Source organism: Lonchura striata, chromosome 3 (assembly GCF_050655825.1).
Source record: "Lonchura striata isolate lonStrDom1 chromosome 3, ASM5065582v1, whole genome shotgun sequence".
Lineage (NCBI taxonomy): Eukaryota > Metazoa > Chordata > Aves > Passeriformes > Estrildidae > Lonchura > Lonchura striata.
In genome coordinates, this window is record NC_140705.1 from 35435555 (window position 1) to 35723912 (window position 288358).

General features: G+C 40.0%; 8 protein-coding genes and 2 long non-coding RNA genes across 27 annotated transcripts; 6 read left to right on the plus strand and 4 right to left on the minus strand.

Moving 5' to 3' along the window:
• Positions 1 to 11173: 11173 nt before the first annotated feature.
• Positions 11174 to 60407, plus strand: ZNF292 (zinc finger protein 292). Of its 4 annotated transcripts, XM_085574820.1 has the most exons (9): positions 11174 to 11351; positions 37169 to 37323; positions 37805 to 37883; positions 39227 to 39362; positions 46158 to 46360; positions 48171 to 48249; positions 49113 to 49249; positions 50407 to 50548; positions 52277 to 60407. In XM_085574820.1, exons 7-9 carry the CDS (start codon positions 49146 to 49148, stop codon positions 59447 to 59449), a joined length of 7419 nt encoding a protein of 2472 aa, XP_085430946.1. In that variant the 5' UTR covers positions 11174 to 11351; positions 37169 to 37323; positions 37805 to 37883; positions 39227 to 39362; positions 46158 to 46360; positions 48171 to 48249; positions 49113 to 49145; the 3' UTR covers positions 59450 to 60407. The 4 variants fall into 4 exon arrangements, with proteins under 4 accessions (XP_085430946.1, XP_021401501.2, XP_085430947.1 ...); XM_021545826.4 differs by lacking the exon at positions 48171 to 48249; XM_085574821.1 differs by lacking the exons at positions 48171 to 48249; positions 50407 to 50548.
• Positions 52834 to 67670, minus strand: GJB7 (gap junction protein beta 7). Its single transcript, XM_085574830.1, has one exon. The coding sequence runs from the start codon at positions 67018 to 67020 to the stop codon at positions 66163 to 66165; it is 858 nt and encodes a 285-aa protein (XP_085430956.1). The 5' UTR covers positions 67021 to 67670; the 3' UTR covers positions 52834 to 66162.
• A 109-nt stretch (positions 67671 to 67779) lies between these two features.
• Positions 67780 to 83451, minus strand: LOC146767857 (uncharacterized). Its single transcript, XR_014953670.1, has 4 exons — positions 83348 to 83451; positions 73966 to 74004; positions 72214 to 72269; positions 67780 to 72087 (listed from the first exon to the last, which is right to left on the minus strand). It is a non-coding gene; the product is annotated as an uncharacterized LOC146767857 (long non-coding RNA).
• On the plus strand, positions 81058 to 83653 carry SMIM8 (small integral membrane protein 8). Its single transcript, XM_085574834.1, has 4 exons — positions 81058 to 81088; positions 81866 to 81941; positions 82218 to 82355; positions 83294 to 83653. The coding sequence occupies exons 3-4, from the start codon at positions 82236 to 82238 to the stop codon at positions 83450 to 83452; spliced, it is 279 nt and encodes a 92-aa protein (XP_085430960.1). The 5' UTR covers positions 81058 to 81088; positions 81866 to 81941; positions 82218 to 82235; the 3' UTR covers positions 83453 to 83653.
• Positions 81058 to 121831, plus strand: CFAP206 (cilia and flagella associated protein 206). Its single transcript, XM_021545812.4, has 15 exons — positions 81058 to 81088; positions 81866 to 81937; positions 94519 to 94617; positions 105928 to 106351; positions 107618 to 107701; positions 108002 to 108092; positions 109111 to 109299; positions 109558 to 109716; positions 110554 to 110762; positions 111424 to 111543; positions 113982 to 114180; positions 114917 to 115054; positions 116975 to 117168; positions 118186 to 118329; positions 120753 to 121831. The coding sequence occupies exons 4-15, from the start codon at positions 106244 to 106246 to the stop codon at positions 120981 to 120983; spliced, it is 1866 nt and encodes a 621-aa protein (XP_021401487.2). The 5' UTR covers positions 81058 to 81088; positions 81866 to 81937; positions 94519 to 94617; positions 105928 to 106243; the 3' UTR covers positions 120984 to 121831.
• Positions 121832 to 122620: 789 nt separating this feature from the next.
• On the plus strand, positions 122621 to 138509 carry SLC35A1 (solute carrier family 35 member A1). Its single transcript, XM_021545786.4, has 8 exons — positions 122621 to 122849; positions 125512 to 125689; positions 130819 to 130978; positions 131328 to 131480; positions 132725 to 132791; positions 135948 to 136124; positions 136525 to 136659; positions 137965 to 138509. The coding sequence occupies exons 1-8, from the start codon at positions 122621 to 122623 to the stop codon at positions 138027 to 138029; spliced, it is 1164 nt and encodes a 387-aa protein (XP_021401461.1). The 3' UTR covers positions 138030 to 138509.
• A 1409-nt stretch (positions 138510 to 139918) lies between these two features.
• Positions 139919 to 169518, minus strand: RARS2 (arginyl-tRNA synthetase 2, mitochondrial). 7 transcript variants are annotated; one of them, XR_014953668.1, is made up of 20 exons: positions 169231 to 169518; positions 168425 to 168498; positions 167702 to 167807; positions 164917 to 165000; positions 163524 to 163621; positions 162386 to 162441; positions 160782 to 160865; positions 157354 to 157430; positions 155718 to 155873; positions 154300 to 154406; positions 153625 to 153720; positions 151703 to 151763; positions 148261 to 148337; positions 146838 to 146962; positions 145487 to 145554; positions 145317 to 145389; positions 144174 to 144269; positions 142329 to 142403; positions 141371 to 141434; positions 139919 to 140059 (listed from the first exon to the last, which is right to left on the minus strand). XR_014953668.1 is itself a non-coding variant. In XM_085574826.1 (20 exons), exons 1-20 carry the CDS (start codon positions 169258 to 169260, stop codon positions 139973 to 139975), a joined length of 1731 nt encoding a protein of 576 aa, XP_085430952.1. In that variant the 5' UTR covers positions 169261 to 169300; the 3' UTR covers positions 139919 to 139972. The 7 variants fall into 7 exon arrangements, 5 of the variants coding, with proteins under 5 accessions (XP_085430952.1, XP_021401443.2, XP_085430953.1 ...); XR_014953669.1 differs by having other exon boundaries at positions 145280 to 145389; positions 146824 to 146962; XM_085574826.1 differs by having other exon boundaries at positions 145280 to 145389; positions 169231 to 169300.
• On the plus strand, positions 169461 to 203955 carry ORC3 (origin recognition complex subunit 3). Of its 5 annotated transcripts, none has more exons than XM_085574824.1 (20): positions 169461 to 169853; positions 171850 to 171904; positions 173582 to 173679; positions 177577 to 177721; positions 178892 to 178996; positions 179736 to 179890; positions 180831 to 180967; positions 182478 to 182637; positions 183444 to 183557; positions 184966 to 185099; positions 185438 to 185501; positions 188403 to 188519; positions 189416 to 189495; positions 193142 to 193275; positions 195216 to 195301; positions 195790 to 195887; positions 196778 to 196919; positions 201048 to 201164; positions 202210 to 202289; positions 203404 to 203955. In XM_085574824.1, the coding sequence occupies exons 4-20, from the start codon at positions 177682 to 177684 to the stop codon at positions 203507 to 203509; spliced, it is 1869 nt and encodes a 622-aa protein (XP_085430950.1). In that variant the 5' UTR covers positions 169461 to 169853; positions 171850 to 171904; positions 173582 to 173679; positions 177577 to 177681; the 3' UTR covers positions 203510 to 203955. The 5 variants fall into 5 exon arrangements, with proteins under 5 accessions (XP_085430950.1, XP_021401396.2, XP_021401403.2 ...); XM_021545721.3 differs by having other exon boundaries at positions 169461 to 169525; XM_021545728.3 differs by having other exon boundaries at positions 169461 to 169525; positions 195219 to 195301.
• Positions 203956 to 208181: 4226 nt separating this feature from the next.
• On the minus strand, positions 208182 to 224943 carry AKIRIN2 (akirin 2). 5 transcript variants are annotated; one of them, XM_021545758.4, is made up of 5 exons: positions 224322 to 224943; positions 213765 to 213908; positions 212911 to 213045; positions 209175 to 209246; positions 208182 to 208865 (listed from the first exon to the last, which is right to left on the minus strand). In XM_021545758.4, exons 1-5 carry the CDS (start codon positions 224524 to 224526, stop codon positions 208855 to 208857), a joined length of 567 nt encoding a protein of 188 aa, XP_021401433.1. In that variant the 5' UTR covers positions 224527 to 224943; the 3' UTR covers positions 208182 to 208854. The 5 variants fall into 5 exon arrangements, with proteins under 5 accessions (XP_021401433.1, XP_021401429.1, XP_085430958.1 ...); XM_021545754.3 differs by having other exon boundaries at positions 212911 to 213060; XM_085574832.1 differs by lacking the exons at positions 208182 to 208865; positions 209175 to 209246 and adding an exon at positions 209260 to 210294.
• A 43224-nt stretch (positions 224944 to 268167) lies between these two features.
• LOC146767858 (uncharacterized) lies at positions 268168 to 283071 on the plus strand. Its single transcript, XR_014953671.1, has 2 exons — positions 268168 to 269975; positions 271603 to 283071. It is a non-coding gene; the product is annotated as an uncharacterized LOC146767858 (long non-coding RNA).
• The last annotated feature ends 5287 nt before the right edge of the window (positions 283072 to 288358 follow it).

Sequence of the window (288358 nt, forward strand, 5' to 3'; positions counted from 1 at the left end):
GATGATGCTGCAGGTGCAGCAGACTTTCAGGAACATAATCACCTCCCCAGAGCTATTCACAGATAGGAATAACTTCACCAGGACCTAGAGTCTGATAGGTGTAGAGAAGTGCATAGACTAACACAAAATGCATTTAACAATATCAGGTTTGAAATACACATTGAGGATTGTCAGCTTGTAGAGTCCTTGGTAGAGGCAGATACTTACAGACTGGCAAAAAATAATGCTGGCAAGTGCCATACAAAATCTTTAAAATAAACCTTCACCTCCAGCTTCATAATGTTGATATCTGAGAGTGCACTACATGCTACTTTAAGAAGGCAGTCAGACCTTTTGCCTAGCAAGCTAATAAAAGCATTTCAGTGTCACCACTTGTTATTTGACTGTATTATTTTTTTCCCTGCTAATATCCTTTACAGTTTTGGGGTTTTTTTTTAGTTTTAAAAAAAACATTTTAAAAGCCATATCTAAATATTAGGTAGGAAATTCAGAGGTAGTACAGATTTGCTATTTCTACTGGCTAGGACCAAATACTAGCAAGAGAAGTATGACTAGGGAACAAACATTAACATTTGATATGCCTTGTCAAGATGAAACATACATTTTTAATTTAAACAGAGATCCACTGCAGCACTGAACCAGTGAAACCAGATTTGCTGCTGTTTGATATGCTGCAGAACAGGGCAATACAAGTGATTCATTACAGCAAATAAGGTCACAAGTTTACCATTGATTTATTGGTTTAAAGGCTTGTGTGTGTGAGATCAGCTCATTCTGACACGGAAAAGTAAAGCTCGTTGCCAATATCTTTGTGTTTTAACAGTTTCCTGGCTGTTTGCTTTAAGTCTTCCACCAATGATGCTTTAATGTGCTAGTTAAAACAGAGGAAGAAACATTCTTGGGAACTTTTTCAGACTGACATCCATAGCACTATGTTTTAAAAACCTATATTAAACAAATAATGAATTAATACTCACAAACATATGATTAGTATTCTCAGAACACACCTTGCAGAATTGTTCAGTGTAAACAGGGAGGACAGGGAATGTAGTGACTGATGGGTTAAGTTTCCTTGGGGGTACAAAAGAGTCCTCTGTGATTGCCATCAGTTTATGTTGGAATTACTCATCTTGCTGCCTGTGAACCAGTACTGGGTCACAAATTTCTGGGTGGTGGTCTAGCAAATGTTTCCAAGAAGAAATATGAATCCTATGCACATGCTTTCCCACCCACTCAACCAAATCCTACATACAAAGTTGTGATCAGTGCCAGTTACAAATGAGGAATGAGCAAGTGCTAACCATGGAGTAAGTGATTCACCAGTCTAACAAATTAAAGTCTAACAAAATAAATTTTAATGCAGAGGAAAGAGTGGGGAAGGAAATTGGGGGGGGGGGGGGGCGGGGGAAGCATGCATGGATATGAACTGATACTTTCATAATTTACCGTATTTGAAGGTATGGCTACACATAATCTGCAAAGTTTATTTAAATGAGCCTGAGATATGCCTCATCAGACAGAGGCAACTGTAATTCCAGACAGACAGCTGAACTGACTTTCTAGATTTGCTCAGAATCAAAAGCAGGGGAAAAGGCACTTTTAGACCTATTTTTGACAACTATCTCAGGCCAAGACAAATTGGCCACTCTCCTTGGTTATAAGGAGAACCTAGACATCTATCTCAGATGTAACCATGTACAGCTGTACTTCAGATTCTTATATTTAAACAGATAAGGCTCACAACAAGCCCCAAAATACCAAAACCTCACCTTTTAGCAGCCACCTAAATTTACTCTAACTATTCCCTATTTCAATCGCTACAGTTTTTGTCAGAGCTTCACTACAGACACCGAGGTTCTGAAAACAGGGTTAAAAACGCCAAGGCAGGTATCAACAGAGGATCCAGAGGCATTCTGCAGGCACCAAATGGCCCCAGGGTATCTCCCGCTGTCATACGGCCACGTATCAACGCAGCAGTTCAGTCACAGAAGCAGCAGGGACAGGGCAGCGTGCTGCCACATCTGGATTATTGTGTTCAGCTGAGAACATGGGAGTCACAGCAACACCCGGTGCCGCTGGATTGCGGCAGTACTGAGGATCAGCACGCTGCAGGCGCCTCTGCACAAGTGTCCCTGCTCGGGTGGAGCTGACACGATCGATGTGCCCGCGGGCACAGCCGAGGCGCGGTGCTCGAGGCTCGGCTGGCACACGCCCGGGTTCAGCAGCCCGCAACAGGCAGCGCCGGCTCCGCTCGCCTCCGCGCTGCCGCCCCAGCAGCACGCCCTTCCCAGGCATGCCGGTGTGCTCAGAGATAAAACCCAACGGCGAGCAGACACTCAAACGCAGCTCAGGGCAAGAGACCGCACCAGCTCCCCAGGCGAGCAGTCTGCACTGTTTGCGGAGCAGGCGCTGGTGTGAAGTCTCATTAAGTTCGGTAATGTCGCAAGTCCCAGCGATTTCAGAGGCATTTAATCATGTACTTACACGTTGGCCGAGCGGGGTGTACACAAGCACGCACGCTTTACTGATTACAACAATTTTTTGACACTAAGCACACATGTAGCAGAATAGTATTGGGATTGTCAAGTACAAGCTTAGAGAGTCCAACCCTTTGATCCCACGATACTTAGGAGGCGGGGCGGGGGGGAAGCTAGAGGTGGCTAAGTTAGTGGGCTGTGAAGAAGTTAACCATGAATGTTCAGAGAACTAAGTGAAGTAATGTTTGAATCATTAATGACGATTTTCAAGTAATAACAGCAAGCAAGGAAGGTTCAAACTGTAGAAAAGTATAAATACAATATTTATTTTTAGAAGAGAGAATAGAGAACATAGAGCGTTTTATATTGTCAACCTTTCATCCCCTGAAATGGAACAAATTATTAAATAAAAAATAGGTAACTACCTGGAACATTATGATAATTATTAAATACCAGTTGGAATGGGTTATTCATGAGAAAAATTGTATCAATTGATGCTAATCTCATTCTCTGACAGGATAATTGCGTTAACAAATAAGTGCAAATAGCAGATATGATGCATCATGACAATGACAAGCTTTTGACATTGTTCCACACAGCATTTTACTAAGTAAGCCACGTCAGTGCATTCCAGAGATAAGTAGCAACCCTGTAGGTGCACAACATTTGTAAAATTGTTCTCAAAGTGCAGTAATTGATGGTTTGTTGTCATTCTGGGAAGCTTTCTCAGGAGGAGTCCCACAGTACGTCATCCTGGCAACAGTTTTATACTCCACATGCATTGAACAGCCTGGGTGATGGCATGTGAGTGCACGGACACAGTTTGGCAGTGATACTGGCTTGAGTAAAATGGCAAATTGCTGTGAAGGATGGAAATAGCACCAAAAATGGGTCTCGAAGAATCAGCCTAAAATCAATCAGGCAAAATACAAACCAGACAACACTTTGGGAAGATATATCTAACAAAGGCAGAAATTTAAATATAGAATAGGAAACGACTGTGTAGGCAGAAAACAATCGGGGTGATCACAAACTAAAGCGAACAATGTAATAGATGACACAAAGAGTAATCACTCCACTTAGCTCTGGCAAAGTCCTAGCAAATGAGAACTGAGTTGGGCACTAGACACTGTGCTCCAAGAAATAAAAACTGCAGTCCATCGGTGAGGGTGAGGGACACATATGACAGCAAGGAAAGTAGGAAATACCAGCTGTGAGGAAAGCTGAAGGAATGAGGTTTATGGGGCTTAGAAATTTGGCAGTAAATTGTGAAATAAAGAGCTCAAGGAGAGGTATTATAGTGGCACTCAAAAATGTAGTAGGCTGCTATAAAAGATTTGGTGGCTATTGTTCCACTGTGACAACTAGAGAAAGAACAAAGATCAGATGAATTTCCAGCAGGGATTTAAGTAGAACACTATGAATCCAATCAAACAGTTCAGATTGTGAAGCATTTAAACAAGCTATGTTAGAGGCTGTGAAATCTTCCCTCCAGAAGTCCTGAGCCTGCTTCTTTTGAAATGCCACACAACTTTCTTTGTATGATTAATAAAAATACCAAAGGTGTACATGGTCATCATTGAGTTTGAAAGGCTCTGGTCTGTGTAAGCCAAAAGTTACTGAGTATTGCTGCATCACTGCAAGTCCACATCACATTGATTTGCTGTTTCTGTAAGCACGGGCTTGAGCGGCAACAGGATCAGACCCACGTTTTTCCTTGCACAATGGTGCCTAAGTAATGGCATGCAAGTCTCAGATCTTTTAATGTAACATAATTTAATGCAGGTTTTGTATTTGAATAGTATGCATAAATCTCTGCAAAAGAATTGCTATCTCACCATAAGAAAGGAGTTACTAAACTGTGTGCACTAGACAAAGGAAATATTTTCCAAGAGGTTTGCCTGAGGGAGGATTTAACAGAGGAAGTTAATGCATTCCAGCAAGAATCTCCATCACTATACCAGTGGATTAATTGTAAGTAAATCTAAGGCTCTGAGTGAGGAAAATTTGTAGCATAAGGAACGTGGATGAAAAACGTGGGATGGGTGTTGAAGATAAATACATAGTTTGAAACAAATTCTTAGCTGGCTACATTTTTTTAGCATTTTTTTATTTCCATGACTAACTCTCGGTACTAAGAATGAAGTTTTGATTTAATTCCAAGAAATCATTTTTTAATCAAGAATTCATTAAATTTCAATCTTTTCATTTTCACTGCAGTGGTTTCTTTTTCTGTGCAATGATTTTATCATCTGATTGCAACCAATATTGCTGTAACAGGCAGTATATGTAGTTCATCATAAGTCAGAGAATGGTAAGAGATCACTGAACATTTATACTACCTCTCCTTAAAGTCCACCCCTGTACCTCATCCTTCTTCCATTTGCAGGTTGCACCATTTTTTCCTTCTATTGACACAGGGATCTATGTTACCACAGGTTTTCAATATTAATTTGCTGAAAAATGCAATAATTTTTTTTTTAAATAAATATGTTGCTGTAAAACATGTTCTTGGGAAGCAGTTTTATGCTTTATCATAGCAAAGAGCTGGGTGTCACTAGTAATTAACTGGTTACTACACTAAGTAATTAACTGGTTATAAAACAGCTAAATAATGAAGAATCAGGAATCATGCAGAATGCAGATCAACATGAAAAACAAAATGTTCTTTTTAACTGGCCTTATGCCTATAAGTAAATTCTTCCTTTACCTATTAGTAGGATAATCAGCTTTATTTTAAATATATTCTCTCCTCTTCCTCCCCAACTTGTTTTACAAGAACTGTCCTATCCTAGTGCCCAATCCCTTTCTTCCATACTCATGAAAAAGATTCAGTTCTTAGACACAAAATTAAAGCAACCACCCAAAAAAAAAAAAAAAAAAAAAAAAGAAAGAAAGAAAAAAAGGAAAGTGTTTATGGTGTTTCTGTGGAATCCTCCTAACTGAAAAGCCAAATCTTACCAAATGGGAAAGAGAATGAAAAAATACAATGATGGGAAAACAATTGATCTCCAGGACACCCTTTCTTTCTCTTAATATTTTTTTAAGATATAGCTAGAACTCTGCTAGATTCTTTTAATGAGAACTAAGCTATTGAGGATTTAGCCAGTCTGCACTGGGAAGCGAACAAAGGAAAATGATAAACAGAAAACACAATTGGAAAGGTAGAAAGGCACCATTAATTACAGGTATTAGCACTGTGGTTTGTATTAAATTATGTAAATGAGAACATATCCACTCCCTTGCTTTTAAGATAGCTCTGAAAATATTTTGTAATATTTCCTTCTGAAAAAACAGCTCAAGCCATAACCCAGGCTGTATTTTCAAAAGTGCTATTCTTCATCCTTAATTTGCTCCTTTCTGCAACCTGAAAATGGATATTGCAAAAACTTTTTCCATTTCTTCCCCCAGTGTATGCAAAGACAACCTAAGACCAGGCTCTGCTCAGTTGGTTTTATTCTTGCTGTTAGACACATAGGTTATGTTGATTACTGAGTAATATATAGACCTATATTAGTGATTTTGAATATAGGTGAATGTGGGCCCAGCCTTGACAGAAGGCAGCAGCATCATTAAGGAAGATGTGACTACACAAGATTCATTTTCTTGCCTCTTTTGGAGTTTATGTTTTATTTGCAATTAATTTTCATAATAAAATCCCTTTGCTCAAATCTACCATTCTATCATTCTCAAGAAGTTTCTTTTGTAACCTTGTGAAGAAATACTTACATGCCTCAGAAATATAACTATTTATTGTATAATATGATAGCTATGTCTTTTTCAACATATTCAATAATCAGTTAACCCATTTTTCTTCACACACTACCATCCTTCAGGTTGAAAACGTTTTGCCCTAACTAATGCTTACTTTTACTGTTTCCAGATTGAAATTACACTTCTTTTCACCTTTTGTTTCTTTAGGCTAAATGAACCATTTTTATTCTCTTCTCATGAAACAGATTCTCCATTTTACTGATCTTTTTTTGAGTCTTTCCCTGTACCTCCTGTGGTGCGATCTCATCTTTTCTGAATAATAGTGCCCAGAATTGCATAAATCATTTCAGATGAGGTGAGACCAATGTTTTTATCTGCAGTATCTAATGGAAATAGCTGACCTGGCATGCCATGTGATTTTAGTAACTTTTTTGCAGCTGCGTATATCTATGAGTTGGTCATCCTCAGCTAATGCAACGAGCACTTCCTACCCACTGTTACTTCCAGATAATGAGGTTCTTCCCCAGCAGAAAGTATTGCTATCAGTTTCCTTGCATGTTGTGTTATTAAAATTAATCCATTCTGTTACTAAGGTTCTGAAGGTCATCTAGCCTTGATCCTTCTCATATTGAAATTGTCTCACTATTTTATATCATCAGCACATTTCATTATTATAGCTCATTTTTTCCCCCTACACCATTAATGAAGATTTCTGGATGAATAAAGATCTTCTGATGTTTCAGATGGCTATGTGATAGGTTTTTTTCTTTAATCTTGGATGTAGAAACATTAGTTTTCATATCTTCTTTCTCATTAGCCCCTGCTTTAATTTCCTTTGTAAAGGAAGCTGAGCTTCTCAAAATTCTCACTTTATTCTCACCCTTAATATTTTTCAAGTAATCATATTGTTCCATTCCTTTCAAGCTTTTGATTGTTCCCAATAACCCTTTTGAAGCGGCTATTTATCAAGCTGGGACTATCACTCTTGTTTGAGATTTAAATTACAGATAGGCTTTTTCCAGCTGCCAAACTTTTTCCACAAGCAAGTCCTCAACCACTTAGATGCATTTATCATCACCAGCTCATTCCCTTAATTTCTTGAAGTGTGACCTTTAAAAATTAAGAACCTTATTTATCAACCTACTTTTGTTCCAAGTAGTATTTTTCCTAATTGTTCTTCCAAAAACTGTTTCTCTCCAAACTTGAAGCCAAGCATCTCCTGCACATCTTCATGCTCTCTAACAGAAGTTCTTTGACACATTTTCCAATACCAGCTCAAACAAGTTCTACTTTATTTGTCCTGTCGCTGTTTGTTTCTTAAATATCTATCACACTGCAAATTCTAATCCTCCAGTAATCCCCTCAGCTTCCCAAACACCATGAGTGTTTTAATTGTTGTGTGATCCCATACTAATCTTTATTCTGTCATATCTTCTGTTATCCCTAAAAGATCTAGTTTTGTTGCCAGGGCTCCAGTGATATACAAATATCACAGCTGTTTCTTGCTAACATGACATTCTCCCTGGAAAAGTTAGTTCTCCTCCCAGCTCCTGGCTACGTACAGTCTAAGCTAAACTGTCATCACTATTCCAACCCCCTCTCTTTGCTGCCACCATTCTAACCATTGATACTTTTTGCATTACTTGCTTCATTTCCCTCTTCCACTACCTAAAATCAAATGGTGGGAGACTAATTTTATTCTATATTTAAAGCTATTTCAAACAACTGATAGGTAAATAATCCACATACAGCAGAGTTTAGGTCATGAAGACTCCTTTATCTCTTACACATTTCTAGCCAGGCCCAGCATCCCAAAACATAATGAGTACGTGATGTGCCTCCTCTAAATGACAGCTTTGAGACATGAGATTCGAAGTATGGAGCTAGGAAAACACCACACTGTGGAAATACTGAATCAGTCAAGGAAGCAGCAAGAATAAGAGAACAGGGAAGAGTGTAATTGAAAAGAAATTTCTGATCGTGAGGAATACTTACTGCTATAAACCCTTATCTTAAATCTTTGTTTCTAGCACTCAAGTCAAGGACTTTCAGGTCTTCTTGACAAAAAATTCTGTCTTTGAACTGGTGTAAAAGTCCTTTTCCTTTCCAGTCTTCCATCCTTTTTTTGCTCTTTCTCACCATCTTCACAGTCTTTGGTCTTGGACTGTTTAGGTTGTTTTAATCTTCCTCATCTGCTTCTCTCTTCTCTGTATTTTCTGTTTTAAAAGCAAGTGGACGACTTGACTATATTTAGAATTATAGTCAATGATTCTTCTTCTGCAATGTCAGCCTCTTCTCTCTTATATTCACATTCTTCCACTGTCACATGACCTGCCCCACATGTCCATGGAGAAAACAGGTATCTGAAAAGAGCTTCTCTCCACAATCACTTTCTCCTGTCAACATTAAGCAACAGCTCTTCTCTTCCATGAGCTCTATCCACCACAGTGTAGCTTCTGTCAGGAGTCAAATACAGGATGAACAGCAAGGCCTCGTAGCTGCTCTTTATTCTTTTCCTATTTCTCAGGACATTGCCATGCTTGAATCAGTTGCTGTCATCATATTCTCACTGTTGTCAAGAAAGAAAAATAACTCCTTTGTTATTCACCACTGGTTGTGGTCATTCCTTCTACTAAATAATTATTTTCTGAGTCTCTTAGACATAAGATTTGCAATTCACTGCCTGTGAGTAATGATTAAAGACAGAAGTCTTCCCTTGCCCCTGGAGGCTTAAGTGCAAGTCCTCTTCAGGGCAGCACAACTGAAGGACAGGCTACTTCCCACTTGACCCTGAGGAGAACAAAACAAACATTCTAGCCTCTCCAAGTGCTAACCCTTGGCATGATTGAGAAATCCATTCTCCCTTTTTCCTTCCTTCCTTCCTGTCCTGGGCTCAATTCAGAACACCCCCTGGTCAAGGCAGAAACAATACAGCAAGCTAAAGCAAGGACAGACTATCAGTTGGGATATTGTGGTTCACCCTTAAGTGAAAATAATTGCAAACAGCACAGTATAGGACAGGGTTATCCAGAGGAGAAGATATTTTAGATCCTGCAGATATATTAAGTGATTGAGGAAGAATAAATAGGTCTTCATGACATTGTTTCTAGCATTTGCATGACTGAGTAGTGCTGGTGTTATAGGTGGTTTGGTAGCAAGGGACACAAACAAACACATACAAACCAGATTTACCTGGTACTACATTAACCTTAAATGGAAAAGCTGAAAGTCTTCTCTTCTTCTGCTTGTAACAGAATAGATTTCCTGTGCAATAAAATTCAAGAAACTTAAAATGTTTAAGGCTTACAAGTTGCAAATAAAATGTCTACTGGATGCTTGTATAGAAAACAAGAAACATATCACTTTGGGTTCACTGCTATGACCCAAATGTGGTCATTTTTGGACCAGATTCCCAGATCTGTCTCCAAAATGTTGCATTCAGTGCTATCATTATGAATGTCTACACTTGCAGACTAACATTGCCTCAGTTCTGGAAAAACTTCTTTTCTTCCCAGCTCTGATTAAGTATTCATTTCACCATACGCCTCAGCTTTCAACTGCATGCAAGAGGTAGGTAGTGGCATTTGTCTTTTGGGGCCAAAAAAAAAAAGAGAACATCAAATCAATCCCATGGTCGTACAAGATAAGGCAGTGAGTATGGGATATTGAGTTGCACCTGGGTCAGTGCAAGACTGAAAGGCATATTTAGGGGTCTGTTGGTAGTCCCTTCTAGTCAAAAGACCGTTACACCAAATTCAAGTTTGTGTCTTTACACACATTAGTGTTCCTCATTTTTCAGATGATGTGAAATGCCCAGCTTAAGACAGTGCTGGCTAGCTATGAGAAATTTTTCAGCTCAGTTCAGGTAGGGCTCTCACTGCTGTAACACATATCCTCCTGAATTCCTCAATGAGGAGGACTCTTCCTCAATGGCAATGTGACGCGTGTGAGGCCATCAACACACGTCAACCTGTGCAACCTAGAAGACTGCAAAACATATATCCATGCCAATTCAGTGTCCATCAGATCCATGTTTTCCTTCTTACCAGAATCAATACCTCAGGCCCATCTCCAGTACTTCCCACACTTTTGACAGACGAAGGAGTCTCCTCAGCTAATTTAGTAGATGCAGGAAAGGACAACGTCCATCACTGGAGCTTTGCACTAATGTGAGCAAATCACCAGTGTGTGAGAGGATGTTTGGCCCAGCATGCAAGGCCCGCAAAGCCTTCCAGAACCTCCAGATCTCCCCTGCTTCATTTGAACAGCCAAACCGCACTTCCCATTTCCAATCATGAAAGCAGGATGGCGGCCTAGGTGTGAAGACAACTCAGTGGCACCCTTGAGGCTAAAACACTTTTGGCAGAGAAAGAAAGGTGAGGTAATCAACAAGCCACAAAGAGTCAGAGGTGTCGGCCATGGCCCGCCCAGCAGTGGTTGGTGCCACATGGTGCTCTCAGGTGGGAGGAAGCTTTGGATGTGACCCTTAGTGCCATGGTCTAGTTAACGTCATGGTGTTCAGCCATAGGTTGGATTCAATGATCTGAGAGGTCTTTTCCAACCTAATTGATCCAGGATTCTGAACTCGAGGGCCAGCGGCAAAACCTGACCGATGCAGCCCTCCTCACCGCCCCCGAGCCCGCCGCCATTTGCCGCCGCTTTGCCGCCAAAACGCGTCGCCGCGCGGGCGGGGGAGGGCCCATCACGTGGCCGCGCGGGGGCGCGCCCCGGCGCGCGTGGCGTCGCATCACGTGAGGCGGGAGGCCCCGCCCCCTCCCGGCCCCAGTCCTTTGCGCCGCGGGGGGACGGCGGGCGGTGCGCGCGCGCGCGCGCCGCGCGCTCCCGCGCGTCTCCATCTCCTCCGCACGTGACCCCCCGTCCCTGGAACGTGGCATTGTGTAATCACGTGACCCGGGAGCGGAGCGGGGGGGCCGGGGAGGCAGGGAGGGAGGACAGGGGGGCGGGGGGGCTGCGTACGCGACGGAGCGGGGTGCGAAGATGGCGGACGAGGAGGCCGAGCGGGAGAGCGGCGGCCCGGGCGGCGACCTCCTGGAGCTGCGGCGCCTGAGGGAGCGCCTGCTGGAGCTGGAGACGGGGCTGCGGGAGAGCCGCGAGCCGGCCGTGCAGGCGGCCACCGAGTACTGCAAGCAGCTCTGCCAGGTCAGGCCGCCTCTTCCCTTTTCCCTTCCTCCGTGCCCTGCCCCCGCCCGCTCCCTCCCCTCCCCGGCAGGGTGTGTGTCTGTGTGTGTGTGTGAGCTTGGCCAGGCCGGAGCGCGGCGCCGGGCGGGACCAGCGCCGCCCCCGCCGCGGGGAGCCCGCAGCCGGCGGCCCGGTGCTGCGGCTGGGGGCAGCGGGGGCTCGGTGCTCGGTGCTCGGGGCCCGGCCGGGCGGTCGACGCCGCCGCCGCCGCTCTGTGTGCTGAGGCGGAGTGGCCCCGCGCCCGCTGCCGCTCCGGCCCGGCCCGTAATCCCCATCCCCCGCTTCGCCTCCCCCCGCCCCGGTTCTCGCGGTCTCCAGGCCCCTTTGTTGTGCTCTGCGGCTCGGCTTATCGAAGGGCCCTTTGTTCCTGGCGGTGGCGGACCGGGGGCCCCCCCATCCCCGTCGCTCCGACACCCCTCCTCCCCTGGGGGCGAAGGGTGGGAGGCGGCGGTCCGGGAGGTGGGGGCTCCGACGCTGCCCCGAGGGGCCGGGCAGGAGCTGGGAGTCCGTCCCGGATCCTTCGGCACGGGGCTCCATGCCCTCTTCCCCCTGCTCCCTTCCCTGTCTCGTACACTGGAGAGATAGTGGAGTTTCTGCCATGCTGGGAAGGTGGAGGTGGTGGTGAACTATATAGAGTCGCCGGTGGTGGTGGCAGGTCTGTGGTGTTGCTCCCCGTTTTCTTGCTCTATCCAGGGAGCACAATCCCACCTCGGGGGAGGGCTCTCGAGCCGGCACTGTTTGAAGCACCATTGTGTGTAATTATTCAGCCGTCGGGAAAAGGCCCGCTTCCCGGAGCTTGGGCTGCTCCTAAAGCAGGGTCTGTTTGCAGGTGTTACTTCTGAGCTGGTGAATCTTCTGAGTATTCGTTCCTAAACAAACTTTGTGGCACTAGCTCCACAGACTGCTAAAAAAGCAGACCATTTTAGTCATATCTGTGTCTATACATGGCCTTGATTTGTCTTAGATATCCTTTCTTGGACAGCATTAGGTGCATCTCAATGTATAAAACAAGTTCTCAAATTTTAGGCCACATGTTCTAAGCCACTACTTTTGTAGCTTTACTTTGTTTAACAGTCTAGGTGATACAAGCGTTTGCGTCTGTTTACACATTACCCATTCATGGACAGTCAGGCAAATTGTTAAGAGGTGTAATAAGAATGAATTCACATGGTTAGTTTGAAATAGTTTTATTTATGTGTTTATTTATAGTGTGTTGTTGATGATTTTGTATTTGGTTTCTTAAGGAGTTGATTCTTGATGGCCATTGTAGCATGCTAATTTCACATCTGTCACTTCTGGAATAAACTGGGCTCTACTTCTTACTAATCTTAGGAAGATTTGCTACTAAATATTTTAAGCATAGTTTTATTTTATTTTGTATATACAGAATTCATATGTCAGATTCCTTTTTCTCTGGTCAAAATTTATCATACTGTGCCTGGTTAGAATGTCCATGTCAATGCCCAGAAACATTGGTTTAAGCACAGAAAGATTGGTTTATGTCGGTTCAGATCAGTGTGTTGTTAGTCTGTTTTATCTTTGTGCCTACTTTCTTAACTTCTTACACTGAGAGGTGGAAATCTGCTTTTCCTGGCTCCAGCTCGACTTGTGAATGAGCTGTTCATTGAACTGAAGTAGTGTTGGGTAGGTGGGAATGAAGACACCATCCTTGGCATGTACGGAGTAGATTACTGATGTCTAAAGCAGATTTATCACTGAAATTGTGGTTATGTGTTCTTAGTGAGTGGCTTCATGAGTTGATTGACTGATTTAAAGTTTAACTAGTAGGAATATTCTTACTGCTTTAATGACTGTTACAAAAGTCCGTTGTAAGGCCAGGATTACTAGTTTTTTTAACCATGCCCTTTTTTAAAACAAGTTTCACTGAGCAAATCGGTTGTGTAGAAACTGACTTAGAAATCATGCTGTTTTGAAATGAGTTACTGTTCCTTCCATACCAAGATTTATAGTACGGCCGTATCTGTTTTTGCATGCTGATGTGTAACACTGAGGGTTGAGACATGCCATTCAGTGCTGAAAGATTCTGCTTTTCAAATTTGAACAGACGTCTAAACTGATGCCTAACATATTAAAAAGTGTTGTTAGACAAGTATTTTTGTACTGGTTCAGCAGACATTTTTTAAAATCTGTTTACCTGTGCTTGTGGTGCCATAATACTTATCCAGCCTCTGCTCCAGTTTTAATCCTTTATTTGGGCTAACACAAAATAGTATTCATGATTCAGAGAGTAGGCTTAGCTACTTAGTTTGCACTGCATGACACAGGTTGTAAAAAAACCGTGTAATATAAAAGCCATCTCAGAAATCTCTTTCAAATAACAGTTTAAAGGTATTGGCCATGCTTTCTAGAATGAAGTCTTTGAAAATATATGCATGAAAGAAGGATTTGCACAAGTACATGAAACTGAGAGTTGTTATTTATTATATATATAAATTGAATATATATCACTTATTTATATCTTGGGTCTAGAAGCTCAGTAATGAAGTAATATCTTAGTATTTCTCTCGGTATGATTTCACCTGATTTTTTTTCCTTCATGCTTAGTTTCTACTCATGTAATAATTGCACAGATCTTGGAAGGTCTGGTGTCCTTGTTTTGTTTTGCCAGGTAGTCACTCTGGAGCCCAGCAGCCACCTAGCTTGCTGCCATCAATTAACTTATTTTCTTAATGAAGTAGGTAACAGTATTCAAGAAATAAGCTTATTTTCAAACTGATGGAAGCTAAAGAATGTGCAGTAAAGCATGGAAAGATCCTTAGGTTCAAAGGCAAATAAAGGATTTAAGTATTCTGTTCTTATTAAATGAAGTGGGAGCTGTACAGCCAAGTTCTTTATCTGGTTTTGAAATACCTCAGTTTGAAATATTTTATTGTTTATAACCCAACAGTGTAGAACAACTATTAAAAACAGAAAAACAAGACCCTTGTACCTTGACAGAAGATGTTATAGACCTGTTTTCTTCTCTTATAAGAATGAAGTTATGATGCATTTTATATGCAGCATTTCATTAGCTATAATATGTTTGTGTGTTGCTGCTGATTGCTCTGTGAAACAGTGCAATTATTCTTAAATTTTGAGGGGATTATAGACTGGGCCTTAATCCTGTACCAGATCTGTGTGATTGCAGTTCTGTTCTCCACTGTCAGCCTGCAGTAGAGAGCATTATTTTTATTGTTATCAAGTGGAATTCACGTCCATGTGGGTAAATGTAAAATGGTTTTTAAATTGTGATTTGTGCTATTTTGTTGCAATTCAGTAATGAGCAAATCCTTGACAAACGGTTATGTTTTCACAAACTGTAAGAGTGCAGACTGTGGCAGACAAAACAAGTATCTTCAACTGTAGTGACTAAAAATTGCAAGTGTAAATTTTGCAAGAATTCAGAATGATCTGAAGAAGATTGATGTTCTTGTCACCATGTGGTGGCTGATTAGATTATTTTCAGACTTGGCTCTTAAAGGTGACCAGTTGTTTATATTCAGTTGGAGAAGACCAAAATGTATGTTCAGGTTTTTGTGTTTGGGAATATGAATGTGCTGCTGGTGGGTATATCGGAGCTCCTCAGTAGGGGCTGTGTCCCCTTCTAGTTGTCATTATGCAGTGTACCCCATTTTTTAAAATTTGTTTTGTATAACAGATTGCAGACTGGTAACAAATTTTCTGTTGTCACTAGGTGGTTATGAAATCTTTGTGCTCCTTCTACCTCTTCTGACTGTTTTTCTGTAGTTGACATGTTTTGAGCCTTCCCTCCTTTGTTATTTTGACACTTCCTGTCTTTCCCAAATCTGCTTCTAGGGGTTGTTTTTTTTCTCTCCTGCTGTACTGTGTGGTACAAATTCTCCAAAAGTGTAAAGCAGTTAGGTTTGTTCTACTAATGTACAAGTTGTGAGCATAAAGTGGCCTGTATTATAAGCATAAAATACTATTTAGATGGTTGTGTGGCCTTTCCTCAATGACTTTGTGTGCACTTTGTGTTCATTTTTTGGTTGTCTTGTCATGTCCACCCATTATGAGAAAGATTATGTGTTAAAACTGTGCTTAGCTGTTAGTATACAAATTAATATCCTTCTAGTGTTGGCAGTTTACCCAGTAGTAACCCAGACTCTTCTTAACACTAGTAGCAGAACAGGTGAAATAATGATAGAAAAATGGAGGTGGGGGGAGGGAATGAAAATTTTTGGGCATTTCAAAAGGTGCAACAGAAGTTATTATAAAGAAAAATTGGTTTGAACTGCTCTGACTGTACAGCTTTTTCCTGCTTTTTTAAGCTGTTTTTTACTATGTGTTGAGGTTCTAGTGAAGTATTAGGACCTTATAGTCTTACCCTGTTTTTTTGGGATGTGCTACCATGCTAGAGTAGATCTTGGTAATATTCAGGGATATATAATCTAAGATGTCCCTCCTAAAAGCAGACCTGCATGTCTCTACATAAAAATATTATTATTATTATTACATATCTGTAATCACTGTATAGTACAAGTTTTTGTTAATTATTTGTTTCTGTTGGAGGTTAGTCTCATATTTTCTCTTACAGATTCTCCCATTAGTCTTACTTTAATTGGCATTCAGTTTTTATACCTCACAGATTTGACAACTTTCTGGTGCTGTCACCCTCTTCAGCTGTCATTGCCTTCCTCACTTTTAATCTCTGTATTCTCAACTTCCTCTACAGACCCAAGATGACAGAAATAATTTTCAGTTCTATACATAAAATTTTAAAGTATTTCTTAAACTTTTTACTTACCTGTTTTAGATTTATCCAAACCCAGAGTCTGTCTTAATCTAATGACAAGGAAGTGTTTCAGTAGGCTGCTTTATTTTTTCCTGCAGGAGTTAGAGTATGATCCCTTACCAGGAGTAATTCTGTGTCTAAAGACTTCAACACCTATGAAGGATGTTTTTTTTTGCTATTTCATTGAATACCTGCAGTTGTGATGCGACCATAAGATTAGCATTCACTGATGGTGAGAAACACCACCAGCAAAATGTCAGGTGCTTTTTTAAAAGTAAGAAGACATTTCCTGTTTTCTTAATATCACATTTGACTTCTTACTCCAGACAACTTTCATCAAACTCTTCATTGAGTGAATAGGTGGATGTTCATCTTAAATTTTTCTTTTAGCTCAACAGCTAACAGTGATGTTTACGTAATACAAGCACAAACTGGTGGAATGTAATTGTTGGTAAGTTGATATTTTTTGAGCTTTCAGTTCAATTATGCCCTGTCTAATCAAGTCTGTCTCTCTTCTTTTGGGTATGCATGGATTCCATTGCTTCTACTTCTTTGAGTAAAAAGTGTTTTCTGTTGAGTCTAGTGAACGATTTTTACACTGAGGCAGCACTTAAAAGTTTCTGTTACGATGTTTCTGGCTCTACGCTTTTGGCTCTACCATTCTGTGTTGCTTCTGGTCTCACAATCCCTATTTTTTTCTAAATACATTACCATGAGTGCAGGATTCCCATCATAATTTTAATATTTAATTTTACTTTCATACCTGTGATCTCCAGATGCTGTGCTATTCAGGGAGAGATGTACAGCTGCCAGAAATCGCAAAGAATCTGCTAAAATATAGTATACCATACAGATTCCCAAGTGCATAAAGAGAAACACCTGCTGTCAGGTGTCATGCAGACTTTCAGCTGCCTTTCAGCTGCCTCAGGCATTTTTGTGCTACTTCATCACTGTGAGACCTTCCATGTCAAACAGCCACATTATCTCTTTGGGGAGGTGGATAGAAGCAAAACCCTCTGGATTTTTTTTTTTTTTTTTTTTTTTTTTAGCTAAACTACATGAAGTTGAGGAAATGGTCTTGCTTTCAAATAAAGCAGTATGTGTACCTATCCGGTTAAAATGTGTGTCAAAAATATTTAGAAGAAAGCACTCTCTCTGTTTAGGGTAAATCTAATGAGTGAGCATAAATGTTCTAATCCTTGTCCTCAATAATGGCATCAAGCCCCAGCATCATACTAGATTGGAGAGCTGGTCTTTGTTAGAACTTTTGAGATCTGTACTATAAGGTTTTAATAATAAATTTTCCTGTATTGAAGTAAGCCAGGTAGACCATGATTCCAAAGCAGCAGTGATTATTGGTGGGCCATAGCTATGAATGCTTGTTTAATCTGTTTTCAAGATTATCCATCGAAAAAGATTTTATAAACTCTGCATAATACATTTCAGTTCAGTTTTCTCTGCCTTCAGTAATTTCTTCTGCCTGCCTTTGCAGAACAACTTAATGTCTTGTTGCAGGTTAAGACTTGTGATTAAGAATTGTGATTTATTGTATCCTATGTAGATAAGGAAAAGTAGCATATTATCTTTCTGTTGGAAGCACCTCTTAGATTTTCAATGCTATTTTCAGTTCTTTTCTACTTTTTACTTTTGAGAACAATTTTTGCAGTTCTTGATGTTAATTTTTTCCTATTTCTCCCATTCCTTTTTGCTTTGTTGCTATATCATTGGAATGTATGAGATTTTTTGGAGTTCTTAATTGCAGGGAAGGTAGCAACCTAATAAGAATTCAGTAAGAAGGTAACAGTCTATGTAAGACTTATGATTTAACTTAAAACACTTCTCCTTCTGGGTACAAATATTCAAGAGAAAAGTGGTAGTTCTCTGATGCTAACAATTTAAGGCAGTTAAGAAGATGACAAAACTTAAGTTTTGTAAGTAATTTATTCAATTAGTTCAGCAAATAGATACTTAGTTTCATAGTTATCCCGATGCATGCATTTTGCAGAGGTAAGTTACTTGATGCTTTTCCTGAGGTTACAGAGAAAACCCCTTCTATCAGCAAACTACCATTTCTCTAGTGAAAAGTTAATACTCGCAAGTAAAAAAAATTTTAATAAGTGTTTTTAAAAGCCCTCCATGCATATCCTTGTGCAGTAACAATACAGTGTGTTTGTTTCTATAGTGTGCATAAGGTTCTTAGGCCACCAGCTTCTTTACAATAATGATGTAAAACAATTTGCAAATTTTAGTTTAAATAACAGGTAAACAGTATGGCTTGAAACTGTCTTTTGAGATAGCATTTCCCACTTTATTAGGTATGGGCTTTTGCATTGGTTAACAACTTAATGTGTCATGTTTTAGAAAGTATGAAAGTCTTTTTTTTTGATATATGAAATATTTTTTTTCTCTTTATCTTTCCAAATATGCATTAAAGACAACTCCATGGTATTATTTCTCAGGTCTTCATCTCTTAGGATGAAGTACACTGCTTTAATTTGTGAAGACTTAATCTAATAACACCTACTACTTGTCAGAACAAAGACTTTCAGAAAGAAGATATATGGAATGTCAAAAAGGCAGTGGCGCTTTATAAAATGATTCTCTGAAAGTAGACCTGATCCAATAGGTAATTGGACCAAACTTGCAAAAACTTTTGCTTGTTTTTGGTAAGAATAGTTTGATCAAATGTCTTTTCCATCTTCTCTTCTGTAACTGTTGTACAGTCTTCTGGAATACAGTATTTCTAGCTTTATGATTTCCTGTATGTAGGTAAAGTAAATTAAACATTAGTCAGAGAAATAGGTAGATCCTGTGCTAACTAATGTAGCTCTCACTAGATTGTTACTAATTCTGAACTAGTCATACAGTTATTTGTTCTTGTAGGAACTTAGGTTACATGGACAACTAGCAAAGCTCCATCTGTCTTCAAACACTGACTCCTGGCTTTCTTTCTCTCCTAACTGCTGCTGCACAGGTGCATTTGTTGCTTTGAGAACCTTAACTCCCTGAAGTAAAATTCTTTAGGATAAAGGCCAGTCTTTATTTGTAACTGTTGTCTTTTGAATGAATAGAGCAGGTTTCATTTGAGCTGGTGTAGCATTCTCAGTGTTCTGTATATTAGAAAAAACTCCAGAATCTGGGAGGATTCCTCTTCTGTTTTTCAGAATGATGGAGAGAATGGGTTCTGTCAAATAGACAAATCCTGTTTGGTATTTGTATATCTAACAGACCAAGAATTGTTTTGGTGAATTGGTAAAGTGCATTCAGTGATCAGGCATTAAGTTGGGAATAAGGAGTTCCTCAGTCTTGTCATTCATAGAATCATACAATGTTAAGGGGTTGGAATGAAACTTAAAGATCATCTAGTCCTAACCCCCCCTTGCCATGGGCAGGGATACCTCCTATTAGAACTGGTTGCTCAAGGCTTTATTCAGCCTGGCTTTGAACAGTGCCAGGTTTGTGGCATCCACAGCCTTCCTGGGCAGCCTGTTCCAATATCTCATTACCCTCACAGTAAAGAATTTCTTCCTAATATTTAGCCTGAACTTCCCCAGTTTCAATTTGTACCCATTATTCCTTGTGCTATCACTACAGTTCCTGATAATGAGATTCTCTGGATTCCCTTTAGGCCCTTTCACATACTGGAAGGTTTCCACACAACCTTTTCTTCTCCAGTCTGAATAACCCCAACTTTCTCAGCCTGTTTTCATAGGGAAGGTGCTCCAGTCCTCTTGTCAACTTCATGACCCTGCTCTGAACTTGCTCTAACAATTCCATGTCCTTCTTATGTTGGGAACCCAGAATTGGATGCAGTACTGTAGATTGGGTCCCACAAGAGAAGAATAAAGGGGAAGAAACACCTCCTTTGATCTGCTGGCCATGTTCTTTTGATGCAGCCTGGGATTCCCTCTGGCTTTGTGGGCTGTGAGCTCACACTGCCAGGTCATGTTGTCTTTCTTCAACCATCACACCCAAGCCTTTCTCTGCAGTGCTGCTCCCAGTCACTTCTTCACCCAGCCTGTTGGTGTGTCTGCGATTGCCCCAACTCAGGTAGAACCTTGCACCAATAGCACCTCTTTGCTGAACTCCATGAGGTTTGGACAGTCCCCATCTCCATCCTGTTAGGGTCCTTCTGGTTGGCATCCCTTCCCTCCAGCATGTTGACTGCACCCAACAGCTTGGTGTCATCAGCAATTTGCTGAGGGTGTGCTTGGTCCCATTCTCCGTGTCACCAGCAAAGATGTTGAATCAGCCCCAGTACTGACCCCTGAGGGGCACCATTAGTCTCAATGTGGACAATGAGCTGTTAACCACAACTCTTTGCATGTGACCATCCAGCCAGTTCTTTATCCACAGTGTGGTCCATCCACCAAATTCATGCCTCTCCAATTTGGAGACAAGCATGTCAGTGCAGCAGGGCATCAAACACTACTTAAATCCAGGTTGCTCCGCCCCTGTCCACCAATGCTGGTCTTGTAACAGAGTGTGTGTATCAGGAGCCTATGAAAATATACTGGTTTATAACACAGGGAACACAAGGATGGGTACAAGAAGAGATGAGATGTTCTGAATCACAAAATACACAATCTGAACTAATTTTTTTTTTTTTTAAATCATTGGAGGGTTGGTGTTATGAAGAGAATTGCATGGATAAAAAGTAACTTTTGTTTATGACTCTGTAATAGTTAAGACGATAACAGCTCACAGTCCCCCCATTCTACAGATTGGGAACTTGCATAATGTTTTCTTTGAAACTTGGGCTGTGACTGAACCCTGCTTTTGGATACCATATCAGCCAGAGTTGGTCATCACGTCAGTGTGACAGCAGGAACTCAGGAGTTCTGCTTAGGTTTGCCAATATATTCAGGAGATGGTATGGCCTTGGCTCCTCTCCTTTCCCACATGTGAACACAGTGGCAGTACTTTGACACTAGGAAAAGGACACTGGTGGTTATTAAACACATGGTAGATGTTGTCTTGTTCTTTCACTGGAAATATTAATCAGATGGAAGGCATCCTTTGGGATGCAAATTTGACTGTGCTGAGTAGACAAGTTTAAAACAGCAATTGAGTAACCTTTCTGCTGAGGATGAAGATTATCAATTAAGTTATCATCAGAAGTAGCAGTGGGAGGAGTTGCATTCATCTGATATAGATGGCTAATACAAAAACGTCATGTGGTTGAACTACAGAAATATCGTAATGTCTCATTTCACTTGATGAGAGAGCAAGTGTAAGTCACCTATGCTGCAGGAAATGTACATATTTCCAGATTAGACACAGTTATTTCTGGCTGTCTTCCTATTTTTAATCTGCCCATATGCCAGTCTGATAATTAAAAGAATAGGTAAATTAGATTTCCTGGCAGTGGATGAAAGTTTACTGTAATGAACATCCTGCCACATTCATGAAATGCTTGTTTAATAGCCAACTGCTGAATGTTCTTTTTAAGTAAACAGACTAAAATATGAATGTTGGGATGACAACATTGAATTGGGACATGATTGAATATCTGAATAGAGATAGTGAACTTGCTATAGTTCTAGCCTTATGCTAGGATGCAAGAGAGAAATTAGATACCAATGACCAGATCAGAAAGAGCCTGTAAAATGCAAAATGTTGAAAGATTAAAGGCAAGCTTAAAGAATGGCAATTTCTGGTACTGTATGTGACAAAGCATGAGGCTTAATGAAATTATTTACTGTTTTTTTAAATAACTTATTTGTTCTAAAATAGTTTATGGATGTAACTAGAGGCTCTCCGTTAATTTTCTAGATTTTTCTAGGTCTTTTTCTAAAACTAGCTGGGATTTTAATTCTAAGCAAAATAGTGCCTAAAAAATAATGGGACAAATAGCACCAAGGTAATTTTGCTTTTGTTTTGCCTCTTCCAGTTTAGTAATTAGTAAGCTGAGCTCCCTCAGTATGTGTTCAACATGCCCAGATGAAAAACATGCAAATTGCTTGTGCCTTTTAACTTATATTTGGGGAGAAACATATCTCTGTCAATTAAGAGAAGGTTCTGTATTTAATAACTTTCAGTTGTCTCCCCTTCCAGTTTTTTTTTTTTTTTTTTTTCAAACTTTCTGGGTGATAATATATGACATAATTACTATGAGAGTTGTAGTAGAGCCCCTCAAGCTGTTTTCTGTATCTGCTTCTGTAGTTGCTGAGGTGCGTTATTTCAAACCTTCCTCCAACATAGACTTTGCCTTAAAAATATAAATATATTTTTCAACAGCATAGTTACGTCTCTTGGTTTTATAGGTACTTCCTCTCTACTCTGTTATATGCATTAGAGAACAAACCTGAAATTTTGGTGGTGGTGTTGTTACATTATCTGCCTAGTGATGTATAAATAGTTGGATTAGAGGCATGGTTAACTTTTTACGTTTGTATGCTAAAGAGTCAGAGTGCTAATGTTCCTTAAATTGAATTATAACAATAGCTTAAAAAAATCCTCAAGAAGTTGATAAAGAAACTTATCCTTAAGATTATGACATGGATTCTTCGCACAATTTCATCTTGACTTAGGTAGAGACATACAACCCTGAGAGTTACTGCAAGGAATTGTAAGAAATCATCAAGGTCGTGAACACCTTAGGGGGTGAAATATGTGTAGGGGGAGGGGACTTCAAACACTCAGTGCACTCTTGCATTTTCAGAATCATTGAAATCTGTTTAGTAATTACATATTAATGGTAACTAGAGCTGCAATAAGTTTTATTTAAAAAAAAAATCCACTGTAGAAGTGGTTATTTGAGGAGAATCTCTTTAGGCAAGAGATAAAAAGCAGCTAGTGGTAATTCTTACTGACTTTCTATTTTTGTTCAGCTTTCATATTTTCTAATTTTTGTGGAACGATAACCACATTATATGTGGTTATAAGTTACTGGATATATGTATGAATGTGTAGCAGGTGCACAGATCAAGAAAATTAATCATTCATTGCAGGGTAGTTGGTTACGTTTACTGGATTTCAAAAGTATTCTAATTCTTTCTAACAAATCAAAATTAGTCAGCAAGTAGTATCAGTTCTTTAACAATTATCTGTTCTCTCTTTGTGTTCTGAACTTAACTGTTGTCTCTAAAAAGTCTGCTGGGAGGATAGCTTTCCTTAAGTATGAACACAGGAATGAGTTACTGCATGTCTTGAGTTTTTGCTGTTTCTGTGAAGCTCCTTTTTCTGGTGGAGCTTGAGCATAACACCTAGATGTGTATTAATTTTTCCAGTTAATTTTTCCAGTTTTGCCACCAAAAAAAAGTTCAGTTATAGATCAGTTTTTTCTTTGTCTTCTGGTTTGATAGGCAAGATTTAGATTTACTTGATTAGTCTGATAATAAAAAAATTAAGAGGATGTTGAGGATAGAATGTTTATTAAAAACAGGCTTGTAGATGGATAGAGTCTTGTAACATTTTTACATATTATCTTTGGAACTGTTCATGAAACTAGTCCTTGAAGGTATTTGAGCTCATGTTTTGTTTGTTTAGATAACACCAAAAAAATCAGTGCTTACTAAGTGATGGGTATCTATATCACAGAGTGCATACCTGTGCATCTGGGTTCTGAATGTATCAGTAGTAAAGACCTTGCCTTGTAGGTGGTACTTCAAATACATGGGTGAGTCAGGTAGGTGTCCTTTTATATTTTCCTTCATGGTTGGACTTTTTTTTTTGCCTGTGGAAGGAGAATCACTGTTACACATACAGGAGTATGAAAACATAGCTGCTCATACAGTCTAACAAAACTTGCTTTTAGTGTTCTGAAATTCTCTATATGTTAATACTCTGGATCAGACACAGGATTTGCTTTGAAAGTGATCTAATCATCCCTGTTAGCGCACATCTTTCTACATTGTGGAACAGCTTTGCCGTGTGGAAATTGTAATGTCTTTTGGATGAAACTAAACCAGAAGCAGTTGCAGACAGTCTACTTCAGCTGCTAATGGGTATCCAGTTAATGGAACCAGCTGCATGCCAGTCTGAAATACGACCACTTGTGATGGGTTCAGTGGAGACTGGGCTTCTCAGAACCCTCCTTTCTGCTGTTTTATCCACACTTTGTGCATTGCACTGGAATGGTATTGTCATTGTGAGCTTTTTGTGGAACACAACCTAATTGGCAAACTCAGATTCTGGTTTTGAACTTCCTCTGAATGAGTCTGTCTTAACTTGCTGATTCAGCACTTGCTAATCTTGACATGACTTTCCCTTGTTTTCAGCTGCAGGGTGGAGAAGCTAGTGATGTAGGATGGCTTTGCAAAGTGTGAAGGCAGCTGGAGTTTTTTGTTTGAAGGGAAAGGAAGGAAATAACAAAGATGGGAACTGCAGCCTGTCAGTGGAGGAGTGTAATGGGGAAAAAATTTGATAGCTCTGCACCATGCCTGCAGAAATTGAGAGTGAAAACAATTGCTTAAATGCAATCTTGTATTAAGTGATGGAATTAAGAGTCTGGCTTCAGTCCTCTCTTCTGGGCACAAGTCAATATCTCCATTAGAATTAAAACATCATCATCTGATTCTTCAGCCAGAGGAGTCTTGGCTTTCTAGAGCTATACTTTGCTTAACAACTTCATTGTGAAACAATTCAGAAGACACATGCAAGTAAAACTAACGTATCAACAACTTAAAATCTTGATAGGTTATAGAAATGAAAACTGAGTACAAATTGAGATTGATGTTCTTTGATCAGAACCATAATTCAAATAGTATTTGTCCTGTAGAAAATACAATTGCATTAGGTTATGTCATCCACAGTTTTGTATATGCAGTCTGATACTGTATATCTGCTGGAGTTTTGCAGTTTGATTCTGGATTGTTTTGTATTATAATAACAAACATGTAAGACCTAATATTCTTGCAGCACTTGTGTAGCTACAAAATCAAGGTAACAGTGCTAAGCCTTGGTAAACAAATACTGAATCAGTTAGGTAGTGCCACTTTTAATTTGCACCATTAAACTGCATTGGAAATTATTTAGAAGTACAGTGCTGTGTTGTTTTGATGCAAAATGACCTCTCTGTGTACAGTTCTAAATAAATAAAGCCCTGTTTTGTTGTTTTATTATGGCAGATCTGTGATAGCAGTATTTCAGGTGGGTGCTGTTCTGTTCAGTGCTTGTGGACAGGTTTAAAATATCTGTGTTTTTCTACATAAGTTTTGTTCTAACCTAAAAGGCTGTAAAATAGCCTGTAGGTATCCCAGCTGAAAAACAAAATGGAAACAAGTCATTTATGTTTGAGCTTTTCTGTTGGACGCAAAGGTGAAAGGAAAATAAAGATTGATTATGATCATGGTCATGGGGAGAATGTCTTGATCAGAAAGTTGTCATAACACAGCAAAAGCAATAGATACTCATATTTTTTTCTTCCCTCATTTTCCCCGTGCTTTTTTGTATGGGCAAGAGATGGGGTTTACACTATGTAACCATTTAGTTTACTTTTAAACGCTTTAAAAGTCATCTGTTTTAGTATTTGTTTCTAATGACTAATGGTAAAATCTCATGGGCAATCTGAGGTAGACTTGGTTTATATTAGACACAAGGGTTTTTTGACATGCAGAACTAGTTCAAGAACTCTTCAAATTTTTGTTGGAATACTTTGTTCATTTGACATCTTAGATGGGTAGTTTGTCCTTGTATGAAGTGAATGTAAATCTTAATTGCATCCCAGTGATTCCTTAGCTGCCTCAAATGAGGTGGGAACCTTTCATAGGAACCTTGACCTCACAGGTTAGAAAAAAAAAGAAGAGTTGCATCAGTTGGCATTTTATGTGGTGTAGGGCTTGTTCTCCATCTTCTGGTAAAACACTGAACAACAAGGAGGAGAGAAAGGCAAGGAGATAGATCACAAAAGTAAAAGATAACTTTCCTCTCTAGAAACTTTAGATCATCAAGGCTGAGAATAATGGTAGCGTAACACTGTAAGGATTTTTTTTTATGTCCCTTTAGGATGTAACTTTGCTGTGGGACTTCACAAAGACATCATCTCGTACTAATGTATTGGTAGGAAATCTTCTTGACTCCAGATTGCCTAAATTTGGATTTCTAATTTATTTTTAGTGTCTCAAATACTTAGTTAAAAAGAACACATGTTATAAAGCTATTCTGAACCAGCCTGTTCATTTTCCTTACAGGAGAGAGGCATCACAGGCAATGTTGCTGTGTTCACTTAAATTCTGATGGTCTGGAAATGCTTCTTGGAGCAATTCCTTTTTAGAAGCTGTGAGGATGATTGCCCAGTGCATGCTCTTGCACTTATTGGTCATGCCTATCATCCTAGTAATTTTCTAATTGAGTTCTTTCACACTGAATTCTTGGGGTGGGGGTGATTTTACTATTGCAAACCAGGACTGATGCTCCATGTGGAAGGGAGAGATGTGTCCACTTACAGGTTCATTTCCATTTTACCAATTCAGTTCTGTGACTTTTCATGTGATTTGGTAATGACACTAGCACAAGGCTGGAATTGAACAAAAGACTCAAGGCCAGCAGCCTGGCATAGTTTGTAAACTATCATAAATTGACCTTAAAAGTAGACTATTATCAACTTTCCAGGAATTTGAACAATGCTGTCTTCATCTTATGCTCAGTTCTTTAATGGTTGTAGTAGTCAGTAACATTATGCTTCAGGCTCACAGTTTTACTCTGAAAAATACAGCTTTCAGAAATGAACTTATCTTGAGTAACGTGAATGTTTAGTCTCAGCCCAAGACTCAGTGTAATAGGTTTGTTTCCCAGAAAACAACCCGAACAAACCAAAACTTTTTATTCTGCTATTGTAAAGTCAGAAAATAGCATCAGCATCATGACTATACCTAGCTGCTTGATCAAGTCGCATCAAGTCAGCGTGTTTCTTGTGTTTCATCTCCTAAGGTCCAGGGCCTTTGTCAGAGACTAAGCTGTCTTGCAATTTCTAGCTCTTTCTCCAGTACCCCTGATCTGTTGCCATTCAAGGGCTTGTCACCTCTGAATGCAATTTGAGAATTTTTTTCCTGGATATCCTAAAAAGACTAGAGAGCATTTCATTCTGTTGTCTTTATTCCTTGAAAGCAGTGTTTTAGTGGGCATTCAGCATTTTTTGGCTGCCTTTTTGGAGGTGTTTTATTTCTCACTACATTGTTCTGTTCTTGGTCTAAGGAATTTATGCATGTACAATAAATTTAATTATAACAGCTTTATTTTTACATTGCAGTTAGACAATATAATTCACAGATATTTTCAAAAAATGTTGTTTATCTGTACTTCATGTAGTATTTCAGCAGTGAATTTGTTGGTATTAAAAAGCACCAGAATATTCCTTTTTTTTAAAGAAATTTGTTCATCTTGGATATCTCAAAGCAACTGCATAAACCTATATATTTATGAAATGTTTTTGGAGGTTTCTGTATCTGATGGTCTAGCTGCCCAAATTGTAGTGACACCTCAAAATACTTGGTTACCCTAGTATAAGGATGTGTGCATACCCTTAATGTGGCACCACCTGGGAACTGTGCTTGTTCATGGTTGCCTTGCATGCTTCTGCAATGGAGTGCTGCGCATCTGAGATTCCTCAGTATTTCCTCTAAGATGTTGGTCCTGGACACAAGGGTTGTCAATGAGTTTATCTACTGGCAAGATGTGACTGGTGGAGATTCTCAAGGTTGAGCAGAGAGTTGTGTGTGTGCACATTTTAGTACTGCTGAACAGTCCTTGTGGAACCATGGATACTGCGAGAACTTTATTGAATGGTTCATGGTGCCCTTAATCCCTGGGAAAGTTCAACCAGCAGTTTCAAATCTGGTTCTGTTTTCTTCTGAGTAATGGTTAAACGTAAGCAGCTAGTTGTTGCTTGTTACTACCATACCTGAAAGATCAACAGTGTGAAGAACATGCATGAGAAATACCTTTTCAGAGAGAAGCAGGTAAGTCAGTTTTCACTTCCAAAACTGCGACCTAAGATTATAGACCCTTGGCATTAGGATTTGGGGGAGGTGTATTTAATCTTACTAATTGGGTTATTTTGGTAATTGAGTAGAGACAGCTCCTTTGGAGAAGAAATGCAGCAGACAGAAATTATCTGGGCCTCTACTTAAATCCATGTCTTCATTTAGTGATTATCTTCAAGGTGAGGAGATCAGCGCAAAAGGCGACAAAAATGGAATGCAGAATCATGAAGGGAAAAACATTTTTTGGTAGAGATTAGTAAATCTCACTTGTCTAAGCTTCAGTAAAATTACTTTTAAAATGTCAAAAACAGAAAGATGGCAGTTGAGGAACAAGTAACTGCATAGGGTGCAGAATATTGGGATACATTTCCATTTTCATTTCAGTTTAGGTTTAAATGGTAAGAGTCTCATAGCTTACCTTCAGGGCTACACTTAGTTTTGTAATACAAAGGGAGGATTGTGCTGGTAATATAAAACCAGGAGGCATCATCTGTTCTGATTTCTTCACAGGTCAGCATGGCTGCATTGTCAGTGTTCTTCCCATTCAGCAGCAGTCAAATAGCATAGGAAGACTTTCAATAGACACAGTCAGTATTTTCATACCATTACTACTGCAGTGTCATGCTCTGCCTGCTTCTCATGGTTCATTATTGCATTTTTGGTAACTTGTACATTAACAAGCAAGAGTAAGACTAATACTGTGCATTACGTTCTTAAAATACAGCTGTCTGTATTTGAAAGGTAGCTCTTGCTCATGTGTAGTATTACACAAGAAATTGGAGGAAGCAAGAGTTTAAATAATTACAAGCAGACGGTAGTGTGAAGCTTTTTAAGGTCAATATTAGAATTACCATTCTCTTTTTGTGCTGTTCTTTAACTGACCACAGGCACTATATTTAATGACCTGAGGGAAATAAATACAGCCTTGTTTTTCCTCAGTTTGCATGGAAAAAGAAAACATCTTCTAGATGATAAGTAGTACTTCAATACTAGGTATGTGGTAGAAACAATATTTGGTACTATAAAATAGTTACTTTCACTTTTGTTACATGTATTTAACAGACAATATTTGGCACTAGATCTGATTTTCTAACATGATCTAATGTAGAAGATAACTTTTCATAAAGAACGTCCATTTAAATCATATCTCACTCCCCAAGTCTTATTGTCGGATAATAGCATTGCCATGGTAAGCTGATTTATTCCTTCAAAAAACCTAAGTCCATGTCTTTTAGGTTATGAACTGACCATTGACTTAATTCATTGTGGTGTGTGTTTCTCTGTCGCTACAAACTAAATTTAGAGAATTGTCTGGTTTTCAGTGTATCTGGAAAATTACATATGATTTTGACAAAAAATGTGTACTTTCATTCACTTTATGGAAAATGAAAGCTAAAGATTTTGGCAGTTGATGTCTTTGAGCTAGCTTTGGCAAGAATATTTGTCTAATAATAACTTAGTAGTCTAATAAACTTGCAGGCTTAAACAGACAAACTTCAGATATTCAAATTCTGAAAGAAATCGTATCTCTTCCCCTGCTTTTTAATTTCTCAAGGTTATAGTCTTGTAAGGAGGAAAAAAGTACCACAAATCATTTTCATGTGTTGTCTGACCATATGTCAGGGTTTGGGAGGTCAAAATCTCTCTTAAGTGAAGGTCAGGTTCATGACCACCTAAGGAACCTGTTTGTACAAAATTCATTGAATCATAGCATGGTTTGAATTGGAAGGGACCTTAAAGATCATCTAGTTCCAGGCCATGGACAGGGGTGCCATTCAGTAGACCAGGTTGCATAGGACCCATCCAGCCCATCCTTGAGCAGTGCCTGGATGAGACATCATGCTTCACCACCTTCTGAGTAAAGAATTTCTTTCTAATCTGCTTTCAGTTAAAACCATTGCCTCTTGTCCTGTTGCTATCTGCTCATACAAAATTTCTTGCCCCTTTCTTTTTATGAGCGCATTTAAGATACTGGAAGGTCACCGTGAGATCTCTCCAAAGTCTTTGTTCTATATGCTGATCAACCTCAGCTCTCACCCTTTATTCATGGGAGTGCTGCTCCATTCTTCTGATCATGTCTGTGGCCTCCTCTGGAGCTGCTCAGTCAGGTCCATATCTGTCTTGTGCTGAGGACTGCAGATGCAGCACTCCAGGTTGGGTCTCACAAGGACAGAGTGAGAGGAGGAGAATCCCCTTCCTTGACCAGCTGGCTACCCCTTTTATGGTGCAATCCACAATGCACTTGGCTCCCTGGGCTGTGAGCACAGCTTGTTGGCTTATGTTCAGCTTTTTATCCATGAGAACAACAGTCCTTTTCCTCAGGGCTAATCTCAATGAGTTCTCACAGTTTGTACTCGCATCTGGTTACCCTGACCCATGGGCAGCACCTTGTACTTGGACTTGTTGAACTTCATTATGTTCTTGTAGACACAGTTCTCAAGCTTGTCCAAGTCACTCTGGATAGAATCCCTTTCTTCTCTTGTGTTAACTACACCATTCAGCTTTGTATCATCTGCAAAATTGCTGAGGGTACACTTGATCTCAGTTTCTGGGTCATGGATGAAGATATTGATAAGCACTGGTCCCAAGATGAAGCCCTCAGGGACACTTACTCTGGATCAAACTATGCTATATGTCTTCTTCCTTTCAGTCCCTTTAATCCTAAGCATCCAGTTCTAAACCAGTCCAGAGCAGTCAGTGGAACTTAATTTGATTCAAGTGGTTATGCTGTCAGGCTCATTACAGTGTATGGCATCTCTCTGCATCTTCCTCTGTATGATACGAAACTCGGAATCTCCAAATCATTTTCATTTCCTCATGATCCATCATCTAGTGGCACAAGCTGTGACTGGTTATTAGAACATACCTGTCACATTTACAGAGGAGAATCTTAAGTCAAGAAAAATATTCTCAATCATGTGCATGGTTTATATGGGAGACTTGCTTCACTGGTTTTCTTCAGTTACCCTTTCTTGACTGGAACCTTCACTTTCCTTTGAAATTTCTGTTCATGATAGCAGAACTGTAGCTATTCTTCACTAATTTTGAATAAAGCTTGACCTGTTCTCTTGAATCAGGGCATTAGTGATTTCTCTGAAAGCAGCTGCTTTTTTGCATCAGTTGGTTGTTGGCAGGTACAAGGGGAACCCTGCCTCTGTGGGAGTGCTCCATGGGAATAGCAAGTGGCAGAGTGATCTCACTGAGAAGTGCTGTAGCTCCTGCACCTGCCTGTGTGTACGGAACTCTGTCACTGCTTTGCTACCTCTGCCACCGTGGAGTTTATTTCATGGAGGGAGTTCCTTCAGCCACTCTTTGTGTGCAGCTCTGTAAGACTCATCTCCACACAATACAGTTGTGTCGAGCTTGTTGTTTGGACTTTCTCCTGTGTGGATGTTGCTTGAAGAAAGTCACTGTAATAAAGGGTTTGCTACTTACTGCACTTGCTTGAGAGGTGCAGCTTATCTGTGTGGCCACTGTCTGTCACTTTCCCAGCCTCTTAGTCCTTTGGGTGTAGTAGGGAACAAAAATGACAGTCCCAGGCATGTCCTTACATAAATTTAAGTAAGCTTACCCATATCTAGGTATGTTCAGGCTAAAAATCTGTTCTTCAGAGCTGAAGAAACATGTAGGTTTGGACCATACACGTGTAACTCCTGGTAACAGTAAATAATGCTGCCTTTTAATATGAAACATATTTTACCACTGCTTTGGTGTTGTAGGGCTAGTTTTTGCAAAGATTGTTCGATAAAAGCATCCTCTGGTGGGTGGGTTGCTACAGCAACAGTCTTGTAAGGGTTCTGATAAAGATTGAAAATTGTCTGAATCTTACCTGTGGTTATACATTTTCTGCAGTTTAAATCACTGGTATAGTGTATTTTTTTATTGTACAGGTCAAGATTATTCCACTTTTAGAGGATTCTTTACTGCGTAAGCTGCTGCTAAAATAAAATGCCTGCTTCAGTCTCAAAGAGGAACAAAACTTTTGCTGCTGTGCTTGGAATACAGTACTTGGCTTGATTAACAAGCATGTCCCAACTAGGGAGATAAATAACTTAATGAGGCCCAGGGCTGGGGGTAAAATTCTTTCTTTTTATGGTTGTAAGCAGAGCACAACACTGATTCATTAAGTAAAGCAGAATGAATTTGATTTTCTTTGTATAATGGCAGTGCTGTATAGTCTAGAGACATCCAGACAAGGAAATCTGTCGTACTAAAGAATGTTTTTGAAGGGTGTGGTGGGTGTAAATCCTTAATATAGTTCATGTAATGGCTTGGAAGTGGCTGATCTAGATATATGAGATAAAAATAGCACTATTTAATGCTGAAATTAGTGCTGCTATGTTATAGTGCAAACTTTGTTGTTTTTACAGTGCATTTGCCACTTTTAAAAGATGGTAGTAACAGGTCACCAACACTCTGAATACTTTTTGTTAGATGGTGTATTCTCAGAATTTGCTAATCTGTTGATTACATCTATTTTGACTAACTGCTAATGAACTTCATATCTTAAAAATGAGATTATTTGCTTCAATTTATTCTTAATAATCTGAATGTGGATTGTAGTGTTCTTCATTGAACTGTCATTGTTTCTGCCAGTGCTTTTATAATTCTTCTCTCATGCAGATTTCCGGTATTAATGACTACACGGTATTTCTGCAAGTTCTTACTTGTCTGGGAGAATTCCTATTGGTTCTGTCATAATGGGTCAGCAGTTTTCGCTATCTCCCCATGTGCAGATTGGATGGTGATACTGCCTAGCTAGTGGTTCTTTAGCTTGCTGACCACCTACTATGAAACTTGGGATCTCCTGATCTTGTTATTACAGGTCTCAGTGGTCACTTGTCATGTTATGAATCAGTGTCTCTCTACTGAGTCTGTCACTTTCTTCCTTAGGTTCTCATATTTGCAATGGCAGGTGAAAATATTCTTGGTACTCTTCAGTCACACTTCTTAGATGACCAATTGTTTAGTTATATTTTCCTGTCTCCTTCTTTTTTCTTATCCCTTCTTCCTCCGCTTCCTCAACACTTTGAGACACTTCCAGGATGTGTTGTCGTGGCTTGGTAGCTAAGTTGGAAATGTCCTTCATTTACCAAAGCTTACATTAATCTTATTTTTTCCTGTGCTCTTTTTAAGAGATGAGTAAAAGTAGGTGGGCCACATTAAAAATTAAATTTGCATCAACTAATAACATGGTGTTTCAAGTATTAAAGTCAGGATTCATAACTTCATAGATCAATTTCCTAAATATCACCTTACTGACCAGTTACTTAGCTAGATTTGGCTATTTATAGGCTAGTTGTAGCAAGTTTGGACAATCTGGATAAAAGCTGGGTAAAACTGAATGGTAGATTATGCTGTTACTGCCTTGGTCTTATATGTTAACTACCACTTGAGAGATTGGTTATTGCTGTGGTTTGGTTTGGGGTTTTTAAAATATATATTTTGTCTAAAAAGAGAAGTACATTTTTTCAAATTAATCAGAAAGGGAAGTAATTTTGTATGACAGTGTTAGTTTTAACACTTTATTGCCAATTACAAAGCTAATTGTCTGAGCTAAGTAGCATTCCAGACTAATGCAAGTAATTTTCCCAGCATATCTATGAATCAATATGAGCAGTAAGGTATGCTGAATTTCAGATTACTGTGTTTGACCCTCTTTTATTCAGTCTCACCAGCAACTTGTTTTCACACTTTCCCTTTACAGGGAGAATTGTCTTCTAAGCAAGTGTGAAATTGGTTACGCTGTAATACTCTTTTAACAAAAATCACTTGTATGGTGTTTTCTCCAGTACAAAAATGCAAGTCATTCCAAAGCACTTAAAAGAAGAAAATGTTTACTCCTTAAGGAAAAAGAATTATATCACTATGCTTTTTATTTTAAGTTTTCTGCAAGTACTGTACCATGAAAGGTGGAGTATTAATTGCTCTAGTGAATTCTTCACAAGAAACAACATCAGTTTGAGGATAGAGGGTTACTTTTACAGGTCTGTGGCATTAACGTAATCTTAAAGTTATGCTATTCCCTCTTTTAATGTGACTACTTTATATCAGCTGGACAAGGTGAAGAAGTTATTGCCTTTTCTATCCAAAACACTGCTCCGAGATCCAAAAACTGAAGAATGTAAAGTATACTTTCCTGGGCTCTTTTTTGTTCAGCTTTGCTGTTTTGCCACTAGCATCCTTAAACATATTGCATGTGATAAGTCAGTAATGGAAATCACAGTACTTCTGGTTATGAGAGTATCAGGACAAAAGGAGGCTTTTCGCTGGAGTTTCTTTCAAGATTCTTTGACAGCAACTGTTTTGTTCTGATCTGATTATTCTAGTGCATTGAGCAAAATTGCCAAGTGGTACTGAAATAGTGTTTGCTAATATTGTTATCTTGTTTATCTAGTCCTCCTCTGTTTTTCTTATTTGCTTCATCTCTGTTTTTCTCTTCCTTGATTTCTCTGCCATGATCTGTGGTGCTTTTGGCTGCTCTTAGGAGAGCATCAAATTGAGTGTTAAAGTAAAACAGACGATATTCCAGTCAGGTTCAAGGTTCCAGTAGGAAGCACTAGATGCTCAGAAGCATCTTCTGCTGCAGGAGAGAGAATATGTAACTTCTTTACATATTGATTGTGTAGTAAGATCTCCTTTAAAACCAAACCAGACTTTATTGCAGCATTTTGCCAAAACTTATTTCTTACCTATTATATCCTTGAATGAGATACCTTTGGGTCTTTTTTTTTTTTTTTTTTTTGGTGAATATATATAGCAATATATAATGTGATATATAATGTGGTGGTGGTATTGTAATTGCAAATGACCACATGAAACAGAGTACTGATTCAGTTTATTATAGCTGACATTCTTTATTGAGAGGATTTATTTGGATATTGCAAAATATAAGAATTTTAAGTATGTTCTTAGTAGTACCTCTGGCTAACTCAGTACAGACAGCTAACATAGACAATGCTGAATTTAACTTAAGCTTAGCTTTGCAGATTCCTTCCTCTGCAGACAGGAATAAACCTAGTTTCGTTTTGTCTTGTTTTTTAATATGATGGCTTGCATTTCCACAATAGTTAATGTTTGGTTTTCTTACTCTCCAATTCATGAACATGCACCAAGTTCCATTTTATCATTTGAGTTTTACTGTATCCCAAACATAGCAATTTCTTTCAGATAGTTGTACTAATATGTTAGAAATTAAACAAAATTTCAACATTTGATGTTAAATGAGTTGAGAAGCACTTTGTTCTGTTTCTTATTCAGGTATGTGGGGGACTCTGGAGCAGAAGAGCTTTGTTGCTCAGAGGGCTCTCATTTTTCCTTACCAGAACAAACCTTATCATAATTGAAACAATGTTGTCAAAATTAGTTTACTTACAGTTGACCTTAATATAAAGGAGAACTATGACTTTTATAAATGTCCTTGACAGAATGAGCTCTCTAACATGCTTTCATGCTGACAAACCTGGTTTCCTTCCATGAAGTAGGTGGTTCTGCAGACAAAGGAATAGCAACAGATGTTTTTCTGCCAGACATCAGCAGGTCCTAGTATCATCATCTCCTGTAGTATTCTTATAAACAAAACTATGAAACAGTCCACTGGCTGATGTGTGGGTCCCAAAGACTTAGTAGTACAAAGCCCAGATGGGAGCCAGCACTTGTGGCTTCCTATCAAAGCTCAATGCTGGAGCAAATATTCTCTTCTTTATTAGTAACTGAACAAGGGGACAGAGAGCATCTTCAGCTCTTTTGTGGATGATAGTGATTTGATGGGAGCAAGCAAGGTAAGAGACAGGTCAGAGAGACTGTTGGGAGGGAGCTCAGTATCCAGGGGGAATGCACTGACATGTAGTTTGGCTAAGGTGAGCACAAAGCTGGGGGTGGGGGGAAGGGAGTGTAGCCCTATGCACCGAGGAAGCTTGGGACCAGCTCTGGGGGCAGCAGCCCAGCTGTTCTTCTGAGCAGCCCCAGTGTGCTCTGGCTGAGCACTTGCTACACTCTCTGCTGTGCAAGCACCAGTTTGATGGGATTAATCCCTGTGTTGAGAACATGTGAGACTGCTTCTCTAGGTACGGGTGGAGGAAAATCCTAACAAATGGAATTCTAAACACTCAGAAACAGATTGCCCAGAAAGGCTGTAGAGTCTCAGTTCTTCAGGATACACATAGCTCCATGAACATATTCCTCCAAACAATATTTTATAATGGCCCTGCTTTCAGCCAAAACTGCTCTCTCTCACTCTCAGCTTTCTGTGTGTTGTGCCCCTCAAAAAGCAAACAACAAAATTGGTCATTGTAATATGACAGACTCCTTGTAACCTGCCATGGTGTAGGAATTAGTTTGCAATCCATTATGTTACCCTAGGCATAATAGCAGAGATCCATGGGAGATGTGGTTGGAATGTTGACTGGATCCTCTGCCTAAATGTGTGTCTGAGTCCCCTGGCATTGACTGAAATGAACAGAAATCTTCTACACTTTGGTTGCTGGTGTTTATTTCGTCATTCTCATGAGTTTTAGCTTACAATCAGTATTTGTAGGTATTCATCTGGCAAGTAGGAAAACAATTTTTTTACTAATGAGTTTTTGACGTAGATATGGTATCTTTAAAATGAATAGAACATATTCCTTTCAGAGCCATGTAAAAAGCAATGTCCTGAAGATACCTGTGTCTTCAAGGTGGCAAGGCATGGGAAAAGTAAAACTGTTCCTGGAAGTAGAAAAGTTAAAATAAAGACTAATACTTTCAAATTTACTTGCTTTAGAAGCTGAACTGTAGAGGTGAATGTCTAAAAATGGGTTTTCAGTCCTTTAACTGTGATATGGTCTTCAGGCTTCTGTATTTGGAAAATAGGAATGTAAAATGAATCATACGATGTTACCACAGGAAGGAAGTGTCAGTCATAATGTTTTTATATGTTCAGAGAATGATTGTATATGGAGTCTTAAGTGTCAGTTGTTAATGAAACAGTTAATTTGAAGGCAAAAAAGCATGCTTATAGAATATGTAATTAATATTAAGGAGATCTGCTAATGAGAAATATATAATTTTAAACTTATATTTGTTCCTGATTTTTGGATTGGTTTTTTCCTTTTCCTAAATAGACTTTGTTGGAATATGCAGAAAAGTGGAAGACATCAGAAGATCCTCTGCCTCTGTTGGAGGTGTACACGGTGGCTATCCGAAGTTATGTTAAAGCACGACCTTACCTTACCTCTGAGTGTGAAAACGTAGCCTTTGTGCTTGAACGTTTAGCACTGTGAGTATGATTTTTTGGTTACTAAAACCAGTCTGTATGGTATTAACTTTTCATTGCCTAAATGTTTTCTTAATCCAGTTCTCAGCACTACCTTACTCATGGTAGATGCATGGTAGATGTAAGGGAGAATATCTGGTTGTTGGAATTGAGGCAAGAAGATTCCTGACCTAGGACCAGCCAACATTCCTGGCTTGAAACACTTTGCTATTATTGATCTGCATACTATCTGAAAATGCATCAATTTGCACAGGCTTTTACAGAGTTGGATTCAAAGATGATTTTTTTTAATGGTATCTTTTAGAGAACTTGCTTTTACAGTTTCTCCAAGTGTTCATGAGCTCTTTTTCTTTGTGTTCAAGGAAGCAAACTGTTTTGTGGCTGGTGTTTCAAACAACTATTTTGATATTAGAATAAAGAATTGTTGGTTATACAATTTCAGCATCAAAAATTTCTTCAAATAATATTTATTTTTGACTTCCAGAAGCTGTATTGAACTTCTACTGTGTCTGCCTCTGGACTTGCCTGAAAATAAATGGGAAGAATTTCAGGCTTTTGTACAGGTGAGTTTAGTTCATAAAATAAAGACTGAAGAGCTTTTCAGAATGGTTTAGAAATCTAGGGATATTCAGTATGTAGTCTGTCTGTAAGGAGCAAGGCCTTCATCTGGAAATCCTATGTACTCTGCAGTAATTGCTGAAGGTACTATCATTTGTCTGCATGGAGCAGCTGTGGAGAAAAAAATAGTTAAAGACTATTGAAAGAAAATTCATATTTTAAAATATGGTTGACTATTAACACTCTTAGAAATTAAATATTACCATATAAGTAATTCTTTACTATATATGGTTGTATATTTGAAAATTATGAATGAAAGACAGTTGATACTGAAGTGTTTTTAGATCTCTCACAGGCCACTGGCTGGTTAAGGTTAGGGCACTGCATTAAAGGAGAGTGCTAGAACAAGTTGTGCTTCTCTGTATTTATCAGAAATATGTAGTGGGAGGTCCAGTCTACAGTTTAAAAAAAAGAAAGGAAGTGGGAAAGAGAAAAGAATAATAATGAAAAGACCAGATAGAGTTACCTCAGGATTCACAGCCTAAGTAGCAGAGGAAGATGAAAGGCTGATTGTTTTAGAGTGAATTTTGACTAGCACTTGCCTTATATAATCCAATTCTGAAGAGATGTGTTTGGTGCTGAGGGGTTCCGCAGCCTTGAGAGCAGTTGGAAAACTAAAAGAAAAATGAGCTATTTACTGTTGTTTTAGTGTTTTGTTTTGTTTTTTTTTTTTAAGGACCAGTGTAAGCTGAGCATTGCTACTTAAGCCACAGATTTTTGCAGGTATTTAGTTTGCTCCCAAGTGTATGTCTGCTCACAGAATTTATTCTAGTATGTAAGTGCAGTGGAAGATATTTTAATTGATCTTAAGACTTCAGACTGTTTCATCATATTTGCAGTGAGATCTTAACAGCTAAAATCTTTAGCCATTATAAAAATACTTTTTTCAGTGTCTTCAGCAGGTAGAAATTGAGCTGCTGAAGAGTTTGAGAAGATAAAGTTTTGGCACTGGGTACCAGAACAGTATGTAGATTAGAGAAATTGCTCATCCATTTTTAAAAGAGAGGCCTATTTCAAAATTTCGTTTTAGAAATTTCAGAAGTAGCCCTGTTAATAAATTTCAAGGTGAGTTTGAAACACTCAGTTGTTTTAGTTTCTCAGCTTGTATCTTAGGCAACAGAGGCAGAAATAAAACCTGTATAGGCTGAATGTTAAAATTGTTTTGTTATACATTTAATTCTCTATCTGGTAAGGCGTTAATTTGATAACATAAGGTATAAAGGAATATGAAAGACATTATTTATGTCTTTTTTAAACAATACCTTGTTTTGTAAAATATATTATTCAGGTGGCTCATAAAAACTTGATGGAAAATGGCAGCCAGGAACTGCACATTTTAACAACACTTACACAAGAGAAGGGAGTGTGGAAGAACCCAGTATTGTGTGGTATTCTGTCCCAGGAACAGTTGGACCCAGATAAAGGTAAAATTTAAAGTTACTTGCTTCAGTTTTATGGTATACTGAAATATTATTATGATCGATGGAAGTTTTTTGTTCAATGTAGTTTCTGGTAATTTATAAACTATATTAATAAATATGCTTGTAGCATTTTCTGAACTATTAAGATAGTATGTTCATGGTAACATACAAATAATTTAATGTTGGTATTTTGCATAAAACAATCACGCCTCAAATTATCTTGCCATTTGCTTTATAAGCCGTGTGAAGGGAGTTTGCATACAGGCTAATTTATGATGGGGTAAGTTCAATACTAATATGCAAAATTTAATTTACATAAACCCAAAAAATAAAAACTACATATATATTTTTAAATGAGAATGTCATTATGATATGTTATTTTTGTTTGGGTGATTGCAATTCAGAAGCATTATAGTTGTGTGAATAAATCTTAGGTTTTTTGTTGATTCTTTGCCTAAATGGTTTTAGAATCTGTATAAAGCATCACACATAATCATCTGTGGCAAAGTTGCACAATTCTTACATCAAGTGAAGTAGTTCTCTTAGTGTCTGCCTCCTTTTAGCCTGGTGCCTGCTTATTTCATATGATATTTTCTATCTATTAATAAGTTAACTATTCTCAATCCTTTTAATGAATGCATCACAAGACCTGATTCGATAGACTGCTGTCATATCTCATCTCTTCTGTACTGTCTTACATGTCTTCCAAATTTGCTGTCCCATTCATTGTATGGGAAACAAAAGGTTTATTCAGCAGTCAATATTATTTTCTGCTCTCTTCAGGATTCCTTTTGTAATATTTAATTTATAATAATAAAATTCCTTTCATAACATTAGCCTTGCTTCTGACTGAGCATTGAACCAATGTTTTCTTAAATCAGAACTAAACAAGACATTTTCTTGAGGACTTGTTCCTGTTTAAGTGCTAGGATTTTCCCCTGTCATGCCTGTATGTACAGTTAGGCTTTTTTTTTTTCCTCCATGAAAATAATTGTGGGGGTTTTATCAACATTTTAATTTTATCTGTTATGCTGTGTTATGGACTGTTGGCATGTTTTTACTACCCTACTTTTGTCAGCATATTTTATCATGGTTCTTTGCCCTTTTCCACATGTTTATAAAAGTGTTGGACATAGGCTGTCCCTGGTACAGATCCTACAGAAGCCCACTGAGAGTTTGTTTGGGCTTTTTTTTTTCTTTTTCCATTAACTGATAATTTATCTGTACAAGACTCTTCTTTTTACTGCCAAGAGTGCTTGGTATCTTTAGGGATTTGATAGACTTCTTCTAGTGCTGTTAGAAAATAAGTTGTAGCTCCTTTTATTCAAATTACCAAAGCTCCCTTGGATAAGTCTGGTAAATGTAAAATATGATTCTCAATTTTTGGTTTTTTTTTCAGAAGTTGGGCATACTTTTCCACAAAATTGCATTTTTTTGCTTCTTTTAATTACTTATTATACACCTAATAGAGACTTTGGATTTGTATGTAGTCCTCAGAATCCCAGAGTACTCATTTACTAGCTTCCTCTCAACCACACTGCAGCCATTGTAACAGTAATTTAATTGCGTTATAGTTGAGTCTTTTTAAGATCTTGATCATGAATTCAGTATTGGACAAGGAGGTCACAGGGCAGTAAGTAAGATTGTGACCAGGACTTCAGGAGAGCTGACTTTTAACATCTTTAAGGAATTTCTTTTAAGAGTCCCATGGGAACAGGTCCTGCACTGCTATCAGACATTGCATTGCATTTACATGGTGACTGGACCCACTATTACTTCAGGTTTCACCTGCATGACTTTTTTTTTTCCTCAAGATTGCATATGATAGATAAGAAGCACTTGTATTTGGAGAAAGGAATTTTCTACATTTCTCCACTTCATTAATTGGTTATGGAAGGAAACCTTAGTAATGTCTTAATTTTCTCACAACATAGTGGGTCTTTCTTCATACTGGCCTCCTCCTGAGCTACCAGATAGCTTAATGTGAGATCAGGACTGATATTAATCTAGAATTGAAGCTGATCTGAATTAATAATACCTGAAAATTAGGTTTCCTGGAGTCATGTTGCTATCTGTGCAACCTTATTGTTCAGTGTGCCAAAGACTGAATGGTGAAGTACACCAAAGTGTTTAAGGTTATGCCATCGCCTATGCAGTGTTAAAACACTGCACTTCAATCCTCACTCTCAGTGTGGCTTGTGCTCTTTTGCATGAACTTGCTTTTCCATCCTCGAGGTTACCATTTTTTTGTAGTGATGGTATAATCCTTCTAAGCTGTCATTATTATCTCCTCAGCTGATACTGAGTGGGAGGGGAGAAACTGTTTGGAGGAAAAGGATTTTTGATAACCTTACAAAAACCAGGCTGCTGCTGCTTTTTTGGTATCTAATTCTAATTATCCTTAGAGATTTAAAACTGCATGCCAAGAGTTAGGTTCTTGAATTTTTCGTAAATATAAATGTAGTAAGGAGGCATCTAAAGAATATCTCATTGAAAAGAGGATCCAGATATAATCATCACTATCCAGAGATTGTCAAGGTGATAACAGGCAGAATGTAACAACCAATGTGGATCTATTTTCAATAATGAGAGCACCTGTCACCAGAAGTTGAAGGGTACCAGCAGCTTCAGTTTTGAGAGGAGAAAAACATGTTTTCTTCCTGGGTATATTCAAAGCAGCTGTCTGGAACTTCTTTTACCCTTTCTCCAGACACTGTCCCACCACCAGAGGCATCCAGGATTGATGCTGCATTCAGCAGAATTGTGCTGAGATGCTTGCATGAAGGATTCTGAGTTCCAGCTCCTGGTAGATATGGAAAGCATCAAGTCAGTTCAGTGTCACCCATAGTGTGAATGCACATGTAGACTAAACTTGAAGATGACTAAAGAGGTGTCGTGGCTCCACTCCAGCCAAGCCCCACTCAGCCACTCTTTCATTTCCCCACCAGCAGCATTGGGGAGAGAACAGGAAGGGTAAAGGTAGAAATCTCACAAGCTGAGATAAAGACAGTTCATAGGGAAAGCAGAAGCCGTGCACACAAGCAAAGCAAGGAATGAATTCACTGCTTCCCATGGGCAGGCGGGTGTTCAGCCATCCCCAGGAGAGCAGGGCCCCATCACACCCAGCAGTGACTCAGGAAGACACCATCACTGCAAACGTCCTCCCCTTCCTCCTTCTTTCCCTGCCTTATATACCGAGCATGGTGTTCCATGGTCTGGAATGTCCCTTTGGTCACTTGGGGTCACTGTCTGGGCTGTGTCTCCTCCCAAGCTCCCCCAGGGCCCTCCCCAGCCTGGCAGCGCAGAAATCAGAAAAGGCCTTGGTTCTGTGTAAGCCCTGCCCAGCAATAATAAAAACATCTTCACATCATCATCACTGTGTTCAGCACAAATCAAAACACAGCCCTGTACCAGCCACGGTGAAGAAAATTAACCCAGCCCCAGTCAAACCCAGTACATTAGTTTCCTGACTAGCAACTGAAATTCTTGGAGATGGATTGTCCATGTGTATATTCACCTCCTGGCTTCATCCTCTCTGGATAAAGCAAGGTTGATAAGACATAAAGGTGGTGGATAAATCTGTACCTATACTACATCTGATGAGGGGTCTGGTAGTAGGATTATGAGTGCTTTGTAAGGCAAATATTCTTTGTCCTCTTTAAGTGTTGTAGTCAGCTAAAACATGGCATTAATCTGGGCTGTCTTCCACAGAGAACCTGTTAGTGCCTGGAGCTTATTCCTGCTCTCATATGCCGCTAATCTGTGGATTACGTTTTTCTCTGCTTTAGCCCATATATGGTGTGAGCAATACCCATAGTAAAAGTTCATAGTCCTTCTTGTGAACTTGGCGGGGAATCACTTGGTAGTAGGACCTGATATGCCAGCTATGGAATTCAACAGAATAAGAGGGAAACTGTCTAAAAGGTTAGATCACAATCTGTCCAAGTTAATTTGCTAGACTTAGTAGATTGTAGTACCACCTGTCAGATGCTGTCTGCACATCTTTATTTTCCCTCATGTTCTGTAATTTTATATGAATTTTACACATGCCTGGCACAGACATGTTTGTGAATTTTAATAGATGATAGAGCATTGCACAAAAATTACATTTAATATTTTTTCCAATAATTGTTCCCGTTAAATATGTCAGGGTTTACACTCATAAAGGTTAAGTGATTTGTTCTAGAAAAGCACTTGTGTCTCAAAGCATTTTTATAAATTACAGTTGTTATGGCAGGCTAGCAGTTTGTCCACAATTACTTCTGAAATTGACATTGCACAATAAAATACATTTATCAAGTATTTTAAAAATAAACAAAACCTCAGGATCTTCAAAATCTTATCTTTAAGACTGTTCCCCCCTATAAACTTAGTCCTGTAACCCCAGCACTCATTTTTGTCTTAAAATGTCAGCTTTAATTCAGTTACAAAACAAATGTATTAAAATTCATGTTTTGAATGAGCTTTTAGATGTTAAACATAATGGTTATAATCACTGGGATTAGAATAAAGGTTTAAGAGCTAATATGTAACTGGTAACCCTGAGGTCTTCCTGTGTCTTGTTGAGAAGATAACAGAAAATGTGCTGATGCTTATGCAAGGTAGGCTGGCTGAAGCAATAAATGCTAAAGGAAGGGATTACTGAGAACTAGCAGATAGAAAGTAGTGTTTACAATATTAAATGCAGCAATTATAGTAATAAATCAGAGTGAAACATCTTGGGTTACCAATATATCTTAAATTCTAAATTCTTCCTGTATCTTGTTACAGAAATAAGGTAAAATGTTCCAGTGTTATTCCAGGCAGACTATCCAGGACTAAATGTTGTGGGCGAAGGGATTATTGGTACCTGGTAGAGGAAGAGCAAGGCTAAACTATTGAATGTGGTTAGTCACAGGGTCATTTGTGGGTTGGCAGGAGTATGAACATCTTTTATAATGCATTGGTAATGACATTAAAGGAACATTTATCTGCTGCTTAGAATGTCCTCTAATAAATACAAAAAATATTTGCTGTCTACCCATTGTCTGTTGGTGTGCTCTGATTTTCCTTTGTTCCTGCATAAATACAAATCTGGGAAAAGAAGAGCTCATTTGATTTGAATATTCTTACACATCAGTTAGCCATTGCTGATCATTTGTAACAGGGTACAAGGATATGGAAAAATAACTGAGACTTTGGTTGAAATGATAATTCAACCATAAAACTGAAAGTGCATGAAAGATAATGACGGAGTTTAACAGGCCCGATTTTTGAAAAGGCAGTATTTTCTGCATTACAGCCTTGTGCACTAAAGTGGTAAAGAGAACGGCTGACCTGATTTCAATTTCAAGACGATAATGCTAGCAATGTTCTATATAAGCAGCTTGAAGAAGGAGAAATTATAATAAATAGTATGGGAAGAACAGTATATAAATACGTACAATAATACATACATACAGTAAATAGTATGAGAAGAAGCAAAGAATGAGGTGGGGTTTTTTTTAAGTAAACCATGTTTCGTATTCTCATAGTTCAAGTATTACAGAGAGAATTAATTTTTTACATGTTGAAAGTACTTACTTCATCAAATCATAACAGAATTTGAAAAGTCAAGAAAACATAAATTAAGTGAATGGGCAACCTGATTCAGGTGAAATTCAGGATGAGGCAATTAAAAAGAATATGATGAACATTCCTATCAAGATGTGTCAGAAAGTGAGCACTGCAGATGACCAGAAGGTTTTGGGAATATTCAAAGGCTGGAAGAAATCTTATTCAGACATGATCAAGATTTTACTCCTAATACTGAAAGTATATCATGAATGTGCTGATTTTCACACAAGAAACAAAAATCAGTGGAAAAAGTCTGCTGTTTTTAAAAGATGTGAGAATGTGTTATGAAATTAAAGTGAGGGCACTTGAAAACCATGTTGGTTTTTTATGCATTATATATGTACCTTGAAACAGGGAGGAGATGATGTCAAAAGGATTAGAGAAAATTGTCTAGTTTTAATAATTGACTTTAAATTTTCTAGAGGTAGTAATAAGTGTCATGCTTCAAAGCTGGAACAATTTTGATCTTGAAGACCGGGATGAGACCAGAGGTGTATGTCTAAGATTTGGAACATTAACCTGTGTTCCCCCTTTTTGTAGAATTCTTATGCCTTCTAACTGAGGTACTTAGAGTTTGTTAGTGTAGACAGAGTTTAGCTCTGTGGGAGCATATTTGAAAAATCCTGTTCAGTACCCATCTCTTTTGAGTTTTAGACTATGCACAGTCAAATGTATACAAGATATGCCTCTTTTTTTCAAATAAGGAAACTTTTTTGGTTGAAGAACCATAAAGTGTTTGACTGTATGAAACATTTCACACCAATAAAAAAGGGTTCAGAAACTTTTGTACTTGTCACATATATCCTTCAATAGCAAAATCTTTAAAAGACAACATTAGCAAAGGCATAGCACAAGCGTACAAAGGATGTGAGAGTAGTGGCTTGCGTTGTCTTTCTGTAGAGCTATAACTAAATGGTATCTAAATATTTTAATATTTATATGGTCTCTCAGTTTGTTTTGTTGCAGCTGTTTAGCCAAGAAATTAGAATGAATTAAAATCTGCAAGTATATAAAGGTCTGTGACAGGGAATCTTTATGATAAAGAAGTGCAGTTCACCAAGAAGCTTTTCCTTTATCTTTGCTTTGTATTTTTTATATCTGTTTTGATTTGTGTAAATTGTAGGGGTCAACCATGATAACTAAATGCAGTCTGTTAAGTCTGTAACATGCATATAATGTTTTGGATTTTTTTTTTTTTTTAAGTGAATGAATTTTTAGTGTCAGAAGGCCCTGTCTTGCTGGATATGCGTATTAAGCACCTAATGAAAACAAAGCAATTAGCACAAGCTACTGCCCTGGCAAAACTCTGCTCTGACCATCCAGAAATCAGTGCGAAAGGCAATTTCAAGCAAACCTACCTGGTCTGTCTTTGTTCAGGATCACCAAATGAAAGGCTAATGGAAGAAGTAAGTAAATAATGCAGATTTTTTTTTTTTCTTGGACTTATTTCTTTAATAATAGTAGTGTCACTAATCATATACTAGTGTTCTATAGAAGAGGTTTTTCTTTTAAAATATTATCTAAATTATTTTTGGTATTTTTTTCATTCATGTTACTTTTAAACTGAGTAGTAGCAATGGAAAACACTCATGGAAGTGTATTATTTGGTCATTAATAGGCATTTTCTGGCTGTGCCACAACTTTGTGTTTGATTTTACTTGAAGTATTTTAAAAATCTGCCTCAGACCTCCTTAGTAAAGTGAAGTTAATAATTTTCCCACTCTTATTACTCGAACTATATTGCCTTTCGTGTATACCTAGTATATAGAATGGGGTCCTTTAGATGCTGCTTGCAGTTCAGAGAATAAATGTAACTTCACCCAAATTCCTGGGTGCAATTGAAGGTAAAATCAGATCTTTGATCTGGTTTGTAATATAAAATCCTTCTAATTTAAATACAGAAATCAGAGAAGAGATGACAGCTTTGCTCTTTTGCATTCTTTCAGGTGGCATCTTCATTTCTCATCCCACTACAAAGTTTTAGCTGAGCCTTTTCCCTCCTTGAAGGAAAACTAACTGCAAATGTCACTTTTCTTGAATGCCAATGTCTCTGCTGTCTTTTTGTTGCTGTCATCTTTTTTTTTTAAATATTAAAGCATATTGCAATTGAACGTTAAGGGATAAGAGTTATGCACTGAATAGAGCTGGAAAACTTTCCTGCCCTAGATACAGATGAAATTCTAAGATGACAGCTTCTCACTGAGCTTGTTCTTCAGATACTCAGTAGAATTGGATCAGTCTTGCTCTCCTCCCAGCTCTGGCTGCTGCAGACTCTGTCAGAACTAGCTTAGGAGGGGCTGTGACAGGGCTGTGCAATCTTACCTTTGTTTGCTGGAGACACGCAATGGAACTTGGAATTTCTGACCCTGCAGACAGGCTTCCTTCATTACTCAGCTCTAACACAGAATGGGCTGGTTCAGTGAATGAACCATGAATTCCCTGGACGAAAGGAATGGGTTAGCCTTGTTTCTTTCAATGCCATAACATACAGATAAGTTTGTACTGGGTTATCAGAGAGAACCTAATTCAGGTATTTCTGAGCTTTGGGTTGCTTAGATTAGCAGCCTCAGCTAACTGCAATATTGCTAACCATTTTGGAAAGATCATGTCTTACACCAAGAGAAGGAAGATAAACTTTACCATGTCAGGATGGACTTACAAACTGAGAAGGACAGTCATTTTGTATTGTGAGAACAGCAGGAAAATAGTAAAAAAAAAAAAGTAAAAACCATATTATCAGTGTGGAAATTTTTATATCTGTTCAGAATAGTAACATTTAAGCAAGTTATTGGCATGGATTAGTTTAATAGTTTCCTTCAATAATGTGAAGAATTCAAGCCTGCAGTACATGAAATGCTAGACTGACAAACTTAATGTTACAAACCTTTGTTAGAAACAGGGTCCCTTAGGAAGTGTGACAGGCTGGGAAAGCTTTTAATGAAGAAAGTTCCCTTATTATAAGTTCAGATCACTATATTCTTCTCTAAGCTTTTCATTGATAGTCCCTGTCTGAGATGGGGCACTGAGCAAATCAGATCTTCAGTCTAAATTACTATTAAATTTATAGTGTTCCTTATTAAGAAATGCAGTTTTCTTTAGAGGATGACTTTGAGGTTATTAAATGTCCAATGACGTTCAGTGAAGGGCTATTAGTATATTTACAAAGTGTCAATTTAGAGGTGTGAAAATAAGTAGTTGTACTATTCAAAATTGTAGTTTGATTGCTGGATACCGTGGTGCCCAACCCAGCTGTGCTGCTGCCTTACCCAGAGTGCCGGACCAGCTGGGTGTTTGGGTGAGCACTTCTGTTTCTTGCTTTGGGTGGTCTTGTGATTTCTCAAGAGAGACTTCCAACAGTGCCGTTGTCATAGTTAAGCTATTCTTCAGCTGCTGGTGTCAAAGAATAAATACCAGCATGTCCTGCCAGATGCACTAATTGAGGTAATCAAACCAGTCTACTGAGAATCAAATTAGACAGTAGTTGTTACAGCAAGTGCACTGATTCAGTACTGATATAGCTGTCTAGTAGTACTGGACAACTGTGATTTCTCCTTTGATTTGCCATAAAACTTAGTACTTCAATTGGTACTTGACAAATCATTTATATTGTACAGACTGTAGTGTTCTTCTAGAACAGCATTCAGATGACTTGCTTCTTACTGTACAGCTTTTCTTTTCTTAATATCTTTGATTTTTTAAAAAAGTACTACAACAGTCACGTTAAACTTCAGATTCATTAACCACCCAGCTTATTGTATTAAAGCAGTAGCGACATCAGTGACAAGTAAACTGGATTAGAATTGCAAGTAATTTTCTTTTTTGTGTTAAGCTACAATTTAAAGTTATGTCTTCATATCACTATTACCATATGTATGTGATACATATGAATAATTAATATACTTGAAAATTCTTAGGTGACTGGGGCACTAGATACAAATAAGTCATGTCTAAGAAGAAAGTTTGTTCACTTTAATAGAACAGTTTTTCTGGTGCCATAATGAGTTTTGATATTGTCTAAAAATACACTGATTTGCTTTCAAGCTCATCTCTATCCAACTGTTAAAGTTCTGAATTATTGTCTTGCAAAGGCTAATGTGACTGTGTGTCTGAAAATACAGCCACCTTCTGAGTCATGTTCTTCTCTTTCTTCTCTTCTAGATAGCAGAAGTAGATTGCAAAGATGCACTAGAAATGATCTGTAACCTGGAATCTGATGGAGATGAAAAAAGTGCTCTAATTCTATGTGCAGCATTTCTGTCTCGCCAGCTGCAGCAAGGGGAGATGTACTGTGCCTGGTGAGTTTGAATCTTGTTTTCTAAGAACAAAAACTTAGTCAGGAGAAGACACATAAGCCATAAGTTAACTTTCTTTAGCTGATAAAATCTGTGAGCTAAACAGAAAGGAGATAAGACTCTTGGAAAGCTAAAAAAGAAATGGATTTTGCAAGACAAGCATCCATTACAGGAATTTGAAGGGTGTCTGTATGATGAGGCAAATACCAATAGCTGGTTAATAATTTTTTTGTATAAATAAGAAATTTAATAACTGCAGGCAATGGTCAGCATTATGTCAGCATTTAATGAGGAAGTACTGTTCTTTGTGTCCTGTAGTAAAACAGTGTTTCTTTTTCTAACAAAATTAAAAAGGAAGAAGCTCTTTACTATTACTATAACTACAATAATAAGCTAGACAAAGATACTTATGGTTTAGGGCTTGCTGTCATTAATGTGGGAACAAGTAACTGGTCTTTGTTGGCAAATATTTGAGCTGTTAGGGTTTTAATTTCCTTTTGCTAACTAGCAAACTTGTATAATTCTTGAAGAATTTGCTTTTTTTGTGCATCTCTATTTTATGTGCAGCAGCAGGAGAAAACTGCTAATACAGGATTTTGCTTTAAGAGAGTCTGGTAAAGTTTTGGGTGTTACAGCATTCCACAAGGTACTAGGTACTCTTGGCTCTTTGCACCCGAGGAGGAATGAACAAATAAGATAATGTAGATCCTGTGATGCTCTTAGGCTTTGGGGGCTAATTTCTTGCTAAGTCACAGTCGCATTCAGCTCTTTAAGAAGAGTAGCTTTAGAAGAAGTGTATCTACCACAGAGGAAAGCCAATCTTCTGTAGGTGTTAGTAATTACTAAGAGTTCAGAAGTATACAGTTCCAGTGTGTGAATAGTAAACTACTGTGCAAGATATTTATTTTTTCCAAGGCCACATAATGAGTAAATTATGTAGGTAATAGAGATTTTATTCTGAACTGTCTTTCTGGAATTGTCATAATTTTAAAATTTAGATACTTAATAGTGTGGGTATTTTAATAAAAGACAAGGTGTAAATAAATTTCAGGCTTTTTCCTTTCCCAAAGTCAAAATGGAAATTATTCTTAGCCTTGCATTTCTTGTTATAAGACTAGTAGTTGCATTGATGGCCCTGAAATATTGTTCTCTTGTTCTAGGGAACTGACTCTTTTCTGGAGTAAACTGCAGCAAAGGGTAGAGCCTTCTATTCAAGTGTATCTAGAGAGATGTCGTCAACTTTCTGTGTTAACTAAGACTGTTTATCACATTTTCTTCCTGATTAAAGTAATTAATTCAGAGGTAAGGATACTCCTGAAAGAATATTTTTGGGACTTTCAATGGAACTGTAATCAGGAAAATTTATGAAAACTTCTTTGACATCCCGTCTTTCTGTATAGTATCAGTTTCAGGGCAATCCTAATTGGTTTTAGGAAAGGCCATAGCACCTTTCATCTGCAGGTAAATTACAAATTGATACATTTTGAATCATTAATCATATGGTTCCTTTGCAAAAAAAAAAAAAAAAAAAAAAAGTGGGATTAAACAGAAAAGCTGGATGCCACACTCAGATGAAGAAAGTACTAAAGGTGAGGTCATGGCCTCTAGGTTTGCCTGTGTCCTCTAAGCAGGCAGCTCTTTCTGTAAGCAGGCACTAACATTCTTCACCATTATTTTCCATATTTCAAAAATTACAGAAAATTGAAAGGACTAGTTTATGAGGAAAGGAAATGAAGGGTGTATGTTAATATACAAGAAAAGGAAAATTACTGGAAATTGGGAAGAAAAGAAGAAACTACACCCAAAAAAAAAAAAAAAAAAAAAAACCAAACTACAACTCAAAATCTTTTGAACTGCCACTTATGAATGCAGTTTATTTTGATAAACTGAATACTTGTCACTTGTAGGCTTAGATCCAACATTGTATTAAAACCCTGCTCATCTTTCTCAGCTAACCTTGTCATCTAGTTTTCTTAGTAGTTGTAGTATTTAGTATTGATAGCTAAATTGAGCTCTTACGAAGATTTCTATAAGTTGGGAAATTAATTCTAAGCATAAAAAATCCTGGTTTTGTTTTTCAGTGTTCTGGTATGGCTAATCATGGTCTTCTAAATTTAAGAATTTTTCCCCCCTCCCCTGTAAGATGTGAAATAAATTTGAATTAAGAGAGCAGGAGGAAAATAACTTTCACGGAGTTTTCTGATATTAAGATCTCTGCTTGCTCTGTGCGATATTGATTTTTCTCCAGTGAGCATTTGAACGTTTACTTGTTGGCAGAAATTGGAGACTGTGTAGGTAGTAGACTTGCACATTCATAAATTTGCTGAACTTTATTCTCGTGCATCCCTGGCAGCATAGTTTATAAAGTCAATGTAAATGTAAATGGTGTTGCCTTAGGGTATGAATGAGTAAAGACCACATGACCTTTAGAACATTCAAATGATGGAACATAACTATACTTAACTCCCTTCAGTTGGACTGAAGCCGTGTGTTCATTTGAGGTCAGTTAACTTTGAAGTGACATAATTTTTCAAAATAAAAGTAGAGCTTTTACCTTAAGTGATCTCCAAATTATAGATCTTTCTGATGATCACATGTTTTTCTTTAACTGCAGCAATTTTTACCATTTGAATTCTACCTAGTGTTAAGTTGATGTTTCATAGAAGCTCATCTCAAATACCTGTGGCACAACTGACAGGCTTTATTCCAAGGAAAAGGCTCAATATTGTTCTAATATAAACTGAACACCTCTAACATACAGTCCAAAAGTCCTCAAACTAGACAGAACAATCAATTAATTGGTCTTAAAGTTGAATGTAAACTTCAACATTTTTTTAATAGCATGAAGACAAATTATGCAACTTAAGGAATAGCCTCTGAAGACAATCCATTCTGTTTCTTGAGGTAAAAAGTACTACTGTGAACCCCAGGTGCTTTTCTGATACTTACGATTGAATAATGACATATTTTACTTAAAAGTATTGAAAGAGTTTGATAAAATGACTTACTAAAATTAGTCTTGCTTTACAGATTGATGGTGCTGGACTTGCAACATGCATTGAACTGTGTGTGAAAGCATTGCGCTTGGAATCCAGTGAAAATGCAGATGTCAAGATATCTATTTGCAAGACTATCTCCTGCTTACTTCCAGATGATTTGGAGGTGAAACGTGCTTGTCAGCTGAGTGAATTTCTTCTGGAACCCACTGTGGATGCATATTATGCTGTTGAAATGCTATATAATCAGCCTGACCAGAAGTATGATGAAGAGAATCTTCCAATACCAAATTCTTTGCGCTGTGAGCTCTTACTTGTACTGAAAACTCAGTGGCCTTTTGATCCAGAGTTCTGGGACTGGAAAACTCTAAAGCGGCAGTGTCTGGCACTTATGGGAGAGGAGGCATCCATCGTGTCATCCATAGACGAACTAAACGATAGTGAAGTTTATGAGAAGGTTGAGGATGGCCAAGAAGATAGTAAAGAAACTTCTCTGAATGGGCTTTCTGGCATTGATGAGGCTACCAGCCTTCTTAGGGGAATCAGAGATGAAAAGCAGAAAAAGAGAGAAATCAAAAAACTCAGAGAGAGGGGGTTCATATCAGCTAGATTTAGGAACTGGCAAGCTTACATGCAGTATTGTGTGTTATGTGACAAGGAATTCCTAGGTCATAGAATAGTTAGGCATGCACAGAAACATTACAAAGATGGAATTTACAGTTGCCCTATTTGTGCCCAAAATTTTAATTCTAAAGAAAACTTTGTTCCCCATGTAACTTTGCATGTGAAAAAATCTAGCAAAGAGAGATTGGCTGCTATGAAACCACTGAGGCGCCTGGGAAGGCCTCCTAAAATAGCAGCTGCCAATGAGAATCAGAAAACGAATTCTGTATCCAAACAGGAGCAACGACCCATTAAGAAGAACAGCCTCTATTCAACAGACTTCATTGTGTTTAACGATAATGATGGCTCAGATGATGAAAATGATGACAAAGATAAACCTTACATACCAGAGATAGTGCCAGTTCAAAAGCCACCCCCTGTTAATGAGTTCACCTGCCCTGTAACACTTTGTAAAAAAGGCTTTAAATATTTTAAAAATCTAATAGCACATGCAAAGGGCCATAAAGATAATGAAGAAGCGAAACGTTTCCTTGAAATGCAGAGCAAAAAAGTGATTTGCCAGTACTGTAGACGACATTTTGTAAGTGTTACTCACCTGAATGATCATTTACAAATGCACTGTGGCAGCAAGCCTTATATCTGCATACAGATGAAATGTAAGGCTGGCTTTAATAGTTATGCTGAGCTGCTGACCCATAGGAGAGAGCATCAAGTCTTCAGAGCTAAGTGTATGTTTCCCAAATGTGGCAGAGTATTTTCTGAAGCCTATTTACTCTATGATCATGAAGCACAACACTATAATACCTATACCTGCAGAGTCACAGGCTGTGGGAAGGTATACCGGTCACAGAATGAACTGGAGAAGCATATTGAGGATCACAACAAGCAGCCTGAAAAAGAAGAGCAGCCTGAAAACCAAACCAATCAGCCTGATCTTAGTCAGTCTTCTCAAGCTAATGAAAGTACTGATGGAGTTGCAGTTAAAGAGGAATTGACATCTCTTCCAGCTGAAAACCGAATCGGTTTCATTGAAGGAGAAAACATCTGGAACCAAATCAAAGCAGAACCAGTAGGGAATGAAAGTGTAAATGCATCAGTGAGTGTACTGCAGCAAAGCAATTCCTTGCCTAATGCTGGTTCAGAGCAGTCTCCTGTGGGTTCAATAAAAACAGAAGAAACAGTTCCAGCAGGCAGCATTAAGCTGTCTGTTGTTAACCAGAAGATCCGAGATAACTTCATGAAAAGAGGTAAATTGGCTGCTACTGCTAGCAAAGTAGATACTACTAAACCTGGAGTCCAGCAGTTGTGCCCATCAGTTGACTCTTGTCTTCCAGTTTTGCAAGAGAGAAAGGAGGAAGGCTGTCTCAGTCAGACTCAAAATATGCAAACTGGTTCTGTGACCTCAGACACATTAAAACCAGAAGCCCTTGAATCAAAAAGCTTAGAAAGACAAGTGAGCATTGTAAATCCATTCAGCATTCAGAATCAGACAGGGTATCGAAACAGTGTACCCATTTCCAAACTTGAAATTGAAGACAGTATTAAAGCTGCAGCTAATCTATATAACCTGCCTTTAAAAACTTTAGAAAGTATTTCATTTATTCCATCACAGCCTAACATAAATAGCTCTTTAGTTCCAGCTGCGTCACCAGCAGCCCCAGTTCAGAAATTTAATTGTCAGGTTGAGGGGTGTACTCGAACATACAATTCGTCACAGAGCATTGGCAAACACATGAAGGCAGCACACCCTGATGAATATGCTGCTTTTAAAATGCAGCGTAAAAATAAGAGACCGCGAAAATCCAGCAATCTGCAAAATGTGCCGAATGATGGGAAGATTGTATATCTTATGCCGTCACAAGTGGGCAATCCCAATGGTGCTGCTTTTACTGCACAGAGCAAATCAAATTTGAATCCCACCTGTTCCAGTCAAGTGCAGCATGTCTCAAGTACTCTCTTCCCAACCCACCTAGAAAATCTGGCGAATCCTATGTTGCCTATAGTAGAAAGCGTCATAAATCCAAATTTGTCTCGTATTAAAAGCGAGCCTGAGAGCGTTTTGTGTTCACAAATGGAAAATTTGTCTGCTACAACCTTACCTTCCCAGTTGGATGATCTGGCAAAAACAGTTATGCCTTTGAATATTGATGGTGGTTCAGATCCTTTTCTTCCTTTGCCTGCGGAAAATGGTCCAATGTCTCTCTTCCCTTCATCAGCAGAGAATCCTCCAAATTCAGTCTTCTCACAACTGGAAAATAACACAAATAGCTTTTCTTTGCAACTAGAAGGAAACACTAGTTCTACCTTCCCAAAAGAGGAAAGTGTTGATCAAATATTTCCCTCACAATTGAGTAATGAAAATAACTTCAGTGAAACTAGTTCTCAGCACCCAGCTTCAGAAAAGATGAAAAAAGATCGTGGCAGGGGCTCAAATGGGAAAGAAAAGAAGCCAAAACATAACAAGCGAGCAAAGTGGCCAGCAATAATTAGAGATGGCAAATTTATATGTAGCAGGTGTTTCAGAGTTTTTACTAATCCCAGATCACTTGGTGGTCACTTATCTAAGAGGTCTTACTGTAAGCCTCTTGAAGGATCAGAAATTTCTCCAGAAGCTCTGCAGGCTAATGGACAGTCTTTGCTTGCTAGTATGATTCTTTCTTCAAATTCATTAAACTTGCAGCAACCTCAGGAGTCTGCCTTCAATCCAGAGACTTGTTTTAAAGATCCGTCATTCCTCCAGTTACTTGCAGCTGAAAATCGTTCCGCACTGCAGACTGTGTTTCCACGGGCCAACGTGACTAACTTTAATACCAGTGGGAATGAGGAAGGTAATCAAATTATAAAGCAAGCCTTGGAAACTGCAGGCATCCCAGGTAGCTTTGATAAAACGGAAGTACTTCCACGTGTGGTTACAACAAGTTGTGTCTCTGGAACAACTCAGATAAATGCAGCTGTTCTCCCTAGCTCAGCCACGCCCTCCCTGCTGCAGACAGTCTGTAACCCCAGTACCCTGCTGACAGACCAAAACAGGACCCTCAATGCCAAAATTCCTCCACTAAACGAATGCAAGACTTTGCCTGTGTTTGCAACAGAGGACTTAATGCTAAAGACTGTCGAAAATGGCTTGTGTCCTGGCTCATACTCTAACACTGTTGCAGCAGCCCAAAACTTTGCAGGGAACAGTTCACGAGTTTCAGTTATCAGTAGTCCCAAGAATTCGGGATCAAGTAACTTGAATAAGAAGGGAACCAGCTCTTCAAAGAGGAAGAGAAGAACACCTACACCCCTGATTGTGCCCAATACATCACAGAAAATAGCAGTAAACAATGCAACAGTAATGGGACTTCTAACCAAAAGCACTGAAGGAAACATGCAAATACAGGGAGAAAGTTTTCAGTCCAACTTACTGGCAAATTGTGGCTCTCAAACAGTGGTGGACAACCTTGCACAGAAACTCAGTAATGTTGACAATCAGTTATTGATGGCCACTGTCAAAGAGAATTTCAAAACAAATCTTGAGGCTCATACAGTTCTGCCCCCTTTAACAGTAAAAACTGAAAATGGGGATTCCCAAATGATGGCTGCAAATTCTTGTGTGCAGGCAAATTCGGAAGAACAGATTTCACAGGACAATGTTATGCAGAACTTTGAAAAAACCCTGAAAATAATTAAAACTACTATGAATTCGCAGATGCTTGAGGTGAAAACTGAAATTCAGGATACTGTTGCTGCTTCAGGACAGAACTTGCAAGTAAATAACGCCCAGGCTGCTTTAGAAAATTCTGCACACAGTGTAAAACTACCCACTTCGACACGGTTTGCTGTGCACACAGGGAGTGTTACTGCTGCAAAGGGTAGCTCTGCTCAGTCTGAGATACCCCAAAAGTATGATACTCAAATGTCAGAAATTTTGGAAGGCTTGCAAAAGCTGAAGCTGGAAGATGATTCTCCCATTCCCATCTCTGAGACTGCTTCTCAGTGTCCTCCAGCAGATAAGCTAGCACCAGCAGTTCCTGTTGTATCAATTGAAAATAAACCCCTCATCCAGCTATCTCCAGAGGCAAGTAACATTCAATTTAGTGATAGAGTTAATAAACCTTTTGTATGTCAGAATCCTGGCTGCAGTTACAGTGCTATGACAAAAGATGCATTATTTAAACACTATGGGAAGATCCATCAGTACACTGCAGAAATGATACTAGAAATAAAGAAACATCAACTGAAGTATGCCCCATTCAAATGTGTTGTAGCTACCTGTCCAAAAACATTCACAAGAAACTCTAATCTCCGAGCACACTGTCAGCTTGTACATCATTTTACAACAGAGGAGATGGTAAAATTAAAAATTAAGAGGCCTTATGGCAGAAGATCTCAATATGAAACTGTAAACACAGCCCCACAACTTGTTGAAATAAAAACTTTGCAGACACTAGTAATAGAAAACAAAACTGTAGTTCCATTAGTCAAAGAAACTCAGATAAAGGAAGTTGTAGAGCCTGTAAAAGTATTGGAAAAACTTCTACCAGAAAATAATATTCCTGAAAGACTGGAAAAACCTCCACAGGTGGTTTCTGTTCCACTGGAGCAGCACAATCCAGCATCTTTTGATAGTATGCAGGAACAAACCAAAGTACGCAAGGCTAGGAAGCACAGGAAGGAGAAAGAGGAGAGGAATGGTAGGAAGCCTGTAACAAAGTCTCTGGAGTTTCCCACTAGGTACAGCCCTTACAGACCATACCGGTGCGTCCATCAGGGCTGCTTTGCGGCTTTCACAATACAACAAAACCTAATTCTTCATTACCAAGCTGTGCACAAATCAGACCTCCCTGCTTTCTCTGCTGAAGTGGAGGAGGAGAATGAGCAAGGCAAAGAGGAAAGGGAGGAGGTGGAAACCAAACCTGCTGTCAGAGAGTTCAGATGTGAGGTGAGTGACTGCTCTCGCATCTTCCAGGAAGTTACCAGCTTGATACAGCATTATATGAAGCTTCATGACATGACCCCAGAGCAAATTGGAAGCATGAAATCAGCTCCTGAGGTGGGAAGATTTTTTTGTGACCAGTCTCAGTGTAAGTCTTCATTTACAGCATATCTTAATTATGTTGTCCATCTTGAGACAGAGCACAGTGTTGAGATAAAGCCAAACAAAGTAGAAGATGATGGCATGTTCAAGTGTGACTGTGAAGGCTGTGACCGTATTTATGCTACTAGGTCTAACCTCTTGAGGCATATTTTTAACAAACATAATGACAGGCATAAAGATCATCTAATAAGACCCAGGAGACTGACACCAGGCCAGGAAAACATTTCAAGCAAAGCAAATCAGGAGAAACCGTTGAAGTCTAAACAGAGAGGACTCAAAAACAGAGCAGGAAAAGAGGGTAACAGGCTGTCTGTAAAAACAAAACGAAAGAAAAATGTGAACTTGGAAAACAAAAACTCAAAAGGAATACAGGTTCAGGAAAATAAGGCTTATTCACTGAAACGTGGCAAGTACGTGTATTTAATAAAGGCCAGAAACGATGCCTTATCAGAATGTACAAGCAGGTTCATAACTCAGTATCCATGTATGATAAAGGGATGTTCATCTGTAGTCACAAGTGAAAGTAACATAATAAGGCATTATAAATGTCACAAACTGTCCAAAGCTTTTACTTCCCAACACAGAAATCTTCTTATTGTATCTAAAAAACACTCTGTCTCCCAAGTAAAGGAAGCCTCTTGTGAGCAGGAGGAAACTGATAAAAAAAGTGATGTGAAAGAGCCTGAACCGAGTTTGACAGCGAGCAATAATGATTCAAGCACAACTACCTTATCACAAAAGGCAACTGAAAAAGGTGAAAAGGATGAAGTGGATGAACTGACAGAACTATTCATTACTAAACTAATTAATGAGGATTCTTCAACTGCTGAAAATCAAGCAAAAATCTCTTCCAGTGTAAATAGTGACTTGCAGGAGACCAGCTCCTGCCCCTCAGAGAAGCAAAAATCAAACAACCTGAAAAGAGCAAATAAAGAGAAAAATGTTTCTCAGAGTAAGAGAAAGAGAGCTGAGAAAACAGAGGAAGCACTGCCCAGTGGCATGAGTAGCCTGCACAAGGAGGAAGAGACTGCTGTCGCCATTCAAACGGCTGAGGAGCAACCTGCAGCTTTTGACTGGAGCTCATTCAAGCCAATGGGTTTTGAAGTGTCGTTCCTCAAGTTCCTTGAAGAATCTGCTGTGAAGCAGAAGAAGAACTCTGAAAGAGAATACCATAGCAGTGGAACCAAAAAAGGATCCCATTCAAACTCTCGAAAAGCCAGTGAGAAGGCCTCTGTGGCAAGCGATAACATCTCTTGGTCATGTTCTGAAACTGAAACCCTGGTACCATTTGCCAACCCATCGCGGCTTCCATGTGGTGATAATGTAAAGATAGTGTTAGACAAGACTCTCAAAGACTGCACTGAGTGTGTGTTGAAGCAGCTTCAGGAAATGAAACCTGTTGTCAGTTTGAGAAAGCTTGAAGGACGCTGGGAGGATAATCCAGAGGTTATAGCCGCAAAAGTAATTGTTTTGGGTACTGAGGAAGGGGAATCAAAGTCCTGAAAACCTAATGTGTTTAACTGTGACCTGTAATAGAATTTATTTTGAATAGGAAGCCATCAAGCATGCTAGTAACTGTGGAGCTCTTTTATTTTGAAGTGATTTAATCTAGCAAAAAACATGACATGAGTCATGTAAATGTCTTATTTGTTTTTATCCCTATGGGACTTGAAGAAAGTAATTGCTTCAGTTTTGTAAATACTTGACCAAGACCTCAACTTTCTATCAGATTGTCCTTTCCATAAACTAAATCTTTGTGAGCTGTCTGTGATTGGTATCTTTCACCAGGTTACTTCTCATGTATAACAGTTTTCTTTATTTGTAGATACATTTTTTTGTATATATTTATTATTGTAAATCATTTGCTGCCACCAGCAGTCTGTAAGTCTAAACTATTAAATGACACATTTATATTCGGAATTTTAATTTGTAATGAAGTAAGCAAGTTTTTAAAACTGGTCCTTTAATCATTTTAAATTAAGAACTTTTGAACTAAAATTAGCTAAGTCTACCATATCAAGTTTATTTTGCGTAAAACATTTATTTACAGAAGAAAAGCTGGATAAGATCACATTTCATAGGTTAAACGTACTGACACATTCTCATTTTTGTAAATTTTAACATCCAGTATCTATGGATGCTATTCATATGTAGTTAACACATAAATATAATAGTTTTCTTATAGCTACATTTTTCATTGCTTTTAATTGGTTACAAAGCATTTATGATTCCAAAATAAAAATGGAAATGTGAATAAAAATAGTTTGCTACATTGAAGATTTAAAACAATATTTGGTATTAAAGAATCCATTGTGAATGTGATAGAAAATTAGTAGTGTGGAGCAGTGTATATATTTGAGGTGGTGATTTGTGAAGTAGCCCAGTATTGCCTTAAATAAAACCACATTTCATTTCTTGTTTTATACATGTGATCTTATAAAGGTTATTTTTGTTTCTGTAACTTAGATTGGTGTATAGTTTAATTTTTGTTAAAAAAACAAAACGAAACAAAAAAACTTCAGAAACCGTTTTTGTAAATAGTGGGTTTATAAAACAGATGGGTTTATTTTGATAATACCAGTTTGGTATCTATCTATAAAATACACAAGTCCTTATGCCATACCATTAAAAACTAAATAAACAAGGCACTTTCTGAAAGGGAAGTGAGATGGTGATCTTACAGATAAACTCGGTGGTTGTGCTCTGTTGGTGGCATAGGCTCCCTTTGTGCTCCTCTGCCTCTCACTGACTGTACATGGCACCAGTCACAACCTCTCTTTTCCACACTTGAATGAGCCTCAGAAGTGGTGCTGCTTGTAGTGCCCGGGATTGGAGCAATTCCTCTGTATGCTGCTAACTGAAATGACAGGTATCCCGTTTGTTGAGTTACCAAAAGTGTGAATGCATTGGTGGGAGTTGTCAGTACCCAGGAATCTTCAGTGTTGGTTTTCATGCATGGTTATGTTTGACTCAGCCAGCTGGATTGTGTGGTACCAAAAACTTTTCTTGGATTATAATCGTTACTGGATGTGACCTACCTTCAGTAATATAAAACAGTCTTTATCTTGGGTGAGATTGGCTTCATTTTTTTTTTTCTATAAACTTGTCTTGCTGTGTAAAGCTTTTGCATTAAATGCTAGATTTGACTGCTCGTAAGCTAATCACCTGGAATCTCTGACGGTTTTCCTGAATATCAGTGCAGAGGGCACCTTCCTACAACCAAATGAAATGACTTGTTGCGAGAATGTGGATTATGTGTGAACATCAACAGCATTTGACCTCGGGCACAGCCCTTGGTTTGCTACATGGTGCTAAATTGCTTACCTTCGCAGAAAGCCTGTGCTTCCATTTGAACAGAGCCCATCAGCTCCTCTCACTTTCCATCCCTCCCAAGTGACCAAACTTACTATGCCACGTTAGTAAATCAAAGGTGCAGTCTGAGAATTATAAAACCAAAACAAACACTTGCATTTTGACTCTAAGAGCGGTCATTATAATCATTGCAAGTACACAGTGCCGTTTTCTACCTGCCAGAGGCCGCTGGTCCCCCTGGATGGAGCTGCTGTTGGATACCAGCCACGGTGATTGTAGAGGGAACTGCTGCAGGGGAGAAGAGGGCAGAGATCCTCTGGAGAGGATCCTCAAAGCTCACCTGAATTCTCTTGTTTTCAGCTGTACCTAACCACTTCAGTCACTGTCAACAGACCTCACAACTGTTAGTCTTTAGAAGAATGTTTGTGTTGTGTAAGTTGAATAGTTTCCCAGTGATTGATACTGTATCATTTGCAGTTCTTGGACTGAGAATAGCATACAAGTATTTAGCTACACAGTGTTATACTAGAATGCTATTTAAAAAAAAAGAGCAAAGGATAAAAAAGTCCAATGCCATAAATATCCAGGAAGCAATTTTTGATTTGGTTCTGAATTTCTGAGAATAAAGTATTTAATACTATCATCCCAATCAATCCAGTTAAAGCAGATTCTGTACCCATATAGTGGCACACTCCCTTTTAGGTGGTTACTGACAGCCTGTCCAACATACAAGCTAGTATGGGGTTTGTTGTTTGCTTTTTAAAAAACAAACAGGAGTATTTTGAACTTAAAATGGGGTACCAAAGGCAGGGTCTGATTTAAAATGTCACAGACTCAGAGGACACTCTGGTTTGTAAAGCCACCTACAGAAATTTCCAAGGAAGTAAATTTGGTGTCTGCATTCAGATGTTTTACCTTGGGCGATACAGAAAACTTCCCACCCTATCAGTTGTAGCACACCTGGATGGGCAGCTTCTCTGGGGCCTGAAGCAACACCCCTGCCTTGGGGCTGCTGGGTGGGATGGGGCTCCGAGGTGGCCGAGCCAGATGTACCAGCAGCACTTCAGCCTGCGGGGTGCCCCAAGGTGCTGTTGGCCCCATTGCCCAGTCCTCTGCCTTCTGCCTTTTCTCCTTCCTCTATGTCTCTGCCTTTCAGAATTGTCACTGTTAACTGGAGCATTCAGACAAAGGTGCTTCTTTGAAGCCCCTTGTTGCCATCAGGAATGTGCTGACTAAAGCAGCAGGTGTTGCTGATGGGGAAGCAACCAAATTGAGGGGTCTGAATGCAGAGCATGGATTGTTCAGTCATCAAAAGACACCTTTAAAGTGACAGTCAATCCCTCTGGTGCTCAACTATGTTTATAAAGAAATCTGCTATTACCTGAGCCCTAATTCAGTGTAAATAAGATTAGTGGGATTGTCCCCACATGTTTCAGGGTGGTCCTTCTCAGCAGGATGGGGGGACTGTGGGTTCTAGAGCGTTAATGCTGGCACATTCAGTCTAGGATGGTGGATAGTAAGTGAGCAATGCTTGTACAAATAACATTGGAATTAGTTGTTGGGTCAGGTGAGAGGCAGGTTGTTGGCTAACTATTTAATTTCTGTGCCAAAGAATTAGTTGATTGGGGCTCCCACCTGTGTGCAGGGGAGAGAGGGACAGGGGCAGGGACAGGCTGCACTGGGGTTGGTTAGGTCCTCGAGTTATAGAAGCTCCTGCTCATGTGCTGCTCAGCCCTGCCTGGAGATGGTATGGAGATGATGCAATTAAAGGGATAGGAAATGGTGCCATTGGTACTGGAGAAGGGAGTTAGAGGAAAGAAACTAACAGCAAATAGGGAAATTCTTTGTCTGTGTCTTTTTTCCAAACCTCTTCTGTCCCAAGGCAAGAAGCTTACTTGGATTTTAAGGAAAATGAGAGTCTATGTAAGACACAGATCTTTTGATGTTTGCAGGGATGTTTTGAAATACTAATAAGGTAAATATTTTTGTATGAATGTGCATGCAGTGTTTATGTTATTTCTTCATTACAGTATGGGCTCAGAACAGCTTCTTATCAATTGCTTATGTCCTTGCAGAACATAGCACTTGAGTTCAGTTTTTTAAAATGTTAGTCTGAGTGATTCAGAAGTTTAGGGATCAAACTTGTAAACTTATTTGAACCAAAAATGTAACAGCAAATGCCTTCAGGGTTGCATGGATGAGCGAAACCTAAACTGGAGAACAAAAGCATGTAAAAGTGGGGCAAGGGAAAGAGTCAGTAGAAAACCAAATGGTTTCCAAGAGCAAGGGTTCAGAAAGCAGATTAATTGGTTTCTGTTCTCTCAGGTTAAGTTATGCTCATTTCTTTTTCGTTAGTAGCCATGTCAAGTACTCAAATTTTGCAGCACATGATGTGAAGGCTACTTGGTAATTTGCTGCGAATGAGTTGGGTTATGTGGAGTTGGTCCATAATAATCTGTTTCAAAGTATTTCTCATGTAAGGTACTGGCTTTGTCAAATCTGAAGTATCCTCCAAGACTCAAAACATTATTTTGGAATTTATTTATAATTTCTTGGCTGTTGGAAGATAGAATTAAAAATAAAACTTTGAATATCCATTCCAAAGAATTCTTGTTTGATGGGAAAATTTTTGGTCTAAGTGGTAATCTCTGACCAGCCACAGAGCTTTAGGGGGTGTCTAAAACCCTTCAAGCCCTGACTTAATAAACTTTTATTAGAGAGCTGCTAATGCACTAATTTTATCAGAAACCTGTGTTAGCTAAACTGTGCTTGCTTATCTTAATTTTCTATCAAATAAACCTTTACCTTAAAAACAATGAATAAATATTTTTTCATTGATGTGCTCTTAAAAATCTGTCCACAGTTATTAAAACCCAGATATTACAGAAACATTTTTTTCTTTGACAGTGTTGCCCTTATCATAATAAAATAATGCATGAGGGTCCAAATGAGCCAAGATAATTTTGGGGTTTGTTCTCAGTTACTTAAGCTGTGGCAGTTGCAGTTTCACAGGGTTCATGGGAAGTTTTGCTTCCGAATCTTTGATGGGTTTTGTCCAGGAGCTGCAAAAGACTTTCTAACTGCATTTCTGTCATGGGCCACTTTCTGTATATGTAGAAATTTAACAGAGAATGTTCTGAATTATATTAAGCGCCCTGTCTCTAAATAAGCACTGATTCAGCATCAGTCAAGATTTAAAACTATCTGGCCACAAGCTGGCAAGCTGGTATTTGAGGGACTGCTGTTGCTGCTAATTTCAGCAGCAGGAAATGTTGCCCCATACTTTATAAAAGTAGGTTTATTTTAGGGAAAAAAACCCACAAAAACAACAAACCCTACCTTGAAAATCACCATCAAAAGTTTATAGCTTGTTTATTAGTTGCTAAGTATTGTTCTGTAACTGCTACTCATTAAATGTAAAGCTTTGTAACCAAAGCCATGGGCCAGAGGGGACTCGGAGAAAAAAAAATTAGTTAACCTGCTTTTGCCACTGTTTCTTCCTCCTTATGTTGACACAAACAATAAAATTAGTTCACCATTCAGGTCACTCCACTTCAGCTGATGTTTTTCTCTAAACAGTGCATTTTGATCAGGCTCAGTACCAGATGTATGTCCAAAGGTCTTTCATTGCAACAACAGAAAGAGACCACCACCCCAAAGGAAGTTTTTAAAGGCACTGCTTTCCATTGTCTTAGAAGGCTAGATTCAACAGAAGACATGTCTTAGCTGATTCCTGTCCCCTTCCTGTCAGCCCAAACAACACAGATAACAAAGAGCAGAGATGTGTGTTGTTTATAAGATACTTGGAAATTTGGGGGAGGGAACAGGTGATTCTTTTTTACTTTGTTTCTACTGGAGGCTTTTCATAATTTTAGATTTCATGTGTTCTTCTGCAGCAGAGAAATTTACTGAAGAAGTAGCATATTTTCAGCCTTACTAAAAGGGACCAGATTCTAGGCTACTTAATACTAGGGACTACTGACAATTGTTCTGTATTGTGTGGTCTTAATTTCTCTATTCAGATCCTAGGGAAGCGGGAATGATCTGTTCACTTAAATGCCACTATCACAGAGCAGAAGACAAGTCTAATGACACGGGAGCTGCTTGGTGCAGGTGACCAGGAGTTAACTCTATAACCTGGTACATGCTGCTTGCACAAGTTTGAGCAAGTGCCTTTCTTCAAGGATGCTTTTTGATGATTAGCACCCTAACAGCTGTAAGGGCTCAAATAATTTCAGAAGGAGGTGCTCCACAAACAGCTAAATAACCAAATCTGTTTTTATCACATGGGCTAAACTAGATGTGTCTACCTCTTCTTGTTTTTTCTTTTTTTATTTAGAGATGTTTTATAGTACAATGGAATGGACTCGTGAGTATCCAGCTCACCTCAAGGCACAGCACTCTCTGCCAGCACTTTCCTATTGCCATTTCAGCATTTACCAGGTCTGATCCACCCACCTGACAAATCCTGTACACCCCTTGCTGTTCATCTTAATCAATCCCAGGTTCTTCTATCTCTGCATAAAAAAATACTATTTTTGCTTGTACCAAAGCAATTCAGTGCACAATTGTTTGAACAATTGTTTCAGCATGATTTATCATAAGCTTCTGTGTTTATATTAAAGCTTCATGGAATTCTCAGAACTTCTGCATTTCTTATTTGAACATGAAAAGGTCTCGATGATTCTATGTTCAACATACATAATGTAACTGAATTTATCAGCTCAAGTAATGGGGAACTAACAGAGAAACAGCATTTCCTATGTAACTATCCTTTCAAAGGACAGTTCTGCAAAGCACTGATTGGAAAAGCAATTTGTTAAAACCAGCTTGTGTTATGGGAGGGTGATCTTCAGCCTTCTTTCAAGTCAGCGGGGAATGTTTTTCATGTTCATCTTGCATATTCAGAGGCAAAGATGATGAGCTGTTGTGGAGTTATCCTGCAGCTGCTGCTCTGTTGTGCCTGATGAGTTCTGATTCGCAGCAATTGCTTTTGAGCCTTGCTTGTTCTTTACGTGTCTCTTCAGATAACATTTTATGGAGTATTTGAACAGAAGATAACTCAGTTCACTTAGATTTAATATGATGCACAGGCATGAAGTTGCCACCAGAAAATAGAGGAAAATCATCTTCTCTGTGGGTTTGGAAATATAACAGTCTACAGTATTGGGACATGGTTTTATGTCACATTTCACAAGACGTGGTATTTTGAAGCCATTGTACAATTTATAGAACAGAACAAGAAAAAATATTTCAAGTCCTATTTTTAAAATGAGGCTGATAAGGTAAGTGCACAGCAATCCACCATCTGTCTTTCTTGTATTTTTGTAAAGTTTCTGCTTGTGGTGTTTCTCTCTGTTTTCTCTGTAAGCAACATGAAAGACAACCAAGACTGAAGGGGTGGAGACCATGATTAATTGCAGAGCCCAAAGTCTGATGTGAGAGACAGGGAAAAAATGGTCAAAGCAGACATTTTCACAACCAGGCTGCTTGATGTTGCACTCAAATTCGTCATGTTCATGTTTCCAGATATTTTCTGCGGCAGCAACATAAACCAGTAAGCGGAACAGGAACACCACAGCTACCCAAATTCTTCCAATTCCTGTTGAGTATTTATTCACTCCACTCAGCAGATCACGTAGGAACACCCAGCTCATTTTTCTCATAAGGAAAGAAGGAAATGCTGTATTAAAGAAACACAAGATCAGAGAGATGCATCCTCTTGGGTGAAGTAGCTGAAACAATTTCAAATTATTAAGCATTTAGAAGTAATTTAATATTATTGAGCATTTAAATAAGAATAAGCCATTCTTATTTCTGATAACTTAATAATTCTGATACATTCTGAGGCTATTTAACAAAATTTATTAGCTGTTTAAATAATTTTGTCAATTAGGCTGAAGTCTAATTATTCTGTTAAGCTGTCCTTTGTAAGAAATGTGCCTGTTCTTCCTGAGTGTCTCCTGACTGTCAGGTAGGGCTTTCTCTGGCAAATTCAGGCCAACACTACCACTGAATTACACTCAACTTAGCCCTGCCAGTTATGCAAATACTACACACAGTCAAGTCAGATTTCACTTTCAAATTTATGCATAGGAGCCAAGTGTCCCATACTAAGCTGACTACAAAAATGCAAATTGATTGCTTTTTGTCTGTGGTCAACTTCTGGATAAACTTGTGCAATATTTTAAATAATTTCCTGCTTCACTGGATTTTATTTGTTGTATTTCTTACCATTACTCCCAAATATGTCTGCATATGTGTGTGTGTGTGTGTTACAGTTTCTTATCTGTACAAGTCTTCCCCTCTCCTGACTCTAGAACACTTCTTTTGGAAAAGCTGCCTAAGGAACCACTGGCAGTGAGATTTATCAGAGTCAAAAGAAGACCTGGTGTAGCCACCAAGAATATACAGTCACCTTTGCATCTGGCCCCATCTCCAGGTCTGACTGTGGGTATCAAGCTGATTTGCTCTGTAAGAGCAAAAAGTGGATGTATTCCCAGCACACAGAATGGCTGGAAAACATGAGGTGAGAAGGGAAATCAGAATCTGTGTTTTGTCATTTGATGTCCTCATCCCATCTTCTCCATCTTCTGCTCCTGCAAGTTCTGCCCAGCAGGAGAGAAAATGTACCCCTCTGTGGCTGCAGTGGCACACACAAATCCCACTGACACTGCCGTAGCTGCATGTACTGCTGATGGAATGAAAAAGTTCATCTGCTTGCAAGTTTGAGGAGTAATCAGGCCAGAGCATCACAAAGCTTCATGGAAAAGGTATTCAGGCATTAGAATGGGCTGCCCAGGGAGATGATGGGGTCACCATCACATCAAGGTGTTCTAGAAATGATTTGATTTAGTGCCATGGTCTAGTTGATGGGGTGGAACACTGGTCAAAGGTTGGACTCGATCTTGGAGGTCTTTTTTGAGCTACATGATTCTGTGATTCTATAAGGCTCAACACAGATGGGAAGCTCAGTGCTTCTTTTGCTGTCCCTCAGTTTTCCAGCCCTTCATGACCTCTGCCTATGGTCAGGCTTCTGCTGGGAAGTAAGGTTATTTGGATATTCCTGCATTGCTACCATTAGAGCTGAGCACTAGCTTGAGGAGCTGAAGGACACCTGCAGAAATTTATACATTCCTGATTTATACTGCCAAAAATGGTTACCAAGCTACTCCTTTATGCTGCAGATAAAAAAGATAACAGGGAAATACCAGCTTATCTCCTTTCAGACATATGCTCCTATGCTTTTAAATATGTTTGGCAACGTGGTTACTTTTTCATTAAAGAGCTATTTATGTCTTCCACGTCTGGAAACAGAGTTCAAGTAGAAGTTTAATAAAACTTTTGAAGACATGAGCTTCAGGGCTTTAATGCTTTCTAAATAAGCAACACACAGTCACAACAGTCTCAAAGGAGCTGAACAGCAAATATGAACACACCACTGTGTAATAAATCACAGGCAAGGAAACAAAGTATTCACTGAACAATGTTAGCATGTTCATTTGTATCTTGTGGATTAGCTGATCTCTGGAGATTTGAAGGAAAACCTCAAGAGACCTAAGGCTTTCTACGTGCACAAGGACTGTTGGAGGGTATCCTGAATTTTGTTGTTCCATAGAAGACAAGTGCAAGGGGGCTTTTGCTGATGGCCACTATAAGTGCACCATCCCTTTCTAATGTAAAAAGCCTGATTTTATCTATCAATCCATGGTTGGAGTTACACCAACCATGGTGTAAATCAGTTCTGAGCCTCCCAGTGAACAGAAATGAAAGACATGCTGGGTCACCAAGATCAGTGGGAACCAACAGTGGTGGAAATCAGGCCATGGTTATACCTAAATATAGATTGAGAAATTTACTCTTTTTCCCAAAGCTGAGCTGCTGTTTCCTTAACTGAGCAGCAAGAAGGATGGGAAAAGAACAACTTTACACTTCCTTTGCCAATCCCACAATGACAAGAACAATATAAAGCAGAATAAGAAGTCCTGACCAAAGAAAACAGGGATCAAGTTGATCAAGATGAAATTCCTGCAAAGCTAATTTGAAAGAGAGCAACACATTCTGTTACCTAGATGTTTAGTAACGAGGCATCAGGGATTCCACAGAACTGAAAGTGGTTCCTGGTCTGTATGCTCTGTTGAAGAGAAACTGAAATTTATTGAAGGGCTGCAGGGTAGGTCTTGTGGCCCACAGTGCTTCTGCAGCCAGAGGTCTGCAGAACTTTGGTTATTTCTTTTCCAGTTTTAGCCTTAAGTTGATAATGAGAAATGGCTGTAGAAAACAACCTTCAGCTTCAAACCTAAAGGGCCACAGAGCCTTTTTTGTGGTATTGTTTGTAACTAGCATAGTTCCCCTGTTCAAAGGAGCTGCAAGTGTGCTTTGGAAAGGTTATGTTTGCTTTATAACCACTGTTGCTATAGATGTGGATGTCAACTGATGCTTTTGCATCCTTTGAAGATACAATTAATTCACTGAAGCATTGCAAAGAAAGAACATATGGAATGGAAAAATAAAACAGACTTCAAAGACAAGGAGTTACTGAACAGGTAAACAAGAGAAAAATGATTTATGGGACAGCACAGGCACAAGACTGATGAGGGGTCAAGTTAGCTCAGGCTAGAGAAGACACATTAAGTGGGCTGTATAAAATTCAGAGGAAGGTGAGGATTCAGACAACAAAAAAAGAAAAATCATCTAGTGAGCGCATAGCTGGGCAGTAGAAAAAATATGGCAGTAGTATTTTGTAACACTTCAAGAAGTGGAAGTACACATGGCAGAAGATGCTGAGTAGTGTCAGGGCATGATGCTTTAGCAAAATTATATTCTCGCTAATCTAAGGACAAGAGAGGAAAAGTGATCCAAATCCTTACAGCCAAGGAGAGATTTCAGCCTTAGAATCTAGGGAAGATTCATTTTGTGCAGAAAGAAAGAAAGGGAGTCAAGAAGGGAAGCTAGCTAAAAAAAGTTGAGTAGATTGTGGGAAATGTAGATGACATCAATTTTGTCAGGGTAATGTCCAATGCTGAAGCTAAAAATGAAATTAATCAAAGTTTTTAAAAAGTTATAAAAGCATTAAAGGAGGACCTCTTTGGCACTGTGGACATACAGACCACAAAAGAGATTTGATCGCTACTGGGAATTACAAGGAAATTACATTAGAGAGTCTTAAACAGTAGAAGATAGGTTATTTGCACCAAGTACTCAAGGAAACATTAAATGGAGCAAGAAGTAAAAAACAGGGATTTGGGGTTAGATTTACTTCAACCCTCTGCTAAATACACACATGCACACTCCAGTTTGATCAAAAACTGAAGATTAGAAATATGTTGATTTGTTTTTCTCATTTCTAGCTGAAGTGTGAGTGATAAGCATGAAAACAAGATCTGTCAGTCAGGAAATAGAGCAAATAATCTCTCTTCCTCATCACATATATCCTTTATTCCCTATACGGGATTTAAACACCCTCAGCAACATACACATACACTTTGTCCTGCTCATGAAAGGCACAAATGACCAGAAGAGGCTTCCCACCCTTTTTCCATCACATGTATTAGTGACTTGATTTTCCCTCTTGGGGTTGGGCACGTGTTCTGCTGAGCAAACAGAGTAACCTGAATGCACCATTAACTTGTGAGTGTGCTGAATGTACTTTATTGAGTAAAGTGTTTGAATAATGCCATTGTTGTTGAATATATTAATCAAATATTAATTTCTGTCATTCACTGATGCCTACAGGTTGGCTAATGTGCATTGAGTAATACATCCATTGAAAAGCACAGTGCTCAGAGAATTACTTCACCTAGTTTTCAATCAGCTCTGCTAATTTAATTACTTTAAAAGCAGAAAAGGTATTTTCGTGTGGAGGAAAATGGCAGGCAGAAGGCAGTGATAGGAAAGTAAGAAAATGCAAGAACAAACTGAATAACTGGAGAGGAAGTAGGGAAGCATCCTAAGTGTTAGAGGCACAAAGGGCAGACAACTTGGAGCTCAAAGAGCTGGCAAATTACAGGAAGAAGGCACAGTATTTTGGGAAATGGAGATGGAACAGTGAGAAATAAAAGAAAGAACGCAAGCCTCTGAACAGTTGATCTATCAATTCTAATACAAGCAAGCTAAATTATCCTTGCAGTTTGAGAGATGGAAGAGCTCCTTTTTCTGATCTAAACATTGCTGGGGAGTGTTTGCTGCACCTACAACTTATCTTTATTTATTTGTTTGTTTGATTATTTATAACAGGAAGAAAGAACCATAAATAGGGACAAAAAATTATAAAGAAGAGAGCAGAAGTAGAAACCACAGAAGATACAGGACCATAAAAAAGCAGAGCTGGTAACAATCTTTAGAGTCCATTCTCCTTTATTTTTTACACTTTAATCAAAACATCATCACAGCCTTTTTTTTTTTTTTTTTCCCAAATATTGAGGATCCTCCCAGTGTTATGAGGAAAAGAAAAAACAAGTACTGGCACAATGGTTTCCATAAACAACTAAACAAATAATGAAGCTTATCTTCAGGTGTTCCTTTAGTAACAGCATTTTGCCGTCATCTTTTCTGTTTGTTGATGTAAGGAGGCATGCATCCATTCTGTGGTTGCTGAGTCTGTTTCATGGACTGCCTACTGCTTCTTTACTGACTGCCTGAGGTGTGAGGTCCACAGGCTGAGAAACACCAATTTGCTTTGTTCTCTGGCCCTAAAAAGGCTTAGTTGTGCAGAAATTGTTCCTGGCAGTTTGGTCTATTCTTAAGTTGATGGAAGCTCCACTAGTCCCCTCAGCATGCTGCATATATTCCAGTGCTCTGCTAGAGAAGAGGAGGGATCAGGAAACCTCCTGGGAACACCAAGGAACAGTATCACTTGATTCAAAATCACATTACCAAGCTGCACATGCACCAGCTGTGCAAACTATTGCACATCTGCAATAGGAGCTGAAAAACTCTTGCTACAAGTCACTAACCTTGCAAGGACTTTGCTTCTTTTCAGTGGTGAGAGTGCCACGGTGATCTCCACGTCCTTATGAGAGAGTCAGCAAGAGAAAACAGAAGACATTAAAATTAACTTTGCCTTCTTCAGCCAACTCACCTCTTTTTATAAAATAAGTAAAGCTATAACATTATTATTGTAGTGACACTCATTTTTTAAGCTCTTCAAAAACAAGCCAGGTAGAGCCTGACAACCCATGAGCAAACACAGCCCACCCAGGTCTGTGTCCTGGCCAAGCTGTTCACTTCTGAACAGCCATGACCACTGCTAGTCATTGGTAGTGCAGCAAAGCCCATGGTTCTAAGGCTGATGTGAGCCAAAATTTTCCATCTATTTCATCCTTCAGGTGCTTTCAGAGGAAGGAGAGTCCCCCAGATGGCAGAGATAAACTGGCAATAGCTTGGTCTTCTCATGCACAGACAAAAAGTAGACACTGTAGACACTTTAGAATTAAATTCATTGAATTGAACCCTTCATTAACATGTAATGAGAATGGGGATCCTCTCCTACAAACATTGTCAAACTAGACAGAGAAAACATGTGCTATCAAGGCGCAGAAATGGTTTATCCAGCATCACTCAGCACATCAGAGGCAGAGCTAAGAAAAGAACCATGGTCTTTCATAGCCCAGCCCCTCGCTTTCACCTGCCTTAGCTTGCTGATTCTAGCCTCTCACTGTTCTATGCCTATTATTAGCTTTTAACTCCTTGGAGCAAGAAATAAGCTCTTTGGTCCACTGGAAGAGAACCATCTAACTACTGTGATATTAAAAGAAGAAATAAATAGGGCTTAAACTAGATATGTGGTATGTAAAGACATTAGCCTAGATACTTATTTGTCAGCCAACTACAGGAAGGAAAAGGAAACACTGGATGGAAGAGAGCTTAGCTGGTCATTTAGTACAATACTGGAGCTGTTTGGTTTGGCTTTTACATCTGACTTTCACATGGGTTTCTGCAGCTTGGGATAAAACTCCTTTTTTTTCCTGTGCTTCAGGATCTTAGTTGCCAAACATTCACTTTCCTGAAAATACAACTTCTAAACTATGGCAAAATCCCATCTTGTTTTGTATTTAGGGAAACCACAAACATCACTTTAAAAAACAGCAGCTGCTGAGTGTGATGCTTTGCCAGCTGCTAATTGCTGTGGTCTCTTCTCTGCACCAATGAATGGGTTTTGAGAGGGCAGAAACAGTTCACTGTTTTCTTTGTTACTTGGTAAATTATGTCTTTTTAAAAAATTAAGCTCAGAAGTAGCCAAAATTACTTAATTATTTTAAAGTGATGATATTCCTATCTCAACTACATGACTACAACTTCATTTCTCACCACCTTCGTGCCAAACAGATAACCCATCTCTACCATGCTCTCCTGATGTAAACAAAAATCTCCATAGCAAATGATCTTCAACATTAATAAATATTATTACTCTATTCAGGCTACTGTTACTATTGTCACACTTTAGTCAATTTGTAAAATAATACAAAGAATTGACAAAGACAAAAGATTTCCACTTGGACAAGCAGTTTTCACTGGCCACATCACAGAGATTTTAAATCTGTAATATTATGAAGTACTGCAATAATGCAACAAACAGAGGATTATGTCCATGGTTTATGTTGGCTGATGGAACACTTGCATGAGGCTACTATCAATCCTATTTAATATTAGAAGATTAACTTCTCATTCAGTGAAACTGTATTTTATAACAAGAAAATCGAACTTACCTGTGTCTCAGTGAATGATTACAGCTGAATCCCAGCTCTCTAGTGGAATTAAGAATCAACAGTTCATTTCTGAGAAAGGGAGTTACTCTTTTATGCCTGGAAATGGAAACTGCTTATCTCCTAGGTAATACAAACTAAATTAGTGCAACCTGATCATCTCTGTTGGCACACTGCTCAAACCAGAACCATAAAACATCTTGTATCATCAGAAAGATATGAGGAAACTGGCATTTATTTGAAGTTTTAGAACCTATCTTTATCTTTTAAGCACTCATTGGCATCAGTTCAGATGCTGCACTCTGTGTTTTCACAGTAGCACACTAGCACAGCCTGAAGACATATGCTGTGAGCCTTAACTCACATCATTTGCTCTTTGACATTTTACATGAGATTTGCATGTTGTGTTCTCCTGGGCAAGTCAGCTGTCCACAAAACACACATATTCTTTCAGGCACACATGACTCCCAAAAATACATTACACAAATACTCAGAAAAGCCTTTCTCTTATAATTTTAGCGTACAGTGGTTTTCCCAAGCAAGTGAAGCCTGGGTTTTGTTACTGAAATGTTTTTTGATTACTGCACATGCTAATCAGTTCCCAGCTGAACCACTCCCCACCAGGAAGCCTATACTTTTACTTTCAATAACTAAACAATAGAATAAGTGTTTGTGTCCTGCCTTATGCATCTCATATCAGGGCTTTGGTGGCCATTTTACCTGGGATGTGGCTGTTCTGCTGAGTAACATTGCAAAATAGGCAGAAAGACTGAACTCCTTGCCTCTTCAATGAATTATTTACACTATAATTTATTCATAGTATAATTTAATTAGCTTAAACTTACTGTGGCTTTTATCTCAGAATTACATGTGAATGTCTGGTAGTTCTATAGAGAGGAAACTATCACATAATTTCCACACGTGCCAGAACCTGCACCTTGGTACTCTCTCTCCCCAGTGAAGCTGATGCCTTCAGAGGCACTAAAGGTGCCAGAGCTTGGAGCTGGATTGCAGGTAATGTAAAGCTCCCCAGATATCTGCTGGCAGCTCATCACGGCAGAGAGCAGGCAGTCTAGGAAGTTCTGGAGTGTGTGGAAGGTAACACCCTGACACAGCTGGTAAGGGAGCCTGCTGGGGCAGTGCTCTGCTAGACCTGCTCCTTGCTGACAGAGAAGGGCTGGTGGGAGGTGTGGTGGTCAGTGGCCAAATTTGGCACAGCAACCATAAAATAATAATTTCTGATCCTTGGTGAAGTAAGGAAGGGAGATCAGCAAAGCTTCTACCTTGGACTTCCAGATCTTGGACTTCAGTCTGTTCAGGACACGTGTTCACAAAGTCCCTTAGGAAACAGCCCTTAAAAACAAAGGGATCCATGAAGGTTGGACATACTTTAAGAAGGAAATCTTAAAGGTACAGGAGCAGGCCATTTCCATGTGCTGGAAGATCAGCTGCTGTGGAAGAAAACCAGCCTGACTGAATAAGAAGCTTTTACTGAAACTCAAGGGAAAACAGAGTTTATGACCTTTGGAAGAAGGGGCAGGAAACTCAGGAAGTGCACAAGGACGTCATTAGGTCATAAAGAGTGAAAATAAGAAAGGCAAAAGCTCAGCTAGAATTTTATTTGGCCACTGCTGTGAAAGATAATAAAAAGTGGTTTTATAAATACAGTAACAACATAAAAAGGGCCAAGAAAAATACCATCTCTTATTGGTTGCAGAGGGGAACACTATAACCAAAGATGAGGAGAAGGCTGCAGTACTTGATGCCTTCTTTGCTTCAGTCTTCAACAGAAAGACCAGTGATCCTCAAGGCAACCAGCCCCCTGAGCTAGTAGTCAGGGACAGGGAGCAGAATAGACCCCCTGCACTCCAAGAGGAAGTAGCTGGTGGACTGCTGAGCTATTTGGCCCCTCACAAGTCTGTGGGACCAGATAGAATACATCCCAAGGTAGTGAGGGAGCTGAAAAGCTGGCCAAGCCCCTCTCCATCATTTATCATGAGCCCTAGCTAATTCGGGAGGTCCCAGTGGGATGGAGGTTGGCCAGTGTGACTCATCTACAAGAACGGGTGGAAGGGGGATCCAGGAAACTACAGGCCAATCAGCTTGATCTCAGTGCTGGAGAGGGTTATGGAACAGAACATTTTGAGGGCTATCATGTAGCATATACAGGACAACCCAGCCAGTCTGGGGGTAGGGAAGACAGGTTCTACCTGACAAACTTAATTTCCTCTTATGATCAGGTGACCCACCCAGTGGATGAGGGAAAGGCTGTGGATGTTGCCTATCTGACCTTCAGCATAGCCTTTTAGACCGTTTCCCAGGGCATTCTCCTGGAAAAGCTGGCAGCCCATGGCTTGGACAGATACACTCCTCTCCAGGTTTAAAACTGGCTGAGTGGACAGGTCCAGAGAATGGTGGTGAATGGTTCTGCATCCATTTGGCATCCAGTCACTAATGGTGTCCCAGAGGGAACAGTATCAGGGCCAGCCCTGCTTAACATCTTCACCAATGATTTGAACAAGGGTATAGAATGCACCCTTCAGTAAGGTTGTGGATGACATTAAGTTGAGTGGGAGTGTTGAGGCCCTCCACTTGAGGGCAGGATGGATCTGCAGAGAAATCTGGACAAGCTGGATCAATGGGCTAAGGCAAATTTTATAAGGTTCAAATCAACACTTCCATCCCTGGAAGTGTTAAAGAAATGACTGGACATGGCAGTTAGTGCTATGGTTTAATTGGCATGGCAGTGTTCAGCCAAACACTGAATTAATATATCACAGAAACCAGAAGGGATTACAAGGATCATCAAGTCCAACTCTTAAGTAATTGGCCCATACAGAGATTGAAGCCACACTGCAGTGTTATCAGCACCATGTTCTAACCAGCTGAGCTCCTCTCAGGGTCAGTGATCTGGTGGTCTTTTCTAACCTTAATGATTCTATTATTCTATGTGGTGGTATTTATATATTGAAAGACAACTGTAAGGTGCAGAAAATCTGCAGAGTTCCAGAATACTGTGTGTCAGATTCCCTTACAACAGAGTTTGTTCTGTTGAAACAGTGAAATTTCTACCCTCTGTAGTCTTCTTAGGAGCTGTGTTCCCTACCTGAGATTAGAAAGAGTGCCTACCTTAGGCTTTTAGGTGCCTACCTTAGGCTTTTAGGTGCCTACCTTAGGATTTTAAATTCTCACACCTTAAACTAATTGGGAGTCCTGGTGTCAGAGGCAGAGGTTAGTCCTGGTCTGTGCTTCCACTTCCAACTGCCTTCCCAACTGCATTGCCCTGCTTACATTGGACTGTCTTGCTCATCCAACTGAAAAACAAACTTTATTCTTTTTTCTTTTCTGGAAATGGACCAGGGAACAAAGTTGGCATACTCCAAGGCTGAGCAATTATGACATTGCATGCAAAGAAGTCCAGAGCAATTACAAGTGAAAAAAGGTCTCCCCTTGCCCTTCCTTTTTGGAGAAGCAGTCTTAGCTCAAATTTGTCTTTAAATCCCACTGTAAGGTATCTGGCTGTATATTGAGAAAATTCAGTGCTACACATGTTTCTCTGCTCTTCTTTTGTAGTAGGAAATAAACTTTTTCTTTCTAGAGGGGATGCTTTGAGTTTTTATATTCTGTTCCCAGTCAGAACCAATTTGCCCACTCAAAATGAAAGTAGAACCAAATAAAGTGCTTTTTTCTTTCCATACTGAATTCAATTGAAAAAGATTTACAAGCTTGATCAGTGTTTGAAGAATAACAATTGCTTTAATCTTTGCTGGAAAGCACGGCTGGATGATTTGTTTTGTCTCGCAGAGACATAGCTGGCTAACAAGCATTATAGAAAATAGTCACATAATGTTATGAAACCCGGAAGAGTCTTGGTTTTAAAACGCATATTGCCTTAAAACTCTTTTGGATTGTCCCAAACAATGGTGGTAGGGTCCCAAAACAACAGTGGTAGTGTCCCAAACAGGGCATGCTGCTGTCTGAAAACAGCTTTCTTTCAATGTGAGCAACACAAAAGAGGAAAAGCTGCTGAAAATCAGCATAAGGACTCTTGAGACTGACATGAGCAGGGCAACAACCACACAGAAAACCCACAATACCCTCAATGCTACCCCTGTCTAGCTGGTCTGTTTGTTTCTTGTGCATTTATGTCCTTAATATGGCCACACTGTTTCACATGCCTCAGTGCAACAATGATTATTCTCATTATTACCTTTGAGCAAGGAGGAAAAAAGTACTTCTAATTACTAATTTTTTGCTTTCCCTTCTCCCCCAGATTTGTTCAGCACAAAACAAACAAACAAAAAAAATCCCAGTTTTCAACTCCAATTAAAATACTGTGAAACTCATGGTGCCTAAAACATTTTAAAATCATTTTAAAAGGTGAATTTCACATCCATGTATCAAAACTCTAACAAACATATGATGGTAGTTGCCCCTCTCACTACAAGTCATACCAGTGCTGAAGTACCAGTGTAGTTGCAAAAAGAATTTTTCTGCCCACAACAGCTCTGTAACTATGTCTCTAAAGCAAGGATAAACTTATCAGTACCTTGAGGCACCCTATCTTTATTCTGAAGGCAATGTGAAGCTCTGTTCTTGTGCAGTACTTGAAATAAGCAGGAGCTGTGAGGTCAGTCAGCAAGGGCAGGAGGCACAGTGCTGCTCCCCAGACCGTGCCAGGCTGGTTGTCGCATGCTAACCATGTCTGCGGGGCACAGCACCGGCTTTGCTCTGTTCTCTACAGAGGCTCTTCTGCAGCTCAAATGATAAGGGCATGTGAGCCTCAAGAAAAGCAGATATTGCTGTTAGGTTGTGAATGGCTAGGGCACGAAGCACAATACTGAATGCAGAATCCCAAAGGAATTTAGCTGAAAGGAAAATAAATCTCAGTAACAGGCTCAGGTTTAGAAAAGAAGGGGGTTTTGTGTGATTTCTTTTCAGGAGAGATACTCGGCTATTAAGAGGACTGGTGACTCAGAAATGCCACAGATGTTTACTATTCTACACTTTTATAGAGCCTCTCCTATAAAACATACCAAACAACTTCATAAGCCTTAATGGATTGAATGTTTCAACATCCTTTTGGGTCAGATGATAGCAACATAATATTCACATACACTTTCCCACAGCCATAAAGCAAAACTAAAAACAGCAAGCAGTCCAAGCTTTTCATCACTGCACAGTTAATCGGGTTACTTGGCATAAGTTTAACATATGCCAAGTACCAGCGTTCACATCAAAGCCTAAGCCCATTTCTACATCCCTCTCTGCTTCTCTTTTTACACACAAAGCCTTATCCCACAGCTCTTCATATGGAGAATATATTCTCTTCAACCAGTGGTGTTTTTTGTCTAGTGTAGGATCTTCCCCTGTCAGTGATGTCCTTTACCTATACCTGTCCTTTATAAGATGGGAAGTGCTAGAGAACTAGCAGCAACCTAACAATCCTTGCCACCAATATATTGCAAATCTGTTCTGGCATAAACCCATCCTACCAAAATCTGGAAAAAACTGTCATGACCCTGGCTGACTTTGGATCAGAAGTTTTATCTGCATGGGTGGTGTAACTGCTGGGAAGGGGTACATGGGTCAGTAAGTGAGTACACTTTCTCTCTGTTGATGTAATTCTTTTGGCTTCCAAAATGTGGGGGAAAAAATTGCTTGGAAGCTGTATGCAGAACATCTCTTGTATTGCAGTAAAAAAATTCCCCTTCCCCTCAAGAAAACCAAGCTACCTTCAAAAACCAAGCCCTTGCAAAAAACTCGTATTGGCTTCTTTCAATTAGACAAACATGAAAACAAATTCAAGCAGCTTCATTCAGATTTTCTACTCAATAGTTTCCAAACAAAATCAGCTGCATGGCATCTGCCACCAAAACAATAGCTACCAGATTAGCAGATGGTATGCTGTGAATTAATTGTTGACACAAACCCCAGACATAGCACTCAATCCTCTCTTGACACCTAAACTTATTTCCTTATTATTTTTCTCACCTCATTTTATTTGCTTACAACAAGAAAAAAAAAATTTAGATATTCCATCTGGATTTAGATGTGAAAAGTTAATCTGGAATTTATTATTACTCTGCCGTCTTTCAAAACAAAACCAAAAAAAAAAGCAGTTTGATTACTGCAGAATAAAAACATGGAACAGGAAGCTTGTGAGCCCAGACACCTCTACATTTCATAGAATCACAGAATCATTAAGGTTGGAAATAACTTCTAAGATTACCAAGTCCCACTGTACACCTAGGGTCACTGTTAGGGGACTTCAGCATCTCTCTTACAAAAAATAAAGGCTGAGGGAGCAGGGCCTGCTCAGCCTTGAGACGATTTAACTGCAAGGGGGCCTGAAGAGCATCTGCCAGTGCCCGGGGGGAGGCTGTGGAGAGGATGAAGGCAGGACTGTGACCGTGCCCGGGTGCTAGCAGCGGGCTCAGCTGAAGGGCCCGTCTGATGCAGCCAGCTCCTTCTGTCTCCTACTTATTATTTTTGAATGCTGCGCTGTCCTCTGTGCTCTTCACTTTATAAAGCACATTAAGGTGCTAGAGTGTGGCCACCAAACAGCAAGAAGGCTCTTTAAAGTTCTAGGAAATGTGTCTTATGAGGAACAGCTGAGGGAGCTGGAGTTGTTTATTCTCAAGAAGAGGAGCCTGAGGGGACTTTTGTCCCTCTCCACAATTCCGTGAAGAAAGTTCTCGGGGCTGGTCTCTTCTGCCGTGTCTGCAGTGACTGGACTATTGGGAATAGCCTTGAACTGAGAGAGGGGACGTTTAGATTAAACATCAGAAAAAATATCTTTTTGCTGTTAGGGTGTTTAGGCGTTGAAATATTTCCCAGGGACGTGGTGGAGTCACCATCCCTGCAGGTGTTCACGAGGCCTCTGGATCTAGCGCTGGGTGATTTAGTGGTAGAGTCGGGCGGACGGTTGTCCTGGATGACCCGCAAAGTCTCTTCCAGCCGGGACAGCTCCACGCCCCGGGCGCACCAGCGGCCGCGCTCCCGCCGCCGCCTCACGCCTGAGGGGCGGGGCCCGCGCCGCCGCCCGCCGCCCGGCAGGGGGCGCCAGCGCGCAGGCGCAGCCGCGCCGCGGCCGCCCCGCAGGAGGCGCGGCTGGCGGCGGGCGGTGAGTAGCGGGGGGGCGGCGGCGCGGCGTGGGCGCTGCGCCTTCCCTTCGCCTTCCCTTCGCCTTCCCTTCGCCTTCCCTTCGCCTTCCCTTCGCCTTCCCTTCGCCTTCCTTCCCTTCGGCGCTCCGGGACGGGGCTCCGGTGTCCCGGGAGCTCCTGCTGGGCTCTTCCCGGCTGAGGCCAAACTGCCCCCTTCGTCCCGGGGGCGGCGCCAGGAGCCCCTCGCCGCCCGGAGTGGGGTTGTGCGGCAGCCCTTGCGCTGCCGTTGCCTTCCCAGGGGATTCCCAGCGCCGTGGCCCCTCTGCCCCTCAGTAATCAGGGGTAGCCAGGGCAGTGTTTTTCCACTCTTGCTCATGTGCTCATAGAATGGTTTGGGTTTCAAAGTGTTGGGGAAGATGAAATAGGACCTTAAAAATGATCTCGTTTCAGGCCCGTGCCAGGAGCAGGGACACCTTCCACAAGACCAGGGTGCTCGTAAGCCCCATTCAGCCTGGCCTTGAACACTTCCAGGGATGTGGATTCCACATCCACAGCTTCTCTGGGCATCCTGTTCCAGTGCCTCACTACCCCCAGAATAAGGAATTCCTTGCATATTCTAAGTAGCTTAAATTTCCCCTCTTTCATTTTGAACCCGAGGCATTTGCAGTGTGCCTTGTGAGTGCAAAAGTGAGACCCGAGTGCTGGGCCTGGGTGGGTGGCTAAAGTGACTGCACTACAGTGGTGCTTGGGCTGGCCTGTCATGTACAAGTTTTATAAAAAATAATTTTTTTTCCTAGGATTGTCTTTTTAGCCAGTGGTCTGAAGACTGATGCTGTTTGGTCCACAGGCAGCTAAAGCATTAGCCAAAGGCAAGTGAAAAACCCTAAGCCCATCAACAGGAGAATTAGATTTGCTATATGAAGATGTAATTCTCCTAAAGTTAATTTTAGTATCCACACAATTAACAAGATTGAAAATCAGTGTGCTTAAGCTGGGAATGTTAGGTGACACTGGAGGTAATCAGTAATATTTACACCAGCTAAAATTGATGTTGTAAGACAAACTGAGTGTGAATTTGCATTCAGTGAATGTAGCTCTTCCAGTTTTTTTACAGAAATTACACCTGATTTTCTTTCTACTTCTAGGAAGTACTCAACATTAAGTAACATGTCTTCCACCAAACCTCCAAATGAAAATGAAACACCCAAAGAGAGAAAACCAGGGTTGAGGAGTGTTCAGACAACTATGCTTTTCCGAGCTGTGAACCCAGAGCTTTTCATTAAACCTGTAAGACAGTCGTTATGAGAGAAACTAAATATGCTTGAAGAGATACAGTTGCTTTAAAGTGATCATTACAATTCTCCGTGCATTATATAATCCTCTTGTTACGCAAACCAAACAGTAATGTAACTAAAAATATTTTTACTTTTTTCCACTTTTGATTGTGGAGAACGCAGAACATTACATTGCTTATTGCAGCTTTTATTTCATTGCTATATTGTCTGATTCTTTTGTACCTAGCCAAGTTGCTTTCAGAAAGACCTGTCTAGACGTATATTACCCATGTAACTTGACAGGTTAAATAATATTATTATTAAGTAATAAAAACAGCAGGAGTTGGTTTTAATATTTAGAAGGGAACAAATCATAGAATGCAAACTTTCTTGGTATGAAGTGAATTGATTTTTGATAGCTTTTCAATATTTTGGGTTTTCCTTTTTCTTGCTTTTATAATTAAGTTGATGATACTCAGGTTTTATTTGCATAAACCAAAAATTGATGAAATTTTGTGCATATAATAAGTATAGATTTAATATCATAAGAGTAGATTTTGTGATAAGAATACAAAATATGGTTTAGAGGATTGTAATCAAGCATCACCAGAGTGCATTGTCCCAGTAGTATATCCAGATGAATTCTGTAAAAAATTTGTAGTGGAGACCTTCAGTAATTGGTTTTGTCTGGTTCATTCATACTCAATCAGCATTTCCAATCAGCAAAATAGAGAGTACTGGCAATGTGCTGTTCTGTCTCCAGAAAGAATCTTCTTTTCCAAAGGGAATTCCTTTTGCTGTCAGAAAATTCAGTCTGCAAGAGGGCAGTGATGATTTTTTGCAGATAATACAATAGCGAATTGTTCAGTTTCTAAGCTGAGATAGACGAATGTTTGAGTTTAATGAAAAATGTTTTGACTAAAAACATTTACCCCATTTTTTTCTTGTCAGAACAAACCTGTGATGGTGTTTGGACTGATAGCAATTAGCCTCTGTGTGGCTTACCTTGGTTATTTGCATGCAACAGCAGAGAATAAAAAGGACCTCTATGAAGCAATCGACAGTGAGGGGTCCAGATACATGAGGAGGAAAACTTCCAAGTGGGACTGAAAATGTAAGAAAGGAAATGAGTAAATCATTCACAGAACCTTTCAAGGCAACTACTGTTTTTTTTCTCTTTCTTTTGAAATAATGGATAAATGTCTCTCTTGCTGTTTAGTCCAAGTTCCTTTATAAAATGCTGTGCCTGTACAAATAAACTGCAGTAAAGATACATATGAAAATAAAAGTGATTTTAAGAATTGCCCTCTATGTCATTGTCAGAAGATATGAAATCACTTTGGACCTCCAATCAGTACTGGTAAATGCCTTAGAAACTGATATGATAGTTCAGTTTCTCTTCTCTTTGATTAAATGAAGTCAGGATTTTATCTTTTTTTTAAATTTTTTTAACAGAATGAGTAATACTTTGTGAAAAGAAAAGTAGATATCTTGCTCTCTTGATAACAGTGGTGCAAGTAAACTAATTTTAAGGCAAGGAAGATCTGATAAAACAATTGGTGAAGAGTTTTATTTCGTAAAGGAAACTGTAAAATACTGGCCAAAATAGTCCTTGGATGTGTAATATACTCTTCCTTACAAATAAAAAAGGTAAATCAGTAACTACATAAAGGAGAAAAAGTGAAACTAGTGTTCTGTTAAGAGAAAGGTAGGAAGAGCTCAGCCGTTATCTTTCCTGTTTGGCATCCTATGACAGATCATTATGCTGGCATCAGCCTGCCATTTGATAGCTTTAGCTCCAGCTTGGCCAGAGTTTGTGTAATATTCTTGAATAGTCAGCAGGACTAGTTTAATTTCAACTGCATTCAAAATTTAATTTCTCTATATTGCAAAGTACATTATATGACATTAATTTATTGCAGGTTACTGAACTCAGAATAAGGAATGGAAGGTCTAAAATTCCCAGGTACTTCTGTGAGTGTCACTGGAGGGTGGGTGGGCACTGTGGTGTTTTCCTAGCACATATGGTGATCCCTTGTGAGCCTTTGAGCAAACTGTGCAGGCAGGTGTCTTCCTGCTCCAGCACCAAGTCCTTCTCCCATTAGCTTCCCTGTTGCTTCTGGGTGCCTGACATTTCCTAGACAGTGTCCCATTAACCAAACTCCAGAAGGTGTGGTAGGGGTACACATACCAGGCTGTGACCTGTTTCTGCCATGGACCCTTCCTGACGTTATGTTGCAGTTTTCTGTTTATATTTGCAGAGCCAACAAGGGCTCCCAAGAAGCTGAGAGACCTCTTTGTCAACCCTCTTCTGACCAAGGTAGCTTCCGTCAGGCCAGAGAATGAAAATGCAGGAAGGAACTCCTGCTTTGCTATTCTGGGAGTTGCTTTGGGTTTTAGCAGAAGATTTTGGTACTGAAGATAAAAAAGGTGACTGGCTGCCTTGAGGGACAGCAGTTACACCATGGGATTTCTCTATATCTCCCTCTAAGTCCTTCACTTTGAATCTGTGAGTTTACTTCTGTTCCTGTTTTATATTTAACTGTATCTTAAATTCAGCAGGTCTTTGGTTAAGCTTCCTCCTTCCTGAGAAGTGAAATGAACCCTACCTATAAGAAAGTTGTTTGGTTTTTTTTTTGGTTGTTTTTTTGTTTGTTTGTTTGTTTGTTTTTTTTTGTTTTGTTTTTTTGGTTTTTTTTTTTTAAAGGGCATTTTTGCAGCCTTTAAAAGCAGATTAGCCTCTGTGAGCCTGCTGCCCTACAACAGCAAGGTTCCTGGGCAAATCTAAGTTTGCAGGTTAGGAAACTGCTTGCCTTTTGATTGGTGAAGGAATTTCTGGCTGAAATGATCAAATATTCAGAACATGCTGTGCATGTCCTGCAGAATTGTTTGGTGTTTGTGAAGGATCTTTAGAATAAATCTCTGCTTTAAAAATGGTTGCACAGGATTTTAGCTCTTTTCAGTTCATTAAAATGCACAGGTCTCGTATGTTTGCTTGAATTCAACTAAATTATTCCCAAAACAGTGCTACAACTACATATTTTTACCTGTTTTTCTATAAGCTTTTAGAACACTTTGATCCTTTGCAGATGTCTGCAGATGAATTGAAAGCCCATTCTCTTATTTTCACATATTTGAGAATAATGCAGGATTTATGTTCTCAGGATTTCCAGTTATGCTTTCTGAAGTGAATATGGATCTAGCAGTTACTGAGGAAAAGAAAGTGGGACTAGAGGCATAAAAGATAATAGACTGACCTGGACAGGGTGTAGGCATGTACATGCCAGTGACACTTCTTATAAAAGCTGTCTGAGATAGGGCCTCTTGAATGTTGGCTGGATTCAAGGCCTGTTGACCAGGTTACTTTAGAACTGTGAGGCTGAAGGAAGAATGGATGTTTAAATTTGTCCTATAATTTCTTTGGTAGCTGCTGTACAGATAACTCTCAATGAAACACAATTTATATATAGAAAAGAGATAAAGCAGTGCAAATACAGAGAGGTATGTGGTATGTTAATGAATGTTACAGTATCAACACAGCATTTGCTGTTTTAAGTTCCTGATTTTTATCATAAGAACAATGTGTGTATAGGGATTAAAGGAAAAAAAAACCCTACCCAAACAAAACTGCTTTGATACTAAATTTGTTTGCTCAGCTCTGAAAGTGTGGCACCCCTTATGCATCTGGAGGACAAATGCAGCACCAGTATAGTTTATTTTGTTCTGTGTTTTTCAATTTCAGTCTTCATTATAGTGATAATTATCTAAAAGGGATGATAACTGGCTTGACAAAAACTGTGAGTCAAAATTATTTCCTCTGAGATTTTTGCCAGTTCCTTACTGTCTGTGCTGACTTACACATCTTTTACCAAGAGCAGCAACAAAATGCTATGACTAAAATATCCAAAACCATAGCTGTTTTACTGTTCCCAATATCTCCTTAGACTACATGGTGTGAATGGGAGTTGTTGGCATTCAACAACAAAAAGTAATTAAACAATTAAAGGGCCAAAGCCTACTGTGATGCTGCTTAACTATTACCAGGGAAAGTTAGTTCTTTGGGGGTGAAACCAGCCCTTCCACAGTAACAGCTGCTACATAGGAAGCTGCATTCAGGCTGGAAAGGGTCACTTCATAAAACCCTCCCTTGTCATTTTCTCCTGGATATTACTGAATTGTTAATGTGTTTGAATCCTAATTGGAAAGCAAATGTTTCAGCTAGCTTGGTAAATAATTGCCAATGATTTTTCTCCTTTCACCAGCTTGTGTGTTTTGTCTAGCAACAGTAAGTTTTGCCTGCAAATGAGATCTGTCAGGATTAGAGTTCTGACGCTCTTATAACTATTACAGAATGACACTGGAACACCACAATGATTAAAAGTTCTGATCTGGATTCCTTTGTTGTGCTGTGTGTTCAGAAAGGGTACCACCACCAACTCCCAGTGCTGCTTTTGATCAGATTCAGGAGTATAAGCTTTCCAGTATTAAATTCAGTATTAAATTCATGGTAAGATAGTGGGAAAGTTCATTTCTGAAATTCCTTTCTTGTGTTACAATCTGAGATTTAGGAAAACCCCAAGTCCTCTTGATTCTGTGTGTTCTGGGCAGTCATTCATATCTTAGTAAGAAAGAACTGCTGCATATTAGAAACTCCAGTATATTCAGAGGGGGAACAAAGTCAGCTGTTCTGCAGTGCATGAAGGTTCTGAGTTGGGCATAATGAAGTCTGAAAGGTGAAGGAGCTGCAGGACCATTAGCAAGTGTTTTCTGAAGCTCAAGTACTTTGGTAAGAACTACATTTGATTTGCCATTTGTGCAGATCATCCAATCATCCTTCAACAGGACACAGCTGTTTAATCCTGAATCTCATCTTCTTACACCTGATTCTGTCTCCTGACCTTAGACTGAAGCTCTGTACAGTCTCTTGAGGTTTGATTTTTTCATGGCACACCACAATAATAACCTCAGTGATGAAGGGCTTATGGTAGTATTCATATGTTTGAGGATCTAGGAAGAATCTGAAGTATATGCTGTGTCTAATTTTCTTAGAAGTTTCTGATCAGCAGTGTAAAGTTTTGTAGAAATCATGTTGTGCATGGTTATTTAATGTGTGTTGTGAAGAGGAATGTTTGATTTCTATTTTAAACAATATCAAGAGTTTATCAATGTCCTGAGAGCCCTGGCAGCAGGATGAGTGCCATGCATGCCTGGGAGCATAGGCTTCAGCCTTGCATTGACACACAATCTCTTTTTCAATTACTTTCTCTTCACTGCTTGATAAAATGGGCAGGGGAAGAGCTGTGTCATCAAGGCACAACATGTTTTCAATACTGTGGAAATAGCCAGCATGACAGAACTGAGTGCTTAACAGCCAAGATTGTAATTCTGAATAATAATAAAAAAAAAAATTTAGTTTGGAATTTTTGGCGGTTTTTTTTAAATGCTTGCCATAACCAGGACCTTTATTCACTTGAGATTTGAACACTATTGCCAGAGTAAGTACTTAGCCTGAAAAATTACTGGCTTTGTGCTTGATGAGATATGAGCTTGAGCTGGCTGGTTTTTAATTCACTTTCAGAACATTTCACTACTTTTTTTTTATTGCATGAAGTTTATGGACTTCATTGTAAGTTCATTATCAGGCCTTGTTTCATGATTAGGTACATTTCCTAAGGGCAATAAAGTACAGGCTTAACTTAAAATCTGTCCTGAACGTTTGTGTCCATCAGAGCTAATAAAGTGTTTAACAGATTGGCTGAATCTGGACCCTAAGAAAACTGCCAACATACATATATTCCTAAATGAAACATGCCAACTGTAGGTTTATGTTTCTCTGTATACTTGGCTCATGCTTTATATGGCTTTTTGGATATCTGAGAAAAGACTGAAATACACAGAGAGATCCTTCGGGATCTGAGCCTTCCTGCTTTCTGCACCACTTCACGGGGCTTTTCACTGCCGGAGCACCCGAGCGCTCCTCAGCCAGGCGTTACTCAGCACGTCCAACACCTGTCATCCATAGTCTTGCAGCCTCCCACCAGATGACGAACAGCTCACGGAGAATTGCTGGAGTGTTTTGCTTTGGAATTTTATTTTATACAAGTTTCTAAATAGCTGTCTGTTTATAGTGCAGGCGGTCAGAGCAACACACTTGGCATCTGAAGAGGAAAAGCACGGAGGCTTACAGTGGTCTTAAGTTTTCAACAGAGTTTGTTCCATTTTATGGAGCTGTTTACCAAGGGAGCTCTGCCTCTTGCTGTCATAGTATCTGCTGACAGTAGCTGGCAGAATCTTAGTTCCTCGTGTTTAACCATTCAATTACTTGAATGTAAAAAGGCTGTTACATATCTTCATAGACCTGAGTGCTCAGGATTTGAACTTGTACCATTTGCCCTGATAATACTGGCTTCAGAGACTAAGGCTGGGGAGAATTCCCAGGTGGAGAATTCTACAGCTGAAACAAAATAAGAGACAGATATGACTGAAGTAATTGCAAGATGTTTTCTGTTTGTTGGGGTTTGTTTCTTGCAGTTCATCTTAAGAGGTGGGTTAACCTTAATGAGCTAAGTGCTAACTAACAGTGAGCTTGGACAGCTCAGGGTAGTGGAAAATTTATTCATCATCTGTCTAAGCAAACACATCAGTGCATGAGTGATTGAAGTGGGATTTTAAGTGTAGGATAGTTCAAAGTCCATCACTCTACCATACTAAGAAGTCACTTCCAAACAAGTGAAGTCACTGCTTTCTTGTGAAAGTGTTTAATTCATATAAGATACTTCAAACAGATATTTGGCACACTCTGGCACTGTTTCTGATTTACATGTCTGTAAAGCCTTACCTCTATGAAGCTCTGTAGATAACTGTTGTTCCATGTTCATTTCCCTCTTACATGCACGCTGAAAAAATCCAAACTTCATGTTCACAGTTGTCTAATTAAATCCATAAACTGCACAGAAAACAGTTTGCATGTGTGTGTTTGTGTGTAAGGCAACATGAGGGGCAATTCTGCAAGCTGCATGTTAGAAAACTAAGATGATGTTGAAGTGTTTCAACTCTCCTTGAACAAACTGTTCAGCTTCTCTTACACTGATAAATAAGTAGATTTGTTAGTTCTTTTCTACTAGGGAGGACATAATATAATCATAATTCTGCAATGCCTTACTGATCACATGGAAGGAGGAAGTCACCCTGTCTTAAAGGGTTAGCCCACTTTTTATCTAGGATACAGTGGCAGGGAATGATACAAACCATGGCTGGCTACAGGGGTAGGTATTACCGGTGGTGGACCTTAGTCCTGGGCACCTCATTCATCCAGACAAGACCAAGGGCCCTGGTGAGTGCACATCCCAGGCCCTTCTTGATCTACAGCCTTTGGAAGCATATTTGGAGACAGGCAGCAGGAGCTTCAGATCAGGCCAGCTGTGTCTGTACATATCTATGCTGCCAGCACACTCTGGGATGGACTTACTCAGCAGTGTTTGCACAGCAGATACAGCTCATAACAGTCTGTCAGACCCTGGCATTACTTCTCCTTGCCTCTTGGGAGGGGAAAAACATTTTGTTTTACTGCTTTCAAGTGTTAAGTTGAAGGTGTGTTTGTTCCACTTAGAAACAGCACATCCTCTTAAGTCTATGTACTTGGTTTTGGAGAGATGAAAGGAGCCACAGCTTGGCCTAAATGAGTAGCTTGGTGATGTAGATAAATAGACAAGATAGCAAACAATAGGATCACTGTGGGATCTGGAGAGCTATTTACCATGGACACTATTTGGTATTTCAAGAAAATATTTTAGCAAGTAAAGTAACTAAGCATGATTTAAGATATTTTTTTTTCCCTTGTAGTTGTACTCACTGCAGAATATTAATTATGATTGACTGGCAAGTTTTTAAAAAAGGCCATTTCATATTCGATCGATTTCTGCATGTCAGGTACTGTGAGTACAGGAGCTACTGGTTGCTAAAAAGAATTGTGGGCTCATACAAGCAAGCCTTCCATTGCATGAAGCAGAGACAGCATATGTTTTTTGGCTTGATTTTGTTCCTGTTTGAGAAGTATTACAGCATAAAAAGTAACACTACCCACATTACTTCCAGCTCTGATTCTGAGGGAGTCATTCTTTATGGCTGTTATGTCTGAATGATGCAAATAAAGAATCTTTCAGATAACAGCTGGATGCTCGGGTGCCAGTGATGGCATGTATTGACAGCATGAGACAAAGCCTAGAATGGGGAGCTGTAATGGTACAGTGAATAATACAGAAAGCAGGATTTCTCTATTAGTCATTCAAGAGATGTCTAATAATTGCCAGAAAATACCACAGTCTCAGGAACAGTCAAACTTTCTCTCTAAGGCAGTGTTATGGAAGACTGAAAAGTGGGTTGTCTAATTACTGTAGCTGAACAGCTGAACTAGTAGAGAGCTGTGGAGTATGGCCGAGAAGCAGCTAATTAATAAAATAGAGACATCTTGCTCGTTAATCCCTCAAAGGTCTGCAGAAGAGCTCCGTGACATCTTAAAAGGAAGATATGCAGATTGTGAAACCTTTGAATGCATCACATGGTGAAATGAAGTGTGAAAGGAACTAATGAGGCTGGTAGCATTTGGAGTGTGAGTGCACACTGTCTGTGCGTGAGAGGCAATTAAGGAGCTGCAGTGCCTGATGGGCACCAGAGCACAGAATGAATGCACCATGTCTGTCCAGGGGTGGAGGGGTACCCACACTGAGAGAAACCCAGCCATTGGGATTGGAGTTACTGGTGTGATTTCCTTTTCTGAGCTTAATTAACAGAAGGGCAATGTCACATTTACTGCTACTCAAAATACTCAAAATACTCAAAATACAGACGGAGGAAAACCAATTGAGTGACCAATTGCAGAATGCATCAAGTGTCTAGTGGGAGATGCAGATGCTGGAACAACTGGCATTAATATTGGCTAGTAGGTACAGTACATGGGTGTTTTGGGGATATCTAGGCAGGGTTCTGTCATATGTCAGCAGTGGCCAGACACAAAGACAAATCCCAGAAGGAAGACTGAGCCAGTAACAATGATGGCAACATCCTCAGGAGAGAGAAAACCTGTACTCCTTTCATTGCAATTTACTGGGACTAGCAGTCAACTAGCTGTCTTTGGGTCTGTAAGCAAACCAAGAGTAAAGTAAACAGCTTGACTAACAGCAACTAGTAATCTAACTCCAAGTCTCATTCTTATTGCTGGGTCTTGCCTTTCTTTTGTATACTTGGACTTTTCCACTCTACAGTTGCAGTCTGCTGTTGCTTTTCCCAAAACTTGAGTGACTAGAGAAAAATACTACTCACCAAGGTGTCTGAGCACCATATTTTTCCATTATTTTTCCACTCTTCCTTCCTCAAGTCAGCTTTCCAAAAGGCACAGGCACTTCCAATTTGTTTATTCAAAAACTTAATCCACAGTATAAACGGAATATTGCTGGCTATTCCACTTCATTCTGTTTTCCTTCATGGCTTCTTGGCAACTTAAACTGCTGATGTCAGATTACCTGCAGGGCTCTGGCTTCTATATCTGCTAGCCACAATAGCTGTACTACCTTCTTTGTGTTGCCTATAGTATCCCAAAATGATTCCCGGGATTTGGGGGTTTTGGGATTTTTTACTCGATGTGCCAAACATTACAGTAGTTAGATTTCAGAAAAAGAATAATTTAACTTTGAGTCTAGCCAAGTACTGCCAGTAACAGCTTTGTAAAAGAGTACTTTAATGCTAAGGCTGGAGTCTGACCTACTTAGACACCTAAGGTGTTAACCATCTTTGATATGTTTCTGATAGTCCCTCTTTAGTATGAGGTTTATAATCCTGATTTATACCCAGTTCTTATTTTCAATGTGGATTTAAAATTCAGTGATCTGGACCTTCACCCTTAAACTTCACTTTGAATGATTTTATAATTTCATTATATTGATAGGAATCCGATGCCGAGACACTTAGCTATTCTAGTGAGCATCTTAAGTCCTTCTGATACGTTACTTTTAAAATACTAAGTATTCATTTTTGCCAGATATGCTTATTTCTGGATCAGCTGACTGGATGATTCCATCTTACCCTGTTTTCTGTTCTCCTGCTTCTACCTGGATAGCATCACTCTTCATATGTAGTGACCTTTCAGGTGTTGCATCTAATTTCTCAGTTACAAAGGACATTTCTAGTATCAATAATGATCTCAATGAAAAATCTCCCTATTTCTTAATGTGTTTAATCAATATCAGAAAATAGCTGTGAAATGATTATTCTTGTAACCAGCTTGCATTAGTTTCCCATTTCTATTTAGATCCTGATTAAATATAAATGGTAATTTGTCTATGGATAGTTGAGAATGGAAACTGATTAACTGTTGTATTGCACTAAATACAATTAACATTCAAGAATATATGTATATATTCAGTAATATCCATCTCTTGGTTATTAAACAGATGGCTTATATAGAAGGCTTGCTGACCTCTCCTGGATAAAGACTCCTAAATGGTTTGGAATGCTGTATTTGTTAATGAGAGAAATCTGTTCTCCATCACAAGCTGGACTGATCCTTTCATCTGTTACAAACTACATTAGACAAAACTGATTGCTGTAGTCAAGAGCAGCAAATTCCCATTCCATCTCACAAACCATAAAAAAGAACCTATGTTTCAAAGCATGACTCAGATAGGGCTATAATACTGGGTTCAGTTCAGTAAGCTGAGCTTTGTTAGCGAAAGCTTGGAATTACTAACTTTGCTGCCAAGGGAAAGTTCTTAGTCTTTTAATTCTGCTGCCAGAAAGGGCTTTATTGGCAGGTACTGAAGAGTTCCTGCAGGACTTTGCTGGAAACCTTGCAATGTTACAGAAACCACCAGCCACCCAGTCTACTGCATGAACTGTAATTCCCTGACATTATTGCTGGTCAATTAGAGGTGCACCTGTGTGACTGAGGCCTTGGTCTGTGTCTGTGCTGTGCGAGCTGACACATGCTCTTGCAGGCTTGCCAATTCTGCACTGAGCACTGCAGAGACCATCCTCTGCAGGGCTTTCACCAAGGACAATGGGGAGTTGGATTCCTTTCATAGTATGATGTGGGACCACTATGATCTTGCCAGAGGATTCCTGGGAAGCTGCCAAAAGACAGCAAAATTTTCTTTTATTCCATTCAGAAGCAAAATATTCTGGGATTCTCTACACACACTGCACTAGCAGAGGTCTTTCAGTATGTACCCCCAGTCTTTTTAGCTTTAAATCCAAGGTTAAGGTGTTAGAATGTACGTGGTTCAAAGATCCTCCTGAACAAAAAGCTTCTAATACTGTAAAAGGCTGAAAGCCTTAGTTTCATCTGTTCCTGTGCTTGGTTCTATCTAAGCAGCAATATGTTGAGTGACTTGGAGTGGGTCTTGAAAGTCTGGCAGTGTAAAAAGACATACATGGTATTGAAAGACTTCTTGAAACAACTGAGCTCATTTGGAAGTGAATAATAGGTTTCTAAAGGCCTTGCTGCTTGCATATTTTTTTCTTGCTAACTAAAATTATTTTTCCTTTAATAAAATTATTATTCTTCTAAGAATACTAAAACTGCATATCTTTCTGTTTCTCTAAAAACCCCTACTTTTTGGATACTGAAATCCTTAACATAAAATCATCATATTTTAATTGCCTTGCAGCCTTACTTAGGACAAAAAGATCTGTCCTCCTGCAATTTACTTATCTGTTCTTACCAAATGCTGGTACAGCAAGCAGGCTGGAAAACATGAGAGGTACAATACTGTCTAAAGCCCAGGGGAACAGTAAGAACCCATATAACCCTGCAGGAGGACGGCAGCTGATGTTAGGTGGTGACTTTTTCTTGGTTCTCGGTAGGTTCCTGTCAGGCCTCTTTCCTCTTGTACATTAAGTGTTTTGCTAGATCTGATTTGTGGCATTGAGGAGTTTCTGAGTTCAAACATGCTGAGCGGATTTGTCACTGTGCACTGCACCAGATCTCCTTGCACAGCTCCTGGCAATAATGTTCTTATGGCACCTTCAACTGAACTCTTTTTAAAAAGTGGAAATTGTCCTTACAGTAAAAAGTCATGCAGGCTTAATACCATAATGTGCTGGAAAAGCTGGATGTCAGTGGGTATCAGTATGACTTTATACTGAGGATAGCAAAACTTTTCTCCTTTGCCCTTTTCTTGCAGGCTATCTTAGTGAATCTGATGTGTGTGAACCAGAGAAGTGGTGAGTCTGCCAAAGGATTTACAACGCTTTAAAGCCACCCTCTTGAATGTATGCTGGAGGTAGGAATTTCTTGAATATTTTGGAGCAATTTCTTTCTCCTTTCCCCCTGAAAGTGACCACCCTGCAGTGTCACTCTATGTACACATAGAGGGGGGCAACCACAACATTTTTTTTCCAATGTATTTTAAGTGGTTTTGAAAAATCTACTGGAGTCAGAGTCAAAGAAACCAGAACTAGAACAAAAAAGTGTGAAAAATTGCAGAAATTCTGGAAAGAATTGCAGAAATTGCACAAATTCTTCAGTGAATTGGAGTCACATAGAATCACTGAATGGGTAGGATTGGAAGGGACCACAGAGGGTCATCTGGTCAAACCTCCCTGCTCCATCAGGGTCATCCTAGAGCACAATGCACAGGATTGTGTCCAGATGGTTCTTGAATATCTCTGGTGAGGGAGACTCCACAACTTCTTTGGGCAATCTGTTCCAGTGTGTGGCCACCTGCACAGTAAAGAAGCTCTTCCTCATATTCAGGTGGAATTTCCTGTCCATCAGTTTCTGCCTATTGCTGTTTGTCCTATTGCTCAGTACCACTGACAAGAGCTTAGTATAATCCTCCTGGCACCCTCTTTTCAGAGACTGATACATGTTAATGAGATCCCCTCTCAGTCATCTAAAGGCTGAACAGCTCTCTCAGACTTTCCTTGTAAGAGAGATGCTCCAGTCCTCAAAATGTCTTTGTTGCCCTCCACTGGACCTGGTCCAGGAGCTCCATATTACATACACATGCACAGTCATCTCTCAGCTTTATTTCCCCCTCACACATACACCTCACACTGTACACATAGCCCATTTTTCTTACCTGTTGTATTTTCTTTTTCTCTTCTTGACTACAAGTGGTAGAAGCATTGTCTGTCAGTATAGATAAGAGGCAAACATCTTTCTTTCAGCTGCAGGCCTCTAGTTAGACCCAAGTCTTCAATGGGACATGGAAACAGCTTTTTTCTTCACATGCTGATCACAAGTCCTTTCTGCATATCATTCAAAGACTGCTCTGAGTCACTGGGGTAGAAAATTTTTGACCACCAAAGTAGTCCAATAACTGCCTCACCCACAGATGTGTGTGCTAGGAATATCTGTCTTCATTAGAAGTAGGGGGTGCAATGAAGGAACAAAGCAGGAGGCTATTTCATGCAAGCCCTAAGTACAATAGCATTCCAGTCAGGTATTGTGTAAATGTTTGATCTGCTGTTAATGTTTTAAGGTGTGACCTGGGCACGTTCTGATTGACTGGGACATAAACAGATTTACTTCCTGATATACCTATTGATGTAGAGTCATTAACTCAAGCTTTTAGGTGAAGTTTTACATTGTATTTTCCAGACAGTTCTAGAAGTCCTATATAGAGAGGATACAGATCTTACCAAGCTGTATAAATATTCTTCCTTTTGATATTCTATATTTATTTGTCCGTATAGATGTCCATTATCTAGAATGCTGTGAAACCTCCAGTGTAAGCAAGTGGTCAAAGAAATGATTAGTTGTCTTTCATCAAAACATCCTTCCAGAATTTCACAGGTACTTCTGAGAGCAGTTTGTGCATTAAGGGGTCATCCACAAAGCTGAGAAATAAGCTTTTAATGTCAGTGTGGGCTTCCTTTAAAAACTCTAACTTTAGGAGGAAGAGGATATTCTTCAGGATTAAGTAAAAGGGGATATAATTTTCAGACCTGGCTAAAAATTTAGAAGGTCTTCTGAAATAAAGAATTGCAACAAGTGGAGTCACCAGGCTTGGAACAGGCATGAAAATCCTTGCTTTGCTCCAAAAGTCCATTTCTCTAAATCTGTTATTGCATTGATAGTGTAGGTCAAAGCTCATTCCTGAATTCTGTGGTTTAGATACTTGTATCGAGATTTAATGTGTTGTATTTTAAATCTTGTCCTATAGGGTGCTTACATTTTAAGTTAATTCTATCCCAACTGAACTTTGAAAAGAGGCTGTGAAAGTTGTAAGTTCTCAACCTGGTGTGTACAAGCTTAAAGCTTAATATGATGTGTCTTTTGTCAACACAAATTGTCCTTCAAACACTATAAACCAAGAATTATACAATCAGATTAAGCTGATAATTGGGAGACCTATTGGGAGAAGCTATACTGCTTAAGAGTATAGCTTATATAGTATTGATGCGAAATTGAGCTAGGAGCAGTACTTTAAGCAGCACTAATGCTGAGACATCAGGAATATGGTGACACAAAAGTGGAGAGAATTACATGAAGTTCAAACAGATTAACGAACCCAGACTAAAGATAAAGCCCATAGAAAACTGATTAAAATCACAGATTAAAAGTAAACAAGAACTTCCTTGTCTGTCCTATAAAAGTGAACATACCCAGATGACTACAGAGATGACCCACCTTGGCTGTTTCTGAGAACAAATACCCTTTGTTCATTATCAGAGATCTTAAGATTGAAATATCACAATATTGCACATGTATTAAGATAGAACTAACCATGAAGAATAGTATTTAAAAAAACTTGGTTGGAACAAGAGCATTATGCATTATGGTTACCTGTTTCAAAATTTGTTTCAGTAAAATAATCCTGTTCAGTTTCAAATGGAACAACACAAGGGTTCAGCTAGTCAAAGAAAATCAGATTTTTATAGAAACTAATGAAAGTGCTTTTTTTTGTACATAAATTTTATGTTTAAATATGTTTGTTTTATCCTAAAAGATGACCTGACAACAAATTAAATTTTATATTAAAGCAAGGCCAAATATTCTACAGCAGAGATAAAAATCAATATCAGATTTTCAGATTGTAGTGGATGATCTATAGTATCTCTTGTCTCACATGCAGTATGCCCATGATTTGCAACACTATAGAATCCACATCAAGGATGGAAGTGCTTATACTACCCTCAGAGTGGGATTTAAGGAGCTGCAGGAGGCATAGGGTTTGCAAAAGCCAAGAATTCTGAAAAGTGAATAAAAGCCATGAAGGAACTGCTTTGTTCCAGCAGGAATGAAAATGAGAGATTCACTTCCCTCCTGATCTGCTGCTAGAAAGCAGCAAGGACACTTCTCTGAGAGGCTAAATACTGGCCATGCATTCTCTTGGTCCATGTCTGGATGAGGAGAAGTCCCTTGTTGCTTGGGCTGGGATTGAAGATTTGGACTGCAAGGTAATACCCAAGGACTGAAAGGCAAAAATAGGAACAGAAATCAGGGCAGGTGATTTGGTCACCAGCGAGTGAATTCTGCAAAGATGTAAGAAAGGCTGCCATAGGTAGAGGCCCAAGTCAGGTATATGAAGTTTCTGTTTCTAATGCAGCCAACTATAAGCAGCTATCTAGTTAAAAGACATGTCAATACTGACTAGGAATTCTGGGAGCTGTCAGTTAGTCTGCCCTGGGCTAAAATATATTTCTTACTGCTTTCTGCTCTTGGTTGATGCTTCAGACCAAGAAAGCTATTAGCATGCTGCTTCCCTCATGTGCAGGTATTCATATGTGCATGTCAAGATGTGTGTAACTTATTAATAGTCTTCCTCCCAGGTATCATTACAGGTATCTCTAAAAGAAATTCTGATTAGAATAAAACTTAATGTTTACAAAAAACCAAGGTTGTGTAAAAATGTGGTGTCCATCAGGATGAGGGAGTTGTAGCATTGCCTGGTGACTCTCTTGATATGATGACCACCTCTGGCACTTCAAGGGAGCAGGGCATGCTCATGACTGATGGTCATATGTTTTACATCCTTGTATCTCCACACAGAACTATTACTGAGGAAATGCCAGAGGAAATAACTGGCAAAGTTTTGGCAGCAAGGACTCAATGTGAATGTAGGGATTTTCTTTCTGCTTTTTCCAAATAGTCCTAGATGTTGCAAGTGACCAATTTGAAAGAGTTGCCCAGAACCAGGGCTTTTTGTAAGCTCTTTCTTCTAATTGTATTTCTCACTATAGCAATGTCTTGCTGCAGCACATGAGACCACTTATGTTCTACATTTATTAATTTTGAAAACTGTTTTAATCTGCCATTAAGATAAACTATGCTCCAAATGATCTGCTAGTACATTTCTAAGTACCTTAAAGCTGTAAAGGATAGGTATTCTCTTGCCAAAAGCGCTCCTAACCTTGGTGCTGTGGTTGTGCACTTGGGTCAGCTTGCAGGTCTGTATGGCCTCCAGCTTACACTTTGATAGAGGCTTGGAGAAAACTCCAGTTTCACTTCAGTCATGGGAAGGATCTGGAGAGAAAGTCAGCATGGTAAACTGTCCTAGCAAAGAGCTAAGACATGTTTTTTCAAGACATGCCTTTTATTCAAAGCAAGCCCAGCTTGTGTTTGTCAAATGCTTGTGCTTGTCAAGGAATAGGACTTCTGCTCTTCTGTCAGCAAGATAAATTTTATGAACATTACTAAATCCTTTCATTCAGATTTCATTGCTATAGTTGAACAGTTCCTTCTATACCATGTTTTGTGTACTTGTAATTTCACAAATTAGTTTCCTACCTCCTCAAGTTATTTTATATCCAAATATTGTTTTCCATTTCTATTATCAAGATCAGCTGATTTGCCTGATTGAAAAAACAATCACAGCTGGCTAGTGCTGAATATCTGAAGAAAAGTCTTAGAATTAATTTCTAAACTAAAAGTTAAGAAAGAAGTGTTATTTCAGCAATGCTTCTGGTTTTCTGAAGGTTATTAGATATCCCATGATGTTAAAATACCACTTTTTTTTCCATTCCTCAGTGCTGCTTTTGAAGATTGCTACAAACAGGCACAGCTCTCTAAAGAGTTTTCCTGCCAAGAATTCAGCACAAATTGACAGGGTCTTAAGTCTTAATGGCTGCTTTAAGGGAGAGAGGTTGTATTGGGAATAGAACTGCTTTTGGGAAAAAAAAAAAATCAGAATTCTGGAGAATAGTTGAAATCTTCATGTAACTACAAGGGTATCTATTTGGTTCTCAGCTCATTTCCTGACATGGGAAAAACACTGCAGGGAGGGCTCTGGAGTACTGTGGATAATAATCCTCTTGCCCTCTCTGTCTGATTCACTGATCATTCCCTTCCTTTCTGACAGATGAATTAAGAGCATCCTTGTACATCAGTGAGAAGCCTTTAGCTGAATAAAAGTAGGCAGAATGAGAAGTTAATTTACAAACTGTGGAATAACCACATTGCTATTATTAGTGCACTTTTTGCAGTAATGGAGTCAGACACAGCAGGATATTTGCTGCAAGATTCTCTCCTTCATCTATTTATTAGATAGCTGTAGTTCTATAACTTTGGAATAAGTTCCTGTAGCCTGAACTGAGGAGAAAGTCCTCAGTCCTGCATCTCCTGATGAATCCCATCAGTGCAGGTTGCTGCCCAGCAGTTGATCCTTAAAATTGTTAAGCTCAAGAGAAAATTACAGCACATGGGATTTTTTTTGCTGTTGTGTTTTGTTTGTTTGCTTTTGCAAACTGGTGGGATATTCTCTATGTTGAAATGACTCATCTAAACATTGTACAAGGAGGTGGTTACCTGTAAAAGAAATTTAATGTTTCTGAATTATTATCTGGCCCAGTACTATCTAGGTATCCCATAAAATAGCCAAACTCTGGCCAAACTACTGCTCTTTTGAAACGTAGTTCAGCAGGAATATCTGATATAAATTGATATAGATTGAGTCACAGCTTGGACAGGAGCACTCCTTGCTGGTTTAGGAACTGGCTGGATGGCCAGGCCCAGAGGGTGGTGGTGAATGGTGCTGCATCCAGTTGGGGCCAGTCACCAAAGTGGTGTCCCTCAGGGCTCTGTGCTGGGCCAGTCCTGTTCAGTATTTTTATTGATGACATGGATGAGGGGATTGAATCTTTCATCAGTACATTTGTGGATGCCACTAGCTTAGTGGGAGTGTGTGTTGATCTCTTGGAAAGTAGGAGGGCTCTGCAGAGAGACCTGGAATGGTTGGATGGATGGGCAGAGTCTAACAAGATGAAGTTTAATAAGTCCAAGTGCTGAGTTCTGCATTTTGGCCACAATAACCCCCTGCAGTGCTATAGCCTGGGGACAGTGTGGCTGAGCAGTACCCAGGCAGAAAGGGACCTCGGGGTGCTGGTCAACAGCCGGCTCAGCATGGACCAGCAGTGTGCCCTGGTGGCCAAGAAGGCCAAGGGTGTCCTGGCCTGTGTCAGGAATGGTGTGGCCAGCAGGAGCAGGGAGGTCATCCTTCCCCATACTCAGCACTGGTGAGGGCACACCTCGAGTGCTGTGTCCAGTTCTCACTCCTCAGTTTGGGAAGGATGTTGAGACGCTGGAGCATCCAGAGGAGGCAACGAGGCTGGTGAGGGGCTTGGAACACAAACCCTGTGAGGAATGGCTGAGGGAGCTGGGGGTGTTTAGCCTGGAGAAAAGGAGACTCAGGGGTGACCTTATCAATCTCTATAACTCCCTGAAAGATTACTGTACTCAGGGTGGGGGCTGGTCTCTTTCTCCACGCAGCAGCTGACAGAACAAGGGGACACAGTCTTAAGCTGTGTCAAGGGAAATATAGGTTGGATATTATAAAAAAAGGTTTTACAGAAAGAGTGATAAAATACTGGAATGGTCTGCCAAGGGAGGTGGTAGTCACCATCCCTGGATGTGTTTAAAGAAGATTGGATGTGCCATTCAGTGCTGTGGTTTAGTTGAAGTGTTAGGGCATGAGTTAGACTTGATGATCTTGAAGGTCTCTTCCAACGTAGTGATTCTGTGATTCTGAGTCTATGGTAAGTCCTGGGTCTAGCTTTGAGCAGATTTTTTTAAAGGGATGATTAATGTAAAATTCTATTGATTACTTTTATAAATGCCTTTAACTGAAATGGTAATGTAATGTTGATATTGTTTGGGAGCCTTAAGTAGTGATTCATCTGAATACAGCTGAATAGCGCATCTTTTGCAGGAGTTTCCAGTTGAGGCACTGATGGTATGTCTGGAATCTCTCCACTCCCTCTGCACAGTGACTGCCAGAGCTCTCAAGATTTGAAGGACAAATAATTGTGCTCTGCACCCTTTTCTGTAACCTGGCAAATACAGTGCATCTATTGTGCCTGCTAAGGGATCCAGGCTTACAGTAGTGCATTTATTAACTGGGTTTCTATACTTCTGGGTTTTTTTTCCCCCAGAAATAGTCAAATTAAAGGAAAACTTTTTGTGCCATGTTATCTGTCTTTTTTTTTTTTCCTCTTTTTTTTTTTTCTTTTTCTATTTCAGAGTTAAAAGACAAATTGGACTTTTTTTGTCCAGCAAAATATTGCTGCCTTGGTGATGGTTTCATCCTGGGAATATCTTTTGTCTTCCCTGAGACCCCTGTCCTATGTTAAGTCTCCGCTCCCTTCCAGGTATCCTCATATTGCAGTGAAACTCTGATAGAAGAGGAATTAGGGGGAGACACAGCACTGGCATTCTCAGATATCCCTTCTTTAATGCAAAAAATGTTGGAGCTGGGAGAAGTAAATAGAAGAACAGTCTAACATTCCTTTATCACATTCCAAAAGGGAGGCTCAGACTGTAAACCATATGTTAAATAATTGCTATAAATGTTGACTAGGATTCCTTTCAATGTGAACCATTAGTCTGCACTGTGCCTCAATGAGTCTGCAGTGGTTACATACCTATCACTTACATAGCTTTTCAGGAGAATCATGGAAGCTTAAAATAGCACTGCCTGCTCTTGTGTGACTATGTCATTAAAGCTGAGCCGGTCAGCCCGGTCTGTGCTTCAAGCAAGGCAGTACAAGCACAGAGGTTTCCATTTGTTGATACACAGATTTGAGGAGGAAGAAATAATAAAAATCCTTGCACCAAAACATTCTCAATTTTGAAAGTCAGGTTTATTTATGAACTAATAGACAAGCAAGAAAAAGGTGACATGACTTGTCTGTTCTCACAAAATGTATTTCTGACTGTGACACTTCTCTGTGACACTTTGGAAATAAAGCCAGATAGATGGAATATATTTTCCTCTCAAAAGAGACAGGCCTTTAATTCCTGTGTGAAGACAGGCTTTCCTTGCACTGCTCCTTTGAAACAACCAAGCCTAATCAAGACTTTAGTTTCTGCATCAAGGTGCAAGGTGGCTTCAGGACACTGAAGAGTAGAAAACAAAAACCTGCATAACCCAGTTTATGTTTTAACTTCAGAGATGAGGAAAGGGACTCAGCTTCTGCTTGTGTCCTGCCCTGTCAACTGTAAATCCTTACACTTAGGTGTATCATCTTTGAAGAGCTTTAACTGGTGCCTTGGAGTGTTTATGGCAGCAGAAGACCTTCAGGCCAAGAGGCTGGTGCTCAGCAGGGTCTCTAGTCAGAGGAGGCCTGAGTGCAGAGAGAGGCTAACTGAGCTGGAAGGTCTTTTTCAGATGAGCCATGAGTGGAAGTGACTGGAGGGTTAGTGAGTGCAGAATCCCTTGGTGAATGTAGCTGTGTTAATGGAACTCAGACAGACTCTTTCTCAGGCCAGTATCTCCACTAGGCACGGGAAATGGGTGAAGCTTCAGAAAGCAGTGCTTTGTGCCATCCTGGCAATTGTTATCTTCTGGGAAACAAGTGCTCTGTTCACCTAATCTGACTCAGGCCATGCCCTGAACTGGACTGCTGAGTTGTTTCCTCTGCAGATCAGTGGTGTAAAAGCACCAGCTTCAACTTTGTCCCCACACTAGCAAAATGAGGGTATATTCTCAGATGAGCAACCTGTTAAGTAAATCCCATCTTCTGTATATAGCTGAATAAAGGGGTGTCTTCCTAGATGAGACAGCCAGTTTAATGTGATAGCAAATTCATCAAATAGCTGATATTATTTTCCATTAATAAATACCACTAAGGTATCCAACTTTACAGAGATTTAAAAACAACCGTGTGTGTTATTTTTAATGCCTCTTCAAACTAATCCGGGAATTCCTCCTATCACAATGCAGGAATCTTTTTACTGACCGTCTGTCAATGGCCTACATACGCCGCCAGGGGGAAGAATTTATCTGTCTTTCAGGTACCAGGCCTCCATTCTTTGAATCGTTTAAAAGTTGATACTAATTCTAGAAGAGAAATCCAGATGCTTTGGTTATAAAACAGTCTTGTGCAACCTGAAGTCTTCAGTAAGTTACAAATAAATTAAAGTAATTTTTGTGGTCTAGTACAGATTACAACCCTTCCCTGAAAGTATGTTTTTCTTTGGAAAATAAATAATCCCCTTCCCCTTATTTGTATAAAAACTAAGCCTGTGAAGGTGTCAGCGAAAGTCTTGCTGACTGTTATGGTATGGGAACTGACTTTCTGCATCGACAAAGCTGCAGGCTCCACCTCCATCTCTACTGCCAACAGCGTTTGGTTGAACTCTGAAAAACTGTCCACTTTTAGCTGATAATCTTTTCAGGAGGAAGTGTTGCCAGCACTACTTTGAGCACCAAGGTTTATGACTGACTTGAAATTTGCCTTTGTAGGGAGAGAGCTGGCATTGGCACCTTCTCTTACTCCTTCTAATCCCCAAAACTACATTTTTTTTTCTCCTCTTGCTCCTCCCCACCTGCAGAAGAGCTGGTTCTTGTGTGATTTACCAGGAAGCATAGAGGAAAATCTCTGTGACCCTAAGCTCACTAACAGCAACACACGTCTGCTTCAGGAAGGGCCTCAAAACGTTATCATCCAGCAATTTGTAGAAAAAGAGATCCTGTAGATTTTTATTCTCTTGATGAAAATCTTGCTATAGTTGCTGGGCTTAAGGGTATAGAATTTTTAAATATCAATGCAGAGGACATATTAAGAAACCCCATTAGCTGTGCTACTAGAATGAAACCTAAGACTTCACAATTGTCCTTTGCAGGATTGTTTTGATCCCTGTTCTACAGATCTTCCCAAAAGCATTTCCCATGGGTTATGCTGGCACTCCTTGCACTCTGCCTTTGTACACACACTGACAACATGGATGCAACCCTGCAGCTACTTGCCAGGTAGCATAGTATCATCTTAATTTTACTGATAAGAGTGACTTGTCTGAGGTCATAGTGGAAAAAAAAAATATCATCTTGATCTCATCATGATTCTCAGTGGAGTTCCCTCTGTCTGACAGTGTAAATCAAAGGCAAAAAAATTAAATCAGTGGAAAACTTTTCATCTGTTATCCCCACATTCCCTGTGCCTTTTGAGCTTATTTGATTGCCTTCCAGGGACATGGCTTTTAAGTTTAATTAGCATGCTATTACTCTTTCCTCTATCTGACACAGAAAAGCTAGAAGTAATTGCATATTGACTAACTGAAGCACTTACAGCAAGGCAGTGCATTCATCCAGTGGTGTGCCCACTGGTGTGTGCAACAACCTGGGGCTCACTGGGCTGTATGTGCAGGCTGTGACCTGTAGCATTAGCAGGCACTACACCCAAGGAGTTGCCACCTCCAGCAGCAATCATGAGACCTGAAAGCAAGGATGGCTCTCTTGCTTGTGTTGCAGAGCAAAGTTGCCTTGTCTGTGCTGCCTCTGCCTGCACCACTCACTGTGTACCATACACACATTTTGTTTATACATGTATGTATGAATTTATCTATGTGTTGTATGCATTTATAGGTGCGTAAATACATTTATCTGTACCGGGTCTGGCTGGGATGGAGTTAACTTGCTTATCAGCATTCCTTGTGATGCTGTGCTTTGTATTTGTGGTGTGTTGTTAACACACAGGTGTTTTGGCTCTGTGCTTGCTTGGCATGAAGGTTTTCTTTTTCCCACTCTACCCCCTTCAGCAGGCCATTCATAGAACAGTTTGAGTTGGAAGGGCCCTTAAGGATCACCTAGTTCTGACCCCCGCTGCCATGGTGTATATATTGTATGTATGAGCATATATGGGTCTAGAGGAGGGCCATAAAAACAATTTGGGGTCTGGAACATCTTTCTCATAAGGAGAGACTGCAGGAGGTGGGCCTCTTCAGTCTTGAAAAGACTGAGAGGGCATTTCATTAATCACTAAATAGCTCAAAGATGGGTGCCAAGAGGAGGGTGCCAGACACTTTTCAGTGGTGCCCAGTGAGAGGGTGAGGAGCAGTGGCCACAATCTAAAGCACAAGGTGTTCTACCTCAACATCAGGAAGAACTTCTTTGCACTAAGGGTGGCAGGGCCCTGGATAGGCTGCCCAGAGAGATCGTGGCTCTCCCTCTGGAGATGTTCCAAACCCACCTGGACATGTTCCTGAGTAACCTGCTCTAGGTGACCCTGCCTTGGCAGGGGGTTAGAATGGATAATTTCTATAGGTTCCTTCCAACCCTAATGATTCTGTGATATTAAGGTACATATGCTTATGTACAGTATGTATGTGTCTTTATACAAACGTATCTATATTTACACACACCTTCATACAGCCATAGCTGCAGACATCCGCACACGGTTCGTGTGCGCGCCGAGACACTCACACCTCCACTCCTGTGCTTCCACAGCCGCGTCTTCGGAATATATGCAGGCGTGTAAGTTCTGCACGCACACTGCCCCGTGTGTCCTGCACGGACAGCGTCTCCCCGTGCTCTGTGTGTAAGCTCAATCCCCGCTGTGCCGCCGGGCGCGTCCCCAGGGCAACGCGCGGGCCGGCGCTGGCCGCGGCCGCCGGCCGGGCCGGGCGCGGGCGGGCCGCCCTCGCTGCGGTGAGTCTGAGCGGCTACACGGCGTGCGCGCTGGGCCGGCATGGCCGGCCAGCTGAGCCGAGGCGTCATCAAGAGGATAATCCGCCAGGTGGGCCTGGAGTGCGCTGCCCAGGGACAGAGCCTCTCGGAAACCTTGGTGGCCTTCATGGTAAGCGCAAACGAAGGGCTGGCGGCAGCCGAGGCTTTCAGGGCTGACCCGAGCTTGGAAATACCTTCGTCTCCAATCGCGGCACTCAGTGACATCCAGTATTGGGTCCTAAAAACCTGAAAAAGTAGATTATACCCCTGAAATCTTATTGACTGTAATACTTCAAGAAGGCTGCAGGTGCCGAGTCCTGCAAACTCTGAACTCCAGCTTGGAGCTCTTTCTTCTGCAGGCAGATAAACCAGTGTTTTCTTTCAGAAGTGAAAAAGAGAAGTTTTGCCAAGTTTTACCAGGTTTTCTTCGCACTCTCATAAATGAACCTGTGATGCATAGATGAATGTTTAATGCAGCAGCTATATTTATTCTTCGATGTTCACCTCCTCCCTCTCTTGTGATAGATAATTTTGTTTGTTGCTCTGCTCTGACAGGGCCAGGTAGTATAAATGGGCTGAATATTTGAAGGAACAGGCTTTGATCCCATTTAAAGTGAAAATTTAATAGAATCAATCTCAGTATTGTCCTTGGTAGACACTATAAATATCCTAAAAACATTTTATATTTTGGCGTCTCTTAGGAGACATAGCATTGCTGCAGAATATAGTCTGAATGCACCTGCAAAGCTGTCTGAAGAAAGATGGACTAGATTCCTTCTTTATTGATGATCAGCTCTTGATAAACTTGTATATAAATGTGAATGCTTCACAGCAGTACTGTTAATAGGCTATTTTTTCCCCTAAAGGTGACACTTTAGAAAAAAGATTGGGCTCAAAAGCAGTATTAATCAAATAAGCAGGAAAATATTAATGAGTAAAAAAGTTCGTACAAGTGGCTGGCAAGACACCCAGCATGAACACCAATTGCAAACATGCACTTATTTTCCTGCATGTAGCAAACTATGGGGTTCCTTATTCAAATGGCAAGTGTTTATATTGATGCATATAACACCAACTAAGAAGTTTATAAACAACCATGATAGATTTTCAAAAAATGTTACTTAAGAAAATATTTTTCCAAATAATTTTAAAGGAGCTATATTTAAATATTTGTATCACAAAAATATTTTTTTCTTCATTTGTGTCTGAGAACTGAGATTGAAACTAGGAAGATGTGAAATTAAGTAATTTTGTTTAATTATCAAAGACTGAAATGGATAAAAAAGAATAGTAAAGAATTATTGAATGCATCTGAGATTTTTTAGAAAATAAAAATTGAGTTGCAAAGATGGTATTTTGTGACATAAATTAGTATCTTTCTTTTGGCAATCTCTAGGTGAAAGCTGTTGTTTTAGATCCAAGAAATGATTTTAATATGGATCGAATACTTACAGAAAACGATATGCAAGATCTTATCCAGGTAATTGTGACATGATGTTGAGAGTCACTACCTATCTAAGACTATAGCATTATTTTCTACCTGTTCCTATAACTAAAATGACATGAATACTTCCAAAATTTTAGTGCTGCTTTATTCTCATAGCTCTGTAGCTGAAGTATGGATTATATTTCCATAAATAAATGCCTTAGAGAAGCTTTATATGGAGAAAATGGTAGTGAGGGGGCTCTACAGCTGTTGTGAAACCTGTAGTAGATCACTATCAGTTCAGATGTTTCCCCAGAGATGAGAAAGAACTCACTTCTCTGACTCTCTTTTTAGCTCTGTGTTACCAGACTGCTTGACACAACAAACCCATCCCTAAGCACAATTAAGATGCAAGTTTACTTTGATATGAACTATGCAAGCCGAGGTAATTTCAAATATGTTTTCATTGAAGTTGATTCTGAGTTTATAATTTAAGAATGGTAATTACTGCAGTAAAGCAAACTAAAAATCCCAGGAGAAATTTGCTGTATAGGAGTCTGATATTTCAGTATGGATATAGTAGGGAAAAGTGTCCATTAGATTTGAGAGTACACTCTTCTCATGCTGATTTACTGAGTATGAGTATTAGGTTGCTTGAGGACAATTACACTTTCAGGTTCAGTGGTTAGCTGCCTTCAGCAAGAAAAGCTTGCACCTGCACCTGTGTGTCTGAAGGCACTCAGAAGTCAGTATTTTATCAATATCCCTACTTGGGAGATTTGAGTAATCTTGAACAATCAGTTACAGCTTCAGCTGAGTATATTTTTGTCTCATTGGTAGTAATTTCGTATAGTCTAAGAATGAGAATGTGAAAATAAAATGAGGTGAGGAAAATGCCTCTGCTGTAAATGTAATTCCTGATCTGAAAGGGACAGTGGAGGCTGGCTGGGAAATAGAAGACACAGAACAAGAATAGATGTGAAATAAACATTTCTGTGTGGGGAGATAATGAAAATTTCCTGTTTTCCTGTTAGCATGGATTAAACCCAAAAATTAGCAACACTGGAAGTTGCTCCTAAATCCTCTGAACTCTATAAGCTCAGTAACTCCAGTAAGTTTTTGAGATCTTGAGTAGTATTCAGATTTGAGAATGTAACTTCAGGTGTGTTTGAAATATGTGTGTAAGTTAGGTCCTCCTACAGTCATAGGAGTCCAGAGAGCCAGAAATTTGCTGTTTAATTTGGCCTGAACAGTTCTCAGGACTCTACTGACTGATGTTAATTATGCTAATTTTATTAATGTTTAACTCTGCTGTTTTTAATTCTAATTGTTTGGTACTATGAACATCTCTTCCACGTACCTGTGCTTCAGAAACCTTAAACTGGTGCTCTGACCTGCATCCTCTGTATAAACCAAATTTCAAAGGATTTAGATAGCACTTTCTAAGTTACCTTCTTTCCTAGATGAATTACTGAGTGAGCAGGCGCGTGTTCTGGAAGGAAAACTGGCTCCTATAGTTAGAGCCATCACAGAGAGTGGTCCACGTGTGCAAGAAGAAACGGAGAACGTGTGTCAAAACATCGTTACCTATGTGCTGCTGAGATCTGGCCTGGGATCCCCAACAGATATTGAGGCTGTCAGAGAGGTAACAGGTCAGTAAACTCCCAGCTGTCAAATTAGGCTTTTTTTCTTGAAAAAATAAAATTTCACCTTCTCTTTGCTGATATTTAGATACAAACATGGTAAACTGTGATGAATGCTTGCTATCCAAACTATCACTGCTCAGCTTTGAAATGTAAATTTCCCATATATTTCCTACTTTTTGCATTTGTTCAGGAGAGGCTATTTTTGCTTATTGATTTTCTTTTCCCTCATATTGAGGGTTTTCTCTGACTTTGTAACGCTAACAGCTGCCTTGCAGAGTGTATTCCCCCAGACAGAGATGATTACTTTCATCTCACTCAGTAAGAAGGACAAAGAACAGCAGCTGAAAGATCTTGCCATGATAGTGACAGGAATTCGTTTGTACAACAAGCAGTGCCAGAAAGGAGGGAGCGGCATTGATGACTGTAAGTAAACAACTGCGTTTGAGTTGGGTATTCCCAATTCATTCTTCCTGGACTTCTTCACTGGAACTGCTCCAATAATTTCCCATTTTAGGGAGTCATATTATTTTTAATGATATTTTACAAATTAAGAAACTGAGAATTGAAAATAGTGCGGATTCTCTCAGGAAACCCATGTCAGTTGTAGTAACAGAGTTGCACCTATGATAAAGCAAAGTTTTCTCACATTCCTTGACTTGACTGTTGTGGCAGCAGCTCTCTGGCCACAGAGAGCAGGCACAGACTTTCCCAGGGAAGGCTGTGAGAAGATCAGAGAAAACAATGAGAAACAATTCTTATCTCCACTTGTTGCACCTGCTGTTGTGCACATGTGGAATGTGTCATGAAGATTTGTTTACCAAAGAGTGATTTCTTAATTGGACACTGGATAGTGTTTGGATTGATTGACCAATTAGGCCAAAGCTGTATTGGAGTGGCTGTAAGGGTTACTGAGTTTCCTAATAAGTGTAGTACAATATAGTATAAGATGATATAATAAAGCAATTGATCAGCCTTCTGCAATCATGGAGTCAATGCTAATTATTCCCCAGCTGGGGGCCTGTGGTGACACACTGTGGTATTTCCACATTGTAATTCTAAATATTTGCAACAACCTGACTAGTGAGATAGGGTGGTTTAATCTGGTTTGCAAGTATTTGGAAATGCGTGAATATAAGAACAAAATGTAGAAATCAAAATTTCATTGGAAGACCATTATGCTCAAATATTGCACTTTTACCACGTGGTAATGATTTCATTAATTCCTTTTATACATATTTTGTATTTATTCTGTGTGACTAGTGCCAGGCATCCTGAGTGAAGCCATTCCGTCGGCTACACGGACTCTCGATGAACGTCTGAATTCCTGCCAGCTGCTAGCCCACCGCTACACAGCCCTGCTGGAATCCATGCAGGAAGAGCCCCAAAGGTTCTCCCGGCTTAGGCTTTTTAAATTGAAAGAAGCACTATTCAATGTGAGACAGTATGAAGCCTTCCTTTGCATCCTTCAGGTGAGATGTTATAGCCTGTGGACTTTTATTGCAGATGGAATGTCTTCAAGTTACCTACTTGCACAGGACAGAAATAGAAGAAAAAATATTCTGAAATAAATGAAATAAAATAAAATACATCTTTAGATAAAGAACCATAGATTGTTTAGGTTTGAAAATATCTTTAAAATCATTGAGCCAAACCATTAACTTATTAGCCTGGCACTGCCAAGTCCACCATTAAACAGTTGCTTGCATACTGATTCTCTGTCTCAAAAGGCATGAGAGAAAAAAATCTCCTTGATCAATCCATAAATCATCTCAGTTTTAGTCTGCAGACACCCCCAAAATATCTAGAGTCATCAAAAGTCTTTCACAAATACAATTTAAATTCTTGTTTTGTTAATTAAGAGCTTTTCATTTGTCTTTTGAGAAACTGCAGGTTTTTATTAGTCTTTCCTGTATAAGGCATTGAAAAAAAGTCTTTTTTTTTATTTTTTTTATTTCTTCATTGGGAAAATGTAGAGGATTTTCTATAAATATTGGTAGTTTATGTGTGACTGAAGTGCCAGAACACCTAAACATTTAAGAAAAAAATAAATGAAGAGGCCCAGGCATATACTTATTACTAAATACTTGATTTTTGGAGTGCAATATATCTTACCTGATGTTCTCTTTCCAGTCTAATGCAATTGGAAGTGCTCAAGAAGTTGAATCATTGGATGTTCAGTTTGAAGCAGCAATGATGGTATTGAAAAACACAGTGCAGGATAAGACTTCAATAGAGTCCAGAGAAGTTTTTGTAAGTATTATGAATGGAAAACCCATTAGTTCTTCAGTAGAAAACATTATTAAAGTAAGATACTTTGCTGGTGTGTTTTTGAATAGTTTATGTTTAGCAAGAAGCTCTATATTTTTTCTCTGATACAGTATCACCTATGATTTTTGAAGGGACAAATAAAAGACTAAAGTAAGAAGAAGGTAATGTACACAAAGGGAGCAAAGGAATTAAATGGTATTTTACTGTGTCTTGAGTTGTCATTATTTGTAGATTTCCTTTTTTGTGTGTGTATATATTCTTTCCTGTTCTTTGCAGAAACTGTAAGAACATAATGATTGCAGAAAACAGCACAATAGAGTATGATTCTTTAAAGTTATTAAAGTTATTATAGCAATCGCTGTACTTACAGTATGAGTCATTGATATAGTTTTTCTGAAGAAACTGGGTTTCTGTGATGGGGCTGTCAGCCTCTTTTCCCTTCCCAATAGCTTCTGAACCTGTTGGCAAGTTTCAGTCACATTTGTCAGAGTCCAAAGATATCAAAATATGTCATTTTGTGCAAGTTTTATGGGGGAAAAGAAGAGCAGCTAGAGACACACAATTAGAGCCTTACCAAGATCAGGTCTGAAATGGAGTTTGCTCTCTGGCCAGTGAGCAGCCACTGAAGGATTGATATTCTGTACTGTTGCACCCTTGGTTGGGAATGACAGGACATGGGAAAGAGGTATTAGGGGAAGGGGATGATCAGTGCTGTGATCTACAGGTATTATGAGAGAGGCTGCTTAAAGACCCTGTGAAAACCTGGGATTATTATGCTGGCATGTTATAAAGGAAACAGGAGAGAAATATGCTAGAAACCAGCTTTATTTAATTTGCTTTTCTTGTAAGAACTTGTAATATTGTGTGATTTGATTATCATTCCAATTCCTTGTGGTTAGCTGCTGCACCAGCATACAGTTTCATACATATTTTAGGCTATTTTTCAACATTCTAAGCTAATTATTAGAAAGCAAAATAAAGTCTACTGTGGAGGAAGAGGAAGATCATGACCCCCACCTACTCAGAGTATTTTTTACACTTCCCATAAGAGCATCCAAGCTGGAAACTCATGGGAATGGCACTTTAACTAAGTGATCCAAGCTTCAATTTATGTATGCTTTTGATTTTACAAACCAAATGTTCTCATTTGGAGATCATTTTCCCCTTTTGTCCAGGTACTTAAAGCAGTTTTTCCTCTTCTATATCTTTATGGGGCTTGGGTGACAGATGTACCTTACTTTTTCCCTAAAAGCTGTCTGTTGTTGTTTGCTGCCTTCCTGGAATTTTTTTTCTCTTCTGGCTGGTTAATTGTTTTGTCTTCTCTGCCAAAGACAGAATATATAATGCCTTTTGATTTCAGATCCTTTTCAGGTAGAGATTGTTCTATTAACACATCATTTAAACAACTTTTCTTGTCTTTGGCTTGTTGCTGACAAGCTGGATCCTCTACAGAGGTAGAGAAGCAGGGCATTCTGTCTTTTAAAAAGCATAGGATAAGGCTAGATTTGTAGTAAACATTTGTTTTAGGAAAAATAGTACATTTCATTAATATTCTTTGTTTATTCTATTAAGAATGTTTTTGATCTTCCTTTAGTTTCTTCTCTTTTTGTAACCATAACATTTCCACAGCATTAGCAATGCTGATGAATTCCAGAGCTGGCTCTGTTGACTGCTCTTATGATAATGTTAACATGCATAAAATGTGTGGTTAAGTGTACATTTCAGATTGGTTGAATCTCTCTTCCTGTAAATACTCTCTGTGTGTTTAGATGTAACAGGGCACATTTTATGTCACTGTCATTGAAAACAGCATTTAAACTTAAAGCTTATAGGCTGCTTCTTTATGTGCCTACACCTGTATGCCAATCGCATGAAGGGAGCCTCCAGTTTTGCCTTGAACCCTGGACCACTCTGAAGAGGCCTGCACCCCTTCCATTTGACACACATGATGGCCTGGGGGCTGTGGCACCAACTCACTCTGGAAGCAGGGCAGACAAAATAACAAAACCTGATAGTTTGTATATAGGTGTGGTTTTACCTACTTTGGTAATTAATCAGGTGTGTTGCTTCTGGTCCTTACTTCTGTACGCCATATTTTCAGTTATAAAAGTGTATTGTCAGTGAAGTGCTAAATTCAAAGCATGGTGAGAGAGTACATTTATTTGAGAAAGGCTCTGGAGTAAAATATAGAAAAGTACAGCTCTTGCCTGTGGGTTGACATGATGGATATACTTGCTTTAGGCATATGTGACGGAAGCTCCTCTTACAGTGTCCCTGAGTTCCCCTGGAATTTCTGGTTGCTGAAGGCCTTGGAGATCAGCCCTGCATTGTTCATAGCTGAGATTGTTGTGCACAGTGCTTGGGTTACACCATAGATATAAAACAAATCTACATTTCAGATAATTTTCTTTATGTTCTAGCCTCTGTTTATGGAACTTTCCAAGCTTTGGACTGGCTTCCAGGATGAAATGCTACTGCTAAACTTCCTCACAAATATGGCTGACAATCTGCAACAATTCTTGGAAATCCACTCACAGCTTTTTCCAGAGGAAATGCTAACATCTCTTCTGGAAGGAGTGACTGTGAAAAGTGATGTGGAAAGGATAAAAGAAACCATGGGTATGGAAAGTTGAAACTTTTTGGTTTTCCTTAATTTTCCAAGATTTTGTAGTTTGAATTTTCTTTACAATAGATCTTTTACAGAAGGTGCTATATATTGATTTTTTTAATACTCAGAATTTGCACAGTAAATTAAAATAAGCCTTGTAGGTTATAGATTTACATTTTCATGTAGTGTAGCTTGTGATTCTATCTTTACATATAAAATTAAAATAAAACTTCTAGATACAAGTATACCTTACAAAAATGGCAGAATGATCAGAAAATATTATAATTTTTTGTGAAAGTTTTTATGTGTATTTATGTCTTTTTATACCTTTCAGAACTTTGGAAATTGAGGGGTAGGTTGTTAACAATTTAACAGGGCTTCGTTTACCAGCAGAGTTTTTTTTGTAAGATGGTATCCCTAGGAACCAAGTTTTATGCCAGGGAGTTTGTAATGCATGTGAGGGTGAAAACAAAATCAAATAATAAAATATTATCTTCTTCTTGTTGTCCCTGTTGGCTTTTCTTCTCTCGTGTTTTCAAAGAAAACTAATGCTACTAAAAAAGATTCTTGCAGGACTGATTTTCAGTAGGTTCTCTTTTAAGTCAGGACTAAAGTTTGGCTTTTGCGATCTGGGCACTGCAGGTCATCCTGTGAAAACCAGAGTTATCTGATCATCCTGTAATATTATTAGCTTTTAGTAATCTGATATTTTAATATTGAAATCCTTCCTGTTTTATCTTTTCTTAGGAACCAGAGTGAATGTTTCTGATTTCAGGAACCAAGAATGGCTTTTTCCAGAGACAACTGATAATTTTGATCAGTTGCTGATCCAGTACCATGGTTTTTGTGCACATTCTATTGCCGTGAAAGGTATTACCCTACCAGGTATGCTTTGTGGTTAGGTATTTTCCATACTGTATGTTTACACTGTATGTTTAGACAAGGATTAAGAAAAATGTTAAGGCATTCTGAATGCATCCTCTTATATCCAAACTGGAATACTGTTTATCTAGATTTGTAATTTTCACCCCAGGTAACTTATTTCCCTTGTTAAAGTATCTTTTTTTAAATACACAAATAAACTGCCCTTAGAAGGCTTGAAGAGGAAGCAGAGGAGAAACAAGATGGGATGGATAAATGTTTCTTCCTGCTCTGTGTGTGTCTGTATAACATACACTGCAGCTGAATACAGGTTTGATTACTGTTCGTGTGCTGTAATGCAGGCATAGGGAAATGGCCATTCCTTCTATTTTGTGCATCCATATATAGTAAATATAGCCATTCATATGTATTTTTAAATAGCCAACCTCATATGTATTTTTAAATAGTCATGATGAAGTACTAAAAAGCTTTTGGTCTCTGTAGGCTCATTTGTCTTGAAAGTTAGCCTTATTTCAGCTATTCTAGTTCATGTTTTCCATCTCTCTATACTTTCTAGAACCTGTCCATACAGAATTTTTTTAAGCCTATGGGAGTTTGAGAGGAAAATACAGCCATTTACTTGTCAGTGTTAAAGAACAGATATTTTATTGGCAATGTAATTTACTTACACTTACTTAGTATTTCACATGAGAACAGCTGTCCTTAGTTGGATTGAAGGTCTCTCTAGCCCTGTATCTGATTATTGCACATGGACAATCATGTACAATTTAAAATTACGAGAATTCAAATCAGAGTGATCTTTCCTTAATTATATCCCTTCTTGTTCTAGCAGTTGGTGGTTATGGGATTTCCTCTGATTAATGTTGAGTCTGTAACATTCTGTTGAATAATCCTTCAAAGAAATTTTTTGTTCATCTAATTGATTTTGGAATCTATCTAGAGTTTGACATGGGATGTTCTTATTCTCAAGAGCCCCACAATTATTATTATATATGCTATGAAAAGGTACCTCTTTTTGAGATGGTTTTAAGCTCTGGCTTGATAATTTCAATAAAGACTTGATAGTCCTTCTGTTAGGAAAATTACTAAATAGTAATTTTATGTGGCACACAATTCACGGTTTTACAAAAAAAGAAATATTATTTCTTTTTTTTCTTTTTAATGCTGAGGAGGCTAACCCCTCCTTCTATGAAAGGTATCACAAGCCTTTGATCACTCCTAGCTTCCTTTTATTTGCTGTGTTGGAACAAAGTGTATTATTACAAATGTAGCCTACAGGTTGTTATAATATTGGTTTTCTTCTCTTCCTCTGGTTGCATACTAATAATTCCTTTTTTGACTGAGTATTTTCAAGGCACTGTCTCTGATGATTCTAGTCTTCCCTGGGAAAAGACATTTAAGCACAACCTGCCACTGTCCTTGAAATCAGTCTGTGTTTTCCTATATAATTTATTTGGCCTTTATTTACACTTTATTTTCTCTGTTAATTTGTTGTTCAGCTTCCCAGCTGCTTTATCTGCTTCTTCAGTTCATCTCAGTGTTATGCTCTTTGGTATAAATGCACTACTGTTCTGCAATCAGGTATTTGCTGGAGATTTTAAGTGAAACATTTTAGAGTAGAAACTAGTTTCTTATGCCTTTGCTGTATGTGTTTTATCTGTTGTTTTTCTGAGACATGCACCTAAGGCATGCTGGATGTGAACTGATAAAAAGCAGTTTTAGTGACCTAACAAAATAGAGTTTTCTGTATTTAAAAAAAGCTTGCTTTCAAGGGTTTATACTGAGTTCAGAAATGAAGGAAGTGAAAATAACTTGAGGGAACACAGAATCTTGATTACAAATGTCTTTTGTATTGGATATTATACTGTTCACTATTTTAATTTGTGGTGTTAATTTTGGGTTGGTTTTTCTCCTAATTTTTAGGAAATCCTGCTATTGGAATTTTGAAGCACAATGGGAAATACTATGTTTTCAGTTCAAACGAAGCTGCATACATCTTTGCTCAAGATCCAGATAAGTTCATTCAGTTGAATGTAGAAAAAGCAAAAGAATATGCAGAACTAATTCAACTGCTTGAGCTCCATCATCATTTTGAATACCTTGTCCCGCGTGCACAGGTACACACTGCCCATGCCTCTTGCTAAACAGCTGCTGGGTCACTGGTTGGTCTGTCCTTTCTAAAAGAAAACATATGATACCTATCTTTAGGAAAGAAGTAAAATCCTCTGCCTATCTGAAGGTCCATCTTTTCCAGGTCTTCAGAGCATTGAAGAAATGTTTCTACTTAGTGTCATTCTCACCTTATCTACTCATAGGAGAATATGTAAATCCAAGGCATTCTGGCAGTGATAAAAGCTGCTAGTCCATAGCCTAAGCAGGTCTTGTGTCTGGTGTTTCTTTTCCTCATTTTTGCAAAAGTAGCTTAAAGGACCAGTAAATAACTTGATATCTAACATATCTTCTGTTGCATTTAAGTGGAGCTTTAGCTCAGCAGTCCATCCATGTGTGCTGGATGAGGGTGTAGTTGTATCTGGGGACAGGAGTTATGGAACATATTAAAAAATAAAAGGAGAGTCATCAATAATGAATGTGAAGTGTTATTATGTGAAATCCAGAGACTTGATTTGGATTTATAGACAACATTCTCTGTGATCGACTTGTGAATTTTAGATTCCTAGCAGTGGAAAAAATGTAGTTTTGAACTGGCCCTTGGTTTCAAATATAGTTTATATCCCAGCTATAGCAGAGATGTGTGCACTTCTCCCAGTTATGATTTGTGATTTTTAGTCCATTTGTGAAGACAAACTGAGGTGCCTGCATTATAAAATACTGCTGGTGATGGGACCCATTTTTCTAAAATCCAACAATTAAGCAATTGGTAGGTAGAAAGGAGCTTGCAGCTCAGCTGTGGCCTCTGCCTCATAAGTTTTCTGTCAGAAATTAAATTCATCAGGTACTTAATGTTTTCCTTTTAGTGGGGTCATGGACAGCAAAAATACTGTTGAATGTAAAAATCATTATCCACTTGTGGTTTGCAGGTCTCTATTTGCTTTTAAAAAGTAGCATACACATATGCTATTTCTGTGTATTCTTCTTAATGCCTTGCTTGGCTTTGGTTGTTTCTTTTTATCCAGGCCAGAAAGGCAAGCAAAAGTTCGATGAAACCACCCCCAAAATGTGAGAGTGGTACTCAAACTGATACTCATATCTTGCCTCCAACTATTGTGACATCCTATGAATGGAATGAATGGGAACTGAGAAGAAAAGCTATAAAATTGGTTTGTACTGTTATTACCAGACTTTCATTGTTGGATATAACAAATTTATGAATAAATTATTCTTAACTTTTGTTCCTTGAAACATAAATATAAGCTTTTATTCAAAGACATATACTTCATTACAACTGGCTCAATTTTTTTCTGGATACTCTCTCTCCTTACTTTTAGACTTCTTCTCTCACTTCTTACATATGTTTCCCTGTTTTTTGAGCAGTTCTTCCACTGCTTTGTCTATTCATTTCAAATTTTTTGGTTGCCTTCTTTATGTAATAAGAGTTTGTTGTTTTGAACTGAATTGCATTGAATATTAAGGTTGTTCTACATTCAAATCAATTTAATGGGTGGAAGATACTACTGTATAATTTCTTTGTGAAAAAAAGCCAGAGCAAATGTTTGTCATACTATCAGGATTTTCTGATGGATTGGAAATCACAGTCTGTCCATAGAAGGTTGACCACATTTTAAATTAACAGTAAATATGTCAGAAGCTTCTTTCTAGGGTTTGCCAGCACATGCAGTTGTCAGGTATAGCACCTGATTTTCAGAATTCAGAAATGAACAACTTGTGAGTACAGAGAATATTGCAGTTAACAATATCAACTGAACATATCTAAAGGGTTTTTTTTTTCCTCTGTGAACAGATGCACTGTGGAGGCTTGTGATCTACTGGGCAGCCTATTTCCTTTGTTTTCATTTTTGCCATGAAATCTCTAACATTATGAAAGGAAACCAAAATTTTGGACTGAGGAGTCTTGCCAGTGTCGCTAGCTCATAAAGGATTCTAAGAAATAGTTGTTACTGAGGTATATAAAAAAGCCAATTAGGTTTACAAGAAACTTAGCTAAAAGCCTCTTTTGCTTTTGTAAAGGACAAAACTACATAAATAAACATAAGATGTGGTCAGTGTCTCTTCAGCATAAGCAAAAATGGATATTTTCCAATATCTGGTCATGAAGACCATTCACAAACAAATTTGTAGCTCATTAGTTTGAAATATTTAGAGAATGTATTTTAAAGTACTAAGGGTGTTTTAGCCTCAGCTGTCCAAATATGAGATTAGTGATGTAGAGCTGAAAGAAAAAATCCAGATGCATACAAAAGTGCTTTGACTACGCTAATTTGCAATATGGAGGTGATAAAACATTTAGTAACAATGTGATAAATTAACAGAAATAGTTTACCAGTGCATCAATGAATTTGATACTTCAGGGAAGCATGAGACAAACTTGTGGGTTTTGTTAGAGGAAAGAGCTCACGTGCCTTTGGGGTTTTTTTGTGTTTTTCATACTTGGCCAAAAAACTTCTAGTGGTATGAAATGTTAAGCTATTACTTTGTTAGAAAACCTATATGCTATTAGAAGTAAAATTTTTAGCTCACATTTGTTTCTCTGTGCAAGCACAGTTCCTTGTAATTGCACACATTCAGTCATTAAAACCTCAGAAAAAAAAAAATATATTGTCTTTCTTCCCATGCCATCTCCTCTCTAAGTTCCTTACTGTTCTTTGTTGGATTCTGCTTGATGACTCTGCATGTAAGGTTCAGTTATAGATTAAGGTACCAAAATGTGCCTACATTTAGGTGCTTCACCTTCCATTCCAGCAGAGAGAGGCACCTCAGTGGTGGGGGCTGGAGAATATTTTAACTTGCTCTGATACAACATTTAGGACATTTGGCCAGCTGTATCACTCTCCAGCTTCCACCGACTCCAGTCTTCACTGACTGGACTGGACTCCAGGGACTTTCTCACTTACATGAAAGGGTCTGAATTCCAGCACATGAGACTGTATTTTGAGGAGAACATTATATTATAATTTATAGTGTTTTACATTGTTGCTGACATAGAAGACTCCATGGAATAAGGAAAACCATTTTTGTTTCAAGTGCTGGCTTTGGAATATTAACACTTTGTGAGAAGTAGTTTTGTTTGTGTACCTATGACAATTTCTGTGAATAACCAGCTTTAATCATAAATTACCCTTTTGCTCCTTATGAAGGGGTTAGTAATGTGGTGTAAGAAGGCATTTTTAAACTTTTATCTGATACTTTGTGACATCAACCCCTAAACCTCATAACTTTTGGCAGAAACCAAAGACTGGAAGCACTTACCATGAAAACATTTTATTCTAACAAAACAACAGTGAAGCATTTAACAAAATTTGAAGGACAATGACCAGTGGTATGAAATTATTAAAAGACTAATTTAAAATTGGGTGGGGTACCTAAAGCGCTGTTCACACATCCTGTTAGATCAGGATTTGCCAAATCACAGTCACAACTGTGTATTTTCAAGAGGGTAAGGTGGGCCATGTTCCAGGTTTGTAAAGCTCACGGATGTAACACAGACAAACACTCCTGAGTATATACTGGAGTTAAAATGTTCAAACAAAATTTTTGCTTAATCTGATTCTTTTTGTGTCTTTAGGCCAACTTGCGCCGCAAGTTAACTCATGCCATGCAGACTGATCTCAGCCACATGAGAAGAGAGAACTTCACCCAAGTGTACTTGCCAAAAGATGTTGGCACCCAGACTAAGTGTGACAACTCAAGCAATGTACCCAAACCCCAGGTTTTCTTGAAAGGTCTCCGAGGAGGATCATCTCCCACTACTCATATGGTCACAGTAGACTTAACAAGACCACTGGATGAAACCTGAGTGAAAATGAGAAACCTGAAGACACATCTTGAATGTGCATATAAAAATCCCTGAATACATCTGAATTTAGACACTAAAGACTTTGCTGTGTTTGTTGATTCCAGGAACAGTTGGTCTGTTTCATTTATCTTATCTGTTGGGACTGCTGACTGGCATTAAGTGACAGAAGTGATAAGCCTGAAGCACAGATTTTAAATAGGAATTTAGAATCAAGTTGTTCCCGAGGACTTTCACTTCCAACATTTAAATATGTAGCATTCTGGGATTTTACTTTAGTTTGAATGCAATAATTGCTTGTTGAAATACTGTCTTTAAATGAAAAACCTTACCCCAGGAGACTCACTCAAAGGTCACAGCTCCAGCCTTAGAGCAGAATTGTCAAGAAGGCAAAACCAACAAAATTAAACCACTCTGGGTCCTTGGGCCTGTCCGTTTGTGCTGCTGTTAACCCAACCCAATGAGTGTAGATCAAGGCTGGGAGGTTGAGAAGAGGGCATCTGTCTTGGGTGGTTCTGGCACCCTTTTATGTCTCTAGCAATTTATTGGTTAAACAGTGTACTGGTGAGCACGCTGCAAACCATAGGAACTTGACTTCAGGGGACCTTTTTGAAAGCTCTGTTTTGCTTGTGTTTGAAAACCTACAGCACAACAGAGAAAAAGTTATTAGCTTTATGTCCTTGTGGCGAAGAAATGTGTGCCAGGTCTGATCAATGCAACTGCAGATGGTATTTCTGTTTGTGAAATCCTGAATTATTTTAGCCTCAGGATGAAACATCTTCTCAAATGGAAATGGGGTACCTTAAAACAGATTCTTTTGATGACAATAAAGACTTCCTCGAGCTGCTATCTTCACAATGTCCAGATGCATGTGATTGCATAGGGTGTGCTAAGGTTTCTAAATCTCTTTTTTTTGTGTGTACATTGTGATGCAGTGTGGTTTCCTGGCTGTAGCTAGGTAAGCTTGTGACAATGAAGCTTGAAGATTCAAGCTACTGAGTGACTTTTCTGTGGCATTGTACAGGATAGCATTCTTTTGTTGTTTTTCAAGGTATCTGGCTTCACTTTTTCAAGTTACACAACATGGACAAATCACTAAAGCATTATTAGAAAAACCCAAAGGAGCGTGAGAGGAGCACTAAGCAAGAACTTCGTTTTTGACTATGTGATTTTCTCTTTTGGGAAAATAAACTAATCAATAACAGCTAGATGTGCTGCTCCTCCATGTTTTTAAATTACGAGTGGGCACCAATTATTAGATTTATTAATTAAAGTATCAGTGCGATTACTAGCTGCATCTCTTTTTTTTTACCCAGAAAAAAATACCGTGTTGCTCCTTTATTATTGCTGTGATCTCTCTATATTGTCATAATTTGCTTTTAGGCTTTTATGTTATAGTTCTTACCAACAAACTGGTATTTCAAGAATCCAGAAATACCTTTTATTTAAAGGTAAACCGGTGATTGAAATTTCATTTTATCCTACTTTGATATTTTCCACTGGAGGAGTGCTTACTGCAGTGCTGTAAAATTCTGGGGGATACAACTGTAACCTCCATCTCGGTTTTTCTCGCGGCAGAAACGCGTCAGTGGCTACGAGCTTGCTCCTGGCAATGAGAAATACGTGTGTGAGACTGCTGGATGCTTGCTGCCAATGAAGCCGTTCCGAAGTGCGGCGGGGTGGAGCCGGATGCTCTCCAGGATATCCAGGCGGGACGGAGCTCGACTCGATGGTTCGGCGCGGGCGGCGGGGCGCTCTGGGCGGCCGCGCCGCACTCTATGGTGCGATGGGAGGAGCGGCGGGGCACGGCGGGCGGCCCCGGCCCGGCGGTCCTGGAGCCTTCGGCGAGCACCATGACGCCTGCGAAAGGTGAGGGTGGCGGCGTGGGGCGTCCGGCGGGTCCCGCGGCTCCCGGTGGGAGCACGGCCGGAGAACGAGGACAATTCCCACCCGTTTTCCCAAGAGGAAACGCGACCTGCGCGTAGCCTGCCCCTGCCTCCCCCCTGCCAGAGGGAGTGGAACTGTCCTCCCCGCTGGGGCTGTGGCGCCGGACGCCACCACCGCGGGAGCGAAGGGGGGAAGGGGCTACGCGGGGTCGCGCTGGGGAGGGGCTCTCCCCGCCCGCTTTCCCGCCCCGGAGCCTCTCCCCGCGCTGTGGCGCCGCTGCGCCCCCGGCGTGTGGGCGGCGGGCACTCCCGGCACGGGGCTTGCCGGGGCCCCGGAACGCTTCCGCCTGCAGGATCGGCCGCAGTCGCCACCAGTTCCCCTCTGGAGCGTCTGACCGTGGCGCGGCATCTCTGGGGCTTATCCCGGGGGCAGTGCACGGGCACATCCCCTGCAGCCACCCTGCGGCCCGCAGCTGGCCCTGGGAACGCCGCCGCGCCCAGGTGCCTACTGGAGTGTGTTTAGGATGGACATTAGGAAGGATTTCTTTCCAGAAGGGATGATGAGGTGCTGGAATGGACTGCCCAGGAGGGTGGTGGAGTCACCATCCCTGGAGATGTTTAAGGAAAGGCTGGATATAGCACTTAGGGGCACGGTGTAGTTCGCTTGGTGGCGTTGGGTCACAGGTCAGATCGATGACACCAGAGTCTTTCCCAACCTGCTTGATTCCCCGGTTCTCAGGGATTCTGCCTGTGTACAGCGAGGCCAGAGCCCGCACGGGCCCGCACTTTTGTCCTGAGGCTTTTGGCCTGTCTGGTCCCTTTTTGCCAGAAATCATTTCAGCCAGGTGGGATTTACTGGGAAAAAAAACAAAAGCTTTTTCCAGCTCTTCTTTTCTTTAGGCAGGTGTAAGTTCAGATTTATCAGCAGAAGTTATGTGTGCCCCAGCTGTGTTTTCTTCTGCTCTCCTTGCTGCACTGGTACTGATGCAGACATGGGAGCCTGGCTGAAGAAAATCCAGGCTGAAAAGAATTACAAATACCTTTTTACATAATGCTGGAACTATCTAGTCTAGATACTAGACTTGTTACGTCTTGATGCCTTTGGTTTACCCAAGTTTCCAAAACATTGCCAAATTGGGGCTTTTTTTATTTTTAAAGAGTAGTTACTAGAGGCAAGCATTAAGTTTAGCTGTAGTTTGGTGGTACATAGATTAAAATCTTTGTGTGTCAAATCACAGCATTAATATAATTTTTGTCAGTACTGAAACATCATTTGAAGATACGTTTTTGTAAAACCAGATGGGGTTAGTTATATATATTGTTATGCCCTTGTATTTCCTCCCCACAGTCCAAATTTAATTTTAAAATGGGTTACAGCTTGTAAGTCTCTTCTAAGCATTGTTAGTCCAAAAACTAATTGGCTCTACCTTTTAAAAGTGGTTACTGACGTGGGTAAGATTTTTATCTATAAGGAAGTAGCTAATTTAAATGATTGCAGTGGCAGGAGGTATTAACTGTAGCTTGCAGAAATGTTATGCAATTGAAGACATCTCTGGCTTGAAAGAAACATGAACGAAACATTGGTCTCACTGGATTCAGCAACTCATTCCTTTATTAAATGAACAAAGTTATTATAAAACTGCTTATCCTGTATCTCGTTTCCTAATCAGCAGAGAAACGCAAACTTACACCAATTAAAACACATTTCTTTAGGATATTTAGAACATGACAGTGGCCTCAAAGGTGCTGCTGACATTTGCTGATGTCTTGTGTTGGGTCTTGCCTTTGGGCAGAGAAATCCCATTTGAAGTTGTGTGCTGTTTTCTTGGCTGGTTTAGATGCAGACTTAGCCATTCCCTGACCTGGGAATGCACTGGAGTGTGCGAAAAACTGCCTTGTTCCAGGGGACCTTGGACAGGCTAACTCCAAAATTTTTCAGGATAGTAGTTGGCCCAGGTCAAAATTGTTACAAGTATTACTACTGTTGTAAGAGTATATCAGTGGGGAAGACAGAGGGGATAACACAAATTATACACCTTGTGTGGTTTAATTTATTGGAAGAGCTTAACTTTAGGCCTTTGTACAGGGAATTTTTCCAGAAAGCCCTTTGTGTGAAGTCCCATCACCATTCAGAGCAAAATCTTCTTCTTTTACTAACTTAGGTTGAAAATAGGGCTGATGGAAATGCTGTGGTTTTTATTAAGATTTGCTAGATTTGTTTGCTTATATCGAACTTCTCTCTTTTTGCTTTTGCTAGTCTGCCAACATTCTGTGTCAGAGTTCAGTATATTACATGAAGAAGATCAGATGCCATTTCAGAGCCAGCACCTACTGTCAGCTAAAGAGCATGAAAGCTCTTTTTGATTGTTATTAGATAAATATTAATATTTTTTTCTAGAATGAAGGATGATTACAGGGGCAAGAGAGCATCTCATTTTCAAACATTTGGAGTTTCTGTACAAGCTTATTTGAGAAGGCTGTAAAATTTAGCCAAATATTTTTAATGGAAAGTGTTTCCTAACATTGTAATTATTGTCTGCTGACACAGTAGTGTTTGATACATCCCTCTAGCTGGAGAACACACTGTGTGAGTTCTTAAATTAAAATGGGGGTCATGCTGAGTCCTCTCCTCTGTTTTGTTTCAGAAAATGTCAGCTTGCTGTTCAAGCTGTACTGCCTCACGGTGATGACCCTGGTTGCTGCCACGTACACGGTGGCACTGCGGTACACCAGGACAGTGGAGACAGAACTCTACTTTTCCACAACGGCTGTGTGTGTCACTGAAGTTATCAAGTTGTTCCTGAGCGTGGGCATCCTGGCTAAGTAAGTGTGGGAGTGCTGATCATTGTTTTGAAAACCAGTCCTTGCTTCTAACCTCAGATTCTTGGGTCCTGAAGTGCAGGTATGTTTGAGATTGTGGCTGGATAATGGTGCTGTGGAAGGGTAATTTTAGAGCAGGTTAGAGCTTGTGAGTCCGCATCAGCTGAAACTGCTTTGTATACAGCACAATATTCAGGTGTATCCTTTCTACATATTTTCTATTTTTGTATGCTTTGGAATCAGTTCACAGTGTCATCATGGATTATCCATGATGTTTTAGTCTTTAAGATGTTGGTGTAGGTGAAAGTTGGACTTTCATTATCTTCTATGAGCCATCATCTGCTGAGTTACATAAAATTCTAATGTTCCTACGAATAAATTTTCCCAAACAATGTTACAGACAGACATTTTGCTGTTTCTAATAAGCCACAAACCAATGCTGAAAGACTGATCAAAAAATATTACCCAGACTGCTGCTAAGAGCTAAAACTTTAGTGCATGCATGAGCATCTCAAGTAGGGAGGTTATCAGTCTGCTGCCTTTTCTCTCAGCTTCCCTGTGCTACATCCTTCCTAGCAAGAATCTTTACATTCTGGACTTTTCCAAAGCCCAGTTCTTGCTGCTGTGGTAGAATTTTTTCTTTTAAGGTCTCTGTCTCTCTTTGTGGCTTGTGGTACATCAGAAGGCTGGCTGTTATGTGCTAGACGATCATGGAGTCACATGATATACTTCAGATTTTCATCAGCTCTTTTCCTTTTAACACACAAATGGCATTTTACTTGCTTTAGAAGTGAGGCAATATTTGAATTTGGTAAGGCAACTGACAAACTGCTTTTTTTTTTTTTTTTTTTTTGTTAGCCTTTCATTAAATGGAATGTGTAAGAGAAGGGAGATGAGATCAGTGGGGAAATCTGTTTTTCTTTACATGCACTCTGGACTTCTCTGTCAGCACAAAATGCTGGCAGAAATGGCTCTGCTGACACATGGTTCTGCTGTAGTTCTCACTGTTGTAACCAGTGAGGATCCCACTGGCTCTCTGGAGGCTGTAGCAGCCCATGCTTCCCAATAGTGAGGGTAGAGGGCTGCCTCTGGATAGCCTCACCTGTGCGTGTAATTTGTCAAATCTTGTGCCCCTGAGACTCAGGCTGTTTATAGTACACCTAGTGCAGCAGGGTAAGCAATCCCTTTTGTTAAGGGACTGTAATGTTTTGTTCATTAAATGTATGAATGGTCTTTTTTAATTGAAATCATTAAAAACTAAATTACTTTTAACTCAGAAAGAAGTCTTAACATGTTGATGTTTTTAGAACAGCCCCGCACAGCAAAAAGTCTCTGTAGCCCATTGTCTTCCCTTTGTCAGCAGAGGATGTGTAGAATGGAAGTGTAGCCAAGGGGTCAAGCATGGGCTGAACTTTCCTTATCTGGTGGCAGAAACTTATGGATCCTGTTGTCTTGTGTTGACAAATAGGATGAATAATCTTTCCTCGTCCATTTTGCTTTTTGTAACTCTACAGACCTGTGTTTTCATCACTAATTTATTTTCTAAGCCAGGAGCCCTAGTTTAATTTTTCTGGGATCATCATAGTACCCATCCACAGAGCATTTCCAGTATTGATACATCCCTTTTGAAACAGGATCCAGAGCTGCATGCTGTATTCAGGATGTGACTGTGCCATGGCATTAGGCAGGGGGGTGAAGGTATTTTCTCTCTTGGCCTCAGTTCCTTTCCTAAGGATTTTGCTCATTTCTCTGAGGCAGCTTTCTCATGAAGCTGATGCCATGTTTGAGCTTGTGCCATCCAAGAACTACTTGCATCTTTTTGCCAGGTGCTCAAAACTAGATGAGAGAGGGTTGCTGTATACAGGGGTGGCCATTTTCTATGGTTCTTTCTCATTTATTGACACCTGAGCCTTATTTACCAGTTAAAATGGGAAGAATCAGATTCACTGAGCTGTTTGGAGGTTATAATGTCTATTCTGATCTGTCAGCTGGTGGGCTTTTTCTCTCCATAGCTGAGGGAGTGATGGGCACCAGCAGACAACATTCATCAGGCCATGCTCACCTGTCCTTGGTACCATGTGTGGCATGCAGGCAGGTCCAAAAGTTGCCAACTTTCTAGTAACCTCCCCTTTCAGATCACTTATGAATATGCTGAACAGCATCAATTCCAGCACAGCTTCTTTCTGTGTCTCCTTTACAGCTTCCTTCTGTTTTAAATCCTAACCAATTTGCCTCACCCAAGGTAGGGTGCCTTTGTAGTTCAGTAAGCAGTCCTGGTTTTTTTACTGTATAGCAGGATACATTTGTGTGGGTACCTTTTCTTTTTGAAAGAGATAGTGTTGATAACTGCAGTATACAGGATACTAGAATATAACTCTCCCACTGTTCCAGCTGCCAAATTTGTTTTCTTACACATTATTACATGATGCCTTCATTGTTTACTTCTAAGGCGTCTCCTGGAGGGCATATTGAATGGATGAATGCCAAAGAATTGTCTTTCAAAAGAGAAGCTTATGATAGTTTAAGCTGTGTTAATTGTTAACTGAAATATTCAATTTCTAATGCTTATTTAAAGTCCTGTTCACCATCTGGTATTAGCATTTGCTATGTTCTTAGCTGGCACATAACTACTTACTAATGGATGAAGGAAAGCAGAGCTGTTTTGCAAACTCTAGTTTTAACTTCAGCTTTTCTCACAAATGTGTCTTTCTGTTGCATGACTGATAGCTATTAGTATCTCTCACCTCTTCATACCTGGAAATTGGCTTTGTCAGTAGGGTAATGAATTTATGAAAGGGGAAATGGCTTTAAAGTGAAAAAAAATAGGGTTAGGTTAGATATGGGGAATAAATTCTTCAGTGTGAGGGTGGTGAATCTCTGGAACAAGCTGCCCTGAGATGTGGTGGATGCTCCATCCCTGGAAGTGTTCAAGACCAGGCTGGATGGGGCTTGGAGCAAACTGGTCTAGTGGAAGTTGTCCCTGCTCATGGCAGGGAGGTTGAAACAATATGGTCTTAGGATCTCTTCCAACCTAAACCATTCTACAAAGAAAATTGATTATATTTTAAAATTTAAACTTACATCAGCATCAAGAAAGCTGAACTCAAGCTAGATAATTTTTTATTTTCTAATTTGATCTTATAGTGTACAAGGTCATTTTTTATTTTCTAATTTGATCTTGCAGATTCTTTGGGCACCTAGTTTTGCATTATCAGCTGTATATGGAGGCTTTAAGTTGTTTTTTGGCCATGTACTGAATTCAACTTACAGTTAGAGATTCTTGGTATGTGCATGCTTCAGAAAGCACATCCACTGCACAGATGAACTATTAGATAGCTTATCTTCTTGTTCTCAAAATCTAAAGGGAAGATGGTAATTATTAGACACATGTTATTCTTTGCTGAAATTTTGTTCTTGAAGTGAAAGTAGACAGAATTTACTATTGCCGCTGTGACTTTAAAAATGTGATCAGCAAATTCACTGAGCGTGGTCTGGAAGAGAAGCAGTTTAAATATTACTTTAAATATTATTTTTAAATTATTTTAAATATTGTTGACAGCTCACCTTAGTATCAATGAACAGAAGAAGTTATTCCTGCATGGTATTTTTTTACTTCTTATTTTCATAGAGTAGAACTGTGTCTACGCTGAATATATTTTATTTCCAGTTAGACATTTGAGATAGAAGCACTTTAGTCCATCTGTACTTGAGTATTACCCAATTTTCTTGTACATCTTATCTCCCAATCCTAGACAATGTAATAAACACATTCAGAATTGGAACAAACCAAAAATTTGCCTGTAATATCAATGACTCCTAACATTTTATACATTTCTGCATCTAGTGCAGTTAACCATGGTGAGCTGTAGCATGAACTCTTCCCCTTTCTTGTATTGCAGACTTCATTTTAAGTGCTATTTGTCCGTGGATTTTCTTGTCATGGTTGTTCACTGTGGCCAGACATGTCTGGTTTTTTGTGTGTTCTTTCTGTTATGGAAAAATACAAAAAGAATTCCTTGCAGCTGCCTGTATAACGACTTCTTTCCCTGGAGGGGAAAATAAAAGAGGAAAAGAAAGTATATGCTAGGTGCAAGTAGGGAGGAAGGCAAGGAAGGAGAGAAATTTAGATGGAAGGATCATGACAGGGTAAAGTCTATAATCTTCAGAGAGGAAGAGCTGAACAACTGGAGTACAGAGTCAGTGGTTTATCAGGAAAGGAAAATATGCTGAAAAGAGTTAGTTAAAGCTATTTATTCATACGAATGTGTAATAGAACCACAAGGACAGTTAAATTTAAAAGCAGTACAGTTTACAAGTTGAAAGGCCTGTGGGAGGGGGCAGGAATGATTTTGGATGTTGGTATTTGTCAGTGCTAAGCAAGAGAGGATTGGAAAGGGGGACCGTGGGAGAGGTGGGAAGAGGACTAGAGCAGCAGCAACAAGTAAGCAGCAAATGTCATATTGATGTACAAGTGATAAGGGAGAGCCAGTAATGCAGAGGGCAGCTGTGAAAAGCTGAGTAGCAAATTGCAAAAGCAGCCAGCAGCAACACATTCTCTTCCCCATTGCCTGCTCTGTCACACACTGTAATTACTTGAAGGAGAGGTGTGAAATGCAAAGACAGGGACAGGAGACAGGGAGCCCCCACACATCCGTCAGACCTCTTTGTGTGTGTGCTGGTGCTGGTCTAGCATCTCCCACAGCACAAATGAGAATGGGAACCCGTGGCTGACTGAGGAATGAGAAGTTTTTCTAGGTAAATAGCGTGCAAGGGTACAATCCTTTTCTGACTGTACTGTGAAGCATAGTTTAAATTTTCCCATGGAAAATCATGGGCATTTGACATCACACACCAACATTAATACCCAGTAAAAAAGGGGAAATGTGAACAACAGCCTTCTGTTCCACTGCCTATACACTGCTGCACATTAATGCATCTGACTTCCTGATTCCAGAATGTCTCTCTCATCTTGTTGAAAACCTCGCTTGTTTTTTTTTTCTTTTATGAGCAGAAAGTACAACTGATCATGGAATACAAATTTTCAGCTCTCCCAAGGGATTAATTGATTTGATTTCTGTTTTAAAATACCAGTTTAGGAATGCCCTCCATTATGTTAATGTTTTATTTTGCAGAGAAACTGGAAGTCTGACAAAGTTAATAACATCTTTAAAAGAAAATGTATTCGGAAGTGCTAAAGAATTGCTAAAATTAAGTGTTCCATCTGTGGTGTACGCTGTCCAGAACAATATGGCGTTCATGGCTCTTAGCAACTTGGATGCTGCAGTCTATCAGGTAATACAGGTTTCTGTCAGTAACAGACCTGGAAATATATTTCTCTTTCCTGGTTCATTAGGCACGTGTTTCAGGCACACAGCACTCTCTTCAGCCTCAATGTTAAAAGGGAAACTGTGCTTTGTTCTATTCAGAGCATACACTCTGCTGCAGAGCTCTGGCTTTCTGAGCCAAGCCACTCACTGCTACAGTCCCTTCAAATTCATGTTGTTGTAATTGGAGATGGATACGTAGGAAATCAATGAATATAAAAACCTGACATTCTGTAGCTGAATTTTCTATTTTATTTTCTTCTTTTGGAGGAGTTTATAAAACCATGTCCTCTGCACTACATTCCCATCTTTTTTAGGTGACGTACCAGTTGAAGATCCCTTGTACAGCTTTATGTACAGTCCTGATGCTGAACCGTACCCTTAGTAAGTTGCAGTGGTTCTCCGTCTTCATGCTGTGTGGTGGTGTTATCCTTGTTCAGTGGGAACCTGCTCAGGCTACAAAAGTACAGGTAAGAGCTAAAATTTTCCCTCTGCAGATAAAGATTAAATGATCCTTGATCTTTGGCTTTCACCTTTGTTGTGTACCTGTTCAGGCAGGCTTGTGCTATGGCTCTGGTCTCACTTGTTGGAAATGCAATGGGTTGCTGCAATTAGTATAAATTACCACAGCCATCATAATCTAATGCACCGTCGTAGGAGTGTCTGAGTAGATTGTTTCCAGCAGTAGGCTTGGTAACATTGTAACTGTTGGAACAGAGAACTTGGAATCAAAGCACTGCCAAAAATTAGGAGCAAAACTCCAGCGTACTGTGGGTATGTCATTTAAACACACCCTTCAGAGGCACTGACCTAATACTGTTGTAGGAGAAACAAGTGTCCTCTGTTCCTTAGGTCATAGCTGCTGCTCAGCTGCATTAGTAGGAAAGATAGGTCATGCCTCTGGGAGCACTGGCCACAGCCAAGTAGACAGTACCTCTGAGCACTGTGGCAGCACCCACAGAAAGTGAAACACCGCACAGCTGCACTGGGCTGAGCTGAGGGACAGCCCTACATCAGCAAGGGCACCTGGTACTGCACTGAAATGCTCATGATTTTGCTCTGCTTAATGAAGTAGCTCTGTGCTGTGGTTTTGACTGAATAGAATTTAAATTTCTTCCTAGTAGCTGGTTCAGTGGTGTGTTTTGGATTTAGTATGAGAACAGTGTTAGACTGGTGTTTTAGTTGTGGCTCAGTAGTGCTTAACCATGAGTCTAGGGCTTTTCTGTGCTTCCTGGTGTGCCAGTGAGGAGAGGCACAAGAATCCAGGAGGGAGTATGGGCAGGACAGCTGACCTGAACTGGCCAAAGGGATATGCTGTACCACAGAATGTTACACCCACTATGGAAAATCAGGGAATTTGGTCAGGAGGGGCTGATTATTGCTGCAGGATGGACTGGGCATCTGTCAGCAGGTGGTGATCAGTTACTTTGTGCCTCACTTAGTTTTCTTGGGTTTTATATTTCTCTCTTCTTTCGTTAATACTAGAATTATTAGTAATTTTTATTTTGATTTAGTTATTAAACTCTGCTTATATCAACCCACAAAGTTTACCTTTTGTTTTCAATTCTTCTCTCCGCTGTGGGGCTTGCGGGGAATGAGTGAGGAGCTGGGAGGTGCTTAGTTGCTGGCTGAATTTAATCACAGCATTCTGGAATTGATTATTGTGAATGACTAAATTGTTGTATCCTTTTTAAAATAATGGTTGATGTTGCAGGTGGAGCAGAACCCGTGGCTAGGGTTTGGAGCAATTGCTGTGGCAGTGTTTTGTTCAGGATTTGCAGGTACAGTATTATTTCTGTATGTGGGCTGTATCTAAAGGATTGGAGAACTCAAAGTGCTTAAAACTGAACATTCTACATTTGTTAACTGTCTTCCTCTAATAGTTCATTCCCTCTGCCCATAATTGTCTTCTACTTTTGGTAATTATGGCAGATTCATAACATGATTACTCCCATTGTCAAGCAAATGATAGGAGCATGTACCATTGGTTTTACACGATGCAACATACAGGGCTGGTTTGCAATTGGAAGTGTCTTTCAAATGCTGTGAATAAGACTGTAGGGAGCAGCATAATGACTCACTCCATACATTTAATTAATGTACATCAATTTTGTAAAGTTTACTTTGCAGTGAATAGCTCCCCTTTGGTGATCACATGAAATACTTGCATTTTTTTACAAGGGGAACTGAGCTCCTTGCTCAGCTCTTGTACCAGCTCAGCCTTGAAATACACATTACCATACTTCTGTAGGTGGAAAATCTAACTGGGATGTAGAGGGAGCATGAGGAAGGCAGAGAGTTAGAGTAGTATCAGGAAGCCTGTATAAACTCAATGAAGGATTTTTGGTTTTGTTTATTTTTGCTTTGTTCTACAACCAGTGTCTCCCCTCAGTGTAGCTTTTTCTCTGTCTTCTGGAGAAGGACACCAAAACTTTGGGACAAGTGAACTGGTTTTCAGAAATAAAGAAATGCAAATTACTTGTTAATTTGAAATTTGGCTCACAGGGGCATATTCCCCTGACTGTAAATTGGATTCTTCCTCCCTCCTCTGTAAAAAGCAAGGTACTATCACCCACCTCTAGTACTGGAAAATCTTGCAAGAATGATCTTGTGCTGTGTGTAGATGCTCATTACTCATGGAAAAACATTCTGGTGGGTAGAGGAGGAGAGTGTCATTCTTATTTGGTGTTGTTTCAGTAAAATAGGCACTTTGAAGCAGAAATACTAAATAAAACTGTGCAGAGCTCAGTCAGCTTTTCCTGCAAGGTTATGAATTTCCTCATTTAAATAGATGCTTCAAAGCTGCAAGACAAAATACAGCCTTCAGAATCTCCTAAAACTCCTGTTTTCCCCAATAATGTGGGTCAACAGCTGTGCTTCCAAAGGTCTGCAAATTCAGAGCAGCGTGAGGCACTTAGGGCTTTCTTCTCCTGCAAAAGGATTGCAGCTTGGGTTTCCTTGCTGACAGCTGAAGCTCTGGGGCAGCTGGGAGGGACTGTGTGTTTTATCCACAGAGCCCCTTGTGTCCTTGGGGCTTTACATGTTGAAAACAAAAATTCTATTCAAGTTCTCTTCCTGTTCTTCCTTCCCACGCTCACATGAAGCAGTTATTTTGCTGTTAGATGTCCATTTTCTGAATTGACCATGTTTTATGGAGTGTTTTGTTAGTCCAGCAAAATGAAAAAAAGGTTGTGTGTGTTTGTCACTTAGAGAAGGAAAATAAGTTTTTTCTTCAAATTGCTGATCCTGTGATAATTTCCAAGTACTGGGGCCCCAAAAATGCGTTTAAAAGCATTGGAGGGACAATTTAGTGGCAGATTCTTTGTGATTTAAAACAGTTCTGAGGAGTAGATTCTCCTAATGAGCCCCCATTCTTTCCTTCTTCTTGCCTAGTGGATTTGTGAATTGTATAATCACAAATCTAGAAGCATAATTCTATTGATTTGCCTACTGTTTTCTCAGTTTATAACATTTGCAAGTATGGTTCATACTCAAGCCAAATTTCTGTTATGTTGATTACACCTCATACTCTGTGGGTCTTCTCAGGGGCAGAAATCTCAAGATAATTATTCTAGGTTATTTTAAAGGTTGCAGTCTTAACAATACTAGTTGGTTGTTGTTTACACTTCAAAAATTTATATTCTTATCAGATAATATTTCCTTGGTTTTATAAATTATTTGAACCCCTGAAATATAAATCTGCCTCCTCATTTATTCACTGTAAGTACTCACTGTATTAAATTATAAACTGCATTTTTCATTAATTAAAGAATAGAAAGACCTTCCTTGAAGCTAGTTTGGGGAATTTTTGAGGGGGAGGGGTGCATGCCTAGGGCTTTTAACACCCAGGACTTTGTTGGTTCCATATATTTTCTCATATTGTATGAAGGATGGTGCGTGATATTAATCACCAATAAACTTCTAGTCAATAGGGCTCTCACCAGAAGGTCATGGAAGTCACTGGTAAGAGTCCTGGAAACTGCTCTTTGTTTTGAAATGTGGAGGAAATTTGGTTTGGTGAGCAATGGTTAAAAAGGCAGGTGGGGAGGGCCTTGCCAAATGTCTGCCTCTTAGTCTGACAAATCCCTCCCAAGTAGAATAATGAAGTATTTGGGGAGTTTCAGTAATGCAAAGCATAAAAATAATGCTCTTCCATGTGGTATCGAGAGTTAGAACTTTAGATTAAAATGAATTCCACTTCCTCAAAAGCAACCTGTATTTTCAATTAGCAGAAGGCCTCGGTTTTCTTTTGCTCTTGAAATCCCCTGAAGCTGTGGTTTCAGAAGGAGCTGCTCTGCCAAGTGCTCTGCCAGCACAAAACTCCTGAGGAGTTTTCAGTTTCAGTACTGAGGTAATATAGATCCTCCCTTCCTCCCTTAACCTCTGAGAAAAATTGGACTAAAATAAATCTAAAACTAAAATCAACACAAAATTATTTTCATGGAGGCTGTGAATTGAAAAAGGGCAGAGATAAGAAAGGGTCAGGATAAACAGATAAAGGGAAACCTTCCTGTTAAGTCAAAGCAGATGCACTTGGTAAATTTAGGCCTGGACTTGACCAATGACTTAAAGGGCCAAGTCAGTTACAAATCTAAAGTACTTGAGAATGTAAGAGAGGAACATTGATAGTCCCTTTGCTGTAGCATATTCAGACTCAGCTGTAAAGGAGTTTGTACAGGGTGGAAAACGCCCCCGAGTTCAGTGAAGTACTCCCATGGGATGCCTTTTTATCTTCTCAGTGGGCCAAGAGTTGAGCCTTGAGGAGTGAGGCACCAACCCTCGATCCATCACTGGTGTTCAGCAGTGGTTTTCCACAGACAGTGAACTTGCGAGTTTGCTGGTTCTAAGAGGTTGTCTGGTTTTAAAATGCAATAAACCATGAATCATTCTTCTAATTGAAATATTTTCGGGTTTTTGTTTTTCTTGTTTTTTTTCAGGAGTTTATTTTGAAAAGGTGTTAAAGAGTTCAGATACTTCCTTGTGGGTGAGGAACATTCAGCTGTACTTATCTGGGATTGTGGTGAATTTATTTGTTGTGTATATGTCAGATGGAGCCAAAATTCTTGAGAAAGGGTTTTTCTATGGCTACACATACTACGTCTGGTTTGTTGTCCGTAAGTATCTTGTGGCTTTTGACATTGTTTTTCTTCTTTAACAGTGATACAACTGATTGCAGGAAGCTACAAATTCAGTCTGAGACACTCTCAACTGTGTTTTGAGGGATTTTATTTAAAAGTATCATTTTCTTGGAAGTTATTCGCTTATTCAGTTTAAAATTGTGCTGAAACAGCAGCCTAAATAATTTACTAGCAAGTAGATAATCTTTAAATAAGTTATATCTTATTTATTGGATGCCACACAGACATCCCATTCCACTGAATGATCTGTTAAATCATAAATTAGGACAATGTAGCGCAAAGTAGGAGCACATTCCACACAGTGGAGTAAAATGCATAATTTCAAGAGTAACCTACTGCACCTGTACTTATGGTAACACCTTATTCTTCTTCCCAGTTCTGGCCAGTGTGGGTGGCCTCTACACCTCGGTGGTTGTTAAGTACACAGATAATATCATGAAAGGCTTTTCTGCAGCAGCAGCCATTGTTCTCTCTACTGTGGCATCAGTCATCCTCTTTGGCCTCCAGATAAGTAAGTGCCTTTTTACCTTTGATTTGATGGCTGTGCATGTTTCCTGCCTGCCCAGCCTGCTGCACACAGCTCATACCAAGGCCATCATTTATGCCCCATCTCAGTTTTTCTGGTTTTAACTTCAATTCTTCTCCGGGACTCCTGTGCACTAATGCATCATCAGTCCCTGTTGTGGTACATAAAGGTGCCTGATGACTGTGCTTTGAAAGGCATTGGTGCTTTGTTCTTTCAGAGGCATCTACAACTTCAAACAGAAAGAACCTTTCTGGTTTAAACAGCTTTATGTTTATGCATCACTTTCTGATGCAGTTTAGTGTGTGATACAGCTGTTAACCTAAGACTGCTGTTGATGGGTTATTATTTCTTGTTGGGTTTAGTACAGCCAGTGCCAAATTAATTCCTCAGCTAATTCTTCAAGGGCTTTACACAGCCCTGATGAGTTACACCCACTACTGCATTAACTTTTACCTCCCCCATCTGCTGTGGACACCCCCATGCGAGAAAGTCAAAGAGCAGCTGGGGCTGTGACTGACTGATGTGGTGAATATCTTTGAGAGGAAACAGCAGATGGCTCTGGGCTGTTCTGCAGCTACACAAAGGATTTTATCCCCAATCAAGTCTGTGTCTGATACTGTGCCCAGCAGTCCTGCTCACTCCTTCACTGTTTAGTGGGTGGTTTCCTACCTTAATCCAAAGATGGTGTGGGAAAATGGGGGAAAAGTTAGCTTTTTGATGTAGTATTATTGAGTTAAAAATTAAGGAAAGTTTGCATAAGGAGAAAATAATCAGTGTTTTGCTGCAAAAGAGCACCATAAAGCAAGGAACGAAAAAAATTAAAAACTTACTTGGGCAGTGTTTTCGTGACAGCTGACACAAATTAAACCTGAACTAATGAGCTTTCTGTGAAAGCTTTATTAATAGAGTTTCTAAACAACCCTGTCTAGACATGGGAAGGCAAAATGGTGTTATCACAGGCTACTTTATCATATCCACTGGCTTTTTGTGATTAAGTTGATTGTAAGCCTGTACAAATAGCACCTGGGGCTGCAGGAGATACTTCACTTTCTATTACAACGACTACCACTACTTTCTTCCTGACGAGACCAATTGGAACCCTGTGGGGATTGTAAACACTCAAGAGATCCCAGTGACAGAGGATGAAGCTAAATGTTGCGACTTATCAATAGCTTGCTGTCTTTTTTAGTTTTGGGTAACTTCAATACTATCATTCAGATATAATTTACATGGTTTGCTGAAGGTTTCTTATATGAATTTATTTATTTAAACTATTTTGTCTTCTTTCAGCTGTTACCTTCTCCCTGGGTGCTCTCCTGGTGTGTATTTCTATTTACCTTTATGGATTACCTTGACAAGACACCACAAAAATCCAGCCCTCAGAGACTAAGAGCTCAAAAGAGAGACTTGCTACTGCGTGATGTCCATAAAAATGGACAGATGGACAAGAGAAAAAATACTTTAAAAAAAACTGCCTTTTTTTTTTTTTTTTTTTTTCCAAAATTAGCCTTAAGCTAGTCATGAAATGGTTTAAGTGAGATAGACTAAAAGCAGAAGTTAGTTCTGTTTTTCATGTGGAGTTTCCAGTGGCTGACACTGAGGCTACACTGCAGCTGAGGAGCTGGCTGGGTATTTTATGGAAGGTATTCTTCATTCACATCAACAATGAAGAGTCTTATTTACAAGGAAAATCCAATGAAGGAACTGATCACTCAATTGTATATAATGTATATAACAGAGAGAAATCGGTTCTTTGTGTATTTGATAAACTGTCTTGCTCTTTGAGGGCAGAAATGCCTGAAAAGTTTCATTAAAAAAACTATTTAAAAAAGCAACTACTGCCACCATTTTCTTTTAAAATACTTGGCAATTGCAGTTTGATTAATGACAAGTTTCTCTTCTAGGCAATAAGCATGAAACGACACAACTCTACAGGGAATACCCCTGCTTTGAGCATCACCAAGCTCAGAGTGCTTAGAGGTAGCCTTTGTTGTTTGGTTTAAAAAGTCAACTGAAAGGCTCTGCAGCTGTGGCTTTCCTTTTACTCTTTGTTGTTTTGTTCATTTTTTTTTTTAATTGGCTATAGGTGGTAAAGGGATCTTCTATGCATCGTACAGGGGAAGGTTTGTATTTGTTCCTGTACCTCTGGCTTAAGTGTGAATGAGTCACAAAGTTTCTACCTAGAAGATCTTTTCTCTCTCAACCTTTCTGTGCATACAAATGCTTGAAAAGGGCTCCTGTAATACATGTTCACCTTTAATTTTTCAGTGCCAACTGTGCAATTTCAACCTCCCTCCTCATCTTCTGAGGCCTTCCAGATGTTTCAAGTCTACATTGTGCGAAAACCGACCCTGGTACATTTGGGAAACTTGTTGGTTGACATTCACAGTGGAACTGAAATGTGACCAAGTTCATGCTCTTGGCTACATTTCTTTTGCCATAAATTAAGGAGCTGGTTTCTACTTGAAAGTGGGGCATGTTAAATAGCAGTAACATGCCTAAATTCTCTTCAGTGGGAGAGGTTGGTCCCCCCTGCCTTTACCGAGCTGTTCCCCTGCAGTGCTGCTCTTGGGAGTCAAGGCTTCCATGGTGGAAGGTATTGCCAGGCACTTGCAGGACCTCACAGGTGCTGCTCCACCTCTACAGCAATGTGAGGCTCAGGGGTGCCAAGCAGCAGCTGCCACGTTTGCCTGCGTGCTCAGTGCTGAGGGAACACTGCGCCTCCTGTTCGACCCGCTGGGCAGCAGTCTCTTCTTGCCGGCCATCACGTCAGTGGGAGCAAGGAAGGGCTTAAGAGCAGGGTGTGACAGCTGGCAGCTGGGCTTGGCTGAGCTTTCTGAAGGAGGAATGCAGCACAACACCCAGGAAAAAGTTTCTGCAGGGTCTGAGTAATTAGTTTTGTTCCAACAGACAGGGAACCTGAAGCCATTGTGCCATCAGGCCTTGGTACACAGTGGCAACCACAGGAATGGAGAACTTTGCCTAAGGCTGGACAATGAACACCACTTCCTCTACTGAAAGGATGTGATATTTACAGGGCAAATACACAGCAGTTCTCTTTTATGGGAAATTCCAGGTAGAGTAGTGCCTTAGGTACACTGCTGCAACCAAATGTCTGAAGAAAGTGATGACAACAGCCTTGCCCCTGCAACTGGCTATGCCACAGGATGGAGAACACAAACCTGCCAGAGCAGATGGTGTTTCCAGCCTGCAGTAGCAGGACACAGACAGGACAGGACTCAAATTATTGTTGAAAAAAATAATTTTAGTAAGAGACATGACATTGGATATGGCCTCGTTACATTTGAGTTACAGGTGTAATGCCAAGAAGTTTCATTCCATTGGCTAGAACTGAGCGTGCTGCATGGAAGAGACAGAGCCGTGCCTGGAAAACAAAGAAAAAAGTAATTTTAGGGTAGTGCTACAGAATAGGGTGCAGTTCTGGGGCCAGCAGTTAGATGCCAAGGTGAGAACACTGTGTGCAGCCTGTCCCTGTGCAGTGTGGGCCCCCACTGGGACTCAGATCTACACAAAACTGAGTATTAAGGAACATACCAATGCTGCTGGAATTCACACCAGCTGTGGCAGCCCACTGGGCACAGAGGGACACTTTGTCAAAGGAAGGTGGAAAGGAATGCCCAGCCCAGTCTTCGCGGCAGAGCAAGCAGAGGTGCATGAACAAGAATGCAATGACTAAAAGCTGAAAGTCTTTCATGCACCAGGGGCTAGTAGAGCTTGAGGATACCACTGGAATCCCTCCCCTCACTGTGTCTGGGTGACAGGCTGCCAAGCAACTATGGGCTGCTTTGAAAATTTCACTCTCCCTCGTCAATATCTGGCTGTTACACAACTGGCTGTTTGGGAAGGGCTCTATCAAGCTTGCTCCAAAAATCATAGCTCTTGAAAGCTGTCACAGTGCAAGATGCTGAAAAATATTTTTATTTACAGTATAAAGAATGGAAGTTTTCCTTGAAGTTTGATGCAGTCAAAGGAATTAATGCCTACAGTATCTAAGCTCAAACACAGACTGCAGCTTCACCAATTCCACTGAATGTTTTCTCCCACAGCACAGCTCAACACTTAAATTTTATTTCCTACCAAAATCAAATAGGTAATTCCTTTTGAAATACATGAAAGAAAATAAGAGAGGCAATGTAATTAATATATTATTTACCAAGTCCTTAGGGGGTCAAACATTGCCTGGGAGATCAGTAAAAAGAATTTGCATTTATTTGGAGTGTCACATTAACAGTTGTCAGCCTCTGGACAACTTGGGATATGTAGGTGGCAAGAGGGAGGAGACAGATTCAGTTCTCTCCTAATTCTTTATCTTCCCACATAACCACTAAAGGAAACCATCAAAAGTCAACGAGCAAGTTAAATGCTCAAATGTTTACTCTTAAAACATTTAGAAGGAAAGGTGATGAGAAGGTGTTTGACTGGGTCTGGAACAGTTGTCCTTAGAGAATGTTGTGTTTTTGGCTGATCAAGCGGAGCAGCCCTTTCTGGAAGGCACAGCTGTGAACAGCAGTCCCGGCTTTCCCAAAGCGCTCCGCCCTGGGAGAGCCTGGCTGCTGGCTCCTCCGCCTGTGGGCTTGTATTCCCCCCGAGTAATTGACACAGCCGGGCTGGCAAAGCCCCGATAGATCCTTCCTCGGGCCGCCCCCCGGGCTCCCCCAGCCCCGCTGTGCCGCACCTGTGCCACGTCGGGAGCGCTGCCTTTCACAGGGAGGGTTTTGTGTGCCACGGCTGCCAGACGGCTGAAAGGGAAAACACGGGAGAACGGTGAGAAGGAGCGAGTCACTGTGTGCTACAGAAAGCAGCAAAACTGGAAGAGCCACTCACAACTGCAGCATGCCACAGGCGCTTTTCTAACAGACTCTTCACCCGGCTGAAGGAGGGCATGGTTTTCTGTAGCCTGCATGGTACTGATGGCACACCCTAACAACTTAATTCTCCTAAAATAACCCCAAAATAATCTCCCTGCTTCACACATATCTTCCCACTCCCTGCCGTCCATCCCCCCAAAAACCCCACAGAATAATCTCAAGACTGCTCTGGGAAGATCCTTGAGAACCTACCCTATCATTCCCAAGACGCACGATTCTGTACACTGTTTTCCCTAACTTGTTAAAGCCTTCCCATACACAGGCTCAACAGCTTCCTCCACCAAGCCTACACCAGCATTTCATGGTGCTGTCCAATCCCTCTGGGAATCAGAAACACACTATAACTTACACTAGTAACAAGCTTTGTTCATGGGCTGAGATAGTGGTTAAAAGCAGCTTGGAATAAAATTTTCTAGCTGAAATGTTGTTATTGAGAGAATATTATCAGCTAAAATCTCATCCTTAAGACATCATTAGTCCAGCATGATTTTGGGTTCAAATATTTGGATTCAGCCAAATGATTATATTTTCTTAAAAGCTGTTAAGTTTCTCAGCAGGGTCATGGCTCCAGCCTTAATCTCAATGATTTATTACATTATTTGCTATCCTAATTTATGTATTTCCTGCTTCAAGGAAACTATGCCATAAATTTGCATCTTCCCACTATTTTTACTCTTCAAAGTAGTGCAGATGTGAGGGCTGCAGAGCCAGCTCAGGAAGACCTGTTCTCACTGGAGACATGGCCAATATCAGCAAACACCTTACCTCAGTGTGAGGAGGTAGCTGACAATGTGCTTGGGTTGCAGATCCTGAGAAGATCTATACAGGACCTCGTCGTACCTGTGAAGGAAGGAAAGGACTGTTTGGTTCTGAAGTGGTACAAGGTGTACTCAGATAGAAGGTGCATCAGACTTGCTTAAGTCAGAACAAGCACCCAACCACAGCTGTAGAATTAGCAAAACTAATCTTCTGAAGCAGACCTAAGCTATATCATTAGCATACAATAGATTATTCCTTCCTTGCTCACTTATTATTGAAGGAGATTGCTTCTGCTCTTCATCATGCAAACAGCTCAGGGAGGCAGGCTATAGCAAAGAGAACACAAAAGCTATATTTGTTCCTGGAACATTATGTCTGGTTTTACATCTCAACACTAACTGTACATTTCTAGGAGCAAAAAACATGTGTTAAATAACCAAGGAAGTCAAAATAATCCCTTTGCCTTTAGTAAATGCAGCTTAGATTTTTAAGTAGATAAAAGGAATCTTGCAACATTAGAAAAAGACAAATCCTGGAATACATAATCACACAGAATGGTTCAAGTTGGAAGAGACCACAGTGGGTGATCTGGTCCAACCTACCTGCTCAAGCAGGGTCATCCTACATGACTTACACAATACACTTGACTTTGTAAGACAGTATTAAGCAGGGTAGTACAGTCATGACAGCTATGTTTTTTTCTTCATGTGTTTTGCTATCCCCTTTTCAAAGCCTGCAAAAAGGTGCCAACACCTAAAGGGCTGAAGAGATTTCAAATTCAAAGTAGGGACTGGACGTCCCGCTCTCTGCTCAGCTCCCAGGCCCATCCCTGCCAGCATGTCCAAGCTGAACTGCTGTGGAATCTTCCACTCTGATTCAAGCTGCAGAACTGGGGAGCATACGGTGATAACAGCTCAGCAGTCATGCAAAAGTATAAAAAAATCCCAAGGAAGAGCTCATATGTTTTTTGTGAAATACAATGGCACTGCATAAATAAGACACTACTGGTTTTGCTGAGAGCTGGCTGGTCCTGCTGCTGCTCAAGAGAGCAGCAAATGATGCACGGCAGGCAGACCTCTGGCGGTAATTACAGTTAATGGTAGGGCTCTGCAGCCCACACATGCAGGTCAAAGGAGCCACCTGGAGCACTGGCATGACTTTTGAAAGTCCTAATTGTATTCAGGTGGCCTCACAAAGATCTTAGTATGGTCAAAAAAGTTCTTTCTGGCACTCTACAGTGCAATGCAGCATATAGGAATTCTCAGTAGGAATTCTGAAAGCTTTGGTAATTTCTGACTCCATCACAGGCTGCACAACATGGAGAACTCCCTTGTCTCCATAGTTTAATTACACATCTATGAACTAATGAAAACAGAAACTGCTCAACTTAAAGACTGAATTAATGAAGAACTCCACTGTTATTAACAGGTACCAGTTGTGCATTCAGTAGCTCTGCAGGATGCTGAGCTCCCAAATGTGCACACACATACTCCATGCACCTCACCTCTTTCACATGACAAACACAGAACAAGAGGGACCAAGCAAATCTGCAGCTAATATTTATACAGAGCTGAGCACACATTTGTGAAGATAAGAAATAATTAGGAGGCTCATGTACACTGAGTATGTTCCAAATACTGCTTTTTCCATCTTGAACAACTGCTTCTTCATGGCTTCTAAAGCCATGAACACTTCAAATATTGCAATCCATGTGGCACAAAAGGCAAGTCATTGTCTCAAACAAGCCATTTTTTCTTATGATCATGCAGTCTGTGCCCTCTCAATAGGTCAGTGTTATCTCCAGATATTTATTTTAAGGGAAACGGTATTTGGAAGGAAAACTAGACAAACCTGAGAAGATGCTGAAGAACAGAGATGGCATCTGGCTCTTGCAAGCATGCCACATTCACATCAGTTAGCTCTGCATTCCCATGCATCTGTTCTAAACTAAAACAGGAATGGAAAACAAATGTTGGATGAAAACCACCTCTTAGCAATGCTGAACAAAAAAAAAAAAACACAGTAATCTGTGTTTTTAAGAAAACAGTGCAGGCTCTGCTCAAGCTGAATGGAACACTGAAATAAGACTAGCTGACTTCAACCTAAGATTAAAAAAAAAAATAAAATGTGTGCTGGCCATTCAATTATCAACAGTATTAGAGATATGCATGGACAACAGGTCCAGAAGCTAAAAGGACTAGGGAGGTAGACAATCCCCCACTAATGGTACTCTGGAACCACCAATACCTACATGACAAGGGAGTACAAGAACAGACCAGAGAAAGGGATTAGGCTTTCATGTTCTCCCTGAACACTATGTCCTGCTACCACTGCCTCACAACATCAGGCTGCTTCACACCTTTCGCCTCACCCAGGAAGAAATCTTACATGAAAACACATATTGAGGTCTGCTCTGGCAGTTCAGTATAATTGATAAAACTGTTCAAACTGGACTCTTCTGAAACTCTTTAAAAAAAGCAATTAAACATGTCAAGTGTTTGACCAGAGTCAACAGGAAGGGATCTCCTTTTAATCTTGGCTATCAAGAGTGGGAAATAATGTTAAAAATAAGACACTAGTTACTGTGGGTAGCCAAAACACCCAAGTTCTGTGATGTGGTGTGTTTTACAAGTATGGGCATTTTAGCTTTTACATCAGTTTCCTTAGCTCTTGGCAACCACCTCATCAGTGACACCAACCACAGAGAAGCTGTTCCTAGAACTGAGAAACTACAAGAACAGTTAGTTCAGTTCCATGGAAATGAGGTAGGAAATTAATTTTAATTGGCCTGCTCTTCTGGAAAGTCTCAATGATTTCTATCTTAAACTCACACTTCCACAGAAAAAGTGAACATGTGTCATATTTAAGGAGTTAGCACTACTACTTAGCAAAGCAGTAGTGCCTAACTAAGGTTAAAATTCACATCAGACTGTGGTGTGCAGAAATGCTCATCTTACCTATGGAGTCTGGCATGGGTGTACTGTAAGAACACACCTGTATCCCCCCGACTTTGGAGAGCTCGATCCCAGCTAAACTGGTAATCGGATGACAGAAGGCCCTGGAAGTCCTGGAACAATAAATTGATGTCACCCAGACACGGCTCTTCATTTCAATTTGCAGCTTCTCACAGACAATGCAGACCTTGTGAGGCAGCTCAGACTCACCTGAATTATGAGTGCTGCAAGACCAACTTTCTCCGCTGTCTCCACAGGATCTTGGATCTCTTTGGTTGCTGAAGAGAAACAGAAAAACATCATTAAGTCTGCAGTACCATACTGACTCCTGCTCGCACTTACAGATGCCAATAAAAGAGCAGATCTTCCACAAGTGTAAACTAGCAATATGGAAATTGTCAGGATGCATGCAGCGAGGAGTCGAGGACATAAATCTTTATTAAAAGCTGAAAACAGCTGTTTCACATGGGCTTTATCCCACTTCCCCTTGTATGTGTAGCACAGATTTTGAGGTGAAAAGGGTCCATTATGACAGACTATGCAGGCTACATTGAATTCCTTTTCACAATTAAGACAGCCAATCTCCAAGATCAGGGAAATACAGATTTTGTTGCAAAACTGATAAAAAGCTCCAAGTGCTACAAGATGCATAAACAAAGAAAGTTGTTCCAATGGCTAATAGACCATTTGAATGTACATTTAGGGAGTATTCACACCATCCACTCTAAGTATTTAAACTGACTATACTGAGGGAATCTGAACTGAGAGCATCACAAATGCTTTGGGTTGGAAGAGACCTTTAAAGACCATCCAGTCCAAATCCCCTGCCACATGCAGGGACACCATCTCCTTGTCTATTTTACAAGGAAAATCATCGGTTTCAAAAAAGTTGAGGAGGCAGAGCAAGGAAGATGCATACTACTTAAACTGATCAGATCGGTGACTCAATCCAGCACCTAACTCCAGAGAGCACAAGAGGGGGCAGCATTTCACTGGGAATTGCTTGGATCTGTACTGCATCAGGAGGAAACGATCCTGGAGCCACAGCCCAGTGAAGCACAGGGAAACCAGCCCCTCTTCAGCACAATCTGGGGCAGAGCAGTGACCTCCAGGGCACTCGGGAACAGCCACAAGGTTGGCAGGGTGACAAGGCAGCAGTGGCAGGCAAGCGAGAGTTACTCTTGCCAGAGAAAACTGTCAGAGCTATAAATCCTTTGGATGAAATCTGACTGATCCCTGAACTCCAGTCCCAAATCTACTACTGACTAATTTGTCCCTCCAGAAAAAAACAATTGTCCCCAAAAAGCAGTTAATGTCTTCTCAGTGCACGATAAAATAGTTTCACTGAATGTTAGAGTTTGCAAATCTGCAATTTAAGGGAGTTCACAGAGTTGCAAAGAATTATTGTAATGGTTTATATTATAGTTGGTACAAAAAGAAAGAAAAAGAACATATTACTGTGATTAGTGCAATACAGGGAGAAGTGAAGGGTGGAAAAGATGACACAATGTGATCAACACAGAACATCAAAAAGAAGCTAATAAGACCTGAAATAGCTAACTTTTTGTAGAAGTCATGTTTTGTAACATCCTTGAGCGAACTTCATTTAAAACATCTTCCAAAAAAATTACTTCTCCTCTCCGAGTCTTCATGCCTTGAACTAGACCAAAAGACACATGCTGACACCTGTGTTGAGAAGCAGCAGGACCAAAATTATATTTCAATCAAGAGAAATGTTTGCAGTGTTTTTTCAGAGCTGGATTCTCTACCAGGAAACAGCCATAACAGCTGAATAAATAACACTCCAACGTGGGAAGCTTGGAGATATAATCAGTAACTCTCATTTCAGACACCAAGCTCTGCATTTATTGTATAATGGGAAAATTATGATCAGAGTAATGATAGCCTGGTCATTTGTGTGCTCTCAGGAATCTCTTGCTACTAGCGTTAGTACAAAGGCCTCAATCCAATAATTTGCAATAAATTGAGGAGAGGCAGGATGTAGATAGATCAAATTACTGTGGCAACAGAGGTATCTTAATATAATTAGAAAAGGAGTCATAATAATTCTATTGTGGCCACATTAAGCTAACAGTATAATTAATCATTGCTAATAATAAAGTATTCACTGTTTCTGCTCATAATATTCCAAGGCATTATTCTTGATCCAGAATCTAGGGTAATTTTAGCACAACTAAGTACTGTGAAAGGAGGCAGGTTGGTATTCCTGAAGGCCAAAACCCTATATTTAACCACAAAAGACATGCAGTCTGGCAGAGAGGAATATGATTCAGTCTGGAGATCCATTACTGACCTTTGCTCAGATTGCTAACAAGATTGGTAATTACAATGAATAACAGCAGGGATACACTTCCCTGCAATAGATACTTCAAGCCTGAAGCATGATTCAAACTCAGATTCTGATCTCTGCTAAAATAAAATACTTTAAGAGGTAATAATTTAGTATGTGACCACACAATATCCCAGAAGCTATGCCACAAAGTCTCTTAAAAATGGTTTCCCTTTTTCACATCAGGCAGTTATGAAAAACCTGTTAAATGAGAGACAGGGCTGTTTTTCACATCCTAAACATGCAGCAATGACTCCATCCACAAATAAATCAGACCAGCAGGAGTGGACACACAGAATGAAAAGGCTGCTGATAAGGCCCTGAGGCCCACATTGCACATAATTCTGAGGGTTTGTTTCTCTGTTGGACTAGTACTAGTGGGGTTCTATAGACCAAATGTCTGCTTGTACTCTGGAGTCCATTACTTGCACACCAGCATTACATCCTGTAGTTTAGTTTCATCCAAAATGTCTACATGATGTGTGCTATAGCATGGTGGTGGATGGACACCAGCAGGAGATTCTCCTCAAAAGAGCACTTGACTGAAATTCTAATGTACATATTATATACATTCTTGAGGAAAAAGAAATTAACAACCAAAACCAGTATGTAATTAGGATTTTTAAGTACATACCTTTCTGCCCAGTCATAACCCATGAGCTTCAGTATTTGGAATAAATGTTGAAAGTGATTACTTTGGCTTTTATCTGTCTAAGGAATAGAATTGATGCATATCAGAAAAGACTACGAGTCTGATAGGAAGTAGCTTTTAACACAATATCACAGTGCCAGTAAGTAATTTCAAGCAAAATTAAGATCCATGAAGACAAGCAAGACTTGTGACAGCTGGAATCTATGGCAATGGGATTTTGAGTTATGTTAGGAAAAAAAATCCACCTTTTCAGAAATGATTTTTCTCAGGTCATTAAGGCAAAGACACGAAGTGCAAGGAAACCTTAATATTCTTTAGTTTCTCGTGATCTGAAAGCTACCTATCAAACAAAACATCTGTTTTCACTTCAGAGCCTTGCTGCTCTGATTATACCCCTGGGTTATATCACCGAACTCCAAGGATCCTTTGGCTTAGAAACAGAACGTCTTTGGCTGTCTGCCTCCAGAACCCACTAGCTACCATTGTCTCCAGCATGATTTGTAGTTTTACATCATAAGGCAGGTAGATAATTCAAAAAAATGTATAAATTACCACAATTTCATAACCATTTACCTTGATCTTTCTTCCACTTTCAGTTACACTCTCCTACAAACTTGCTTCTGACTGTATGTTATGCTTAACAACAATCTTCACATGTGTTTCTAGCTACAGCAGTTGCCATGAGGTTCATTTTCCTACCTAGTTGTTTCAACTACCTCACTCAGACTCCTTTTTATTCCTCCTTAAAAGACAGTGCAGAGATAACCTATTCCTATTATAACCTATAACCTATTCACTATTTCCTCATTTGTTTGCTGTTCTGGGCCAAGAAGTGAAATGTTTATCTGTGTCCCTTCTCAGTTACCACTGTATGAAGCACCTGCCTCCTCTCTCCTAGCTCCTCTTAACCTGCTTTGCTCCTGGAATCACCTCTCTGTGCTGACTCACAAGCAAGGCTGATAAAAGGACAGCAGTGGCTGGTGCTTCAGACAAGGCCTTCCAAGTCCTTTTCCATGCACCTTGCAGATGAGGTTATCTCTGCACAAAGCCAGACCTCTCTCATTAGGTGGCCGGCTTAAGGTAGAAGTCTGAGAGCATGGATTGGATTTAGTTCTTCATATCTAAAAGCATTTTCATCTCCTTCTTGAGTGCAACATTCAATGGAATCTTAGTACCTCTTTAATAGCATGCCACAAGTTTTAAGATGTTTTGAATATTTTGCTTGTACCACTGCCTTTTTATGAGATAAGTGGGATTTTTTTTAAACCTAAATTGGTGAATGCACTGATTTACAGCATTTCAAGTAGTAAACCCATTTAATGTTCCCTTAAAGAAGTTGATCTGATGAAAATAAGACAATCTTGTAAAATAAGACTCTAGAGTCTCTAAATAATTTTCTTGTAACAAGATTAGCATTCTGAAATACATTTTTATTTAATTATTAAAGACTAAAATTATTAGCATACTAATTTAATCTCATGAAGTCCTCCTGCCTCTAGTAACACTGAGTAACTCACTACTAACACTCACTACAAAGCAGTGCCATAAAACAACAGCAAAGCTCAGCAAGGCTGGCAGTTCCCTCACCAGCTGTGTGTCCCACAAGAGTCTCCTACGATTGATTTCACTCTTTTATGACCCACTTTCTCAGCCCTCAGAAAGTCAAAAATTATAAAAATACTAACCATGTCCTCTGAAAACCATACATCCTGAGCAAGGCTGAGAAGATAGGAGAGGCTAATCTGTCGTTTCCCACTTGAATGAGACATTGGCTATGATGAATCACATCACAATCTGTTTGTGCTGTGTATCTCTTTGGACTTGAAGGAGACCAGGGAGGCTCAGGCAAGGAATTAAACAGTAACTGGAGTTCAGCTACAGCAGTAGTCTGATCAAGATTCTTGCTCCTATGCTTGTTCACACCATTAGCTGAAAGTTCAGCTAACATCTTGATTTATGCAAAGTGAACACCCAACTACTCTTTTTTCTAATTGTTCCTTCTCCCTTGGTCCCTGCTACCTCCTGGAACATCAAACACAAGTAATTGCCCACCCACATGAACCAGACAGGAAGCATCCTTAACATCTAAAACTTTGCACTTTCACAGCCACACTGCCCTTTGATGCCAATGAACTCACTGTCCCAGCCAGCAGGGGCAAAAAAGCTCCCACCAAAATCACACAATTCCCCCCCAGAATAACCAAAGTCTCTGTTCTATGACAACGTGTAAGAATGGCAAGCTACAGGAAACTTCCTGAAGACTGAAGCTGAAAGGAGCAATGTGGTTTAACTAGAAGCTGCACTTTATAAACTGTGTATTTAATGTTCTGCTTACTGATCTCTCTCCCTGCATCTTGTTATGTGCCACATTATATTGACTTTTGAAAAAGCTGCACAGAGAAGGTACAGGGACATTACCAAACATGACCACATACAGATTTCTTCCACATGTTACTAATTCTGGACTTCATAGAAAAGAACATAGCTTTCATAATTTTTTCCCCTAAATATGAGAAAAAGAAAATTTAAAAGCAACACATGATATTTTCTTGCTAAGATGAGATCAAAAACCAGTTTCAGACAAGGAGACAATCCTGCTATTCATATCCATTATTGATACTGCTAGAATTGTGAAAAAACAAAATAACAAAACCAATAAATATAAAAAGATTCCCTGTCTACAACTGCTTCATTCTGATTGATTAAATATTATGTGCAATTTCTACTTAATGAAACTAAGGCATTGTTCTTAGCCATAAAAATGTACATTTCAGATAAGATATCAGGACTTCAGAGTAGACTTAGATTCATTTTAGACCATTAATTTCTCAATTAACATTTGAAAACCCTTTATAATAGTAATAGCTTTTCCTGATTTGTTTAATTATTACAACTTCTATAAAGAAAATAAAATGCCAAATCAAGTAAGATTTCCTTTCAAACTAATTGCAATGAGTATAGAATAACTCCAGAGCTAACTTTCATAAAATCGTACAAAAAGGATTGGAAGGCACCTTAGATCATCTTGTTCCAAACCCCCTGCTGTGGGAAAGGACATCTTCCAGTGTACCACCTTGCTCAGAGCACCATCCAACCTGGCCTTGAGCACTTCCAGGGATGAGGCATCCACAGCTTCTCTGGGCAACTTATTCCTGTGCCTCAGCACCCTTGGAGTGACAAATCTTCTTCTAGAATCTTATCTAAACCTATTTTCTTTCAGTTTAAAGGTATTTTTCAACCATTCTGGGGGTCATGCACTGAAACAGAACAAAGAAACTGCCACACAGAGGCACAGCTGCTGGGCAGTAAGGGCATCCATTTTACTGCCAAAAGTACTGTGTGTCAAAGTCATATTGCAAGCCAGAGGCCCCTGTTACTAGAGAGAGTCAGCACCAAAGTGTGTGCTGAATCTAGAATTACTTACCACATAAATCATGGTATCCCAGCTGTGCTTATTCATTCTGTCTATAGCAGCTGCAAGATCTCTGAAAGAGATAATGAGAAACTATTTGGACTTTCAAACATTCCTCACTACTAGCCTCTTAGAAAAATAACCTGCTCTTTATGGAGTGGAGAGGACTTCCTGAAGAGAAGGATCCATGTATGCCTTACACATAAAAAAAGACATGTATACTTTTGCTGATGACACATCTGAAATGTTTTTTTTAAACCAATACCTAAGAAAGCTGCTGAGGAAACTGTTCTTTGGTGCAGAGTAAGTCCAGTGCCTGTCTGCCCACTAACACCTGAGAGAAACAATCCCTTCCTGGAAAACTAACCCATGTTCAGCCTTAGCTTAAATGGTACAAAGCTCATCTACACACACACAAGCACACAGGACTGTCACAGGAGTATTCCAATCTGAAAAAGCATTTGCAATTGCACAAGACTTGTTATGGAAGGCTGAGGGGAGATAAGAAAAAAGACGATGATAACAGGGATGGGTGGCTTGTAAGTTGATTGCTGGTTATGTTTGTGTAGTTGTCCTGCACCTCATCAGCACAGTCTGTCCCATCTTCCCATGAAATTCCATTTCAAACTCTCCTGGGTGAGGGGGCTGTCTCCTCTGTGTGCACATGTGTTTGGAGTCTCAGTAGTTGCAGCTGAGGACTACAGCTCATGCAGGCCATGCATCTGTGGTGTCAGAGACTGAGGGGGCTGGACATAAGTGAAATGAAATTTTAACAGCTGGAGCCTGGCCAGGGGTCACAAGGTGTCTCAGCCAACAGCTGGAGTGAGGGCACACACATCCTCCTATGACTGACAGCAAATATCAGGTTGAATAGCCAAGCAAGTAGGCAAAGTATCCTGGGAAGTCTCCAGATGTGCCTGCAGAGATGAGGCACCAAGAGGAGTCTGTACTGCTGGCATCAGAGGGTCCAGGCCAACTGCTGAAGAGACCACAGGGACCTCCAGCTATTGGAGGGCTTCATAGTGCACGTACAATACATATGTATATTGATTAAATTATTCAATAATACACACATAATGCAAGTATATCTGTCACAATATACACCATATACACATACATCTATTTCTTCACAGGAATAGATACTCATCCTAGTCATCCAGAGGGAAAAAAAATGCCAGCTGTGCTGAGTGGTTTCAGGCCTGTGTGTGAGCCTGTTGAGATCAGGTGCTCATGCTTACTCCTGGCTGACCTGTGCATGGAGCTGTGGCATCATTGTCTTCATTTGGCTACAGGATTCAGCAACTCCCTAATGTACAGGATTGACTGCAGCATCTCCCTAATACCCTTGGCTTTGAAAAGCTGTACAGAGTTTACCCTCAGGGCTAGACACTAGATTTATTTACATTCCTGGCACAAAGAAACTGTTAAGGCTTCCATATTAAAATACCCAAGAGGAATTTTAGGATACTGATGAGATGGCTGAAAAACAGCAATAAAATTGATGTTACAGTGCTGATGGTCCACTGAGCCAATGAAGACAAGGCTAAACAAGCAATTTTTTCCTGTATCACACCATCAATAAACATTTTAAGCAAAGGTCTTTTTAAAAAAGACCTTTAAAAAAGACCTTTTAAAAAAAAACCTTTATTATTTGGCAACTCTTTATTAGATTCAGAGATTCCAGCTTTGTTTTCAAAGTTAGTAGCTGGAGAAAGTATTACGATTTATGCAAAGGGGCATTTACTAATATTACTTAGGGACAGGAAAAGCATTTAAAAGTCATTTTCATCCCATCATAGTTACATTGCTAGTTTCAGTTACAAATAGCCTAGAAATAAAAATCTTCAAAATCCATGCCATCAGTTATCAATGTACTCATGTTCAAAAGTTGCCTGGCAAAATGACTGGCAATGAGCACAGATGGGCTTACTTGCCTTGTTATATAAAGAGATGTCCCATCACTGCGCATGACAGTGGAAAATGTTGAGAGGTCTTTTTTCTCTGAGAGATCCACAATTCCTGTCCCTTTTCTGTAAGGGGAGGGAAAATACTAATGTCACTGCAGGTTATTACACAGGTAAGTTCAGGTAAGACTCAGAGCCAAAACCAAGGCCTCTTGCCACAAGCCCCCTTCCCTCCAGACAGTCTCATTCTTTTTCTTTGAATTACTATCTCCTTATGTCTTTTTGAAGACTGTCCCTGTAAGTTTGCTGTCACCACTGCTAATGCCAGAGAGCAGCCTGCCCATGATTACAACTTCCATCCCAGTTCAGCCAGGCACCATTTTCATCAAGGCAAGGATCTCATCTAATTCTGCTCATTAAATGGCATACAGAGCTACCAAACTAATCAACAGCCTAAAACACCATTAGGAGTTGAACACTGTCATTGTACCAAATTTGACAAGGTCAGTCTTTTGTGTTAGTCATGTAAATGTAAATTTTAGTTGTAACTGCACAAATCCTGATGGTCTTCTACTAGAACAGCTACCAAAACCATGTAAAGAAAATTCTTCCCCTCAGACTATGTACAAACCACTCATCTTATCTTGTTTGAAGTGCAACTGAGATGTTAAATAAAGTGCACCAACAGATTGAATGAGTTCATACACTGTTTTCTGAAGGAGTCCTTTATCTTCCAACGTCTTCAGAACTTCCTGGGCCTTCTCTTGGTAAAATGACTCTCCAGAATATTCATCAAAGTGCACTCCTAGACGCTGAAAAGTTACAAGAATATCATTAATACCAAGGCTAACCATTTTTCTTCAAATTAGTCAGATGATAGGCCACAGATCAGATACAGTGCAAAGATTAATGTTATTCCAGGAAATGTCCCTTCATTGTTAAAAGGAAAGGATGCTTGGATTTTGATTTAATTGATCTCTGCATTAAAATTAATCTCTCCCTGAGGTGAATATGGTGTTCAATGTAACATTCATGAGAAATCAGTAACATTCATGAGCAATTCATGAGAATTGCTGGTTAGAGCAATTCACACAATTCTGAGGCAAGTCTCTTCCTTGCTGTGCTGGAGATGAAACCAGTGGGCTGCAGAGGAGCTACCTGGACATGAAACCAACCCTATTTTAAAAGGATGCTAAAAGGAATTTTAAAAAGTAAAAGCTGCTCACAAACATTGCTGAGCATACAGAAATTAAGGCTGAGGGTACATTCAGAAGAGACAAAGATGACCTTAACTGTCAAACCTGGTCACTTCATCAGTCCAATAGTTTTTAGTTTAAATGAAATTGGGAGAGGAAGATCTAGCTGCACATCATCATGTGATCAATGATGGGTGACTTTCAAGATGCAGCTGCATACACAGCCCAGTACCTAATTACCTTCAGAGGACAGCTTTCCACAAGCATTATCAAGTCTCTCACTGAACAGATCTTATCTTAAGAGTACTTTCTTGGCTGCAGTGACATGTTTCAAGGAAGAACTTAAAGCACAGCCAAGTTATCTGGATTATAAACAGTTTCAAAATTTTTCAGGTTAATTTTTAGGTCAGTAGCACAACATGTCCCATGAAACAGTGGACACTGGCTCCACTCATGAGATCACAGTGTGCAACAGACAGCTGTGCATTAGCTCAACTCCACCTGCAAAACCAAACAGTATTTATTCAACATGGATCTGCCTTGCTGCTTTGCACCACACTGAGCTTCAGGACTTCTGAGAAGGGAGAATTAGTCTAAAGGACATTTACCTAGACACTATTAAATAACATGTATCTAGCACGTCAGCAATTGTTCTGACAACTTGCTTGTATGAGAAATCAACTACTGTGCTTTTTCCAAGCAGAATGAGGCTTAGCCTGGCATACCGAGAAAGAGCTTCCCCACAACATTCTAAAATTTATGGGAAAGGCAATGAACTGGTAACATTAAAGCAATCTCTGATCCCAAGTGAGTCCACTGCTTGGCAGTCTCTTACACGAAAAGGTGCCATGCACTGTTAATTATGTTGATGAAGTAATAGAGAAAGAGATCATTTTACCACAGAAAAAACATTTGGATGATTTGTACCTTATAAATCCTGATGTATTCCTCAATACTGAGGTCTCTAAATTGTTTCCAAATTGACAATGTCTGCTCATCATGTTCCTCCAGTTTTCTGAAGAAATCCTTAGCCAACTTTTTTATGTTTTCATCTTCTGCTGCCTGGTTAATCTGCACATACACCTAAAATTTGACACCGAAAATGTTGAAGCGGTATAATCCTCTCTTCCAATAAAAACAGCTCTACAAGAACAATATAAATACATTTAAAGTTGACATTTTTAACATCAAATTTTTGAAAGACTTGTTAAAGCAACACATTCCAAATTTAAAGAAAAAATGTATAGCCTAAAGTCCAACATGAAAATATGCAGCTTATCTTGAAAGAAGACTAATGGCCTAATTCCTTACTGCTGTCATTATCATTCTCTTCACAACCTTGAAACAACTGCAGCAGCAAAATATGGAAGAACTAATTTATGCATGGAAGGGAAACCTATATAAAGGACTTTTAAACCACAGACATGTCTTCAGAGGACCAAAAAAATCAATATTTATGGCAACTGCACTGTCTAAAATTGAGATGGCAGTTGAAGCAGCAAAATCTTTGATAGACTCAGGCTTATATTCATAGCAAAGACTGATTTCACACACCAGCAGAAAAAGCATCAATTTGAAACACATCTCGGTTTTTGATACAGGCAGGCATACAGCTGAATAAACACTTAAAATCTGGGAATAACTGAGAAACTAACTTGGTCTCAAATAACTACTGTTTTAGAATCTTTTGCATTTTTACTGAATAGTGTTCTCTACACTTAAAGGCAATTTTTTAAGATCATAAAGCCTACATGCTACTGCAATAGCTGGTATTTTGAAGCTTTAGTGCAAAATTCAAGCATAAAAATTTACATTCTAAGAGTGGACTGAAATCATAAATAAAAACTAAATAATGCATGTTGATGCACAACCCCAAAAATATGACTGCTTCTTGTTTTCTCTTTAAATCAGTCCCACAGTTCTAAAACACTTCAGTGCTGAGACTATCAACTTAAATCCACAGGGGTCAGGGATGAGGGAACAAGCGAATAAAGTTTACCTGCATCAAAGAAGCTGGTGAGCTCAGAAGGAGCTACCCTGCCACATAAACAATCTGACTGACATGCATGCAGCTGCTGAGTACCCAAGTATGCACAGTTTGTTCCTTTGCCACAAGACAGATTTGTACAGAACAGCTATGCTGTGGTACACTGCCTGAACACCAGCATTAGCCACAGTTCCCACAGGTCCCATATCCAGCCCCAAGGAGGAAGCACAGCTCAGCTCTGTGGCAAGAGAACACCTGAGAGTGTCACACAAGAAACCTGACTGACTAAACCCCATTAGCATGTAAGATCTTTTAGAGGATGAGGGCTTGAACATTAGCCATGCAGGGATATTGCCCACCTCTCCTCATGGTTACTGGGTCTGTGCAGGTCAGTACATAAATCCTTCATGTGTATTGTATCTGTATCACACACAAAGACCACTTACAAGTACCAAAAAATCAACAGAAAGTAAATACTAACTCAGATGGTATCAGGTATATTTGAATACAGCAAGCCAACAAACCATAACCTGTTTAATCCTGGAAAGAAATCTAGTTGGTCTTCACTGAACTTACCTCAAAAAGGTGTTGCAAAGGACTAGATTTTAGTTTTTCTTTGTTGCCAAAGGATTGGAAACCAACACCCAATAAGCCTTGAATAACAATTACATACAGAGTTAGACGACAAATCACTGTAATATTTTGAAAGAATATAATGGTATATGCTACAAAAAGAAAATCAAAAGCATGACCTATTATTCCACTGCATAAAGATCACCCCCTCCCCAGAAATATAACAGCTAGAAAATAGTAAGAAATACTATGTTGATTTCTCAATTCATCGTGAAAAGAATTTGTGTTTCTAGACTTGTATAGACAATTATCTTTTACACAGCAACAAGATGTGAATGGGAAGCCACAAAGTGGAAACTGTCCAGCAATAGAACATGTTCAAAAATGTTCATTTTGCTCCCTCCCTTATTCATATTATCATTTTAAGGATAATAAGAACTAGGATACAACATAGAATTCCTCGTACCACCCATGCAATGTTTTCAAGGGAAATTTTCCTGCCCACTTAGAATATGCAGCTTTTTTTGAGCATCCTATTTGGCTTCAGGACTTTCCAAAAGCTATCTAAAAGGGAAAGAAATCCAAATCCCAATCATTTTGTCTAAATGAAAAGACCCCATAACTCCTTCAGTAATGCAGCAATATTGACCCATCAGTCTCCTAGATTATCTGAGACTGACTTTTAAGGCCAGCTGATTCATCTGAGCTGACAAGGACCAGGACTGATGTAGGAATGGTAGCCCTTTGAAAAACTCTCTGCAACTAAACAAATAGCTGTCTCAAGAGCTTCCCTCTTAGAAACACTGAGTACAGAAGTATAAAGTAAGAAGGCATGACAGACTTAAAGAAGAACTGGTCAGGTTTTAGGAAATAAAATTAGTATTGTCTTAGTAATCCTATTAATGGAAGTTTAGTTAAGGACAGCTTGTTCTATGAGCAATCAGAGGTGGGTTTCCTAATGATCTCTTATATATTAGTGTACCTAAGCATTCCACTATCCAATGCTGATTTCACACTCCAATCTCCAGCACAACTGTCAGTCTTTATTCAACCCAAACACATCCTTCCATGCATTTTCTGTCTTTCCCATATTATCCCCAGACCTTGTTATACCCATGAGTTAATGGCAAGATGCAGCCCATGTGGGAACTGATCCTGACTTGAGGTGCTGACTGGTTAGCCAGCAGGTTAAACACAGAAGTTAACTTTCTCTCCCAGAGGTCAACACATTGTATTTCTACTGTTACTCAGCTGCCAACTGTCATAATGCCAAAAGAAATTAATTCTCATGGAAATAGTTTTCTTTGTCAGATCTCGCTAAAGTTGCCCAATGGGTTCAAATTTATTAGGAGCAGAGTGACAGGAAGACAGATGGACAGATAGTGTGACTGCATACACTTTGTCACTTTAAGAAACCTGCCCCAAAACTGCCTAAAGGCTGAGGGCCTCTTTCCTATGTTTCAGGAAAATATGTTTTCAATTCTTATATTTTAAAGCCTTTGACAATAGCAGCTGTAAAACCAGCTGACAAATCATTAATTACAGCACTGCTTCTGAGAAAGAACCATTACAGTAATATTGCTATGCTATAATTCTGTGAGGCATGACCATTATTTGTTATAATACTGCCATATATTTGAGCTGAGCCAGTCCAAATAAAGAGGGGAGTACCTACTTTGAAAAAAATACTTGAACTACTAGGTCAAAAGCATGATTCTAGGAGTTGTGTGCTGCACAAATGGCAGAGGTGTAAATAACAGGTATTGTGAGAGTTATACCTTCAGGAGCCTTTATATTAAAATACATAAAATTCTTGATATCCAGATTTCAGAATGCTACTTAGTATCTTCAAAGGCAGACTGAATGAGGTCGGCTGAGAAGCCTTTTACCCACACAGCATTTCACTGCTTAACTGCCATTGCCACATTCACTATACAATAGTGTAGTGATAAAATTATGTCTAAGGGGAAAACACGAATGAAACATGCAAGGATAAAAATTACTCAATTTTTGGTGAACTCATTCTGTATTCAGTTCTTATGAAACAAATCATAAGTGAAACAAAGCTCTGCTATAAGCTACAGTTTCATGCTATAAGCTACAGAACCATGATCAGGAAAGACAAGCTGCAGGGGCTATAACTTAATAAAGGAAAGAATGTTTTATTACCACTCTCAGAGTCCTGAGAATGTTATACTGCACTGTCTAAAATTCAGGAACTTAGTTTACAAAGACAAAAGGTAGAACTGAATGTACTTTAGTTATCTACGCTTATGAATCTGAATATAAAAATGGAGTGAAAGTAGGGTATTGACTTTAAATTTTTAACCCAATTCTGTTCATAAAATTGATTCCTTGATGTGCCCAAAATCAGCAGTACCATTGAAACAGGAGCGGGCAGCATAAGGGCTGGAATAAGCAAAAGTGACCACTTGACATACATTGCACTTTGTGTTTGCCATTTAAACAAATAAATGGACAGTTTCCAGAGCCTACTGCAAAAGAACTGGAGATTTTTATAGCTTTCAGAGGTGTACCAGTTTTCAAGAATGAGGAAGTGGGCATTATTGCCTTTTTTTAAATGTCTAAAAATATGCTAGAACCAGCTTTTTTTGTGGAATTAGAACAGGAGAAGAGACTATAGATCAATATAAAATTCAAGATTAACAACAGAAGTCAACAAAGTTGTCAATGCTATGGATGGGTCAGCTCCCATCACAGAGGGATAGCTATAGATCCAGCAGTGGGACATGAATGATCTCCAGTGTGGCAATAAATATCAAGCCATGCATCCTCAGGCTGCACTTGAGAGGACTTTTCAATCCCCACTGATCTGATGATTTCAGAAGAGATGGGGGTGTCTATGTGTGTGCATACTGGACTGATAGTATTCCAGTCCCTATTCACCTGCACATGCTCCATCTACACACCTCTCTTCTGTTACACTTTAAGGGGAAACTGAATATTTTGGGGAAAATGTAGGGATATCTCTAAAAATATCTCTCTGGGCTCCAATGTGCAAAATTAGGTTATTATGGAAATTAATTACCCTCTATGAATAATGAGAAAAGGAACAACAATAAAAAACCCTGAATCAAGCAACCAAAAAACCAAAACCCAAACCTAAACCAAAACATATAACCTCCAAACTACACATTTAGTCTGAGAGAGGAGCTACTGAGGGACACTTGGATAAAATTGCTCCTGCTATTTTTTCAGCATCAGTACAGGTCATACTTCTGATGGATCAGTCTGGATTGTTTTGTTCAGCTTTTTTAAGGAAATGAACTATACATTACCCCCGTGGAAATAAGATATCATTCCTTATGAGCACAGAGTGAATCCAATGGGCCTACAAAAACTGTCACTGGAAACCTAGACCATACTATATAGTAGAAAAGGGCACAGCATAAAAAAATATTGAAACATACCAAACTGCATGCCCCAGTCACCAAGGTAATTTATTCTTACTACTTCATGTCCCAGCGCAACTTTGAGATTTGCTATAAAATTCCCTGGTAATGAAACAGAAATTATATTATTATTCAGTTGTAGGTAATCTCTCATCCCTATGGAACAGTTTTCTGGTTTTGTATCACCTATTCAAAATGAAGAAGAAAAGCAATCAGATGGAATATTCCACAGGATTTGCTAAAACCTGACAACCGAAAGCAGCAAAAATAGTAAAAAGCAAGTTCCTTTCTGATCAGGAAAAGAAAAGCTCTGCATCTCAACAGTGCCACAAAGTGTCTCACAACAGGGATAGAAACATAGACAGGTGGATGTACATGCACATATTGCCAAGTATGAGACCACAAAAAAATCTTTTAGAGTAATCTCGTAGTCTCGCAAATAAGTGGCATTATACGTAATTCCATCACAATCAGGCACACTCATACCAGGTTAGGCAAGCACTCAAAATTCACAAACTGCTGTTGTGATGCTAAAAAGAGAACATCAAGTCCTGAATCTCTATAGACTGTTGGAGCAGTTCTGAGCTCTGCACTTCAACTATGCTCCAAACTTGTCATATCATGCAAGGACATACAAAAGAGTTCCAGATGCTCTTACAACAAAAACCCTTCATCTCTCCCCTGAGCTTAGTTATAGCCTTAGAATTACAAAGAAGAAATAGCCACATCCCTTCCTCTATTTTCATGTGCTTCAAGGGTACCTTTTAATTACAGTACTGTTGTAAAGGATGCAGAAAGCTCTCTTCTTGTATTGTTATAACACCACATTATAGCTTGCAATTACTTCCAATTCCATTCTCTGTAGTTAATTAATTGTCTTACTCTGGGACAAACATTGCTCTAAAGAACTACTTCTGAAAGTGTTTTTTTTTAATGTAACAAAGGATCCAGAAATGGAACATTAAAAAATCCCAAAATACATAATTTCACTCAACTATCTGTCATGGAAGAAGCAATTACTTTACATAATTAATAACTATACATTATGAATTATGTATCATTAAAACCTGATACATTATTAGATACACAGATTTTGTAGGCTCTTCTGCTACAACCCACTAGTTTTTATTGTGAGATTAGGAAATGAGGGACAGTTTTCCATATAACATTAGAGCACAGCACAAGGAATTTATTAATTATTCTATTAGATATTACAGCAACTGTCTCAGTAGTACTGGTATAAAGTAATTAGCATATAAAAGCAAGCTTTTTGCAGGACAGCCACCAAGACATAACAATCTGAACTGCTCTGCAGTGCAGTACAAATCGAGAATTTAAAATTCAAAGGACTCTTATAACACCTCAATGAAAACTGCCTTGGGTGTCTTTGAACACCAATTCTAAGCTACTTCATTTAATATCCACAGTCATAAAACTATATTATGTGTGACTTAATAAATCTGCCAGCAACACACCACGTTCTTTTCTTCCCTGCATAATGATCAGAAAGGTTTTAATTAGCAAGTGGAGCCTGACATGGCCACTCACACCCGAGGAGGGAGATGTTAGCATGAGGCAGGCAGACAAAGCAGCCCTCCAGGAACAGTGAAATGCACACTCACCTACTATGGTGGAACGCAGATGTCCTATGTGAAACTTCTTGGCAATGTTAGGGGAGCTGTAACAGATTTTAACAAATAGCATTTGTTCAGTGGACAAAACTGCCACATCACCAAGTTAAAAGAATCCAACTCATGCATCTAGAAGAGCTGAAATAAATGCCCTGTTTTCAATTTTCCTATAAGATCCCCTGATTAGCTTCTGTCCCAGACAGCAAGTTTTCGTATCTGACCAGCTTTCCCTCCAGTATCAGTTAACAGACAGTGTTTTGGTTAAACCACCCCACAAATCAACCCAACAACAACAAAATATAACCAAAGCCCACTTGCACTGGTGACAAAGAACCAAAAATATCTTCTCACTTTTTACAAGTTTTGGATATACGGATCATTCTCCTCATGTCTTTTTCAGAGATGAGAGATCTTGTGTACAAGGATCAGTAACCAAAATGCCATCCTGTCAGCAAGGCCCACCCCACGAAGAAAAATAACTCTTTACACAATTGTCTGCTCAGATAACAAAAAAAAAAGTTCATCTATGAAAATTCAACCTTCAAATTAAAGCCAAGTTCTTACTTTCCATGACTATAGAAGCCTGCAGAGGGACTAGAGAACAAAAAAATTTATACATAAAAAATTGAGTCAGCCAATTTTTATTCCATGAGCAGGCGACAATCAACAAAATTGCACTGGACAAAAAATTTGGGGGCAGCAATTAACAAGATTTAACCAGACAAATGCCTGTCTGCTTTAACAAGTCAGGGAAGAAGGTATTATGGTGCAAAAAGAAATTCATTAGTGCCTGGAAATTCAGATTTTGTTTCTTCATAACAAAATAAAAAGCAGTTGTCTGAAAAACTGAATGCTATTATGCATTAAATGAGAATATTCTTAATGGAGGGCTGTGTAAGGCATGAACTCCTTTAATACCAAAAACACATTCTGGGAAAAAGCCTCAAATCCTTGAATATAATTTATATTCTACCTGGTGAATATATCAGCGTATCCAATACACCTACATATACTACTGCTAATATGGTTTAACATCACAGGCATCACAAATTACAGCATTGAATATCAGCAGAAAGTATCAATCAGCAGACAAGGGACTTATCTCAAAGGACGCCTCAGATGTGCTTACCTGAACTCAATCACTGCCTTTTGTCTGGGAACTGTAGAGAAAAGTTCACTTTTTACTCCATACTCTGAACCATCTTTCCACACCTGCTGCAGCACAGTCTAAAGCAAAATCAAAAAGAAAACAAACAAACAAAAATGCACACAAAAGAGTTTCATCAACAGAAAGCATCACCAGGAAAACTGCTCACCAGCCACAACGGAGACTGATCTCACACCCTGCATTCACATTAGTAATTTGATGGCTGGTTTGCCAAGCAAACACTGTCTCATACACAGATAAAAATGCCACTAACCTTAGAAAGCTGTATCTGATCAAATAAAAAATTTAAGAGAAATTGTTCTGGGGGGACTGAATTTTGTGAAAACCTCCTACTTTTTAGTGCCAAAGAAAGCCAACTCTTCCATCCTAATGTATCTAAACAACTCTTCTTTCTCTCTCCCACCTGCAAGTCTCTAAGGCCAGTATGAATGATCTGTACTAAAATATGTCTGCTTTGAAAATCTGGAGACAATGTAAAAAACCTTAAAATATTCCTCAAGATGGTTTGTGTGAGTTTTGTCAGTAATGTGCTCATAGCACCAAGTCATCCCTACATAAACCGAAATGTGCAAAGTCACACAGGCCAATGCATTACACAGACCTAACGTATGAAGCCGTATGAACTGGACAAGCTTCCTGAAAGTAACAGAAGCCTTTAACAAAGTGAAATAAAGTGGAAATCTCACTTCATTCAGTGGAAGTTTTTATCATTTTTCTCACTCAAAAAAATCACTTTACAGTTTTTCTGCAATGGCTTTTTTTTTTTAAGAAACAGCATCTGAAAAAAGCCTTTAATTCTGTTCTTATTATGATACCTAAGAAGACAAGCTAAACACATACACAAAATTGGCTTACAGACCTATTCTCTAATAGACATTGGCTTGGTTACAAGGTATATGTATACTTCAGTCAGGATTTTGAAGAATACATCGTCTCGTCTGGGTTTTTTTCCCCTCAATTTTTTTTTTTTTTTTAGCAAAGTGTATAATGAAAGATCTACCAAATATTTCTATGTCAGGTAAAACCAAGAGTATTTACGAGGACAAAACTTTTGAGTTGCACACTGTAAAAACTCAAAGTAGATGTAAATAAGCCTGCATTTTAAAGCAGAAGGAGAGAGGAAAAAGAAGAGTTATTAGTGAATGCAGTAGATGCATTGTTCCCTCACAAGAGGAAACCTTCTTGAGCCTCATTTCAAATTCTACATAACAAGCAGCAACAGGGATCCTCAGGAAAAACTTGTGAAAGACAATTTTACATAGAAAATACCTTCTTAAGACAATAGTAGGTATTCTATAGTTTTATACTGAGAAAAAATATTTTTAGCTTAAAGCACTTGAAAGACACTACTCACCTTTACTAGTAATTCCCTGTTTATTGTAAAATTCACTGTTCCTGGACCAGCACTGATTGCACTCACTACCGAATCACATTTCAACTAAGAGAATAAAACAAAACATACTGTAAATGAAAACAGGTGAACTGGAAAACTGTCATTCAATCCACTGTGAATATTAATTTAATCCACTGTAAACACAATGTTTTTTATTTGTTTGAAGCAATCATAAAGGGAACGTTTCATCAATGCTCTTGGCAAAGGGACAATTTTATTATTTCCCATTCATGCTTAATAACCTCTGAATACAACTCAGCTTGAAATGCCACGCATATGTTCCACTTCAGACCCTGTCTGTTCACAGGCTGTGTTTTCTTTTGATTGGGAGCAGTAGTTGAACTCCTTGCACAGACAAAAGCTGAAATAAATTTGACAACTTACACAGTAGCTATCAGCACTTAAAAAAAAAAAAAAGTTCAGTGACAACTTTCTGTGGTACTCTGTGTCACAAAATAAAAATATTAAAATTTGGGTCTCTTCACAAGCCAAGAGCTTTGGCTCTCAACCTGTCAGTTTTGAGAGTTACTTATTTAACTAGCTGTCTTTCACAGTCAAGAAGTTGTCTAAAAAAAGGAAGAAGAGGGATGGAAAGCATATAAAAATATGACACAATCACCTTCTCACTCAGTCAGCATCTATGAGTGAGGTAAGCTGCACTCCTACTGAAGCTCATCACCATGAAGAGGAAATTGAGCCCCCACGCTGGGTCTCCAGCTTGGAGAGTGACCTATCCAGGAGAAATCATAGCTAGCTTTGAAATTTTTATTTTCACAAGCTCTGCTAACAACAAGTTCCAATGCTAACTCCCAAGCTACATGAAAAAAAAAAAAATTTACTGTGTTGACACTGAATTTTCCACCTTACTGTTTTACAAATGGGCCTTTCTACTTATGGGGCAGAGAGAAAACAGAAATACCCACTGGACTTTCTCCACAACATTTGTTCTGATAAATGTTTTTACATAATCTGTCATTTGTTACATCAGGAGTTTTTAATAAGAGTGTTCATTTGTCCTCTCCACAGCTTTAACCAGCTCTTCTCCAAGTGCCCTGTGATCCTTTAGTAACCAGATGTCCCTGTGCCCAAGGCTTGGACTAGGATGCCACTGTGCAGTACAGAAGCACAAAAAAACCCAACACAATGTCCCCTCCACAAAGAGGTAACAGTACAAAAATGAAACAGGAATAAGCCAGCCAAATGAAATCAAAAGCCCAGGGAAACAAGACCCTTCTGACTTTCTAAAAGACAATTTTCAGTACTTCAGAGCACATTGCTTCACCTATTAATTGTTTCATAGCCCTACTATTTAGGCTATTTTAGTCAACTGGAAAAACTTCCATCTCTTTTTGCTTAACCTAATACCTGTATTTCAAATATTGTGGCCCATTTCCTCAGAAGCGACTAAGAGCATTCTGTTGAACCTTGAGGCACCTCATCAACTGTTTATCATGACAAAATCAACTAACTGCCTGCATTTTTCCATCTCCCTGCTAGTTTCTAATACATAGTTATATCTTGCTAGTTTATACACTGCTTACCTTCTTTGGAGATGACCAGCCTAGACAAGTTAAACTAAATGCATCTCATTTATTCACCACCCAACAAATAACTTTTCTTAGAGATTATGGATTTTTATTTTCCTTTATCTAGCTGGCATAATCTATTTAGTTTGGGGGCTTATATTGATGGCCTGTTCTTCATTACTGTTAAAATTGCTTCTCCATGTAAAGTTGTAGGGCTAAATGTTTCAGGATTATTTACTGAGTCACACACAATAAAGAGGGGAGGAAACCTGCAGCTTCCTAAACCCTGGGAATAGCAGCTGTTTTTAAAATGACACACAAGGAAAAAAAAAAACAAACTTCTTACTGTGATGACACAGTCATTGAAACAGATTGAGAAAGAAGTTGTCAAATCCTTGGAGGCTTTTAACACCTCACTGGATTTCAAAAGTCCTCAGCAACTTCATCCAAAACACCTGCACTGGGGAGAATTTGGGAACTGGTTACTTCCTGAAGTCCTCTCCAACCTGAATTATTTAATGTTTCTAGATCATCTTTCAGTCATTTCAGAACTTTTTGGTTGTATATGTGTGCATCATCACTTCTTCCACCTGAGCCAGAATATTTATCTTGCCATAACAGGTCCAAGACATGGATAACTTCAACACCTCACCAGTGAAGAATGGCATGAGAAATAGTTTAACTCCTCAGCAGTATCACAACTGGTTTTATTTGTCCTTTTTACAGTATTAACACCCCAGCTACTGCCACTTCCCAAACTAGCACACCTGAAAAAACTGCTGTTTCAAGAAAAATCAATTTCAAGCAGATAAGGATTTGAAGGTTAGGCCTGTTTGTCTCACAGGCCAACTTTATCCATTGGCTTTCCAGAGCTGGGTTTTGTAGTCTTTGGTTTTTCAGGCAACCACACATTCAATTTCTTCCTCAAGTGCTGGACAGCAGCACAGACCATGGCACACCCTTTAGATACCCACCTAACTTGACCAGCACCGTTTACTTCAAACTGTTGGAAAACAATAATTTCATGAGAACCTTAAGCAAAGCTGCTTCTCCAATCTCTGTGAAGATGCTGTGTACAATTACAGTAAGCACAGCCATCAAACTACTCTGGCCCAAACAGATGCTTGCAAAAAGAATACTTTTTTATCTTATCATGCCCCTTACACCTCTAGTCTGTAAGTTCATTATTACATACATATGTGATGAATTCATCAGCATACCCTTTCAGCAAGCTGCTGAGCTTGAAGATGTAGGTCTTGCGCTAAGCAATCACCAGAACTGTTTTCTATTACAGAAGCAACGGAGAGCTGGAAGTCAGCAACATGCCTAAACAAACAAACAAACAAACAAATAAAAACCAACATATGAAAATCGGGAAAAAAAAACCTGCTGAAATGCTGGGGAGATTTGACAGATCCAAGCTGACTCTGCATATGATAAGTGTAATTGCCAAGAACAACCCAGCCACAAATATCTGAAGATTCACTATATTTAGAAAGCTGGGCTAGAAGGCCAAAAATCACTTTTACAATCAGGAAGTAGATATGGTGAGAACACCATCTCAGAATAAACAAAAACCATGCCCATGAGTAAGTAAAATTTACTTGCTAACATTACTGCAACTCTTGAGCAGGACACTGAAAAAAACCCCCATATAACTTCACATTGGCTCTAAGCAGTTTCACATTCAGATCACCAGTGTTGAAGCATTTGCCATTCATCCACTGCCAATTATTTGTACAGGCTTGTAAGCAATTATATTTACTGTGAGCTTTCTTGAAAAAATACAAGCAACTGAACTATCGAACAATTACATTGGTATAAAGTTTGGGGTTTTTGTCTGTATTTTTTCCCCTAAAGTCTTGTTAAGCTTTTGCAATAACAGGCATGACATGAAATAACAAAACATGACCAATATTGTAAGGCAAAATGTAAACAACTACCGTTTTTTGGAGACAGGAACTGCAGATATGGACTTTATTAAATTCTCTGGTGGCAGATCCAAAACTTTTGAAAGCTAAATTGAAAATAAAGACAAAATTGACAAAAGATCCAAGGAAAAATACTGCTCCCTGTTTAAATACCCACGGGGGATGCACCTTTTATATCAGAAATCTATTTTCAGCCCAGGTAAAAAAAAAAAAAAACACCAGCAAAGACTTCATAACTATTGGGAACACTACAATAAAATACAAACCTAAGCGATGTTAAAGAAGTCTTTGAAAAAAGGCAAGGGAAAACACCACAGAAAGTTGATGTTTTTTCTCACGAAGAAACCCACCGAACCCTTTACGGACTGAAGTAGTCACGGAATGACAGAACAGTTTGGATTAGCAGGGACGCTAAAGATCATCCCGTTCCAACCCCTGCCGTGTGTAGGGCCAGCTTCCACAGCAGGCCAGGCTGCCCAGAGCCGCATCCACTCCCAGGGCGGGCGCCATCCCCCCTCACTCCGTCCCAATCCCGGCGGGAGCCCCAGAGCGCCGCGGGCGGGCCGGGAGCGCGCGCCGAGCCCGCTGTGAGGCACCCGGGCGGGGACCCGCTGTGAGGGCCCGGAGGGGACTCCTGGCTCAGCGGGCACGGCCGCTCCGCGCCAGCCGTGGGGAGGAGCGGGGCGCACCTGGGAAGCAATGCTCCTCCGGAAGGAACCTGCCGCCATGGCCGCAGCGCCCGGCGGAAGCTCCACGGCCGACCCCGGCCCCCCCCGCCCCGCTCCTTTGTGCCCGCCCAGCGGCGGGCTGGGCCCTACCAGCCTCAGCCTACGGGGGGAGGCGGCCATTGGTTGCGCTGGGGGTGGAGGGATGGCGCGGCGCGGCGCAGAGGGGGCTGTACCACTGCTCAGGGAAAGGGCGGGGGGGGCAGCGGCGCGGGGACGCGCAGGGAGGTGGGCGGTGCGTCGGGAGCGCGCGTGCGCGGGAACTCCTCCTCCTCCTCCTCCTCCTCCTCCTCCTCCTCCTCCTCCTCCTCCTCCTCCTCCTCCTCCTCCTCCGGTTCTCGGGCACCGGCGGGCGCGGGGCGACATGAGCACGTGCTCCGTATCCAAGGTGAGGAGCGGGAGAGAGCGGGGGGCTCTGCGGGGAGCAGCGCGGCCCGTGCGGGAGCTGGACCCGCGGTCCTGCGCCGCGCCCTGCTCCTTCCCGCCTCCCTGCTGCCCATGCCCGCCCCTTCCCAAAGCCTTACTGGCTCTTCATCCATGCCCGGCCTCGCTTTGCCCAAGGCGCTGCTTGTGCTCACCGCAGTCCCACAGAATCCCTGGGTGGGCAGCGGCCCACAAAGGCCGTCGAGTCCAGCCCTAGGGTCCCACCGTGAGTGACCCCGCAGCGTCACCTGCCCGCTGCCTTCCTGGCACAACGAAGCCCATTCCTACTTGCGGTAAATTCACCCAGAACAGAGCCTGGGGTGTTGTGGCTCTAGGTTTTGTCACTTCCAGGTGAAGTCTGGTGGCACTGCTTGCTGCCGCCACTCATTGCTTCCCACCCCCACACCCCCCTCCCTGCACCAAAACTAATTCAGCGAAGAAATAGAATTAAAAGTGCATTCCCCACCGCATAAAGTTAAATATCTGTTATTGCTTTGGTATTTCTGAATTGAAAGCTTTTATGTGAGGTGTGATCAGAACGGGCAGTAGGGATAGTGATTTCATCAGAGCGTCAATGAATAACGAGACTTGAAATGTTGTATTGAAACGCTTTTTTAATCTCTTGCTTGATCATGCAGTGAACAACAGCAGTGGTTCACAGCATGTGTTTTATCACACAGGAAAATTCATGCCTCTCACTGTTTTTCATTGAGCTGTGATATGCAGCTGCATCCTTTGGTGGGGAAGGCACTGTGCAGGTGATTACTTCCAGAAGTGAAGTGCTTCCAAACAAACTTAAAAGTTAATCTGAAACAGCTGGATTCCACTTTTGGCAGTGGCTATTGCCTGATAGTTTGGCAGTGAATCATGTCCCTTCACCTTGTCTCCCACATCTTATACGTAATACTTCTTTGCAGTTTTATATTCTAGTTTTAGTCTCTTTTATTCTCAGCCACATTTAGTGGTGTGGAAAAGCCAATACTTGCAAAGCATTCAGCAGTATTTGTGTTTAGTCTGATTAAGCATCCATTCTTCTTTTGTATATATGATTTATACTTCCTGTGGCCAATTCCATTTGTTCATGCAGCAGCACAGATAAACCTGTTGGTCACCTTTTTGCAGTGAAATTGTTCCAGAATGTTTATCACTTGTAGAATAATCACTACTTTAGGGCAGCTGTTTTTAAATGATCCTTAATATAGGTGGTAAAATGAAATGTGTCTGAAAGCATCTCCAGTGCATCAGGCTCTCGAGAGGGTCAATAAAAATGTTGGTGTCTAACTGCAATTTCTTATTTGTGTAAGAAAGGGAATAATATCTTTGAAGTCACTCAACAGACTGGTGACTGTGATCAAAATTGAACATACCTCTGGTGTTTGATTTTCACTACATCATTCTTACTCTAGTGGCTGAACTATCCTAGGTTGAGTTCAGCAATCCTTGTGTAAGCATCTCCATTTAGAAATATGGTATTGAATCAGTCTGTTTGTTTCCAGCACTTAGGTATTTCTTTCCCCCTTGCTGCAGCACAAGAACCTCACATGAGAGTTGGGCAGTGCAATAACTCTTCAAATGAGATGAACTTTTGTAGAGAGGATGGCGGAAGAAATTTCAGATTTTCTAGAAGAAAATGAAAAAAATCTTCAAGAACTCGAAGCTTAATACTTGTGTGATGAAATAGGTCTAACTGGGAGATGACTTCTCTCTACAGGAATTCCTTGGAACAGAGGGTTTTACATGAACCTTTTCCCAACCATTTGTCATTCTGCTTCTAACCACCTACTTTTTTTGAGTTGAGATGCAGTTCACTGTTTCTTGGGCATGTAATTTCCTTTATAATTTACTTAATAATGCTCATTGCAGTATTCTGGATTGTTTTCCATTCATCTCAGCCTCTTGCCTTTTGTTTTTTATTTAACTGAAACTGTACTGAGACAACCGTACTGATGTGTCCCCGGGGAATAATTTCCTTTTAATTCTAAACCTGTTGGAGGTTTTGAGACATTTAAAGAATTTGCTGCTGGCCCAGTTGGTGGTTGAATTGCAAAACATAGTGGAAAGATGAAAAAATTCCTAACAAGTGTGCTGGGTTACTGCTTCCACTAATGTTCCAGCTTGAAACACAAATACAAAGGGGCAATATGTAACTTGATATTCTTAAAAGGCTGGCAATTCAGTGCAAATTATTGGTTTAATGGAGCACTGAAATAAAAGAACAATAAAGTGGCCTCTGGAGCCAGTCAGATTGATGCTTTTATTGAAGTCTGGGTTTTTTTTGCTGTTCTCTAGGGCTGCTTTGTTTTTAAACCAAGTACCAAGAAGAGAAGATTGTCTGATAAAACAGGTTAGTACATTTTCATTTATGCTTCTGTTTTTGAGAAGGGTTAATCCTGAAAGGTTCATCATATCTGACGATGAGTTAATATCATGAGTTCTGTCGTAGCTGTGTGAGGTTTTCTCTTACTACTTGATTGCTGAAAAGTCATTTATTTTGAGGAACACAAGCAAATTATTGGCTGGGTTTTTTTCATCTCCAGCAATCAAGATTGTATAGCCATCTTTGTCTTTGCACTTTTTTTTTACAAGAGAATTCCTCACTATGCTACTGGTTTTTTGCTGACAGACAAACAATTCACCTGAAGGTCTGAATCAGCCATTTTTAAGCTGTGGGAGTCAGAAATTATATTCCATCCATAAATCATACATTCTGGGTATTTTGCCTGAGTTTCTTCTGGAAGAGAAAAGCCATTTGTGACTTCTGTCCATTAGTATTTGCTGTAGACAGCAAATCCTTGCTATACATTTTCTCTAGATGTCTATGTATGGCTGCTTTCATTTGAGGACCGACTCTTCTTGGAACCAGAAATAATGTATCTTAAATAATTGCTATTTGAGACTCAGTTGGGAAACTTACTGTTTTTATTCCCAGGTTAAACTACTTTTATCATCAGAGCTGTCAAAATGCTTGACAATTTATAGAAAAAGATGGAGAGGAAGGTAACGAGGGTGGATTTTTGTCATTGCAACAACCAAAGCCTGTGCACTTAGACCACACTGAAATTTTACCCCTTACTGGATATTATGTTTTTATTTTTGCAAGATTAGACATGCTTGGATAAACTACTAAGCATATTACTTTGAGGTGGAAAAATAAATTTGACTGGACTAGCCCTAAAAGAGAGAGGCAGAGGTGAGCTGGTTTGGCTTTTCACAGCAGCTGGTTAGAGCAGTGCTCTAAAACATGTACTTGGATATGAACCTGTCCAGTCTGGAAGCCCAGTCCTGTTCAATAAGAGGTTTTAGTTGTGGAACTCCTCTGTATCAATAGTTGATAATACTGTCTCACCCCACAAAAGGCCTTTTGAGGACATTTGCATCTATAGTTTGCTTTTTGGTAGTGAAAAGAGGATATTTTGCCTTGGTATGTTACCAGATAATGTGATAGCTGGATTTTCTTCAACTAAAAGTCTAAGATCTGTGTAATCAGAGTTGGTTATGTATTCCAAGTGATTTTTCTTAGGGATACAAATGAGGTGATAGGGGAGACAATGAAAATAGAGGTGGAGAGATGTCTCTCATTTGTCATTTAGAGACCTGTTTTGGGTGGGTTTAGTGCTTTAGGAGATTTGCCCATCAGCTGGCTCTTCTAGAGATCAAGCCACTGCTGGTGCTCCATTGGATGGCAGCCAAGTGGACCCACAAAGTTTTCTGAAACAAGAGCAAGATGATGATGATATTTGTTTTACTTCAATAATAAAGGCTGTTTGCTCTGATTTAGTCTGTAGCTTATCTAGCACTCGAGATAGAAGCCTCTTTACCTTTTGCCTGCATACTGGTGTAATAGATTCTGCTTGTTCCCTTGCTTATTTTACCAAATACCAGCAATTAATTAATTGCTTAAGAGAAAAGTCATCTCCCTGAAATATATATGTACAGTTGGGTCCTTTTTTTTATTCTCAGGGAAGAAAGGTTTTGTTTTAATGAGCTTATTTGTGCCTTCCTTTGCTTTCTGTGTTTCCAGGTCATGATTTCAGATGCACAAGCAATGATTCAGAGGATGCTCAGCTACGGTTTGTCACTTGTCAGTCTTTATGGAGCCAGATCAAATCGGAAACAGAGGTGAGTTTTGTGCTTTACACTAAAGTGGTGTTTTGCATTTGTAATAATGCTGCTTGCTTTTTTGTTTCTGGAGATCTTTTTGACACACTTAAAAGTGTATGGCAGTTAGTTAAAGCAATGGGAGGGCCAGAAATATTGACTGTCTAGAACATGAAGTAATAATAAATGCATCAAGTACACATTTCTTGTAACCACTGAACTGTACACTTTTGCTGCTTCAAGCTTCTGCTTCTAAGCTTCTCTTCCTACTAATTGTCTTTTTTTATTAACTCCTGGCATATTGCTGTTGTAGTTCAGGTAATGCTTGCCAGCCCTCTGAGGATTTTAGGCTGGTCTTGACCTCAGTGTTCCAGAATTCATACACAGCAGCCCAGGATTCACAGTGGATTTTTGTGAGCACAGCTGCATGGATGTCAAATATGGAATGACACCGCTGAAAATACAGCCTGTTGAATTAGTATGGATGGCATGAATGGGGTCACAGTTTCATACTGAGCTGTGGCCTCCTGACAGCAGCATGCCATGTTGTGTGTTACATGGCATGCTGCTGTTGTGTCCATATAGCCAGCTGGCTTGCATTATAGTATGAATAATTGTGGCAACAGCTGTTTGGCTACAGAAAGCAATGCACAGCTTTTCCAGGCATTGTCCTGGGGAAGGCTCTGAGAGGATCAGAGAAAAGAGTGATAAACAGTTCTTATCTTCACTTGCTGCACCTGTTGTCGTGAACATGTGGAATGCGTTATGGAGATTTGTTTACCAAAGGGTGGTTTCTTAATTGGCCAGTGGTGATGGTGTTTGGATTCAAGGGCCAATTTGACCCACTTGTTCGTGACTGTAAGGGTGATGGGTTTCTTAATAAGTACAGTATAATAGAGTGATTGATCAGCTTTCTGAGAATCATGGAGTCAATGCTAATTATTACCCAGCTGGGGATACCATGTTATGACAAGTAATTGCTTCCATACAGCAGAGATTTCCTTCCGTCCTCTTTTCAGTGTCATGGATTCTGGGCAAGTGTTCCATATTCCTCTGCTTGCTCTTGGGCTCTACAGACATTAGGAGAATTTTTTTCCCAAAGTTTGTTTTGTGATGTGCAGTAGAAGCCAGATAGATGTAGCTTGAAATCTGCACCTTTGGGCTAAGCTCATAAATTCCTTTAAAATTCTTCCAACCCTTGTGTTCTTTGAGGCTATTAGGAGTTTTCCAGATACTTTCTTCTGGTCTTACTCCTCTTGATGGAAGACAATTCCTCCTATATTGACATATTGATATGAGCATTTTTTTAGAGTTTGAATTGCCCAAGGGCAGATTACCTGCAGTTATTTCTGCTGCTACAGAGAGAATTTTCTTTATTCTTCTTCTAGTGTATTTGTAGTATCTTTCCTACTGAGTTTTGAATCATATCTGTTGGCAAACATGGAGCTGATGGTTGTTCTTACATGTAAATTAGTGCGACAATTTAGGTTGGAATGGGTCTTAGAAAATCTCTAGTCTGAGCTCCTCAAAGCAGCATCATCTGTGAGGTCAGACTAGGTAGGTGAGGGCTTTAGCTAGTCAGAATTTTATTTCTTAGGTGTTTTCAAACTCTACTGTAGCAAATCTGATCCATGGCAGAGTATGTGGGAAGCCTGTGGCTTGCTAGTTTGGGCTTTTATTCTAGGGGTTCTGGTAGCGTGCTAAGGGAGCCTAGCAGGACATTCTCCAAAGGTTTTGCCAGGGCACTGCTACCTGGTGACTTGTTGGCAAGGCCTTGTGCTTGCGCTGATGTTTTCCTGGTTCTCTGCCTGAGGTGTTCAGAAGAGGATTTACTCTCCAAGGCACTTTGTTGTAGAGCACTCCTGGCCTTTGTATGTCCATCATAAACTGTGCTGTGGTTGTGGCAGTGCCATCTGTCATCTGGTTATGACATCCTTTCATGCTTCTCACAAGCGAAAAGCTGACCAGAAGTGTGGCAGGAACTACTCTTTGTTTTTGGAAGGTGAATTTTGGACTCTCTTTTTGTTTCAGTATTGCAGTGTACCCCAGTTTTGACCCCTGCTGTCAGAAGTGGCCTTGCAGATGTTCTTACGATAAATCTCATCAAGGGCTTACGGAAACATTCCTCTGCTATGAGGCGAGAATTCGTTCTACCAGGATCTGGGATAGAAACTAAAAAGCAAAGTGCAGGGCTAAAATACAGTAATTTTTGCTCTAATATGAAGATAATGGTTTTCAGACCACATAACAAATAGCCGTGACAAAACCTGGTGTCATGGCAGTAACTGAACTTCCAGTTCCCATGACTTTTCCAGAGTGAGAATACCATGGAGGTGACTTGATCATTTAAGATGCAGAGCAGACTGGTGAACTTTCTGGAACATTAATAAAACAATGCCAGCAACAAAGTTGTTTTGACAAGAAAAAACTGATGTATTATAAGAAAGCTAGGTAAGTGTGTAATGCTATGGCAGATTGAATGCCATTGTCACAGGTTCACAATGGAAGAAATAATATGTACTACAATGGAGGAAAACAAACATACTTTAATCATGCATATTAAGAACTGAGGTTCTTGTTAGGTCAGCTTAGCAAAAGCAATAGTGATCACAGTAAGTTTAGGGTTTGATGGAATCTGAAAGAGCAGCTCAGAGGATTGTTAAAGGATCTGTGGCAATACAGGAGTTGTTACAATCATGTTATAATGCTCATGGTATAAATTCTTTCAAAAATGTCATGTTACAACTTGTTCTGAGTTGCATAGGATTTACCAGGTGGGAGTTCAGAGTTGCACAATCAACATCAGAAAGGCCAGAAGAATATTCCTCAATAAGTGGAGGATGAAAAGACTAAAATTACTTTGTGTACAGTTTTATCAGTTATTTGGGAGACCAACAGAAGCTCTGATGTATTATGGAAGTGGAGTTCAGGCTATTGAGCAAGCATCATGTGCAATCTCCTGGAGATGTGACTTTCACTCTTTGATAGTGACCTCTTCAATGCTGCTAGAGATGCTTTGCTCAAAATCAAGTTCACAGCTGTGTGTGACACTTTTTGTTGCTAATAAATTTTGATGATGATTTTGCTTGGAACAAGGGTTTAATCTTGTTTCTAACGTGTATGGTTTAGAGTATATATTGATGTCCTGAACTTCAGAGTACAGGAGGGTTTTTTGTCTGTTCTAGCATAAGGCATATCTTGGTTTAGGGACAGATTTTCCAAGACACACAGACAAAAACAAACAAACAAAAAAAAACCCCACAAAATGCTACTGACATATTTGCCTTTAAAAGTTTTATCTTGCCCCATTTTCTCTCACCTTTTTGTACGTTCCCGCTTATACAGATTGTTGTGTAAAAATCATCCTGAGTGTCAAAAGACTGCGTAGCAAACATAGGAGTCAAGTGGTTTAGTATTTTTTCCTATAAAACATATTTGATTATTTCCTTTAATACTGTTTTTACATCTTTCATCCCAAATTACATTCAGAGGAGCGGAATATTTGCTCTCATTTAGATCTCTGAGAAAAGTGTTTACAGGTGTTTTGTAAGGTGAGAAGGAAGAAAAGGAATTTCCATTAACATTGTTCCAGAAACTAATTCTGTTGTTTTTTCTGCCTGTCATTGAGGCTTTGTCAGTATGTTGTTTTTTTTCTCCTTCTTTAAAGCCTGTAGTGTGACAGCACAGTTAAGCTCACTTGCTTTTCAAATTATTCTTGAAGTACTTGACCAGAAGTTGCAAGATGAGAAAGTCTGTTTGCCACATAATTAATAAGTTAGTGTGGTTTATAGATCACAGGAAAATTTAAAAACCCTGGAGTTCAAGGGTTAAAGATTATGCAGGAAAGGAGTAGAAATAGAACAATGCAGTGATGTTTTCACATTTTTATAGATCAATTCTCTCTTTGTATGTTTGCAGCAAATACAGGAAGACTTGAATAAGCAGTTGCTTGACAATCTGGTGAGTTTTTTGAGCAGGTCTCATTCTGACTTTCAAGAGAAGACAACAAAATGGACTTGCAGGATGAAGTTCAGAGAAATTCCTACTGCAGCTCTTGTCTTAGGTAATTTTTTTAAGATTTTTTTTGTAATATACAGCTGATTAAAACTCACAGACGCATCAAAGAAACTTACTGAGTCCCAGCAATTACTGTGAGCAATATCAGCCTCAAATATGTCAACAGAAGAGATTGGGTGGAGAGAAAGAAGTCAGATGAAACCTCCTTCCCTTTTTGTTTATGTTGCTTAATAGTCCAGTAAGTCAACAATTCCCCTACAGGTTTCTCTTAAGCAGTGGTAGCAATTTGAGGTTTTTTTGTTTGAGGCACTGGAGATAACTTTGATTACATCTCTGTTTCTGCCACCAGCATGCTTGGTGGTTTCTACAATTTAACCATGGAAATTATATAGCTTCTGTATTTCTGATATATATCCTTGCAGTGCATCTTTGCATGTAGGAAAGTAGTGTCTTTATCTTAGGAAAAGAGCACAGAGGTTTGTACCTATAAATCCTAAGCCTGATTCAAGGCAAGTTGATTACATTTTCGGTTAATTATTTCAGGGAAATTAAAACCAGGCCTGTGCTTCAAACTTACCATGAAGGCACTAATAAAGAGTGATCAGTACTCCTTTTGTAGGTAATAGTGAAAAACTACTGCTTCAAATATTTCTGTGGACAAAGTCTGAATTGCCTCCTGGAGGGGCTTGTTCTTTTTTTTTCTGTTGTTTAAAGGTATTAACAATGGCAGTAAATACTAAGTAGCTTATAGTAAATTCAGACTAAGTTTCACAGCAATTTACAGTCATTTTCCTCTTTACATCAGCCGTGAGAGGATCCAGGTATGGATGCAGTATTCTTCTAGAGAAGGTGAATATAACTTCATCTGCAGGCCTTACATGGCTGTAGATGGCTTCTGAGGGATGTTAAAAAGCCAGTCCTGCTTCTTGCAGGTTTGCACCCTTGGAAAACTGTCTTTTAAAAACCCCACCAAGCTATATGATGACATGTATTTACAGTGAGTCCCTGTTTCTCCTAATCAGGGACTGTCAAGATGTATGTCTAATCTTGTGCTAGTTTTTCATCTTTCCTCACAGCTGATGTGATACTTTTCATTCTTCCTTAAATATTTGAGGTATCTTTTGGTTTTTGTCTGTTGTTCAGTTTATTGTCCAATCATTGTGCTCACAAATAATGGGAAATATGCCCTTAAAATTTTGTCTTTTTTTTTTTCTAGGTGTAAATGTTACAGATCATGACATGACTTTCAGAGGGCTCTCGGATGTCCTTCAGGATAACATTACTCCTTATGTAGCCTTGCTGGAAGCCAAAGATTGCCCAGGTAAATACTGCAATATATAGGTGCTTCTTTTGAAGAAGGTAGCAATCAACTAGGAATTCTAGCTTTTGTCCCTAGATGCAAGAGTAATGGACGGAGGGGTCTTGAAGACTTTCCAAAGATTTGCTCCAACCTATGTAAGCAGAGTAGTAATGCCTACTGTATTTTTAGATGTATCCAGTTCCATTTAAAACACTGCAGATTGAAATGCTTTTTAGCTGTAGTATAACAGTTAAGAACATGCTGCTTAATGTATTGCATGTTGATGTTGCAGGTTGGTTTTCTTCTTGTTTAATTGGACAGTGGATATTTGCATTCCACTTTCTAAATGCTTACAGTCACATTATTTAGTGAGAGAATGGGCAGAATAAAATTGTCCCTTGCTCCTTTTTTATTTTTTAAGTAAAAATATTAAAATCACATGTGGCAGCATCCTCAGTTCTGTGGAGTTGCTGCCTTACTTATTTCTAGGTCACTCTTAAAAGCATATGCTGGAGCTCAGGTAAAGATGGAAGACCAACATCTTAACCTCAGTTGTTTCCATCTAGGCAAATTGCATGAACAGCATGCATATCATCAATGCTTTCAGGAACATGAGATATGCATTCTGGAGAGAGAAGGAGAATAATTAGAAATGTGGAAAATAATGAGTAATAACTTTGAGTAGTTTTTTATAGTATGACATGAAGTGTTTCCAGATAACCAAATGCCTTTACCATGTTTCTAAAAATGTTTTGTGAAGGCATAAAAAATCTGATGCAGAAGCTGATGGGGCAGCTGATGAACTGTGATATAGATGTGGACTCACTGGAAGATGAGGACTGTGTGCAGGTTCCACAGAATAGAATACGCTGTTCAATGCCTTGTCTTATCAGCTGGTATGACAGTGTAACAAAGGTATGTTGTTGGAGCTTTTTATCCCCAGTGTATCAAAATGCCTGACCTTTAAAACAGAAATTTAATAACTCAGCTTTGTGTTTAAAACAGAAATTTAATAACTCGGCTTTCTGTGAGAAAATGCCAAAGGTTAATTTTTAAAAAATAACATGATACTGGGATTATTTGAATATAGTATGTTACACATAGAACAAATGTGGAGTTAGTTACTGATTATGTATGAATGTCAGAATTCTGAAACATAAGCAAGAAGTACTATTTCATCATATGTTTAATTGGGAACTGAAATCTTAAAATGCAGTATCAGCTTCATGCCAGATGCTTTTCTCCCAGGAGTGCTGAGATATTTTGTTTATTAAAACAAAAGTTTACAGAAGAACAGCCATCCAGGGCAAAGGTACTGTATTAGTGCTAATGGGCCATGATGTCATCTGCAGCCCACACTACATTGGCAAGCAATAAGGAAATAACTTTCAAAATGTTTCTGTATCTTCATGTTTGCTGAAGCTATTTAAGTTTTAAGTTTTGTTTCTGTCATGAATACAAGTTACAGCTGATTTTCTGATTACTTTATCAGAGCAATGGGATAAACTAAAGTGTACTGAGTGCATGTTCTTTTTATTACTGGGTAAAGATACAGAAAATAAGCAATGTCTGTGTACACAATTCAAATCTCCCTCATTCCCAACAGAACTCCACCAGATCTGTCTCTCAGAGCTATTCTTGTAATTGTTGGACTGTGTGTTTAAAATCTCTTTATTCTTTGTACTTCATGCTGTGCCAAACAGAAGGAAGAAAAATGGCAGTTCTAGGTGCTAATAATAAATTCAGCTCACAAAAAGCCAGTCACGTCAATTTGGAGTATTATAATATAGATATGATTCAGTCTTTTTTATTTTGCTGGCTTCTGTGTATTAATGTTTAATTAATGGCTTTAAAGAAAACAGATTCTGAAACTCCAAGCAAAAAAAGAAATTCCTCCTCTAGACACTGGCAGTCTCCTCCAGTTGTAGTCATATTCAAAGACATGGAAAGTTTCACCACAAAAGTTCTTCAAGACTTCATAGTCATCAGCAGGTAATGTGACTTGAACTTTAGTTCTTCCACTCCTTTACCCATGTTCTATTTGCAGCTGTTTTGAAATTTAACAGTGAGGCCAGCTGGAATGCTGATTCCAGCATTGGAATTAAATATTGGTGCTGCTTCTTTCCAGCAGTGATTGAGCAAAAAACTACTTGCTAGATTTTAGAGGTAAATTTTTAAGATGTCTGGATCTTTTAAAATTGTTTCCAGAGTGTATTTTTGTTTGACTACTGAGGTAATGGTGCTGCTTAAAAGTCACTAGCTTACTAATAAGGGTGTATATAAAACTTCCCCAGCTGGCCAGGATCTGTAATCAGCAGCTGACTATTTCAGATGCTCCTGTACTTCTGTTCTTCTTTAGTGTAATCTGTCTTCCTTAATGTAATTCTGTCTTCCTTAATGTAATCTCAGGCATGCTAATCAAAACCTCATGCTGCTCTCCAAAAAAATCATCATGCACTTAAGTCCCCAGGTTGGAGCTGTTAGAATTGAGGCTGCAATTCCCTAGCAATTCACTTGTTGTGCCACCAGCAAGAAATTGTATAGCTTGTGTTATTATCTTCATCTCAGTCTTAAAAATGTTTAATAATAAAGGTGAAGTGGATAAGTGTGAGAGGTTCCTCTGATTTGTTAATCACAAGTTCTGATTCCATTTTAAGATTCTCTAAGGCTATCAACAGTGGACAGTAATATATGAAGTTTATTGGTTTCATGTTTGTCATCAGCAATTTTTTTTTTTGAGGAATTAGAGAAACAATTAAAATCCAAAGTCAGAAAGTTGCTGTGGCAAAAACAAAGGAAAGGAATAAATCCACAATTTTAACTTAGAATGTATTTAAGATAGCATATTTTGTACATTCTTGAATCTATTAAAAATGGAAAATAATGATGACATGATACTGAAAACACTGTATTTTGTATAAATTGTATGCTGTCCTCAAGGAATACACATTCAGTCCTGATTTTCAGTTCTAAAGCAAATACTAAAAAATTATCTGAAGAGGAAGATTAAACTGGAGAAGTTGGGGTTTTTTAAAAGTGTGATTGGAACAGAGACATTGGAAATGTTTCATATTTACTTTGAATTTATTAAATTGTGTAAATCTTGTAAATTTTCTTGGCTGATACCTATTTAATGTATCTTCTTACTTTTTCTTTGTATCTTTGAAAAAGTCCTATTATAAGACTCAGTTCTCTGAATATAACTTTTTGGGAAGGTAGGATCAGCACAAAACTAACTGAAATTATGCTTTTTGTGCCACTTTCTAAAATTTGAATCTGAAAATGGAATTTCATTTTCTTACCTACTTTAGGGATTTAAGTAGCATCCTTGCTTTTTTAATTTTATTCCACACCAATTCCTCTTTTGGTTTACTGGCAGCAGATCTTTTAATTTACACCTTTCTGCATTTAAACTCAGTGCTGTAGTAGGAATATAATGCATTTGTTACACAAGCTTCTATATAAACTATTTCTCTTTTTTTCCCCTTCCCCCATTATCCAGTCAACATATCCATGAATTACCTCTAGTGCTGATTTTTGGAATTGCTACATCACCAATGATTATCCACAGACTACTTCCTCACTCCGTTTCCTCTCTGCTGTGCATAGAGCTTTTCCAGTCCCTTTCCTGTAAGGAGCACCTGTCTACTATAATTGATAAGGTAATTCCCTCTCTAAATAGAGATGAAGAGTATGTGTGTGTTGAAGCACAGTTTACATGTGTGGCCTTTAAATGCAGGTTTGTCTGAAGGTTTTGGAAAGGACTCTCTTCCTGAGAGCTGTGGATTTTAGATATTTCTACTTGCAGCTGCAGAGTAGTGCAATACTGAAAGCTCCCTTCTCATACTGAGACACACATACACACACCTCCTTTCATCTTTCATTTTCATTGCCTTGTGCAATTACACTTTGATATTCACACTTCTTCATTAAAGATGAGCTGTGATTTCAGCTTTACTTTGTTCCAGAAAAAGATAGCTTTGAAACTTAGCTAAAATTCTGAAAAATAAAGTTCAGCCTGATTTTTGCCACCTGTCAGACATTAGTTGAGTTATCCATATGTTCACACCATGTATAAATGTTGTGCCTGTGGATTCTTGGGAGACCACAGGATTTCCAAAATCTCTGTTGCACATGCTGAAAGTAGTGGTATCATTGTTTATTACAACAGTCTCTGTTCTATTTGTAATTTTACAAAAATAGCATTAAGCAAAATTAACTTAAAATGTTGTATTAGTGAAAGATACTTACAAAAATGTGGTAAAATAATAAACTGAAAATCAATCTTTGCATGGATATTTTAGTAGAAATACTGTTTTTTAGAAGTTGGGAGTGTATTTAGTATCTCATTTAGTTGAATGTTAATACACACTAATAGTTGTATCAAGTTGTATATATAAGTTTTACTGATTTGAATTCAGGAGAGAATTTCTGCTATGGCTGCTTTTAATGTTTGTCTCCCTTGTAGTTGCTTCTGACATCTCGGTTTCCCTTTAAACTGGGAGAAAAAGTTCTGCAGGTTCTCATCAACATATTCCTGTACCATGACTTTTCTGTCCAGAATTTTATCAAAGGATTTCAGGTAGGCAATAGTAACAAGAATTCAAATAATGATTGTGAAAACAAAGGGTAATTATTAGGCACTGAAAGATTTCTTATGTCCTAGTACTGCTGAATTGCATGAAAAAATACCCTTTGGTAACAGTTTGGATCTGTGAACAGATGGATATTTTAAAGTCTTTACTGATAAGGATTTAAGGGCAAACTTGAAGGACCAGTATGAAGAAGCAAATAAAAGCTTACTCTGCCACAAAACCCGCAATATTTTAAGGTTATGTTTAAAAGGGTGACCTGGCTTAGTGGGCAGAAAGAGCTGTATTTTGCTATAGATTAATTTGTAGCTTTCTAGCACCACTGGCAGAACTCCCCAGTTCTGATCATCTGCACCAGTTCCTTGGTCTCTGGTTTGTTTTGGTGTGAGTAGGCTACAGCAGTGTTTCTTCCCCACTTGAACTCCTCTGGCACAATTTCTGGATGCACATTTCCTGCCTTTTCAGGGAAATAGGAGCTGCAGAGTAATTTACTTGGTGCCTCAGAGGAGGTAATACTTGTGCTCCAAGCAGTTGTGTAGCAATGTGGGAGTTATATTTACTCTCTCTCAGGAGACAAAGTCAAGAGCTCAGGGGGTTTCCAGAAAGAGTCTCTACAGAGATATTTAAGTTTTTATTGTCTTATATAGTTCTTAATGTCTAAATGTATTTCTGTGTCTAGGTCTCCTTGTAGCTTTTGTGGGTTGCAGACAAGAGTTCTCTGAAGAATTTGTAGGCCCTGTAACCTGTTTGAATGCAGGATTGTTTCTTTCTTACTTAGTTCCCTGTATGAGCCTGCTAGTAAAATATGCCCTTTTGATTTCATATACATTTAGAATTTCTTTGATTTTTTTGATATATAAGATTCAGTGATTACATATGTCCAGGAGAAATATCCTGACCATAGTACCTCTTCCTGAAGACAGACCTTTGTGGGCTTTCATAGGTTTCAGCTCCTCTTATTTGAAAGATTAGTACTTCTCCATTGGCCTAACATGCAAATACAAGTTTTAGACTTAACTCTGTATGGCTGTGTCCATGTGTGTTAAAAGAATTCAAGGATGAAGCAATTTCAGATCAGATTTTCAAAGCGATAAAAACAAGAGATCAGCATCATATTATTACATCTATGTGTGATGTTACATAAGAGGGGGAAAAAGCTGAGGTACTGAAAATGAATAGCACACAGAGCAAAGAAGGTAATTATGTGACTGTGTACATCTGTATAATCAATGTCCTATAGTGACTTATGGAATATTTATGAATTGTAATTGTTTTTTTAAAGGAGTACCATTGCTCCATTGTAGTATATGCAGTGTAGTTGTAAGAAAGTATTAAAAGGTAGATATAGCAGGGAGATTTAAGTTTTTTAGCATCCCTAGTTCTTGGTTTGTTTTTCAGCTCTGTATTGTGGAGCACTTCTATTCCCAGCCTCTCAGTATACTCTGTTGCCACCTGGTAGACATTAAGAAGAGAGTTTATTCTTTGTCACATGATCAGTGTGAAAACATTCGGCGACTGCCTTCTTTTAGAAGGTAAGGGTGGAAATACATTTCTTGGACAATCATGTATTGATTTGCTTTAAAAATATTAAAAGAATCTGTAAATATGGTTCTGTGACCACTGTAGCTCATTTGTGCACGTTTCTGTAGCAAAGGTAAATTGATCAGAGGACATTTCTAAATAATTTCAGGAAGCCTCTAGGGTTTTGGAGTGGCCTTTCAACTTGTTGGATTTGACTGTCCTTTTTGAATCTTACCAAAGAAAGATACATATTTCTTATAGCAGCATAAGCATTTTAAATGTTTCTAAACATAGGATCTTCCTTTACATTATAATTTTATGCTGGTTTTATTTTTTTTCCTGCCATAAGGTATGTGGAAAAGCAAGAGTCAGGGAAACAGATTGAACTGCTGACAAATGACAGCTTCTTAAAGGTAAAATTTTTAGAATGTCTTTGGAGAACATAAATAACTTGCCCAATATATCACTTTGTGGAGCATAATAAAATAAAAGACCAAGATGTATCATTCTGTATAGTATCTTTCATACAGAACATACTGTGCTTTGTGACCAGTAATGAGGAATTAGGATTGGCAGGTCAAAATTCCAAATCTCTAGGGTTGCCAGGTCAGCCTTTATATGAAGCTTCACAACTTTCTTACATCAACTTCTAGCTATGTCTAGAAATAAAACTGCTTAAAAAGAAGGATACAAGGTTTATTTATGGCCAGGTCTTTTCATGCTTACCCAGACTGACTTTCTTGGAAGGACAGTTAAGTGTTTGAAGAATGTGTAAGTTATCTTGGAGATTATTTCTTAAGTTTTTAATCCTTCATAGCCTCTGCATAGTTTCTGATTGAACTCAGTAGGGCAGAGTCTGTGTCCCAAGACACACATTCACCCTACACCTCATTCAGGATTAAAACTAATTTGTTGCATGTTTATCTGAAGCTTTGCCAACTGGTTGAAGTCAGACTACTACTATTGTGAGCTGTTTAGGAATTCAGCAACAAAAATCTGTTGGTTATTTTCACCATCTGAGCCACTCCCAGTAGAAGCATTGCTGAAGGTAAAGGGTTTCTCCTGGCTCTTCATTTCAAGTATTTGTAACCTGTAAGGCCAATGGTACTTTCCTGGTATGCAAGGCCATTTCAAGTATGAAGAACCATGGTAGTGGCTGGAGGGGAGGTTAGGAGCAAACAATATGATAAGTACACGTACAGTATTCAAGATGAGATATGATTTTCCATCATTTTATGATCCATTGTCTTCACTGGCAAAAATAACTTAAGCTACAACTGTTCCCCTGTCCTTTATTCACACCTGCTTTGAAAGCTGAATAGTCATCAGCTTAAACTTTATATGTTTTCAACCTTACATGTTTAATAATAGACCCCTTATTTCACAAGTCTGAACTTTTAACTTTGGGAAGGAAATTGTAATTCTCATACTTAGGAGCATATGATGGTTCTCAGAGATTTTAATTGAAGAGATTTGCTCTAATCTCAATAGAGGTAGGACCATTACTGCCTTGCCAAGCTGGCAGAATATTCTGCCTGGGGAAAAAAGGTCCTACTGCTGCATTAATGGGGTGCTGTTTATTCTGATTATGCTAATCTAGTGTCATGGCCAGCTTTGGAAACACTTTCAAAGTCACTATAGTAATCTTTCATATGAACTTGATGTTTCAGCACCAGGTCACTTTGGTCTTCTAGCTTGGCCCCTGCTTCTGCAATACACTTTATCAGCCTCATTTATATTTATTATTGTTACCACTTTTGTAATAAGTATGGGAAGAGTTTCACCTATTTAAAATTATCAGTTTTAAAAGCAATTTTACATCATAATTATTAACAAATCTGTCTGAAATGTTCTATGGCAAATTTAATTTGAAACTATGTATATGTGGCAATCTTTTTATCTCTGTTCTGGAATAGTCTTCTAATGACATTTTCAAACTATTCTAAAATAGATTATGCCTTTTAACTTTATTATTTGGCAAAATACATTGCTATTTACTTATATTAACTATATTTGTCTTGAGCTAGGACCAAAATGAGGGACATACAGATGTGTTAATGCTTGGGGTTTGGAGAAATGAGGTTGATGAAGCAGTGTTTTCTTAGCTTATTTTGTGGTTGGAATAATTTTTTTCTTAATGGTCCTACTTAAAATTATAATACAGACTTGTGAATGTCTACCTTAAGGTTTTAGAGGTTGCCTTAAGAGTTGTTACATCAGTGACTCTTAAATTTCCATATATAAAAATTCTATGGGGAGAAAGAGTGTTAATGTTTTTAATAATTTTAAACTCTTTTTAACATTATAAAGCTCTCTGTAGCACTGTCTTTGTTACTTTCAGTCTTTGCAATACATTTTCTTTCCATAAATTTGTACTTCCTTATATTGACTGTAGACAAGGTTTTACTTTTCATTTATCTTTAATACCCTTTGTTTCACTTTCATTCTAGAAAACTTCAGTAGCTTATTTAGTTTTTCTCTTTCCATTTGGAATAGTTGGCTCAGAGTTAGGCAAAAGGGCAGTTCAATATGTAGAGGATTCTGTAGTTTTTTCCTCTTTTTGACTGAAGACAGAGGAAAGATCTTTTGATTCACAGACTTAAATGTAATGACCACAAAGACTAAATGACTTCAGTACAGTTACCAGAATTTTTGAGTGTAGCTTACCAGAATCAATATATGCTTCCATGGCAGGCCAGTGATACTGTGGTACCATCCAGAAAATTCAGTAGCAGCAGTCAATAATTTCTGTTTCTTAAATGTAATTTTCTATTTCTGTGGTTCTCAACACATGAATAAGCAAAAGTCAAATTAAAAGCACATAGGATAATCTACTGAATATTTATTTGTTTTCTGTGAATTGTTTTTTTTATGCCTATGTAACTAGTAAAAAACAACAGCCACCCACAATATAAGAAATAAATTTTTAAATGCTTTTGTAGTATAAAAATGTCCGTTTTTGAGTAAATGTAGCTATGTAACTTCTCATTGCCTGCTAAAGGAGTAGTGTATGCTCTCATTGTTGTGAGATGACATCTGTCTAAAGACCTAGATATAGTTGAAAATAGTAGAATAATAATGCTAGTCAATTGCAAATCTCTACTGAGCTGGAGGAAGAAAGTAAAAGTAACAATATGCAACGAGAATGCAGTGAACTGTTGAAATACAGCTCATTTGCTTAGTGTTCTCAATTTAAGATTGGTGATTTAAATCATAGCACACTACAATATCAAAACTTCAGAGTAATTTTTAGTGCTTTATGGGAATTTTGAATGGATGTCAGAATTACTTTTAAAGTTATTCTATCACTGTAGGAAGAAACAGAGAAGTTGCTGGAGGACTTGCATGTTTACCATGAAAATTATGTTTCAATTCTGAGATGTCTTCATGTTTTCACATCTTCTCTTCCAAAGTATCCTTTGGGCAAGCAGGTGATGTACTGTTATATGTGGGTCTTGTTGGGTTGTTTTTATTGTGGTTTTGGTTTGGTTTTGGTTTTTTTATTGCCTCAAAGTATGACATCTAAATAAATATTTACTCTTCATTTATTAATGTGCTGTTTTGCCTCCTGATTCTTAAAATGGAGAGAGATACTTTCTTGCTGTGGATAGAGCATGTTGTTTTCTTTACTGGTATGGGTGATACCTTGACTGTCAGCAGAGTTTCTAGGAGGAGGCAGTTGTACAGATCAGCAAAAAGATCCTTACATTGACTTCCTCACATCTGAGATTACCTGTATGCATTGCAGAGAGTGTACACTCATGTACCACCTATTACATCAATAGTCAAATTCAGATGAAGAGACTGAGTTTTTAGCAACCTTCTTTACAAAAAAAAGTAACTGTAGGAGGAAGAGTGATAGACTCTGTTAATAGTCCTATTGCTCTGATGTCATTTAACCCACCTTCTCATGCTAAGCAATTTCTTCTACTAGAGGAACAGTTACATATTCTGTGCATGTGCACTTGTCTCTCAGTTCTGAATGTATTTCATACTATTACTAGAATCTGTCACTGACTACAAAGGCAGCATGAACTGTGCCAGTGTTTGAGAATAAAAGGATGTTTTAGCTGGGGCATTTGATTGGAGTTCCTTTCTGTTACTGCAGTTGTCTTCACCTGAATATTAGTGGTTTGGAGCCTGGTGCAGAGCAACAGTCTCCAGCAGAAGCTTAGTTCTGGAAGATACTAAGAGCTCTCATTCCTTTTGCAGTCTTTCTGCATCTTTGGAAAACAGGCTCTAAAGGAATTGCTTTGAACAGCTTGTTGTAAGATTCCCATATTACTTTGTAAAACACTTTATTCTTTCTTCACCTTCTGCGTAACAGATCAGGGAGTTGCATTGTGCTTGTTTGGAAAACCGAGTGTGGGAGACAGAGGAGTATGAGTCATCTCTTCAACTAGCAAGGTGATTTTTTTCCCATTTTGTTTTAATACCACTGTACACATGGAAAGTATCAGTCATCAGTTATTCTGGAACTTAAAGCTGAAGATATTACCTATTCACAGCTAGTTTTAGGATTGTTTGCAAGTGTAATTGACTGCTGTTTTCAGTTTGGTTTTCTCCTGATTTCTGTGAAATTCCACCAGGTTCTAATATCTCATATACCCTGAGTAATTTTGGCTGAAACCACTGAGATTACTTTGTGTGAATGAGAATGAGTTGGGCTTTGTCTTTTAAAGTATGATTGTGGTAGATATTATCAATCAAATGATTGGTCTTGAATTTTAATCTGTTGTGAAAATTAGGATCTCTTCCAAATGAATAGTAGCTAAGGCCTTTCTTTTTTATTTTACTGCTTTCCTTCTCTTCCTAATTTGCCTTAACAGTTTTTACAGGGACTGAGTTAATTTTTTCTGATACTGTGAGCGTAGGACTTCAGGAGAGGCTGTACTTGTGTTGTCTGTCAGTGTTTAAAATGCCAAAGTTGTCAAAGCCAGTCTTCTTGATAGAAAAACTTTTGCAGTGTTGTAGCTAAGACTTCTAAATGTGCTTTCAACAGACATGTGGCAGTGTCTGTCTCCTGATAGCTGCACTCATTCAAACAATCCCTTGGCTTTGTCACACAATGCCATAACTGTGACTGCCTCTCCCAGACCCCCTGAGCTGCTCAGGTTTGATGTGTCTGGCAGTAAAACTGCACAGAAAAAACATACCAGTGGTGGATGGAGGGTAGCTTTCTGGGCTGATACACACACACACACAAGGAAACACACTCTTCAAACTGTACCTTTGCCATGCTGAGTGGTTCTTGCACATAGCCACTTTTGTCTGTTCTTTACCCTTATCCCTTTGAAAGGATTACATGCTTGAGTTGTCATTTCTGCAGTCTTTCCTTTGTGCTCCTTCTCTGATTCTTCTGAATCTTGATACTACTCAGTCACCTCTCAGCTCTTGCCCACAAATGTCATTCTGCTTTCTCCACTGTCTGTCTGTAATCTCTTAATAACTCTTGGCCTTTTTTCCCTTCTTATTTTTCTTCTCCTTTGTTTAATTTGCTTTAATCCTCTCTGAATTAATCTCTCTCTTCTCCTATCTCAAAGTTGGTGCTGCCATCAGATTCTGGCTTGCTCCCCTTTTATTTTTATCTGTTCATCTCCCTGCTGTTGTTCTGTCCTGGCTCCCACTGTGGGAGCCTCAGATAGAAATACAGTGATCATGGTTGCTGCTTTCATAGATGGTGATTCTATGATTTTTTTTTTTTAATTCAGAAATTCTGTCGTTTTTCAGCTTTTAAGTTCTGTTTGCCTTTTTACAAATAATTCCTCTTGTCTCTTCTTTTTCTATATAGAATCTTGCTATTATCTTTCAGAAGAAAATGATAAAATGTGGTCTTTCCCCTTCTACTCACAATCTTTTTTTCCACGTTTTGTTCAGGTTTAAAAGTTACTCATTGTTCCTTAATATCTCTGCCTTCTTAGGAATCACATCACCTGTTGATAGCTTTATGTTTACACTTCCCCATCTCTTACTTCTTTTCAGTGTTTTTCTGGAATCCATATTTTTTTTCCTTGTATTTAGAAAGTAAAAAATAGAGAAGCTTTAGATCAACTTAAGTCTCATTTTCTAACAAAATACCTCTTTTGCCTTTCATGAATTATGTTTGAATGTAAGGTTTTAAGTTTCTGAATTGTGTTTCTTTTGTGATTGGCTTCTCTACTTCAGCCTTTCCCTGGACAGGCTTTCATGCCTTTGCTAGAAGTGCTCTTCTCAAAGATGGTGTTTCAGTTAATCTAATTTGAGTAATCTAGACAGTAGTTACTCTTACCTGAGTTTTCCAGAGTCTAAAAGATGCCATAGGGCAACAGAGAATGTGTGAACTTTAGTTCATTTTGCATTAATTCCATCATAAGAGAGAGATCAAGAAAATTGGAGAGCATCTCACTCGATTGATTATGTGGAACTAACTGGCTGGGACATCTCATCAACCTTTTGAGTGGCAAAACTTCAAGGACTGTCTGCCCTATTGTCTTCTGTCTAAATATTGTACTCTGGTTTTTGTCTGCTAGTTATGGATGGCTTTTCATCACACGTTGTTTATCACAGTCCTGTCCTGTGACCGGTGCTGACCAACATGATATCGCTCCTTCAGGTGATTTCCCTCTTCAGCATTCAGGAATTTGTGTGGAAACTCTTCATTTTAGCTTCTTTTCTTCTCTTGAATAGCTTGCCTGAATAATCAGAGTTAGATTTATTTACTGCCTTTTGGTAATCTGAGATCTTCCTTCCTGCTTTAAACCTGACTCCTCACCAAATTAAAATCAACCCCGGCATACTTTACAGTAATCTGTAAAAAGGTTGCTAAGGATCCTTAACTGTTTTTTCATATGTGATAACTGCCTTCTTGCCGTTTCTTTGGGCACTGTAATCCCGTTGTTGTAAATAAATTTTTCTAGAACTTGCAGTTTCCTTTTGAATAATACTAGAAAAATAAATTTGCTCATTCCCATTTGCAGATCTCCAGATCTACTTACCTTCTCTCCATATTGGGTGTGTTTAACTGTAGTGTTTTGTCTGGCCTGGAACAAGGCTATCTTGTTTACCCATTATAATACAAGATAGTTTCAAAATGTTTTGTGTGGTCAGGGTCACACTTTCTGTTCTGATGCTTTTCTGTACAAAACAAGTGCATCTTGTCAGGCAATACCTGACTTGCAAAAATCTGTAACCCTGAAGCAGATAAACTGAAGTTTTAAATTGTAACCTTTTTAAGCATTTAGTATCCATTGCCAGTTAGAAACTAGAACTCAAATTGCAATTGTCCCACTAGATATCCAAAGAGCTTCCCCATGTCTTTTGAAATCTTCCTTAAATTTCTTAGTCACTTTTTAGGTAGTTGATATGGAAACCCACTGCTTGAGACACTGACCACGATCATTGCTTTGATATCTTTTAAATTAAGATATTGAGACTGGGAACTGCTCAGTGACATTTGAGAGAGGCCCTAAGAACTAAATAGTAAGTAAATGCAGAGCTGGACATTGGACTAGGTCTCCAAGAGATCACTTCCAACTGGAATGGTTCTGAGATTCTAGTGATGGGTAGATTTACAGCAATTAAATACAGAAAAAAGCATACAGATTTCGTCTGAGAGTCATTCTGAGTCACAGAGATTAATTTTGTGGATGTGTTTACATTGTGTTTTTTTGTTTGTTTTTTTTTACCATTTCATGTACTGTTTTTGGGAATGAGTTCTGAACTGTACCATGATTGGGTTTTGAGTGTTGGGTTTTTTTTTATTTTGTTTTGATGTCTGACTCACAGTTTCAAAAATTGGAACTCCTGTGTCCAGCAAGTGTCTTTAGATAATCAGGAAAACTACTGTTCTTCAGAAAAATATGAAGGACATCATCACCAAAACTAATTGGCTTGTTACTTTCTACTAATGACAGCAGGAAAAAAAATTGATGCAAGACTGAATGCTTGCAGTCCTGGAGATTTTTTCTTTTAAAAGGATTTTTTGGGGTTTTTTTTAAACTTTTTTCAACTAAGAATATTGAAAACTATTTCATCATTCTGCATTTCAACTTCAGCCAACAATTGTGTCTTTTAGGATGCTGAATAAGACTGATTTGGTAACCATGCTCCAACAATGTGTGGAAATTTTGGTAGCATCTTCTGGAAAGGAGTTTGATAGGGCAATAGAAAAGTTGAAGGAGTTCTTGACTCAGTTTCAGAATCTAGAAGGTGGGTGTGTGCCATCATGTATTCTATTACAGATTATGTAAAAGCTCTCTATTATATAAAAGCTGACCAATGAGTAATCAGACCATTTTCCCTGAGATAACCTATCATCATATTAAATCATCATATTTGCAGGATTTTTTTTTTAATACATGCACAAATTTAGGAAATGTTTATATTCTCTACTGGTATGTGGTTCGTGTTTTTTATAATACGGAAGAGTGACATAAGATAAGAAATTGGACAGATCAGCAGACATTACCCCCTAAATCTCTCATACATGTATTTTGAGCATTTTAGCAGATGTTGCAGTTGCTAAAAACAAACTGTTTTTAAAGATAAATAGCAGCAGACTTCCTTATGACATGGTATATAACCCAAATGGGTTATATACCATGGCATAAGGTTCCTTCCTCTGCATGTTCAGAGCTAGGACCCCAAGTGCCAGTTGTCAGCTCTGCTGACAGGCTGTGACTTGTCAAACCCCCAGATTTGATTGTTCATGGTACAGGACATATTTCAAATTTTAACAAGGCAAATGGGTAGCAGCATTCTGTCTTTCTGAGGCAGGTTAACCGAAATTGTGCATTTTTTCTTAAACACAAGTCTGATGTGTTCCAGCATTCTTCTGGAATAGAAATGTTGTTGCTTTCCCTGGATTATGGAGAAGCACTCCACAAAGATTGGCATTTAAAGATTAATTGGTTATCATCTGGTCTGTTTTATACATATTAATGAACTCGTTAATAGTGTGGTTGCTGTACAGCATTTGGACAAGTAGGCAACAACCCCCAAATGCAGTCAATATTAGTTAAAGTAGTTACATTACACTGTAGGGTTAACTGGGGTTGTCCAAAAGAATCAACTCTTGTCTGTACCATGTATTTTTTAATAGTTGTAGTAAAAACAGAGCTGTGGTAGAGAAAATAGGTCATCACTTTGAAAAAGCTGTGTATGTCACTGCTGGTACCAGCACTCAGGAATCTGAACTATAATGGAAAACCAAAGGTTTGTCTAGTTTGGAAAAAAAATAATTAAAGCTAAAGGCTTTTAAGTAGTTGGATTCTTACCTTGAGAAAATAAATAAGGAACAACAACTCTGGGGATTCAGAACTTGCAGAACTACAAAGCAAAAAAGACAGTATTTATTTATACTTGGGGTTTGAAGATGGGTTTAAAATAGTGAACATCTACTGAATCCATCAACAATCTTAGTTTTCAAAGTGGATTTAATTTAGGCTTCAAAGGAAAAGTGAGAAGGGGAAGTTAAAGATAAACTGTACATTATTAAATTGCTGAGTTAGATAACTTTTTACTTTACATTTATGTGATGGTGTTGATCTTTAGTGAAGATTCTCAGATGTCTGTTTTGCTTCTTTGTTTTTACCTAAAAATTACTAATAATTGGTGCAATTGATCACCGAACTACATGTCCATGAAGATGAAATTTTCTTATAAATTAAAGTGAGAATAAAACTGGGCAATGTAGTATCTTACATGCTTTTGTTTGCTGCTCTGGTTGCAGTTTCTGCAGTGGGTAGGGAGAACTCATTTCTTACTCATTATTTTTCTGCACATGAGAAGGGAAAAAAATGCAGCATGTGGCTTTTTTAGAAATATTCCAAAAGCATCAGTAGTACCTAGTCCTAAACTGTCAAATTAACAAGTGTTGAGAATATGACTTAGGATGACCTAAACAGAATTAAAGTGATGTGCAAGGCTTGTGCCTTGGGCCTTTGCTCAGGGCTGAATTGTTACTTAATCACTGTTGGCTAAGCTGCACTGCAGACTTTTTAACAATCTTCTACAAGGTGCAAGACCCAAAAGCTGCCTGTGGTTGCCTATGTTAACAGGGAACTACTGAGTACTTTGAAGATTGCTTGGGTTAGGAGGGTTATGTAGGAAAAGTCTACCCCACATATCAAACATTACTTTTGTTCTAGTAGCAGAAACTTCCCAAGAACGAGATGTGTCTGTATCACCACAAAAGGAGCTCCAGAAGAAGACAGACCTTTATCACCTTCAGAAGGTTAGGCCTACCTAAGTTTTACTGACTGATTGCTTAAATTAATGTTTTAAAATGTTCATGGTTAGTTCTTCCCAGCTTGCTGGAGCTCTGAGTAAAGGGTTGTGTGTGAGCGTTTCATCTTAAAAATGAATGAATAAGTGCCAACTATGTATTTCAGGCCTTCCTGACACATAGAAAATTACAGAAAATAATCTATCATAAACCAGGATTTTTAAATGCAAATTAGATGTTTTCTTTTTATTTAACTTGTAATTTAGACATTCTGCCTAACATATTTCTTTGAATTTCTCAGACTCCTATGGGTTTGAGAACTGAATACATTGGCTTAAATAAAAATAACTGGCCTAAATAAAAATAACTGATTACATTTCAGACATTATCAGCGAGAACATGCCAGCAAAAATAATTATACATGTTAAACACATAGATTGTGTTCTCCAGAGAGTAACTGCCTCCCATGTAGTCTTGTGCATCATTTTTTTTTAAAGACTTTGCTGGAGTTGAAGGAATCAAGGAGGTCTAAGAAACTGACAAAGTTTGAAATGCTTCGTTTTGAAGTTGTTGACTATATAGACAGTCTTGTAAGGTGAGCCTTCCTGTTTATATTCCTGCATTAGTTTGCACCATAAGTTGCAAATGAAATTTTACTAACATGTTAATCTTGTCAAAATTGTGTTTCAGTCCCTGTGGCACATTTTTTTTCCCTTCCTATTCTTTCTTTGAGGGCTCTAAAAATAATAACTAAAAAACAACAAAACCACACAAACCACACCTCTTCTCCAGTAGATCAGTTGAAATAATTAGAATACGAATGGACCAACCTACTTTGGCTACAGAGACAGTGTTGATGGAGGAGTGGGTCTAAGTGGCAAAACAAAGTCAACAGTCTTTACCCTAATCTTTGCTGATCTGTTCTTCTTATGAAACTGTACAGATGTCAAGTGTGATATCCTGTCCATTTTGAGAACTGTTTTGATGAGCAAGCCATAGCAGATGCAGTTTTGGAGACAGCTCTGCAGTGCAAAATGTGAAAGGCTTGTTGTGGTGGGGGAAGAGATGAAGGCATTTGTTAATTATAGAGGGTGGGGGGGAGGCAGAGAAGCTAACAGAAGTATCACTGCCAAGCAAAAAGCTTCAGCTAGGGAGACCAAGATGCGCAGAGACACTTGGTGAGAGCTTGAGATGGATAAGTAAGATCTGTGGAGTACTTGACTGGGTTAGCACTGCCCTTATTTTTGAATTTGTCAGTGTCTCAGCTAGAGTTCTATGCTAAATACATTAGATATAGAGTTGATGATAACAGATTTCTCTGCTTAAAATTTTATTTCAGTGCTGTTCATCTTGTTTTTCAGAGATTTTTCAGTACTGGATGGGAAACATGCGTTTTTATAGTCTGACAGCAGTAGACTTGTGTTGTTTCCCTTCAGCTAAAGCATGTGTCTCCCCCACACCCCCCATTACCTCATATTTTTCCAGAAGATACCTTGTACCTGCAGACAACAGGACCCTGCATGAGATTGTGTATTTCAATGCAGCCGCTGTTCTCCGAGGGCACTTGAATGCTGCCCCCAGGACTGCGCTGCACACAGCTTTAAACAACCCCCACTGGTACCTGAAGGTAAGAAGCAAGGGGCTGCTGGGCTAGTTCTGGAAGGCTGCGGGAGCGTGGTGTACAAGGCTGAGTTTTGCTGTTTCATGAAGCTTGGCACATATTCAGCTGTTTTGCAGAGAACTAGCAAGTGCTGATAAGCAACTGGGGACTTTGTTCAAGAAGCTGGGGAATCTGTCTGGCAAATGTAATTCTGGAAAGAGTTCTGTAGGAGGAACCCATTTTTCAGAGCATGTTCTAGCCATGGTATTTTCTTTCTTCTGTAGATGTAGCAGAAAACTAATTTTGTCCTCCCTACAATTAGGATGACTATCCACAGGGAAACATAAAGTGTCTGTTACTCTTTCCAGAGACTTTCCTAATAGGGCTGGTGCTCAGTCCTCACTTTGTAGATTAGCTGTAAGGTAAAGGCTGATCAGGTAGAGTCATAATATTAAAATAGCATAAATATGGTGTATTTAACCAAGTCCTTTGTTTTCCTCTGTAATAATATTTTAATGCTTGTGCATTGATATCCTGTGTTTTCTGAGTCGAAGAAAAGGATCAGCCTAACCCTGCCCTTTTCTAGAAGAGAAAAGCAAACTGTTGTCCACTTCTTTCAAACTGAAAGGATAACCAAAAGAAAGAAATAGATTAGGATTTGGAAAAGCAGTGATCATAGGTTTCTTTTTATTTGATAATAGAAGATACTTGAAGTTGTTCTTACTACCTAACATTTTTCTTTAAAAAACTGACTGTAATTTTGAAGAAAGTATTGGTTGTAGCTGTAGCTGAGTAATGCACTACTTGAATCAAAGCTAACACTTACCAGGAACTGCAAAGGCTGATAAAGATCAGCCTTTGAAATCTACAGCCTGATTTGTATTGGGTTTGTTGGCACTGTCCTCGATTTGAATGGGGGTTATCAGTTTTGCTGTGTGAAGGAGTTATTACTAAAACCATTTACAGAGCTTATTTATGAGAACAGTAGTTAGCAAATTACCATTAAAGAAAACTAATATGAACCTCAGTAGTTGATATTTTTAGAAAACCTGTAAATATACAGACTAAGATAGCCAAGAAAATCTTTAACTACTGATGTCTTAAATAAGTATTCTATTCTCTTTGAGTTGACAAGATTTAAAGCCCTCTGTCATCTTGTACTTTGTACTTGGACATGCTTTAACATATTTCCAATGTTTTCTGAGAAGATTGTGAAGTTTTGGCATAGCTTCTAACAGTAGCAGTATTGGCTGAGTACCTTGCTTAGCATTTTAATTCATGTGAGTAAAATACTTTATGACTTCTGCATGGTTTGTGTTTTTCTGCACCATGACCAGAGCAGAGTTCTCCAGATCTGTTTATTCCAGAAGGCCAGGACAGAAAAGTGCTCCAGTAGAGTACCAGTGAAAGATTAATGTGATGCACTGCTTACAGGAGTTCAGCTAGTTATTTAGCAAAGTGTGAACCAAGGGGCATGTTTATCAGCTGGGGGGAGAAGAGAACCCCAAAACAACTGCACCAAACCCAGTGTAATTCTGGTTTCACTGATCCCTGGAAAATTTAACAAATTTAAACTTGGGATACCAACTTCCATATGAGGGAAAGAGGATTTAGTCCTTGGGATAACAGCATTGATTCCAGAGCAAGGTATGCTGTGTCCTCTGTCTAGCCTTGGGGCAGGGTCAGGCAAGAGCAGTTCCTCATCAGCTTTGTTCTGGGTTGCTCCCACTCCTGTTTCCTTCTTTTGGGAGCAGCACCTCTGTGCTGTACAGATGGATTCACAACTGGCTGCTTGTTGTAGAGCAGCTTCCTGCTTGCCAGCCAGGTTATTTCCTCTCGGAACCACAGATGTGCTGCAGCCTCAGAGCCGAGGTTTCCCCGCTGGCAGCTGCAGCTCCCTCCGGCTGCACTGCAGAGGCTTGGCCCAGTTACCACAAGGGAGGCTGGGATCTCTCTGTGCTGCGCCTGTTCCAGGGGTGTGCAGTTGCTCTTGGTTGTGATAACTGTCCTGACCTTAAAATTAGAAAAGCAGTGCAGAGGGTTCTGCACAATCCAGGTTGGCACATGGATGAGTAGTAGAAAACCACAGAGCTGGGTGCTGTAGGAGAGGGGAAAAGAGAAGGGTGTAGTGTTGTCCTCTTGGACAGTGGTGAGTCACTAGATCTAGATCAGCCAGAAGTGTAACCTCATGTGTGCCAGATACTAACACAGGAGTATTGGAAACTATTGTGGTACACTCCTGAGTTACAGAAGTGTACCATAATACTCCTGAGTTCCTGATAAGCAATGTCAGAATTGTAACACTGAGGTTTCAGCCATATTTTTCTGGAAGCCGTCTTGTAATGAACTTGCAGATACTAACCTGAGGTCTATAGCTTTTGTGTTCCTTGAAGAGGAGAGTAAATAAACTTGAAAATTGCTAGGTGTCCTGGAAATTGTGAAATGTCTCATAAGTGACAAAGTCCAAACTGGAACTGAGTCTCAAAAATTGCAGGAATTGAGATCTATGGGTAAACGACAGATTCTTGAGCAAAGTTATATTTTTTTGCCTAGCCTTATTTCCTGTCTTGAAAAGTATTTTTCTTTTGAAGGTATCTGTCATTGCTACAGCTTTATAACTTCCCTAAAGTTGCTTGTATATTTTACTAGCATATGAAAGTGTTTTAGAACAAACTTCTATGACCTGAAAGGAATGATCAGTGGTTGTTTTCATGTTAAGACAGCTGACTTCTTAGAGTATATATGAAACTGAAATGAAATGCTGTAAATTTCTGCAGCTGTACAGAGACTTTCTGCCTCCGGCTTGAGTGGCTTTTCAACTTCCCAAATAAATGGTTCAGTGCTGATGACCTTGAATCCAAGAGGCTGGGAAGCTGCCCAGCAGAAAAGGGCCTGGGGGTGCTGGTTGACAGTGGCTGAACATGAGCCAGTTGTGCTCAGGTGGTCAAGAAGGCCAATGGCACAAGGTCCTGGATCAGCAATGGTGTGGCCAGCAGGAGCAGGGCACTGATTGTGCCCCTGTACTCAGCACTTGTGAGGCTGCATCTTGAGTTTGTGTCCAGTCCTGGCCCCTCACTTTAAAAAGGACATTGAGGTGCTGAAGCAAGTCCAGAGAAGGACAACAAAGCTGGTGAAAGGTCCTGTGAGGAGCAGCTGAGGGAGCTGGGATTGTTCAGCCTGGAGAAAAGGAGGCTCAGGAGGGACCTTATCACTCTCTACAACTGTCTAAACGGACGGAGGTTGTAGCCAGGTGGGAGTCAGCCTCTTCTCCCAGGGAATTTGCAACAGGACAAGAGAAAATGGCCTCAAGTTGCACCAAAGGAGGTTTAGTTTGGATATTTGGAAAAATTTCTTCCTGGAAAAAAGCAGCATTGGAACAGGCTGCCCAGGGGAGTTGTGGGCTCACCACCCCTGGAGAGATTTAAAAGACATGTAGATGTGGCAGTAAAGAACACAGTTTAATGATGACCTTGGCAGTGCTGGGTTAATCACTGGACTCACATGATCTTTAAGGGCTTTTCTAACCTTAATGATTCCACGAATTTCCTGAAACATAGTATACTTTGTTAGAAATTAGACTTTTGCTTTACAGATGCTGAGTTTCAAGACAGAAATAAATGATTGTTACATTTCAAAGGTAAAACTCTGAGACGAAAGAAGTAATTATTTTTAGTACATATGACAGAACTATAGTAAATCTTCCTCTTCCTGTCAAGAGGGCTGGAGGGAGAATTATACTTTCATATTTTCTACATGGCAAATCATGACTAGTTTCTTCTGACTCCATAAAACAGAGTATTTCTCATATATAAATAGATCTAGCAAAAACATTGCATAAAAAGATAATCAAGATAATCACTCATTGCAGTAGATACTGCATAAGTGTTACAGAAGGAACACCAAAATTGAAGTAGCTGGGGGGGGAGGGTTTGTTGGTTTTTTTAAATAGAATGCTTCTCATTTTCCTACTTGTTTTTTTTTTTTTTTGTAGTTTTTTCTTTGTACCATCAACTTAACCATTAAGCACACAAACAGTAAATATTTGCTTAAAATACCTACTATCTGAATTACCTGAAATAATGTTTTATCTAGCCCTTGGAATTATTCAAGATTAGACACTGATCAAAGTTACTGCCTTCAATTTTTTTTCATCAGAATCAAGCTTTGAAATGTGATGGAGGAGGCATTTCTAATAAAGCCCCTGACATATGCATAGTGTATAAGCTTCATTTGGAATGCGGCAGATTGATTAATCTCGCTGATTGGTTAGAGGTATGTGATGATGCTAACAGTACCTTCACCTGCGAATTTCAGTATTCTGATTTATCTTTTTCTGCATGTCTGCTTTTCTTTAGTGCCCCTTTTGACAGTTTAAATCATTGATACCTTGGTCCATAAGACTACAAGAACCCACAGCAACTCAAATAAGTCTTTCTCTATTGTGAATCATTTATTTCCAGCCCTGTTAGTCTGTGATGAAACTATTTTGCTTCTGCTTCTTTTTTGTGCTTGGCATAGATGAGACTTTATGCTTAACAAAATTGCCTTTCTTTTTTCATCTTTAAGTATTCTGTGACATTTTTATGGAAACAGGCAGGTGGGACTCTTGGAGAGAATGTTTGTGCCAGGGAAAAGTCTGGGTCCTTCTAGCTTGATAACCTATCTCATACTGTAGCCAAAAGCAGGGAGAATATAGCAAGAGAATGAACATGATATAGTCTCCCTGGCTAACAATCACATTTTAGTTCTAAGGTTTCCTAAACTTGAGTGCTTCCTCTGTATTTCATAAACCTATCTGGATGTCATTACCAGTATATTTCAGCAACCACAGCATCCTCTGAAAGAAACTGTAGCTTAACCACCTGCAGTTTAGGGGATACTCCTTTTACTTCTTCCAAGTGTGTTTTGTTTGCTGCTGCCCTGGTTGTTTATTGTATAATCCTACCCAGCATCTTGCTGTTCCTCAGTTTTATAGATTTATTCACAGCCTATCATTTCCCCAGAATATTTAAGCAGTCTCACTTTGAGAGTATTTTTTCAGTTCTGTAGTTTATCTGAGAATGGGTCAGGACCCAGAACCATTTGAGATTTAAACTGCAAGCAGCAGAGTTCAGAGTGATGTCTTGCTTTCTTTATTCCTGCCATGGTAATACGTAACTTTGCTCGCTTTTTGATTGCTGCTGAACTGACACACTTAAGAGTTCTTCTTCCAAGATCTTATTCCATGAGTGAGCCTTCAGCTCAGAGGTCACTATTTTATATGCAGATCTGTCTGTTTATGAACTAGAATAAATCTGTGCTGCTTTTCCCTTTCTAGGCTTTCTCAACTGTGGTGATGGCAGCTGAGGAACCAAATGCAGATGCAGCTTCCTCAGACCAGGTGGATGATGTTATCCAGTATCCTTTCTCATTTTTCTCAAGCTTGACATGGAAAAGCTTACAGAATTTATGAACCATGGGTTTTAAAATACAGTTTCATGTACACTGATTAACTAGTTTCAGAAAAATTACTTTAAACAGCTTTAATATATTGAAAATGTCTAGGAAGTAGATCAGTTGAAATAGTTGGGCTGGGAGTGGTGAGGTAAAAGAGCAGCTTTTATGTGCAGGAGGTGTTTGGGTCTGAAACAGAACCAAAAGTCCATAAAACAAGTTGAAACTGTGGTTAAATTATCAGAGAGTTGGTATAGCTGCTGGATAGGGGTAGAGCATTACTGGGGAACAGATGGGAGGAGGGCTGTGACCTAGAGAGTACATGGAGAAATAGAAGCAGTAGTTCATTATGTTCCAGTACCTTGGAGTTGAGAACTTTGCACAGGACACCCATTCTGTTTCTTCCTTTGTCCTGATCCTGAACTGAAGTCTAAAAAATATTTAATAGATGAGCATCTGAACCAAAACTCATGGCTACAGCAGTAATGCTGCCATAGAGAAGAATGAATAGTTGTACAAAAATAGGCTTAACTGAAGGAAGGATAATTATATGCTCTAATACTGTACCTGGCTTTCCTGGCCCTTCATTTTTTACAAGCTCCACTGTTAATTGTCACTCGCAATAAATTTAATTCTCTAACTCGGGAATATAAACCTGTATGTCAGGGAGGCAGCAACAAAGGTAGAGTGAATAAAAAGGAGAAGGTGGTGCCATGAAACTTCAGAAAAAATCTCTATAATTATCTATACATTTTTTTTGTCACGGGACATATAAGTGTAAATTCTTCTGAGACACTACAAAATTGGTGTTTGTAGGCTTTAAGCTTCTCTTAGCAGTGGGATAAGAAACTCTTCCTTTGCTGTCATGTTGTATGCATGTGGCAGAACTACTGATCTGATTGAAGATCTGTGTTTCTGTAGGCAGCTTGTGCTCTGCCCTTATTTCCAACAATTTTATTGTGCAACACTTTGTGTAATCTGTGCTTACCCTTAGAAGTCTTGCCCTCCTAGAAGAGAACAGTGTGTCTGTCATCTGTGTCATCAAAAGTGTACTTGGTTCCTTCACTGACATGTCCAGCGCTCGCTTTATTCGAGCCGTTTCTGAACTGGAGCTCCTGGGCTTCATAAAGCCCAGCAAGCAGAAAACTGACCACGTGGCAAGGCTGACATGGGGAGGCTGTTAATGTGCCACCAAGGTGCCAATAAACCTTCCCAACAGAGCAAGGGCTGTGTTCCCACCACACTAGTTCTCACTAACTTTGCATACCGAGTCAAAGTCAGCGGTGTTGAATGTTGTGAGATACATTCTGAGTGCCTGGGCAAGCTTGAATAAGTTGTTTTTTAATGCTCATCTCTGTGTAATGTTTTGCTGTATTAATGCTCATGTTCCAAATACCTTATTGTTGTGCCTGTTCAGTCTTTGATGTGTGATACTTAAACAGTCCGCTGATACAACTCAGGCTTGCAAGTCAGAAGGACAGCACGCAGCCACAAAAGTAATGAAGCAGTATTATTAACATCCTTATAAGCTGATAGGATTTGAGTCATTATTATAAAATGCCTCCTAGATCCTTGAACCAGATTTAAAAATAAATAAAACAAGTATGCTAAAGAAGACAGTGAACTTCCACGTTCAGCCTCTGCTGTGTGTTCTTCCAAACTGGTCCTAACTACCTCAAAACTCCTTGAGGAAGAGAAGAGGAGAGAATAATTGTGAAGATGCAAAGCTTTGCCCTTTGGCAAGAGCAAAATTGAACTATTTGAATTCGTTTTTCTAGTTGAAGTTGATGGGTATTAGCTGACTTCTGGTAGGAAAACTTGTGTCAGCAGACAGAGAACATGGCAGTTGTGCACTCGTCTGGAAGGCAGGAAAATCCCCACCTAAAGCACATGTTGTAACCTCCCTCTTTGCCAATGATTTGTGCTGCATGCAGGCAAAGGAACCAGCTGCGTGAAAAGCAATGTAGGCTGAGTGTGTACCAGCACTGCTCATCTGATGATTGATCTTCAAAAAGACTTCTTAGACCAGCCTTGTCCCATGACTCTGTGGAAGGAGCATGTTTATACTGGTGTCTGTGACCTGTGCTTGAAGCATGGGAAAAACCTTAGGAACTGAAGGGGAAAAGCTGCATTTCCCTCCAGAGCAGTGTGTCTGCTGTGCTTTGTTAAATCCTCCATAATCACTTCCATAAACCAGATCTGTACTGGAGAGGGGAAGTCCTGTTACAAAAACCAGTAACTTAGCCAGCTGTTTCCCCAGGAATGTATATGAGATATCAAGCTTGTTTTAAATACACAACTACTACCCTCTCTGAGTGTATTTTCCAGCTGCAGGAATTGCAGTCACAACAACACATCCTGCTGTGTGTAAGTGGGGGTCTGGTTCTAAATGCTGCCAGTCAGTTCAGAAGCGGGAGGAGGAGGAGCTTATCAGACTCTACTGGCAGAACTTGCAACTTGGGAAACAATGACAGAATCCTCAAGAGCATGAATTCTTAGGATCACAGTGGAGCACTTGCAAGTTTCCAGACACAGGTAAAAATTCCCTGTTCTTCCCTGGTGAGCAGGCTCAGGGACCTGTTCAGTAGCACGTACAGACAGCTATCCAGCAGCAGAGAGGAAAGCAAGACATTTCAGCAGAGGGAAAGGCTGAACACCCCTATCCTGAACCTCACCCCATTTATCTCATAAACACACTTGACAAATGAAAGGGAGCAGCACCAAATGTCTCTGTGATGTGCAAGAGGACAGGAGGCCAAGTGTTTTGCTGTGTAGCTGTCTCCTGCCACCCCCCTCCACTAACCTCACCCCAGGTAACTCACACCCCCAGAAGGTAAAACATTCAGAAATAAACAGAAACCAGCCTCAACAGTGTGTGGCCTTTAATCCCCAAATGTGCAGGCAACATGACATTAAAACAGTAAAATTAATAATTAATGGCTGTTTCTTCCCTTTATCTAATAACAAATTTGTATGGTTAAAATCACATTTGCTGTGCTACATATGGTTTTCTCAGATCAAAGCTTTAATTCTGTATTTGGTGCTTCATTTTCTTCAGCAAAGAGGGTAAGAAGGTTGAACAGTTAAAAAAAAACAAACTAAACTGGTCATAAATTTAATTCACCTTTCTTCAGAAGCTGGACTTTGCAATCAGTCCTACTTTTCTGGAAAGAGCTTAACATCACTGAATCTGGAATTGACATCAGTAACAGCTGAGACCTCCCTCACATACCTTAGCTGAAACAGATTTCAACTAGAAAATTAAAAATTAGTTTCTAAAAGTGTCTATACAGTAGTAACATGTTATGCAGATCTTCCAGAAAATCTTCACTGTCTGCAATGTTCACTTAAAGAAAACAGGACAAAACTCCCCCAAACTGCTTATGTCTGTAGTAGTTCTGAAATTCTAGTATAAAGCCCCACCTTTGAATTAACTTAGGTAGCCACATCTTTCAACAGAACTACTGCTAAAAATCAGATCCTGAATGCAAATTAACACTCAATTAAAATACTTTTCAAACCCTTTTTCTCTACTGTTATAGATGCTGTTCTTTGACACCTCTTTCCACTACTGCACTACTGGTTTCAAACACCAACTTTGTATTTTTTTTTATCTTGAACCCTACAACAGCAATAAACTGTAAGAACAGCCCAGGTGCCTGTAAAAGCCATTTCATCACTGAGAATGGCTTCCAATACAAAAGTCACAAGCACTGGTTAACAAGAGCATAAACTTTTAATACTTTACCTGCCTCCATTTTTTTATCCCCACTGTGGAGTCAGTAAGCTTAAGTCCTTCCCAATTCCCAACTTGGTAACAAAGAGAGCTTTCACAAAGCAGTTTTTTAAGCAGAATCTGTGGCTGGTCATGCTGTTAAAGAGTACACAGGCAAATCTCAATCATCAGCACACAAGATTGCTTGCATCTCCTTCCTTTGCAAACTTGAAAATTTCTGAATCATCTTATGGTTATATGCTCTCACATCTAGACACCAAAATCAACACGCAGGATGTACTTGCTGCTTTTCAAGTACACAGTAATGGAGATCTGCTTGGAAAGAAAAATTACATCACTATCTTAAAAACAGGTTAACCAAGATCTTTGGTTAAGTTCCAGTTAACTGTTCTCAGCTTATTTGGCTTTTGGCTAAGACTGCAGTTACATACAAATGGCAAAAATATTCTATCTGTGGCCACCTCAAAGTATAGTGCCAAGAACTGTGTGGTTACTGAACTGTACTCATTTCTCCTTGACTCAAAAGCCTTTGAAAAGGTTCTGCAAAGCAGGTTGGTTTTCAAGCACCAGCCAGCTCCTCACAGTACCCCTATTTCCCTAGCTTCAACAGCCATCAAGCTGCCAGCCATTTCCTACTGAAGAGTGTATCTCTTGTTAGAACAAGTCTTTCATGTATGATTCATCACACTAGATACTGGCACTGGCATTAGGAAAGAGAGCCAGTATGAAGTCCAAGACAGAACAAGCAGCAGGTTAAAAAATTAAAAATTTCAAAGAATGCTACCCCATTTCCAAAACAGGCACAAATTAAGCATACCACAGCTGTGAGATTGTCAGCACCCACAGTGCCATGCCTTTCATCTGCTACAAGACTGCTAATTATTCATCAATTTGGAGCAGTACAGGAGTGGCTGAATGCTAGCATGACATCACTTCTTATTTATAAATCTCAATATTCCAAAAGAAAAGATAAGAACACAGGAAATATGCAAGATGTAAGAGGATGCCAGAACTTGCATGGCAGTCCACATAGAAGCAGTAATTTTCCTAGCTTGGGCAACTTAATAAAAGGAGGTCAGAAAGTGAGGAGCAGGAAGGAGAGGGACTGAGGACTTCAAGGCAGACAACAGAAATTACAGCCCTGGATAGTTTAATCATCAGTGACAGAAGGGTAGGGATGTCTAGCAGAGATTTCTGATTTCTGGGATTCTGAAAGTAGAGTAGAAATAATCCAAATATTTAGGCAAGATAGGTTTCAGGGAAGTGAGCAGAAAATACTCGATACTGTGGCAATGTGTCCAATTCTGATCTTTCAATCTCACTCCTAAGTGAAAGAGTTGACCAGCAGAGCTCATGACAAGGTTTCTCTGATACCTTAAGTAAGCATGAGCCAATTACCAAGTTCATCTACCAGCTTCACCTCAAACTCCTCTGTTAATCTGAGATGGGACACAGATCTATCAAAGAGCAGACTTCTGTTCAACCAGAAGCTTACAGTAAGTTAAGAGAAGAGAGCAGTTTACAATTAAATGATTATTTTGAAACTGCTTTCTTGTCCCCAGAGCAGGTAACTCAAGGCCTTTGGTAGCAATACTTCCACCCCACAACACAGATCTAGACTTGCCATGTAGGAAATTTGCAGTGGTTCAGAGACCCAGCACTGCCCAGGCAGCAGCAGCCTGCACCAACACAGCACTGTCAACAGCAGAATGCATCCAACAAGGCTCTCGACCCTTAGCAGGCATTACATACCTTCAGCTCTTACATTAGCTACACTGTTCCAGCTTGCAGTACATGCACCTGCTCTATCTCATGACCAGATTTCCTTTCATATGTGACTAAAATCTGAAGAAAGGCAAGTGCAGCTACAGCAAGTTACATCACCAGTTTTGTGTCCACTCTGTACCAAACATGCTTCCTCAACATGAAACATTACAGCCTATCTAAGGAAGATTTCTCTTGCCTCAGAAGAATGACCTGAGATTTTAATCCACCTCCTTCTCCTGATCTAGAACTGACCCACCCACTATTGCTAGTAAATAAAGTTTTCATTTAAACACTCAGATTTAAGTTTATTCATACACAGCAAAAGTTCCACCTGCATATTAAAAACAAACAGATTAGAAGTAAATGTTTTATTCTTCCAACTAAATTCCAGTACTACAAGGGCAGTAAAACAATGATACACTGAAAAATTGCAGCAATAAACATTTGTTAAAGACTGATAGAATAAATAAAAACTACAAAAATGAGAAATCATATAAACCCATTCTTAACCCCCAAAAAAGTCATGGAATACAGAAATGCCCTCCTTCACTATTTCACAGGCAGTACTGTGGGCTATTTGCTTAAAATTGTCCTGGGATTACATTCTAACTTAACTGTGATTACAGCTCTGTTGTAGTGCACAGTTATGAAAACCACACTAACTTCAGTCAGAAGTGTCATTCTACATTTTTATTTACACAACCAGTGAAGGGCAACTTCTAGAACACCAGCTTTAATCCTTTACTTTTTCAAACTTATTAACATAAGAAGCCAAATCGTAATGATACAGCAAATGAGGCCACTGGTATTATTACAGGTAGCAAAGGTCCACATCCAGGTGGTACTGACATCAGGGAGCACTCCAAAACCAGTTGCTGCATAAGAGTGGTTGCCACTGACAAAAGCTTGAAATAACCTGTGTTCACAGGGGGGAAAAAATATGGCATTGCTGCAAGTCTTTACTGGGATAGCTTGCAACAATAAAAGAGGGTGTATAGGGCAGCCCACATATGCAGAAAGTGTGATTCATGAAACATCTGGAAAGAGAAAAAAAAGAGTTAATGACAGCAGTAACAAGTATAAGCTCTGTGCAAACCTTCTATGGTATTATCAAAACTGGTTTCAAAACTAAAACCCCAGCATGCTATGGAAAACCAGGTCTAGATGTTTTAAACACAAGCTGCATTTTCTCTCACACCTCCCTTTCAACCTCAATATTCCATATTCTCAATTTCGGGTATTTTACCTTGGGGCCTTGCAGCTTAACAGCAAACAATGGCCATTTAAATTATTGAACACTTGGTAATTCAATGCTGCTACAGGGACCAGAAGAAAGAGATACTCACAACTGGCAGGCTGTTCTCCATATCGTCGCATGATCTGATCATGCGTGAACTTCACAAATGCGTCATATTGTTCTGCAAGGATGAAATGTAACAAGTATTAGTATTAAGTTTAAATCTAGAAGAATACTCAGGGCTAATTTTTATACACATAAACCACACAAGTTAAACACAGACCAAATTAGCAGTAGTTTTAAATAACTTAATACAGTTCATAGCTGCCACTTCTTTTTTATCCTCCAGAACAATTCAGCCAATGTCCCCTTAATCAAAAGACTCTCCCTTACAAACTTGTGTAAATGAGAAAGATGGCAGTAAACTCAAAGAGAATTATGCTGCACATAACAAAGACCTCAATATACCTCAGAGCTGCTAAGTAGCACACGTCATATTTTGAAGAAATGAAGTGTGCCCATTTTACAGATCCATAATGGGGGCAGAGCAGTTAAGGAAAACATGACATAAAGGTCAGTGCTAGGGTTAGAAACATAATTTGTCTGCTCCTACCACTACCAAATGTAAGAAAATTAATTTAATGAAATGGAAACACAAAAGTACAGGAAAGGGATTTGCTAAAAAGTTAAAAATTCTATTTGCTGACTGCCAGAAAATCAAAAGGAAACAAGAAACTAAAAGGATGAAATGCTAATTGACTAACTTTTGAGAAATTCTAATCACAAAGTAGCCGCTATGGGAGACATATACTTGACTGTGGACTGCATGAAAATGGTTAGTATGTCATCTGAAATTTTGATATGAAACATACTTGGCTTTTAACTAAGCGCTGTTATTTCCCAGAAAGGTTATTCCTTCTATACACACATACAAACAAATACATTCAGAATATTTTATTCAGTTTTAATACTGCACTCATCAGCAGGATATCACCTTTCAGAATTAGGAAATTGAACAAGGAGAGTAATATCTACCAGATGCCGCTCCTCTCCATTCCCCTTCCTCCCTTGTGGAAAAATACATGTGCAGCAATGTGGGGTGTTCTGAGAAAAGGGCAAGGTCAAAGAAGGCAATCTTCAACCAAAAATGCAGTTAGATTTGTAGTGGTTCCTAGTCCCACAGGTTTGCCCCAATAAAGTCCCCATCCTCTTGCAGGGATGAGCTTCACCTTTGAAGTAAACAGGGTATCAGTAATCAGCAAGTAGTGCAGCAAAGACCGGAGCGGACCCAAAGATGTAAGGACATTCATCCCTGACCAAGGGAGCCTGTGGTCACGGTGGCCAGCTGCCCTCTGCCCACAAGCAGGACCCATTTCACTGCAGTTCTGACCAGTGGCTTTTCAGCAGCCATGCGAGAACTTCAGCCAAAAAACAAAATAACACAAAGAGCAGACTGAAGGATCTAGTGCACTGAAACCGCTTCAGAAAGTAACACCAACTAGAACTTTTCCTACAAGTATACACTGAAAGCCAGAATCGACCTTGCAAATGTTCTTCTATAAAGGCGGAGTCAGCATACACAGCTGCTTTGTAACTTCATCTTAGTTAGAACTATGGCTTTGCCAAATTTTTAAAAATCCAGTTACTGAAAAGCCCCATATTTGTGACATTCAGATTCAGAAATTAAGCAATTCAAAGGTAGGAGCAGCCTACAGTTAACTACTTGAGAATTCAAGTGAACACTGCACAAATACTTACATCACTGTATCATATACATCCTAACTACTTTAAGTTGGGTGGCTAAATGACATGAACACAAATACAATTACAATACCATAAAAAGCCATTTTTCAGAGATTGTTTTAAACTTTTCAAGGTAATGTTTTGTTAACGCTCTTGCAAAACCAAGTTTGTGCTAACACAGCAGTTTCAGGTAACAGAGGCAGGAAGAGAAATCAGGGCATTACAAAGACCAGAGTCTTCCATTTACCAAACATTTACTCTGCATGAAAAGCAACTCTGCTTGCAAAGAACGTGGAAGAAGGAAAGAATAGGCACTATTTAGCTAACTACCTACATGACAACTCTCAGAAAATACCCGAGATACAAACATTCAGTTAAGTCATTTGAAAGAAGCTATTCAACTGAGATGTATTGTGGAATTTCCAGTTACCTTTCCTTTGACTTCACTTTGGTAACAAGGAGTATCACCTTACTGCACAAAGTTTAGAAAAGGATATAACCATTCTGTCAGCAGACAACAATAACTGGCCTTCCATGTAGGGAATTTCTAAATTCTTTTGTCAGTCTTTAAATTCTCGTGCAAGATCAAAAATATATTACCGGCTCAATATACGTGATGCAGTAGCATGATCTTCCTAATTGCTCTTTTGGTGAGCACTATGGTAAGAACAAGTAAACCTAAATCATCTCACTAAACCACAACTCCCAGATAGAATTCAATCCCCTCCCTTTCCCAAAAACAAACCAGACAATGCTCCCTTTGGGACTGAGAGACAGAGCACATGTAAGGAACTTATCAGAGGGGCTTCCTGTTTGTAAAGAACTACAAGCTTGTACTCTAAAATTGTCTGGAACAAAAGTAAATCTATCTGGTCTTCAAATAGTTATGAACCCTGCTAAATGAAATGCATTTAAGAAAATACAAGAAATGACCCAATTCCTAACATATATAAATGAGCAGAAAAAGTTCTAGAGTCCTAATTCATCAGGCTGAAGCAGGTTATAATAAAGAACAACCCTGAAATGGAACACCAGACCCAAAGCAGCAGAAGTATTCACGGCATTAATTATAGTTTTAAATAGATGCAGCTTTAAGAGGGACATAGAACTACAGCAATTTCTTACACAGAGTGGCAGATCGGCAAGTGCAGAACATGAACAGAATCTTGGGTGCAGAGACAACACTATCACAAGCAACCCACAAGCCTGGTGACCTTCTGCATGCGCATGCCTGTAAAAGGTTTTATTCCCACCTGAAGAGACCTGCCAACTTTAATTCTGATGTGTTTTCAGGTGGGAAGCAGGACAGCTGTAGGTATTCAAAAGCACGTCTGCAGAACAGTGTGCTCAGATTTTCATTTTTATCACACTAAATATTAAATTAGACTCCAAATCATACTATGAAAGCACCTACCTCTGAATACACATGAATTTTAAGTGCTCAAATGCTAGCAAGAGGCTTAGAAGTAAAGGACCTCAAAAACTGAAGAAAGGTCCTGTTTACAATGCTGACATTAGCATGATCTTTATGGAAAGATAAGCTGGCTTCAGGTGCCTAGAATTTCAGCTGAATTGTATAAGAATTCAACATGGAACATCAGAAAAACGGTTGAATGGACTCTCAAGCAGATACCAAACACTGCTGGCAGCAGTGTAATGGTGAGTACTGGGAAGAGAAAGGGAAATCTTAGGTACTGTCATCTTGCCAAATTCCAGAAAAAGGAAGTCAGTTCCCAAACAGGAAAAAACAAAAAAAAAAAAAGGCCTTCAAAAAGAGCTCTAAAGGCAGTCCCTCTGAAGAAGGAGGAAAAAAAAAAAAGTGAAACTGTCAATTCAGACACAAAATAGCAAGAGAAAGTTCTAACTGAAATAAAACCACTGTCTGCACTGAGTAGTAATAACTAAGAGTCATACTTTCTATCCAAAGCAGCACAGAAGGGAAAAAACCTATCAAAGGGGGTAACCATCATTTTTTCTGTCATGTATGCAACCCCATTCCTTCACCAGGTTAGGTCAGAAAAAAAACACACACTATAACAAAAACAAGAGAAGTTTTAAGCTTTCAAATTCACTCTGACGTATCATTCTGAACTGTAAGATACCTGCAAGTTTTGTGGTCAAAATTTCTTCATACTCTTCACGGATTTTCTCTTCACGTTCTTTCAGCAAACGTTCACAGATCATTCCAACTTGTCTGAGAGTAAACAGGGGCTGTTCTTTTTTCAATGGTGATGATGCTGCAGATGAAGTACCTAAGAATAAATATTTGGGCATACCAATTTACAATTACAAGTACATCAGAACCATTTTTTTATAATCAGGTTTCTTCACACCTTTTTCATTTAAAGGAACTTTACAAAACATTTGAAGATTAATTTCTCTGCTATTTGATCCTACAAATTATTACTGAAGCAGAACTGGATGCTCAAAAAGGAAGACATCAGCAATGGACAACACACACAATCATCAAAGCCCCAAGAACATCACACAAACACTACAAACACCATTTACATGGCAGTTGCCACATACAAATTTAAGTTTCTACTTTATATAAAAATTATAGTACAGTATATTGGTGCCTAGACAGCTGCTCTGCAAAAGCCTATTACAGTACCAGTGACAGAGCAGGCAGGATGGTCTCCTGAAAACAGTGCCATTTTTGCCTGACCCATTTTTAAAATGAAAACCTATCTCCCAAACCAATGCCATTACTGCCAAAATAAGCAGCAGTAACTAGTGGGAATGTGTCATAACACGACAGGCAACAGGGAGAACTATTTACTCAAATGGAATCTGACAGAATAACAGAATATAGCAGAATTACACACAATTGATGGCCAAAAAACAACAGTAACTGGTGAGAAGGTGCCATAAACCTCCAAGTAACTAGAAAAAGTTGTTTACATAAGTAGGGTCTAAGAAAACATAGGAAAATTACACAGAATTATCTGAGTACCTGGCAAAGCTGGTCCAGTGAGGAGAAATGCATGTGGCTGTGCATCAGTAGAACAACAAGGATCTGTCTGCTGGAAGCTATTTTCTAAATGTCTTCTCTTCTGCATGCGTTTGTACTCCTGTTTTATGTTGTACAGAATTTGTTCTAAAAGGGGAAAAAACCAACAAAAACAAACAACCCTAAAATAATTATCTTTACATTTCACCATTTTGCTTGATTTCCACTTAAACATCAAATGCTGTAGATAAATAGTACATAATAATGGATAGACACTCTTAAAGTATGACCTGCAAAAACATTGTTTTACCTAAGACGTAAAACCATTAATCTGATTAAAAGAAAGGTAACCCAGGCTGTTTCCACCAGGAGAACACTAGCAAAAATATTCTTATTTAAGGTGAGGCATTGGTACCAGAGTACTGCTAACAAAAAAACCCCAGCATCCTAAAATTTAGGAATGATACAACGTGCATGGATAAAAATTTGGCTATAAAACTTATACTGGTATTAATTATCCTTGTTTCATATATTTAATCTTTAATTTAATCTTTCACTCCCACACAGCATTTATCACTCAAAGAGTTAAGAGTAACAAGACACTCGAATAAAACATCCACATGAACTGCCATTCCGCTCTGTGGGCTGAATGTCTACAGGCAGCACAGTGAAGAGGAAAACACAATCTAGACAATATGCATTAAGTACCTACTGCTTAAAATACAAAGAGCTGGAAACTGACAGGAAAAATACAAAAGCCTTCCACAACATTTTTGACAGTCTCAAATTTATCCAAATAAAATACAGTAGATGGACCAACAGTCTCTTTTAAAGGAGTATGGCAATATGCAGCACAGCTTTTGACTGCAATTAATAAAGTACAGCAAGTTATTTTAATAAACACATCTCCACTATAGAATCGTAAGGAATCAACTAATCCTTGCAACAGGAACTACCAATCTGTGTGTCTTCTCTCTGAAATTCTACATGCCAAATGGCTCTCAGGTGCATCAATGGCCTAACTGCATATCCCCTGGTAATGTAAAATATTCAAGAAAAAAAGGGATTTTTTTTAAAATTTCTTCCCATAAAAAAATTTCCAAAGATTCTCATCCTTTATGAGAACTCTTACTTTTAAATGCTCAAATGCTTCAAGAAAAAATTGCCCAACTGGCTTTCAATGACACTTCTAGACTTTTTAGCAACAACAACTTTCCAAAACTCAGGTACATATAAATTCACATAATCATGTTCAAGTTACAAAGGACTCCACTCAGACCCTTCCTATTTCTGTCACATTTTGCCAATACAATACCATGAAAACTTAAACCAAATTTCATCTGGTAATCCATATGCTACTGAGGTTCCATATCTGAACATTTCTAATAAGGAACCATGTGATGCAGGAAACTTCAGCTACCACCTTCTTCAGACACTGGCTGAAGCCTCTGCTAGACCAAGTGGAAGCAAACACTTAACAATTCTCAGTTCAATGTTTAAATACTGACATGGTTCAATTCCACGAGTCAGTCTAGAGATTTCCAATTTATAAAAAGAGAGAAAACTGTTTTGAGTCAACAGGAGTGCCAGCAAAAGAACTTCTTGGATTTTGTCCATTGATTAAGGACTTCATATCTTTTCAGTCCCAAGCCTGCAGCTGTAAAATTTTCAACTCTCTAATGGGAGGTCAGTAATATGGTTCAAAAAAGCAGCAAATGCAGAAGACAGTAATAAAACAGTAATAAAAAAGCACAGCAGGTAAATTAAGAGTCAAAACCACAAGAAAGTGGTGTGGGGGAATGGAGGATTCATACTTTCTGTAGGACAAGATACAAACACTCCTGTACAGCACCAAAGCACATAAATCATGTTAAACCAAGATGCAGCCAGGCTTCCAAAATTAAATAGAATTCCATGCAAAGCTGATCATGTGCATACACACATCACTCAGAGAGGCCTAACAATATTTATACTCAGTGGCATTACGGTGGCAGAACAATACTTCTCCTCAAAATCAGCTACTGCTCTGGCTCCAGTGATACTGAATAATTCTGAATGGGAACCCAATTAGCTCATGTGATCATCTGTCCTAAAGCATGTTTACACTATGAGAAACATGACTGCACATATTCACATTGCATTTGTATTAACTGAAGAACCTAATGGACCATGACCAGCCTTCATGATGACTACTTTGTCCTGGCCATGCTTTCTGAACTCCATGTGAACTGCAAAAAAAATCAGCCAAATTTCAAGTGCAACAACTTGAAAATATTTTCTACAGTTCTCCTTTCTTTTATCTTTTTGCAGAAACATTCTCATACCACATTAACCACCAAAATCACTAAGGACAAAATGGACTCTGGTCAACTGATGAAACTGCAAGAGTTAAATCAATAATCATATGCCATATCTCCTCCACTCCTAACAAAACCTAGAAAGTAAACAAGGAATAATTTAGAGAAAATGTTAAAATACCAGCCAGGACAGAAGGAACAAAAGCAAGGAGGAGTGTGTGGGAGAAACAGGGAAGAGGAGGTAGAGAAATCAGGTGTGGACTTTGGGAAAACAGTAACAACTAGTTACAGAAAAACAAGATTTGTGCACCAGGGACACGATTCTATTCTAAATTATACTGAATTGTGGACAAGAAGTCTCAATGATATCACAGCAATTTCATCTACTTGTAATTTGGCAACACTTTTTAAATTGCCACCTTGAAATCTTGCTGTAAAAATCAAAAACCTCAAGAAACACTACTGACAGATCTGGGAGATCCCCATCCTGACAAAATCACTTTTAACAGTTAGCATTACTATGACTTCAGCTGAAGGTATAGAACCAAGCAAAGTTTAAGAGAAAGGACTATTTAAACATGACATTGACTACACTGCAAACTGCATCGAGGAGAAAAAAGCCTGAAATGTTGAGCACTGACTGAACACTTGCTAAGCTTGCCCATAACGTGGTTTGGTAAATGGTATTCCTCTATTCAGACTAACTTAGAAGATTTAAGGCACAACTTCTCAGCACAGAGAACTGGACTGTAAAGCATACTCAGCACCTTGCCGATAGCAGGCAAGAAGACTGACTCATCTCATACTTCCCTATTTCTACCACTAATAAAATGGAGATTAACAGTTAAGAAATCCAAGTTTAACATAGCCTCAAACTTTCACTGACATCTCACATGAACGATGAGACCAGGAGTGTTTCAAATAAAGCAGGCACATTTTTATATCAGCAAAGACTAAGTAGACATTCTTATTAACCTACAGTAGCATAAAATCTTAAGACTTAAAACTACTTCTGTTTGAAGTGAAATGTAAGCCTGCAAATATTTATGACTCATTTTAAATTAAAATCTGAGAGCCAAATTAAAATAATCTAATACAATAAGAAAAACTACTTAAATGCACCAAGTTACTTCTCTCATTTACTGTTCTGTTTTGTAATTCCACACAAATATATTAACATATTTTTATAGCATCTCAGAACTTGCAGGAAGCCATGAAATATTAAGGTAGTGCAAACCATACACCTTCTGAACACCACCAATACTATACAGCAGACATCTAACTGTAAAGAATTTTAAAACTTTGACCCAGTTAAACAAAGCTTAGACGCAGTAGATCCAACATACTTTTGCTTCCAGAAAACCTTCCTGCTTTTTCAAGTTCAGTTTTTTAACTTCTCTGGCTTCCAATTAGTTCTGACTGTTCTCTCTGCAGTGTACAACTGACTTAAAATGTGCACTGAATTGGTGTCAAACACAGCACAGTTTTATGTGCCTCAGTGTGGAGGCCCAAATTGTCCTTTAAAACAATGACATGCATTTTAATTATTTTACATGTAAAATCTTAGAATCTGAAAGTACACTTATTAAAAAAATCTACTGTCACCCTCTCCAAGACTATAAAATTTAAGTGAGAACTTGTATCACATATATCACAACTTATTAGATATTTTAAATAAAAGCTTTTATATCCATCTTGAACATACACTGAAGTTCAAATCAGATATTGTACATCAGACAAGAATTGATCTGAGATTACAAAAGGAATATATTTAATATGATGAAACACACATCACTGTGGCCTATCCTCAGTTTCTTTGTAATTTCAGTCTACCCCGTGTGCTCAGTGTTTCCTACTGGTTACAGATGCCTCTGAAAGCGCAGAGCTATTTAACAGGAAACACCAGGCAGAGTGCTGAAAGTGAGAATCAGACTTGCGAATTTGGTGTGACAGCAAGAAAAAGCCACATCAAAATGAATTAGTACTTCATAAATAGCATTTCAAATTCAACATGACTGTGAATCTCTACCAATTACGCAATAACCTGTTTTATGTCCCCCTTCTCCTTCAGAAGGAGACTGCTATTGTCTCACCAGAACCACAAAAATCATTAGGGATTCAGTCAAATATACCCAAATGTAATGAAATACATGGATACTCTTTCATTATCCAGAGCTGTGTACTGAGAGCATGAAGTTAAATACACAGGTTCTTTTAATTCTGCATTAAGATCTTTCAGAACTTGAGATGCCATTTGGAGAACGAAGATTTCCGAATGGAGAGGATGAAATATGAACAGGGCAAATTAGACTTCAAGTTTGACATCTCAAATATGATTGTCACACTAATGGATTACAAAGCAGTCTTCCTACTTTCTTTAATTCATGACAAGAAGTTAGTATTTTTCAAAATTCTGCCATCTAATTACTTCACCCTGACCTGTAATTACTGAGAAATTGTGTACAAAGGAAACAGCAGTTCAACTTAGAAAGTTAAAAAGGCAAACAATTATTTTCTCAATTTAAATAATTGCTTATCTACTATGAAGGTGCTGATTGTTTCACCTGAAGGACATTCTACTTTGGGCTTGATTTTTAAACTATCCATCTCTCATCACAGTTCCTGACTTCTCTCATTTAGCTAAAGGAAAATTAAGGAAAACACACAGGAAGGCGACTCAATGCATTGAAATCAGAGTAGCAGTCTTCCAGGCCTAAAATGGAACCTTTAGCTCAGGTTTCAGTTGGCAATGTCACCATTCAATGTATGCATTCAAACTTGAACCATGCCTGAGATTTTTCTAAGTAATCAATCAAATGCCATCCTGATGTCAGTGGCATACATCTTTAGGGATTTCAGCTTCTGTTAAAGCAGAACTGCTCCACTGTCCTACTTCAAATTAACCTATAACATTTCCATCAGGCCTCCAACCTTATTCAACACCTAGCTGATGTTACCACATTCCCACTTTTGGTCTCCCCACGAACTACTTACATACACTGGTAATTTTAAGATGCCAGTTACCCGTAAAGGCAGCACTGCAGCAAAGCAATGGATAAAGGTATTCCTCAGGGTTTTTTCCTACGTAACCAGGGAACTCTGGCAGAGACAGAAATTATAACAACCCGAATATTCCTCTTGCTCTCTTGCTTTGGTCTCAGATGTCAACCACTCCACTTATGCTTCTCAATTAGGCATGTTAACAGGTTAGTAACAGAATGTGTACTTTTGGAAACGCCTCATAGGAGCACGCTCTAAGCCAGAGAGAAAACACTGACAACAGGTACATGCTGACACTTCATAGTCACTGGCTATAGCTACAGAATGGACAGAAGCACCTTGCCAAAGACTGGGGCACAGAGCAGGCCACCTCAGGAGATCCAGTTACTCCAGGTTTCAGGCTGATCCCACAACATCCCACAAGCTGGATGTTCACATATGCATTAGCTCATTCTGCAAATGTATTATTTCAGGAAGTCCCAGTTCTCCTGATCAAGGGATTGAGGAATGAAAAATAAATCAAGCAATGCAAAATTTATTAGACACAGCAATTAGATCTTTCCCTTCACATAAAAAATTGCCACACTGCATTTATCAGACTTGCCACTGAAACAAAAAAAAAAAAAAAAAAAAAAGCTTCAACATTTTATGACATCTACAACCAAGGGTACTTAACATTTATAGTCACCACAGGCATCTATACAGAAATTTCTCATATAAATTAAATCATGAAGTCCAGATGCAGCCATTATGAGCCTTTTTTTAAGGGGTGGGAATGTTTTGTTTTCTAAAATCAAATGATTTCTGCAATCCTGGAGCGCAATGAGAAACTTGGCATTTCACCGAGACAATTTAGCAAGAAATACACATATGGATAAGTTAACAAAACAGAAATTAAGCAGAAAGAAATGCAGCACTACTAATGTGTCAAATTACAAAGCCACTGGATCTGTTCATTTAAAGCCAAACCTATGCTTGGCCATTGCCTGACCAAGTTTTAGACAGAAGTAGTTCAGTTTGCTCGAGAGGGCAACTCAAAGGTCATAGGAGGACAGCCTGCAGGGAAGACTAACAGTTCTTCCTATTCAAAAAGGTCAAAGACATATTCTAGCATTAACTTTGAAAAACTGTGTCAAATACATCAATCTCTTTCCAGACTTTTCTGTGGAAGAAAAAGGACATACTAAAGGCAAATTTATCTACCTTCTGTTTGTAAAGAGTCCCTCATGAGAGGCCTGTTCTCAAAAGCCCCGCCCACTCTGGTTTTTAGTTTGCAACGTTAGTTACTGGGGAAGTGCTGAAGCAGATGAATGTTTCAGATGGAGGAAAGCTGCATGTGATAAAGTCTGCGGACTTTTAAATTACTTCATCCTTTTTGACTCCATAGAGGTCTTTGAAGTTAACCTCTGGTTCTGGATGAAGTGTGGAAAAAAACCTTGTGATCTCAGTCTGTCTTCAGTGTTTCTATGTACCAGGAATTAGGAGACTAAAATCCCAAAGATCAAAATTATTTCTCCCTTCTGTCCCCCCGGTTTCTTTCAACTATATTTCCCACTGTAGCTTCAATCTCAGAAATGTCCAGACATGCAGCTTTCAACAACTAACCTGCCTCTGAATTTAAAAAAATTAAGTGTAGTTTTTTCTTTTTTTTCTCCCCATTCCCAAACAATCTTTCATGTGGGTAAAACTGCAATCAATGGTTCCAAAACATCCAACAGGGAACAGAGAAATAATACTGCCAATGTTTTCTCCTTTCACCCTTGAATTCTTTTAACAGCTTTGATACAGAAAAGCATCCTCTGGGCTTCAGAGGAAACCCAACAAGTGTGTGCATAACACACAGGCAGCATCCAGACCCAGGTGCAGTGATTCTGATCGCACAGAACAGTCTCATTTATATCTAGAACTCACATGAAACTAAAGCTCATCTCTAGCATTAAAGCAGTAGAAAAATATTTAAGAGGAGCCACTCTTTCAAAACTAAACCAGTTTTACTCCAGGCAGGTATGTTCTGCACTGCTTATAGTGAACATAGTTTTAAAAATACCATTCTACATGCAAATAATGCTATTCAAAAATCAGCAAACATACTCATGAGTTTGCTCAAGCCAGTAAGCACAATTCCACAGAAACTACAGACTGTAAAGCCACAATTGCAGTTTGGCTGCCAAATTCACCAAGAAACTGGAAGTGACCTAACAGCTGTTCAAATAACCACAAAATATTAAAACACTCTAGCGAGAGATAAATTTCATCTTGAATAAGCCTATCCTCTCTCCAACAGACATTGGTTATTTGTCTATGACCACTCTATACAGACAGCTGTTTTCTCATCTGACTACCACACTGTATTCTCAGTTCTCCATACACCCCTCAAACAATCTCTAACATTCTACTTACGGGTAATTCATTTTTGAAATGAGGAATGATGTGGTAAGAAGTCCTGGTGCTGATATGGTCACCTTCTGAAGTTAAACACTACCGGGTCAGAGTATCAGATAGAAGAAAAATGTTTAAGCATGAACTTAAAGTCTGAGCATCAGGTCCTTTATATCTGGAGCTCTGCTTTCATATCAACATTAATTTTCATTACACAAAATTCAGACAGGCACTTTTTAAATGCTGGAAATCTAAGGATTACAGTAACAGGCTGAGAAAAGCCCAAGTCAAGTCAACTGAATTCTGGCTATTGTTAATAAATTTCCCAACACAAAAACTAACATAAAATGATGACTTGGTAACACTTCTTAAATCGGACTGGAATTCTTTTCACACATACAGAAAGATTTACCTGACCCTTATGCAGACATCTGCATCAGAAATGGTAACGTGAACTCATTTTAGAGTCAATGGAAAGCAATATATATTTCTGCAGCACTCTAGGCCTCAACCTAAGACAGAGCTCTAGAATAAACCATATGATTCTTCCAAGGGGCTACCAGGAAAAATGCAAACTATTAGTTCACAGGTAAATTTACAAAATTAGATGAATCACACACAACCTTTCAACAGGCCTCTCTAAAATTATGAGCTCTATTTTGCTCAGTGAGGGTCAAAATTAAATATATACAATATTATAGTATCCCCAAATTCAACTGAAATTTAAAGCTAAGCAAGCTGATTAACAGATGCATTTATACCAGCACGGTATAAAGATTTTTTTTTTTTCTGTAACGGAAACCACAGAGGGAGCTTGTAAGCAAAACCCATGTAAACGTGCACAACTTATAAATGCTTCACGTCTTGCTTAAGAGTATTCAAGCGCTGTACGAGACATTTTGATTTACTGTCTCACTTTTCATTATATTACACACATTTTTTATACATAAAATACACCCTTGTCTGTACACAAATCACCTTTTCACATGGATTACCACCTGCACCTCTGATTTTCTCAGGAGACAAAGAGGCCTATATTTGCTCAATTTCAGTTTTTAAGCCCTTCAGAATGGCTAGAGTAGAAGCTTAGGTATTACCTCAAATACTGCTGTAGGTTGTCTCTTCTGAAAATTTTACTGATTTGCCTCCTTTCAACAACACATATTTACTGGCCAGACAATACTTGTATTAAATATTCATAACCTAAGCTCTCCAAACCCCAAAGAAACCATGCAAAGAATCTTATCCTCTAAAAGAATTAAATTAGGTCTGATTTTAAATATCTATTTCAAAGTACATGCAATGCCTCGCTGTAGCAGGGAGTGCCATCCATCACAACTCTCATCCCAGACCGCTGACTCATTCAAGATCCTTTCCTAGAGGTTCAAAAAAATATCAAGGCATTGATGCCAAGTTTACTCTGTATGCCCTCTATATTTCCTCCATAGCAATTTTTCACTATTTAATTAAAAGCTCTAAAAAAGTGTATTCTACGGTACCATTTTCCGAACTAAGAATATTGAAACAAGGCATTGTCCTACGTGTAAACGGCAATTTGAACATTCAAACTTAGTGCTTGGTACCCTGGAGCCAACTTGTGTTATAAAAGGGAGTACCAAACAGAACAGCGGAAGGAATTCTGCTGCAACAACTGCAGAGGGCTTTTTTTTCCCCCTGCACACAAAGGACACGGGTACATCCATACCTCGGCGCTACAGCCGCTCATGGCCGCGAGCCGCACCGTCCCCGAGTGCATTGCTGGAAGCTGCCCACCGGACTAAGCATGGCACGGGCCAATCAATCTTTTGTGCCCGACCAAGATTCGTCCCTTTCTTCTCTCCCTATTCGCTGCTAAAAAGAACTCGGTTGATTTTTGACAACCAGTACACAAGCAGACCTCGAGCTTTTGGGGCGGCCGGTTGACTCATCTCTCGCACCTTAAGAATGTAAAAGGGTTTCGTTCTTGCGCCGCGTATCCCGAACGAGAGCAGGAGACCGCCCGATTCCATTTTATCTGCCCTAAAGGCAACTCTCACCCTTGCACACAACCGCTTTTAACGCTCGGTTTTCCTACGGAACTTTTAAGGATACCACAGGATGGGTTACCCGGGACGATAGCCCGTATTAAGGAGCTGGGAAGTGGGATTACCCCTTTGTTTTATTCGCTTTTGCCTTTTTCCACTGGCGTTCTGCGGGTGATGGATGACAGGCCGGCCTCCCCGCCCTGCCCCCCTCGCCCTCCCCCGATGTCTGAGCAGCGGGAGGAGGTGCGGCCGCCTCGACCCACCGATAATGGCTGCGAGGAAGGGATCGATCGGGCCCCGCCGACTGCCGACCCCAGCCCCACCTCGGTCGCACCCCGCTCCCCTGCCGCCCCCAGCGTTTCCGCAGCTCCACTCGCCCCTGCGGCTCTCCTTGCCATATCTAAGCACCCGTGGTACGAGGAGGAAAAAAAAAAAAAAAACCAAAAAAAAAAAAAACCGGCCTCCTCCTTTCCTAAGATCGAGCTTCCCCCCAGCAGCACTCCCATCCCCCACGCCGCTCGGGTCCCTTTCTCCAGCCTCATCTCACCCCCCCGCCTTCACCGACCCCTTTCCTATGGCCACCCGCCCGCATCGGCTCAACCCGGCCCCCCTTCTTCCTCCCCGTCCCTCCTCCTCCTCCCCCCTCCTCTCCTGCTGCAAACGGCCATTTCTATTGTGTCTCTCGGTGCCAAGCCGAGCAGGGATCGCCCCGGCCGCTGCCAGCCGCACAGCCCGGCAGAAAATGGCTGGAGGGGGACGCCAGACCCACCCAACCCCCTCTTCCTCCTGCCCGCTTCCCGGCCGCCTTCCCGGCCCCCTCCCCGCCGAGCTGCCCCCGGGGGGAGCGCCGCGTCCCTCACCTGTGGTGAGCCGGGACGACACCTCTCCGAAGGGCGAGGGCTCCATGCGCAGGTATTTCTGCGGGGAGGAGGCAGCGGCGGCGAAGGAGGAGGAGGCGGCTGAGGCCGGGGCTGACAATGGCGCACATCGCCTTCGCTTCGGTGACGCCGGGCTCAGCAGCGGGTCGAAATCCAGAGTCCTTTTCAAAGTGGCGCCGCAAGCCATGGCGCGGAGCGGCCAAGGGGGCTCGGAGCGAGGGGCAGCGGTGGAGACAGCAGCAGCCGGCCCTGCCCAGAGGCGTCCTCCCCGTTGTCTGGAGTGGGCTGGGGGGGAGGGAAGGGAAAGGAGGGGGCGGCTGCGTCAGGGCCGCCTCCACCGCCTCCCCGCCGGCCTCTCTCTAGGGAGCGCCCCGGCAGCGGCAGCAGCAACCCCGGTTCAGTCCGGCTGGATCTCCGCTCTCCTCGCCCGCTCCGCCCTGCCCGGCCGGGACAAATTCCGCCCGCGGCCGGTGGCGGGACACGAGGAGTGCCGAGGGACGCGGTGCCGCTCCCAGGTGCGCGGTGCGGGGAGGCCGATGCGGCGCGATGGCGATGGCAGGGCCCAGGCGGCGGCGATGGCGGCGGCGATGGCGCTCCCGGCCGTAACCCCCGCACCAGCAATATGGCGTCAACAACAACGCCGCCGGTTCAAACGCCAACCCCCCTCGCCGCAGAGGCTCACGGGACTCGTGGTTTTCCCGTCCTGGCCCACGCCACTCAAAGACAGGATGGACTCTGGGGAGCTGGGACTACAGCTCCCGGCGTGCACCGCGCCGGCAGGGTAGGCTTCCGGGTTCTGGTTTAAATCCCCCCTGGGAGGGTGCGGGCTGGGGTGTGGATGGGGACGCGGTGGGATCTCGGGAAGGGCCGGCAGGGCCCCTCGGAACCTGGGGACACAAAAGGGGCGATGCTCCTGTCCTGCCCTGCCTCCTGACAGCGCAGGTGTCGAGCGGGCCGGGCGGCGGATGTACGTCCGCGTGGCTCTTGTCTGAACGTGAAATCGGGGGCAAAGTGCGTTTAGTGGCCTCCATGGTGAGGGTAGAGCAGGGAGGGTGCGGGAGTCCGAGGTGACAGCTAAGGACACGCATGGAAAGGCCTCACGACGTCGGGATCTGTGTCACGGCGTAACCCAGTGGTTTCCTTGCAGTTGCATAAAGCACATTCTTGCTTAAGGAGGGTTGTGAGGGGAGAGGTTCAAAGAACTATGAAGCTGCTGCTGGGAAGAGTACAGCTCTTTCCTGTGCAGCTTCCTGATTGAAACAAACTGTGTTACAGGTCACCGCAGTGGGAAAGTTAACAGAGACTGATAACCCCCCCAAATACATGTAACTTTTAGGTTTTATAATAATTATCTAATATTGTTAATTTAACCATAAACATGAAGACATGTTGTCTTTGAAAGACAAAATTATAAATATGCTGTCATAAAGTTTTAACACTTTGGTGTTTTTTGATTGTGTTCTGAAGTGTAAGCTAGACTTTCTCTAATAGCATAAAAAATCCCCACAGACCTTACCATCCTTTGGAAGCAGGATTTGCTGTACATGTTTGGTGTTTGGCATATATTGTTAATTAAGCCATAGCGGCACCCAGTCACAATCTGATTGTGCTGGCACTGTGGTTGTGCTGCTCTTGGGGTAGCTGAGGTTTCAGCTGATGGGGTGACCTAGCAGAGCCTTCCTTCTCAACAAATTATTTGTTTTCTGAGACAGATAGCTTATGACAATGTTGGTGCAAGCCTTGTCCTAAAATTAATACTTGAAAATTGCAGAATGAATCCTCTGCTGTGAGTTGTTCCTCCAAAGAGGAAGTACTTGAAGTGTTTCCTTTGAAATAAGGATGGTGACAAGCTTTTCTAAAACTAAGACAAGTTCTGCTTCTTTGCAGCAAGATTCAGGAAACGTCCTGATGTTATTACAGTATTACAATTGTCCTACTATTAGTGTACTGGTATAACTACTTCTGTGGATACTCTTCTTTGGAATAATGCTGGCAGGTTTTCCATTAATTTAATTCTTAATCTCCATTACATTTCCCTAAGCATATAGCTTTCCCTGTGTTTGGGCACCGGTGTTAAATACTCTTACCAAGCACTTAACCAAGCAAGACTAAGGCAAAATTGCTATTGCAGGCTTTGAATTAAGGGAGCCCCAAGTGTCTCTCAGTGTGTGTATGATGTACCTGTTTAGTTTGGAGTGCTCTGTGCCTTGCTTCTGCCATCATTTGTGTGCTGAGAAGTGCCTGTGTGTGGGTGTGGTAGTGGAAAAAAAAAAATGTTATGTTTCAGAGTAACCTGTACTTCCCCACTGAAATTATTTTTAGATATATATTCTGCATTCAGCAGCAGAAGCAAAAATTTGGTGACATTAACCATGTATGCACTAGTTCCTAAGGACCACTCAGGCACAATTTAAGTCAATTAAGACAGTCTGAGGAATCAGGTGAAACTTCATCAAGATAAGGTACTAGAAAATCAGCTTTTGCCAGCACAGGCAGCACTATAATTGTAAGCAATTGATTAGAACAGTGATTGTTCTAATCAACGGAGTTATTTGGCTTTTATCTGACCTTTAATTTGTTGAACTAAACTGAAGCAAGTCTGATTTAGGTCAAAATAAGAATTCACATAGCCCTTTGCAGCAAATTAAACCCAGACAAACCAACATAGCTTTGCATGTAGACAAGCCCTAAGGCAGTGAAATGTCCAACAGCAGTGACAAAGTGCTTGATGGTTGTCAGGGAACATGTGTTTTTACTTTCATTGTGGCAGGAAACACCATAGGGTCAAGGCTGCAAACCACTGTTTATATTGTTCTTTCTTCTACTTACTTATTATATAACCAATTTGCAGTGCCCCATTATGTGCTGCATGGGGTGCCTTTAAAATTATATATTATAAAAATATTTTTAAAATAAATAGTACCCACAAATTTTATTAATACTGGGAGTGGGAGAACTGATTCATAACTGGTGTTGTTCTGGATTTTATTGAATATGTACTTTGAGCATGACACCTGTTAAAAAGGCAAGTCCTGACTCAGGACAATATTTGGACCTCTGTACAGCTCTGATTGAGGTGGGAAAGTAACCCTTTCAGTGGATTGCTTTGGGATGGTGATAGAAATATAGTGGACCAAATATTAGGCTTTGTACAGTCTCTTTTCTTCTTCCTCCCCTTCCTTCCATTGCTCCATTTTTCTTTTTCTTCCTTTTTTTTTTTTTTTTCGTCTTCCTCTCATTCTGTTTCTATACTATCTTGACTTTGCTTCATATTCCTTTTTCTTGAGACATCCTATTCATTTGATGCAGGATCACTGGCCCTATCTTTTCTTCTACACCATCTAATCATATTATTCTCACTTCACCTGTGGCTCATTTCTCATTACCAGTCATGCTTGCCAACATGGGACCACCGATTGGCTGAACAGTTTCTAGGGTTTGTTCATTTCACCACAAGTGAACAAAATTCACTTTAAGTGGTGTCATGCCACTTGAATTTGGACATGGATACCAAAAGCTTCTTATGTATTAGGCACATCCTGTGGTTGCAGATTTTGTGGACAAAATGCACTGGTGGTTATCTGCCATTATGTCAGTGAAGTGTTTGTATAGTGCCAAGTGAGAAGGGATTAGTTAAATTGAAAAAAATGGAGGTTAGTACAGGAATTGTAAGGTGGGAAAAACAGCTGAAAGAAAACTGGAATAAATTTCTCAGTCTGATTTGCTATATAGGAACACAGACAGTGCTGGCCAAAGGGAAAGGATACATGGGAACAGGAATGAAAGGCAGAGGTCAGTGAAGTTCAGCTCTGCTTCTTTAGATGCTGACTTATGCTCATAAACTGTACCAAAAATAATGACCTGAACCTGTAATATGCACTCACTTCCAATAGGACAAATTTCTTTCTTAGGTCTGAGCTACTAATGTATTGCCAACAGAAGTACAGAGGTATATTTCCCAATATAAAAGAGATTCAAAACACCTATTTCCTCTAAAATACTGTATATATTTCCACATATTCAGAAAAGATTAATTAAAACCAGAATCTGTATAGGAAAAGATAACTGAGCCAATTAGAATAATATAAAAGGGGGAAATTAGCCCCAGGGTAGTAAAGTGTGGTTATTTAAATGTTATTATCTGTACTAATTGTTGAATTCTATTATTTTTCACTAAAAGCACAAGGAAAAAATAAATTCAGGAGATCTATTTTAGTGATGAAAACTATGTTGATACAGGAACTGTCAGTTACCTCACCCAGACTGGAAATAAGAGGAGGATTTATTAGTGCCAGAGGAATGAGTTTCCAGAACACTGTTCCAGTGGCAGAAGTATGGGTAAAAGTAAACCCCAATCTTTAGTTGCTGGTTAGGTGTGCTTTAGGTAAGGCTTAGTATTTTTACAAAAAGGGTTTCTGTGGTATTGATGTTTTCAGTGACATGAGACTGCTAAGAATGACCCAGGAAGTTTTGTAATATAAAATGACAACAACAAAGTCGATGCAGAATGAAACATTTTACAGGTGTGCTGGTTTTGGCTGGGATGGAATTGATTTTCTTTTCAGTAGCTGATGTGGGATAAGTTTTGGATTTTTGACCAAAACAGTGTTGATAGTACAGGATATTTTCATTTTTGCTGGGCAGTGCTCACATAGCATCAAGGTCTTTTCTGCTTCTTATCCCACCAATGAGGAGGCTGGGAGAGGACACAGCCAGGACAGCTGACCCCAACTGGTGAAAGGGGCATTGCACATCATATGGCATCATATGCATATAAAGCTGGGGAAGAAGTGGGGGGGGGCTAGAAATTCATAGTTGTGCTATTTGAATTTCCAAGTCACTGTTGGGTGTGATGGGGCTCTGCTTTCCTGGGGATGTCTGAACACCTGCCTGCCCACGGAAAGCGGTGAATGACTTCCTGCTTTGCATTGCTTGCATGCACAGCTTTTGCTTTCCCTATTAAAGTGTCTTTATCTCAGAAAACTCTTATAAGTTTTCTCACTTTTACCTTTTCAATTCTCCCCCATCCCACCAGGGGAGTGGCTGTGTGGTGCTCTTAGTTCCTGGCTGGAGTTAAAATGTGACAACTTGAAAGGATATGAAGCAGGAATAACCCATTTGAGTCAGTTCACCTATATTCAGAATAATATATTGAAGCTATAAAAAGAAAATTACTAAACTCACTGGTGTATATGCATGAATTGTGCTAACAGACCTGGATATAGAATAATTAGGAAGCACTGAATAAAATTTTGCAGCTCTGACTACTGCAATTACCTCAAAGATTTCAGGAAAGCATCAACTAGCAAAGCATGCATGGATCAGTACTATTTTCTATCTGTTGTTAGTCACGACCTTGTGTAGGATCACCAAAAAAAGTCATGGTGTGTAAGGAGGGCAGTGTCATAAGGTACTGGAAATGCTACTGCAACATAAAGATTGCCTTACATCACTGTGTCCTGAATACCCTTACCCCACAAACATATTTTATACACAAACGTTTTACATTGTGCCTATCAGTTTTCTTCCTCCCTTTTACTATTGTTAAGAATTCACATTTTTAAACTTCACATATAATTTTCCTTGCTTGGATTTTGGACAAAACACTGCATCATGTTAAACTTTGCTATTGATTTTAAAAATAAACCGGTACAGTGCTTTAGCAGAAAGGAAAACTGTACTTCTTATGAAAAGGTTTTTTTTCTAAAATGTTCTCTTACATCTTTGTAAAAGAACTTTTCATAATTGATTCTTAGGGTAAAGGAGCAGCACAGTATTGCGTATTAATTGGAGAGTAAAACGGAATCAACTAAAAATATATAGAGCTGGAATGGTGAAAAAAATTACAGACCAAGTATTTAATAATGTGAGTAATACAGAACATGTAAATTTAGAGCCATTGAAGTCAAATATGCTGAGCTGTGAACATCTCTCCACTTTTTCAGTGGACTGGAGCCTGGATCCTCTGTGAGCTTACGCAGCTGTGTCAGGCTGAGATATGGTAGAGGTCAGTTTTTCATCTGTGCCAGTATATTAGTGAACAAGCCAGCATAGGACAGAGTGACAACTAAGCTATCTACTTACTATCTCCTATTGACTTCCTCAGAACTAGGAAGAGGTTTGAGATGCTGTTCATTCTGTTCACTTGAAACACGTAAGAAATGGGCAGGTACTTTCTCCTGTTGTCTCTTTGGAAATTTTGCATGGAAGCTAGCTGGAAATTTTGCTTTTGTTAAGCTCAGTTTTCTGCGTTGAACAATGAAGAACTGGAGATTTGAGTTAAAATTCCTATTTTTCCAGATAGTTTACTAAGTCTTCAACTCCTCTGTCACTATCTTGCCTCTCTTATCCATTCTTTTGTTCTTTTCAGATAGTACCTGGCTACATTTTATTCTCAAAAACTTTTTCCTTCCTGCTGCGGCTTACCTCCAGGATGCTCCTTGGTCTCCCAGCAAGGTGCTATGTATGTGTGCTCTACCACCTATACACACCTATGGCTTAACCTACTTCTCCCCCTCTGATCAATCACTCCTCTGTTCCCCTCTGCCAATCCTGTACAGTACTTCTCATTTAGCATACCTTTTCTACTCATAAAACAAAAGATAGTCCCCATCTTCTGCTGGCAAACCGACTCCTTGTCCTTTCTCCACCACCACTGCTAATTCTGTCATTCTTCAAGCTGATCTGTTCCTTTTCCCCTCTCATATAACTAGTTTTAGGTCATGGTTGCTCTTCTGTGAAGTATTTCCAATGACCTGTTTCCCCACCCCAGACCTCATTTCCAAAATTCTTCCCCAGACTTAGGTCACCTCTAGCCTGAAGATGCTCATAAATTACCAGCTTTCTAGAACTTTCTCCCAGGGAATCTTTAGTTTCTCCTTTCCACCCACAGTTCAGGGTCTCTCTCTGTTCACCATTTCAGGAGAAAAAGTTTTCACTGCCCTCCTCACCCCTTTTCATCACTAACCAAGAGCATCTCATCAGCTTTGCACCCTTCTTGGACATTCTTTGGCTATTCATCCCCTCAGTTTCAGGCTTCACCTTTGGGGCCTGGCATTCTTCTGCTGATGCATTAATTTGGGGTTTGTGTCAAACCCACACATTCTGGTCCAGTCCAGCTTTCCTCTAATAACTTTCTTCCCTTCTTCATTCCCTCCTCTGGCTTTCCTCAGAGGACTTTCACTTGTGCTGCCCTTCTTTCCTTAAGCTTAGAACAGCTGCACCCATCTTGTGAACCAAATCCACACTGCCTTCATTCAAATCTCCCCTTAAAATGTACTTTTGCCATAACACCTATCCAGCTCAGATTCTTCTCCTGAAATATATCCTGTTCCTCTGTAATAAAAACAAATCCTGTTTCATAGCAAAACAATAAAACTGAGCAAGAGACTGAATACATAAAACTATTTTTTGGCAGTTGCTTTCTGCCAAGAGCACCATGCTTGTTCTTATCCCACTCTTTTGGATTGTCCTCCCCATGTGCCTCCTGTTTATCCTTTTGTTTTGTTATCAGCTTTTGATTCCTTCCTGAGGGCTCCTGGCCTGATCCTGTGCTCACGCTGGTGTGAAGGGAGGAGTAACTCTTCTGCAGCAAACAGAGCTTTGCCAAGGCGAAATTTCTGTGGAAGGCGATCAACCCTTTGTTTTAATATTAGCTAATAAAGCCTGTGCACAGCTCCAGCACAGCACTCTGGTTTTAATTAATAAGAATTAGCATATGCAGCTACATACACTCTTCCCTCAGCTACTTTGAAGAAAACCTCTTTGTATATCTTCCTGGTTGCTTTGTGTATTGACATTAAAAAAAAAAAACAAAACCAAAACCCAAAGGAATAAAACCCCAAAAACCAAAATAGCATCAAACTCCCACGCAAACAGAAGGCTTGGGTGCTGCCGGTGGCGGGGAGCGCTGGGAGCAGTCGCTTCCCGGCTGCCGAGAGGAGCCGGCTCCCAGCGCCTGCTCCCCATTCCCAGCCCGCCGTCCCTTCCTCCGCCTTTGCACAGTCCCACTGCAGCGACTTCCCAGTCTTAATTGGAGCCTCTGGGCATTATTGTATTATTATTATTTAATAAACAACCACATAAAACACTGACATTTAAATAAAAGTAAAGAAAGGAAAGCTCTGACTCCTGGTCTGTATTGTTTTCCTGTTGGCTTGGGTGGAAGTAGGAGCAGGTTTTCTCTACAGTACCCATGCTCACAAAACACATGCTTACATTTAATGTTATAGGAAAGAGAGCCCACTGTGGATGAGCAGACCAGACCTACTGCAGCTGTCAATCCCCATTACAACATAAGGTGTAAATAGAGAGTCCTAAACTGGACATTCCTGAATAAAAGACACTGCTTTTCTTTCCTAAGCTACAAGTTGCCAGGGTTTAGCCCCATTTTCTGCATAGTTACCCCCAGCATGTCCTTTTGAGTAGTTATCTGAAAGTCACAGTTATAGGGATGCTATTAAAATAAGTGGAAAAGATAATTTAATTTTTGCATTTGATTTTTTGAGGCAGTCCAGTGTGAGAGTTCTCATGATAAAAGAAAATGTGGTATCCTTGAAGTGAATGCAGAGGAGCACAACTCGTTCAATAAGGTTTTAAAAGAAAAACAAAGAGCTGAAAGCCAGATCTGACTCCTTTAGAAACAAGTCTAAAATGTGACGGGATTCAAAGTGCTTAAAATATTTTGGTGACAAGCAACAAAGAAGAGTCTGTTACTAGAATTGATTGAATTAAGGAAAGGGAGAGAAAATCTTGAGAACTTTTTAAAAAGTAGTTTTAATGTGAGCAGAGTATAAGGACAAAAATTCTCCTGGGCCACAGCTAGAGTTCTGAATCAGCATAGGTCCTTTTCTTGAAGAAAGTGAAAACTAGACAAGGGCAAGTAGTACACCCTTATTATCCTTTTTCATTGTGGATCAAAGAGGAGGAATTCAAAGGGCTGGCAGGTCTCCACTTTCCTGCAGTGAGTCTAGAGTGTGGGCTCCGTTTATTTCCCTCACATTAGGCAATGTTTCTCTATTACTCTAAATAATCCAGTCCTGAAATGGACTTCTTGTGAGATCTGAATTCTATTTACTGGTTTGTGTTTTTAAAGTACTCAGTAGGAATGAAACATTCCAGCTGTTTATAAAAATTATGTATATGTATGCTTTAATTCTAGGGAGTTCACCTCTCATTCTTCCCACCATTTCATTACACATTTGCTTTCCTGTATTATATATTAAAAGCTTCATGCAGTGGCTCACTTGCATTTATATATATGGACTGTAATAATTCTGTGGTGTTGCTTGGAACTTCTGTGTGAACATGTTGCATAGAGTCAACGTGGGCATGACAAATGTATTGCAGATTTTTGTAGATAAACACAGTAAATGAATGCAAATATGAGTGAATTTGTGTGCAAGTTTTAATATCTAAGCAGAGCTAATAAGTGCATGACACCTGTAACCACAATTGCCAGTGCAAACAGGGAAACTAGTTTTAAGGCATTTGAACTGTTTTAAAAGTGTTGCACTTTGAAATATTTCAGTTGTAATGGTAGAGAAGTGTTGATCCTCCAGCAAGTATTTAAGTATATGGACTCTGTTATTAAAAGTAGTGAGTTTATTAGCATCTGATATGCAAAAATCCTTGTGAAAACAAGTAGCAGAATGGTAAGGACTGCCTTATTAAGCAATCTGTGGCTTTTAAAGACATTAAGGAAATCTTACTGTGAAATTGATTAAAAAGTGCTGGTTTATGGTCTTAGGGAGATGAGTGTTAGGCATAGAGATTTTTTGGAAAGCAAAATAGGAACTTATTGGAAGCCACATGAGTGGCTGTATAGCTCATAATAGCTCTGATCTAGAAGCAAGGAGCTTGCTTAGGAGAGGCACTGGAGGGACATACAATGTAAGGAGAAGATGTAATGTGTTTGAATATGGGGTATAGTAATTCCCTAGAGGGTGATGGAGCGACTGCTTTTTGTGATAATACTGAGGCAAATATATATTAAATTGTTACCAAAGTTGTAGAGAAGTATGTTCTGTAAAGCTTTCTAGTGCATTTTATCAAAACCATTTTATCAAGGCCGGGTTGGAAGGGGTCTAGTAAAGTTGGAACTAGATGATCTTTAAGGTGACTTCTGACCCTAACCATTCTATGATTCTATGAAAGTGTTCATGTCACAAAAAGGAGATACATGCAAGTCTAAGACTTTAATTGACGAAAAGGTAAGAGGAATCTCTTTCAGCTCTTTCTTTATTCATGAATACAAAACTTTGCTAGTTTCTGTATTTGGTGGAGGTAAAGTCCTTAATTAGCCTCTAAAATATTTCCCAGAGATGTAGTTCATGTTTAACATGTGAAGGAAATTGTTTGAATTCATTGGAAGTCCACCAGCTCTTTCTAAATAAAACCGTATTCATGTAGATGTTGAACTGCTGCAACAAAAGTTATGTTTCTCAGAGAGAGGAAATTGAATTGTCTTTGTATTTGAATTTCTTTAGAGCTCAGTCACAGTGATTTATTGATGGAAAATCAGGAGACAGTCTTCAAAATGGCCAGTCAACTGAAGAAGCCAGACTGGGAACATCTGTATCTTCTTTTTGAAAACCTCACCTGTTACTTGCTCCTACAGAGTACCTGGAAACACTGGTAAAAAACAAATTACAACAGTGCCATTGTATTTTAGCAACTCTTTTTTCTGTATAGCAGTAGCATGATGTCAGAGGTTGATGACATATTAGGTTGTTCCAGTAAGAACAATTAATTTGGGGGCAAAAACCAGTGAGGACCCTGTCAGACACTGAACAATGTTTTTTGTTTTCATGTACTGATTCATCAGTGTTTATAGGCCTCCAACATGTAAATCACCCTGAGGTGATCTGGAAGGGAAGGATATGAATAAGCCAATTAAACTGGCATAGAGCCTAAGGAACACCCTGTTTGGGGATAAAATCATGCCTATCCTAGTGCCAGTAGTTTTGGAGAAAAAAATAGACTTAAAATCCTTGCAGAGTTAAATTTCTTTGTAGAGAGAACCAATTTAGAAGACTTTGGTCTTCTTTTGTATGTGTGAGCTTGGGTAACCGAGATAAGGTAGTAAGTGAAGTGTTTTCTGCAAGTAACTTTAATTTTGATGACACGGAAGGATGTCATCCAGGTTGCAGAGGGTGTAGGAACTAGTTGCCTCATTTATGGTAATTATTTCATATTCAGTTTTATGATATGAACATTCAAAGTCAAAATGACTGAATTGCCCTTTATCTTTCCAAGTACCTCCTCTTTTCTTTCTTTTTTTTTTTTCCCCAAAGGGAGGTACAATTTTCCATCAGGAAGCTTCTCCACCCAACTTAGCAGTTACTAGCATACATTAAGGTGCTCTATATCTAAATAATAACAAAAGCAACTACTGTTTTTTTGCCATCTGTCAGGTCTGTGCCTTCAGAGGTGAGGTGAAGAGAAGTTTTCACTGAAAGTTGTACAGAGGGAAAAGTATTTCCATTTTCAATTTACTACCTCACAGTATAAATGGATTCTCTTTGAGTTTTCAAGGGCTTGCTGCCATTCCACTCAGGTCTTTGAACTCACACTCAATTCCTGTCAGGAAAATAGATGTCTCTTCTAGAGAGACATATCATGTGTATGCCTTCACTGGAGGAAAGGCCCAGGCAGAGCTCAGATCTGACACCAGACACTTTATGTGGGAGTGGATCATTATGACCTCTGCAAGTGCCAGAGAAGCTGTAATTGGCATCTGTATATTATTAAACACCAGAGAATTTAACTGTAAACAGGAAAACATAGGAAATTAGAAGTCACCAGTTACATTGCTCACAGAGCTACTCATTTAAGAGCAGCTTTTGGACATTTTTCAGATGCCATTAATAGTGGGGGACAGGTAACCTCCCCTTTTTTCCCCTCCATCATATTTGTAATTCTAGAATCATGTTCATGGTTGAAGGAAAGTAACTTCCTGAAAACAAAAACAGCCAGAAAGCAACAGGGACATGAGATCACTGGAGACGCCACTATCAGTCCTCTGAATGCCTTGGAATTGACAGCATCAGGAGATCCTACAAAAGACCCAGATAAACATAGCTGTTAAGATTATTTCAGTGCCTCTCACCTAACCCCAACCTGATAGCTCAGTATCTAGCTCATACCAGTCTTCACACCCTATGGAGACAAAGAGATTCCTTCAAGGAACAATCTGTACCAACCCAAAGTAGGAATAAAAGGGCTCTGATGAACTCTCTTTGTCTGTCTGCACTGTGTGCTGAGGAGGGCTAGATGACCATCTGAATTTTTTAGTTAGCAGGTGTTCAGTGACATGATTTCAAGTTTACTGTTCAGCTCTTGCCATACATTGCTGGCAGCAGATCAAACTCCTGTTACTAGATGAGGACGAGAAATTTTTGCACCAGAGGATTAGTTCAAGGATCCCTTTTGTTTTAAACTGGAATTAGAGATTCACTCATCTTCTTGGAGGTGTCTCTGGCTCTAATTAACTTTCAAGCATTCAAAAACTGCTCAGAGCAGTCGAAAGAAATAGAAATAGCTGTTTTCACTTCTCCTATTGGTGTATGTGCCCTGAAGAAATAGGAAGCAAAGTAAGGTTAAGCTGGGTTTGAAGGAACAAGATAATATTTGGTAGAGGAAGGGAAAAATGCATAAGCTGGCCATGTCTCTAACTTCAGTGTGCATAAACTGTTGCCATGTCCTCAGGAAAACAAGTGATTTGGGAAATAGTCTAAATCTAGGCTGCATGAAACACAGAGCACATGACACAAGCTTGAGTCCCTTTGTCTCCATAGACAGCACTCTAGAATTGGTGTGACCTTACTTCTGCCCTTGTTAGTCTGAAATATGTAGCACAGCTGTAGGACGCAGTTCATAATTTATCAAGGGAAAATACAGTTCTGGATGGGAACGTGGAGGTGAAAAGTGTTCTGCACACCATGTTCGCTTTCATGTTGTAACTTGCTGCTTGGGAAAAAACAGAACGCTTTGTCTTCTTGTAACACTGGTGAACAGCTCCTTATCATAACCTTGTAAGAGGTTTCAAGTACATTCATGAATAGGAAGATGATGAAGATGACACATCAAGGTTTTCTGAATTTTTTTTTTCTATTCATACACATCCTCATATTTTTCTTAGTTTTCTTTCCAGAACAAGGTGTTTCTAATCTCTGGTGTGATTGGTAGATAACATCCTTTCACTCTTGGTGGCCCAGCTTGCTGTGAAACTCAAGCTGAGTGCTAGGAAAGTGAGTTTACATGAGGGGCTGCCAGACCTAAAGGAGCTAATTTAGTTGGAAGGCACTGCAATGACATTTGCAAAGGAGGCCACTATTGCTCTGAGCAGTTACTGTGATAAAACCCCATTTAGCCTGACTAAAATGTTTAGTGGGAAAGAACTTAAATGGAGGATTTAAAGGATCTAATTTGTAGAGTAGAAAGAGGAAGATATCTTTTTAGCTGGGGAACAATTCAAAGTCTTACTCTTAACACATCCATAAATCATCATGCCGGCTAAAGTATTTTCTCTTCCTTCAAGTATTTCCCAAGCTGGGAGTCTGCTTTGGCCACAGCTGCTTCTCTTCAACAGTCCATTAGAGCCCTGAGACTGAGTTTTGAGCCAGATGTATAGGAAGGCTGTAATACTTCTCTCAATATGCAGCTGAAGATTTAAGTGTGTAACCTGATGTGCTTTTTTTTGAGAAGAGGACTCATATTAATTACCCTACATCTAAGGAAATCTAATTTCAGAGCACAAGGACACAGAGGAAAAAAAGGGAGCCTGATTTTTCCAGGGTTCAGATGGTCATATTAGTGCAGAGATTTGTGTCATAGGGCATGCCTCTGGGCCTTCTTGCCACTGGGGCTGTTAACAGAGGGCAGGAAATCAGCTGAGACCAATGACTTCAGGGACAGATGCCAGGGGAGTAGAGATGGTATCTTTGGCATTAGGCTGAGGAGGCTGCAATTGGTGGTGCAATGGCTGAAAGGTTTACCTCTGTCTCATTGCTTCTAGGGGTGTGAGTGCTGACCATACAGACCAACAGCACAAGTTTCACCACGCTTGCAGAGTTAAAAAACCCTAGTGGTTCCCTCTTCTCTAAAGTGTTTTGCAAAGCCATGTTTGGGGTATGAATGGTAAGGACATATCCAGTTCAGTGAGATACAGTTAGTAGAGGGGGTAGGTTGAATTTATATTGTAGTCTTATTTCCTTGATTTGACAGAGCAAAGAGAGAAATCCCAGAAGCCATGTATTTTGAGATTTACTACAAGTCAGTTACAGAGAGCAAATGAAAAAGTAGATAAGCTTTTTGAGATTGCCACTGTGACATCATACATTCATGAGGTATGGCCCCTCCTGTCTATTTTTCCAACTCAGATCCCTGTTCCTACCCCTGTAACTGTATCCCCAAGGACCCAGTTAAACACCTGCTCCTTGCTGTCTGGTGCCCTCTGGTGCTACAAATACCTGTCCAGGCTACATCCCATTGCACCCTTGTGCAGCTGTGGGAGCCAGCCTGTACCCCAACAGGGACCCATGCTTTTCCCCACTGCAGTCTGGAACTGGCAAGAGCACTCCATTATGCCTTGGAGTGCACAGGATCCCCCTGTACACTTGCACTGGTCCCCCTCCAAGCATGTCTCCCTCACTTTACTCCCTTTCCCTTGCTTTAGCCTCTAACTTCTATCATCCATACTCTTCTATTACTGTTACCTTCACATAGCTGCCTGGTCTCACTGCTGAATCTTCCACCTCCAAGGTACAATTTCTCTTCCCCCTGGCTATCCCTACCACACACTGATCCCTCTCCAGACACCTGATACTGCAGTGTCCATGGCTCAGTAATGATTGGAGTTTACACATGCTCAGTTTTATTGTTCAGAAAACAGGATTACAGTATCTTTGCTGTCATTCTTCTTCCTTTTAATTAATAAATGCTAATTGATTGATTGATTGATTGGTTGGTTGATGGTGGCTTTCTGGTTAAATAATCCCCCAAGCCCAAGTAACAGCCACATGCCTATCTTTCCCACCTATTTACCTTGAGCATCCATAATGTATTAATCTCCAGAAATTACTTAGGGTCTTTTCTAAATTAGTTTGTACAAATTGGCAGGGCTCATTTTGCTGTACTTACAGAAAATTGAAAACAGAAACAGATAGCAACAACAGGCTCACTCACAGGTCATTCTCTTGATTTGATTCAAGTAGTTTTTAGCTTTTCAGGGAATGAGTGGATCACTCAATGACTGAAACTAATCACTGATGGAAGGTTCTTGCCTGCAAGCCTGCTTCCCCACACCTGATACTTGTGCCCTGTTCAGTTTAGCTCTCCCTTCTTGAGATGGTCAGTTGCTGTTCCTGATGATGTTGTCACAGTGTGACACAAGCAGTAACTGTATGGAAAGACCAAGCTTCAGAACATTTGCAATCTGATTAGCTGAAATATCATTAGCATGGGCTTTCCTGGCAGATTCATGACCTGAGGATCATTTGCCTGACAAATTTCAGTTCTCTGCCACAAGGAACAATTATAGGAAGAAATCCACATATTTTTCTATGTTTTCATTTGCTTCTGTCTTTCTTTGTTTCTTTATTTTTGACAAATATGTGTTAGAAACAGCTAAAGTGATTAAACACAAAATAAGATATCTGCCCAAACTCAACCAAACGAAATCATCAAACTCAACTAGCAGACAATGAGCTGTTGGCGGGACTAAGCCTGAAACTTGTAAGCTGGAACTGATAAAGGGTTGGCAGAGATGTAAGGAAACAGAAGATGGGACCTTATAAAGAGAAGTTGGGCAACTTTCAAAAAAGTGGTGCTACCAGTCCTACCAATGAATACTTAGATATGGCTCTTGCAGATTGCAGGTCTTTGATGCAATGCTCACTGGTGAGTCATTTGGAAGATCGCTAATTGAAGGATAGAAACTGGCCTGCAGCCATTATGAGCTGTGCATTTTTTTAAGAGGTGTTTGTTGCAATACCGTCTATTTTCTGCAAATGGGGTGTGGCTCTCCCATTCCTGGTAAAGTGACTGGTACAGCTTTTGGTTGGGAAAATATGGGTGCTGTTGCATGACAAGCTGGACTTCCCCTAGGAGGGAAGTCAACTTCTTCCTCTCCAGTACAGCATCTGGGGTGTGACAATTTGTGAAAGCACAAATGGAACTGCACAGAAATCTGGCAGCTTTACCCAGTTTGTAGTTATATGGTTCTGCCTCATAAAAACATCTGAATCACATTTTTCACCACCTACCTACCTGCATAAGCACAACCCCATTCTGTTGGGATCTGAGCCTTATATTCTCAGACTGTGCCTCCATTTCCTTTTTTCATCAGAGGTCTTATGACTCTCACTCCTTACATACTTATTTGGGCTTTAGTGAAAACAGCTGTATTTCAGCCTGCAATCAAAAGTGACACTGTCACTCTGTTCATGTTAAATACAGGCACACAAAGTTTATCTGGCTCTGATGCATTAAAGAAGTCATTCTTCATGCAGGATGGGAGGGACACCACACTCAACCTTGCAGGTGACAGAGCACCGATAAACAGCCATCCTGCAGCTGGTTCCATGGTGGATAAGACAGCCCCTACACCTCCTTGACTTCTTTTCACATTTCCACCACTCTGCTTTTCCAGACCACTCACTTTGCCAGTTGAAGAGTGCCTGGTCAACTCTGCTGGAAGCCTGGGATCATGGAGAAGGAGACAGACTGTAGCACTGTGCTGCACGTATGGGAAGCATGGAATAAGTTTTTGTGGAGGCTGCAAGGAGGGAGCAGTCTGGTGAGTATTCACAGACAATACATCCAGTCTCGTAGGGAGTAGCTGAAATGCACTTTCCATGTTTATGGGAATATGGAGGTTGCTGTGCAAGGCCAAGCTGATTAAGTCTGGTATCCTGCTTCAGACAACAATGAGCACTGGCTGCCAGAGGAGATGCAAGAAATGCTGTGCTAAAACAAAGATTTCTCCATGCAGCATGGGCATTTCTTGTCATCCTGCAATATCTAGGTCACTAGTTAATCATGTCAACAACTAGTCACCAGGATGAGTTGGGAAGGGTGAAGGCTTTATGCTGAACTGCTCCAGTCAATGCCCTACATGATTCTTCTCATTTGGCTGAAACAATACAAAGTATTATACCCTCCTCATCCTGTTCCTTCTGAAATATATGACAAACCCTGTATTATTATCAAAGATGTAGGTTAACCTGTAATTATCTCACACAGAGCACAGTAAATATCGTGACTAAGAGTTAACAGTGTGTCAGCAATTATCATCTGTAAGTCTTATTGGCATGCTTGATGTGAACTGAGTCAGGTTGTCAGCTGCATTCTTCAACAAGAATGCAGCAACTACTCCAAATAACCATCTTCCATCACTGCATACTACAGGTAAAAAATGGAGGTACACAGATATGTAACTGATTATATTACAAAGAACTGCAAGAACATGTAGTTTGTTTTACACTTTTAGGAATTTGAATGAAGAGATCTCATTACCCAGAATCAGCATGCATCTAGCTTGGTTAATACAATTAAAAATGGGTTCTTCAAAGCACTAATCCAGAAGCATTTCAGAAAGAGAGAGAGTTCAGCAGCACATGAAAGATGTCTTATTCCTAGAAATCTCCACACTCAACTGCTGTCCTGTATCTTTCAGTGATTTAGTAGCATGGCAGTTATAATTGACCACAAAAATACCTCTGTTAGTAAACAGGAAGAAGCTGTGCAGCAGCACCAAGGTGGCTTTGGGCTCTGTGAGTACCAAGGTGGGTGGTCACACCTGGTCAGGGCTGTGAGATTGCTGATTTGGGTAAGGTGGTTGCAGAGGGAAAATCTGAATTACCAGTAACTGTGTTGTGACAAGGGGAATGGTAAGCTTGGAGAGCACTTACCAAGGCAAAAAGGAGAGCAAACAATGCTTCATTTCTATATCTTTAACTAGTAATTTACTTACCTTCTCCTTTAGATTGAGTACTTTGTGTAAGAGAAAACACTGACTGCAGTACTGAAACAGTGTGTTTATACTACATTAGTGTACTATTACAGACACTGTGTGACATGATTGGAAAAAGGATGGACAGTTATCCAGAAGCCTAGGGGGAGTTTGTTAAGATTTGTGTACTCCCATGCTCATCTCCTCAAATCCAACTCAGTCTGCTTTAGGGAAAAAAAAAAAACCAAAACAAAACAACCTATGACTGTGCACCATTTATTAAAAAAATAGTTAAATCAGGACAAAAATATAAGATCCATGTAGTTCCCGAAGATAGGAATTACTCACATGATGTTGCTAGGGCATCAGATAAAAATTCCAACAAATGGATGTAAAATTTTTATCACAAGTCTGTATTTAGTAACCGTTGGAACTGCTTGTATTTTCAAAAGTGTGGAACCATGGACAACTTCAGCTGCTCTCCATGCTTTTATTTTGTGAATGGAATAGAGCTCAGTTTTTCAGGGTTTGTGCAAGTTTTTCTACTTGCCTGAATTGATAATGATACAATCGTAGACTATCTTGAATGGGAACAGGACCCATAAGTACCATCAAATGGAATATCCTGATTAGGGATGAACCTACAAAGATCATTGAAATCCAGTTCCTCGAACTGCACAGGATCACCCCAAAATCACAATGTGTGCCTGAGTGCTGTCAAAATGCTTTCTGAACTCCGTCATACCTGTGCTGTGTTCACTTCCCCAGGGGCCTGTTGCAGTGCCCAGTCACCCTCTGGGTGAAGAACCTTTCCCTAATATGCAACCTAAATCTCCCCTGATGCAGCTTCCACAGGCCATTCCCTCCAGTCCTGTCACTGGTCACCACAGAGAAGAATATACATAAGAGACCATAAGATGAATCAGCTACTTTTCCTGTCCTTTATTTGAAGTTCTTTAAAATTATCAAATCTCTGCATATGCACAAGCTATCAAAATGTAAATAAATGAAAATTAATATTTTCTGTTAAATGCCTTTCCCACCTCCTGGTTGGAGGTTCCTTCCTATCAGTCAGATTCCTGCACCAATCAGCGTGTGGACACATACTTCCTGCCTCCTAATGGCTCCTTGGGGAGTGAAAAATATGTCCAAATAATCCTAAACAGAGATTATGTCTTCACTGATTAAACTTCTTGAGGCAATGATGTGTCCAACTGAACTTATGACTGCAAATGATTAGTTTCAAGCACAGTCCCAAGGGCAAAAATGGCTTCACCTGATGAATTTGGTTAGTTTTCCCAGCTGAAGTGTTTGTTGATGACTTGAATGTGTGAATATGTCTTGTTGATGAGCTATCTCCTCAAACATCTCAGTTATATTTGTTTACTGCCAACTTCTGTTGACAGGCTTTTGGAGGGAGGAGAGGACGTCATGAATGCAGAAAAACATCTCCATTAGTTCATTTTCTTTTTCTCAGCACATGGATTTAAAATGGCCCTTCTGCCTTGTTGCTGTTGCTTTGATTGCATGGATCAGAATTTAGTTAGCATTAATTTTATGGCCCTAAATATTTGAAGTCTAGAGCTGTTCCAGAGAATAATTCTATTTCATAAACAGCCTTGCTGTCATGAATGTGTCTTGATCTTCTCTATTTCAGCCAGAGATCCATGTCTGAACTATTCTTGGTAGTAAATGGTTTCTGGCAATTGGTGCATGGAGATTTTTGAAATAAGATCATTTATAGCAGAGAAACATTAGGAAAGTTGTGAGCCCATCAGGGACCTGAGAGCAAGACAATATTGTTTTTATTCTTCCATTTTGTAATGTGGGGAGATCCAGCTATTTGACAGCCCTAAATCACAGTGAAGCCTTGGGCAACATAAGTGACTTCCCAGTGTGCTCGTGGTGATCAGTTCTCTGGACCACACAGCCCAGGATGTGGCATTTCACCATGTCTGTGCTTTGTAGGGGTGTGGGCCTCAGGGAGCTTCTTCCCTACTGCTGGAATAAGCAACTTTATGTTCACTAAGTTCAAAAGAGGACCTTGGCCTCTAGACAGATGTTCTGATATGTGAGGGATGTCTGGGTGTATGTGGCATGACAGCTGAGCAGAGGCTGTCACTTATGGGCCTGTGTTTGGAAAAGACTCATAGGAGTGCTACCAACAAGCAGCTCTTGGTAGCTCTGCCATGTCTGTGTGGTGCTCTTGGGTGTACATCCACACTCTCTTGAGCAACTGAATGCCCAGAAAGTCAGATGGATGCTTTGCCCCACACATCACTTCCTAAACTGCCCCGTCTTTAATCCACAGCTGCTGTGAACTTTCAGCATAATGTCGCTTTGTCTGAATAAGCAGCAACAGCATCTAAAGAAGCAATAGATTTTGAGACAACTGGAGCAATCATTCTTTGATCCCTGGCAAAACCCAAGGGCTTGATTATTATCCAGTGGAAGGAGCTGAGATAAATGAGTTTTCAGGAGTAGGCAACTCAAAAGAGGTCAGGCTGGAGGAGGGTTAGAGTGAAGGGTGAGAGGGTGCGCCCAGCTCCCAGGATAATGAGGTCAGCCATGAGCAAGCCACAGGGTCCTCTCAGAGCCCAGTGCTTTTACAGAGCTCACATGCATTTTCTAGGAGCAGGCAGGAAGGTTTCTTTCCATAGATCTCTGTTGCCTCCTTGGAAGCTGATCAAACACATTTTAATAAAAACCACCATTTGACTCTTGATGTTTTTATACTGATTAAGAACATTGACTTGGCTGACTGAACAAGGGAACCCATTGTAGCTCATTCACTTTATGTCGGAAAAGCTTTGATCAGACTGAGTGGGAGTTAAAGGTACTCTATAAAATGAATTTTGGTGATAAGCTTTTAAACTGAATTTGAACCTTGCACAGGCTCCAGAGACAAGGAATAAACAGCTCCATTTATATTCTCTAAAGATACACACCAAGATGTCCCTTTAACCTTTATTTATATTGCATTGGAGGTCAAACTGTTTCTTAAACTATTTGAAATTATTTGTCCAGATTAGCTGTCCATCCTGAAGATGGAGAGCTTTGAGCGTGAGTCCCAAGAGCCCTGAAGCCAACTATAATGAATGAGTTTGATGCTTTACTTGAAGAAATAAAAGCTGAATGAGATATGGAGCTGCTAAATAGCCCCAGTTCATTCACACAGAGTTGAGGATAATGTGCTTATCTTAATATAGTATTGTTAGAATAGCTTATTTCAAGGGCATTCCTGTCTGACATCTTCCCTCCCTCATTACTTATCAGTCTCTTTAGTTATATACGGAGGTTTAGAAGACACTGGTATCTGACAGAAACCCTGGGGAGCATGCAGGGTTCATCTCCCATTTCTGCTGAAGCTGGTGACCAAACTTGCAGTGGATCAAGTGGAAGCAAGTTCAGGTGGTCATCCTGTGAAATTCTCAGGTCTAATACATCTGGGAAAGCTGTAAACACACAGGAGAAAGTCTGAGGAGTCTGCTAACTATTCAAGTAACTATTTATCACCAATGATGTGTTCAGCACCAATCCCAGCACAGCCATTATGGAGAGTCCAAGGCTGCCACAAACCCCAGGAACAAAGGAATTGCACAGATTTTCTTTAGAAGGTGATCTTATAATCTGTCTGAACAGATGTTTAAATACTATGTCAGAGGATTTACCCCACTGATACATAAATCTCACAATAAGAGGACAATACACTTCTGTTTTCCTTTTTTTGGGGTGGAGGGTGGAAATGAAAAACCTGAGGTCTGGCTCTGCAATGTCCTGCATAACTGTGGGCAAGTCACTCCCACTGTCATGCTGCCCCTGAAGTCTCTCCACATCTACTCCAAGAGATAATTGCTGAGACCCAGCAGCACCCTGAGCCTCTGTAGTCATCCCTTCTTCCCATCTTCAAAACTAATGCACTCCATTTATCATAATAGAAGGAATATTTTCTTTTAAACCTAGATGACATTTTGTGCTCTTCATATGTGCATATGCCTCTTCTACCCTAATACACAAATCCAGTATAGAAGTATAAAAGCCTCAGTGATAGCAAAGTTACATTAAATTTCCATGAAATTGGCAGAATTAATAACTAAAATGTCACTTCTCCTGAGAGGGAAGTCTTACCTGATGTCCGAGAGCAAAAGGGATAGAGGGATTCTGTTGCATATGGTAATTTTGTTTTGAGTGTTCTGTTTGTTTTCTCATGACCCATCATTCTCTTGACCTTACTAGTGATTTGAACTGTAAATTAGTATATTAGTAATCAAATATTCCTCCCATGAGCTCTCAGTTAATCTCTGCATTGTATCTGGAATGGCCTAATGCTCACTGGTGTTGACTCTCCATCCATGACAGGGGTAGAATTTAAGTAGCAGGGATGCTGGACATGCAAAGGGAACATGTATGTTAACTGGAGAAGATTCATTCATTGACCAGTTTCACCGTATGCTAAGGGAACACAATAATACATGTCTAAATTGGAGACAAGTTGCAAAAACTAATTTGTGAACTGGGATGCCGTTCATTGGAGTAAAGATCTTTTGCTTCCTCTGCCTTTGCCCATATAGAAACAACTATGAAAAAATGTAACACAAACCATCAGCTTCTGCTAGCCTTCTGAGGGCATCGTTAGTTTCTTCACATGCTCCCATTCAAGAATCATAGACTTCTGAATGCTCAGTTTTGAACTGACTAGCTTTACCCTCAGCCTGCTCTATTCATCAAGCATTATTTTATTCATTTGCCCTAAAATAACAAGGTTTAATTTGCAATCTGGTTCTGATTTACTAATATCTTCTTCTGTATGGAGGGAGACCTCAAATTCTGTGTACTCATTCTCAATCAATGTCAACTTAGTATTAACTCAGTGTTATTACATTATTGATTTTATTCATCCCAGGAGCTACATCAATTTATCATGGAATTTACACTTCTTTAACAACTGACACAAATCAAGACCATTTGTTAGGCTTGCAGTGTAGAGTAGAAGGTTTTTGGAATCTGATCCTCATTTTCCTTTACATTTGTTTAGATTTCCAGTTAATCTGAATTCCTGTCTTGCCCCTTTGAACTCTCAAGCAACTGTACATAATTTTGATAAATTTCCATGCTAAAAACTGTATTGCAACACAGTTCTTAAAAAAAAATAAAAAATAATAAAAAAAAGGAAAACCAAATGCAAAATACCCAGTACTTTATGATGTATTGATGTAACTGGTTCCGGGAAATAAACAGTCAGCTGCTTTAGGTTACACAGTGGCCAATGTAAACAATAAAATCTGTTTGTAACCTCAATCATGCATTTTGTTCTGCTACACAGTATAACCATTTGCAGTTTTAACTCATGTCTTGAAGGTGTGTAGTGAATTTAAAATGTCCTTTCACATTGCATTTTACTGTCTGATTTATTTGGAACAGATGAAGAGATTCTAGGAAAATTAATTGCCTGCTTCTGCATTTGTTCAGTCTTCTCTTATGGCTGGACTCTGTGATGGCTGGAGAGATACTGAAAGGATGATGTCAGAAGAATGGGAAATGAAAACTGAAGGTAATTTTAGCAGATGCTTTGAACTGTTGATTTTTTACTGACTGGTGTTAACAGAAGTACTTTTAGAGGGCTTAAGCACCTCTACTATCTTCCTTCACATCACAGGAAAACCCACTACTGGCTGGAGTATGAGGGACAATTGTAAACTTTGCTAAGTCATATACTAATTTTATCACTCTGCTGTATATTCATCCTGCTCTTGCATCTGTTATCTAAGTATAGGAAAACTTTCAGGACATACTCTTGCTTAGTATTAACTGGACAAAGATGAGACTTTAATTAAAATTAAAGGACCAGTTCAGCTGCATTTTCCTTAAAGCACATGAGTAATCTAGAAGAGGGAGGATTGCAAAATCTGTGTGTTCATGGCATTGCCAACCTTCAGTGTTGCCTAACACTGTTGGGATTACATCATCAGAACAAACTTTCATCAGTTTATCATGGTTTGCTTATGTCACACTATTTTGAGCTCAGCAGGGAAGTAATGCTTTCATGGAAATATGTCCCTTCCTGAGTATTTCAAACACTGTCAGAAACTCCATTCTGTATTACTACAGCTTGCCACCAAGTGCCTAGGGGAGAGAAGGCCACCCTGCCCAAAAATATCAGATAAAAAATTTAGGAGCTAGAGGATTCATGCAGATTTTCTCTTTGAAGTCACCAAAGCAGGAATTTCCTGGCCTTGTTGCTCAGAAGAATTTTGGGAACATACGTTACCAGTAGCTTCCACATCAATATCCTGGTTTGGGTCTCAGCATTTCACATGGTGAAGGAAGGTGAATACCTGGGTACCTGAGTGCTTGTGAGGTTTGAAATAGAGACATGCAAGAGACAGGGAAGAGAAGACAAGGAACTTCTTTTGGATTGCCTTGGTAGACAGATCAGGATTTTATATTTTTTTCTATGCCGATAGCACCGCCAGCTTGCACCTGTGCCAGAAACTTTTATGCACTGGCTGTTTGCCTAATGGTACCTGAGGTGCTCAAAGGGCAAGATGTTAATCTCTTCTAAGGCTAAGCAGTGGAGCAGGAGCTCTCCTCCAGGTTAGACCTGGGGTTACCAAAACACCACAGAAGGCACAAGCCAGAACTGCTCTGTGGTATGGGAGGCAGCAGGAGGAAGCAGAGCAACTGTGAAAGGCATGATATGCTCCTGCCATAATGTGCTTTGCCAGTCAGGGGCTGAGTGAGAAGCTGATGTGCAGCTGTAGCAAAAGGCTCAGCACTCTTCCACAGAGACTGGCCAATGCATGGAATTTGACAAGAGTTGAGATGGTTACCCCGGCTGCTGCTTTGAGGGTTATAGAGGGGTTGAAATTTACCCTGGTTTCTTTGTCACCATCCAGGTGCACAGGTAAGCAGGCTCTGGGCTTTGCCATCTTCTCAGATCAAGCCACAGGAAGCCCTAAGCTCTTTTATAAACCCATGCTGCAATTCTGCAGGTGCTGGGCAAGAGCAGGCACGCTCTCAGATTAGCTATAAGATTAGCCACTGATGCTGTCTTTTCATACGCCTGGGAGGATGTGATGCAGCCCAGAGGCAGAGCAGCACAAGCAGTCAGCACCTCAATCAGCAGTTTGTACAAGGTTCATCCACCAAGGATTTTAAACAAGCCTGAGTAGCCAGAGCTGAATAATCAAAGCTTTGTAATGTGGCATTTGGCTTTGCTCTAGGTAACCTAGTGCTGGTTTCAGTGTGTTGCTGCATCACAGGTCTGGCCTGTGGCTTAGTCAGGGTGTTTGGATGGGTTGGTAGCAGTGCTTGGTTGTGCTCTGGAAGTTTTGGCATGTTCCCCTTTGCTGCCAGTTCTACAGCAGCATGTAGGCTCCAAATGCTTCAACTGCAAATCACTGAGCCCCCTGGGCCAAGCCCTTGAACTCTGCAGGGAGATATGACCTGCAGCAGCTGCACTGTACCACTTTGAACATTGAAGTATCTTCACTTGTTGTTCAGTCTTCCTTGTTCCCCTCTTGCTGGCTCTACACAGCTTAGTGCTGTCTCAGGAGTCTGTCTCAGCAAAGGTCACCCAAGTCATGTTTCTACTCACAGGGAACTTTTGTCACCCTACATGGTAACCATAGTGATTTGTTTTATTTTAAATTCCTTTGCCTTAAATTCAATGCTATCTTTAGATGTCATCCTGTTTTGACAAATGTCCATGTAGTTCCTGATACTATCAGAGAACTGTGTCATGACAAGGACTGGCTTAAGAACAGCTGCATAACTCTGTCAGGAATAAATGATGCAGCCCATTCCCTTTTTGGAAAGACTCCCATTTTCAGTGATTCTTGCTCTGATGCAGCATTCACCAGCCAGTCATGGCCTGGCTTGCCCAGGTTTCTATCTTTCCTGCTATTATTATATACAACCTGGTAAACATGAAATCTAAAGAGCTTTGTTGTCTTATTATTCAAAGAGAACTTCACATTTGCTGTACTGAAGAAAACTGAACATATTTTGTTTGTTTGTTTCTTACAACATTTTGTATTTAACCACTGATGCTATGGATATAGTCACCTGTCTGTAGATGTGTGTTTATCAGGGCTAACTAACACAGTGCCTTAGCTCATTTAAATGCCACAGTTTTTCTGATGGTTTTCCCTCAGCAACAGGGAAGTGAGCAGGAGACACATCAATTTTAAGGCTTCCAGTCTTATATTCCCCAGTTCTTGCTTGTATGAGGCTGTCTTGAGGTTCTTGTGCAAATGTCTCCCTGGAGTTTTGCCAGCTAGAAGATGTGCACAAAGCAGCAAAGGAGCAGCAAAGCTGTGGGCCTGTCCTCTGCCATCTCCAGTCTTTTAAACACCCTGAGTTTAAGAAGGCTCAGAAGTCTGACTATTCAAGTTCATACTTCAGAATCATCAAATCAAAATATTATTAGAAATCTGACCAAAATTATAGACCATACAGTCTGACATCACCTTCAGCTAAATCACAAGATGATATTTCCATCCTATAATGAACCATATAAACCTCAGCTTGAAACAGGGAGCTAAATTATCCCATCATTACCCAACTGATATAATGCCAGTGTGCATTCAGAGGCACAGAGGTGATCTTTAGCATTGCATGTGAACTTTATGTTTCTTTAATTAACTGTGTTGTACTTCATGTTGGCAAGAAACTGTAATGATCCTTCCATCCTTTCATCGACCAAACATCAGAAAGTTGCAGTGATAACACTGTCAAGAGACAAACTAGGTCTTAATTTAAGAACTACTCTAAATACCACAAAACAAAATCCCTTTTAATAGTTCAATATTACATATTCAAAATGCTTATGTTGTAATGAGTTCCTTAGTAAAAAGAGCTGGGACCAAAATCAGTGTTATAGCTGGGTCAAACTTAGCTTTGCAAACAGTGTTTTGGACCCAAATAGCCAAGAGCCTTGAATGTTGTGCAGGTGGTTGTCAGTAGGAGGTGCAAAGTATCGTTAGATTTTGTCAGTTGTGTTTACTGATGAAAAAATACTTGGCTTTGCCTAAGACACAATGAGGGTTCAGGATGTGTCTGGCTTCCTCTCCAAGGATTGCCTGCATCCTTGGAGGCAGCTTTTCTTCTGTCTGGCAATGTTTGGTACATGCCTGGGTCCAGCTCCAGCCCCCAGCTCTCCTCCTGCCTATTTTGCTGCCCCTCACTCAGCCCCAGGAGCCCTGCTGCTCTCTGCCTGGGTATCTCCTGATGATGGCTTGATGCTAGTCCAGGTTCAGGATCCCAGACTGGCCTTAAGCCCTAGACATCTGTGGAGGCAGTTCCATGGGATTCAGCAAGTAGTGCTGAGGCAGCCCAGGCTGGCATGCCTCCATGCCCCATTCCCTGCTTACATTTCAGGATGTAAACCTGAAATGTAACCCACATTCCAGGAGACAAGTATGTCTGGTCTACCCTCAGGTACTGGGCATTAAGCATAGGTGATATAGTGGCAGTGCAGCTGAGGGCTCCAAAAGTGGTGGCTGGGGTGTAGCTATCAACCCTGATCTCCTTCAAAATATGATGAAGTTGCTGAGTCCTCACCCTGTTTTGACTCAGGTGGCTTCATGGACTGAGAAGATTGATTTTTTGGTCACTCTGAGCCATTGCAGTTATACAGGTTGTTACATTTTCTGATCTGAATCCAATCTGGTCTTCTTCCATGTCTTGCCTTCTTGTTCCTCTCCCCTTCTGCTGCCTGTACTCAAGGTGAGGTGCAGGGTTCAGCGTCCTGCATGTTGCCTTTCCTAGGAAGTCTGTACTAGAAATTCCTTTGCCACCCCTGCCCCTGGCAGCTCATTCCTTTGCAAAAACTCCAGGCTGATGCCACAGGGGCAACCATTACCAGCCAAGGGCATGGGAAGGTCCTCTCATCCTCCTGGAAAATTCGTAGGCAACTCCACCCTTGGCCCATCTACTCTGCCCAGAATTTAGAACAGCTTCAGGTGTTTGCTTTTGTTTTGGGTTTAAATATCTGCTTAGCTATCTCTCAGAGCTATCTCTGATGCAGGGGTGTGGTGAGGCTGCATAATTTAACCCAGCCTGTGACATCCCACAGATGGATAGCCTGTCTCCAGAAGGCTCCTTCATTTAGGTTGGTTTAATAGCTGTCTATTTGATTCCTTTATTGCCACTCATTTTTTAGCTAAGGAGTTAAGTATATCTTAAGTTAGCTGGTAATTGAGACAATGGAAATAAACCCTCCTGCCAAAGGAGGCAGACAGTCTTTCAGAACACCCCTTCAGTTGTCTTCCTGTGAGGAAGGATATTCTGTGTGGGAGTTCCTACCCACTTTCTTTACATACACTCCCCTTGTCATTTCCTGTCCCCAGGGTCCTGCAAAACCCATCATCCAGGCACAGTGCCTGACATGCCAGTCACTTCCCTCACATGTCAGTGGAAATGCTCAGGCACTGAACGGGAGGAGCTTCATGCCCACCCTACTGGAGTCACTAGAAGAATGAAAGCCTCTGTCTTTCACAGGGTTAGGGTTTCAGCCTAACCAGCACTCTCCAGTTGAACAGCTACAGGCCAAACACACCCAGAGGATCCAGAGCATCTCTAGCTCCAATTTCAAAATATTTGCATATAATCTTATCAATGAGAGTTTTTCCACTAAACTCTTGCTCTGACATGATGAGGAATGTTTAAAACAGCAAAATGGAAAACATTATTGGGAGATATGAATACCTGAACAAAGAGGGCAAACTTTTCTCTCCTGCTGGCCTCATCACCATGGGTTTTGGCTTCCAGAATTGTTCCCATGGTGGTCCTAAGGAGCATATATGGCAAGTATGGGCAGCAGCATTCTGGTCCTCATGCTTCTTTTTTCTCACTGTTGTTTTGCTGCATGTCAGACACCAGCCCATCAAATCTGCATGGAGCTTGCATTAAAATCACTGACCAAGGTATTTTTTTTAATTCAGAACCAGGTGGATCTCCAGACCTCTATAAAGGGGGATCCCATTCGAGAGAGTTGCTGACAGAGATTTACAAGGTGCAAGGGGAGTGATGTGTTGTCTGTTAGGGACAGAAGGCAAGAGGATAATTATAGTGTTGTCATTTTTTATGGCTGCTAAAAGCATGGGTTTAGTCTTCAAGGAGATGGTATTTCCTTGAATCTGTCTTTTATGCTCTGTCTTTTAATTCTTTGTGAAATAGATAAGTGCTATTACACTTTTCTCTTGGGCTGAAGTCACAGAGGATGAGAAAAGTGAGAAGCTGAGTTCTAGGGTCTAACCATCCCCCTTCAGTATTGGACTACTCCTTGGTAAAAGGGAAGAAGATGGACACTCTTTCTCAAGTGTAGCCAACCTCACCAAGACAATGGCATGATATCCTCATAGGTAAACTTGGGAAGTGGAGACTAGATGAGTGGATGGTGAGATGCATTGAGACCTGGCTGAACAGCAGATCCCAGAGGGTTGTGAGGTGGGAATAAACTTCAGGGGCCAGCTGTGCACAATACTGACTAATGCGTCCTTTTCCTCCCAAATACAGCCCTGTCTAAGATGGGTTAAACACAGACCACCAGCCACACAGACTTTCCCTTCATTATATAATTTTTTTCCCCCAGAAGCTCTTGATTTGGGATGTATTTCAACTAGTGACCTTGACTGGAAAAATAGTAGATGCCATGCTTTGTACCTTGGGGGTAGCCTTTCTCATTAATAAGTACCTTCATTTTAGAGTATTGTCTATTTATTTTGGAAGTTTTACCTCCCCTTGTTGAAAAAACAGAGATGAATTGGGATAAATACAGGCAGGAAATGGTTTTCATGGCAACACTAAGAATACATAAGAACAACCTCATCATTCATTTTTATTCCTTAGATACACTTTTAAAAGAAGTTTGAGCTACATTAAAAGACATGTCCTGTTCACAGCACAGCACCCAAGTCAGCAGAAATAATCAGCTCTGATTTCACTTTCAGTGAGACGGGAAATAAGTTTCTTTAAAAAACAGGGACGAAAGGTCTTAGTTTCTAAGGAATGAAAGCTCAGTCAAAAGAGGAGTTCATTCAGATTCAGCTGGTCAAAAAAAAGCTACTTTATGCAACATTCAGTTTTGCTGAAGTGCAACTCACACTAACAGACTTCCAGAATATCCTGCTCAGAATCTTAGGTTTTGGTGAAGCTTTGGGTCAGATTGACTGTAAGCAAAATCCAATCTAGTTGTGTGACAGTACGGGGGAAGAAATCCATAAAACTCTTTCTGAGAGCTTCTTAGTGGATACATCAAAGCTTGGTGCAATGTGATTTCTACTCCTGTCACGTTGTACTACTATGTTCCCCCCTCCCTCATGATCTGCTTGCCATTTCTGCCATCCTTTCCACATGCTGGAAAGGTGAAGGAGAGGCATTTCAGCAACTTGGATGACTTTGCCTTCCATCTGGAATGGTGTGTCCAGCCTGAGAAGCCAGGAGGGTGAGCTCACTAGGCACAGTCTCCTCACCCAAGTTGGTCTACAGTCTGTTGGAAAAGTCCTGAGGGAAAGCTGTTTGGGAAGCAGGTTTCATGCTTAGCATTGACAGATTTCTCTCTTCAGAGGAAGCAAGATCTTCCCTTTCTCATCATTAAAGAAGGATCAGATGAGCCAGCAGAGGTCACAGCACACAAGGGCCTGGTGTTCAACCTGCTTCCTTGTCTCATGCCTTTTCTGGGATCACTGCTTTCCAAACAACAAACCCATACTGTGTGTAATACCTATTTTCTTGGTTCTCATCTGCCTAAACACATCAGATTTTTTCTTCAATAATGCTGGGGGTTAATCCATAAGTACAGGTACACATCATTATCCACAAGCTGTTTTTTTACTGAACATATTATTGATGTTACAGAATGAGGACCCATTGCTGATGACATGTGGAGATGATGACAGGGAACGCTTGTGGTCATGGGAAGATCAGTGGTTTAGCTGGGTGTAAACAACCCACATATGCCTCAACATGTGTCTAACATGAAGTCACAGATCTAGGAACAGAAGTGGAAGAACACAAGAAGGTCTCCAGGGCCCGTCTGATTCATTGGAAAGAATCTCTCTGGTTCATTGGTCTCATTAGACCCCTGAGAACAAGACTGGTCACTGCTTACCATTGCCTGGATGAGGACAGATACTTGATGGCTGAATGCTTTTTGTTCTAGATGAATGGAAAAACTGGGTGGAAGCTGAAAGTAAGGAAACTCAGACAAAAATAAGATGCATTTTTTTATTGTGAGTATAATAGTAATTGGACTTTAATGACTTCAAACAAGGTTGAAGTGGTTTTTCCTTCATAATAAACTTAATATTCATGGTGTATTTCTTAAAGATAAATGGATTCCAGAAGATCCACTGAACCAGGTTATGAGGGAGATCAGGAAAGATAATCACAGTGGTTCGTTTCTAGTGCTAGAGGCTACTTCATGACGAGCAGAGCAGTGGAGAAGGTAGTCCAATATTGTGGCAAATTTGGTAGGCTCAGTCTTGGAAGGACTCACGGAAAGAAAGGGGAATATACAGTACAGCCACATCCTTGAAGGGTTCTGATATTTGCAGAAGATTGCTGATATTCATCTTCCTTTTCCTGAGGCCTCTTTGGAGACCTCCCAAGAGGGAGAGTGTCTTGTTCTACCAGTCCCAGTTTATTTGATCTTGTCATCAGCTTATCTCCAACGCTGCCTTGCATTAGTGGAAGGGTTTCATTGTCTCTTCTGAGAGGGATTAATAGTCTTCCCCTGGAGTAGCTCAGTGTGGCCCAGCTGATGATGCGGGGACAGCACACTGTGGCTGGCGGTGCTGGAGGAGCTTTGAAGAGGTTGATGGTGTGGGGGACTGAAGTGTTAAGAGTTAATGACTCGAACAATGGCCAGTTACAAAAGCAGCAGGGTGCTTTGCTAAGACCAGGTTTGCATACCCCAGCCGAAGGGGAGAAGAGATTTTTTTTGTGTTTGGTGGCAAAATCTCTGATCTGCATAAGAACAGCCAAGGTGCAGAGAGAGTGCGCTCTGCTCCCACCGCCGGAGGATGACCGAGACAACCCGACCTTTGTTTAGCAACAAGCGGGATTTTGAGCCAGACTGGGGGAAGGTCGATAAGAAACACATCCTGCAGAGGTGGGATAATGCTTTTTATCATGACAATGTCCTCTCTTACACAAGCGGTTCAGGTGTAAATCTCCCCTGCGGGGAGGTATAGAGAGATCCACATTCACATGGTCCTGAAGGTTTTCGTCCCTTCTGATGGGGCATAACTGGCTGAACTAGGCTGGCGCTGGCGTGAGAAACATCTGTCAGGTCTTAGGGGGACTCGTGAACCATCAAAGACCCCCGGGGCGCCCCCAGGCTCACTTTTAGGGGGCGCTTCGGAGAGGACTGGTCACGATCCACAGGGTTTCAGCACCGTGTAAAATTCCCCCCTCCAGGGGAGGTGCATGGGCGTTCCCACCTGAAGCTGAGCTTTTATTAACCCCTTGAACTTCATGTTCTGTGAGCTTCTCCCGTCTCCCGACGGATCAAGACTGCAAACATCACTTGGACCAATGGACACTGAAATTCCAACAACTGAGTACTGTTGCTTGATCCACTGATCATTCCTGCTCACTATTACTCTTATCCTTTTATTCTTGTTTTTTTCTTTTCCTTAAAAATGTTCTCAAGTGTTATCTTTATACGTTGATATTGTTGCATTTTTACAGATAATAACAAAAATATCTACGTACCTTCTTTCCATTGAAGCCAAATTGTTCTAAAATAAACCTGAAAAAAAAAATATATATATATGAACACCGCTCATTCAGTGTCATTAATCAGCTCCAAGGAATCTATTAACGGGAACATCAGTTACCCTTGCCTCCAGGGTTGGCTTGTAAAATACTAAAATACAGTTACTGGGAAGATTAGGGATTTGCAAAGAGCCCCAAAACTTGAGTCTGTTTCCCACTGATGTTGTGCCAGTCTGGATTAGCTCATGATAGGAAATGATGCTATAGCCAAAGACAGGCCTAGAAACTAATGTAGTCACTTCCTTATCTCCAAGGGTCTGATTAAACTCAGAAATTATTTCTAAACCTGCTTCTGCATTTTCCATCTGGAGTATCACTAACTTCAAATAAAAAAAAATCTGAAATGTTGCAATACAGTAATGAGGAAATATGTCTGAGGTGTGGGTGGTTTTGTTCTGTAAATGAGTATGCATTATTTGTTTCATGATCAAAATACAACAATTGTATATAGCATTTTTACTCTGTGGAGTGAGATTTTACCATCTATGGTGCTTGGCATCAGGGATCGACTTTCCTTATCACACTGCAACTTCTTAAACAAGATACTTCTCAAAGATAATATCTTTGTTCAAGGAGGGCTCAGTGCTGGGAGGCCAAGTGAATGAGTTATGGAGACCAGACTGGATAACCACAGCAATCTCTTTTTCTGCTTTAAGCTGCAAAAGAGGATTTCCTGACTATGAGGAATGGGACAGTTAAGACACATAGTCTAGCATTGTGGCCAAACACCGAGACCCATCTTCTGAGAAAGAGCAGCAGGAAGAAAAGGACTCCTCAGTGTCCAACTTTACAAAGCCCATGTTCCATGAAGGGTTTCTCAATGCAATGTGCAAGTCAGGCAGTGGGCCAGGAGCCAGAGCAGCAGAAGCCATGGGGCATGGCCCAAACTTGCATGATCCATGGTGACAAAACATGTGGAACTCCTCTTTTGGGGATGAGATCCCTAAGGGCCTGGCTGTGCCCCTGCCTGCCCTGTGTGTGTGGAAGGAGGAGGTATATATACTCTCCTGGGCTGAGATACAGCAGGGTTTGGCTGGAGGATTGCTAGTGCCTCTACACATGACCTAGCTCTGCTCCTGCCCACGATTAACTCTGCAAAACCATCACTGATTTCAGCAATTGTTGCCTAAGTCCCTCTGTCCATGTGTCTGTGCTTCTCTGCCCCATCTGTCAATTAAGCAAAAGCCCCAGACATCCTTTTGCTCATACAATGTTTTAATTATAAAGTAGTTTGCTTCTGATTGGTAATTACTCTGGCTGGGAATGGGCCTCACAAATGGGTGGGCTTTTGAGACCTGGCTGTCATTCATCTGGCTGCTGAAGAAGCATGAGATCTCACAGACTTTTCTGTGAAATAAGAGCACCTAATGAAGGATTGGACTGGATTTGCCTTCACTGAGCCAGTATATTTGATATTTTCTTTGATTTTATTGATTGATTGATATTATTTTTGGGTTTTTTCCCTCCCTTGTGAATAGGAAAGGTCAGATACTCATTGCAGTTCCTAGGCTGACCTAATCACACTGTGGCACCTGGCTCCTGCCAGACATGCTGTAAAGGAGAGAAATGAGATAGCCATGGCACACAGAGAGCCTGCCACTGACCGCTGCTGCTAAAGGCTGTGGGACTATCCTAGGAAAAACACTTCTCAGGAGCAGCTTCCCAAAACTGGATGCTGGACTCTATATGAGGTCTGAGGGGTCACCATGGGGGTCTGCACAAAGGGAAACTAGGGCAGGGCTGGATTCGGGGACAGACTGGGCCTTCTTGCTCTGAAATGCCTGAGCTGAAGACCAGGGATACAAATGCAAATATGAATAAACTAGAAGCCTTTTCTGTATCCTGACTCAACTGTGCAGCTTTGCAAGCTACCCTGGGGTCTGGGATGGGTGCAGGAGTCTGGGCACTGCTTGTGGTCCTCCTCCTGGCCTGAGGAAAGCCCCTGCCCCATCTTGACTTCCTCTGTCCTTGGTCCTGCATTTTTTCATCCCATGACATCCTGCCTGCTGGCACAAGACAGTCCCAGCTCAAAAATACCATAATGAATGGAAGTGTCAAAGTGCAGACTTGGCCTGATATGGTCAAAGGCAACCTGCCACAAACAGGAGTCAGCCACTGTTGTAGTGGGCTTCTCATAAACTTTCTATGGCCAGTGAATCTGGGTTGTGCAGCATGTTCTCCTATGTCAGTTGACCCTTCAGATCCTATCCTAGCCTTTTCCCACATCTGCAAGCATCTAGAGATAGAACCTTTTCCAAATATAAACTCCACAGGGTAATGTTAATACCCTGCATTTTGGTTTTGCTTATTAGAATCAGACCAGTCATAGTCGTTCAACAGTGAGTATTGGCAAAGATCAAATATTTTGTGGTACAAAGATTAGGAACTGAGCACATTTTTGATGAAACTCTCCCTTTCTTCAGCAGCCTGTGGGTTTTTTTTGAGCTATTTAGATTCAGCCACTAGAGAGCAAACTTCTTCTTTTTATCAAATGGCAATTTATATATTCCTTTAAAAAAGGATTGAACAGTTCTTCAGGCTAAAGCCCATGAAAATTGAAAGCAGCTCTAAGTTTACAGAAGTGAAAAGAAGCTTACTTGCTTGCTCCTTCTATCTGTCTTTCTCTCTTTCTCTCTTTCTCTCTTTCTTTCTCTCTTTCTCTCTTTCTCTCTTTCTCTCTTTCTCTCTTTCTCTCTTTCTCTCTTCACAAGCTGTGGTTTAGGAAGAGAGAATAAATGAATGTGTTTTGTTGTAGTGAAGGCCTCTGTTAATGTCTGCTGAAGCTCTCTTCCTTCATGTCAATCACCAGAGGTAATTGTTCATCCTGACATTTGGCAGGCTGTGTGAGTAGAATCTCAAAGGGAGGCCTTGGGATGCCAATAGGTAACATGTGTGCAATTGTGCCAGAGTTAGAGAGGAGGGGATCTACAAACTATCAGGATTATACCCATTAATATTGGAGGCTGCCTCCTTCTGGATTAGTGCTAAGCAGCTGGGCTTCTTAGACCGTGTAGTTTAAATGCCCTTGAGATGTGAATGCAAACAGAATGGAGAAGTCCAGTCTTTCTGGGAGGGAGTCTTGAGCCATGGGTTTTCGTTTGTCCCTTGGTCTTTCACAGCTAGGACATACTCTGCTCTGATGGGAAGGTCAGGTATGGAGATAAGTGGCTTCACAGGAGACAAGTCCCAGGTATGGACTGGGACTGTGCTCTGTGTCCCAGGTTGCCAGCCCAGACAGCAGCAGCAGTAGGAGGGCACTGACCTTTCTGGGAACCACCCTCAAAAGGCCCAGAGCACAAGTGAAGTAAAGCTGGTTCTGTCAAAATCTGGCAAGCCACATCAGCTACTGATGAAAACCAGCCCTTCCAAGGAAAATGGAAGGGGATTTTATTAAATACTTAGTGTTGCCATTAGTGTGCACACAGTGGCTTATCTCCCTGACTTTCTTTGTGAACTGACCAGCTGCAGGTGCTTGCTGTTGCCTTATGTTCAATGAGATGTTCCCTTCTGGTGTCTCATAGGTATGGTACTAGGCCCCATGAACTGACATGGACCTTTACAAAAGGGTCCTCCAGTGGGCTGTGGGTGATATGTGATTTGACTGCTAAAAGGACAAGTCTACCATTTAATGTCCTATTGATATTATAAATTGCCCCATGGGGTGATGTGGCCCAGATTTAATCCATTTAAACCATTGTACCAACGTGGGAGCTAGTGTTTTAGACTGAAACTGCTTTATTATCCTTGTGCCACATTCATCAAAATGAAGTGGCTATGAAATGAATTGTTGTACCCCTACCACATGCTGTGAGAGACGCTCCAAGCCAGATGTTTTTCTAGGTCCCCAGGCATCTTAGGATTTTTGACTCAGAGCAGCTACGAGAGTCACAGTTGGAAAATCACACCAGGTTATTCTATTGCTATGTAAGTTTTTATATTTCCTGTGAAGCCACTGATCTTGAGACCAACTACATCTTGGGCAAGTGCTCTACAAATGCAGGCAGCAGGTAATAAAATCCTTTTACTTCTATCTTGGGAGCATCAAGGTGTTGGGGAGTTGATGAGTCAGTTTGGAGAATGTGGTACCTCCATCCTGCTTTTGGATGCAACTTAGCTGCAACTAGGACTTCAAAGATCCATCAGTTCAGGGGCTTGGATGTGAGCAACTTCTCTGTAAGGTCAGAGAGATCACAGAGGTACAAACTGAGAAGTGAGGACAGAAGCAGTATCGGAGTGTCCCACACTGCCAGGCATCCAGACTGCCACAAAGGGTTGGGTATTGACCTGCCTGAGCAGAGGTCAGAGCAGGTGTGACACCTCCTCGTTCCCTCTGCTAATACCTGCTTTGGTCTCCTCTGTAAATAACGAATAACCCTTTGTGAAGTGTGGCTTTGGGCAAGCTTGCTTCACCAGAGAAGCTCCTAGCTAGTGCTCAGGTTAAAAACAGCTGCTGGATGAAGTAAACAGCTCCCAGGACACATTGGCAGCAGCTGCATAGCTCATGTCTTTTCTCTGTGTTTGACAGCCCAGTGCACTGTCAATATAATTCCAGCCCTTGGCACATTCAAACCTCTTGTACACTCTTACCTGCCCAGCCGGCTTTTAAAACTGTCTCAGAAGCAAAAGCTGATTATCAGCTTAAGCAGTGCTGTTTCTCCTCTTTGGCTGTAAATGTTGGCCAGAACATTAGCAGGGGCAAAACCAGCACTTTGTACTTCCTCTAGAAAAAACCTCTGGATAGGAACAGTTCAGGCGCTCAGCATCTACTTCATTGATAGGTACATCAGTAGCTTTAACAGATACATTTAAGAGTGCTCTGTGCAACTTCCATGTAGGGACAAGGATCTCTCTCTTTTCAAAAAATAAAGCCATAATGATTTTTATTCTGTGTCTGAAAACCCATTTTCTGCAAATGTTTATGTGTTTACAGTTAGATCCCATGAACACTTAATGGAATGGTTTGCACACTTTTCTCCAGGAGCTCTTCTAAATGTCTGTCATAAGTGATTGTTTTCAAAAATACTTCATGGTTTTGAGTATCTGCTTGTCTATCCCTTTGGGACAGGCTGCATTGCTATTACCGTGCTGTGGTTGCTGAGGTCTCCATCCACAGCATGTGTTGGTGCTGGACCACCTTGGCACTTGCCCTTTGTGCCTTGCATGAGTGAGAAACTGTGTGCAGGGATGGGAAGGGGATGCTTGTCTGGCACCATGGGGGAAGCACCAGGCTTGTAAGTTGTGGTGGGAGTGCAACTTTCTGTGGACTCTGCATGACTTTGAACTATGGCTTCCCTACTCCAGGCCCTGAGCCAAAGCACTTGCCTGTATTTCTCTTGGGTTTCTTGGTTTGGGAATCCTTTTTATAATGAATTTTTTTAATGGAAAATTAAGGACATTTCTTCCTAGATCCTATGGAAAATATTTTGCCAAGCACTGTGTTGTGCTTAACAAAATTTCATTCTTGGCTTCTTTCACTCTAAAACACTCTTTTTAAATCCCTCTTTCTACATCCCTTCCTTTAATACAATAAATGTATCAATTTTCATAACTTTTCTGCCTGTCTCTCTGCCTAAAACTAGCCACCTTCCTTGCCTCCAATCATCTTCATAGTGTTATGCTGCTCCATTTCTTTTCTTTTTTTTCTTTGTGATTTCTTTCTGGAAGACATGGCTTGCAGTGAAAGTTTACTGATGCTGGAAAGGAAGATAGAACAAAATAAAAACCAGACTCTGTCTTGCTTCCTTTACTCTTCATGTTCCAGGAGTGTTCAGTTATTTGTCCTTCAGCCAGACTTGTGAATGTCTTCCAAGGCCTTATCTTTGTTTCTTGCTCTGAAATGAGACTTAGCATCTCTGGTTAGAGGAGACTAAAACAACATGCCAACATGCCACTGCTTTCTGATGTGCTCCGGTCACTCTGGGGTCTGCTGCAGGGTCCTCTGTGTGGGGACACTCTAATGACATTTGTCCTCATTCCTTGTTTCAGTGGGGTAAGGCTGGTTGTACATGACCTCAGGCCTTGCTTAGCAATTCCCTTGTGTGGTTTTAGGCTTAAGCTGGCAATTAGAGCTGCTCTCATTTCAGTGCATCAGCATGCTTGTCATGCAGAGAGCATTGCTGTCTTGGAGTGGTCCCAGACCTAGCCTGGGGGGAGCAGAGGGGGGGGGGTAGGAAATGGGGCGCAGAGGGTGGAGGGAGGGAGGACAATCACCTTTGGCATTATGAAACTTATGCCCTATAAAATATTGCAATTATATTGTTTTCTAAATCCAGTGGGAACCATTGTTTTTCAAGCAATAAATATCTTCCTGTAGTCTTGGCAGCCATAATGTGGCAGCTCTGACAGCCCAGTAGTGACACTCATTCCAGTAACATGAAACAAGACCAATGTTAGTGATTTTCTATTAGCTAAGCTGAGACAAACAGTCAAAAAAGGTAAATAAATTGAATGTTTAAATTTGTTTTCCTCTTCCCCTTAAGAATATCTTTACAGTAAGTCCAAGACCTTCACTAGCAAGATGTTTTTGGTAACATTTTGAAAACAGAGCCTTGAAAGATGGAGAAGGAAACATTAATAACTCATAGACCAAACCAAATATTTTTTGTTAAGAATGATGCTCATTTTTTTTGTACTTCAAACTTTTCAAGGCAAGATGATATAGGCAATCATTCATTCTTTGAACACCAGCAAAATTTTCTTTTCCCATCTCTCAGATGTTTTGGTGCAGGATAAACAGCACATTCTATAGTTATTCCTGTAGCAAAAATTCAAATGAATAGCAAATAAATAATAAGGAAAAAACCAGAATTATATGATTAAACTGAGATTCTAATGCAGCAAACCTTACTCAGCCTAACCCTCACCCCTAACCCTAAGTCTAACCCTAACCCATTGTTACCCAGACATTTTTGAAATATATCCATAGTTTTCACACTAAATCTTAGTTGGCAGATTATGTGGTGAAGTAGTTGATCCCAAATTAAACCTTTGGGTTTTCTTCCTCTGTGCCTAACAATTTAGTAGCCACAACTGACTTCAAGATATGCATAAATGTGAATAAATTTTGCAGCAAAACCTTCCCTATTGCAAGAACCTTGCACATATATTTGTAATTATTAGTGCATTAGCAGAGATGGTATCATAGACATAATAAAATGATTTATTTTATTTTCCTGCCAGCGCATGTGTGTGTATTAATTTTGTATCAAAGATACACTTAGAATCCTCTCTGTCATGTAAATATGCTCATTGGCTAGTAAATATTAATGCTGCATTCTGGCTCCAGCTGTGAGAAGATTTTATTGTTGTGATAGTGGTTTTCATTAACCTCCAAAAGGTTTCACAGCATCTACTCTATTTATTTGAAACATACAGAACTGCTGCAAGCAAGGGTTGTTACAAAGAAAATCATACACTCTCTTTCATTGCTTTTAATTTAGTTGTCTTTTTAATGCTTTGGAGTCACTCTCTATGAAATTCCAGAGACAGGGAGGGAGCTGCCTGGTACTTTTTAGTTGCAGTTTTCAGCAGACAGTGCTGAAGTAAAAGGAACATATGTCACGTCTTCCTATTATTCTCCCTAATTGTCATAGCAATTTACCCACAAGCTGACATGATAGCCATGGAGTGAAATGGACCAAAACCTTTTACATAACTCTGGGCTCCAGGAAACCATGGAGACATATGGAAAGGGGGGGATTGGTGTCTGCTGGGCTGCGCTGCAGGGGCTCTCCCCCATGAGTTCAGCTGACAAGGTTGGTGGCCTGTTTTGACCTTCCTCCATCTAGCTGATGGAATGAAATCCTCCTCAGCTGTCCCTGCCATATCCCTTACAGCAGGGCACGACGTTCTGCAGAGTTACCCGAGCTGCTGGTGCTGGACATCTCCCTGCCTGCTGGCCTGGTGCTTGTGGGACTGGTGTCTACCCTGTGCAGGGATCCAGGTGCTGTTGTGCCCATACCTATGTGGCTCTTGATGGTGAGAGGCACATTCAGTGGCTCCCAGTTTTTGCAATGAGAAGGTTGTCCTGAATTCCCATATCATGAAGAGTGGGCGAGCTTGTGCTGTATTGCTCCCTCATGGCTCTGAAGGAGTTTTCTGGAAAAATGAACAGGAATGATGTGGTGATCATATCCATTCCATCACCAGGCCACCACTTTCAAAATAGTTTGGTAGTGTGAGCTCTGGTCTGTGCTACTTCACAGGAAACCTCAGAGGAAAGGGTTTTTCAATAAAGTAAATCTTTGAGTTTGGGTAGAGTCTTGCTGGGACAAGCCCAGTTATTCTTGCAGGGATGATGCTTCTTTTGCCCTGTGATTTAACTTTAAAACTTGAATTAAATATGTCCAGAAGACTTTGACTTCTGAGCTGGGAAATTGGTCACTCTCCTCTATCAGTGAAACATCTGGGACCATTAGCAGTGTCTGCTCCACAGTGAGGTCGACCCAGGTCAGCTGAGCTACACACATAACATCCATCTTCTCCTGAGACTTCTGTCTGTGAGAAATCCAAACCATTGCACCCTGGTGGGTTTGGACATGGCTACTTTTACTTAGGGTGACTATGTCTGGATTTGAGGCAGTTTCTTGGAGCTAAATTGCCAGTCCCCAGTGTCAGGTAGTCTTCTCTGGATGTTGGTTTTCAACCCAAAGGCCTTTTCTCTGGGATGCACTTTTTTAAAACTTGGTGCACTGGTGGGGCTGAGCTCTATTAGTAAAGCAGTTCTCACATGGAGGTCACCATCATCTCTAACCTCCTTTACATAAACCTTAATAAAAATCTGCAATACCTTTGCGTGCTGAAGAATAAGTATTGTTACTATTATTCAGAAATTACCACATTTTAATCTGGTACTTTAAGTGGTTCCTAATAAAATTGTTAGGACTGGAAAATCTTCAATAATGTTTTTAGATGCAGCCTAGCTTCACAGTAATAAACTCAGCTTTTAACAGTCCTCATTTATAACAATCCCAGCAGCAAGAACTAATTTTCCCTCTGATAATGAGGCCTATTAGCAGGACTGTTCACACAGGGCTGACCTGGATTCAACAGTCATATGATTTTCTTTTGTTATTTTCAAGGCACATTGTGTTTAGCCAGTAAACATACAGCTTTCCCTCTTGTTCTCATCTCTACTTGTCTCTTTAATGATTGTTTGAAGTTTGCTAAATGGAAAGCACAAAAGTAAAATGTAGAGATGTTCTATGCAAATAGCAGCTTTCTTCATTATTCTGATGCAGCTAATTGCTGAACCCCTCTACAATGTGTACTTTCACAACTGGAACATTCATCCTGTTCCCACTGGGGTTTGTTATGGTGACAATACAACATTTCAGCTTTTAGTATGGGCAGAGGACTTGATTATTTGAATATGCTGACAGCATTTATCATTCCACACAACTGCTTGCTATATGCTGCAGAGCTAGAAGATGTCTCCTGAAAGCAATGGTGTAATTCCCATTGCTTCCCACGGAGCAGGGTGGATGAGCAATTCCCACCAAGTTTCCTGCACCAGAACTTGCAGTGTCCCCTCCTTGCCAGGCTCCATACAGGACCATGGGAGCAGATCAGCACAAGGGCTCTGCCTGTGACCTGCTCATGGCTCCTGAGTGAGGCTGACTTGGCTTGAGGCTGCAGGCAAAATAGATGGTCCTGGTCCAGGCACATCCCTGACACCAGGCAGCTCTACCTAAACATGTGTCCTTCACAGAGCACCCAGCATCTTGCAGGGATGAGCTTTGCACATCCCTACTTTCTGCTGAAAGGGATATCTCACCAAGAAGTTAGATTTGGTCCTATTGCCCTCTTGTGGCTGCCCAAAAGAGACCACAACTGTCCCTGTCTCACAATTGTACAAGTGGTACCTGCCCATTCAAGCTGACATAACTTTCCTATAACTTAAATCACAGTATTGGTTCCCTGGGAACTGCTATGTAAGATAAGGTGCAGCACCAGTCACAAAACTGTGACATTTCTGAAAGGGACATGGGGTGCCATTGCAGGAGACCAGGCACATGGGTGTCTCAGGCCAAGCCTTCCTTCCCTCCTCCTCCCTCACTATCACAGTTGTCTTGTGGCTGTTTTTCAACATGACAATGGGAAAAAATGGTTTGGCAGAATTCTCCAGGGCCCTCATATCCAAATATGACCATGAAAAATGCCCTGGTAATGCTGGAAAAGCACCCTTTCCTTACTGTCAGACCTGAAATGAACCCCCCATGCACTTCCATTCCTGCAGCACATGATGCACACAAGGTGGGGAGATCACTGTTGAAAGGTTCACCAAAAAAAAACACACACAAAAAAAAAAAAAGAATTCTAGAATTATAACAAAACTAAAACCCCCAAACAAACTAAAAACCACTGTAACAATTGTAATATGTCTCTTCATGCATGTGGATGTTCTGGGTTCAACTGCACCTGAGCTGCTTTCTTTTTCCTGCTTCTCCTGTCAGGCTGGCAACATGTGAGCATCCTGCACACCTTGCTGGTCCTGCAGCTGGTGTTTATGCTTACAAATAGCTTGAAAATTTACTCTGAGATGCCTAAAAGGACCATCAATAAATTGAAAGCAGGCTTGCATGCAAGTTAAATCTTCTGATAACAAGCAGTAATGTTATTTGGTTTTGGGAAAACAGGGCAATAAAAGCCGAGATGTTAAATGAAAATTTGCTTGCTGTATATTGGCCTTGACATGGTTTTACTCAACATAGCCTGCACCCAATGGAAAATCTTGGGAAACAGTTAGAGTCAGGACTATAATATTCATAAACTAGCTGTGGCTTTCAGTGTGATTTTCCCCAGTGAAAGTAATGCAAAAATAAAAAAGGAAGATTCAGTAACAATGTAATTGTGTCACATAAAGACCACTCCTGGGAAGCCATTTGAGGTTTTAATGTTGTAAAATGAATACTGAATTCACTTATCCTTGATAAAACATGTGCTTCCTTTTTCTGCTTCCAGGTGCAGATGTGCTAGTGCATAGAAGGGCCTGAACAAACACCATTTGCAATTCAAGTGCCTTTAGACCCCAGATGAGACTGTCTTGTAACTGCTTCCATGGTGTTATGTAGCTTGATTAAAGGTAAGAATTATCCCTCCGGTCTGATGTTTGCCTGTGACTACAGAAGACGTGACTGTGAGCTCTCACTAAGGAAAATGTCAGCTCTCCTCAAGACAACAGAGGCACACATTGACATCAAACCACTGAAATGGCACCAAATCAGATAGGACTCTTGGACTTGGCCATCACATAGTCCTGGTCTCATCTGAGAAAGTAAGACATTAAAATATCTGGGGTTTGCGTATAAAATCATCACCTCAGAGGTTCAAGAGAACCTCTTCCCTCTTCCCTGTGGCCAGCCACAGTTTTGCTGTCTGTATGAAGCCTGGGCAGCCAACAGGGACAGACACAATGCATAGGAGCTGCAAGGCTGAGCTTTGCATGCAGCAGATGTTCACGTAGGTTAGTTTATTTTGCAGGACCGAGTTCCCAATCTTGTCTCTGGGCTAAGTTCCCCTGATGGGCCCTGATGGTCAGCAGCATCCCAGTCACACCTCATGCTTTCTGGGCTCTTAGTCTTATGATCATTAAAACCAGCAGGTAGTACAGACATACCATATATTTAGTTTCTGGAGAAATTAATTTTTACATCCATAGCTCCACCATCCTCTTGTTCTGTCGCCTGTCACTGCAGTTCCCTTGGCTCTAGTGCCATCTGCATCCAGCCCCATACAGCGAATCAGTTTTTGACTATTCACATACATCATCCCTTTTCTGAAGCCATAGTTAAGTTATTTGAATCACACCTTACAATACTTATTTCCATTCATTGTCAGGGAATAGGAAAAAGGTTGTTATAAAAATGAATTGCATTCTTTGTCTGTCCTCAGCTGAGGATCTTTGATATTTTTGTACTGGTGCAGCTCAAACATAAACAGGATTGCCAGATAATTGCCAAGATCAGATGAGACAAGTTGCCATTTTAGAAGTCCCTGCCAAGTGTTTTTCCTTCTTCACCCAAACATTTCAAATGCAGCAGGAACAGGTTGAGCTTGTTGCCTTTCTCAAAGTCAGACATTTTTTCTTTGCCATCCAAAGGAAAAATTGCAAAGGTTTTAACATGAATTTAAGAAAAACACAGGACTGAATTGTTGAAGTTAAAAACTGTCAAAAATAGCTGGACATTTATTTCAAGGGGAAGTTCTGTAATATTGAACTTACTTATAGAAGGATTGTATCAAACTTATAAAAGGGAGTCCAGGGCTTCTCCAAGCATGCCTGGATCATCAGATGAGATGAAGGGGAAACAAACAGTTGTTTCTGCAACAGTAGCTAATGCCTGTGTGTGATTTAGTAGCACAGTTTTTAATATAAGATCTGCATGATACACAGAGTATTTAATGATGATTCAGAGGCCACCATGGACCAAAAGGTCACTGATAAATAATCCAAATTCCCATTAATATTTTACAATCCCTACTCTTAGCAGACTGGCTGTGTCTTCTCTGGGTTTGTACGGCCACTAGCACAATGGCTTCTCGTTCCTGTCTGTTGCACTTCTTGTTGTTTGTGACTGGTAGTTGTTCAATACTATCCCTAAAAAATGATAGAAAATAGAAATACTTGATAAAAAAGTGATTGATGAACATTGATAAAAGTGACCTTTCTTGTGATTTCCACCTGTACATGGGGACTTTCAGCAGTACCTGGCATCCTCTGTGAGTAGAGTTTGATGAGAATTCTCATGATAGCTTCACAAGGGGCAAAGGGAGACCATTCAGTCAGCCCCAAAATTTGTCATTTCCATGTTGTACAGGAACTGAGGGATCTGCATTTCACACACAGAACATGTCCTCTCCAGGAGACTCCACCAGGCCCTGCATCTGCCACTGGCCTTGTATGTACACAGGAAGGGGAGGGGACATGGGGTCACCCCCTGCTCCTGTGCTTTCCTCACTCTCCTGACATGCTGGAAAAAGCAAAAGCATCTCCCTCTCTCTCACCTCTAGCTCTATTTTTCTGCTCCATCATCCAAGGAATAGACTTGCAAGGTGAATGGAGAATGACCTCAGCCTTGTGCTTGGGCAGGTGTGATGTTGGAGATGGATTTTGTAACCAGCAGTGACCTGGGAGATCAAGCAAGCTCTGTGTAGGCCAAGCTGGTACTAATCCACACTAAACTGTCTAAGGCACAGTTACATTTCAGGATGCACTGTCTGAGCCAGCCATAATACGCATGTTGCATGCTCATGCTTCTCCTGCTCCTGCTGCAGAGCCAGCCTGTGTCCCTGTGGCTCCATCCCAAAGGAGGCAAGAAGTGTGCTTTCCTTCTTCCACCCTGCCTGGTTGTCGTAGGGGATTCCTGCATTGGCCTGTGTTGGCAGCCTTGTGATTCTTGTGGTGTAAAATGGCTGGGAGCTTTACTGGGAAGGTTAATGTAAGGTATAAGCTCACTTTGGCTGGGTCACTTTGGAATATTAATGATAATGTTAAGGTCAGAATATTAATAATGTCTGCTTTGCAAGTGTGCTGCTTGTAATTCATGATGAATGTGCTGAAGAACAGCACCATGCTTCCATTTTCTACTGGAGATATTCCATTTTCTGTCTATTACTTCAGCATGGAGTGGGAAGTTTGTCATGACTGGGAAGGGGAATGTGCACTGTCCTTCCCTGCTCAGGAAGGGCACACAAGCATTGAAAATCTCTCAATTGTTTGCATTTAGTAGACCCAAAAAGTTTTCAAATCAAATAACAACTAACTTTTTTTTCCTCTAAGAATAAAAAGATTGTTTTAGTTAATGTGGCAATGAAAAATAGCTTTTTTGCAGTTATATTTGCGGCTTCTGTTTAATTTCTCTGAGATGACTAATTGTTTTATGAGCTGTATTCCCAGAGCAAAACAAACAGACAAACAAGCAGCTCTCCTCTGTTTCATTCCCTAAAGCTTAAACCAGCCCAAATAAGGACAAAATAGATTTTGCCATCTGTAACTGTAAGTTTCCTCTTCCACCAGACTTTTGCTTGAAGCAGATAAGGTTTTCTTTGCATTAGCAATTAGGGCACTATCTCCTTTTGGACAGATCTGAATCAGCCATCATCCTAAGCCAAGATCAGAGATATAGGTAGTGAGATGTAATGCAAGTTCAACAAAGTAGAAATTCTAGTTCAAGGAAATGTTTATAAATTCAGACTTTCTTTATTAAATTAGAAGGAAAAATTCTCTCAGGATCCAGCAGTCTCCAGTGGAAATGTGTTCAAGTAATTTTATTGGTCTACAAGCTCTCTTTCCCTTTGGCATTACTATAAGCAAAGCAGACTAACAAAAATACCTTGTTTTATAAGGATGCATAAGTTGTTCTATTGGTGTCTGCTTTAGTAGCAGGACGCATACTCATAATTTATGACACAAAAGTCTGTGTCCGTGAAGAACTTCTCTTTAGTCCATAAAGCCTAGCATTTCCTTCCTTGTGGTAGTGACCTAGCTTCCTAAATTTTTTTTCTCTCCTTTCCCATGTTTTTCAGACACTGCAGCTCAGAATGATGCTATTGCAACGTGATCAACCTGCAGCAGGTACTGGGGTCCCAGGGAGCTGGCAGGTGATTGAGCAGAGCATTTTCCCAGAGCAGACAGAGGAGTTACCTGCCTGCCTGGCATAATCCTCACATGCCAATAACCCACAGGTCTTGTGGTGGAAATGTTGGCAGACAGACAAAAGAAGGTCCCTCTCAAAGTTTCTTCTCTCTCTTGTGTTCCTGCCTGAGAAGTGATGCCCGTCAGTGAATTCAAGTTGGGTGGGATTTATGCCACAGAACTCACTTTTTTCACTTGTAAAATGGTTATCCTGTTGTTGGAGTGGGGCAAGGATATCTACAGGAGGATCTGGATCATCAGGCTCAAGCCTCTTACCTGTGTCACAAGTTATTGAAGTACCTAGCTCTCTTCTGTTTAAAGAGGGGTCAGAGACAATGAGACACCTGAATTTTAGACAGACTGACTTAGGGAAATGAGTTCTGACATGGTGATAAGCTGCTTTCATGTCAACCACGCTGTTATTTTGGAATAAAACTTTCAGATTTCTGGGACTTTTATGCAGTGGTAAGCAGCAATATTAAGGAGTTTATGGCCCAGTTAAAGAATCTACGTAATTATCTTTGTTTTATTCCATTTCTTTCTGCTTTTCCTGATAGCCAGTGACAGCAATTTCCCAAGTGCTTTCAGTGTGGAAGCACACTGATGCTGAACCTCATCAGCCTGCTGCAAATACATTGATATTCACATAGTGACTCCAGAGCTGCATTCCTGAGGAGAGTGAGACTAAAGCCAGCAGACAATTCTTCAAGGGCTGTTTCTGCAGCCGCCTATATAGGGACCCATGTTGGGAGCTGGAACAAGCTAAAAAAATAATATGTGCAAAAAGCACAGCTGGGGAAAACTTTGGGTTGTGCAGTTGTGTTGTGCTGTCTTACTGGGGAAGATCTGCCCCTTTTTTTGTGCCCTAGAAGGATTTGGACTTTCTCAAAAGAAAAAAGTATTTCACAATGATGCTTCAAGGTGACTTGAACAATGTTAACAATGTTGGGATGAATTAACTAATGTGAATATTGCTGAAAAATCCCTGGCATTAGGGAATTAGCTACTTTCTGAAATGGACAGTGCAACTTCTATATTCATGGACTTCAGGGCTGCTCCATTGCTCTGCTCAATAAGAGAATCCCATTTACACTTCTAGTTAGTTGAATTGAGAAGGAATATGGATACCATACTCTGGGTAGCTGAATGATCAGAAGAAGGAAAGGTATATAGAGGATGTTGAGAATTATCAGCAGCATCCTGAAATTTCTGCATGTAAGAAATATTGCTATTTCCAGAGGGGTAAAGTTTCTTGGTTTTAATCAGGGAAACGGGGAACAATATGAGAGTTCCCAGGGCTTTACAGACAGGAGCCATGACAAGAGTTTAGGTCTGCTATACCTGTGGCAGAGGGAGCATATAAGACAGTTAAAAACCCCAAAACCCAGAATGCAGTGATGAAGAGACTGTATGATGTCTGTCACTGGCATAGCCCTGTGTGAAAGCAGAAAGAAGTTGCTGCAGGTGCAGCAGCTGAATCTTAAGGATATTAATCTGTTTCTAGTGTGCATGAAGATGCACTCTCCCTGTATCTCAGTAAAGTTGTTTGCAGATTAAAGAACTTTAACAAGGAAGATGATTTTTGATAAAAAAGTGATGAACCAGTAGAAGTTTAAAATGATAGACCACATATCATCCCGCAACAGATATTTGGTGTAGGCAAGCCTTAGGTCAAAGATAGCGAGCAGAGAAGCAGCATAACTATGCATGCATGAGTGATAAGAGAGGCCAATGTTTTCACATATGGAAATCTCCAGAAGTACTAAATGAGGTGCCTGGAAAAATCTACAGATTTATGAATATTATTAGCTGTGAACTTTAATTACACTGACATTTAAAATGAACAGAAATGGCACTTTAATTGCACTGTAGCCACATTTTTATTGCATACATTTAAATACATTAGAAAGAGGTTGGATCTGAACTGTGCTGTATGGGACCAGTTCAGGCAACTAGATATTAAAAATACAGAAAATAAAGGAGATTTCAGAGCTGCACCTCAGCTAAGAAAAACTGGTTCAGTAGTTCTCTCTCAGTATCATAGAGGAGCACAAAGAAGTCTTGTCCAAGATTTTTGAAGTTCTCCAAGGAATTCCAGGCATTGGATTCTAAAGTTTACTTGGATGAAACTGCTTGTGATCTTCAGATAGATGGCCTTCTCTGTGATGCTATTTTCAAAACAGACAGATGTTTTTCAAGTACAACTTTGCATAATCCTGCCCTTGGTATAGAAAGGGTCTCACACCAGCCTCCAAAGTATCTGAGACAGCCATCCTTGGAAGTAATGGGCTGGATGAGATGGGTGGCACTTCCTATCCAGTTTGGGAAGACTGTGTTGAATTTGCAGATCTGAGGATCTGATATTTTCTATCTGTGACACTATAGCAGAAACCAGACTCCACCTGCATTTTAATTTTTTGGTTGAGAATGCTGATATATGGAGGTCTGACACTGCACTTCTCCCTTCCGTCCTTCCTTCTTCTTGTTTGTGGAAAGTTGTTAGCAGGAAATTTTAAAAAAGTTTCTGCTGTTTGATGAACCCTTAGAAGATATGTTCTGTTAGTGGTGCAGGCACTGGAGAACTTTATTCAGTTCTTTAGTTTCTAACTGTCTCTGGGCAAATGATTCCATCTCAGTGGTCTCTACTCAGCTGTGCAGCATGAATGATTTCAGAATGGAGCTCTCAGCCTCACCTTTTCAGCTGTAAAGCCATACTAGTCCTTTAAATATAATCATTATTTGTGATCAGATATACTGACAGGTTGGAATACATAAGACTTGCTTGCTTAAAACTTTCAGAAATGGAAACCACAGGTTTGTGCAGTTTCTGTGCTAAAGGCTAAGACTTTGAGAGTTTGAAATGCATTATTACAGACTCCTCTGGGAACTGCAGCATTTTGTCCCCTGTCCTAAACATCTGTCTGACGCCTTGAATACACAAACCTTAATTCTGCTCTCATATTGGATAGTAATACAAATGTCACTGCTCCTTTCATTGAGTAAACAATCATGCTGATAGTGCAGATATGCAGATATTAGGTGCTGACATGCATATATCATATGATGAGCAGGTGTGAAAGTATCTGAAAGAAGTGCATGGGTGGTCTCCTAGAAAAATAAATTGTCAATTTAATTTTAACTTGGGAAATATTTATGTAGGAGACATTCTGACTCTTTAAAATATCCCTTCCTTGGATATTTCTTTCTGTTTTGTGTTTCACTGTTTACTTAAGCAAGTGTTGTTGTTATGCCTCGCTGTGGTTTTGCTTCAAGATCCCTTTTCAGTGGGTTAAGAGCCCCAATTTCAAAAATACACTTCCTCATCCCACAGGTGTGATCTGCATTCTTAATTTCCAAAGATGCTTGTAATTTGTGTTTTGGCATATTAAAACTCATACTTGCCAGATGAATCAATTTTACAAAATTATCTAGATCTCTTTGTATCATTGACTTGTCATTATTTCTTTGATGACTTTTTGTACAACCTGTAAATGTTAGTGGTCATGGCTTCAGATTTTCTTATAGATTAAAATACCAACAACTATTACATGCTCTAAAGAGATGCTATAATTGTTCTATAACTCTGTCCTGTGTTCCCACTGATGACTTGGATGATGCATATGAACCTGTGAGGAACTGCTAACATGCTGAAAGAAAGGACTGGACATTTATAACAGTCTTCCCAAATGAGAGGCATGGTCTGAAAATAAAGAGGGTCAGTTTCAGAAAGTAAAAATTCAAGGTAGTACAGTTGGGTAGAAGTACCCCTGTACAGGCATATCTAATGGAGAACACTTGGTTTTCAGCAAATCTGCAGAAAAGACTGGAGTTTTCCATAAATTGCAGGTTCAACACGAGGCAACTCTGTCTATATGATGAAAAAAGAAAGAGGTAAGTGTTACAGTGGGGAATATAGAAATCTGTTTAGCCTGCAGCACAAATTAAATATTCCTGCTGCTCTGGTTGGCACTGGAAGGGCCTCTGCTGCAGCTCTAAGATTGATTTTAGATGCTGCACTTCAAAGCAAATGGAATCAGCTGGAGGGAACTCATAGGAGAACACCACTGCTGACACATCTCAAAAACATGGGCTCCACAGGAGGACTGAAATAACTGGGTCAACAGAGTGTACAGAATGAAGGGCTTATACAGCCTTCAAATTGTTAAAGTCTCTTTGAAAAGAAAAACTTCCTTGCCATGTCTGTAGGACAGGAAGTGCACAGCTTAACTTGCAGTTACTGGAGGCTTTTATATATGGGTTTAACAAGCCCTTATGGGCCTGGAAAATTTATAATTGACCCTTCCTTGGGACAAGGGTGATTTGGATAAGCTACCAAGTTCCTCCTGGTCCTTTTTTACAATAGTGCAAATACTAACATACAGTTCTACTCTTGATCTCTTTTGCTATATTTACCATAAAACTGAGTTTTGGAATCACAAATGCCTTTGAAAAATGTCATTTTTCAAATGGCTCCATATTTACTATTGCTTTTCAAAATCCATCTAATATGTGCTACTCTGAGGAGCACAATAAGCTACTCTGAATAAGCACAAGTGTACATGCTACAGTTGGCTGAAAATACAGTAAGTTCCTTTGGTTTTGAGGCCACTATTCCAGGGCCCTGCCAGCATGTTTTAGAGATGTACATTTCATTTCTCTCATGCTCTAGCTTTGACCCCAAGCATCTACTGAGCAAGGTGCTAATGTATGCTAATATATGCATGCACCTCAAACACCTCGAATAAAACCAGTACTTCCTGAACTGTTTTGTGCTAGGTACTTTTTTTTTTCAGCTGGCTTAATTTGCTGTATTTACATGGTAAGCTATGTGGCATGTGGATTTCATGAGGCCAAGTTCACTTCTCTTTTGCATGTCTGAGTGTGCTTTTTCAAAGTAGCAATTGCATGAATGCAAATTACTTGCTCTTGCTATAGCATTCTGGGACTTGTGAAATCCTGCATACAGATTTCTATAAGTAGAGGCACCTGGGCACAGGGAGATGGGGAAAGTAGGATATCCCAGCTGAAGAAAACACCCAGAGAGTCTCAGAGATGAGATGGTTTCTTGGGTTTTCTAGAGCAGCTGCTTCCCAAAAGACTAATTTGCTCTGCAAATGCCTGGCTCCAGAAGCACTGAAGATATATTGCTCTGGCCACATGCAAAAGGTGCCAGTGGCCACCAAATATGACTTGGTATCTGTGTTCCTGTGACATGACTTGTCCAAATCCAAACTGGATCGTGGCCTGTAGTTTTCTCCCGTACTGACTGTGCTTTACCAGTCATTGTTGCTCCTGAGGTGCAATGGCAGGAAGCATCAGGTAGGACATGAGCATGTCAGGGGCTCCTGTACCAGCTTCTTACTTATTTGTGCCCCTGTGATGTTTGCCAGCTTCTCTGGAGTGAGTTGTTTCAGGTGTGCCTGTTAAACTGGCAGTGACTGACACTTATTGCCAGCACCCAGGGATTCCCTGTCATTTGAGAACTACTGGGACCTGTCTAGTAATCACACTTTTCACATGCACCTTCTCATCCAAACCTTCCTTCAGCTGCTGTTGTCTAATGTGATCAAAGCCTTTACCCATCACATACTCCCTCTACACTTTGTTGCTGGTGAGGTCTGATGAATCACCCTCATTATTATTCTGAGCCTGCAGGTCACTCAGACACAACACAGTGCCCACACAATGGTGACAACTGAATTATAACAACTTCGCAGTTTCCTTTGCAGCACAGATACAATATTTATGACACTATTAATGCACAGCGCTGTCAAGATTTTTAAAATGAGAGTAACTCACCTGCCCCTGTCATACACTCATGTCCTCCATGTTTCAGAAGTGTCAGGAGAATCCTTATAAATTTTTCTGTCTTAATAGTCTTCTGCCATGAAGCCTGAGTCAAAAATGGCAGGCTGTACCACAGCAAATTCTGATGGATCTTTCTGTGGAGACAGCCAAGCATAAAACTTTCAGCTATGTTGCTAAAGCAAGTGACTTAGCCTTGAGGCCATGGGGATGTATAAGCACTATTTCCCCCTTATCTCCTCATTTAAAGCAGAATTTAACTCCCAAATATCTTCATAGATTCATCCCATAACCTTACAGGGCACTTGATACTTCACAAAACCAATACGTGACACAAAATTCACTCTCCTGGATCAGAAGGACCAAATTACGTTGCAGTCTTTATGCCAGGTTGGATGTCAGTTGTCACCTTAGGGCCAGGCATGGAGCTGGCATCAACACTGCAGATTTGTGCTCTGGCTACAGTAGCAGAAATATGACTGATTGCCCTTGACTGTGGGTGATCTGCAACATATTTGTCCTGCTAAGGGATAGGAAAAAACAGGTACTTGGAATTAATGTGTATAGCACCTTAACCTTAAGCTCCCACTCTACCTGGCTCTGAAGGGAAGAACTTGTACCTACATCAGACACTCTCACAGTAACTTTGTGACAAATACTCAACTATTTCCGGCCATCATTGCTCTTCCAGTGGAAGTTGCGGTGACCAGTGACTTGCCTATGGACTTGTATATCTTTTAGGCACTTCTGGATTGCTCTTCTTTCACCTTCTTTAGCTGTGGGTTCATACACAACTCTAGGAAAGAGTCTGGAGAAAGCTGCAGAGGTAGGGAGACAATGTGTAACTGGCCTTCATCATAATTTCTCTTAAAAACTTGCCTTTATTTTTGTATTTGAAAAGCTGGTTATTACATTTCCCTCATGTCTTTGCACTGACCTGAACAATAATTGAGGTCTATTATAGTCACTAAATAAATCTGGTCTGAGAGACCCCCGTGCTACTGGCAAAGAACATTTCATGGCACAGCCTTTCACTACTCTCCTCAGCCCATCTCTTTTAAAATTACAAAACCTGCTTTTAGAAGAAGTAAATTTACAGTGGCTTTTCTGTGCAGATGGTGGTAAGCGTGAGTTAGCATTTGTAAGATTATAAGCACATATGGTTTTGTACATATCAATTAAGGCAGTTGGCTAATCACTCTAATATCATTACTGATTCATCTGTATTCCTTCAAATAGACATTTATGCTCAGCCTGCTGATTTTTATACGTATGGACTGGATTGTACAATTCTCTCTGTCACCATTTGTAGTCAACAACATTTCCTTGGCACCAAAGGGAGGAAAAGGGTACATTTTAGAACTGTGTGAGCAAGTCATTTGGCCCATGCCTTATGTATAAGGCATGCACATAAAATATTTGTGCGTGTGTGGTTTCTTTTTAAAGAATCTGCTAGTCATGCTGTGGGCTGAGTGACAACAGCATTATGTTTGTGCACATGGGACATACATGCAGATTCATGCATGCACTCATCCTGCTGTTAGAAAGCCTGTTGTGCATGGCCAAGCATCTTGACCCTAACCTGCCTCACCTCACAGCCCTGATTTGGCTCACCACACTATTCCAAGGTACCCGAGTCTCTGTTTGGACTTTGGGAGGTGTTTGGGATAAAAAGAAACAAAACATATGAGAGCTTTTGGAAGGTTTTGGGAGCCGGATTGCTTTCCCAGTGTTTGTGATGAAATGCTGGGGTCAGCCCCTGGTACAGGAAATCTGCAGGATTGGAGGGCTGTGTGATCTGCAAGGCCATCCACTGACCAGAACAGGTTTACCTCATCTGCCCTGATCCAATCCATATGTTCTCAGATCTCATCATCCTGCCAAAAATATGGTGCATGCAGGCTGTAAAATAACCACTCTTGACAAAGATTTTAAAAAAGGGACTTGGCGATTTTTCCAAACTTTAGGTTCAGGCAAAAATTAGTCTACACATAAACACTCTATGGGTTTTTTCTTCCTTCCTTTCACTTTTCAAAACTTTATGGCCCCTTTAATTTAGCTTTATTGATGCATAGTCTCACCAGGGAAGTGGTGGATTCCCCAAGAGTACACTTAAGATTCATGGGGACATTGTACTGGCCCATCTTGTCTAGACCATGCTTTTGCCAAGAAACGTTGGACCAGATGATCCTTGAGGTCCCATTCAACCTATAATGCCAGTTCAGAGTCAGGAACCCATCCATTTTAGAGAACATAGGTTTTTTGAGAGTGTCTTTGTCTTCAAATTGCTTTTAAAATTCAACAGTATCTTTAGTCAAGATTTTCTGTAAATAAACTGTTTTTCTTCAAAAATTATTTCTGGTTTGATGCTGAACAACTCACTAGCTAGGAAAAAGACCTGTATGTTTCTAGAAGAAAAAAATAAACTAAAAAGGACATAAAATGAATGTGACGTTCACTCTCCCAGATGTGGTCCCAAGGGAAAATTCTATGCTAGTTCCTCACAAGAATTTATTTATAGTTTTCTGCAAGCCATGGTGTTAAAACTTCTATGGAGTGGTGGCAGGCTGGTATTTTTAGAACCCTGCCTAGAACCTGGTGATTTCTCCATAATCCCCTGGCAATTGCATAATGGAAACTGTAGTTTAGCCATAGCAAAGTGAGGATGAAAGTGATAGTCCTGCAAATGTCCAGCACAGAGCTCTGCTTTTGGGTGGTTGTGGGTGAGTTTGCCTGTAATGGAGCCCCCCTAGAGAGCCAGCAGTGTGATGGATGAACTTCAGCTCTCCTCATCTCCCTTGGTACTCCATCCTTAGTTAACTGTGGAATTAACTAGACCTTTGTTGGGCTAGAGAGACCTGTGTCCTGCTGGTGCCAGGCATTCCCAGTTCCTCCTGATGATAATTGAAATTGGGGGTACAAAGTGCTCTGGAGGTTGGGTACAGTGAAAGCTTGGGCAAGGCTCCTGTCTGCCAGCAAAAGGGTTTTTTCAAATTACATTTATCAAAGGAAGTGAAAGGGAGGTGGGCAAAAGTTTTCAGTAGAAAACACTTCTGGTTTTGAGAAAAAAACTTGAAACACTTCAGATCCCCCTTCTCCCCCACTTGGGCTGTGTTGTGTGATCGTGACTGCTGAGGTGGACCATGGATTCTCCGTGGGGCTGTCATGAAGCACCTGTCAAAAGAGGCTTTTGATTGCTGATTTTGCTGACACTAAAGTACAGAGGAACATGAGGAAACTGGACTGTGTACTAAACATCTCTTCCCAATCAAAACACCCTAGTTTTCAATGTGTAAGAATAGTGCACTTGCTTATAATAATTTTTTTGCAACACTAAATTGAAATCTCTGTAGAAATCAGACACTGGTTAAATATTTAATAGAAATTTAATTCCAAAGGTTTTTCATCAGAAAATTGATTTAAGTTCATCCCAGAGCCAATTTTGCTGTCTTGATTAAATGAGGCAGAGAGAGAGTATTTGCTGGCTGCAGGCATCTCTCTGGTCCCTCATTTAGAGGTGTGTTTTTGGAGGGAGGAGACTTCTTGCATACCATCTTTGCAGGCTTTGGTCACCCTAGCTACTTTGTGACACACAGCGGAGAGCAGCTGAGGCTGTTTATTTTCTATGCCTCTCTTCACTGGAGTGTTTTGGACAAGACTTTTAAAAATCACAGCCTTGACAGCTCCTCAAGGCCATCCTCTCCTGGTTTTCTTGTATGTAAGCATAGCTACTGAAACACTGGGCACTTCATCCAAGGTAAATGTCTAAGCCTCTCTCCAGTCAAATAGAGGGGGGCACCCCTCAGAGAGGTGGTTCACTTGTCTTTTTAGGAGGGGATAATGGGGAAGTGCCCCTGTTGCCAAGAGTGGGAGGCTGACTTATAGATGGATAACAACAAGTGAGATAAATCTCACCTGAATTGGTCTGAATTTTGAGCTCCTGTTTTATTCTCACTATAGCCCTCCCACTGACTTCTTAGACCCAAAGGCTGATTGTATTACCCTGGGGGAGGAGGTCTTTTTGTAGACACATGAAAGAGGTCTGAGAAATGCAAATGCATCATTACCAGCAATAACTTAGCTCCCCTCACCCTCTTAAAAGCTGCATCATCTTCAGTGGGGGCTGATGTATTAGCTAAAATTTTGGTATTGCCAGATATTGAGAGTTTCAATCTTGAAATGTAACATTTTCTTGACAGAGTAATTTGTACGGAGCAGTGTACTGAAAAAGAACCTGCTCACTTGAAACTGAATCTCACCCATGCTTTGCTTTACTTCAAGTAAAATTAGTCTGCAGGAGAAATCCTGCAGTCAGGGGATGGAGAACAAGAGGGTGCATGACCTCTATTGCAGTTTAATTTTCAAAGGTGCGTCTCCTACAGTTATAAAATGCTTTTTGATGTGCCAGGGAATCCAGTCAGCCCACAGGCTGCCCCTTGTGATTGGGTTCATTGCAGCAACATTTCTCTGCTTCCATCTCCTGTCCAATGACCATCCCATGGCGCCATGGGACAAGGGCAGGCCAGCAGTGGTTGGAGGCTGGAGAAGCATTTCTCACCTTACCAGGACTTCTCCCCAAAATCTGTAGTCCCAGTGGGAAGGGTCCCTCTCCACCTCCAGCCTCCCTGAGTCCATGAGGAAATGTGGTGCCCAGTAGTCTGCCCTCCATCACTGAATTTTCAGGTAAGATTACTCACATAGGGCAGCTGTGCCCTCCTGAAATCCAGACATCTGGAAAGGCTCCAAAACAGCCATGAATTGTCATGAAAAGCCTTCAGAGAGATGCTGTATACTGACCTGATGTCATGGATAATATATATTTCATTTTAGGTTTGCTACACCTCAGGTATCCACAAAAAAAACCCTGGGCTTTGTCCTCATGGTTACCAATATATCCACTGAATCCCTTAATAAAGTAGAGTACAGCGGTGCCAACTGGAAATATTATACCTAAACTTTAGGAGACCAGGCCATTATCATGCTCTGATTTCAATGACTTCCTCACTCTCCTCACAGGAAAAACAATTTCTTCTGAGCTGAAACCTGGCTCAGAGGATCTCTCACAAAGACTGAGTTTGATAATATTCACTGCAGATATTTTTGACTTAGAGAAATACAATATGAAATTGAGCTTGGCAGGTTTGGATTTCTTGGGGGATACTTTTATACACTCACAACTCTTTTGTCTTGGAAAATTAGTTCTTTTGAAGAATTGGATCATGGATGTGTATCTTCTTTTATTAGAGAAAGAACTAAAGACATTAATGAGAAAACAGTGATTCTATTATATTTTAATATATGTTAGTAATTTATATTTTATAGATGAAATTTTATTATCTATTGTTACATTACATTCTATACAATCTATTATATGTATGGTATAGTTTATTATATATTATATTTTAAAGAATATATTAAAGTTGATTTTCTTTTGCTTTAGAAAACATATTTTTTCTGGAAAACAAAAGCTGGGTTTATGTATTTTGCTGCATTTAAGTTGTGAAAAGTACTATTTCTGATGACTCTGGACTGAAATAAACTATATATATACATAATTTGTCTCAAAAGCTGAATTTTCTTTCATAAACATAATGCTTTAAAAATGCATATTTTAAATTCTTATCTGAAGAAAGGTCAGTCATACAGTGGTGTGATTTTACTTTTAAAGGTTTTGCTTAGTATGATGTCTGACAACAGACATTCAGTTTAACCTATTGAATGATTTTGGGGCCTAAAGAACTGCCATGACACTATTTCCTTTAGGTGCTGCCATCTTCATACTGTTTCATTACTCATCTTAGTTGCTTCATCTCCCTATAACAGTTGTTTATAAGAAATATGCTGGCTTTCCTTCACATTTTGTTGGCATTTAAAATATATATTGAGTTTTAGGAAGTTCTTGCTTCTGTTTATCACAGAACCACAAATCACAGAATGGTTGTTGTTGCAAGGGACCTCCGGGGGTCCTCTAGTCCACCTCCCTCCTCCTGCACTAAAGCAGGTTCCCCTGGAGCAGGTTGCACAGGATCATATCCAGGCAGGTTTCAAATATCTACATGTTTTAGCCAGCTTTGCTCATAACTCATCCCCTTCTCTGTCTTCTCTGCTAAATGTGATGGTCATGTTGCTTTTGGTAGAGACAGCACAAAACTGCAAGGAGAACAGGGGTACAAAGAAAAGAAATTGGCTTTCAAGAAAGCCTTCCACTTCTTCTCCAGGTAATTACACTCCCTGTTGCTTGTGGGTTTTGCAGCTCGACATTTTAATATGTCTCTGATCACATTTTATTCACTGTTTGAGGTTTACAAGAGGTCATGCCACCACTAGAGCAACTGTTATCTGAGACTGAGTATCCCCTCTTCTAGTCTTTTCTAGAAATGATATTGTTGCAGTCACTAATCAAAAAGACCTTCTCCTTTTTCCTCTTTACCAAAGAGGTTTTTTCATAGGTGTAGTCATCACAGGAACTGCCGTGCTCTCTGCTGAAAGTCTCCAAATTTATGTAAGAACTTTTTGCTTACCAGAAGAATCAGTAGTGCCTTTAACAGCTAAATAAATGGACTGTAAAGTCCAAATTATCTTGACAATACACACTGATATGTAGTAGCCGAGCAGCACAAATCAGTGTGCTTCAGCAACTTAGCACAAGGGTACCAGGCAGCCTCACTGCTCCAGAGAAAGGGGTAACAGATTTCCAGCAATGGGAAATGGATCATTGCTGCATCCCCCTGTGCCCCTAAAGCAGCTCCCCTTGGCTTCAGTGGCTTTGAAAGTGGCCTCTCAAGTGACATTGTATGCTTTCTAATAGCTGCAGTGGTAGGACAGTAATGGTCAGAGATACCTGAGAGGGGCTGTGGAGTACTTCAAGGGGGTACATTAAAGCCAAACAAGAGGACTACCACTTGCAGTTGACTTACGCCTGACTTCTGGACATTTGCACCTTCCTGGAAACCATGGACACACCTGTGATGAATAATATCACAGGCTGAAAAACACTGGTCCACAGCTAGCTGGCAGAGCTCCTCACTTCCTTACCTCTGTCACCACTTGAGGTCTGTTAGTAACATATTTCTTCCTTTGTGCATGGGTAAAAAGTGAACCCTGGGAATAGGGAAAATGAAATCCACCAAACTGTTTTGGACTCTGTCAAATGGAAAGAAATAAGCTAGACACTTTCCAAGAGCTGGAAGTACTGCCCAACTGCTCCTCTTTGCAGGATGATGTGCCACTGACTGGCAAGTTTAAGGAAACTCTTCCTCTCTTTTATTCTGTGTTTATGAGTCCTGAAGCATCACTGAGTGACCAGCGATTTCAGTGTATCTCTGGAGTTGGTCTGCTCAAACCCTTGAGCACCTGGAGGAGTAAACGCCAGTTGAACTCCTGCCCAACTCTGCCCACAGCAGTCCTCTGTAAGGCAGCTTCTACTCATGCTCATGGGGGTTGCACATTCCGTGGAAAAGGCAGGAAAGGGGATATTATGTGCGAGGGAAAGGCACTTTTCCACTGAGGCTGTCCAAGGGAAAAGAGCATCAGCCTGCTGATTCCTGCCCCATGCTTGACCATTCCAATGTGAGGAAACTGTGGCCCTTCAGATTTTGGGAAAAGCTTCCTTCCTGTGGCCCTTTTTTGGTTCCTCTCTTGATTTCCTACATCCTATGCTGGTGCTCAAAGAACAGGGACACTGTGCAAAACTTTATGACTACACTCATAGCTATTTCCTTCAAATACTCTAAGCACTAAACTGAATATTGCTCCTGCAGATAGGGGATGAGTGGTACTGCTGAAAGTATGGCTGACATCTGAATTTGGCCTGGAGACTTCCAGGAAAATTTTGTCTGCCTACTCCCAGCTACATATAGCACAAGCCAGTCATTTGTGACTGTAGCTTATAAATACTCTTAACTTCTGGCACACACAATGGGAAATAAAATACATCTTATCTAAAGGCCAAGCGATTATTTATTATAGTCATTATTCATTTCCATTGTCATTACTAATGAGGCTTTAACACTTGCTGGGCCATTAGCCCAGCTAAGGGTCCCAGATTTCCTTAGCATAGCAATCATCTCTTTTATCTGATATGTGGTTCCTGGCTGGTACATACACAAAGGAGATCTGTGTATCAGAAAAAGAAATTCATGCTTATCATTATGTCCCACAGTTCATTATAATGCTATAGTTAATTTTTTTTTCTGTTTCCTTCATTGAATTCCTTGTAGCCAGGTAAGGATCATTCTGAAATGGCATATTTTTATTAAACTGTTTTGTGGTATGTCTTCTGACTCTTCAGATAGCATTGCAAAATTAAAAACAATTGCTCCCGTGTTTGTGTTTAATAAATATTTCAGTGCTGCTCAATAAGGCTGACACTACTGCATTAAGGACACTTGGAACCATGTCCCACTGACTCATGGCTCTGTTTCTTCCCTTCAGAAGGTGGCGTGTGAGACTGAATCACACCACTCATGCTGTGTATAAAGAGGGCTGAGCAGGCAGATTGTCAGCATGACAGGCAATATCCCTTGTATATCTGATGGAGTGAAAAAGTGAGCAATAATTAATCATCTTCATTCACTGCCTCCAAAACCACCCAGTTGCATCCTGCCTATGAAAGGACAATTGCTGTGAGCTTAGCTTCTCTTCCCCTCTCTGAAAGCTCAAAAGATAAAGGAAATGCCTTTTGCCATGAATGTAATGGGAAATGGATCAGCCAGAAACTGGTATATGTTTCCCAGTAGCTGGATTGCTTTTAGCAGCTCCTGCCTACTTTATTCCTAGCCAGGGACTCATGAGAGCTCATTGCCTCCTGAGGTCTGCTGCTTTGTCTGCCTGTGGGACTGTGTGTGGAAAAGGCACAGAAGTGGATCTGTCTAAAAGATCAAAAAAGCAGAGGACTATTCTCCTTCTCTGTAGGCTTGCAAATAATCACTCCAGAAGAAATGTAGGAGAGCAGCAGTGTTGGGTTGAACCTGAAATGCTTGTAGGTTGTTGCAGCCATGTACATGGGCATGATTCTTTCATTCCTGGTTGTACAGAACCATTTCTAGCTGACACCCAGATATCTGGATCTGCTAATATCTTTAACTCACTTTGTACAGCAGAAGGGTGCTGGGAGGAGTGTGAAATAGTGGGGCCCAGGCCTTCACTTCCAACCATAGTACACAGTTAAGTCCTATTCAATTTAGGGATGGCAGCCAAGTTAGAATCAAGTCATGGCCAGAACATAAGTGGGACCAGTCAGCACTGGGCCTGACAACAAGCCCGAAGATGACATAATGAAACACCAAAGAGTTGTCAAGCCCAAGTGCAGACATGACTGTGATCTCCTATCTGTGGAGTCCAGGCCAGTCATTATTTCTGCATGCCTTTGAGATATTTCTTCAGCTGTACCCCTGAAGCATCTATACATCTTGAAAAGAGCCTGGAAAAATCTTTGGTGGGGTACCTTGCTGAACCCAGAAAACAGGGCTCTCACAGAGAAACTTGATGCTTTGTGTATCTCTCAGCTGTGCATTGGGAAGCCTTTTGCTGCTGTCATTCCAGGTAAAAGGGAGAAGAAGCACCCACTTTCGCCAGCAGTGCTGGCACAGCTGCACTGAGCTGAACAACCACCATACAGCGGCTTGACACTGGCCATGCTCAGAAACCATTCTGCCAATATCAGTGTTTCCCAAGTGCTGCCATTGTGCACAGAGCACAGATCATGGCAGGTGCCACATTCTTATACCATTGTGCCCCTGTGAAAACCAAAGAAAGAACCATTTATAACTGTTTCCAGAGGGAATAGAATAAAGGACATGCAATCACAAGAAAGAAAGTGACTTAAAAACTATCAAATCCAGTAATCTACAGTCATAACCAACTATGTCCCTTAAGTGATGTCAGACTCCACCCTGAAATCAGACATGTTTCTTTACCATCTGTTCCACAATTCAGAACCAGTTTAATTAAAAGAGAAAATCTCTTGCTACTCAGTGATAATTTTGTATCTCTACTTAATCATTTTTCCAATTCTCTCTACAGACTGGAAGTTCAGGCGTCTCGTTGCTGACATTTCCAGTCAAAACTTATTTGTGGTGCAATAATGCAGGCATAGTTTCTCATCAGCACTTGCAGAAATAGAAGTTTGATTAATCCTTACTTGAAAAGCAGGTCCTGAGGTCTTAGTCCACAAGTTGGCATGTACTAGGGGTGGAAGCTTGTTTACCAGCTCTCTGAAATGCCTCTTCACATTGATATTTGCTTAGTGTCTTTGTCACCCTGACTCTGATTTTTTTTCCTCTTTCCAATGAATCATTTATGTGCTTTGCTGCTATCAAAGAAAAGTCTTTATTTTCAGTATGCTGTCAGGAGAAATTCCTTTGAAAAAATCTTACTTAGGCAAGCCTTTCAAACGAAAGAAAAAATGCATAGCATCATTTCTTCTGAGTTTTATACAAAAGGAAGACCTTTTTAAGTCATTTTGTCCATCTCTCTGCTCTCTATTGGTATTATCTCCAAGGTCAATTTAATACTTTTTCATGGTGATCTTTACAATTGGATTCCTCTGGGAGGGAAATTACTCCATAGGCTGCGGTGGGCTGTTCTCTCTCTGCACAGGGTGGTTGACAGTTACGATGTCTCCTGCCTAGGTAATAGCCATTGCATGCTTTATACCTCTTTAGTTTTTCTAATCTAGCAGCTGCCTATTTAACTTCACTAACCTTCCCACAGGACTCCATGCGTGCTGTGAATAGGCTGCCATAGCCATATGCAAGATTGGAAAGTAACAAAATTGGCCTAGTTTCATTGGATTTCTCACTGCTCTTCTTTGAACTCCCGACTATTTATAAAAATATATTA

What these genes read in the sequence shown, in the direction of transcription:
- ZNF292 (XM_021545826.4), top strand. Translation starts at nt 11,190, where the DNA reads ATGGCGGACGAGGAGGCCGAGCGGGAGAGCGGCGGCCCGGGCGGCGAC. An exon ending in ACTGCAAGCAGCTCTGCCAG is followed by an intron (nt 11,352 to 37,168) that starts GTCAGGCCGCCT and finishes TTTCCTAAATAG; the next exon opens with ACTTTGTTGGAATATGCAGA. An exon ending in AATTTCAGGCTTTTGTACAG is followed by an intron (nt 37,884 to 39,226) that starts GTGAGTTTAGTT and finishes TATATTATTCAG; the next exon opens with GTGGCTCATAAAAACTTGAT.
- GJB7 (XM_085574830.1), bottom strand. Translation starts at nt 67,020, where the DNA reads ATGCTTAATAATTTGAAATTGTTTCAGCTACTTCACCCAAGAGGATGC.
- SMIM8 (XM_085574834.1), top strand. Translation starts at nt 82,236, where the DNA reads ATGTCTTCCACCAAACCTCCAAATGAAAATGAAACACCCAAAGAGAGA. An exon ending in CAGAGCTTTTCATTAAACCT is followed by an intron (nt 82,356 to 83,293) that starts GTAAGACAGTCG and finishes TTTTCTTGTCAG; the next exon opens with AACAAACCTGTGATGGTGTT.
- CFAP206 (XM_021545812.4), top strand. Translation starts at nt 106,244, where the DNA reads ATGGCCGGCCAGCTGAGCCGAGGCGTCATCAAGAGGATAATCCGCCAG. An exon ending in TAGAGTCCAGAGAAGTTTTT is followed by an intron (nt 111,544 to 113,981) that starts GTAAGTATTATG and finishes TTTATGTTCTAG; the next exon opens with CCTCTGTTTATGGAACTTTC. An exon ending in ACCTTGTCCCGCGTGCACAG is followed by an intron (nt 117,169 to 118,185) that starts GTACACACTGCC and finishes CTTTTTATCCAG; the next exon opens with GCCAGAAAGGCAAGCAAAAG.
- SLC35A1 (XM_021545786.4), top strand. Translation starts at nt 122,621, where the DNA reads ATGCTTGCTGCCAATGAAGCCGTTCCGAAGTGCGGCGGGGTGGAGCCG. An exon ending in CACCATGACGCCTGCGAAAG is followed by an intron (nt 122,850 to 125,511) that starts GTGAGGGTGGCG and finishes GTTTTGTTTCAG; the next exon opens with AAAATGTCAGCTTGCTGTTC. An exon ending in CCTCTTTGGCCTCCAGATAA is followed by an intron (nt 136,660 to 137,964) that starts GTAAGTGCCTTT and finishes GTCTTCTTTCAG; the next exon opens with CTGTTACCTTCTCCCTGGGT.
- ORC3 (XM_021545721.3), top strand. Translation starts at nt 169,502, where the DNA reads ATGAGCACGTGCTCCGTATCCAAG. An exon ending in GGTATGACAGTGTAACAAAG is followed by an intron (nt 179,891 to 180,830) that starts GTATGTTGTTGG and finishes ATGGCTTTAAAG; the next exon opens with AAAACAGATTCTGAAACTCC. An exon ending in GACTTCATAGTCATCAGCAG is followed by an intron (nt 180,968 to 182,477) that starts GTAATGTGACTT and finishes CCCATTATCCAG; the next exon opens with TCAACATATCCATGAATTAC.
- RARS2 (XM_085574827.1), bottom strand. Translation starts at nt 169,503, where the DNA reads ATGTCGCCCCGCGCCCGCCGGTGCCCGAGAACCGGAGGAGGAGGAGGA. An exon ending in TGACTGGGGCATGCAGTTTG is followed by an intron (nt 157,431 to 160,781) that starts GTATGTTTCAAT and finishes TTGTTATTCAAG; the next exon opens with GCTTATTGGGTGTTGGTTTC. An exon ending in GGGATACCATGATTTATGTG is followed by an intron (nt 148,338 to 151,702) that starts GTAAGTAATTCT and finishes TCTATTCCTTAG; the next exon opens with ACAGATAAAAGCCAAAGTAA.
- AKIRIN2 (XM_085574831.1), bottom strand. Translation starts at nt 224,526, where the DNA reads ATGGCTTGCGGCGCCACTTTGAAAAGGACTCTGGATTTCGACCCGCTG. An exon ending in GTCGTCCCGGCTCACCACAG is followed by an intron (nt 213,909 to 224,321) that starts GTGAGGGACGCG and finishes TTCCCCTTTTAG; the next exon opens with AACAAATTCTGTACAACATA. An exon ending in TTTGACCACAAAACTTGCAG is followed by an intron (nt 210,295 to 212,910) that starts GTATCTTACAGT and finishes TTTACTTCAAAG; the next exon opens with GTGAAGCTCATCCCTGCAAG.